Source organism: Muntiacus reevesi, chromosome 3, assembly GCF_963930625.1.
Source record: "Muntiacus reevesi chromosome 3, mMunRee1.1, whole genome shotgun sequence".
In the NCBI taxonomy this organism is placed as follows: Eukaryota; Metazoa; Chordata; class Mammalia; order Artiodactyla; family Cervidae; genus Muntiacus; species Muntiacus reevesi.
In genome coordinates, this window is record NC_089251.1 from 88,019,889 (window position 1) to 88,288,454 (window position 268,566).

The 268,566-nt window shown below is 43.9% G+C and overlaps 3 protein-coding genes across 4 annotated transcripts in view; all 3 read right to left on the reverse strand.

Moving 5' to 3' along the window:
• Positions 1 to 109,028: 109,028 nt before the first annotated feature.
• On the reverse strand, positions 109,029 to 225,649 carry ADD2 (adducin 2). 2 transcript variants are annotated; one of them, XM_065929482.1, is made up of 16 exons: positions 225,358 to 225,649; positions 164,496 to 164,610; positions 158,178 to 158,394; positions 156,346 to 156,484; positions 148,157 to 148,308; positions 147,643 to 147,723; positions 144,183 to 144,332; positions 142,883 to 143,026; positions 140,925 to 141,023; positions 136,191 to 136,367; positions 127,464 to 127,721; positions 126,441 to 126,560; positions 125,322 to 125,411; positions 123,205 to 123,352; positions 121,149 to 121,274; positions 109,029 to 114,037 (listed from the first exon to the last, which is right to left on the reverse strand). In XM_065929482.1, the coding sequence occupies exons 3-16, from the start codon at positions 158,358 to 158,360 to the stop codon at positions 113,730 to 113,732; spliced, it is 2,175 nt and encodes a 724-aa protein (XP_065785554.1). In that variant the 5' UTR covers positions 158,361 to 158,394; positions 164,496 to 164,610; positions 225,358 to 225,649; the 3' UTR covers positions 109,029 to 113,729. The 2 variants fall into 2 exon arrangements, with proteins under 2 accessions (XP_065785554.1, XP_065785555.1); XM_065929483.1 differs by lacking the exon at positions 144,183 to 144,332.
• Positions 225,650 to 235,043: 9,394 nt separating this feature from the next.
• On the reverse strand, positions 235,044 to 248,900 carry FIGLA (folliculogenesis specific bHLH transcription factor). Its single transcript, XM_065927404.1, has 4 exons — positions 248,625 to 248,900; positions 245,538 to 245,690; positions 243,783 to 243,936; positions 235,044 to 235,066 (listed from the first exon to the last, which is right to left on the reverse strand). The coding sequence occupies exons 1-4, from the start codon at positions 248,898 to 248,900 to the stop codon at positions 235,044 to 235,046; spliced, it is 606 nt and encodes a 201-aa protein (XP_065783476.1).
• A 15,041-nt stretch (positions 248,901 to 263,941) lies between these two features.
• Positions 263,942 to 268,566, reverse strand: part of CLEC4F (C-type lectin domain family 4 member F) — an 11,729-nt gene continuing 7,104 nt past the window's right edge. Inside the window, exons 5-7 of the mRNA XM_065927405.1 lie at positions 266,347 to 266,498; positions 264,947 to 265,065; positions 263,942 to 264,339 (exon numbers count right to left, since the gene is read on the reverse strand). Coding sequence (XP_065783477.1) covers positions 264,195 to 264,339; positions 264,947 to 265,065; positions 266,347 to 266,498 — 416 coding nt within the window. The 3' untranslated portion in view covers positions 263,942 to 264,194. The remainder of the gene's footprint in view (positions 264,340 to 264,946; positions 265,066 to 266,346; positions 266,499 to 268,566) is intronic.

The following is a 268,566-nucleotide window of genomic DNA, read 5'->3' on the forward strand; positions in this document are numbered from 1 at the left end:
TCATGACTGTAAAAATTTTAAATCAAGAGATAATTTGATACCTTGCAGCCTAAAGAGTACCCAAATTAAAGGACATTCTAATGCTTGGAAATCATTGATTCTTCCCCAGTATTTTCAATAGCCAGTTCATATCTGTAGTTTTATCAACCTTCCACCTCATACAAGTCAAACAGATAATCAAGTGTTGAAGTTTTTTTTCTAAATATCCACACCATTTTTTGTAAACTGAAAAATGATTTTTGAACATTTATGGGGCTAGGAGGAAACCCAATATGCTAAAATATTAACACTCTGATTTGGGCATCTTATAGATCTCATTTAATCTTTACAACAACCCTATGAGGTAAGAGTTCATCCTCTTTTTATGTGAAAACAATTGAGCTGGTTCCAGGGCCTCTGTATTGATTTCTGTGCTATGCCGCCTCAGTTTCTATGTTTTTAACAAGGATAATACTGAACTCACTGGGTCGATACAAGGACTAAATGGAAGAATTTATTTGCATGCTTAGCACATTATTTAACTTCAAGGAATATCACTGTTGTTTAAAGAAAAACTCTTAGTGAACATAACTTTCCCCTCTCTCAATGTTCTACCATTACCTTTTCTAAAAAAAAAAAAAAATTTCCATATCAGTTCCTTTGCTGGTGCATATGTACACCTTCCTGTAGGGGATAGTTTCAAAGTAAGTCAGAAGCTATGGATTTGTTTCTCAACCTGTGGTGTGAGAGGAATGAGAAAAAAAATTACAGAATATGATTTAGAGGAAGGATGCCATTTTTCCTAGAGGATGCTGTGATGTTTTTGTATTTTAGCAGTATGGAATATGTGGCATTCCAAGCTGATTGGAATTCCAGCAGCAGCCCCTGGAATCTTCGTGGATAGGCCACTGTGGTCCTTTACCTACAGCTGCTATAGCTATCTCCCAGGGCCACTGAAGGTCCCATTTCTCTGTGTGTGGAGCCTGAGCAGTGTGTGGCCTTCCTGCCAGGATGATGTCTGGGCTGCCTCTGCACACTTGACTCGGCTGGCCTTGGGCTCAAGGATAATCCCTTCCGTAATGAGCCAGTCACAGCCTCTCCTCCCCACACACGCAAGAGAGCCACAGAACGTTCTACTCAGAGGCCAGTACCGTCCACTGTCAGTTTTCTCTTTCCTTTCTTCTACCTGCTTATTACAGAGAGTATGTTTAAAGAGTCTCCTTCTTTACTGTAATCAGCCTCCCCCTCCTTCCGGATTTGTTTGTGGAAGTGATTGTGGGGCCACAAGCACCAGAGTCTTCCCTGAATGATTCAGGCCAGCAGAGCCCGCTGTTCAGATTGGCAATTACCCAGATATTAGTGAGTAAACAGCCCAGACATTCTCAGGGAGGAAGCACAGTCATGGGCCACTGCCTTGAAGGAATTACAGTTCCTGCAGACGAGCCTCAGAGAGCAGTGAGCAGAGACGGCTTCGGGTGGCTGCAGGACCTGCCTTGGTGCCAGCAGCGGACAGGGGGACCCAAAGGGGAAAAGAAAAGGGCCCCTGACTCAGTAAGATGTCAAAGATCTGATGTCATCTGTGTATGAAAGAGAGAGGTTCTGTAAAGGACCCTGGAGCGCTGTATTTGGGCAGAATGAGATTTGAATGTGTTAAGGGATTTAGGAAAAGAAATCTAATCCAAAGTAAGGTATTGTTCCAGTATCAGCCCCCTGTGAAACCTCAGCTATTAGTGTATTCCTTATCTCCAGCCAAAAGAAAAAGCTAGAAACCTTATGCGGAGTCCATTTTTACAGTTTTCATCACCAGTGTAATGGGGGAGGTAAGAAGCCATCAGAGACGTTTGCTTTGTTCTCAACTACCTGAGTGGTTTTCATGCTGGTGTTGTCCAAAGATTGGTCTGACCTTCTGCTTAACATCTTCCACTCCCCTGCTCTCAGATCTACCTTGGGAATTCACATTCAAGTTGCATATTCAGCTTGAATCCTTCCTTCCCGATATCACAGGATGGCTCTAAAACCCAATATTGAAGTCTGGAGGTTGATGCTTCCATGGGTGGTCCAAGCAGCTCCAAGATGTCAAGGTACTAGTTAGAGTATCTAAGACTCAGAGTTACCAGATGGCTGCAGCAACTAAAATAATCTCCTCATACAGTTCACAAGCCGCCTAACTGACCAGCATTCAGGAGAGGTACCCAGAGTATCAACACAGCGGATGTCAAACCATTCCATTAATCACACCTGAAGGCAGAAGAGCTACACATTTACAGCCAGAGCACGCTAAAGACTGGGAAGATTGGCCCCCAAATCCTCAGGAGTGCCAGGGGGAAAGTTCTAAATCAAATGACCAGAAATCCTTAGGCAGGGGAAAGTGATGATGGGAAAGGATAGTGATGACCAAGAGATGCAAAACAGAGACAGGAAAAAGAAATATACAGAATTAAAGAAAAGTCAAAGAGAACTGCAGAGGGGGCTTAATATTTTTAGTGATGCGTCAGTCTGCCTGATAAACTCAAGAAATTCTCCCCACACTCAGAGGAAAAGGAAAAAAATATGAGAGATAAGATATGAGACAGAGAAAGACAAAGCCAGGATATCCAAAATATTTTTAATAGAGAGCCTAAAAAGGGAGCATATTGCTGATAGAGGAGAAATTGTTCTTGTGCCCCAAGACAGGAGGGGTCAGCGATAAGAGGAGAGGGTATACATCCCATAGATCTATAAGGAGGGGGCACAAATTTTGAGATAAGAAGTGCAAGGGCAGTATTTTATTCTGTGACATACATTTGAACCATCACATTGAACTTCTCAGCCTGCCTATCTTCCAAGCCCCCACTGAAACGGGCAAAGGCAAATAATGATGGGGGAGATCTGTCATTGTTCAAAACTGAAAAAGGATTCCACCCACATACCAGACATTTCAAGGAATTTCTCTAAAACAGCGCAGATGAGACCAGTTTGAGTGAAGGCTTTGACAACCTTCAATTCACCTCACAGAAAAGAAAGGCATCTCTAGGGAGGCACCCCCACTGGAACCCAGCAATGCTTCCAAGGTTGGTCGTGACAAAGGCTGTAGGAAAAAAAAGGATCACAGGAAAGTCGGGATGGGCACATCTCCATCCTCTTGAAGCATCCAGGAAGTGCCCAGGTGCTGGGGTGCACACAGGGCAGGAATCCCATGGGGGGCTCACATTTGATGCCTGGCACAGAGAGAACGCTGCCAAGTGGGGGCAGTGGCAAGGGCAGCCACACAGGCTCCCAGCTAGCGTCACGTGGTTACACACTGTTCAACATGCCGGTGAAATGCGGGGGCTCTTTCAGGAGTCCACAGACAACCTGTTTCTTTCACCCATTCATTCCACACGTGTCCATGACAAGCCTGTTATGGTCCAGGCTCTGGGTTAGGCACTAAGGATTCAACAATGGACAAGTTAAGTGCTCTCTTCATTGTGAAGCCACGCAGGCAGAAGAATCAGGTAACCTCTGAAGGAAACACGTCATCATCATGTTTGCTACACAAATGCCAAAATTAACAAAGCAGTTGGCCTGGAAAACACATTGGGGGCAGGGGATGATTGTAACACAAAATTCTTTTTCTTATCCAGCTATTTCAGACAAGAAGCTATTAAAAAAAAAAAGTAAACCATTCATGTACCACCCTAATGGAAAAAATAAATAGACTGTACAGAAAATATTCAGTCAAGCAAATAAAATGTTATGTATAAGAAATAATGTAAAAGAATGATAAAGCAGTGACTGGTAAAGCTGTATCAAAACTTATTGTTGAGACTTACTCCTGATTTTTAATATATTGTGGACTCACTTTTAGATCCCAATAGAATGAACGTTTTTCTTTTCTTCCTACTAACAGAATCCCAGTTTTGTGTGATTGACAGCAGGCTATGACCCAGAGGATAAAGCGAGACAATTCTTTGTCTGTTGATGGTTGCCTTAGGGCTGGGCATGTAGCTAAGTTCTGGCTGATAAAATGTTAGGGAGAGTCTCCTATTAGGCTTCTTGGGAAGAAATTTGCTGCTGTTTCTTTTTCTTTTTAATTAAAGTATAGTTGATTTATAATATTATATTAGTTTCAGGTGTACAGCCTAGTGATTCAGTAAATTTGCAGATTATACTCCATTACAGGTTATTAGAAGATTCAGTTCAGTTCAGTTCAGTTCACTTGCTCAGTCATGTCGGACTCTTCGTGACCCCATGAATTGTAGCACGCCAGGCCTCCCTGTCCATCACCAACTCCCGGAGTGGTTTATAATTCCCTGTGCTATGGCTTCCCAGGTGGTGCTAGTGGTAAAGAACCCACCTACCAATGCAGGAGACATAAGAGATTGGGGGTTGATTCCTGGCTCAGGAAGATCCCCTGGAGAGGGCATGGCAACCCACTTTAGTATTCTTGCCTGGAGAATCCCACGGACAGAGGAGTCTGGCAGGCTAAGGTCCATAGGGTCACAAAGAGTTGGACACGACTGAAGTGAATTAGCATACAAGGATGTAGCATATTCTTGTTGCTTATCTATTTTATACATAGGAGTTTGTATCTGTTAATCCTATGCCCCTAATTTGTCCCTCCCCTCTTCCCTTTCCTCTTTGGTAACCACAAGTTTATTTTCTGTATCTATGAATTTGTTTCTATTTTGCATATCCATTTATTTGTATTTTTTTTAAGATTCTACATATAAGTGATATCACAGTATTTTCTTTCTCTGTCTGATTTATTTCACTAAGCATAATATTCTCTAGGTCCATCCTCATTGCTACAAGTGGCAAATTTTTATTCTTTTTATAGATGAGTAATATTCCATTGTATGTGTTTATGTATATACATATGTACACAAATACATACATATATACAAGACATGGTATGTATGTGTATATGTATGCATATATATATACACACACTATACACACACACACACACATATATATATGGAAACCTTCCTATACTGTTGGTGGAAGTGTAAATTGGTGCAACCATTATGGAAAACATATATATCTACATACACACACACACACATACACGCACACCACTGCTTAATCCAATCTGAACACTGAGGAGCAGGTATCTTTTCAAACTAGTGTTTTAGGTTTTTTTTACAGATAAACACTCAGGAGTGGAATTGCTAGATCATATGGTAGTTCTATTTTTAGTTTTCTGAGAAACCTCCATGCTGTTTTCCATAGTGGCTGCACCAATTTACACTTCTACCAATAGAGTAGGAGGGGTCCCATTTTCCCACATCCTCTCCAACATTTGTTATTTGTAGATATTTTAATGATGACCATTCAAACAGGTGTGGGGAGATATATTATTGTTGTTTTGAGTTGCACTTCTCTTAAATTAGTGATGTTGTGCATCTTTTCATGGGTCTGTTGACCATCTGTATGTCTTCTTTGGAAAAAGGTCTTCTGCCTATTTTTTTGGATTGTGTTGTTTGTTTTTTGGCATTGAATTGTATGAGCTCCTGTGTATTTTGTATATTAACCCTTTGTCAGACACATCATTTGCAAATATTCTCTCCCATTCCATAGATTTTCTTTTCATTTTGTTTTTGGTTCCCTTTGCTGTGCAAAAACTTTTTAAGTTTGATTAGATCCCATTTGTTTATTTTATTTCTTTTACCTTAGGAGGCCAATTCAACAAAATATTGCTATGGTTTATGTCAGAGAGTATTCTGCCTGTATTCTCTTCTAGGAGTTTTATGGTCTCCATTTTAGGTCTTTGAACCATTTTGAGTTTATTTTTGTATATGGTGTGAGGAAATGTTTTATGTGTGGGATTCTTGCCTGGGATTGTGTGATTTATGTGTTACATGTCCAATTTTCCCAACACCACTTGTTGAAGAGACTTTCTTTTCTCCATTGTGTATTCTTGCTTTCTTTATTGTAGATTAATTGACCACAGATGTGTGGGTTTATTTCTGGGCTTTCTAGCCTGTTCCATTGATCTGTGTGTCTGTTTTTGTGCCAGTACCATGCTTTTTTCATTATTGTAGCTTTTTAGTATAGTCTGAAGTCTGGAAGGTATAACCTCCAAACTTTGTGCTTTTATCTCAAGGTTGTTTTGGCAATTTGGGGCCTTTTGTGTTTCTGTATGGATTTTAAGATTATTTGTTCTAGTTCTGTGAAAAATGTCACGGGTATTTTGATAGTTCAGATCAGTTGCTCAGTCATGTCTGATTCTTTGTGACCCCATGGACTGCAGCACAACAGTTTTTTATTTTATAATAAAATAAATCCAGGGAATCGTCCCTGTCCCTCACCAACTCCTGGAACTTGCTCAAACTCATGTCCATCAAGTCAGTGATCCCATCCAACTATTTCATCCTCTGTCATCCCCTTCTCCTCCTGCCTTCAGTCTTTCCCAGCATCAGAGTCTTTTCCAGTGAATCAGTTCTTCAAATCAGGTAGCCAAAGTATTGGAGCTTCAGCTTCAGCATCAGTCCTTCCAACAAATATTCAGGACTGATTTCCTTTAGGATTGACTGGTTTTATCTCCTTGCAGTCCAAGGGACTCTCAAGAGTCTTCTCCAACAACACAGTTCAAAACCATCAATTCAATGGCAACCCACTCCAGTACTCTTGCCTGGAAAATCCCATGGATGGAGGAGCCTGGTAGGCTGCAGTCCATGGGGTCGCTAGGAGTCGGACATGACTGAGCGACTTCACTTTCACTTTCCACTTTCATGCATTGGTGAAGGAAGTGGCAACCCACTCCAGTATTCTTGCCTGGAAAATCCCAGGGACGGGGGAGCCTGGTGGGCTATGGGGTCGCACAGAGTTGGACACGACTGAAGTGACTTAGCAGCAGCAGCATCTTTATGATTCAACTCGCATCCATACTGGAAAAGCCTAGCTTTGACTATACGGACCTTTGTCGGTAAAGTAGTGTCTCTGTTTTTTAATATGCTGTCTAGGTTTGTCATTTTGATAGAGATTATAGTAAATCTATAGATTGCTTTGGGTAGTATGGCCATTTTAACATTGACTCTTCCAGTCCAAGAGGATGGGATATCTTTTTATTTCTTTGTATTGTCTTCGATTTCCTTCATCAGTGTTTTGTAGTTTTCAGAGTATAGGTCTTTTGCCTTCTTGGTTAAGTTTATTAGGAATTTGCTTTTTGATTAAGACAGACAATGGCATAGCCTGATCTCCTTCTTGTCTTGAAGATGGTTGTTTAAGAATAAAATATCTGGAGTGTGATATCCATTTTGTGACCCTGAGGAGATGACCAAGAGAATCTGAGAGATACCCACATAGCACCTTGAGGTTTTAGAGCTACTGCACCAACCATAGTCCTGCCTCCATTCACTTGCCTTTCTATATGGTGTAATTAAATGTCCTTAACATCTGAGCCACTGTCAGATAAAGCTGATGGTATGGTTGGAAATTTAATAAAACTACTGAAGATAATTCTTGAAAGAAAACATATATACATGGATTAGGAATAGGGATTAAATTATAATAATCTAGATCTAAAGGCCCAGATTATTGTTGTAGAAACTGGGAGGACAGGATGACATAGAAGGGAAAGTAAAAATGTGCTTATTTTGTTATTGTTCATCAAAGAGAATTAACAACTACTATAAAATTATTTTCTTAGATATATACATTCTTTCAAAAATTTGAAGATAACTAGTAATAGAATAAAAATAGAACATTTAACATCCAAATTTCTAGAGGAAAACCAGGAGCAGAGAGAGAGGTACTGAGTTAGAAGGAAAAGAGAACAATCAAATGGCAGAAGTAAGCACAAATCTCTATATTCCAGTTTAAAAGGAAGTTTTAATTGCGCTTTTTAAGTATAAAATTCAACTAGAGCTGAAAAACTCATCTATCAGTGATATAAAATAAAAAACTGTAAATACAAACCAAAAGAAAACTAGTAACATAGTAATGAGAAAACTAAAGTTTGTAGCAAAACAATGAATTCATATATAAACAAGATTATTTTGGTCAAAACTATCAGAAATATAAGGAGAACTGCAAAGACAAATTGTCATCCTTTTGTGTGGTAGATTGTCACATTGATGGTCACCAACAACACCAGCTTCCCGATACCATGCTCTTGGGTTGTCCCCGCCCACAGTAAGTCTGGGTTTGGCCATGTGTCTTTCTTAGTTCAGTGGAACTTTAGTTAACAGGAGGTTACAAGCAGAGACTTGAAAAACTCTTGTACCTTAGAGCTTGCTGTCTTAGAATCATTCCACCACAGAGGGCAGAGGCCCGATCTAGTCTACTGGAGAATGAGAGGCCACATGGAGCAGAAACAACCCTAAGTCCTAATGTACTCCCTACGTGACCTACCTGTTGAATTCAGCTGTAAGAGTGAGGCTAGCCAACTCAGAATCCTAAGAGACAGTTACATGTCATGGTTTTGAAACACTAAATTTTGGGATGGTGTGCTATGCAACAGTAGATAAGGAATATCCTTTTGAAATTGGAGCATCTCTGTCTGTGGCACCTCAAAAGTAAAAGAAACTTAGCAGGTTTACAATGAATTTGGATAATTTATCTGATATAAGTAATTTAATTTGCACAAATCAAGATTTTTTCATTCTACAAGTCTAAATACATTCCTTTAAAAATTCCTTAGAAGATTTTTAAGAAATTGACATAATGCTGATTTTCAAGTGAAACATTAATAAACTCCATGAAGAAAAAACTTTTTAGGCTACAGTCATCAAGTATAATTCAATCAAATTGGAACTTAATGACAAAGAACACCTTACGCATACAATGAAAACATGTTTTTCCTAAATTTCTGCTGGATCTAAGAGAAAGTTAAAATTATACTTCAGAATAGTGATGAGCACAAAGTCAGAATATTTAGAATTCAGTCAAAGTTGAAATTTTTAGACACAAATTCTTTAATTTTTAAGAAATAAATGAAATGAAGTAACAACTGAAATAGAAATTTAAAAAAAATAAAAATAAATCTAAGGAAAGCAGAACTGTGGTGTCACAACTGAAGCAGAAACTAATGAATTAGAAAAGGCAAAAATCAGGGAGCTTCCTGGAGGCCCTATGGTTAGGACTTGGAACCTGCACTGCAGTTGCCTGGTTTCAATCCCTCCTTGGAGAATTAAGATCTGCTTGGCATGGCCACCACCCTCCTCCTCCCCCAACCCCGGTCTCTTGCCCCCTACTCCATCCTTCCCACCTTCCACCCCACTTCTTTTTGGCTGAGCCACACACCTTGTGGGGGATTAATTCTCCAACCACGTATTGAACCCAGGCCCTCAGCAGCAAAAACTTGGAGCCCTAACCACTAGACAAAAAATAAGAGGATAAATGAAAGAGTATCTTTAAAAAGAATAATAACAGCAGGGCAAGACTAACCAGGCAAGAATAATGGAGTGGGTTGCCTTGGCCTTCTCCAGGGGATCCCTCCAACCTAGCGATCAAGCCCACGTCTCTTATGTCTCCTCCGTTGGCAGATGGAGTCTTTACCACTAGTGCCACCTGGGAAGCCCTAATCATGAGTGAAGAGAAAATAAAAAATTTATAGTGTTGGGAATGAGATGTGAAGTAGAACACATGTAGAAAAGATTTTTTTAACTATAAGAAAACAGTATGTATAACTCAATAAATTTGAAAAATCTCATTAAAATGAATACATTTTCTGGGAAAAATAATTGATAAATCAACCCAAGAAGAAGTCGAAACTGGAAAAGATTAATAATCAGAAAAAGAAATGGAAAAGTTTTTAAATAATTACTCCACAAAAATGCCGTTTCCACAAAGTTAAAAAGTATTATATTTCTTTTGGACTTCAGAGACTTTTTTATGCCTCTGTTGTTTAAGTGTTCCAGAACACGAAGGAAACTGACAAGTGTCCCAATTCAGTTTTTCAAACTAAAGCAACCCTAATACCCCAAACTAACAAAAGTAGTAAACACAAACAAGAAAAAAAAATCTGTAAAGACCAATCAGACTTAAGAGCAAAGATGAAAAAAAGTAAATAAAATAAATAAATAAATCCAAAATGTAATTAAAAACTATGTATTACCAAATAGGATTTGTTCTGGTAATTCACATAGTATTTTTTAATAAATAATTACATTTAAGGTTGACATATAATTGACATATAACATATTAGTTTCTGGTGTACAACATAATGATTAGATATTTATGTATATTGTGAATTATCACTACAATAAATTTAGCTCACATCCATCCTATACATAGTTACAAATTCTTTTCTTTATATTTTAAAATCAAAGATAAAACACAACAATTTCTATAGTGGCAGGGAAAATCTTACATATAGGCAACCTCATTAACATAAGGAATATCTATGTCAAATCAGCATGAGGAAAATTCTTTGTATGAAAACATTAGAGGCAGGACTCAAACAAGGATGCTAAACTAACTACTATTCTGTAACATTCTCCATACAATTTGATCTGATGAGGAATCTTAAGGTTTTTGATGCTCATTAACTTTATCCATTCTTTCCCTACTGAAATACTATATTTATCATACCACTAATTTGTAATATTCCTGACCCCACCCACCCCTAGCTTTTATATTCTGCATTAATAATATCTCTATCTCTGCTCTTCAAGTTGGGCTTCCATGGTGACTCAGAAGATTAAGAATCTGCCTGCAATGCGGCAGAGCTGGGTTTAGACCCTGAGTCTGGAAAATCCCCTGGAGAAGGGAATGGCTACCCACTCCAGTATTCTAGACTGGAGAATTCCAAGGACAGAGGAGACTGGCAGGCTCTTCAATTTATACTCTTTGCATTATTTTAACTTGCTATGTTTTTATGGATATTTTAAATCACAGACATACACACACAAACACACATACGCAGGATTACCCAAATTGCCCTACAGAAGCATTTAACCAATTCATGTTTCTACCAGCTGTGGTAGATGGTTTCCTACACAAAATTTTTCTCCAAGCTAAGTTAACATGAGTGAGTTGAGTGAAGTCGCTCAGCCGTGTCTGACTCTTTGCGACCCCATGGACTGTAGCCTACCAAGTTCCTCTGTCATTGGGATTCTCCAGGCAAGAATAATGGAGTGGGTTGCCATTTCCTTCTCCAGGAAGTTAACATAAATTATTGATTTTTGGAACCCATATATCTTGCAGAATCTGATGAAAACTATGAACCATCACCCCTGCTTCCCTTGCATAACTATGTCTTTATCTATGTCCTTATCTAGACAAGGTCAGTTTTCATTCCAATACCAGAGAAGGGCAATGCCAAAAAAAGTTCAAATTACCACACAATTGCACTCATTTCACATGCTAGCAAGGTCATGCTCAAAATCCTCCAAGCTAGTCTTCAACAGTACGTGAACCAAGAACTTCCAGATGTACAAGCTAGATTTAGAAAAGGCAGAGGAACCAGAGATCAAATTGCCAACATCTGTTGGGTCATAGAAAAAGCAAGAGAATTTCATAAAAACATCTATTTTTGCTTCACTGACTACGCTAAAGTCTTTGACTGTGTCAGTCAGTCAGTCAGTTCAGTTCAGACCCCTTGAACTGCAGCATGCCAGGCCCCCCCTGTCCATCAACAACTCCTGGAGCTTACTCAAACTCATGCCCATCAAGTTGGTGATGCCATCCAGCCATCTCATCCTCAGTCATCCCCTTCTCCTCCTGCCCCCAATCCCTCCCAGCATCAGGGTCTTTCCCAATGAATCAACTCTTCGCATGAGGTGGCCAAAGTACTGGAGTTTCAGCTTCAGCATCAGTCCTTCCAATGAACACCCAGGATTGATCTCCTTTAAGATGGACTGGTTGGATCTCCTTGCAGTCCACGGGACTCTCAAGAGTCTTCTTCAACACCACAGTTTAAAAGCATGAATTTTTCAGCCCTCAACTTTCTTCACAGTCTAACTCTCACATGCATACATGACCACTGGAAAAACCATAGCCTTGACCAGATGAACCTTTGTTGGCAAAGTAATGTCTCTGCTTTTTAATATGCTATCTAGATTGGTCATAACTTTCCTTCCAAGGAGTAAGCATCTTTTAATTTCCTGGCTGCAATCTCCATCTGCAGTGATTTTGGAGCCCCAAAAAATGAAGTCTGACACTGTTTCCACTGTTTCCCCATCTATTTCCCATGAGGTGATGGGACCAGATGCCATGATCTTAGTTTTCTGAATGTTAAGCTTTAAGCCAACTTTTTCACTCTTCTCTTTCACTTTCATCAAGAGGCTTTTTAGTTCCTCTTCACTTTCTGCCATAAGGGTGGTGTCATCTGCATATCTGAGGTTATTGATATTTCTCCCGGCAGTCTTGATTCCAGGTTGTGCTTCTTCCAGCACAGCATTTCTCATGATGTACTCTGCATATAAGTTGAATAAGCAGGGTGACAATATACAGCCTTGACGTACTTCTTTTCCTATTTGGAACCAGTCTGTTGTTCCATGTCCAGTTCTAACTGTTGCTTCCTGACCTGCATATAGGTTTCTCAAGAGGCAGGTCAGGTGGTCTGGTATTCCCATCTCTTTCAGAATTTTCCACAGTTTATTGTGATCCACACAGTCCAAGGCTTTGGTGTAGTCAGTAAAACAGAAATAGATGTTTTTCTGGAACTCTCTTGCTTTTTCGATGATCCAGCGGATATTGGCAATTTGATCTCTGGTTCCTCGGCCTTGTCTAAAACCAGCTTGAACATCTGGAAGTTCACGGTCCACATATTGCTGAAGCATGGCTTGGAGAATTTTGAGCATTACTTTACTAGCGTGTGAGATTAGTGCAATTGTGCGGTAGTTTGAGCATTCTTTGGGATTGCCTTTCTTAGGGATTGGAATGAAAACTGACCTTTTCCAGTGTTGTGGCCACTACTGAGTTTTCCAAATTTGCTGGCATATTGAGTGCAGCACTTTCACAGCATCATCTTTCAGGATTTGAAATAGCTCAACTGGAATTCCATCACCTCCACTAGCTTTGTTTGTAGTGATGTTTTCTAAGGCCCACTTGACTTCACATTCCAGGATGTCTGGCTCTAGGTCAGTGATCACACCATTGTGATTATCTGGGTCATGAAGATCTTTTTTGTATAGTTCTTCTGTGTATTCTTGCCACCTCTTCTTAATATCTTCTTCTTCTGTTAGGTCCATACCATTTCAGTCCTTTATCGAACCCATCTTTGCCTGAAATGTTCCCTTGATATCTCTAATTTTCTTGAGGAGATCTCTAGTCTTTCCCATTCTGTTGTTTTCCTCTATTTCTTTGCATCGATCGCTGAGGAAGGCTTTCTTATCTCTCCTGGCTATTCTCTGGAACTCTGCATTCAAATGGGAATATCTTTCCTTTTCTCCTTTGCTTTTCACTTCTCTTCTTTTCACAGCTATTTGTAAGGCCTCCTCAGACAACCATTTTGCCTTTTTGTATTTCTTTTCCTTGGGGATGATCTTGATCCCTGTCTCCTGTACAATGTCACAAACCTCCGTCCATAGTTCATCAGGCTCTCTGTCTATCAGATCTAGTCCCTTAAATCTATTTCTCACTCCCACTGTATAGTCATAAGGGATTTGATTTAGGTCATACCTGAATGGTCTAGTGGTTTTCCCTACTTTCTTCAGTTTAAGTCTGAATTTGGCAATAAGGAGTTCATGATCTGAGCCACAGTCAGCTCCTGGTCTTGTTTTTGCTGACTGTATAGAGCTTCTCCATCTTTGTCTGCAAAGAATATAATCAATCTGATTTCGGTGTTGACATTCTGGTGATGTCCATGCAGGGGCGGTGGCTGAGAGGAGCAACCCCACCTCCAAGGAGCGGCTGCTGCGGGGTGCAGGAGGGCTGAGAGGAGCTACTCCACGTTCAAGGTCAGGAGAGGCAGCCGTGAGGAGATACCCCTCGTCCAAGGTAAGGAGCAGCAGCTGCTCTTTGCTGGAGCAGCTGTGAATAGATACCCCATGTCTGAGGTAAGAGAAACCCAGGTAAGACGGTAGGTGTTTCGAGAGGGCATCAGAGGGCAGAAACACTAAAACCATAATCACAGAAAACTACCCAATCTGATCACACAGACCACATTCTTGTCTAACTCAATGAAACTAATCCATGCTGTGTGGGGCCACCCAAGATGGTGGGGTCATGGTGGAAAGGTCTGACAGAATGTGGTCCACTGGAGAAAGGAATGGCAAACCACTTCAGTATTCTTGCCTTGAGAACCCCATGAACAGTATGAGAAGGCAAAATGATAAGATACTGAAAGAGGAACTCCCCAGGTCGGTAGGTGCCCAATATGCTACTGGAGATCAGTGGAGAAATAACTCCAGAAAAAATGAAGGGATGGAGCTAAAGCAAAAACAGCACCCAGTTGTGGATGGGACTGGTGATAGAAGCAAGGTCTGATGCTGTAAAGAGCAATATTGCATAGGAACCTGGAATGTTAGGTCCATGAATCAAGACAAATTGGAAGTGGTCAAACAGGAGATGGCAAGAGTGAATGTCGACATTCTAGGAATCAGTGAACTAAAATGGGCTGGAATGGGTGAATTTAACTCAGATGACCATTATATCTACTACTGTGGGCAGGAATCCCTTAGAAGAAATGGAGTAGCCATCATGGTCAACAAGAGAGTCCAAAATGCAGTACTTGGATGATCTCTGAACAAAAACAACAGAATGATCTCTGTTCGTTTCAAAGGCAAACCATTCAATATCACGGTAATCCAAGCCTATGCCCCAACCAGTAAAACTGAAGAAGCTGAAGTTGAATGGTTCTATGAAGATCTACAGGACCTTTTAGAACTAACACCCAAAAAAGATGTCCTTTTCATTATAGGGGACTGGAATGCAAAAGTAGGAAGTCAAGAAACACCTGGAGTAACAGGCAAATTTGGCCTTGGAGTACGGAATGAAGCAGGGCAAAGACTAATAGAGTTTTGACTGTGTAGATCACAACAAACCATGGAAAATTTTTCAAGAGATGGGAATATCAGACCACCTTACCTGCCTCCTGAGAAATCTGTATGCAGGTCAGGAAGCAACAGTTAGAACTGGACATAGAAAAAAAAAAAAAAAGAACTGGACATAGAACAACAGACTGGTTTAAAATTGGGAAAGGAGTACATCAAGTCTGTATATTGTCACCCTGCTTATTTAACTTCTATGCAAAGTACATCATGCGAAATGCCAGACCGGATGAAGCAGAAGCTGGAATCAAGATTGCTGGGATAAATATCAGTATCCTCAGATATACAGATGATACCACCCTTATGGCAGAAAGCAAATAGGAACTAAAAAGCCTTTTGATGAAGGTGAAAGAAGAGAGTGAAAAAACTGGCTTAAAACTCAATGTTCAAAAAATGAAGATCATCGCATCCGATCCCACCACTTCATGGCAAATAGATGGGGAAACAATGGAAATAACGGAAGACTATTTTCTTGGACTCCAAAATCACTGTAGTTGGTGACTGCAGCCATGAAATTAAAAGACACTTGCTCCTTGAAAGAAAAGCTATGACCAACCTAGAAAACATATTAAAATGCAGAGACATTACTTTGCCAACAAAGGTCCATCTAGTCAAAGCTATGTTTTTTCCAGTGGTCATGTATGGATGTGAGAGTTGGAGCATAAAGAAAACTGAGCACCAAAGAATTGATGCTTTTGAACTGTGGTGTTGGAGAAGACTCTTGAGAGTCCCTTGGACTGTAAGATCCAACCAGTGAATCCTAAAGGAAATGAGTCCTGAATATTCATTGGTAAGACTGACACTGACGCTAAAGTTCCAATACTTTGGCTACCTGTTGCGAAGAGCTGACTCATTGGAAAATACCGTGATTCTGGGCAAGAGGAGAAGGGGACGACAGAGGATGAGACAGTTAGGTGGCATCACAGACTAAATGGATATGAGTTTGAGCAAGCTCTGGGAGATGGTGAAGGACAGGAAAGCCTGACGAGCTGCAGTCCATGGGGTCGCAGAGAGTTGAACATGACTGAGCGACTGAACAGCATGTCCTTATCTATATCTCTATTTGTATACCAAATTGTGCATATGATTACATGCATTTATATACTCTCTGAAGCTTATGCATGTAATCCAGGTTAAGAACCAAAAGAAATATTCATCTATATTTATGCTACCACCTTCTACATTTAATTCTTTAATCCAATTGGCATTTTTTTGGGTAATAATTTTTTTTTCCTGCTCATTTTTATTTTATTTTATTTTCATTTATTTTTATTAGTTGGAGGCTAATTACTTTACAATATTGTAGTGGTTTTTGTCATACATTGACATGAATCAGCCATGGATTTACATGTATTCCCCATCCTGATCCCCCCTCCCACCTCCCTCTCCACCCGATTCCTCTGGGTCTTCCCAGTGCACCAGGCCCGAACACTTGTCTCATGCATCCAGCCTGGGATGGTGATCTGTTTCCTGGTGATCCCTAGATAATATACATGTTTCGATGCTGTTCTCTTGAAACATCCCACCCTCGCCTTCTCCTGAACGCACCCGATCTCGTCTGGGTAATAATTTATAATACATCCGTAGGCAATGTAAGATATGGTCCAAATGTTGCCTGTCCCCTATAAATATGTTACTATACATGCATAGAGAATCAGATAATGGCTATAGATATACTAAATGTTTCACACTTATGTCTGGGTGTTTAAATTGAGTGATTTTTTTTGTCTATTCTTCTCTCTTCTTCTGCTGACTTAAACATTCCCCAGCGAATTTATTTCACTTTTGTAATAAGAAACAAACTGATATGTCTCAGGAAGAAAGGCAGTGAGCACAGTTTGACTGGTTTCAGAGTTGCCTAGAGTGAGTGCTAAGAGGGTTTCTCTCTTTTTTGTTGAGGTGGAGATGATTACGGGGGTCGGGGAGAGATGGAGTTTGAACATCAACTGTTTGCACTGCTCTGCCGTGTGGTGGAATGGAGGGCCTGTCCCGCGGGCCCAGACACAGGGCACTCAGTGTGCGATGGGGCCTGTGATGGGCAGATACTGCGCTCCCGAACAAGGGCCCTGTGTCTGCCACCGTCCGACACAAAGGACAGAGGTCCCCTGTTTACTTTGGATTAGAAACGTTCAAATGAGAGACAGCAAAAACATTTGAGTTTTCCCTCTTTTCAGTTTCTTACAAAAAAACAAATTGTAGTGAGTCGGGGATTTTTTGGCATCTTCCCTGAATAAAAATCAATCAGACTAGATTGCTGAGGGAGTCTTAAAGAGCTTCCCTTGTTTATTATTTGTTTTAGATTTATGGCTTAAAGGCTGAGAAGTAGCTGTGACTGACGAGGCCCCTGAATTGTCCATTCATTTCCCAGGAAATGGGGTATTCCCAGTGCCTCAGTCAGCTGGAACAGGTGACCTTTGACCTTTTGCAATAAGCTCATTCTAGGCTGGAAGCACCCACACATTCATGGCCATGCCTCCTCCTCCTTTCCTTCCGCCCAATCCCTTACACAGTGAAATGCTCTTTCCTTTCAGATACTCATTCAAACCCCCACCTCTTAGAAGATTAGACCTATAGAGGGATAGAAATTTTATCAGACAAAGGAGTCTTTAAATCATAAAAGTCAGGGTGGCTCTGTATTGAAAGACTGTTGCTGGAACTGTGTGGCATGGGCTCTCGAAGGCCACAGTGGTGTGGTGGGAATCGTATAGACTTTCATAGTTTCTGAGTTCAAATCCTAGCTCCGGCACTAATGTCCCAAGGACAACTTTCTGAACATTTCCAACTGGCAGGTTTCTTACCTATAATGTGGGGATAATCCTAACACTCAGCACATAGAGTCATTAAGGAAGATTAAATGAGATGACCTGTGTTAAAGGTGTAATCGGAGCCAGCTGCCCGGAAACCACTCAGTGCATGGTGGATGTCACCGCTATAACTGACAACTGTTATCACCTTGTATGGGATAGAAAGGTGCAGTGTCTGCCCGATTTTGGAAGATGAGGTTAAAATGGTACATGTGCAGGACTAGCAAAGTACCATTTGCAGTGACAGTGACTTTCTGTTCGATGCTGGCTTGTTCTCGAGTAACTACCAATGATACCAGTAAAGGAGGTGAATGTAGAAAAAATCCCCTTGGGGAGGGGCTTTGACATTCAATCTGATCTGCTCTGAGTTGGACTTGCTCTTCTAGCAGTAAGAACAGTTTGAGAACTGCCACCCATGACAAGAGATGTCCCCAGCAGGGGAGTGGTAGCAGATAAATGGTATGGAAAGGGGAAAGGTGAGTCCTGCACATGTACCATTAGATCCATGTTGTCGTCCTCTGACCTGTCAAACCTAACCGTTACAAGCATCATCAGGGGTAAATATCTGAATTGACATGTACTTGTCACATTTTAGATCCTAAGGATTCCTTAGTCAGCTCTTCTAGGGATGCTACTCAGAGCTGAATCTCTGAGGATTTGACACAAAACCATGGAATAGCTGTCCAGTAGGGCAGGACATGCCCACTTCTTTCTCTCTGATGAGTTTTTATTGGCCATTAACAGGAACATAGAAAAAAAGTAGGGCAACAGATCCGAAGTTACAACTGTGTATGCCTAGTCGCTCAGTCCTGTCTGACTCTTTGTGACCCCGTGGACTGTAGCCCGCCAGGCACCTCTGTCCATGGGATTCTCCAGGCAAAAATACTGAAGTGGGCTGCCATGCACTCTTCCAGGGGATCTTCCAACAAAGGAATCAAACCCAGGTCTCCCACACTGCAGGCAGATTCGTTATCATCTGAGCCACCTGGGAAGCCCAGGAATACTGGAGTGGATAGCCTATCCCTTCTCCAGGGGATCTTCCAACCCAGGAATCAAACTGGGCTCTCCTGCATTGCAAGAAGATTCTTTTTTTTTTTTTTTTTTTTGGTAAGAGGATTTTTTTACCAGCTGAACTACCAGGGAAGCCCAAAGCTACAACTACCATCACCCAAAGAAAATACCTAAAAGTTGAACCATTGCTTCTCATATCACAATTTTCAAGAGTTCCAGTGGAAACAAACATGTCTCCCTAACACAGAGAGATGAGCCACTTCTAGACTCTGAAAAATAATCAGAAAACCAAAGTCAGTAATAACTTATTTGGAGGCCCGTGCTTCAAGTAACAAGAGCAGTTTCTGTGGCTCTGTTTCCTCTCACCTTCCTTGCTGCCCTTGGGTGCCGCTTACCCTGCCTCCCTTTCCAGCCAACTTTTCCTGTTCTTTTCCTTATTCTGCCCATCTCTCACTGTCCATTTCTCCTTTTCTTTACTGGCAGTAAAAGAAACTGAGCATTCAACTATTTTTTTTAATTTATTTTATTGAAGTATAGTTGATATATAATGTTGTGCTGATTTCTACTGTATAGAAAAGTGATTCAGCTATACATATTACATATAGTCTTTTTCATATTCTTTTCCATTATGGTTTATCACAGGATATTGAATATAGTTCCCTCCACTATATAGCAGAACCTTGTTATTCATCCATTCTATATGTAATATTTTGTATCTGCTAATTCTAAATTCATTCCATCCCTCTTCCACCTCACACTTGGCAACCACAGTCTGTTCTCTGTGTCTGAGTCTGCGTGTGTTTCGTTGATAAGTTCACTTGTGTCATCTATTCAGTTCCACATGTAAGTGATATCATATGGGTATCAAATGATTTTTTATTTAATTTTAATGAAAGAGTATGTTGATCTTTTATCTTTTCTAATTTGAAAAGTCTAAGTTTAGTTGGCCTTTATTCAGTGATTCGCATGATTCACTTACTTCTTTTGCCCTTTTAGTCTGAATGTCATTCTAAATTAACAACAGCAACAAAAATCCTTTGCCTTCTATCCTGGTCTGAAAGATACTGTCATTTCATTTCTTACCGTCTGGATCTCTGGATCTTACTTTCTGAAACTTTTTATTATTTTTTTTCCTGTGAGGATTTATATAAACGTTCGAGCTCATGTTTGCAAATATAGTAAGAAGTAGTTCATCATAGTCTGGTTCCTGCCCACAGCCCAGCCTTTTCTTGTGCCTGAAATGGCACCCCAGCTCTAAAAGCAGACATGCCTGCCCACGGTGTCTCTTGCCCAGTCCTTTACTTACGTATCACTAGAGATCTGGCTTGCCAGCTATCATGGGTCTCCAGATACCAGACAGGGATCTGCCAAGTGACCTGCTTCTCCAGTTGGGTGAGATCTTGGAATTCCCCCGGACGGGACCTCCAGGTGGAGCAGGTTCTATGATGCTGTGGTTGGATCACACTGAATAAGATAACCAGCCATTCCTTGGTACCACTTACAAGGTGCTTCTGAATCATTGTCTCATTTGATCCTTACATCAACCTTGTATCTTGAAGCTACCAATGTATCGCCATTTTACAGATGTATAAACTGAGATCAGAAAAATTAAGTGATTTGTATAGGGCCAGACACCCAAATTCTTGTCAGAGCAAGAATTTGAACTCTGGCCAGGGAACTTCAAATCCAGGGCCTGGCACAGAGTTGACTCAGGAAACATTCGGCCCTCTCATTATACCCACCACAAGCTAAACAAAGGTCATTGCTTCTCTCTGGCAGGCCCTCTCTCCAGGAAAGAGTGCATGTTTGCAAATTTAGCAATAAATAGTTCATCATAATCTGGTTCCTGCCCAGAGCCTAATCTTTTCCTGTGCCTGAAATGGCTGGTTATCTTATTCAGTGTGATCCGACCACAATATCATAAAGCCTTACCAACACCAGGACCCTTGGCAAAGGGGCCTTGAAGACACCGTCCTGCTATAAGAATAACTATTCAGATCTCAGAGCTCTCTCGGCCTCTTTGGAGTCTCCCTTCCAGCTCAGCTGATGACACCACTGTTTTTTGCACTAGCTGCATGAAAAAGAAAGGCATTCCCCCATTTCTCTCAGAAAAAAATGGTCAGTAGTTACTGTCATGATATAATAGAAATGTTAACAATCAGATTTACGGAAGGACTAAGAAATCCTGGTGAATCGCCTCCGCCTCTGTCACGCCCACATTCCACTCCATCCTTCTGTAGTTTGCTGGGTGTTGGTGTGGGTAAGCTACATAGCAGTTTCTGAAAATAACCAAGAAGGCTTTTTCTTTTTGAGTAACAGGAGAATTGGCATAATTGGAAATGAGAATAGAACTTGAACCAAATCAAAGAAGATGGATTGTGTATTGAGAGCTTTTGAAAATATAAGAGCTGGCTGCATTATTTGTGTATATTCAAGCTTGAGAAGGTTAAATTCCATTATTTTTCCGTTTGTTCTGCATTTTGATTCTGAAAAGAAATCTGACTTTGCCCCTTTTTTATTTTTTAAAACTTGTGAAGAGAGAAAGAATAATTTTTAAAAATTGTTTGAGAACATTGCAATCAAAAGAAGCTATAAAGGCGCTAGATAGAGAGCTCAGTGACTAAGAGGATGAGGAATGATGAGTATGCCTCTCTTTGGGAGGGGTTCTACCTGTATAGATTTCCACACACAGAAATCTTAGCACTAAGCGTGTTGTCACATGTGTGGTGGTGCTGAGTGATTTGAAAGAAATCATAGTCAGAACAAAGGAGATTCTGGAACATGTTTCATGTGTAGATCATTCTACACAACCTAAAATTTGGGAAACATGTGCAAATTCCCTGGAAAGTAAAAACCCATACCTGTTGCTCTTGGGGTATCCGGGCTAGAGAAGAAGGCTACTGATTCTGTGAGCCTGACACCATCTTCTCTGGAGGGGCAAGACCTCCAGGAGACCATTGCTAAGGTACTTTGGAATCCAGGCACTGAGTCTGCACGCCTGAACCCTTTGTGGAAGCTCTCATTGGTCAAGCTTGGACAGAAAGAATGGATTCTCCAGAAGAATGCATCACTATTGCAGGGCAATGTCAGTCAAAGCGGGAGCCACTGAGCCTGAGAAATGGGCCTGGTGCTATTTTCCTGCTTCTTATCAGTAACAGGGATCATCAGGCTGAACTTCATCAACCTGGGCAATCTCTCCAGTAGGTTTTAATTTGATTTAGGAGAAGTGAAAGATCTCTTCCTTCATCTAAATTCATAACAATAAACATTATACCCATACCACAATTACAACACACAAGGACTTCCAAAATTGTTGGTTTTATGTCCATCTTTCCCCAGTAGAAGTTTATGTACCTAGCTCGGTCTCGAATGTAGTTAATTATCAATAAATATTCATTTAATGAATGAGTGAATTAATCTTTGAAAATTTCTTAAATCTTTCAATAATCCCCAAATCCCTTTTTGGAAAATTTTACCAAAGTGAAATTGTAAAACTATCACCACACAATTTGTTTTTGAGATATTTATGTTAGCCCTGCAAGTTTGAAATCACAGTTTTTGAAAAACAAGTTTTTTTTAAGATAAGAATAAAAATAAGAATGGGCTTCCCCGATGGCTCAGTGGTAAAGAACCTGCTTGCCAATGCAGGATGAGTGGGTTCATAATCCCTGGGGTGGGAAGATGCCCTGGAGAAGGAAATGGAAACCCATTCTAGTATTCTTGCCTGGAAAATCCCACAGACAGAGGAGCCTAGTGGGCTACAGTTCATGAGGTCACAAAGGAGTCGGACACAACTTTAACAACTAAACAGCAACAACAGAAGTAAGAATAACTTTCACCAGGAGTGGACCTCAAGCTTCTGTGGATGAGGTACAAAACCCTAATTAAGTCATCACCTTCTGCTTCTGGTGGGTCCTAACAGACTACCGTTCTCTCTTGCATTTCTCGAGCCTTAATTGCCTGATCAAATGTTTTGAAAGAATAAACCCAGGAAGAAGACTTGAGAAACAAGCAGCCAAGACTGGAGTTTTCACTTTGCAGAGGACTTATTGAGTGGACATTTTAACTGATGGGAAAGACTATTTATGGCCCAATGGTTAGGAAATGTGACTTGTTGAGAGGGAACCAGGAGAGGAGAGACGGGGAAGAGGGTCTCTTTGTGCTGAAATCAATGCAGTGACATCTAATGTGTGTGCAGAAAAACAGGTCCTGTGTAAACAGCTCATTACAGGTCACAAGATAGCACTCTCTGAGACCTGGATTCTATTTCTTTACACCATTTATGCCCAACCCAAGCCAAACAGTCCTATTTCAAGGATTGCTGACCCATCTCCCCTCTCCCTAGTGACAGATCTAAATACATAGCTAAAAAAATAAGATAACCACAAAGAAATAACTTCTGGTTTTAATGCCATTTGGCTAAAAGTGTATGAGCCAGCCTCTCCCAACTTTCCTTATGTTATTTATGAAAACAAAGAAAAAGACAAGAACTTAAAAGAACACTAGAAACTTCAACCCAGTCAATGGCTTGACTGGATTCTGGGAGGCATTTTCACTAATCATAAAGTGGGACACAGTGGAAAGAAAAGGGTGGTCTGATAGGATTCACCAGAGGCAGTGAGTGAGTCAACTGACGGTGATGGCAGAAAGTAGGACACAGACTTGATGTGTCCTACAGAGACTTTACACACACGTAAGGTATCCAGGTTACAGCTCATATAATTGAGCTCTATGGGAAGTCAGGGGCCACTACGTTTTGTTTCAGACCCAGAGATCCAAGGTCTGAACCAACTACAACATAAAGATACCCATATGCCATGGAAGTGCTGCTTTTTGAGGATGCTAACACTACTATCTGTTTGCTGCTAGCACCTCCTCAGAAATAACTGGGCAGGAAGTGTATGTATATGTGGGGGAGGGCAGGAGGAAGGAGAACCAGCAATTTTGTACTGTATCCTGGGAGGTGCAATATTTACAAGGCAAACACTAGAGGCAAGGGTGGAGACAGGAAGACCTCTAATAGCAGTACACAATATCAATTGCAGTGTTGCAGGTGAGCAGTGGGTCAGAGGAACAGAGAAACAGGTGGAGGAATGTGCTATCTCAGTAGAATGAAACCATGGTAAGTGATACCTGCTGGAAACAAAAAATTGCTCTGGACATTCTGCATGTCAAATTGTACTCCAGGTCTGAAAAAAAGATGCTCATCATGCAGTAGATTGGCAGTGTGGTCAAAGGTACCACAGTTACACTCACTGATAACCAACATCTAGTCTGGAAAGACTTCATCTTAGTTGGAGGTGAGGAGAACAAAACCAAATCCTGCTGTTTATACCTCCAAACTAGGCTTGTGTGAAAAATCCTACAGAACAAAGAAAAGGGAATATAATTCAGAAGACTGTTCAAAATAATCTATTATAAGACCAGAAGGAAAACTCAGGAAGGTTACAACTTAATAATAAAATAAGATCATATAAATAATAAAATGAAAGAAGATGTAGTATTTCCTAGGGTGAACATTTAATTTAACTTATTCAGAGTGAAAGGAAGCACCGTTAATAATTATCCCAGTTATGAGCCAATATTTCTCATAAAAATAAAAAATTCTAAAAGAAATTTTAGCAAATAGAACCCAGAGAATGAATTTTAAAAGATAATGCATACTGAACAAATGAGATTTAGTCCAAGGATGTAAGTTTGTTTTAACATTGCAAATGTCGACATGTTTCATCTACTGTTAACAGAATAGAGAAAAAATAAATTTCAATAAATGAAGGAAAATAATTTGATAAAATTGAACATAGATTCATGGTAAATCTCTCAGCAAATTTGAAATAGAAAGGAACTTCATTGATCTAATTAAATTGTATTTCAGAAAACCTATAGCTTATGTTATAATAACTGATGAAATGATGAATGTTTTCCCTCTGACATTGAGAACAAGGTCATAATGGCCACTGTCACCATTTTTATTCAGCATAGCACTGAAAATCTTGGGAGAAGGGGTGGTATATAAAGCTTGGAGTAAAACTTTCATTATTTGCAGATGACATGATTGTATATATATAAAATTCAATAGAATGTATAAACAACTAGAATTAATAAGTGACTTTAGCAAGGGAAATATAAAAAACAGTTAATTTCTATGTACTGGCCATAAACAATTTTAAATGAAGTAAAAAGTGAATGAAAGTCATCAAATACATAGACAGAAATAAATATAACAGAAGATATTCAAGATATTATATTGAAAACTATAAAATATTGAACAAAAAGATCTGAAGGCCAAAATAAATGGAGAAATATACCATATCCATGGATCAAAACACATTACATATTTTAGATATCAATTCTCTCCAATCCAAATCTCACATGCTCTTCTATAATGCAACTTTGCCACTTCCCTATCAATACATGGAGTCTAATTTTCTTTTCTTTGAAACTAGATTGGCTGTATGACTTCCTAGGCGGGGGTAAATGACAATGCAACTTCAATATTTGCATTGCATTTCAAGTATTTACTGGAAAACTGAATCTTTTAGACTTTAGTTGCCAGAGGAAGTCATGCTGTGAGGAAGCCCAAACTGGCCTATGTGGAGATATCACAGAGACAGACCCCAAAACTGTATGAAAATACAACTATGTGAATGCCAGGCTAGCCCCAGCTACCTTAATTCCCTGATGTTCCAGCTCCAGCCATCAGCCAATTACAATTGCATGAGACCCCAGAAACAGTGGGTTGAGCCCTCTCTGCATTTCTGACCCACAGCAACCAAGGGAGATAATGAAATTATTGTTGTTATTCTAAGTCACTACGTTGTTTTTAATTTTTTATTGAGGTATTATTGACTTATAGAATGCTATACATAATTTAATGTACACAACTCAAGTTTGAGGATTAGTATACACCTGTGGAAAACATCTATTTCTGCTTTATTGACTACACCAAAGCCTTTGACTGTGTGGATCACAATAAACTGTGGAAAATTCTGAAAGAGATGGGAATACCAGACCACCTGACCTGCCTCTTGAGAAACCTGTATGCAGGTCAGGAAGCAACAGTTAGAACTGGACATGGAACAACAGACCGTTTTCAAATAGGAAAAGGAGTACGTCAAGGCTGTATATTGTCACCCTGCTTATTTAACTTACATGCAGAGTACATCATGAGAAACGCTGGGCTGGAAGAAGCACAAGCTGGAATTAAGATTGCCAGGAGAAATATCAATAGCCTCAGATATGCAGATGACACCATCCTTATGGCAGAGAGTGAAGAGGAACTAAAAAGCCTCTTGATGAAAGTGAAAGAGGAGAGTAAAAAAGTTGGCTTAAAGCTTAACATTCAGAAAACTAAGATCATGGCATCTGGTTCCATCACCTCATGGGAAATAGATGGGGAGACAGTGGAAACAGTGTCAGACTTTATTTTTTGGGCTCCCAAATCACTGCAGACGGTGATTGCAGCCATGAAATTAAAAGATGCTTACTCCTTGGAAGGAAAGTTATGACCAACCTAGATTGCATATTTAAAAAGCAGAAACATTACTTTGCCAACAAAGGTCCATCTGGTCAAGGCTATGGTTTTTCCAGTGGTCATGTATGGATATGAGAGTTGGACTGTGAAGAAAGCTGAGGGCCAAAGAATTGATGCTTTTGAACTGTGGTGTTGGAGAAGACTGTTGAGAGTCCCTTGGACTGCAAGGAGATCCAACCAGTCCATCCTGAAGGAGTTAAGTCCTGGGTGTTCATTGGAAGGACTGATGCTGAAGCTGAAACTCCAGTACTTTGCCCACCTGATATGAAGAGTTGACTCATTGGAAAAGACCCTGATGCTTGGAGGGATTGGGGACAGGAGGAGAAGGGGATGACAGAGGATGAGATGGCTGGATGGCATCACTGACTCGATGGACATGAGTTTGAGTAAACTCTGGGAGTTGGTGATGGACAGGGAGGCCTGGCGCGCTGCGATTCATGGGGTCGCAAAGACCTGGACACAACTGAGTGACTGAACTGAACTGATACACCTGTGAAAGCACCGTACCATCAAGGCCACTGACTTGTTCATCACCTCCCAAAGCTTCCTCCCACACCCTTTATTATCATCTTGTGTGTGTGCATGTGGTAAGGACACTTAACATAACATCTATTCTTTTAGCAAGTTTTAAGTATACAATACAGTATTGTTAGTAATAGGCACAATGCTGTGTAGTAAATCTCCAGAACTTATTTATCGGTTGACTGAAAGAAAATGCTCTTTGTAAAAGTTGAGATTTTTTGTTTGTGTGATCATGCCTGTGGCTTATAGGGCTTTAGTTTCCTGATGAGGGATTGAATCCAGGCCCTCAGCAGTGAGTGTGTGGAGTCCTAACCACTGGAGTGTGGGGCAATTCCCAAGGATAATTTTCTATCTGAGGCATTACTGAGGACTTTAGTTCATGATACAGCCTCTCAAGTAGCTTTGAGGGACTGTTCCAAAGAGACATGGGAGGCGCCAGTATCCTGGAGTTTTTACAAAAAATAAATAAGTAATGAAGCAGGTAATCAAACATGAAAATATTGCTGCTAATTAAAGGGGAAAAAAAAAAAACCCAGACATCTAAAGTTAATGGATTTACTGCTTTTTCTTAGTGTATGGGAAGGTGCAAGATTCTGGGTTTATTGAAATTATTCCTTTGATACGCACCTTAGATATCTAGGGCCAGTTTACCTCCATCCTGAGTTTCCCTCAGGGTGCACCATTGTGAGTAGCTGCTGTGGCTGAAGGCTTGATGGCCACAACATTCTTTGTTTACTGAAATACAGGTGATGTTCTTTGCCCCTTGTTTTTTCTGTGATCCAATGAATGTTGGCAATTTGATCTCTGGTTCCTCTGCCTTTTCTAAATCCAGCTTGTACATCTGGAATTTCTTAGTTCACATACTGTTGAAGCCTAGCTTGAAGGATTTTGAGCATGATCTTGCTAGCATGTGAAATGAGTGCAATTGTGTGATAGTTTGAACATTCTTTGGCATTGCCCTTCTTTGCTATGGGAATGAAAACTGACCTTTTCCAGTCCTGTGGCCACTGCTGGGTTTTCCAAATTTGCTGGTATATTGAGTGCAGCACTTTAACAGCATCATCTTTTAGTACAACTAAAGTTTTGTCCCCCTTGACCCTCACTTCCTCATTTCCTCCACCCCTAGCCTCTGGAAACCACCATCCTACTTTCTTCTTCCATGAGATTGATCATGCCACATATAAGTGAGATCATTCAGTATTTGTCCTTCTATGTCTGGTTTATTTCACTTAGCATAATGTCCTCCAGGGCCACTCTTGTTGTCACAAATGCAAGATTTCCTTTATTAAAAAAAAAAAAAGGCTGAATTATATTCCTCTGTATGTGTCTTAGTCTGTTTGGGCTGCTATAACAAAATATCAGAGAGTGGGTATCATATAAACAACAGAGATTTATTTCTCAGATTATGGAGGCTGGGAAGTCCATGATCAAGACGCTAGCAGATCCAGTGTCTTGTTAAAATCCACTTTTTGTCATAGTTGGCATATTTTCACTGGGTCCTCACATGGAGGAAGGAGAAAGGGAGACTTCTTGGGTCTCTTTTATAAGGATGCTAAACTCATCTATGAGGGCTCAACCCTCATAACCTAATTACCTCCCAAAGACTGTACTTCCTAATACCATCACCTTGGGAGTTACAGTTTCAACAAATGAGTGGAGGTGAGGCACAAACATTCAATCTATAGCAATATGCAAAAATCACTTTTCTTTACTATTCATCTGTCAATGGACCTTAGGTTGTTTCCATATCCTGATGATTGTAAATAATGCTGCAGTGAACTTGAGACTACAGATATCTCTGCAAGGTTTTTATTCCAATTCCTTTGGATAAATACTCAGAACTGGGATTCCTGGATCATATGGTAAGCTCTACCTTTAATTTTTTCAGGAACTTCCAAATGTTTTCCATAGTGTCTACACCAATTTGCAGTCCTACCCTCAGTGTATAAGGATTCCCTTTCTCCATATCCCGAACAACATTTAGCTTTTAAAAAGAAATAATAATTAAAGCCATCATAGCAGATTGAGGTGATATCTCATTATAGTCTTAATTTGCATTTCTCTGATGATTAGTTATGTTGAGCACCTTTGTATATACTTGTTGGTCATTTGTAGATCTTCTCTAGAAATGTCTATTGAGGTCCCTTGCCCATTTTAAAATCTGTGTTTTTTGCTAAGGAGTTACAGAAGTTTGTTATCCATTTTGAATGATATATGATTGGCAACTGTTTTCCTCCATTGTGTATCTTGCCTTTTCATTTTGTTGATGGCTTTCTTTGCTCTGCAGTAGCGTTTTAGTTTCCTGTAATCCCACTTGTTTACTTTTGCTTTTGTTTCTTGTGCTTCTGAAACAAAAAGTTGTTTCAAATTGTCAACTGAAAAAAAATGTACAATCTAAAAGTGGAGAACTCTGTTTTATTTGGGGTATTACTGAGGACTTAAGTCTGGGATATCATCTCTCAGATAGCTCTGAAGGGCTGTTCCAAAGAGGTAAGGGAGGAGCTAGGATATATAGGAGTTTTGTTTTTTTTTTTAAAGGGGGGGGGGCAGAAGAAAAGAAAGAAATGAACAGGAGGTTGAACATCAAAAGATTATTGCTAATTAAAGAAAGAACAGATGTCTTGAGGTAATGAACTTAGTACTGTTCTATATATGGGACGGAGAAGGCAATGGCACCCCACTCCAGTACTCTTGCCTAGAAGATCCCATGGACGGAGGAGCCTGGTGGGCTGCAGACCATGGGGTCACTAAGAGTCGGAAATGACTGAGCGACTTCACTTTCACTTTTCACTTTCATGCATTGAAGAAGGAAATGGCAACCCACTCCAGTGTTGTTGCCTGGAGAATCCCAGGGACGGGGGAGCCTGGTGGGCTGCCATCTATGGGGTCGCACAGAGTCGGACACGACTGAAGTGACTTAGCAGCAGCAGCATGTATGGGAAGATGAAAGTCTGGGCTCATTGAAATCATTCTTTTCACATGTACCTTAACTGTCTGGGTCCAGTATTGTGTATTTCTCCATCTTGAATCCTCTCAGTGTGCATTGTTGGAGGTGGCTGCAGTGACTGAAGACTTGTTGGTCCCAACATCATTTGTTTACTGATATGATAGGAAATATTTTTTTGTCCACACAAGACATATATCAAGGAACTTCTTCTTGAATGTTCCAGTCCAAGATGGTGACATAGGGGGCTCCTGAACTCACTTCCTCCCATGGACACACCAAATCTATATCTGCACATGGATCATTTCCTTTTGAAAAAATCTAGAAACCAGCTGAATGATTTCTACATGTTGAGCAAATAAGAAAATACATCAAAACAGGTAGAAAAGGCTGCGTCCTCTTGCCATAAACCTTATCTTTATCATGGTCACATACAATCAGGAGGGAAACCCTGAGGAGCAAAAGGTTTTGACTCAGAATCTAGCCCATAACTTTTAAGACTTCCACCTGAAGGGTGGGCCCCTATTTTAAAAGTCACTGGGGCTTGTGTCCACAAAACCCACTTGATGATAGCAAACAAGAAACAGTTCTTAACAGTATCAAGAGAACTCACTGTGGCTCTCCCCTCTAGGGATCATCACAGAGGTAGCAAACAGAAGTGCCCATCTCCCAGTCTTTCTCAAAAGAGGCATATTTGCAAAAGCTGATGCAGACGTCCAGGATTCTAATTTAGCATACATTTGTGATTCTACCCAGAGACAAGGAGGTTGGCAGGTTTGGTTCCCACATTCTCCCTCTGGCCTGCTCCAGGTCATTGGCGTCTTACTGGAAGAAGATGGTGCAAATATCTGCCACATTTGCTTTTGTAACTGCTGCCCAGATGACACCCTTTTTGATTACCCAGTTCCAGTAGCCAATTTGGCTTCATTTGTGGGTCCCACAGGACTGTAACAAACAAAGAAACAGTTTTTAACCAGCTATCACGCCAAGGCTCAGCACAGAAAGACCAGATAGTAAAGCCCATCTCCTGAAAGAGACCTACATGCATACTTTAGAGGCTACTGCTTAAGAGTCAGACTTCTAGCTTAGCACACATCTATAGACTGATTGCAAACCTCCCCCGAGACCAGGGAAGCCAGCAAAAATCACCTCTGCATTCTCCCTCAATCACATTCCAAACCACTAGTATCTTCCTGGAAAGAGTTTGTGCATACAACTCTTTTTTGTGGCTGCCACCCAGGGAAAGCAACCCTTAATTGTTTGGCTCTGGTGCCATATTAGACCATGTTAGACCAGATGGACTTAACAGGTAGTTACAGAACATTCCATCCTAAAGCAGCTGAACACACATTCGTCTCAAGTGCACATAGAACACTCTCCAGGATAGATCACATGTTAGGCCACAAAGTAAGTCTTAATAAACTTAAGAAGATTAGAATCATATCTAGCATCTTTTCTAACCATAATGGTATGAAACCAGAAATAAATTATAAGAAGAAAACTGGAAAATTCACAAATGTGAGTAGATTAAACAGTATGGTCCTGAAAAACCAATGGGTCAAAGAAGAAATAAAAAACAAAATAAATAAATAAAAATGTATCTTGAGACAAATAAAAATGGAAATACAACATACCAAAACTTATGGTATGCAGCAAAAGTAGTTCCAAAAGGAAAGTTCATAGTAATATATGCCCACGTTAAGAAAAAAGAAAGATATTCAATAAACAACCTAACTTTATAGCAACTAAAAATAAAAGAGAGAAAAGAAAACCCAAAGTTAGTAAAAGGAAGGAGATAGCAGAGATCAGACTAGAAATTAATGAATAGAGACTAGATAGGCAATAAAAAAGAACAATGAAACTGAACTGGTTCTAAAAAACAACAACAAAATACATGAAGCTTTAGCTAGACTTAGAAAAAGAGAGAGAAGAATATTATTTGGCAATAAGAAAGAAGGAAATTCTGTCATTTGCAACAACATAAATGAACCTGGAGGGCTCATTCACTTATACTAAGTGAAATAAGTCAGGCAAAGACAAATACTGCATGGTATCACTTAAATATGGAATAAAAAATAATGTTAATCTCGTAGAAGCAGAGTAGAAAAGTGGTTGTCAGGGGCTGGGGAGTGAAATAGAAACTGACTATTAGAAAGCTAAACTTTCAGTGATGAATAAAGGATCTCATGTAAAACATGGTGACTATAGTTGATAATACTGTATTGTATAGTAATTGAAATTTGCCAAGAAGAGAACTTAAATGTCCTCACCAAAGAAGAAGATGGAGAAGAGAAATAAGTGAGATGATGGGTATGTTAATTAATTCAATCAGGAGGGAATCATTTTACTGATACACACATGCACACACACAAAGAACAGGAAAAGACAAGGGTTTCCCAGTGCATTTCTCAAAGCTGGCATCACCCTGACACCAAACCTGACAGGCTGTGCAGAAGCAAACAAACAGAATAGTACCTCACATTGTCCTATCTCTGAATACAGAGTTTTTTAAATCATGAATAAAATGCTAACAAATTGAAACCTGCTATAAGTTGACCAAGTAGACCTTGTTGAAGTAATATAAGAATGATATAATTATGAAAGATAAAAGCTTGATTATCATGTTCTTAGGTCATAGAGAAGAAATCAGTGATATTAATAGATATTAAAAATAATTTGATAAAAGTCATTTATCTATTCTTGATTAATCCTTCAGTTAATTGGAAATAAGAAATTCTTTTTTAATACAATGCAATATGTTTAAATAAAACCAACTGCCAATATTATTTTTAATGATGAACACTAGAGGTATTCCATTAAAACCAGGAAAAGGACAATGCTCACTCTATTACTTACTTTTACCATTTTTTTGAAAGCTCTAACGAATGAATTTGATTTTTCAAAAAATAAGAAATATGACTTAGAAAGGAAGAGAGAAGATGAGTATTTTTAACGTAAGAGCAAGTTTTCTACCTGTAAAAGTATAGATTGATGGGGTGAGAATTCCTCCCTATGTGCAGGCAATAAGAGGGTATATTGCCTATTTAGAATTTTAAAGCAATAATAAATTGACTTAAAGACTTTCTCTTTTTACTACCACTTTACACTGGAAACTCTAAACAATGTCAGTGATAAAATAGTCTTTTGTGAAGAAAATACTTTATTAAGTTCTAGACAGTTGTGGCAGTTATTTTTGAGTGTGTATATATATATAATACATATGTATAATTATGTGTATTATGTCATATATAGTAAGTATACATATACACATTCATATAGATATGCTTCAAACTAGCAGTTCATTATTTAATCTTTAATAAATTTTGTATCCGATGTGGAAATTAATTCAGAGAACTTCCAGTTAAACAGTCAGTCCTACCCACATGGATTTAGTTACAGATTGTTTGGAGAGGAAGTTTATAACCATTTAGAATCATTTGATCTTGCTTCAGGAGAATTATGAGTCGTCCATTCTGTGGTACTACTTAATTGAAACAGTAGATTCACAACAAACAATAATGGCACAGTTGCTCTAAGAATATAGAAACGGGACTTGACTTCTTCCATTTGGCCATGTAACCACTGCCAGAAGAACTCAAAAGGGAAGATTTGACTGCCTGTATCATTTTCACCAAGACTGGAACATGATTCTAAAGCAGTGGCTCAAATCACGGCCATGTTCGCTATCATTCACATTTTTCTATGAATTTTTTACAGAAAAAGAAAAACTTTAGAAGTTTTTCTAAAATGTAAACAGAAATGTATGATGAATTTCCTGGTGATGATATTTTAGTTATAGTATTGCAGCTTCTGGAATTGTAATTTCTACCAAATCTACCCTTGTCATTTAGACTTTTGCTGGCTATTTGTGTATCTGGTGCTCTATGCGACAGAAACTTTTGAAATTAAAATTAATAACCTCAATCAACTATGAATCTGGCCATATTGCCCAATGAACATGAATATGCAAACATTAATTTTTATGAGGGCAGTGACAAACTTGTAGAAGTTAAAGCTCAAAAACATAAACTGTAATTATTATATATTATTTAATCATTCATTCCTATGCCAGACTGATTTGTAGGTATATGTTTTCTTTCCAAAGAATACATTAATGTAATTAAGATGTATTAATCTATTACTTTTCTGGTACAATAATATTTTATCTTAGGGCTTCCCAGGTGGCACAGCAGTAAAGAATCCACCTGCCAGCGCAGGAGACACAGGTTCGATCTCTGGATCAGGAAGATCCCCTGGAGAAGGACATGTGACCCACTCCAGTGTTCTTTTTGTTTAATTTATTTATTTTAATTGGAAGCTAGTTACTTTACAATATTATGGTGGTTTTTGCCATACATTGACATGAATCAGCCATGGGTGTACTTGTGTTCCCCATCCTGAACCCTGCTCCTACCTCCCTCCCCATCCCATCCCTCAGGGTCGTCCCAGTGCACCAGCCCTGAGCGCCCTGTCTCATGCATCAAACCTGGGCTGACAATCTGTTTCACGTTTGGTAATATACATGTTTCAATGCTGTTCTCTCAAATCATTAGAAAATCCCATGGACAAAGGAACCTGGTAGGCTACAGTCAGTCCATGGAGTTGCAAAGAGTCAGACATGACTAAGCAAAAGTGATCATTTATAAAAGGTTCAAAAAGGAAAATTTTTATTGTGTCCTCTGTCATTGTTATAATTTGTTTCATTTCATGATTATTATTCAAAATAATTTCATAGTATAAAAGGCAGGGAATAAAAACCCCAGCCTGCTCCAGGTATCAAATATTCTGGATACACCATTGCCAATATTTTGAGGGTATTACACTAATAACTCTTCTCTCTCTGAGAGAGGATCAAACCTATTACATTGATTCTTTCAGTCTTGATTATCTACACAGAGCTCTAAGACTTTAAAGCTGGCATAGGTTTCACAGAATTCAGATCCTTGACTGTTCTTTTTGTATGTAGAAAATAGCTGTTGCTTCCAGGAAATCTTATAACCAACTTTATTGGGAGCAGTCTTCATGGGTCAAACACAGCAGGTGTTTAAGCCTTAATCCTTTGTGCATCCATCCTCTGCAAGGTGACATAATGTCCAGGTCATTTTCCCAAGTGATAAATGTCTCATATAACAGCCTCTATCATCATAATTTGACTTATGAGTAATACAAGACAAATTTTCAACATAGCATAGATGCACTTCTGAATGGATAAATACATGTTTGGAGAAAGAAATGGCAACCCACTCCAGTATTCTTGCCTGGAGAATTCTCCTGGAGAATTCCATGGACAGAGGAGCCTGGCAGGCCACAGTCCATGGGGTCGCAGAGTCGGACACAACTGAGCAACTAACACACACACAAATACATGTTAAAGGCAGCCTACATCCTTGAACATCCCCAATATGTTTTCTTTAAAAAAATTTTTTTTTATTTTATTTTGGAATATAGTTGAGTAAAAATGTTGTGTTAATTTTAGGTTATAGCAAAATGATTCAGTTACACATATATATGTATCTGTTCCTTTTCAAATTCTTTTCCCATTTAGGTTATTACAGAATGTGGAGTAGAGTTCCCTGGGCTATACAGTAGCTTGCTGGTTTTCTATTTTAAATATAGCAATGTGTACATGTTCATGCCAAACTCCCAATCTATCCCACCCCTTCTGTTACAAAACAAACTCAGATTTAGAGAATGAATTTATGGTTACCAGAGGGGAAAGGGGGATTTCTTAAATGTACAAGTTGCACAAATATAGTGACCAGTAGTCCAAATCTGCCTGCATCTGAGGGCACCAGGGATGCAGGATTTCTCTCAGTGCTGACACTGAGAGAGTCCAGATGCATCTGGATGGATTGTCACACGAAGTATAGGATTAGTTCCATATATATATTTATATTTATATAAATATATTAGTTCCATATATATATTTATAAAATTTAGAAATGCTTTTGGTTGCTAGCTAATAGGAAACCCTCCCAAAACCATTTAATCAAAGCAGGTATGCATTTTCTCACATAACAGGCAGATAGAGGTGGACAGACCAGTTACTGTAGCTACCCCACAATGTCATTAATGTCCTAGGTCTCTCCTGCCTTTCTGGTTCACTGTGCTTCACATTTTTTTCTATTGATTTCATGATTGCTAGAATGTCTGCCATAGCTCCAGACATCCTTTTCATTCCAATGCAGAAAGTGGGGGAGGAGAGAAGGATGTACGGACGTGGCAGACTTCTTCCCCTGTCTCGTTGGCTACACTGTCCCGTGGGCACTGCTGGCCACGCGAGCAGCTGGGGAACCTGGAATTCATGTTATAGCCTCTTGAGCAGGAGGTGGCAAGGGAGAAGGGTTGGAAATGGGTTCTGAGCAAGCCAACATACAGGTAAGGTTTGCTGCAATATCAAAGCCATAAACATTTGCCCATAACATCTGATTCAATAGCCCCCAGAAACATGAAGGATTATAATGATCTGGAAAATGTATAGAGTAGGTTTCTTAGCACAAGCCATGTCTAAGTATGAGTCAGAAGAAATGTGTTTACGCATTTTCTTGCTCCCAGGCTGATGTACGTTATCAGAAAAGAAAGTCCAGTCACGGAAGAAACAGCAGAAGAGTGGGTCATAGTTCTTTCAATTTGTTGGTGATCCACAGTGATGGGAAAATATACTCAGCAGTTCTGAGTTTATTTCCGAATGGAGAGACAGTAATCACATCCACTAGCATTCAGAACACTTTTTCCTGGGTGACACCTTGACTTTTGTGAGGTTAAAGCATAGGAACCTTTTGGCTATTTGTTGACTCCCAGAGCAAAATGTTCCTGTCCTCTCTGATTGTTAGAAAACATGCACTCAAAGGGAGCCAGAGCACTTGATTTGATATTGTTCTGTTAAGAAAATGTCAAAGTTCATTCATTCATTCATTTATTCTCCAACTTTGAGCACTTATGGACCAGAGCTGTTCTTGTTTGTCGGCACACAGCGATGAACAAAACAGCAGACAAAATTCCTTGCCCTCGTGTAGCTTACATTTCTAGTGATGAAATAGATGATAAATGAAATACATATATATGTTGGTAATAAGTACTATGGAGAAAAATAAAACAGAGAAGGGGAGAGGGGATGAGGGGTGAGTAGTTATTGTTAAAAGGGTGATTTTCACTAAACGATGATATTTGAGTGGGAAATGAGGGCATAGGCCATACAAATATGTGGGCAAGATACATACTTCTAAAAGTGTGTAAATGCAAAGATCCTGAAGCAAGAGCAGGCCTTCCTCTATGGGGACATAGGGTGAGCAAAGCGAAGCAATGGCGGTAGTAGAGACGGGGGGTTGGGGGAGATTGTGCAAGACCCTAGGGATCATTGTAAGTACTTTGCCTTTTATCTGAGTGAGACAATTTGAGCCACTGAAGGTTTCAAGCAGAGGAGTGACGTGGTCTGACTTTTATTTTAAAAGGACCATTGGTTGCCGTGATGAGAGCAGGGATGTAGGAGTACATTATACAAGAGCACACACAGGGAGAGCAGGCAGAAGACTCTTGCGAGAATGCAGGCGTGGGACTTTCTTGGTGGCACAGTGGATAGGAATCTGCCTGCCAATGCAGGGGACATGGGTTCGATCCCTGTCCAGAAGATTCCACATGCCACGGAGGAATTAAGCCCACAAACCACAACCACTGAGCCTGTGCAGCTAGAGTGTGCTCTGCAACGCGAGAAGCCACTGCAAGAGAAGCCCACACTCAGCAGCCAAGAGCGGCTGCCTCTCCCCGCAACTAGAGAAAGCCATAGGCAGCAACAAAGACCTAGCACAACCACATACTTCTTTTTTAGAAAAGAAGGCAGGTGGAAGAAAGCAGGTGCTTGGACCAGGGTGATACCTGTGGAGTTGGTGTGAAATGGGGGAATTTTGGGTAAATTCATCCTGCTGGATTAGCTAACGAATGAGGGAGAGAAAGATTTTTGGCCTGAGCAACAGGGGACTAGAAATGCCATTTACTGACATAAGGAGGACAACGATAGTTGTGTACAGGCATTGTTTTAGTTACCCAGGAACTAAAACAAGTTTTCTGTGGGGAAGGTCAATTTTGAACAAGCTAAGCTTAAAAGTAGATGTCTAAGCGAAGATGTCAAGTAGGCAGCTAAATATACCGGTCTAGGCTGGATGTAGGAATTCTTGGAACTTCAGGAAGAGGGTCTGCTTTATTAGCTGGGATTTTGTCCTACTTGTCCTAAAACAAGCTGGAAAAGACAAATTATCATCTCTGTAATTAAAGCTTTCAGGATTAAGTAGTTTGATTCCAATCACACAGCTGTAAATAACAGATTGCATCCATCTGGGGCTCCACCCGCGCTTCAGACCACAATTGTGTTAACCTTAATATTCACAGGGCTTCTCAGGTGGCACTATTGGTAAAGAATCCTCCCTGGCAATGCAGGAGACGTAAGAGATGTGGGTTCAACCCCTGGGTCAGGGAGATCCCCTAGAGCAGGACATGGCAACCCACTCCAGTATTCTTGCCTGGAGAATCTCAGGGACAAAGGGGCCTGGCAGGCAACAGTCCATGGCCTCATGACTGAAGTGACTTAGCATGCATGCAACATTCATAGGAATTGTTCTACAGCACAGTGATATGTGATCCAGAGACACATGTCCAGTTTTTAACTAACTTGGTATCAAGTGAGTTAAGTCAAAGTGATGCAGCTAAAGCTAAAAAATATCCTTAAGATCAATGAAAAGTCACCCATAAATGCTATAGGCCTTTGTTATAGGACCTGGGTTCATCAAATAAGCAAACTGAAAAATTTTGAATATTATCCATCTATTTTAAAATCATTTCTGTGCCTTTTTCAGACTTATTCCTTTTAAAGGAAAAAACCCATGAAGGTCAAAGTCAAGGTCAGAAGCTTCCCAGCAGTCTTCAGTGGTTCAGTGGTTCAGTCTTCTGATGCACATGCAAGCAGGTGGCTCCAGTCTCAGCCCAACCGTCTCTGCCTGCTAAAGCCTGGTTTGGGTACCAAGGGCAATACTAGGGTTTCCGGAACACAATTGTAGCTTGTAATTAAGACAATGACAATTTTGGCAGTAATGGAGGCTGTGCTGCCACCTGAAACCTATGAATAATCATTTTTCACATTCCTAGCAGCACTCTGCTGGAGCAGGCAATGGCACCCCACTCCAGTACTCTTGCCTGGAAAATCCCATGGACGGAGAAGCCTGGTAGGCTGCGGTCCACAGAGTCTCGAAGAGTCAGACACGACTGAGCAACGTCCCTCTCACTTTTCACTTTCATGCATTGGAGAAGGAAATGGCAACCCACTCCAGTGTTCTTGCCTGGAGAATCCCAGGGATGGCAGAGCCTGGTGGGCTGCCATCTATGGGGTCGCACAGAAGGGACTTAGTAGCAGCAGCAGCAGCAGCAACACTCTGCAAACTACTTTTTCACTCTTTTTTTTCACCTTTGCCAACTTTTAATTTGCATTTCTTTGTGTACTGGTATAGTCAATAATTTTCTCAGTATACTCATTAGCTCTTCTTTTTACCTCCTTATATCCTGTCAATTTCAACCAATGCACCCTGAAGCATAGTTTAGGTAGTGCCATAAAAGAATTAATGGATACCTGTAGCTTTCTCTATAAAGCTCTCTGGGATGTATTGATAGCTTGCTGATGTCATGCAAGGAAGAAACTGAACAACAGAGAAATCCAGCTTGGGTCACCACTGCAGAAAGGGTGGAGTTTTAAATCTCTGAGAAGAGTTCTGCATTAAACTGTTAATCTGAGTAACTGGTGCTAAGAGAGAAAAAGAGTTGACTAACAATCTAAATTTATCAAGCTGTTTTTCAGCTTGAGAGCTGATGCTTAGAGATGTCCCAATAGGACATCAAGGCATCCAGGGAACTCCCCAAGCCAGTGAGTCCCATGATGAAGTCTATCCCAATATCCCCTCATTCTGTTGCTTCCATGCATGCATGCGTGCTAAGGTCACTTCAGTCATGTCAGACTCTTTGCAACATCATGGACTATAACCTGCCAGGCTCCTCTGTCCCGGGGATTTCCCAGGTAAGAATACTGGAGTGGCTGCCATTTCCTTCTTCAGGGAATCTTCTTGACTAAGAGATTGAACCCAGGCAGATTCTTTACCACTCAGCCACCAGGGAAAACCCAAGTGTGTGTGTGTGTGTACACATATACATATATATATGCTTACATTATTATGCTTGTAAATATATATCAGTCAGTTCAGTCATTCAGTCGTGTCCGACTCTTTGCGACCCCATGAATCGCAGCACGCCAGGCCTCCCTGTCCACCACCAACTCCCAGAGTTTACTCAAACTCATGTCCATCAAGTCGGTGATGCCATCCAACCATCTCATCCTCTGTCATCCCCTTCTCCTCCTGCCCCCAATCCCTCCCAGCATCAGGGTCTTTTCCAATGAGTCAACTCTTCTCATGAGGTGGCCAAAGTATTGGAATTTCAGCTTCAGCATCAGTCCTTCCAATGAACACCCAGGACTGATCTCCTTTAGGATGGACTGGTTGGATCTCCTTGCAGTCCAAGGGACTCTCAAGAGTCTTCTTCAACAACACAGTTCAAAAGCATCAATTCTTCGGTGCTCAGCTTTCTTCATAGTCCAACTCTCACATCCATACATGACCACTGGAAAAACCATAGCCTTGACCAGATGGACCTTTGTTGGCAAAGTAATGTTTCTGCTTTTTAATATGCTATCTAGGTTGGTCATAACTTTTCTTCCAAGGAGTAAATATCTTTTAATTTCATGGCTGCAATCACCATTTGGGAGCCCAAAAAATTAAGTCTGACCCTGTTTCCACTGTTTCCGCATCTATTTTCCATGAAGTGATGGGACTGGATGCCATGATCTTAGTTTTCTGAATGTTAAGCTTTAAGCCAACTTTTTCACTCTCCTCTTTTACTTTCTTCAAGAGGCTTTTTAGTTCCTCTTCACTTTCTGCCATAAGGGTGGTGTCATCTGCATATCTGATGTTATTGATATTTCTCCTGGCAATCTTGATTCCAGCTTGTGCTTCTTCCAGTCCAGCATTTCTCATGATGTACTCTGCATATAAGTTAAATAAGCAGGGTGACAATATATATAAATATATACAAATTATATGTAAATACATAGTACATAGTATATAAAAATGCCTAAGTGCGCGTATGCTCAGTTGCTTAGTCAAGTCTGACTCTGTGGCCTCATGGACTGCAACCCACCAGGTTCATGTGTCCATGGGATTCTCCAGGCAAGAACACTGGGGTGGGTTGCCATCTAAGGGATCTTCCCCATCCAGGGATTGAATCTGTGGCTCGTGTTTCTCCTGCATTGGCAGGTAGCTTCTTTACCACTGAACCACCTGGGAAGCCCAATACACATAAACATGTAAATATAGAATGGGCTTCCCAAGTGGTGCTAGTGGTGAAGAACTCACCTGCCAATGCAGATGACATAAGTGATGTGAGTTTTATCCTTACGTCTAGAAGATGGCCTTGGAGGAGGGCATGGCAACCCACTCCAGTATTCTTGCCTGGAGAATCCCCATGGACAGAGGAACCTGGGGAGCTACAATCTGTAGGGTCACAGAGTTGGACATGACTGAAGTGACTTAGCATACACACATGCATAAATATAGAATATGTTGATATATGCTAAATATTTATTTATTTATAAACATAAATTCCCCTTTAACCAGTTTATAGAATAATAAAAATATGTTTCCTGGTAAACTTTAAGCCATTGTCTAAAATCTGAGGATAGTTTTATCTCCAAACATTACCTGAGCATTGTAGTCAAATGGGAAGCATCAGTTCAGTTCGGTTCAATTGCTCAGTTGTGTCCAACTCTTTGCGACCCCATAAAACTCATAATTTCCACTTCCTGTGATCAAGGCTGACCCAGCAATGCTGGGTGTAGAGCTCTTGCTAAAGAGGAGAATCTGAAAACTTCACACCAGGAGACAGAGCTAGAGCTTCTTAAAAGCTTCCTAGGTTTGTGTACATCTCTAGGTATCTTTGGTCACAAGCCTGACGTTGGAAACCTAGGATGTCATAAGGGGTTTGATTTTTCAAAGTGAGCTGTGTTGTCATGGACAGGATGTGGCAAGTCTATAAATTATAGAAAGGTGCCCCAAGCAGAAGGCCACCTTTCCTCTCTTCCTTCTTCCTCTTCACCACTCATATCTTGTGAACATTGAATTCTGAGGGTAACTAGTTTTCCCTCAGTTGACCCCCTCTCAGTAACAGAACTTCACTCGGTGTGTCTTTTGCAAACCACAGAAGACGTACTTGTATTCCTCAAAACTTGTTTTGTGCTTCACTCTTTTTACCTTCACTTACTTATGCTCTGATGCTCTTCCTTTCTTTATATAAATCTGAGTTTCTGACCTACAGTATCTTCCTTCTCTCTAAAGAACTTTTCACATCTATTACAAGGCAGGTCTTTGGGAAAGAGGGATGGCTCTGAAGGGTGTACCTGGGAGGGACTGGTACAGAAGAGGGTGGGATACTGTTTACACTTGGTTTGGAAGTCAGCTTCATGTTTGGTGTCCCACATTTCCTGAGAGTTTAGGATCCTTCATTTCCTAAAATTCCTCGAACAGCTGAGAGACAGGAAGGTAAGGTGGTTAGAGGCTGGTGAAACTTTAGATTCAGATGGAAACCCTAGAGGAATTTCAAACCTTTTCCTGAGCTTTATTTTCATTTTCTGGAAGATTTCCTCAACACTTACCTCCACTATACCCCCAGAAATAGTCATTTCAAACTAGGGGAGGGATTGAAACACTTTCTGAGAAATAGATTCGGTAATGGTAGTTTTTGGCAAATCTTTCAACAAGTAAGGAGGGTAAGAGACCTTACATGTCTTGATTTAGTTTAAATGTAATGGCTGCAGGCTTATTTATGGAAGAAGGATTTTAAAACATAACCAAAAGACTTGTGTGGAGGTGGGCTAAAGTGGGTGGCTGATTAAAGGATTAGCTTGATGATATTAATATGGAAGTTGGTAGTGGAGTGGGGGAAATGATGGAATTAATTTAAAACGTATGGCCAGTGTAGTGTACTACAGATGTAATTTCACAGTATGAGACTTCTGGTCCTGATTAGAGTCGACATGAAAATAATTCCTCAGGATGTAGTCATCCCTTCTGAAGCTCCATGTTTGTTGTGCATTCAGCAAACAGGATGCAAGTGTCATCCCCTGAAAATTGTGGCTGAAAAGTGAACACTAGCCATGCCACACATCTCCATTTCAGGACCCACACAAGTGGTTGCATCTTTATACAACTCTCTTGCTCCCACTGCATCCTCCCATGCCCTGGACATTGATTTGGGAAGGCTTTCACTGGTCTCCAATCACTGCAGAAAGGGCTTTTGCCTAAGATACCCAGCATCCTTTACAATTCAGTGCAGTCTGGGGCTAACATTATTCTTGATTATCCTCACTTACACAGTGAGGTGAGCAAGAGGAGGGGCCTCTTTTAAAAAAATTTTTTTAAATCTATCTACGGTATTCAAAGGTGGATCATAGATTCCCTCCTCTCCTAGGCATGGATGATCCCTGGTACACTGAACTTGTGTGCGCGCACGCTAAGTCGCTTCAGTCATGTCCAACTCCTTGAGACCCTATGGACTATAGCCCACCAGGCTCCTCTGTCCTTGGGATTCTCCAGGCAAGAATACTGGAGTGGGTTTCCATGCCCTTCTCCAGGGGATCTTCCCCATCCAGGGATTAAATTTGCATCTCTTATGTCTCCTGCATTGGCAGATGGGCTCTTTACCACTAGTGCCACTTGGGAAGACCCAGATATACTGAACTAAGTCACATCAAATGCTCACTCAAGAGCACATTGGCTAGCTTATTCAAAAGATGCTTGCAAAATGTATGGAATCTAGAAAAATGGTACTGATGAACCTATTTGCAGGGCAGGAATAGAAACACAGAGGTAGAGAATGGACGTCTGGACACAGCCAGGGAAGGAGAGGGTGGGGAGAATTGAAAGAATTGAAAGCATTGACATGTACACCAGCTACCCTGGTGGCTCAGCTGGTAAAGAATCTGACAGCAATATACGAGACCTGGGTTTGATCCCTGGGTTGGGAAGATCCCCTGGAGAAGGGAACGGCTATCCATTCCAGTATTCTGGCCTAGAGAATTCCACAGATTGTGTAGTCCACGGAGTTGCAAAGAGTTGGACACGACAGAGCGACTTTAGTGTTCATGACATGTATATGTGTGTAAAATAGCTAACTAGGACGCTGCTATATAACACAGGGGACTCAGCTCTGTGCTCTGTGATGACCTGGAGGGGCGGGATGGGGGCGGGGGCAGGGAGTCTCAGGAGGGAGGGGATATGTGTGTACTTACGGCTGATTCACGTGCAGCAGAAACTAACACAACACTGTAAAGCGATTATCTTCCAACTAAAAGTTTAAAAAAACATTTGATGAGAGAATCGGCAGCACAGAGACTCAAGATAGGGGCGCAAAAAGAGGAAAGAAAAGAGAACAATGTCTGAACACTAAGACTGTTTTAGTCTCTCTCTCTCTATATATATATACATATATATAAATATATAAGTGGTATGATTTATGATAAAATACATGATAATAAAAAAAAAACACTTGCAAAGTGTGTTGGTGGAGACTGGCCAAGCACACAAACACCCAGCCCAATGAGGGTGTGTTTATCTCTTTGACCTCCAGCCCTCTGCAGCCTCTAAACCCGGGTTAGCCTGGATTCTTTAGAACTGGGCCCAAAGGAACAGAGAATAGTGTTTTCAACATTAAAAAAAAAAAGTATGGGGGCAATGGTAACCTCAGAAATGGTCAAGAGACTCACCTTAGCTGTAGGCCCCCGTATAAAACAGATCCTGCCTTGATATCAGGAAAGGGATTTTGACCATTATAGAGGCCCCCGAAGTAATAAGAAGGCTCTATCTGCAGGCACTCTCTGGTCCTGGCTTCAAGTACAGAGCTGAACCAGGGATTCTGCTGTGTGCCTCGTGATTATTTCCAGCTCAGTGGTTCAGGGATTCCACTGCTGTGATGGGGAGATCCCTTTTACCAGCCGAGGCTGTGATTGTTCATCCAGAAACCAGAAGGTCTTTGCGGCATTTAATTCACCCGGAAGGGGATGTTTGTGTACTGCCCTGAGATATGCTGATGAAAGTGGCCAGAGGAGCACAAAGGCTCTCCAAAGACCTAGACTCAGGTAATAACAGGAACTCAGCAACCCACAGACTGCAATTGTGCCTCCACAATAATAGTAATTACCGCAAGATTGATAATTTCATTTTCAATTTCCTATTGCCACTTTTGTCTTGGGCAGCTCAGAAGCCCAACAGAAAGAACTTGAGCCACTCTTGGGGTGTGACCGTATAGTAGTATTTTCATGTTTGTCTGTTTTAGCATTTATTAGCTTTTCTAAATTACAGAAATACTATGTTGCCTGTAAGAAATTGAGAAAAGGCAGAAAGTAAATTAAATGAGAATCCAACAAGCCAGTGATCACCACTACTGACACATATCATTTTATCTATCGTTTTAGAAAAATAAAAATGTGGTATGTGTTTAGTAAACTGATTTCTAATTTAACAGTATTTTTTTCAGTCTTTCCAAGTCACTAAATAAAAGAAATTTAATTAATCAGTTAGTTGCATAGGATTGTATTATACAAATACAATATATTAAATATTAATATAATGTATTTAAATACAAATATATATTAATATATTTAATCCATTCTGTATTGTAGATTTAGATTATTTCTAATTATTTTTGTTATTGACAAGGAGTTTTTTAGGTCAAAGCCTTCTTTTTTTGAGGCCAAAGTGCTTATGTTTAATGAATGCTCTGGACATGGACACTACCTGTAGAATTTATGGTTCAAATATAAGTAAACATAACTCAGATTTTTTTACATTTATTTTCAAATTATCCTTCAAAGAATTTGTGTCTGGTTATACTCAAACTCGAGTTTCCCAGATGGCTCAGTGGTAAAGAATCCACCTGCAAGGCAGGAGCCACAGGTTCGATTCTGGGTGGGAAAGATCCCCTGGAGGAGGGCATGCAACCCACTCCAGTATTCTTACCTAGAAAATCCCATGGACAGAGGAGCCTGGGGGGCTGCAGCCCATAGGGTTGCAAAGAGTCAGATGCTACTCAAGCACGCACACACACTCAAACCAGCAGAGTATAAGAACTCATTTCCCCATATATTCTTTAATTCTAAGTATTATTATCATTAGTAAATATTTGTCAAATAGGTAGCTATTCAGTGGCATCTCATTCTTTAAAATTTGCCTTTTCCTGGTCATTATTGACTGTGACAATCAACAGCAACATTTGTTTGTATTTCTTCTTTTGTGAATCGCCTGCTTATTTCCTCTGTTCATTTTTCCGTAGGACCATTCATCTTTATCTTATTGATCTACAAAAGCATAATCTGTGCCATAAATATCAAGTCTTCATTTCCTTACAAGTTGGAAATATTCCACCCCCACTGTAGTTTGCCTGTTAATCTTACTAAAAATTTGTTTTGATATACAGATTTTTAAAATATTGTCAGTTCCTTTATGATTGGTGTCTTTGGTATCATTCTTAGAAAGCACTTCTCCATCAAAAAATATATATATATATGTATATACATAACTCTTTTCCTTGAGGGTTTTTATAATTTCTCTTTTTACACTCACATCGTTAATCTATCTGGTGGTGATGTTGATTTATTGTGTGAAGTAGAAACTTTATTTTTTCCCCAAATTGTTAGCCATTTGGCCAATTATTGAAGATTTTATTTTCTATTTAACTGGTTTGAAGTGTCACCTATCATATGTTAAAATTTTATGTATATTTTTATCTGCTCCTGGACTTTGCAATTTTTATTTTTATCAATCTATCAATATTAGCTGTTGTTGACCCCAACAGGTGCCATTTTTATCTCAACTGGTGTTATTTTTTGCAATATATATTGCTTTCTTGTACATTGTATTAAGTGAAAGTGAAAGTTGCCCAGTCATGTCCAACTCTTTGCGGCCCTATGGACTATACAGTCCATGGAATTCTCCAGGCAAGAATACTGGAGAGGGTAGCCTTTCCCTTCTCCAGGGTATCTTCCCAACACAAGGATCAAACCCAGGTCTCCCTCATTTCCGGGATTCTTTACCAGCTGAGCCACAAGGGAAGCCCAAGAATAATGGAGTGGGTAGTCTATCCTTTCTCCAGAGGATCTTCTCGACCCAGGAATTGAACCAGAGACTCCAGCATTGCAAGCAGATTCTTTACCAACTGAGCTATCAGGGAAGTCCTGGATTGTGTAGTTGGGGAAATTGCTGCGTATTTCATATGAAGTTTATGCTTGGATATTTTACAGTTTCTGTAACTACAGTCACAGGGAACCTACTTCCATGGGATGTTTTGAAGTAGTTATTGCTGATCTATGGTACAACCCTTGATTTTTAATAAATGTTTTAGAACATCACAGCTAACTACTCTCTTATTAGTCCCAATATTCTTTCATGTTGTTGTAATTCAGTCTCTAAGTTATGTCCAACTCTTTACAACCCCATGAACTGCAGCACGCCAGGCTTCCCTGTCCTTCACTATCTCCAGGAGTTTGCTCAAACTCATAGAAAGCAGAAAAATAATTTATTCCAAAAGATGACAGATCAATCCTGAAGACAGAGTTTGGTGTGATTCCACCACATCGGGACATATTTTCCCTCTGGATGTATTCACTTTCTGATTGTCCCACTGGAGTCTGGAATAAACCCTTATCTGAACACTGTGTGACATATTTTAAAATATATACGGTTTGAAAATTCACTCATATTTAGAAAATTTCCCCTGTGTTGATCCAAGGAGTCTGTAATTTTTATTGTTATTTTTGCCTACAGAGATATTTTACTCTGTCTATTCACAATTTTATTTCTTTGTAACATAATACTTTGCTAGCTTTTTTTTTTTACAGGGATATTTTAGATTTTTTTTATATAAATTGAGTTTTATTGATAAATCGGAACTCTGTTTACTGTTTTGCATTTTCTGTAGCAATTTTTTTTAAACTTTAAAAACTTTTTTTCTGAAAGGCTTGATATAACTCTTCAGTACATTGTTTGAATCTGTCCTTTCAGAATGTTACATCTCAAGTCATTGGCAAATGTCCCTCATCAATGTAACATCTCTATCCATCCTTATATTTCACATCCCCAGGTCTAATATGTTCAGGGCTCACTCCCAAATGTGCTCCATAGGAGTCAGATCCTGCAATTCTTCTGGGAGCAAAAAGAAAGTTCCTATTTTCAGGCTGGTCTGAGACAGGGATGAGAGTTGATTTTATAAGGTACCTGCCTCAAGCGAAGTCTTTGCAGGGTTTTCAGACAAGAGGAGACTGCTCTCCCTGCTAATGGAGAGACAACCCTTCTTCTGCTATAGACAATTCAGTGGAAACTAGGGGTTCAAGATTTTTAGGGTCATACATACAAATGTCCCCATCCCAGTTCTCACAGATTTACTCTTTTTGTACCAGAGTCCTGACTCTAACATGGGGCATCTACTGTGGTTATAAGTTGTCTCTTTCTCTATTTTGCTACCTTTATAATTAGATCCTGGACGTGATTTTTTTTTTTTTTTTTTGAACCTGATTTTTGACATGGTCTGCCCATGGTCTCCCTGGTAGCTCAGCTGGTAAAGAATCTGCCTGCAATGCAGGAGACCCCGGTTAGATTCCTGGATCAGAAAGATACTCTGGAGAAAAGATAGGCTACCCACTCCAGTATTCTTGGGTTTCCCTGTTGACTCAGTTGAAAAAGAATCCGCCTGCAGTATGAGCTGGAAATGAGATATCTCAATAACTGCTTCTTTAGAAACGACCTGCCTTACACTGCATGCTTTGTGTATTGAGAGTTGTCTCTCCTGATTCCATCATTTTCTTTTTTAAGACTTTCAGTGTAATTAACAAAAATTAGACAAAGAATTAACAACAACAACAAAAAGAACCAACTTCCCCCAACTAAAACAACAACCAAAAACCCACCTCTCCTGGAACTAAAAGTGATTATATCAAGGTTATGGAACCCAGAGTATACAAAAGTCACTCACTTTCCTATATACCAGAAATAAATATATGGAATTTAAAACAAAGAGCACAATACCACTTAAATTAGGACCCCCAAATGGAATATTTAGGTATAAATCTAAGAAAATAAATACACAGTCTATATGAGGAAAACTATAAAGCTTTAATGAATAAAATTGAAGAATTAAATAAATAGATATTGCATGTTCATGGATAGGAAGACTCAATATTGTCAAGATGTCAAGTTCTTCGCAGTTTTGTCTAGAGATTCAATGTAGTTCCAATCAAAATCCCAGCAAGTTATTTTATACAAACTATTCTAAAGTTTATGTGGAGAGTCAAAAGGCCCAGAATAGCCAGGACAATATTAAGGAAGAACAAAGTTGAGGACAAACACCATCTGACATTAAGAATTGCTATAAAGCCAGAGTAATCAAGACAGGTGTTATTGGCATTAAAAAAAAAAAAAAAAAAAGGCAACTATATCAATCAAACAGAATAGAGAGTCCAGAAATAAGCTCACTGATCTTTGACAAAGAAACAAAGGCGATACAAAGATAGTTTTTCAACAAATGGTGCTGGGAACAGCTGGACACTCATGTAAGAAAAAACAGTTCTGCGCCCGGAACTTACATCTTTCACAAACATTCACTCACAATGGACCACAGATCTAAATGCAAAATGCAAAGTTTGAAACTCCTAAGAGATCACATAGGAGAAAACCTGGATGACCTTGGGTGTGGTGATGAATTTTTGGATACAACACTAAAGCTATAATCTGTAAAGTAAATTATTTATTCATTTATATTTATATTTATTATTTATTTATGTATAATCTGTGAAATAAATAAGTTAATTAGCTGGATTTCATTAAAATTAAGTTTCTGCTCAGAAAAAGACAATGTCAAGAAACTGAGAAGATGAGCCACAGGCTGAGAGGAAGTACTTGCAAAGACCCACGTGATAAGGGCCCGCTATCTGAAGTGTAAGAATTCTTAACACTCAACAATAAGGAAACAGACAACCCAATTAAGACTTGAACTAAAGAGCTTAACAAACACCTCACCCAAGAAGATACACAGATGGCAAATAAGCGTATGAAAGATGCCCCGCATCATATGTTACCAGAGAAATGCAAATGAAAACAACAACGAGATATCAGCACACACGTTTAGAATGCTGCAAGGTGCAACACTGACGCTGCTGAATGCCGGCCAGGATGTGGAGCAACAGGAACTCTCATTCACTGCTGGCAGGATGAAAAAATAAACAGCCACTTTGGAAGATGGTTTGGCAGTTTCTTACAAAAAATATATTCTTACCATGTGATCCAGCAATTTCACTCATTGGTATTTACCTAAAGAAGTTGAAAATTTGTATCCACAAAATAACCTGCACATAGATGTGTATGTCAGCTACATTCATAATTGCCAAAACTTGGAAGCAACCAAGATGGCTTTCAGTCAGTGAGTGGATAAACTGTGATACATCTAGATGATTAAATATTATTCAACTCTAAAAATAAGTGAGCTACCAAGCCTTGAAAAGACATGGAAGAAAGTTAAACGCATATTACTAAGTGAAAGAAGCCAACTGGATACATTTGGAATCTCTATGATTCCAAATATATGACATTCTGGGAAAGGCAAAACTATGGAAACAGTAAAAAGATCAGTGGTCGTCACGGCTGGGGGTTGAGGGGAAGGAAGAATAGGCAGAGCATAGAAATATTTTCAGTACAGAAAATTCTCTGTATGATGAATTCATTATAATGAATTCACTGAATGTACAATACCAAGATGAACCTAAGGTAAACTATGGGCTTTGAATGATTATGATGAGCCAATACAGTTTAAGCAATTATAACAAATGCTCCACTCTGCTGAGTGATGTTAATAATTGGGGAGGCTATGCATGTGCTGGGGCAGGGAGTAAATGGGGAATGCAGGTACCTTCCTCTCCATTTTGTTGTGAACATAAAACTGCTTTATAAAAAATAAAATCTTTAAATAAATACCCACCAAATCAGGTGATACAAATATTAAATCGATACAAATCCAAATATAATAGTAATTCCATTGAGTATAAATGAATTAAATACTCCAATGTAAAAACTGAGCTTTTCAGACTGAAAATAAAATCAGAAGTCACCTGGGGGTTAAAAAAGCAAAGCCTGAGACTAAGGCTTAGGTATAATTGTTAGGGAATGTATTAATAGCTCTACGGTTTGGAATGGAAATGACGAAAGAATAGGGAAAAGAAGTCGGCAAAGAGGAAAAGTCAAAACAAGGATGTGAAGAGTAGATATATGTATATGTATAACTGATTGACTTTGCTGTACAGTGGAAACTAACACAACATTGTAATTCAACTATACTCCAATAAAAAATTAATTAAAGAAAACAAGAATGTGTTATCAAGTTGACTAGTGCTACAGGGTGTTCCATCACAATGGATGATCTAAGACGCTTTATGATAGGCAGCTAAGATCCTTGGGAAAGAAACAGGGGAGCATTTACCCATTAACTCCCCCCACCTTTGGCTGAGGGTTGTTCCAAACGGCATTAACTGCTTCTTACCCGTGTTGAGCAGGCAGGGTCCCACTGGTACCCTACACTAAGGAAAGAGCTGGGGCCGAGAGAATCCCAAGTAATTCCCAAGAGGTGTCCAACAGACCATCCAAACATTGGGACTGGAAGTTTTCTTCTACAACTTTAAAATTCTCTTTAAAGATTACTCATCAGATTTATCGGAGAAGGCAATGGCACCCCACTCCAGTACTCTTGCCTGAAAAATCCCATGGACAGAGGAGCCTGGTAGGCTGCAGTCCATAGGGTTGCTAAGAGTTGGACACAACTGAGCAACTTCCCTTTCACTTTTCACTTTCATGCAATGGAGAAGGAAATGGCAACCCACTCCAGTGTTCTTGCCTAGAGAATCCCAGGGACAGGGGAACCTGGTGGGCTGCCGTCTATGGGGTGGCACAGAGTCGGACACGACTGAAGTGACTTAGCAGCAGCAGCAGCATCAGATTTATATCTCCCATTTAGTTCATTTTGATAATTTACATGTTTCTTTGAGAATCATCCTATTTCATCAATTCCTCAAATAGGCACTATAGTTTTTTTGTTTGTTTGTTTGTTTTTGGTCACATGACATGTGGGATCTTATCCTCAACCAGGGATCGAACTGGTGCCCCCTGCAATAGAAGTACAGAGTCTTAACCACTGCACTGGCAGAGAAGTCCCCTAGGCTAGAATAGTTTTTTCTCTCTTTTTTTAAGTATACTTTTAAGAGGGTGTATAATATGTTGTTTATGGTTTTATATTACAGAAACAAACTTGGATTGAATTATGAATGATACTTTTCTGTTTTTCAGTGAATTAATTTCTGCTTTCATATTATTAGTACCTTTTAACAGATTTACTTTACATTTATTTTACATTAACATTTTTTTCCTTCTTAGTCTAAAATATGTCACTTACAGAAACAGAGAATATAATGATGACTGGATGGGGGGAGAGGGAAATAGGGAGATGTTGGTCAAAGGGTAAAGTGGTAAAGGGTAAAAGTGTTAGTTATGTAAGATGATTAAGTTCTGGAGATTTAACATACAGCATGGTGACTATAGTTAATAATGCTGTATTGTATACTTGATACTTGCTAAAAAGATAGATCACAAATGTTCTCAACACACATACACAAAAGGAAAAGAAAAAGAAAATGGGAACTATGTGAGGTGATAGATTTGTTAACTAGCTTGATTGTGGCAAGCATTTCACAGTGTATATCAAAATATCAAGTTGTACCTAAAATATGTATAATTACATATGTATAATTAATATGTACAATTACTATTTGTTAATTATACTTCAATAAAGCTGGGGGGGAAAAAGAATATACAGACAATGAAGGCTGTTGGATAGAGACCAGCAAATAAAGAGATGAACACCTTAATACAAGGTTAAAAAAAACCAAACAGCAAAAACTTTTCTTCTTGAAATAAATGCTTAACTCATGTATTTTCATTATTCCTTTTAAAACTAATATGACAGCAACAGCATTTTGGAGTATGGTTTCTTTTCTGAGTATAGCTTTGTCACATGCCAGAAGTTTTGAAACCTGGTATTATTATTACTGTTATTTTCAAAACTAATTATATGTTTTATTTCCTTTGTTACCCAAGAGTTATTTACAAGAATATTGCCTAATTTCCTGGTGTTTGATATTTTCCTTACTAATTCTTTGTTTTGCTGGATTATGGTCAAAGGGAGTTTAAATCTAAGAATTTATGGAAATTTCTTTAATGACCTAATGTATGACCTCATATCCAGCAGCTATTTTCAAGGTATATGAACTAGGTGTTTGTGGGCTATAAATGCCAGAAAGCTTATTGATTATGTTATTTGATTCCTTTATTTATGTGTCCACTTGATTCATCAAAGTGAATAAAGAAATGATAAAGGTTACCATTATAATTATAGCCGTAACAATTTCTTCTTGATTTCTAAGTTTTCATTTAAATGATTTAGACACTATTTTATGTAGAACATAAACATTCATGAGTTTTATATCATTTTGTGATTTACACCTTGTATTGGTATAATAGTCTACATAACTTTTTTCTTTAATTCTTCTTTGATATTAATATTGCCATCTATATTTTAGTTTTGGCTTTGTTTTCATTAATGTTGAGAATTAATGTTGTTGTGAATAAAGTAATTCACAATATTAATGTACTATATCTTTGTCATCTTTTAAAAGAAGAACTTTATGGGTCACTTAATTTTAGACTTGCTTTTTGTCAACAACTTGTATTACTCAGATTTCTGTGGAGAAAATAGAAACCACCTTATGTGTTTCAAGTGGAAAAGGACTTAATACAGGGAATTCTGTGCTTGTGGAGGCCTTCGGGGTGTCTGGAGGAGTGGAGACGGGGGGGTGGGGGGGGCCTCCCCTGGACTGCTGATTGCAAGTCACTGCAGGGGGATCAGGAAGCTCTTGCTGCTGCGTCAGGCAACAGTTTCTCGCCCCTCCGAGTTAGTGACCAGATGCTGGGACATGGCTTCCACCGGCTTAAAGCTGCTTCCCATTGCCTGGCAGCAGGAACATGGCCTCCACCTCACCTCCACCTATCAAAGCAGCACAGCTATTTCAAGGGCATCTTATTGGCCCAACTGACTTACGACCAGTGCCCTCATTTTGGTGGTCTTCAAAAAAGGTAATTTTTACATTTACAGCCTCTTCAAATGGAAAGAGAATGGAATGGAGGTTAGGAGAGCCAGTCTAAGAATCTGCCATACGGTAACAGAGTGCTGGGTTTATCCTTTGGAATTACGAGAGACCTTCTGTCTCAGATGAGGGGGTGTAGTAGCTCGGTCACATTTATTCTAACAGATACTACCGATCTCACTTCTTTATTCTTAGGCTGACTTGCATTTCAACTCTTCTTCTTTTCATACTTTTGGACATATGGATCAACTTTTATTTGCTTTTTTTGCTAAATAGTAATTTTTAAGTCTTATATTCCACTTCATTCTACTACTGATTATCTTCAGATTAAAAATATTAATACATAAAGGAACATGTTTCATTCATATACATATATTTAGGTTAAATGTGTATTTATATATGCATACACACACACACACACACACATATACATATGGGGCTTTCCTGGTATTTCAGCTGGTAAAGAATCTGTCTACAATGCAGAAGACCCCAGCTCAATTTCTGGATCAGGAAGATCCCTTGGAGAAGGGATAGACTACCCACTCCAGGATTCTTGGGCTTCCCAGTGGCTTAGTTGATAAAGAGTCCACCTGCAATGTGGGAGACCTGGGTTCAATCCCTGGGTGGGGAAGATCCCCTGGAGGAGGGCATAGCAACTCACTCCAGTATTCTTGCCTGGAGAATCCCCACAGACAGAGGAGCCTGGCAGGCTGCAGCCCATGTGGTTGCAAAGAGTCAGACATGACTGAGTAACTAAGCACAGTATATATATAAATATAGATATAGATTGCAAGATTAATCATATGTTAGTATCTATTGATAAGTGTTCTAGTCAGGGACTTTGTTGGCAAATAAGAGAAACCTTCTACGAAGATTTAAGATTTTAGTGGAAGGCTATTTGGTAGATTATAGAATTGGTGGGAGGCCTGGACAGTAAGGCTGGGCAAATGAGCAGAAGGCTAGGAACCTAGAGCCAGGCCATACCCAGTCTGTTTAGCATCCTGCTGCTGTCCCCACAGCCCCATGGCACAGGCCTCCTGACCCCTCCTCTAGCTTAAATCCTGGGCAGGGCTTCCTGTGAGCTGACTTTAGGCCACCCACCTGGGTTACGGCAGAAGAGTACTTGGCTTTTTTAACATCAGTGGAGAAAGGCTGGCCTTTGAATCTAGGAAGGTGTGCGCCCCTTTGGGGATGCACTAGCACTCCCCAAAATGACTGCACACACCCATGATTTTGAAATATGAGAGGTGTAGTCCGTTTCCTTTCTTTCTTCTGTCTCTTTCATCTGATCAAGAAACCCTTATTGACTGCCTTCTATGATCAGAAGCTATTATAGGCACAACATATGGAAATCAAGAAACCAATTTCTGTCTTCAAGGAATGTATCATCCAGCATGGGAGAGTTAGATGCTTAAAGGTATGTCTTAATGTCATGAGAGACAAGTAGGAACATGTATGTTCACAGAGTGGGAGTGCAGTGGAGGAAAAGGATGCTTAGTCCAGCCTGAGTGGGAGAGGACTAACTGATTTCAAAAAAGGAGCATTTCCAGGTGTCCATGGGGCCGAAAGACATGGAATCCAGAAACATAGGACCCCATGGTGCACAGAAAATAGACACACTTTGCCGTGGCCAGGTGTGAAATGCAGAGTGGGTCTAGGGTGTCCAAGGCAGGAGAGGTGGATGGAGTACCTCACGCCAGGGGAGGGAGACACAAGGGAACATGGATCCTTGCCACCTCCTCCACACTGGGGCCTGGTAATGCTCTGTTTCTGAGATATGATAAGCCTTTGAACGGTATGTTCAGAGTATGACATAGCATGACAGTTCAAAAGTATGACAGAGCTTCTAACCTAGCTGGAGCCTGCAGAAAGTCGTGGCCAAGGGATAGCAGAGCTGCTGGAAGGGTGCCCACAGGACACTGTGCTTCTGCAAAACCGTGAGGGTTTCCCACAGCTCAGCAGACCCCAGAGAGGGTGGCTAGGTTCGGGCATCTTTCAGGTGAGGGGACTCCAGTAATATTTTCTGAGAGGGGGACCACCTGATTCAGGGAACTGGCATGGGGGAGCCTTTATAGGCCCCAGAGAGGACAGCATTTGGATGTCTGACCCACAGAGGCTACCAGAGGCCTATCAGTTGCTACTTTTCTAGTAGCAATATCCACAGAGGGGCCACAAGAGAGACCTCTCCTCTCCCTTCCCACAGAGCTTGGGCTCAGAATGGTAGGGGATGGGAGGTACCTGAGAGGTGACCCTTACCCCCCACGGTATGGTCAGGCCACTCAAGATGGCTATTCTCTTGCTCTCTTACATCCCCTACTCTACCAGTGCCTGCTTCACCTACACCCTACTCACAAGAATGACCTTTCTGCACCCTTGCCCCAGGCCGAGCTAGTGATAGTTCTTATCAAAGAGGTGGTGGAGGGCATGCCCCTCTTTCAGTTTCCCTGATAATCCATGAGCCAACCCGACATCATATAACTGACATCCTCATATAACTGGCAATCTTCCCTTCCCTCTGGGAGCAGAGACTGCCCCCATGTCCTGCCTCCTGCACACACAGGATGTCACTCCAGGACCTGACTTCAAACACACAAGCTCCCCCATCCATTAAACCACTGGTGATCCTGTTGCTGCCTCTGGGCTCTTCCTTCTGTCTTAATGCTGGGCGAGCACCTGACTTGTAGGCCTGTGGAGGGCAGGTCAACACCCACCCCCACCCAAGCCCACCCTCATCTCCAAGCTGCTGTGGCCATAACTTTACTCTGTCCTGGAGCTTTTGGTACTGGAGTGAGACTGGTTCAGTCATGAAAAGTGATAAAAAAGAGTTCTGGAGCCTTGACAAGCTGTCCACAGGGGAGCTGCTAGCCGGTGGGGAGGTATGACCGAGTACACAGTTGGAGAGCAGTTACTGAAAAAAAATAAAAACACTCCATGCCTGTACCCTGGTGAGCTGAGCCTTCTCAATAAACATGTTTGGTCTGGGTTTGCTGGTGGCTAATGAAGTGCTGACGAGAGAGCTGGTTACTCAGCATGGACACTGCATGCATGCATGCTCAGTCGCTCAGTAGTGTCTGACCCATTGTGACTCCACGGACTGCAGCCCACCCAGCTCTTCTGTCCATGGGACTATCCAGGCAAGAAACTGGAGTGGGTTGCCATTTCCTTTTACATAGGATCTTCCCAACCTAGGGATCAAAGGTTCATTTCCTGCAAATGGATTCTTTACCATTGAACCACCTGGGACAGGCAGTGTTTCCTAAAAGTCTCCCAAGAATCTTTTTCCCCTCGCAGCAGCTGCTCAAAACTCCCCATCCTCTTTCTCCACCCCCTAAATCTTTTTCCTCCCCGTGTTTTCTCATGCAAAGCAATCTACCTCGGCCTTCGGCTCGTCCCCACCCACCAGACCTGTCTTGTGGGGACCTGACCTCCGCCGGCTGAGTCACACCTGCATCAGCGCTGGGCTGACGCCAGGTCCTCATCCCGCTTCCGGCCCGCGGTGAGCGCCAGTCAGGTTCCCTGAGGGGAGCCGCTTTCTCTTCCGCCTTCTGAATTAGATTCCCCAACAACAGGTAATCAGGCTTCCTGGGGGAAATTGGAGTCTGCTGGTGAACTTGACCCTTAATCGTCGCTCGGTTGTCTGAGCCCGCTGTTCCTGCCTCTGCAGACGGCGCTGGGCTGTGCCCTGGCATGAACTGCTGCGGGGGCCCTGCGGCCCTGACCGCAGACCCTGCTCCCGTCCCTCTTCCCTCTGACACACGGCGGTGAGCTCTGAATTCCAGCACGCCCCGCTCTGCTGCAGAGCCTTTCTCGGGCGGCAGGCCCTCGGCCAGAGCGGGACTCTGTGGCTTTGTGCCCACAGGCAATTACTCAGGCATGGCCCCACACACCCTCTTAACCTCTTTGGCTTCCAGTCTCGGGGGTCCGCCTCCCCTGCGGCCTTTGGAGGCTTGTCTAACCACGGCATGGTGGTGCGGGGTACAGTAGGGCGTCTGCGGGATGGCTGGTCCTTCAGGGACCTTATGCTCTCCAGTGGCCAGACCCGGGTTCTGAACATGTCCAGTCATGTCTGCCGCTGACCTCTTCATCCATGAAAGGGTCTAATGTCCTTGCATTTATATGCAATACTGAGCAAATGCTAATTCCTAGCCAGTACTTGCTGAGAAACTTTGACTCTCAGCCTTGCTGCCATAAAGTCACATAAGCGTGGTTCTCCATTTCACAGATCTGGGTCCTAAAAGACCATGCCCCCATGCCCCCATGCCCTAATTCTGATGGTAGAATGGCCCCCATTTCCTTCTTTTTGAAGGAGACTTTCTAAGGATGGTGCCACTCCTATCAGACCAACCTCCGCTCCCTGGTACCATGAGCATAACAACTGGATGATCAACGTGAAAGCTCATTCTCGGCACAGTTCTAGGGAAGTAATTTACCTAAAAGTCCAAAACCCACACAAACCATCCAATATGACTGAAACGTTCCAGGCTTCCTTGCAGATCATTGCTATGGTATCACATCCAAGTAAATATAGACCCCACCTTTAAAGAAATTGACAAGTAATGCAGGTCTTTGCTGAAGTAAATATAGACCCCCACCTTTAAAAAAATTGACAAGTAATGCAGGTCTTTGCTGAAGTATTCTTCTAGACCCAGAGGATAGGGTTACGCGGGACAAAAATATCTCCTAAAATCCCTAAACAATTCTTCTAATGCCCGAACTATGATTTCTCATCATTTCTTATGGGAAGTGCTCTAAATCTAGATGTCTCCTCTTTTTCCTCCTTTCTCTGCCTCTCCATCCCTTTCTTTCTCTCTGCTTTTCTCTTTCTTTCTCCCTCTGATCTGTATGATTACATCTCCTTGGTATTTCATCACATCAGCTGGTCCACAAAGCCAAATCATCTTCCCTGAGACTCCTCACAAGGAGCACAAGGGATACACTTTTTTCTGCAGTTATTTTTCAATTCAATTTTTTGAGATAAGTGTAGATACACATGCAGTTGTAAGAAATAATGCAGAAAGACCCCCTGTACCTTTATCCAGCTTCTTCAGTGGTTACTCCTTCCAAATTGTGTAGCACAATTTCACAATCATGATATTGTCATTAATAGAGTCAGGATACAGAACATTTCCATCACCACAAGCAGCCCTCGTGTTCCCCTTTCATAGCCAAACCTACTTCCTCCCCAGTCCTCTCATTAGCTCCTGGCAGCCACTAATCTGTTCATTTTTGTCATTGTGACATTTCAAGGCTGTTGTGTAAATGGAATCATATAGTGCATAACTCTGGGGGATTGTTTTTTTTCATTTAGCAAAATTCTTTGGAGATTCATCCATGTTGGTGCATGTGTCTGTATTAATAATTCCCTTTTTTTATTGAATACTTATTTTTGCCCACTTGAGCTGTTATAACAAAATATCATAGACTGTAAAAAACAGAAATTTATTTCTGTGGAAGTGGGAAGTCCAAGGTCAAGTTGCCAGCATAGTCATGCTCTCACAAAGGCCTGCTTTCTGGTTCCTAGCCAGTGCCTTCTTGTTGTGTCCTCACATGATGAAAGCGGCTAGGGGTCCCTCTGGAACCTTCTTTACAAGGCACTAGTCTCACTCATAAGGGTCCTATCTTCATGACATACACACCTCCCAAAGGCTCCACCTTTAACAGTAATGATCATCTTAGGGGTTAAGATTTCAATATGGCACAGATATTTAGATCACAGTACTAGTGTTCCATGGAAAGGATTTATCACTGTTTAACCATTCACCCCTTGAAAGACATCTGGGTTAATTCCAGTTTTTGCCTATTAGAATAAAACTGCTATAAATATTTCAGGCCAAGATTTTGTGTGAACCTAAATCATCATTTCTCTGGGATTCCTGGAGCATACGGTATTTGCAGGTTAATTTTTAAAGAAATTGCCAAACATTTTTCCAGAGTGGCTGGACCATTTTCTATTCCCATCAGCAATATATCCAGTTTCCCTACATCCTCACCACATTTTATGGTGTCATTGTTTTTTGTTTTAGCAATTCTGATAAGTATATAGTGATATCTCGTGGTTTTAATTTGAATTTCCTGAGGGCTAATGACATTGAACAACTTTTCATGTGCTTATTTATCATCTGTACATCTCCTTGAAGGGAACATTTCTCTATGTCTTTTGTTAGTTTCTAATTGGATTGTCTAATTTTTTTACTTTTGAGTTTTAAGAGTTCTTTATCTAGTCTAGATACAAATCTTTTGTCATATAAGTGGTTTTAAAATATTTCCTTCTTCCCTGTAGCTTATTTTTCATCCATTTAACTTTACTCTATGAAAATAAATTTGATGTCAAATTTATCAGTTTTTCCTTTTATCGATTGTGCTTTTGGGGCCAAGTCTAAGAACTCTTTCCTTTGGTCTAGATCACAAAGATTTTCTTCTGTGTTTTTCTTTCCTAAGTTTTACAGTTTTGCATTTTATGTGTAAGTCCATAATCCAGTTTTGAGTTAATTTTTGTATAACATGTGAGACTTAGGTATAGATTTTTTTCTTTTTTTTTTGCTTTGCTTTTTATATCCGATTGTTTCAGCATTTGTTAAAATGGCTATCCTTCTTCTATTAAATTGCTTTTGCTTCTTTGTCAGAAATGAGCTGGGCAAATTTGTAAGGGTCTGTTTCTGTGTTCTCTGTTCCATTGATCTATGTGTCTATCCCTTAATCAATTCTAATTCTGTCTTGAACTTTGAATCCCTCTTAAACAAGAGTGGAGGAGACATTCTTGCCCTGTTCCCAATCTTAGGAGAAAGCATTGGGCCTTTCCCCATTAAGTAATGTTTGCCAGAGGTTTTTGTAGATGCTCTTTGTCACATTCCTATTCTTCTCCATTCCTCCTCTATTTCTATTTTTCTGAGAATTTTTATCAAGAATAGTTACTGAATTTTGTCAAAAGTGTTTCCTGCACCAACTGATATAATCATGTGATTTTTCTTCTTTAGCTTTAGTAATTTGATGGATTATAGCGACTGATTGAAGATTTCAATGAGTCTTGCTTGCAACCCTGGAATAAATTCCACTTGGTCATAATTCTTTACAGGGATTGCTGAATTTAACTGTGTTAAGAACTTTTGCACCTACATTTTTGAGGGATATTGGTCTGTATTTTTCTTGTTTTATAATATCTTTGGTTTTGGTATCGGAGTAATATTAGCTTCATAAGATGAATTGGGAAATGTTTCCTTCTTTTTTGTTTTCTGGAAGACATTATGTAAAATGGTATTAAATCTTAAATGGTAAAATTCTCTAGTGAAATCATCTGGACTTGGAGACCTTTTGGGGGGGAGTTTAAAAAGTACAGATTCAATTTTCTTAATGGTTATAGGACTCTTCAAATCTTTTTTTTTTTTTTTTTTTTTTTTTTGGTAAGTTGTGATAGTTCATGTTTTTCAAGGAACTATCCTTGAAGTTAGGTCCATTTTACCTAACTTGTCAGATTTGTGCATGTAGAGTTATTTGTAGTATATCCTTATTTATTTTTTATGTCTGCAGAGCCTGTAGTGATATTTCTGTTTCACAACTGATATTGGTAGTTTGTGTCTTCTCTCTCTTTTTTATTTGTCAGTCTTGCTAGACGTTTGTCAATATTATTGATCTTTTCAAAGAACCAGCTCTTTGTTTCATTGATTTTATTGTTTTTCTGTTTTCAAGCTTCTTTCTTTCTTTCTCTTTGCTTGCCATGAGGGAGTGTTGGCTCTGAAACAAAGTCCAGACACCTGGTCTTCTGAGTCTGGAGACACAGAAGTAAGGATGAGGGAAAAGTGAACGAAGATGGGAAACAAGAAAGGAAATACACATTTGGCAGGCACCACCTAGATTATCTTGATAGTGTGGGTGGTAGGTCTTCTGCTGGTGTATTAGCTAGGGGGTCAGTTGAATAGGGAGCTTGGACACAGTGCTGAGGACTTGGAAAAAGAGGTGCTTGACCATGATGAGGTAAGGGGTCATGAGTTGGACGTCAGGACTCAACTCATGTTGGATACATGGAACTGCCAATGGCAACCCATTATTAACAGCCAACGTGGTTTTCCAGCTGAACTAACAGGTCAGTATCAGCCATATGGTAATTTGTGACATGTGGGCCAAGGCAGATATAAACACTTGGCAAAAGAAAGAAAGAAGACATTTTAGTGATGATCTTTCAACATAGAGAAAAATGTTAATGTGGAGTTTGGTCTGTAAGATATTCATTTGCAAATACCACTGGCAGCAGGCTTGTATAGCTTGTGTTGTGTAATTATTGTGAAAGAAAGAAAAGAATTCCATGAATTGCCTATATTTCAGTGTTTGGGCACAGAATCAACTGAGGTCAGGTAATAATAAGCAGTCTTGCTCCTAGCCTTATTCATCTAATCATCTCTTATGCTGCTGAGACAATGCTCCTCTTTATGCCACGTGGAGGCCTGGATGCTGTGATTGTAGGAACTCCCGCCGACTCAGCACTTGGCTTGGTGAACTGAGGGTTCTCAGGTCACATCATCAGAGACGGCTAGTGCCATGGACACATCCACTGTCTTGCTCCCCACGTGATGGCCATTGAAAATCCCAGGGTGGGGACTCACTGCAGAACCCCTTTCAGTTCACGCATAGCCCCAAGGAGGGCAGGACTGACGTCAGCCTGGGAGGTGAAGGGCCCAGACTCAGAGAAGGCAGGCTGTGTTCCAGGACATGACAGTTTCTATGGAGACAAGATCTATGGCTTCCCTCTGCTGTAGCATGGCTGAGCTGCAGGAGCAGTGAAGATACATCTTCTGAGGAGTTCATGCGTTGTTCAGGAGGTTGTGGGGAAGGTTGTTATGGCAGAGGGAGAGGGGAAACAAATTATATATTTTCAAGCTGAAGGCTCCATCGTGCAGCCAAATTTCCTTTAGACAGAACCTTGAGCCTGCGCACCCAAATAAATCCAAGAGTAAGGGAAGTCTGGGGTGATTCGTTTGTCCCCATCCAGTGCAAAATCCTCTATTAGTCCCAAATTACCTCAGATCATCTCTTCCTTCCACTGTTGGCAGGAACAAGAACAGACGCTATTTAACATCTGCTGTGGACATGAGCTTCCCTGGTAGCTCAGTGGTAAAGAATCAGACTACAATGCAGGAGACGCAGGAGACCTGGGTTCAATCCCTGGGTCTTGAAGATCTCCTGGAGGAGGGCATGGCAACCCACTCCAGTATTCTTGCCTGGAGAATCCCATGGACAGAGGAGCCTGATGGGCTACAGTCCAGGGGGTCGCTAAGAGTCGGATACAACTGAGCAACTGAGCATGCACACATGCACGTGGACACACTCTTGAATAGACCTTCCCTAATCTTCCCAACAACCTGTGAAGCAGATCTGAGCAACCTCTTTCACAGAAGGGAATGTGCAGTCAAGCAGCTTGAGGAGCTTCCTATGACCACTCCAGTCTCAGTGGTGGGGCTGGGATTATTAGAACCTAAGCTTTGTGACCTGGAAACCTATACATACTCTTCCCACTATATCCAAAGAAATCCATCAAGTGATGTGCTTGTTGTTTCTTTCTGCTCAGAGTGCCTGTTTAGACATCATAAAAATTTGCAGCTCTAGACTGAATGACCTCAGAGGGCAGGTGGGTATTTGCCCAGTGGCTTGGGGGTGGGAAGAACGGTTTTCACTTTTATAGCTTTTGAACCAGGCACAGCCCGCTGTCTTTGAACTTACAATGCTCACTGCCAATAGCACCCATTTTTACACTTGTTCCTGCCCTGACTCGGGCGAGACCTGGCAGACTGGACCTTAGTCGCTACATTATTTATATAAACAGGGAGTTGATGTATAGGTCTTTTTTCTGAGTCCAAACTCAGGACACATGATCTGACCAAGACCTTTTTCTGATTTATAAATATATATGAAGAAAAGGAATAACAAGTAAACCCACTTATTTACACATTTAATCAATGGTTTTGATGGAAAGGTTCACAATTATGAGACATTCTGGTTGAATCTACAGTGATAGCATCATGCTGAGAATGATGGAGCAGTCAAGATATCTGTGTTGAATAGAATTGATTTGAATTGAGTTGCACAACTGACTGGCACTGGGAATACCCTTGCCAGCTCTTCCAATCGACTTCCTGTTCCTGCTGCAGGTGAAAGATGGAGGTCGGAAAACGGTTTCTATGAAGAACAGTAAGTGAATGACACGTTGGAATTTTTTAAGCAGAAATGTTGCCCTTTCTTTCATAAAGTGAACTCCTTTGAAGCTACTAAACCTCTTTCTCCAAACCCCAGGGTTGGTGCTAGTTCCATTGGTGCCTGGTCTCTAGCTATCTCTCTTTGGACATTAATCTATCTATAACCCTGAGCAAAGAATTCGTGCTGCTGACCAGGCTCCCCGACTGTGTGCCTCTTCGGGCCTTTGCCACTTGGGCCCTTCACAGCCGGGATGCTCCTGCACCAGACTTCTCCCTGCCATGGTCTGCTCAGTTCCCTCTGCCGGTGAAACCTCTCCCTCTGCCCCACCCACACCATGCTGTGATTTCTTCTCTGATTCTTTCCTCCACAGATGCTGCCCTTCCCAACCTTTTCCAATAATGGGATGGGAATTATCCCTTGGAATACTGATCCATTATAAACTAGAGTCCCCATCCCCATGTCTTCAGGCTCTTCACATCTTCACATGACCTTCTCTCCATGTCCTGACTCAAAAAGCTTGCTCGCTCTTTTTCCCTTTCTGGGAAAGCTGGGGTCTAGCACCACCTGGGGTAGCCGGGGAGGTTAAAAGATCTACCTCCAAAGTGGCACCTGGGATGTGCTGTATCCATGGCTGAGTGAGGCCTCTTGGTGGGTGGACCCAAGGACAGCTTCCCAGAGGACTCTGTCCCCCATGTGGTGCAGCAGGATGGGCAAGAGGATCAGCCAACCCAAAGAGGCCCTATCCTCGGGACAGGAGGAGAAAGGTAATGTGAACCTGACAACTGGCAGCCTCACCTCAGTCATAGGTACTGCTGGGGAGCAGGAGGGTGTCAAGACCTCATGGCTAAACTGCTCCTCAACAGAAGCTAATGAGGCTAGAAGATGGGTAGGGACCAGTCCAGCACCTGTCTTTCAAGGTCACAATCATGTCACCTGGAAATAGAGATAGTTTTAGTTCCTTCTTGCCACTCTGAATGCCTTTTATTTTTTTCCTCGTCTAATGGCCCTTACTAGAATTTCCAGGACAATGTTGAACAGAAATGGAGAGAGTTGACATCCTTGTCTTATTCCTAATTTAGTAGGAGAACTTTCCGTCTTTCTCCCATTTAAGTATGTTGTAAGTTGTGGAATTTTCACAGATGCCCTTTATCAGTCTCAGGAAGTTTCTTTCTATTCCTAGTGTAACTGAACATTTTCGTAAAGGGTATTAGACTTTGTCAAACGCTTTGTCTGCATCTATTGAGATGATCATGTGGATTTTTCCTGCTTTAGTCTGTTAACCTGGTATATTACATTGACTCATTTCCCTATATTGAATGAAATCTCATTCCTGGAATAAACTCTTTTTATATGCTGCTGGATTTGGTTTGTTAGTATTTGGTTGAAAGTGTTTGCTTCTATATTCATAAGAGATATTGGTCTGTAGTTTTCCTTCCTTAGGATATTTTTGTCTGATTTTGGTATCAAGGTAACACTGACCTCGTAGAATGAGTTAGGAGGTTTTCTCTCCTCTTCTATTTTTTGGGGAGAGATTGTGATAAATTGGTGTTAATTCATCTTTGAAAATCTGGTACAATTCACTGGTGAAGCCATCTGGTCCTGGGATTTCCTTTGCAGGAATTTTTTGATTGCTGATTAAATCTTTTTCTTGTTATAGGTCTATGCAGATTTTCTATTTATCATTGAGTAATTTTTGGTAGTTTGTATCTTTGTAGGAATTTATCCAGTTCACCTAGGCTTTCTGTTTTGTTGGCATACAATTGTTTATAATAGTCTCCTATAATTATTTTTATTTCTCCAAGGAGAGTAATAACATCTCCTGTTTTTTTCCTGATTTTAGTAATTTGAATCATCTCTCTTTTAACTTGATTAGTCTAGCTAAAGGTCTGTCGATTTTGTTGCTCTTTTCAAAGAATCAACTTTTGATTTCATTTATTTTCTGTGTTGTTTTTCTATTCTCTACTTTGTTTATTTCTGTCCTAATTTTTATTATTTCCTTCCCTTTGCTTACTCTGGGTTTGGTTTGGTCTTGTTTCTGATATCTTAAGATACAATATTAGGATTTGTATTTGAGATCCTTCTTTTGCAGTGCAGGCATTTTCAGCTGTAAGTAGCTTTCAATGCACAGCTTAGCTTTCACAACATCCCATAATGTATATTGTATTTTCATTTTCATTCAAGGTATTTTCTAATTTCTCTTATAATTTTTTCTTTGACCCACTAGTTATTACTTAATTTCTACACATTGTGAATGTCCCAAATTTCCTTCTGCTAGTAATTTCCAATTCAGTTCCACTCGACAGAGAACATACCTTGCTTGATTCCAGTCCTTTTATGTTTATTGAGCTTTGTTTTATGGCCTGACATATGATCCACCCTAGAGAGTGTTCCATGTGCCCTGAGAATAATGTGTGTTCTGCTGTTGTTGAGTGGTATGTTCTACAGATGTCTGTTAGGCCTAGTTGGTTAGTAGTATTATTCAAGTCTTCTGTTTTCTTGATGATCTCCTGTCTAGTTGTTCTGTCCATTTGTGGAGTGTTTTACAATACCACCAAGCAATTCTCCAATTCTCAGTGGACACTGAGTGTCCCACAAATTTAACTCAATTCTGACACTATCAACTTGGAGATAGTGTCAGATTCTCCAAGTTAAGGATTCGGTATTCACAAGACTGCTCCCACTTCAGGCACCAATCACAAGTCTAGGTTGTTACCTCTGCCTTTGATTGACCAGTTATAAGTCAGAGGGTCCAACAAACCTCTCCTTGAGTTTGATTAATTTGCGAGACTGGCTCATAGAATTCAGAGAAACATTTACTTACACTGACCAATTTATTATAAAGGATACAGAGGAACAGCCAGATGGAGAAGTATATAAGGCAGAGTTTGGAAGTACTCCAAGTGCAGGAGCTCCATTCTCCATGGAACCAAGGTGGCCACTCTCCCACCATGTGGATTTACTCACCAATCCAGAAGCTCATCAAATCTTGTCAATCCAGAGTTTTTATAGAACTTTAATCTCTAGCACCACCCCCTTCCCTGGGATCAATGAGTCAGGCTGAAAGTCCCAACCCTAATCACTTGGTCTTTCTGGCAAGCAACTCCATCCTGAGGCTGCAGGATGTAGGAACTGCACCCTAAGTTACCTTAATTAGCATAAACTTGGGTATTCTCAAATGAGGCTCCTCATGAATAACAAAAGACACTCCTAACAGGAAATTGCAAAGGTTTTACCAGCTTTGTACCAAGAACTGAGGAAAAGGATCAAATCTATTCCTTACTGTACCACCCCATTATGAAATGGGGCACTGAAGTCTCCAAGTACTTCAGAATTGTCTATTTCTCCCTTCAAATCTGTCCCTTTTTACTTCATGTGTTTTGGGGCTCTGCTGTTAGGATCACAAATAAATGTTTTATGGATTGTCCCTTTTATGACTATAAAATGTTCTTCTTTGTCTTCAACAACAATTTTTGTCTTAAAGTCTATTTTGTCTGATATAGCCACTCTGGCTCTCTTTTGGTTGCTATTTGAATGATATACCTTTTTCCACCCTTGTACTTTCAACCTGTTTGTCTCTTTGAATCTAGGCAGCATATAGTTGCATTCCCATCTTTTAGCTGAAGAATTTAATCCATTAGCATTTAATATAACTACTGATAAGGTAAAATTTATGGTTCTCATTTTATTATTTCTTTTCTACATATGTCATTTTTGTCCTTCTATTCCTCTGTTACTGCCTTCTTTTGTGTTAAACAATTAACATCTTAATTTATAACAGTCTAGTTCAGATTAATACCAATTTAATTTCAATAGCCATGTATGGATATGAGAGTTGGACTATAAAGAAAGCTGAGTGCCGCAGAATTGATGCTTTTGAACTGTGGTGCTGGAGAAGACTCTTGAGAGTCCTTTGGACTAAAAGGAGATCCAACCAGTCCATCCTAAAGGAAATCAGTCCTGGGTGTTCATCGAAAGGACTGATGTTGAAGCTGAAACTCCAATACTTTGGCCATCTGATGAGAAGAGCTGACTCATTAGAAAGATCCTGATGCCGGGAAAGATTGAGGGCAGGAGGAGAAGGGGACGACAGAGGATAAGATGGTTGGATGGCATCACCGACTCAATGGACATGGGTTTGGGTGGACTATGGGGAGTTGGTGATGGACAGGGAGGCCTGGTGTGCTGCAGTTCATGAGGTTGCAAAGAGTCAGACACGACTGAGAGACTGAACTGAACTGAATTTCAATAGCATTTAAAATCTTTACTATTATATAGGTCCAATCCCACATCTCCTTTGTATTGTTATTATTGCAAATAATATCTTTATACATATTGTGTCTATCAATATAGATTTATAAGTATTGTTTTATGCAGTTGTCTTTTAAATAAGGGAAAAAATAGTTACAAAGAAAAAAATACATTTACTGTCTTTTATATTTACTTACATAGTTACTTTTACTAGTAATCTTTATTTCTTCTTGTTGATTTAAGGACTACCTAGAGTCCTTTAGTGCCTAAAAATCTTCCTTTAGTATTTCTTTTAGGGGAAGAATGTTAGTGACAAATTCATAATTCTTGTTTATCTTGAAATGTCTTAATTTCTCCTTCTTTGTTTTTAAAAATTCTAAATTAAAAGTTAAATATTAGAAACATTAAAATTTTAAAATATTAAAAATTTAAATATAAAAATTTTATTGTAATAAAGACATGATTTCTAATCGCAACGATTTTCTTTTTGTCTTTGGTTTGACAGTTCATTTTATGACTAGATATAGATCTCTATGAATTTCCTATGCTTGTATTTGCTGAGCTTCTCAAATGTGTAGATCAATGTTTTTCATTATATTTAGGAAGTTTTCACCCATTATCTCTTCAAATATTCTGCCATAGTCGGTCATCAGCCCATCTGTCTACTTGCATAAGAACAGTATTGACAGGGAACCCACTAATATGTTCATTGCAATTATCTTTAGCCTGAAGAGATATGACCAGTTTTTCTTTATTCTTTTTTTGAAACCATGTCTTAATATTTATTTCATTCTTTTCAGATATTATATCAGACTCAGACAATACATTAATATCAAGTTACAATCACTGTTTTATCATAAATGCTTACAAAAAGTTTTTGACATCATTTCATAATGGGGGTTGAGCATCTTTTCATATATTTGAGAGTATATTTCATACACTTTATGTCTCCTTTACTGTGAAATGTCTGGACAAATATATTTTTAAAATAGACAAAATCTGAGTGCCATTATTGAAAGTTGAGTAAGGACCTTGGAAAATTCACCCCTTCACAAAAGGAACAATCGAAAGTGCAAAAAATATTAGAATAAATACTTTTGAAACTCTGGAAATCAACTAAGGGCTTTTGGGAACTCTGGGTGAATTTATGCAAGAAAAACTGGCTGAGTCTCAGTAAGTACAATAAGCTTTGTGCCATCTAAACTTACCCTGATTGTCTCTCTTTTTGTGATGTTAGCCATCATTTATAATAAATACCCAGACCCATCTATTCAATGGGGACTATGAAATGGTGATATTCTAATGCCATTATATCTCTTAGCTTATTAGCTGGACTATTAAGAATAATATAAAGAGAAACTTCTTTTATCAACTATTGACTGCCGTGTAAAGGAAAATCAAAGAAGAATGCTTGATTTTTTCCCTTTCATTTATTGGATTTTAGAGTGATGAGTTGATTTTCTAGTATCTTCCAAAAAGGAACAATGAAGTTTTGCTTTGTTTAGTTTAAGTATCATCAAATGAACTCATGATTTACAGCTTTACTCAGCTTTCTCCTTGTCCTCAATGAGAGGTTTGGTTCGAATTACACAAATTTGCTCTTTCTCAAATTGGAAGTCCTGTTTGCTTTTTTAACTGAAAACATACCTGGGTTTAATAACTCCTGTTTTCCAGGCGCTCTCACCCTTTGACATAAAAGTGGGCTTAGAGGTGATGTGGAATTGGAAGAAAGACCTAGAGTGGTGAAACAATGGAGCGTTCTTAGGGCTTCCCTCGTGGCTCAGACAGCACAGAAGCTGCCATGCAGGAAACCGGGATTTGACCCCTAGGTCAGGAAGATGCCCTGGAGAAGGGGATGGCTACCCACTCCAGTACTCTTGCTTGGAGAATCCCACGGACAGAGGAGCCTGGTGGGCTTCAGTCCATGGGGTCGCAAAGAGTCAGACACAACAAAGAGGTGAACTTTAAGTTCCAGCCCTGACAATTTTACGCCCCCCACTTAATCCCACCTGAGAATCAGCACATCTGCAGGCATGGCTGCAGACATGAATACCACACTGTGTTCCCGGCAGTGTCTCAACACGCCTCACTCCAGTGGACAGAGAGGTGGGAGCACCTGACTGCAGGTGGGAAGACCGACCCAGGCTAGAGACCTGAGTGAGGCACCCAACCTCCCCAGTCCTTGGTGACGCTCGTGAAAACAACGGTACCTGCCTAGTAGGAAGGTGGTTAGAATTCCAGTGCCTGACACATCATAACTCTTCCATTATTTTTTCAATTATTATTAATACTTGTAATGATTCACATTGTTATAACTTTCCATGGTTCTTTAGGCTTTACCGCAAGGCAGTCTGTTTGATCCCATGTTATTTTATCCACTTTTGCCTTGTTTCCAAATGCCTAACCTTTGCCAGCTTGGTGGGAGAAAGAGCATGGGCTTTGAAACCCAAATCATTGTTCCTGATTATACAAGTGACCTTGGGCAGGTTTAGAAGATGATTTTATACTTCCATAAAAATCAGACACCTTGTACATTTGTTTTTCAGGATAAATTAAATGAGACGAGTTGATCAAAGGTTTTATAATCTGTGCATGAGATATATTCAGTTCAGTTCAGTCACTCAGTCATGTCCGACTCTTTGCGACCCCATGGACTGCAGTACACCAGGCTTCCCTGTCCATCACCAACTGTCAGAGTCTACCCAAACCCATGTCCACTGAGTCGGTGATGCCATCTAACCATCTCATCCTCTGTCATCCCCTTCTCCTCCTGTCCTCAATCTTTCCCAGCATCAGGGTCTTTTCAAATGAGTCAGTTCTTTGCATCAGGTGGCCAAAGTATTGGAGTTTCAGCTTCAGCATCAGTTCTTCCAATGAATATTCAGGACTGATGTCCTTTAGGATGAACTGGTTGGACCTCTTTGCAATCCAAGGGACTCTCAAGAGTCTTCTCCAACACCACAATTCAAAAGCACCAATTCTTTGGTTCTCAGCTTTCTTTATGGTTCAACTCTCACATCCATACATGACTACTGGAAAAACCAAAGTTTTGACTAGATGGACTTTTGTAGGCAAAGTAATGTCTCTGCTTTTTAATATGCTGTCTAGGTTGGTCATAACTTTTCTTCCAAGGAGCAAGCATCTTTTAATTTCATGGCTGCAGTCAGCATCTGCAGTGATTTTGCAGCCCAAAAAAATAAAGTCTGCCACTGTTTCCATTGCTTCCCCATCTATTTGCCATGAAGTGATGCGACCAGATGCCATGATCTTCATTTTCTTAATGTTGAGTTTTAAGCCAACTTTTTCACTCTCCTGCTTCACTTTCATCAAGAGGCTCTTTAGTTCTTCTTCACTTTCTGCTATAAGCGTGGTGTTATCTGCATATCTGAGGTATATTAGATAGTCTCTAAATGCTAGTTTATTTTCTTGAACCAGATTCTTTGTTTTCAACTCCAAAATCATAAATTCTTTTCAAACAAGCAAGACTAATTGCAGTGATGAATTCCACTGGCAAGTGTAACTAGAACTGTGCACACGGAAAGGGAAGAGATTCTCCTGGTAAGAAGTCTACTGGTCAGGGCAAGGGTAGAGTAGCATGGAGGGCTAGCAGTGTAAATTTCAGGCAAGATGGACGGGAACCTCCTGATCAAAGCCTTGAAAGGACCGAGATTCCTGGAATCCTAGCAAACCTGAGACAATAGAACACAGAGGAAACAGATTGGCGTTACACCAGGTTGAACTTTGGAAGTCACACCAAGCCTCAAAACATAATATGTTGTACACAGAACTGTTGAACACAGTTAAAAAGAAGACCAAGAGAAGACAGCAAAACTTACCCTAAAGAAATAAAACAGAATGGTGGATTATCAGGGCTCCATGGTGAGTGCCCACTTATTTTAATGCTACTCTGTAATATCTAATCCTGGTTCAAAGTCTCCAGCATTCCCAGGGGTTTCTATTGAGCAATCATAGAGGAAGGGAAGGTCCTCCTGGCAGTGGACACTGTGTGGTGCTTAGGAATGAAGGACAGGAAAGAGTGGAGGGTGTAGTCATCATCATTTTCAAGCCTGCAACACAGGATGATGGTACACAAATACATGCTGGGGAAAGAGGATATAATCTATCATAGAGAACAAAGGGATTTCAAAATATTTTCTAATTAGGAAACATTAGAAGAAAAAAAGGGAGATGGAAAAATATTGAAAAGTTCTTTCTTCTAGACGGTCTAGGCAATTTTGGCTAGTTTTTATTGCTATGAGCAGTTAAAATGGATCTGTGAACTCTATGTCGTAATCTGCTGGAAGGAACAACTGCCATTAATTTTAATTTCCCTTCATGGTGAATTTCAATTAGTTACTTGTCTGAGTGATAATCTACTATCTAGACAGCTTCCAGACATGAACAGCACTATCTTTAATGTTCCTTAGGTAACAGAAATTAGTAAATTTAAAACGTGCCTTTGTAAAATCAAGGCTAATTAAGATCTAAATCTAAATGCCCCACCACCACCACCAAATTTTTCCCTTCTTTATTAGGATTTCCTGTCTCTGACACACATACCAAAGACAACAGAAATAGAACCATTTTCTCTTGGATCCTGTCATTTACATAGCAAGCAAGTAGTGTGTGAATTACAAAATGCCTACTCTTCTCCCAAGAGACTCATTAGCAAAGCTCTGAGTGTAGGAGGAAAAAACCCTAAGGTTATGCTAGAGTAATTTCCTTTAATAGATTTGGAGAAATAAAGCTTTAACTATAAATACTGTTAAAAATCAAAATACAGGTTAAAATGCTTTAAAATGTATATACAGAAGAATACTTAATATGGTAAAAATAATAGAAATGTAAAACCAACAGCTACCATTTTAATTAACAGAAAAACTTATGAGACACCCCTGTTAAAATCAGGACAAAACAAGGTGTTTTTCTGTTCAAGTTTTTTAGAGGCTTTAGCTACTTTCCAAAGCAGATCAAACTTACCAAAAATTAATTTGCATAGTGATCAAATACCGAATTTTGGAGGTTTTACTTGTTGCCTTGGCTTCTTCCAAGCTGCTTGCTGTTGGGTGGCCATGGCTCTGCCCCTCCCTGCAAACATCAGAGCCATTACGATTCCCCAACACCTATTTTCTATGAAAGACAAGTTTATAATGATTCATGCTGCATGAAACTGTCTAAATAGCTTGTGGGGATTTCGCCGTAAGTTTTAGTTTTTCCTCTAGCTTTGCATCCCCGTCTCCCCGTCTCCTTTGAGGTCTGGTGGGGTGAAGGAGACACTCAGGATGGACATCCATAACCACCGCTAAAGGCTGGAAGATGCCCCCAGATCACTGCCCAGAGCCCTCTGTGGCCACGCCCCTGAGGGACAGCCCCGGAAGTCCAACCTCGGCTCCGGCTCCTCTCCCCAGCGTGTGCACAGAGGGCAATTACCATCCTCAGCGACGGCAGACCATCCAACAAGTAGAGGTTTGTTGATTCTTCGTTACTTAACCTGGAGCTGCCTCCTTCTCCCTTATGAAACTGCGGGAGGGACAGTCGGCCCATTCCTGCCAGAACAGGAAAAAACAGAGGCGGGTGGGGGTGAGGTGGGAGATCCGGCTTGCCCCTGGTGCCTGGCGCCACCCGAAGCTGTGAAGCCCACGCCTTGGTGACAGCTCCGGACTGACTGCGAGAGAAGCAGGGACAGGATGGGCGGGGGGGGGGGGGCCGCTCCAGAAGTTCCAGCCCCCTGCCACGCGTGCCCGCGGAAGGAGAGAGAACGAGGAGGGACCGCAGACTCCAGAAGCGCGTGCCGACTGCTCTGATCCCGCCGCATGGGAGGAAAGGGAAATCCTGCACGCCCGAACCTAAATGAGAAGAATTAAGTGTAAGGTTCTGGTGGAAATTGGTAGAATTTGACCAGAAGATCCAGGGGAAGCCTGTGTCCCATCTCACCAATCCCTCCTGCTGTGAGCCTCCTGAGAGTGCATCCAAACGCCGAGAAGAGCAAAGGGGCACTCGTGTCATTTGATAGTTGGACCAGAGTCTAATCGGAGAAATTAATGGCACCCCACTCCAGTACTCTTGCCTGGAGAATCCCATGGACGGAGGAACCTGGTGGGCTACACTCCATGGGGTCCCGAAGAGTCGGACACGACTGAGCAACTTCACCTTCACTTTTCACTTTCATGCACTGGAGAAGGAAATGGCAACCCACTCCAGTATTCTCGCCTGGAGAATCCCAGGGACGGGGGAGCCTGGTGGGCTGCCGTCTATGGGGTCGCACAGAGTCGGACACGACTGAAGCGACTTAACAGCAGCAGCCAGAGTCTGATGACCTCCTGTGCAGACCTCTCTAATCACAGCCCAGCTGGAGCAGGCAGTGTAGACGCTCCCTCAGTCTTGGGGTCTTGTCCCCTTCTGGTGAGTTCCATGGCATAGGAAGTCATGAACAGCTTGCTCAGCCCAGTCCTCAGTGGGGGGCAGGGCAGAGTGCAGCCGAAGATTCTAGTGCATTAAGTGAGAGACAGAGGTGGCTGCCTGTACCTTTAATAGACAGAGAAGGGTGCACTCTCAGTTTCCTGGGATTTGGCCAATCAAATTAGCATCTTCTCCTTTCTGAAGGAATTTGAAGGGAGTAGGTAGACAGGTGAGCAGAGAAGTGGGTGGGGTTACAGATAACAATTATAATCAGTTAACCTGGAGCTAGATGCTCTAAAACAATGCCATAAACATGAACCAGACATGGAGAATGGATATTTGAATGGAGGAGAGAAATTTATTATTCCTGTCTGTGACTAATATATACAAGAGAATGGGCTAAAAAGCTATGTCCACATTTCAGTTATTTTCTTAAAAGTAAATTTCAGAGTTGGAGTGGGTTTATTACAGAAACAAAGTTGCTGACTCAAGGTGTGGGTGCAAGGCTTTCCAGAGGGCTTGGGCTCATGATACCTGTGGCTGCCCCATTCATGGTTACTGTCTTAAAATTTTTACTAAATATGGTAGCTAAAAAAAAAAAAATAGCATTTTGCTGGTTTTGCTTTTTTTTTTTTTTTTTTTTTTTTTTTGTCTAAGTGAAATGAACAGGACAGGTATAAAGAGCAAGGGCTTCTCAGATGAATGGATAAATAAGATGTGGTACATATATACAATGGACTGTTACTCAGCCAAAAAAAAGGAATGAAATAATGCCATTTACAGCAACATGAATAGACGTTCCTATGCCATGGAACACACCAGAAGGGGACAAGACCCCAAGACTGAGCCTCAGGCTGAGGGAGCGTCTAAACTGCCTGTTCCAGCTGGGCTGTGATTAGAAAGGTCTGCACAGGAGGTCATCAGACTCTGGTCCAGCTATCAAATGACACGAGTGTCCTTTTGTTCTTCTTGGCGTTTGGATGCACTCTCTGGAGGTTCACAGCAGGAGAAGGGATTGGTGAGATGGGATTCAGGCTTTCCTTGAATCTTCTGACCAAATATTAATACTATCAATTTCCACTGAAACTGCACACTTACTCTTCTCATTTTGGTTCAGCAGCCACAATTTTGTTCTCTGTCTGTGAGTCTGTTTCTGTTTCATTCATTTGTGTCATATGTTCATTTGCGTCATATTTTAGATTCCACACATAAGTAGTATTGTGTGGTACTTGTCTTTCTCTTTCTGACTGACTTTGCTCAGTACGATAACCTCCAGGTCCATCCATGTTGCTGCAAACGGCATTATCTCATTTTTTTTTAATAGCTGAGTGATCTGTATTGTGCGTTGTGTTGTGCAGGAGGTTTGACTATAAATCAGTACACACTATCCATACAGCTGGTGGGCCCTGGGGATGCCTCTAGATCTGTCCTTATCTCTGCAGCCTTATGCCTGCTTGAGACTGGCAACCTAGGGTCTCAACTTTCTGCTTTAACCAAATTCTAGGAGTCTCTCTCCTCTTTCTCTTCCCTCCCTCCTCCTTACGGCTCAACACACATTAGCAGAATGAATAGGACACATTCCAACCCTCTGTGTAAACACTCATAGAACTCTTTACTCCAGAAGTAATTATAAAGGCCAATTAAGTGGCACAATGTCACCAAAATTTGCTCCTAATTTGTTCTGAAGGAAGCTGTCTGGCCATTAAGCTGGAGTTCCATGATCTTCACAAGTGAGTCCCCTCAGTCATTCATACCGTCAGCTTCAGTCCTGTCCATGGAGACACGCACAGTGTGTGCCAACCACCTCACAACTCTGGCAAGATTTGGGCATCCAGATGTTGCAGAACCCCTGAGAATCTTTAACCTACCTCTGTATTCTGCTGGTGATTCAGGAAACCTATAGGAGACATTGCCAAAGGCTCCAGAAACCCTTAACATATTTGCAGACATCAACTGCTTCAGCTAAAGGCTCTAATCCTATATTAACCAAAGTCTGGTGACTCAGCTTGTGACGGGTTCATTAATATGGGGTTCTGCTCTGCCTTAGGAGAGTAAAGAAAGCAATGAAACAGGTGAAAGGGAGCTAACAGCTACAGGTGACATCTCTTATCCCAGTTTGGCAGCCCTTGCTGAGTATCCAGTGGGGGGGGTCAGGATTCCCTGGAGATTCCCACTTAGTTCATTAATTAAAGTTGGAGGGATCCTCATGGAGTTCTTTCTTGGGGGAGGAGCCACATGTGAGCTGTACTTGGCTTGCTACATCCTGAGTTCAAGCTGCTCATTTGGAGTATGCATGCATGCTAAGTCGCTTCAGTCATGTCCAACTCTGGGTGACTCTATGGACTGTAGCCCACCAGGCTCCTCTGTCCACGGGATTCTCCAGGCAAGAATGCTGGAGTGGGTCGCCATGCCCTCCTCCCGGGAACCTTCCGGACCCAGGGATCGAAACTGTGTCTCTTACATCTCCCGCTTTGGCAGGCAGGTGCTTTGCCACTAGCGCTGCCTGGGAAGCCCCGCTCATCTGGTATGAAACCCCTTTGAGAATATTCTACTAACTCAGTGGAATGGACTCATTAACCTGCTCTCAGAAGCCAGGTCCATCTGGACAGTTCAGCCTGACATCACACCTGGAAGCAGACAGTAAAGCCCAGGGTGTTTTGCAGGTGCCCCAGGTTTGCAATTACAGTATGTGTCTCAGGGTAGACAGACCTGAAGTGCTGAACCTGATACTCTGCAGGGCTCACTCCCAACAGCCAGATTGGCCTCTGGGCCTGGGAGGTGGTTCACCTCCTTGTCTGCGAAACTGGCCCAGTTTGCATGTAAGCCACGGCCCCCAGGCCGGGCAGAGCATAAATAGTTTGTCTTGGGCACAGGGTCCTGGAATGCCTGGCGGCGAGGAGCAGGTTGGGGGGGGGGGGGTGCTCCTTGCTAAGGCCACCTTGTGCTATTCCGGTTTTGAAAATAGAAGACTCAGGAAAGGAGCCCTTTACTCCTCACAGAGCCTGAGTATTTCCCACGCTTGAGCCTACCAAGTTCCATGGGCCAGAACCTAGGTCCACCCATGATGGAAAGACAAAGCCTCCCTCTTCGGAGAGGACATTAAATGATGGTGGGGATTATACTTACAGCATCATAGTTACTCTAAATGATCAGGCTAAGTCTGTGCATCAATGAAGATCTTGAAGATCACATTTTCTCAAACAAATATTAGGAGATGGGGAGCTGACAGTTTAAAAGGTATCAACGGGACAAGCAGGCACAAGACACAGAACCATCCTGGTATGTTTTGATGCTGTAGCTGCTGCTGAAGGAAGAGGTATCCATGTCTGCTCAAAGGTGATGACTTGCTGGAGAGGTCTGGGGAGATGGGTACGGAGTCTTGGAAATGTTTGCAGAATTCTAAATCCAGTCCCAGCTTGATACTAACCTTCAATAAGTCATAGAGTGGCTTAGGGCATCTGTTTCCACATCTTGGAGAAGGGCTTGGTGATACCTCCTACTTGGGTGTGCACTGAAGTATTTAATTAATGTTTGCAAATCACCTTGAGATGCAGTTGTAGGGCCCACAGCCAAAAACAAAGCCTGCTTGTTTAGTTTGGCAGTAAAAAAGTTAAGTGCTCTTTACTAATTAACACCCTATTAGTATAACTGTGAAGTCCAGGAAGAGTTACTCAAGATCATGTTTATTTTTATCTCTCTGCTTAGGTTGGTTTCCAAGCTAAGGAAATCTGAACTTACCTGATGGTGGGAAGCAATGATTTACTGAAACCTCCCCTTCAAGCCAAACTCAACCAACAAAGAAATATGCGAAGATGTGTGCGTGCCAGGAAATTCCAGTTAAACAGGTGCCTGTTGGGGAAATATTATAACCAGAAACCCCAGGCAAATATTTCCCGCACGGAAACTCACCTGGACTCCAGAACACACTTCCTGTGAAGAGTGTGGGCACAATGAGAGTGCCCTCTGCTGGCAGTAAGGAGTATTTTCCATGATTTGTCTACCAACGGTGTGCCATGTACGTTGCTTTAGTCATGTCTGACTCTTTGCGACCCTATAGACTGTAGTCTGCCAGGCTCCTCTGTCCATGGGATTCTCTAGGCCAACATGTAAGAGCCTACAGAAATAAAATGTGAGAGAATTAAAAAGTTTAAAGGAAGCTGACTTTATTTTTCTGGGCTCCAAAATCACTGCAGATGGTGATTGCAGCCATGAAATTAAAAGACACTTACTCCTTGGAAGGAAAGTTATGACCAACCTAGACAGCATATTAAAAAAGCAGAGACATTACTTTGCCAAAAAAGGTCTGTCTAGTCAAAGCTGTAGTTTTTCCAGTGGTCATGTATGGATGTGAGAGTTGGACCATAAAGAAAGGTGAGCGCCAAAGAATTGATGCTTTTGAACTGTGGTGTTGGAGAAGACTCTTGAGAGTCCCTTTGACTGCAACGAGATCCAACCAGTCCATCCTAAAGGAGATCAGTCCTGGGTGTTCATTGGAAGGACTGATGCTGAAGCTGAAACTCCAATACTTTGGCCACCTGATGCAAAGAGCTGAGTCATTTGAAAAGACCCTGATGCTGGGAGGGATTGGGGGCAGGAGGAGAAGGGGACGACAGAGGATGAGATGGTTGGATGGCATAACCGACTCAATGGACATGGGTTTGGGTGGACTCCGGGAGTTGGTGATGGACAGGGAGGTCTAGTGTGCTGCGGTTCATGGGGTCGCAAAGAGTCGGACACAACTGAGCGACTGAACTGAACTGAAAGGAAGCTTGGGCTTCCCAGGTGGCACTAGTGTTAAAGAACCCTCCTGCCAATGCAGGAGACGTAAGAGATGTGGGTTTCATCCCTGGGTCAGGAAGATCCCCTGGAGAAGGAAACCCACTCCAGTATTCTTGCCTGAGAAATCCCATGGACAGAGGAGCCTGGCGGGCTACAGTCCATGGGGTTGCAAAAAGTTGGCAACAACTGAAGTGACTTAGCATGCATACAAAGGAAGCTTATTAGGCCCTCTTCCATTTTTATAAATGGCAATAAAGTCCAGGATAACCATTATAATAAAGTAAAATTACTACACAAATACAGGCCTCTGTTATATATCACACCTGGAGAAGTTTAGAAGGAAGCAGAGGTTGCTATTTGAGGCAGAGAGGGCAAGTTGATGATAAAGGAGCATGGACAGGGGACATACTGGAGTGATTCCCTTGAGTAGATGAGAGAGGGTGGGATCTGATGGATAATTAGAGGTATGGATCTCTGCTGGGGTCATGAATTTTCACACTATATTCACATGAATTTTCACATTGTTTTCACACTAAAGGAGGGAGGGCGGACTACAAACAAGTAGGTGAGTAAGTATTATAGTGGAAGTTGGTGGAGAGGTTCTTTTGATTTTATCACTGAAATGGGAAGCAAATTCATCAATGGAGAGTGAGTTTGCTGGAGGAGAGGGGGAAAATTTTGAAACAGTCATCCAGGAAAGAGAGAATGATTCCACCAGCGAGATGACTCTGGACTGCTCAGCAGCGGTGAAGAGGGTGCTGCCAGGAGTTTAAAGGGCACTCAGTGGAGAGGCCACTTCCACTTACGGTGCAGAAAATTACAAATGTCACCCACCCTGATCTGCTGCACAATCACAATTTTTTTTAAAAACCATCAGAAATCTGAGGTCACAAGGAAGCAAACATACAGGAACTGCAAGGGGGAATAAAAGGCCTTTTGAGGAGAGATGGCTCTCACTGTGTTACCTGAGGGTAGGCCATGGGAGGGGGTGGCCAGCAAGTACCAGTGGGGAAGAAGAAGTGAGCTTAAGTTTTAACTAGCCGCTGAGTGTGGGTGACACTGTCTATTCAAAAAAGCTGGAAGCTGCAGACATAAGGAGAGTTTGCTCTCACTCACAAACTTTCCCCGAAGGCCTCCAGTGGGTGCTCCTGGGAGAGATGGAAGACAGGCAGGGGACAGTACAGGGCCCCACTCCACAGTGCAGGCATGGAGCATCACCAGCGGCTACGTGGGGACAGGTGGCCACGTTGCTCTTTTGGACAAGAGGATGAGAGTCAGAGAATAGCGCAGAAGAGACATTTAGATAGAGAAGAAGAGATAGTGGTAAAGCATTGCATAAAGAAATGAAACACATGAAACCATAGATCCAAAACACCCAGAGAACCAAGAAGAATAAATACCAAATAAAACCTGTATCACCTAGACACCTTTTAATTTAATTGACTATGAGGTGAAAACTAGTGTTACAGAGAGAAGCTTAAAGGCAATCTGTGGACCTGGGGCTGGGTGAAGGGGAGGCACAGAGGGAGAAGAAAGGCACATAATATTCAAAGAACAAAGAAAATTATAATAGACTCTCATCGGGAACTATGCAAGCAGAAAACAATGGAGCGGCATCTTTAAAATGCTGAAAGAGCTATTGATCCAGAATTCTACACCTAGTGAAAATGTCCTTCAAAGGTGAAGGCAAAATAAATACTTCCCCAGAAAGACAACAGCTGAGAGAAATCAATGACAACAGAGCTGCAGAAATGTTAAAGGAAATTCTTCAGGCAGGAGGAAGAGAAAATCAGATCCACAAAAAGAAATAAAGAGCTCCAGAGATGCTCCATAGGAGGCTAAGTTAACACTTCTTAATTGCCCTAAAAATAACTCCCTAAAGCAAGGCTTGGCCAACATTTTGTTAGAGCTGGATAGTAAAGGTTTTAGTGTCACAGGCCATGTGGTCTCTTGCAATTACTCAACTCTACAGCTGTGGTGTGAAAGTAGCCATAAACAATGGGTGTGGCTGTTTTCCAATAAAACTTTATTTACAGAAACGTGTGACTGATCTGAGAGTCATAGTTTGTTACCCTCTGGTCTAAAGCAAATATGATTTTAAAAAAAGTATTGTGGGGTTTACAAAATATGTAAGAGTAAGATATAAGACAAAAATAGCATAAGGAATCAGAGGAAGAAATTGGCAGTATACTGTTGTATGGTCTTACACCATTCAGAAGGGACTGACTATAATTAAAGACACACATTGTAAACTCTAAAGCAACCATTAAACATTTTTAAAGGGAACATAACTGATGGACCAATAGTGGAGATAAAATTAAGTCATTAAAAATAATCCCAAAGCAGACAGAAAAAGATTGAAATAAGAACAAAGAACAGATGGAACAAGCAGAAAACAACTGACAAGATGGTAGAGTGAAACCCAACCATACTAATAGTTAGATTAGATGTAAATAGTCTTAACACTCCTATTAAAAGGCAGATGTCAGATTTTAAAGACAACCATATACTGTCTACAAGAAACACATTTTTAATATAAACATGTAGATGGGATAAAAGAAAAAGGATGGACCTCTCTGATGATCCAGTGTTTAAGAATCTGCTTTGCAATGCAAGGGACACTGACTGGTTCAATCCCTGGTCTGGGAAAATTCCATACTCCACGGAGCAGCTAAGCCCACGTGCCACAACTACTGAGCCAGCACTCTAGAACTCAGGACCTGCAACCACTGAAGCCCCCGCACCTAGAACCCATGCTCCACGACAAGAGAAGCCACCACAATGAGAAGCCCACACACCACAGTGAAGAGTAGCCCCCGCTGGCCACAATAGAGAAAGCCCATATGCAGTGATGAAGACGCGTCACAGCCAAAGGCTAAAATAATAAAGTCTTTTTAAAAAAAGTAAAAGGATGAAAAAATGATACATTAGTACTATGCAAATACTAATCAAAGGAAGCTGAGGTGTCAATATTAAAATGAAAGACTTCAGAGCAAAGGTTATTAGTAAGGATAACAGAGACACTGCAGAATGATAAAGGGTCAATTCCCCATGAAGACACATCATCCTCAATACATATGCACCTAATGACAGAATTTCAAAGAAAATGATAAGAAAACTGCTAGAACTGGAAGGAGAAATGAACAAACTCATGATTATAGTCGGATACTGCAACACTCTGCTCTCAGAAATCAATAGAAAAAGGAAGTAGGAAATCACGAGCAGTCTAAAAGCCTGACCAACACAACCAACTTGACCCACTTGACTCTCCTAGAACACTCCACTCACAAGAGCACAATGCGCTTTTTTTTTTGAGTGACAGGGATCATTTATCAGGATACATCATATACATCATATTCTGGGCTACAAACTCCAACAAAAATAAAAGAATAAAACTTGTGAAGAGCAACCAGTCAACATGGTTCTATGTTCATAACCAGCCTAGGTCATTTATGTGGGCTTAGGTAAAGTAATCAGAGAATTGGATTTAACTATGTTTGGGATTTTTCCAAGAATAGTCCCCCCTTATCCACGGGAATTATGTTTCAAGACCCCCAGTGAATGCCTGAAACCATGGATAGTACTGAACCCTATATATTACTATGTTTTCTCTCATATATATAAATACCTATGATCGTTTAACTTAGAAGGCATAGCAAGAGATTAACAATAACTAATAATATAATAAAACAAGTATAATAAGATACTGTAATAAAAGTTATGTGAGCGTGGTCTCTCTCTGAAAATATCTCATTGTACCGCGTTCACCCTTCTTCTCGTGATGATATGAGGTGATAAGATGCCTATGGGACGAGATGAAGTGAGGTGAATGATGTAGGCGCTGTCACAGGGCGTTAGGCCACAAAAGAGCTGATGTGATGTATGAGAGGAAGGATCAACTGCTTCAGGTGAGCTGGGTCATCGAGATACGGGGATGAGGAGTGGACAGTGTCGATGGTTGGGCTTAGTGGGTGGGGCAGAGAGGTATAGGGCAAGATTCCATTATGCTACTCAGAACCGCACATAATTTAAAACATATGAGTTATTCTGGGGTTTTCTACGTAATATCTTTAGACTGCAACTGACTGTAATAACCGAAATCACGGAAAGTGAAACTGCAGATAAAGGGGGTGTGTGTGAAGAGACAGATGGTGAGGGAGTTTTAAAGAAGGAATTACAGCTTTGGATCATGGCATTTACATTAGGTAAGACAGAAAATAAGAACACAGGGAGTAGTGAAAAGGTAACAGGATCAATGGACTGGAAGACCTGATAAGCATTATTGGAATTTGAGTGTTGGAAGAAGTCAACTGGATGTGTAGATGGTGGTCAAAGAGCAGGTGCTTGAAGCTGAAATTATGGGTAATGACGAGGTCAGGCGGGTAACTGAGGCACATTGGAGAACATACTCATTGAGATATTGAAAATACCATCTGTGTGGCTATTAAGGCATTATCAAAGGAGTAGTGCTATAGAGAGTTATGGTGAGCCAGGAGCTAAAACCTTCAAGGGATAAAGGGAAATGATAACCGATATGACTGCCACAAGGGGGTAGCGGTGATGTAATCTAATGACACGTTATTAAGGGGAGGGAAGGTCAGTCTAGTAGCAGCAGTGAGGAGCAAGGAGACCACCTGCTGCCCTGCCAGGCTCACTGGTGAGGAGGTGAGAGAAAACTGCCTTCCCCTGAGAAAGCGGCAGAGAAGGCAGAGTCCATAGGAGAGCACGAGCATTCGTAAAGTGAATTAGGAGGCATTCGAATTCTTTGCTTACTGTAGACCAGAGGAGACTTTAAAGTTCAAATTAGCAGTCTGAACATGCAATTTGTTTCTTTTCTACCTGAAACCCCAGTGAAATGATGGTGAAGGCGTAAACTCATACATTAATAGTAGAAGAAAATAGAAAAGGGATCACTGACAGGTGCAAGGTTTCACAAATTTATCGTAGATAAAAAGAGACAGACCATCAGACACTTGATGAATAAACAGGTGAAGCAAATATCCCAGAATATGTAGGAGGAAACAACAGCAAAGGACAAAGCCAACAGCCCCAAGAAACCCTGGAGGGTTAGGAACAGGCCACAGTTAGCATGATGGAGGGCAGGGGTGAGAAGGAAAGTCTCAAACTGAAGAGGTTAATTCAAAGCAGGCGCCTCTCACTTCCCTTTTCAGCTTGATTGCTAAGAGACAGGTTGTAGGAAGCCCAGCATTTTACTCCAGGCACCAAACTATAGGCTCTTCTCTAAAGATATTGGACTTACTTCCTGGAGCCAAACCAGACTTCCAGGGTGGGTCCCAGCACCGGCTAGCCCAGTGCCCCACTTACGCATTTGGGGGATGGGGGTGGCCTGACCATCTCCATGCTAATCTGAAAGAGCAGCATGCCTGCAGCTGAGCCTGGTCAACACTGCAGAGCTCCAGCCAGCATACCCATTCCGGGGAGAGACCTAGGGAGAAAAACAGCTGCACGCCTAGGTCAGCAAGGAGACCCATGGCAGCTCTGGAGAAAAATCAACACCATTCCCCATTATTAAACAGGAATTGACGATAATCAGATAGAAGACAAACACCTGAGCATTCAGTGATAAAGATATACAAACAGAACAAATCACTCCAAAAGCAACAGGAAATTCAGTGAAGAAAAGAAAATCAAAAACAAAGAACCCTCTAATTAATATCCCCAGAGATTGTGACATGTTGTATGGCTATGGATAAAAAACAAGAGCAGGATGCTATTAAAAAAGAACAATCAGAAAATTAGAAAAAAATTAACAGAATAATTGGAAGATAAAGTCAAAGGAATTTCCCAGAACATAAGGCAAAGGGCTGGCAACCTGAGAAATAAAAGAATTTAAAGCATCGATCTTTTTAAGTCAATTAAATTTAAAGGTCAATTACCTGACTGATACCAGTTACAGAGGAAAAAAAACAGAGACAATGGATCAAACAAATAATATAAAAAATATAAAAAAAACTTGTTCAGGGCTCCAAAGAAACGTAGTTTTCAGATTTTAAAAGTTCACATAGTATTGACAGCCACACATCTTTAACACATTTCCAAATACTGAGAGACAGGGAAAGAGGAAGGGAAGTGGGTGGGGGGTGGGGGGAGAGAATGCACAAGTAAGATGGAAGAGGCAAAGAGATGTTCTTTAAAAATCAAAAGTCAGATTGACATCAGACTTGTTATCAACAACTGGATTCTAGATGACAGTGAATCTAATTCCTTCAAAGTTCTAAGGGAACTTATAATTCTAGATTTGAATTAGAATTCTATGTACTGCTAAAATATCCATCAGGCTGACGTATGTTGTGGCAGCATAGAAAGTGTGGCTGCCCCAACACTAAACCTTGTAGATCGCTGATTATGGGGAGCACAGTTGATGTGGGCCCCACTTTTGTGTCTCAAATCCATGGACACATTTGTCAGCCAATGAGTGAATGTAACAGAGGTACTGAGGCTATTTCTGGGAGACAGGAGGCTCCTCAATGTCTCTGCCCAATCTTTCCTTTGATTAGAAGGCGGTCTAGGACAGGTCTACCCTACCTCCTCTCCCTCTCTCCATCACTCAGGTCCAACCTGCATTGTGATCTCAAAACTCACCCAACTGCTCCTCTAATTTCCTCATGCAAGCACATTTATTCCCATCTTGGACTCTACTTCTCAGAGGACCCAGAAAGTTTGGACCCCAAAGGAGTGTACATGTCCTGTGTACACTTCTTGAGGAAAAGACAGCAACAACAAGGGTACAAAGGAAAAGAGAAAAAATAGAATGAGCAGGACATTGGACATAATTGGCAGACCTAACCACAGCTTGGTCAATATGAAGCTGTGCAATAGGCCTGAGAAAAGAACTAGAGGGGAAGCCTGGTTTGAAGATGGTTATTCAAAGTCACCTTCCCCTCCCCCGCCCCCGACTCCCTGGAATGTATCCACAAATAAGGAGAATGAGAAGTAAAAATGCAAATGACATTTTAAGAGAAATTTAGAGGCAGCTAAAGCACCAGTCCATACATAGGTCAAAGGACAGTTATAAACAGTTTGTTGGGTGGAGGAAGGAGTATACAGAGAAATGATGCTTCAGGAAGAAGATGCCATGACTACAACTCTCAGCAAAAGCAGCAATATCGCCCTTCTTAAAAATGAGAGGCACCATTGACAGGCAAAACCCAAGTCTCTTTTTTCTAAACATGTTTAAGGAGTACTCTAGCTGTCAAGAGTAATTTCCTTGAATCTAGTTTTATTCCAAACTGTGAAGAAGACAGAATAAGAAATCATATTGGTAAACCACAATTGCAGAAAGTGGTCTACCTCTTTGGCAATGAGGGGGAAAAAGAGCCTTTACATTAAAACAAACAAACAAAAAATATCGCACAGTCACCCTTCTTTATTAACTGGGAAGAAATAAAAGCTAAACAAGTATACACTCACAGATTCCAGTTATTCTGGGACATGACCCTGGCCCCACTAACACATGATGTCATTCGGTAGGTAGTCCAGGAAAACTTACCTCCTCCAATGATGAATAATTTAAAATTAAGCAGCATAGGCTCTTTACAAAAATGCTAGAAGAAAAGAAGAAGAAGGAAACAGGAAAAGCAAATGACAGATGAAGAATCTAAAAATGACATCAGAGAGCAGGTGAAAATTTTGACATAAATATTTCACCAATGAATTTCAAAAAAAATGCAATAAGTCAATAATCTCCAGAAAGTGAGAGAACAAAAACGAGATGCAAGAGATTGGGGAAAGATGATGAAACAATAAAAGGAGATGAGAAGTGAACTGACAGAACTCAAGAAAGAAGTGAAACAGATGAAACAATGATTGAAATGAAAGAAAAAAGAAAACAAATGAGACATGAAAGATAAGAAAATCAAGTAACATTAAATAAAATATTAAAAAGTTAAAAAGAGGAGAAATTAGAGAAGAAATTGGAGATATGAGATACAGATAAATGAGATCCAACATGCACATAATTGGCATCCTTGAAGAGGAAAACCAAAATAATGAAAAATAGATATTTATTTAACTGTTTGTGCATGTGGGAAGGGAATGATGGCATATATTCTGGTCTGTCATTTCTGACAGACACCTTAAAAATTTTTGAGCACACCCCAGAGCCCTCCCTGGCTTTTAAGCTGTAATGGACTTGAATTTGAATCTTGGCTCTTTCAGCAAGTCACTGAAGCCCTGTGCCCCAGTGTTCTCATCTGTATAAAGTCCCCATTAATGACTTGCACATAAGAATGCTATGAGAATTAAACGAGAATTACAATCAGTGCCTGACACATAATAGGCAGAGTGAACCAAGATGTCATTTAACCAGAAAAGAGCTACTGAAGGGAATCCAAATCAGATCCCTCTTTGTCTTTTGGTAACCAGGGTTTGGAGTAAGAGAGAAAAATATTAACATTCCTTAGGTAAGACAGTGTTCAGATGTGGAGCCAAATTTCTGGGCTTGAGGCCCAGCTCTACCACTTTCTGATTGGGAGGTAACTTCTCTTTGCCTCAGTTTCCCCATTTGATAATGATACTTATTTCTTAGGGTTAGTACAAGGATTAAATGAGTTAACATACGTAAAGTAATTAGATGATTGCTAGGATCACACCATTGCAGAAGAGCCTGGCAGGCTATAGGGTCACAGTCCGTAGGGTCACAAAGAGTCAGACAGGACTGAAGCAACTTAGCATGCACACAAGCACGCACATTATCACTGGGCTTGGGAAATTATCTCTAAGTGCTTCTGGGTTAAGAAGTGTGACTGAATATAATATATGTCTAAGCTTTCTCCCCAGTAAGGAAATTTGTAAACAAAACATAAACATAAACTTACAATGACAGGGGAAACAAGAGGAGGCAACAGCTACAAAATTTTTGAAGGTGGTGAGTGGTAACTGAATTAGTAGAGCTGATAAAGCTGAATCTTAAGTAGTCTGTAGAGAAAACTAAAAACCAACTTGTTCTATTCCACAGAATCTTCAAAGTTCTCAGAAACAAGCAGCATTGGGCTGCTCCAGACCAGGGGAAAAGAGGGGACCCTGATAATAATAAGGGGTGAACTCTGTTGAGAGTGATTCGATTCCTTCTTTATTCCACACTCGAGGTAGCTGTCCTTTTCCCACCATGGCACAAGACGGGAAGCTTTTCTCCCCCCAAAAAGAGGGAAAACAAGCCTTGAGTATTGCACAGAGAACAGGGATGTGAAGTGGGCACATACAACTGAATGCTGAGAACATCAGGCCACTCTTGCCACTCATCTCCAAAAACATCAGCATTCAGAGCCCTCCCTTTCAGTGGGGAGAGAAGACTTTTCTTGGGGAATCTGACCAACCTAAGAGAAAAGGGTCTGAGTTGGAAGCTCCAAATTAACAGCCCTTCAGATTACTCCAAGGGGGAAGCTTAAATTTATCAAGACCTTCATGTATTCAGAACTTTGAGGCAGCTTTTTGGACCCAAATGCAAATCAAGGGCAGACAGCCAACACTTGTCTGACACTGAGAAATTCTCTAAAGAGGCGCAAACAAATAAATAGTGAAAAACAATCTAAAGAAAACAAGGTAATTGCAAATTAAGAGAAAACTATTTTTTTAAGCTATCAATGAAGTAAGAGCAGTGTGTCATTTTTTTTTCCTGAAAGTTAAGTTAATTTTTTATTTTGAGATAATCATAGACTCCTATGCAATTGTAAAAAATAATACAGAAATAACTCAGGAAGATGAGCAGTGTGTCATTTTAAAATTCAAAAACAATAATAACAAAAAAGCTTTGAAAAATTAGTATGTTGGCAGAAATTAGGAACTCAGTAGAAGAACTGTAGCTAAATGGGCATAAATCTGGAAAATGCAGCAAAAAGACAAAGAAATGGAAATTAGGAGAGAAAACATAAGAACATTAGAGGGTAAATACAGGAGACCCAAAATCTGACCAAATGGAATTTCAAAAAAGAACCGGGAAGGCTGAGAGGAATAGACCATCAACAATAGATTAAGAAAATTTCTCAGAACTAAAGAACAGAAGAACTTTCCAGATTCAAAGTGCCCTGTGAGAGCCCAGCAAACCAATGTAAACAACAACATCACTGTGTATTTCAGAACTCTGAGGTCAAAGAAAAGATCCTACAAGCTTCCAGAGAGAAAAACTAGATCACATTAAAAGGATGAGGAATCTGAATGGCTTTGGGTTTCTCAATAGCAACACCAGAAATGAGAAGGAATTCGAGTGATGACCCCCAGATTATTACAAAAATAAGTTAAAAAATTTTCAAATCTAGAAAAATTAATTATTTCTAACCTAGAATTCTATAATCAGTCAACAATCAATGACGTATGAGGACAGACATAATAAAGGCATTTGTGGACATGCAAGTTCTACAAACCCTACCTACCATGTACCATTTCTTAGGAAGACATTGGAAGCTACTGGAAATAAAGCAAAAAAGATAAGGCCATGGGATTAAAAAATGAATTTCAAGTTAGAAAAGAAATTAAAAGAATCACCAGGAATATGATGAAGGAAGATACCAGATGGATGTCTGGGGAATAGATACATAGGGTAATTGTCCAGACTGGAGAAGTGTTACTCAAAGGACAGACATGATGAGGATGGCCATCACTGTACCCACCACTGCAGGACCATGTTTTTAACTTGGTGAGACTACTGGAGCATCTATTCCATTCAAATAAAGTATTAAACTAAAAAGAGGAAGATATCAAAGAAACAGAAGATGCAACACAAAATGAGAGCCAAAAATAGTCCAAGGATGACAGCAAAGAAAATCCAGTCCCAGAAAAATAGTTATCCAGTGGAGCTAGAGAGCAAATGTCCAGATAGGATAAAGCAGGTCTTCATGATGGATGGCTTCAACAGAAAAAAAGGAAAAGAAAGAAAGAAAGAATTAGATTGCCTGATGTTTATGGCCTTGTAGAAAAATATTCTGAGAGGCTTTTGAAAATTGTGGGGTGAGTTAGCAATTAAGTATAAAAAAATTCAAAAGCCAAGGCAATTATTAACTACAGATAAAACAAAAGCTAAGAAAGGAAACATAATCGTAGTGCACTACAATGCTCAGCTGTGAATAATATTTGTCTAAGCATGTTATGTAAACAGTGACAATTGATCTAAGAACTGTAATCTAACTACATGAGAAAGAGGGGAAACAGGAAACAGAGGGATGAGCAGGGTGGTATAAGAGAATTAGATCCTCATCTACCATAATAGGAAGCCAGTAGATAGCACCTACAAATTGATAAAGTAAAAGAAAACAGCATATACCTGTTATTGAGAAACATGGAAAAGAGCAGTTGACAGCTGTGGCCTCTGGGGAGGGGAACATGGGGAAAAGATGGAACAGAGAGTCATGGTTTCTTATAAACAGTTTAGTTCAAGTTGATGTTTGAAACTACGTGCACTGTTAAAACAAAAATTAATTTAAAAAATGGATTAATTTCTCCTAGCAACTTTGCCTGCAAATCTTGTGGCTGGCTGCCTCTGTATGCTGTGGTACCTTTTTTTGACTTCTTTGACCCAAAAGTAAGGCTTAAAAAATAACTACAATCCCCCCTCCCCTACCCTCCAAAACTACCTTTTATTTTTCTATAGGTGTATGTTTCTTAAAGTGAGATGTTATTTCAAAGAACAAACTATCTGGGAGAATAAAAAAGTGGCCACAAGCAAGAAAAGTGTAACTATAATTTTAAGTATTTGCAGACAACACAGAAATGCAAGTTAACATCTTCCTAAACATCAGCCATGTTAATTTATCATGTAACTGATTTCCTTTTTTAAAAAGATATCCCTTGGTTTTATTTTAACTTAACCATGTGAATACTTCATAAAAAATACACAGACCGAAGCCAATCAAAGTATACAGTCAAACTAAATATCCAGTAGATAAAACATGTAGTCAGAAGGTCAAAGATGAATAGCCATGCAGGGGCTGATGAACTTGTTTGCATAATTTTTAAAAATCGACTTGGAAGTAATGAAGTTTATTTCCTTTTTGACCTCTCAGGAAATCTTTAATTTCCCTCTCCCTTTGCGTTTCCTGTTCAGAAGTCTAACTGTGGCCTCCCAGCTCCTGGGGACCTGCTCTGGGGGCTTCAAGGGGTCCAGGCTCCTGGCTTTAGCCCATGCCCAGTCCTCTCTAACAGTCTCATCCTTCCTTTGAGAGACAAGGACATACCTCCCTGAGAGCAATGACCTGCTCATTACCCCATGCGTGGCACAGAATATACTCAAAGATAATTAGCTGAATGAATGAACTGTCTTCCTAGCCTCAGAACAACCCCTAAACACTGCTGAACTGGAGGGATCCTAGTTTATCTAGTCCAACCACCTGATTTTGCAGAATCTCTGAGAGGAGCCAACATTTGTCACTTGGTGAGTCAGATACTGAATCAGGTGTGTGTATTAGTTTCTTAGGGCTATTGTAACTACGTTCAAAGAACCAGGTGACATTACACACTGTGCATTTATTCTCTCATATTTCTAGAGGCTAGAAGTACAATAATGAAAGTGTGGTCATGACCACATTCCCTCCGAAGGCTTTAGGGAGAATCCTTCCTTACCCCTTCCAGCTTCTGCTGGTAGCCCCAGCAGTTTCTCAGCTTGACTCCAATCTCTGTGACAGCCTAACTCCAATCCCTGCCTCTGCCTTCACATGACTATCTTCTCTCTGTGTCTGGGGGTCTTCATGTCCTCATATGGCATTCTCCCCTTCTATCTTCACATCTTCTTTTTAAAAGGACGCCGATCCCATTCGATCAAAGGACCACCCAGCTCCAATATGGAATATAGCTTCATCTGCAATGAACCTATTTCCAAATATTCCAAAGTAGCCAGGGTTACAATTTGAACACACCTCTGCAGGGTAGAAGGCAATGGCACCCCACTCCAGTACTCTTGCCTGGAAAATCCCATGGACAGAGGAACCTGGTGGGCTGCAGTCCATGGGGTCGCTAGGAGTCGGACACAACTGAGCGACTTCTCTTTCGCTTTTCCCTTTCATGCTCTAGAGAAGGAAATGGCAACACACTCCAGTGTTCCTGCCTGGAGAATCCCGGGGACGGCGGAGCCTGGTGGGCTGCCGTCTATGGGGTCGCACACAGTCGGACACGACTGAAGCGACTTAGCAGCACCAGCAGCTGCAGGGTATGTTCAATACATAACAGCACAGAAAACAGATATACTATCCCTGGCCTAGCAGATTTATCACTAGGTCATAAGGCTGCCCCTCTCTCAGGGCTGGACAGCCTGACTCAAACCAGCCCCCTGCCCCATAAAGTCAGTTCATCCAGCTCGCTGACGGGAATATTTTAATATCACCACTTACAGGTGAGTTTGCATTATAAAAGAGGCTCTTAAGAATCAAAGATTCTTTTGACAGATAAACAAATGGCATCAGTGAAAACAGACACAGGACTTCAAATTCAGTGAAAGACCGTAGAGGAGATATTTGAGAACATGTCCTTCCTGGGATCCCCCCTCACACTTCCTGAATTTCCACCCTCCACTCAAAGTTTAGAGGTGAAGGTGGGCCTTCAGGGGATAGAAACCCTCATCTGCAACCAAGAGGATGGACATTCCTTCTGCTCCCCACGCCTCTGCATCCCCTGTATCCAGGGTATGAGCTTCGGCTGAGAGGTTAGAGGAAGCAGGTGGCAACAACACTCCCAGAAGGCTGGACCTCGTCCTGCACCGTGGGGCTGCCTGCATGCAATGCCCATCCCCTCCAGTCACACAGTGACCCAACCGGGCCCACAGTGACACAGAAACAGGAGCGCAGGCTCACCGGTTTCCTTCTCGCCGTGGAAGAGCAAGCACGATGGTTTTACCCTTTCAGGATGACACAATCTTTGGGGCTGGGACATGCTGTCTTCTCTTTTTTAAATTGAGACTGCAGGCTCTGAGGACAAGAACAGGCTGTCAGGTCACGCCGGCCCTGTGGTGTTTATTTTTAAAGCCATGAGAATAAATCTGATTCATGTCTTTCATGATTCAGCCTTCCCCGTAATTGTGAGGGAGGACGTTTGTCTTGAGGCCTCCACTTCCCCCTCCTCCCTCCCCTTCTCCCCTTAGTCCTCAGGAGTTACACGGCCTTTGTGTTGAGTGACATCACCCCCACTCCCCGCCCCCGTCCCCCGGGAGGCTTCACACTGTTGGAGAGCGAAGCAGTGAGAGTCCACGGGAAGACAAAGCCTCTTATGTGAAGAAGGCCATCCGGGGGTGGGGGGAGGACTTCCGTCAGCCACTAACTCTGAACCACTAACTCTGCCCAGAGCTGATGTGGACAGTAGGCTTTCATGCTAGGAGCCACAACTGCCAACTGCAGGAGATCTGGAGCGGGGGCCCAGGGGCCGGCAAGCATGATGGTGAGTCCAAGGCCTCAGGGGACTAGCCATAACGACCATACCCAGGGAAAACATCAGGTTCTTCCTCCAAAACAAACTTCAAAGACAGCAGGTGATAAGACAGAAACACTGGGTAATGACATGCCTGTGCTTCTTTTCATCTAGCATCTGGACTCTCCTGAAAGCATTAATTACGCCTTCCTCCCTTCGCACAGAGGAGGACCCGTGTGGCTGTCAGCATGCAGGACACCTCAGCTCTCTGGGAGAGAGCACTGGACCAGAGCCAGGCGATAGGGTGCCAGCCTCAGCTCTTGCCTGTACAGTGGTTCTTGGGCAAATGACCTCACCGGAGTCTTGGTTTTCTTATGTTAAAAATGGGAGAAAAAATAATAATGAAACTGTAGACTTTGAAAGAATTCATTTGAATCAGTTCTAATGAGATGGATGAAACTGGAACCCATTATACAGAGTGAAGTAAGCCAGAAAGATAAAGACCAATACAGTATACTAACGCATATATATGGAATTTTAAAAGATGGTAACGATAACCCTATATGCAATACAGAAAAAGAGACAGAGATGTACAGAACAGACTTTTGGACTCTGTGGGACAAGGTGAGGGTGGGTGGGATGTTTTGAGAGAACAGCATCGAAACATGTATATTATCTAGGGTGAAACAGCTCACCAGCCCAGGTTGGATGCATGAGACAAGTGCTCGGGCCTGGTGCACTGGGAAGACCCAGAGGAATCGGGTAGAGAGGGAGGTGGGAGGGGGGATCGGGATGGGGAATATGTGTAAATCCATGGCTGATTCATGTCAATGTATGACAAAAACGAGTACAATATTGTAAAGTAATTAGCCTCCAACTAATAAAAATAAATGGAAAAAATAAATAATTTTTTTAAAAAAGAAAAAAAAAAGAAATTGTAGACTTTGTGAAGTACTTGCTGGTGTCAGATATTGAGGGCTACATCTGCTTTATCTCAGGAAGCTAGCATGATACCTCAGGGGGCAGGTACAAAAGGGGGCCCATCTTGTAGATGAGAAAACTAAGGCCTGGAGCGAATGATTGACTGCTGATAAGAGATGCTACCTACAAAGCTGCGGTTTTTCCAATAGTCATGTATGGATGTGAGAGTTGGAGTATAAAGAAAGCTGAGCACTGAAGAATTAATGCTTTTGAACTGTGATGTTGGAGAAGGCTCTTGAGAGTCCCTTGGACAGCAAGGAGACCCAACCAGTCCATCCTAAAGGAAATCAGTCCTGAATATTCATTGGAAGGACTGGTGCTGAAACTGAAACTCCAATACTTTGGCTACCTGATGAGAAGAACTGACTCATTGAAAAAGACCCTGATGCTGGGAAAGACTGAAGGCAGGAGGAGATGGGGACGACAGAGGATGAGATGGCTGGATGGCATCACCGAATCCATGGACATGAGTTTGAGTAAACTCTGGGAGTTGGTGATGGACAGGGAGGCCTGGAGTGCTGCAGTCCATGGGGTCATGAAGAGTCGGACGTGACTGAGCGACTGAACTGACTGACTGAAGTAGAGATGCTGGTATGTGAATGCAAGTCTTCTGACTAGAAAACCAAGGCTGATATGTTGATAAGAAAATTTAGCGAGGCTCGGTATGTGGATTCTTGGGAAAGTTCCACGTTACACAGGAGTTAAGAGAGAGTTTCTGAGCAGGTTCCTGCCAAGCCACTGTCTTCCTTCCACCCCAGGCTTGCGGGCTCTTCTCCCTCTGCCCCAACTTAGCCGCTGCTGTCCTTGTGCAAGATTTAGTCAGATCTCCAGTGGCTTGATTGTGTGGGAGAAACAGCATAGAATGTCCTAGATTAAAATGTTATTTTGTTCCTTTCAAAACCCCCACATGCTTCAGTCTAGGAAAGCCAAACCACTCTACCCTTAATCAGTTCTGAGAAAGCACTCCTCAGAGATAACTGAAAAATAATATTCTGTGTGTTGCTTTCAACCAGTGCCCAGGGCATGAGAAACATCTGAAGGAGGGAAGAAGAAAACTGAGGGCGGGCTGAGCCGTGTCTTTGCTGCTTTTGCTACTGAAAAGATGATTGACCTTGTAATTAATGGTGGTGCACATCAGGATTCCACAGCCGCAGTGGCTGTAGGTAACCAGCCAGGAGAAAACTCGCGGGCCCGTCACACCCACTCCAGTGAGAAAGGCAGCCCCTTCAAGCGCGCGTTGTTTGACTCTCCGCACCTCCGCCAGGGTTCCCGGACGCCATGCTGGACGCAGCAGTTACCAGAGGTGGAGGATGGGGAGACCCCTGCTGCGTGGCGAGGAAGGATAAGGTGAAGGGTAGGAGGCAGGCATAGGAACGCAGGATGGTTGGGACCCAGGATGGTGTCCCGGAGCCCAGCTGGTGGGGCTGGCTGCGCTCTGGGGGCCATGAGGCCTGGGCCGTCCTTGAAGGATCTGAAGCAAGCGTGTGAACCTCGCCTCACCCGGGAGTGGGTTCGTGTGGGAGAGGGCGCCCCCTGGAGGCCTCTGGGAGGTGCAGCGAGCCCAGGAAGGCCGTTTCTTGCCCAAACCTAGGGGGATGGTGAGGCACACGTCATTTTTAACTTTCCTGCAAGAGAAGCTGCTGCCCGTTGAATATTCTATGTAGTTAGTGAAAATTTCAGATATGAAGCAAGATTTCCTCAAAAATAATTGTCTGTGTGATCGTTATAAGGATCAAATGCAAACTTGAATAGATAAAATCAAACATTTATCGTGAGATTTCACAATCTTTTCCTTAAAAAATTTTTTTGCTGAACTTTTTTCTTCATTGAAGGGTTCACATGGTGATACAGCTACAACAGTGAACACACGCACTCTGACATGTCCAGCTGTGTTCTAGGAGCTTTCAACAGACCGACTTGATCAGTGTTTACAACAGCCCAAAGAGGCCGCACTATTATGCTCCTCAGTTTACAGGTGACGGCATGAAGGAAGCACACAGCTGGTACATGGTAGAGCTGGGACTTGAATCCAAGCATTCTGGACCAGAACCCCGCTCTGGGGCCCTTACCTGCATCTCATCACTTGACATGCCCACTACAGGCCAGCATTTAGTAGCAACATGAATCTGGGCAAGCTGGGTCACCTCTGTGCCTCCATTTCTTCATCTGTAAAGTGCTAGGGAGGGGCAGTAAACTATGTGATCCCAGTGATCACTTCCTCCCGCTGTGATATTCTACCGCTCTGAGTTAGTTGAATAAATATCTGAGCACCTGCATGGCCCACGCATGGGTCAGGCACTTTGCTAGGCCCTGAACTACAGAGAAGAGGCAGATGGGCCTATTCCTCCAAGAAGCTTGTGTTCCTCCATGGGGAAACAGCCACGAGGCCTGGTCTCCCTCATTGGCAGCTGGGGGCTGGGAGAGGAAAGTCTGATGGGAGACCATTGGGAAGCAGAGTCCTTCTTGAACAGTGGTGACCATAGAGCCCTTAGGAGCTAAAGACCTCTGGCCAGGCTGCTGAGAGTGAAACCCTTCTCATGAGGCCAGTAACCCCCTACTTAAGCCCTTAGGACACCATCCAGCCATCTCAGCAGGTGTCACCATCCAGCCAGTCCAGTCCCGTCACTGTGCCTCTTGGCTCCTTTACCCTAGGCCTCTCTTCCTTTCCACACCCAGCAAGCTCATCCTCTCCCCGCTCTTCTGTGAGTTCCCCCACACCTCCCCCAAGATCCCTGCTTCCTGGGCAGCCCTCTCTGGAGTTGATGCTTTGCCCGCTCTCCCCTGATGTTCCTCAAGGCCAAGAGCCAGGGTTGGCCTCCTTGGGCCCGATTTCTACCTGCAGACAATTGCCCTTCCTGCCTTGTGAATGCCTGGAAAGTCGAAGTCCTCTCTTAGTGGTTTCTGCTATCCTGTCCCCCCTGCTGGCGTCAACTCTGGGCCTCTGTGTCCCCATCAGTCAGGGGCACCCCCCCACTGGCTATGCACTGCCTCACCTCCTGCTGTCAGGACATCAGTGTTAGCTGTTCCTCCAGATCTGTCATTTTAGGGTCTCCTCATCCATCAGCCTGAGTCAATCCCTCCCCTAGGCTCATGCCCATGCTTGTCACCACCCCGGGTCCAGCCTGTCCTTCACGTGCCCACCTCTAGCCGTCCAGCTGCTCATCCATGGGCCTCCGCCGGCCCTCGTTCACCGTCACCAGGGCCCTCAGTCTGATCCCTCTGCTTTCTTCCGTGTCCACACTCCTCTCACCTCCACTTCCCCGAGTTCCAACTCTGTCCACAGTCCCTCACGTCAGCACTCTGTTCATAACAAACCAAACTCCCTTGACCCTCCATCTTTTCAGTACCCTACCACGCAAACTTCCATCACACTTCACCCAGCTCTGCTTGTTCTGGGCCTGCAGGCAGCAGCTGAGAGTTGGCAGCAACAGTGCTCTCAGCACATATTTCAAAGACTACAAATTAATGTCCATCATGCTGCCCCTGCCAGGCAATCCTCCAGGGTTCCTCCAGTGAGCACATTCTCCCACTTATCACTCAGCAGTGTCAGCATTCTTTGTTCTCTCCCCACCTCTCATGTTCATTTTCTCTCTTCCCTGACTCCCAGCAGACGGCCTTGCCTCCTGATTCAGAGGGAGCAGCAAGTTACCAGATAGGAACTCACTCGCCTTCTGCAGCAACCCTGCTCACCCACCTCACCTTTCATTCATCCCTCCCTGACCTGGTCTCTAGCTGCAGTTGCTCTTAACTTGATGAATTAACTTTATATATTATACGTATATACTTAATTGAAAGGATAGCATACTATAGGCTACCTCTGGGGCTTAATTTTTTCATTTAATAAACAGTGTATGATTTATCTATATTGTTGCATATATCCATAGTTCATTTGTTTTAACTGTCCTTAAGTGTTCCCTGTGTGAAAATACCACAAGAGAATGATAGACTGGGATTCGTGTTGCTGGTACCTCCAATGGCGGAAGCCAAGGGCAATGGAGGGAAGTTGTACATAGTAAGTTACTGTCAATAGTCCTGTTCTTATGTTAGGTGTTTCTTATAATATTCATTCTAGGCAGGAATACTGGAGTGGGTTGCATGCCCTGCTCCAGAGGGATCTTCCCAACCCAGGGATCAAACCCAGGTCTCCCGCACTGCAGGCAGATTCTTCACCATGTGAACCACCAGGGGCGCTCAACAAATAAATAAATATCGCTGGCAAGCGTCTAAGATGAGGCTGTGTCATGAACTAAGACATATGATTAATAATATTGCATGGGGACTTCCTTAGCGGTTCGGTGGTTAAGACTCTGCACCCTCAATGGGGGGGGCGTGGGTTTGTCTCCTGGACACTAAGATCCTACTCATGCCACATAGCCAAGAAAAAGAATTGCGTAATTAGTGTTGCATGATCTTGTTATAAAATATGTTAACTATAATCTTATACGTGTTATGTGTTATATGTGGTATACATTATATATTATACATTATGTAGGTATGTGTATTATATATTATGTACATGCATGCATGACTAAGTCACTTCAGTCATGTCCAACTCTCTGAGACCCCATGGACTGTAGCTTGCCAGGCTCCTCTGTCCATGGGATTCTCCAAGCAAGAATACTAGAGTGGATAGTCATTCCCTTCTCCAGGGGATCTTCCCACCGAGGGATCGAACCTGCTTCTCTTATGTCTCCTGTGTTGGTAGGCGGGTTCTCTACCACTAGCACCACCTGGGAAGCCCATTATGTATATACATATATATTAATAATATGTATTGTATACTATATACTAATAAGTAAAAAGATGTAACTCCATGACTGATTCATATCAATGTATGACAAAACCCACTGAAATGTTGTGAAGTAATTAGCCTCCAAATAATAAAAAAAAAATTTTTAATTAAAAATAAATTTAAAAAAATAAGTAAAAAGAACATGTTAGTATATATACTATTATTATGTTTTATTTAATAAATGGCTTACTATGTTATTTTATATATAATAAATAATCTTTAATAAAATATATTATTATATATCCCTTGGGGGAAGGCATGGCAACCTACTCCAGTATTCTTGCCTGGAGAATCCCATGGACAGAGAACCTCAGTCTTTAGTGTTGCAAAGAGTCAGATACGACTGAAGTGACTTCGCACATATATAATGATAATTAATAAAATTAAGTAAAAACACCAACACCCTTTAACCCTCACACTGCTCCAGCTGCCACTGTCCTTTTCGCTTCATCTTCACAAAGTTCTTCCCATTGTTGTTTGTTCTCCCCATCCTCATTTCCTTATCTTGAACATTCATCCTCCTCCCATCCCATCCTGGCTTCTGCCCCATTAAATCCCTCCAGAGATCGTCAATCACCTCCAGGTCGTTGAGCTCATTGGGCAGTCTCAGCTCTCTACTCTCTCAGCTCTGCAACTGCTGAGACGCCCTCTTTCTTGGCCCCTCCTCCCCTGGTCTCCTGGGGCCACACCCTTTTGTTCCCCGGACCTCTCAGGCTGTATTTTCCTCAGCTTCCTTTACCAGACCATCTCCTCTGCCCTGGCCTGGGGTTTCCTTGAAATCCCATCCAAGGTTCTCTTCTTGTTTTCTTCGTCCATTTCCTTGGCCTCATCTGTTCCCTAAGCTGGGTCATCAGTTACTGGTGCCAGCTCCAATCCGACCTCTCCATGGAACTCTAGATTCATCTCCCTGACTGCTCTGCTCCCCCTGACTGCTCTGACATTCTCTAGGCCGATCCTCCTCCAGGGCTCCCCATCTCTGGATGGGTTAACAACCCTGCTGGGCCTGTCCCACTCACCCCCCAGCTCTGGTAAGTGGCCCCAAGAATGGGCTTGGTTCTCAGCCAGGACCATCGGAGACTTCCCCCAAGGTTTTCTAAATGGAACTAATGGAGAAAATTCCTGACTTCTTGGCTTGTGAAAGACACAGGGGTATGAGACAGAGGGTCCTAGAGAAAACCTGTCTTCAACAAAGAAAATGGTGAGTCCAGTGGAAATAGAGCTTTGGGGAACAAGCAAAAAGCCCAGAATTGAGTGGCTTGGGGCTATGAGTTCATTCCCATCCCCCAGGCCCCTTCCTGACTTTCTGCACTGCTCTCCTTGGTCTGTTGAGCACCTATGTATCCACCTAGTGAACCCCCTTTTGGCTTAAGCTAGTTTCGGTTAGGTTCTGGTCACTGGCTGCTAAAGAGAGTACTGAGCACTAGGGCTGTCTCCCACCTAGCACAGCCACTGCCCATCAGGCTCCTGCCCAGCCCTCGGCCACCCCTCCTCTCCACCCTGGTGCGCTGTCGGGTCTCACCAAGACCCCTGTACTGGTCACCTTTCAGCGACCACAGTCACTCTCTCCCACTCTGGTCTGTTACCATCTAACAGCCCAGCTGGGACAAGGAGGAGCATGGGATGGCTTCGCCACCTTCTTCTGTGTCTAGAAGTGCAGGAGGCAAGTCCCAGTGGGGCTGACTTTTGTTATTTAAGGGAAACTCCCTTGCCAGTGGTCCTTACAACTGTATAAATGGGCGGCAGGGTACACCTCTTGCCCTGGGAAGAGAATCCAGCTCATACATGGTGACCAGCAAGTGTGACCCATGGTGTGCAGAGCTGGGGGGAGAGCCAGGGGCTGTTGGCATCAAGACTTAGGGCACTGGGAGAGCAAAGAAGCCGACACAGACCAGTTCTCCCGGCCTCTCGAAGTGAGGAAAGTACCATTGGGTGGTGGATTAAGGTGTCTTTGACCTAGGTTTGCTGGCCAAAAAGCAGGCCCTTCAGGAGGGTGTGGCTGGTATACCAGGGACTGGTGGGGGCTGAGGCTGGATGCTCCACAGGACCTGTCTCCCCAGCCTGGGGTGGTGCCTTGGGGAACAAGCAGAAAGCCCCTGTGTGGGATGGGGGGAATTGGGCCAGTGTGGGAGTATCACTGCAGGTGATGTCAGCTGACAGAGCACAAGGGACCCGTTTTCACAGCCATGTCAAGCTTCAGCAGAAGTCACAGCGGCAGAAGTGGGTTCATGTCTCCTCAGTGGTCTTTCTCTGGAGTGAGTGCCAGATTTTAGACCCAACCCCACCTGTACGCTAGAAACTCTAGATAGAGGCGGCTGGGGATGGCCTCAAGGGGGCAATGCTGGCCTGTCTGCCCACATGACTATATGTAGACAGAACAATCAATGGGAAGAAAATAAAAGACGTGGTCACATCTGTACCCCAAGTTTAGTTATGACTCTTGGGTGACATTTATAGACAATTCAGCGAGTTACAGCCCAGAGCTAGAGACCAGGGAGCAAATGCTGCTGTCAGTAGTGGTGCAAACAAGCCTCCTCGTGCGGAGGCTGGGATTAGAGGCCTCTGGTCTCCTCACAGAAGGAGCCTGGGGGTTGGGGAGATGGCGAAACGATAAGATAAAGGTGCTTTCCTAAGTGTCACCAGGAAGGAGCCATCTGAAAATGCCACCTGTGGAAAATAAGCTATAGTCCTGGGCCTGATCACCCCTGGATGATCTGATAAAGGCTGTGTTCTGACCACACGAGGGGGAGCGCCAGATGGGCAGTGAACCAACCCCCAGGTCAGCGCAGTTTCCTGCCTGTATTTATCGTGCTTCATTAGCCACGAATGAAAGGGAGAGAAATGAAATGCTCACCATTAAGATTTCAACGCTGAGAGGCTTTGGTGTCTTACTGCATTTCAGTATCACCCACAGAAACCCAGGCGGTGTTTAGACCCCAGGGAAAGCAAACGTCCCTTGGTCCCTATAAAACCTGGCAAATCCAGCAGCCGCCTTAGAGCAGACCTTGGCAAGTGTCTGCCTTCCCTGTTATAGCAGAACACTTCCCATCAAGCCCGTGGCGAGCTTTTTTTTTGTTAATTAATGGAACTGTTGAGCCTTCTTAGGAACTTCTCAGAGGGTAGCGCTGCTTACTCTTCCCTGCTTGGGATTTCTGCCCTCAAACCCCAACAAGCCGGCGCTGCTCTATGTCCCACACTGATACTTTCCCGGGCCACGCCCTCCATGGGGGTGGAGTCAGCAGGACCAAGGGGACACGCCCATTAGTGCTACCCCGTGCTCTGGAAATGCAGGACTCCGAATTTCCTGCCCCAACAGCTGCTGACCCACTTCTGGGGTCCGTGCAGCTTCTTCCCAGAGCTCATCTTCCCAAGGCCTTGGAGCACGGCCAGAGGGCAGCTGTCTGCCCGAGGGTGTGTACAGAGCCTGGACGTGAGGTCTAGCTGTCCCTACATGTGCACACAGTGCCACTTGTGGCATGAACTGGACCCCACATTGGGAGCAAAAGGCTCAGACTCGTGGTTAGCGACTGGAAATCATACGCCCCCCACCAGTGTCATTTTTGTGTGTGTCCCACTGGGGACTCCAGTGAGTCTTAAGAATTCTAAATTTGAACTTGGCCTTCCATCCTATTATGAATGTGTATTTATAAAAGCAGGAATTTAGAATCAATTTAACTTAAAATGTTTAGCTATATAGGATGTGAGCTTCCAGTATACTCTGGCCTTGTACCCCAAACATCCAGAGCAGTTACAGTGGTCAGGGAGGCCCTTGTTGGCCCTGCAGAGATTGTCGGAGGCAAAGACCACTTTTAGAGAGGATGGGCTCTGTTTCACTCTCTGAAATCAGGAACTTCTAAACGAATAAAACAATGGAAACTGAGGACATCGAGTTTATTTAGCATGATCCCAGAGGTGTGTGAGTGTGTGTGTGTGTGTGTGTGTGTGTGTGTGTGTGTGTGTGTGTGGTTGCTTTATGTGTGAAGGGTTATGTGGGGTTGAGTGTATTTCCCTGTGTGTTTGTGAGTGTGTCTCCATGCATTAGAGTCAAGAATAGTAGAAACTGTCCTTTAGAAGTCTGAGGTAGTGAAAATTTTATGGTGTCCCTCACTGTATGATTCAAAATCACAAGTCACTCCAAATTAGTCCCCCCAAATTTTTTCATTTTAACAGATGTAGAAGCTGTAGCTTAGAGATGATGAGTGACTTGCCCAAGGGCACAGAGCTCATGAGCCCAGGGCCAGGATTCAGTCCAAGCAGTGTGGTTCCAGGGCGCTGGGATCCTGCTCACTATTGTGGCCTCCTGGCCAGGAGAACAGGTTCTGATGAGTTGGGCCAACGTGCAGCCTGCCCAAAAGGTGTGGACTCTGGAAACCAGGCAGTGAGTACTAGATATTAATAAGTGTTAAGGGCGGCTCAGAAATCAATATCTTAGGTCTTTGATGAGTAAGGAGGCTCACTGCTCATCCCTGATTCCTTTGCTGTTGACTGAAGGGTACTAACGCCCAAGACAGCACTGCTTGGGGCTGCCTGGCAAAACATGGAACAGGGCTGCTTGGAGCTGTTTCTTCATGGGAAGCCGAGAAAGGAAACGTCGCCTCCTAGTGGACATATTTGGTAGTGGGCATAGGAGACCTAGCAGACTGCAGTTATGGGGCAGGAGGAAAGGCAAGGTAGCGTTCTTGTTTTAGTGAATGATGGTTTTCAAGTGTCTTAAAAATTCCTGTTTCATATATTTTATTCATTTCTTTTTGGGTTTTTTTAGGAAAGATAATTGTCTCTGTTACTCCATCTTAGCTGGATTCCTAATGATTCATTTTCTATTGTTATTTTCCTATTCAATAATTTGGAAGCTTATATGGCCTTTTAATGAAGACCATTTCTAAATTTTTATAAATCATCTCTAAGTTCATAACCTTATATGTAATTGAACCAGTATTTCCATAACGGTCTTAAAAATGAAATAACCTATTAGATCCCTTTCATCAATAATGATTAATTTAGCATATTGTACTTCTCTGATGTTCCAAGTGTGTGTTTGTGTGTGTGTGTGGGTTCCAATAACTACTTTTTAAACAATTGCTTCCAGTTTGTTAAATTGACAATGAAATATTAGACTTAGGTATAAACTTATTTAATTGCTCAGGACCATTTTTAAATCCCATGTCCTTCCATTCTTGAGTTATTTACTTGTACTAATTTCCCAATCAACTGGACACGATTGGCTAATTTTTCCTAATGCTGGACTTGGGATCCTTCCCTGTCTGAACACCATGCTCTCCTCATTCGTTGATGTTATTCAACCTTTGACTGCCCATGCCTCATTTTAGAATATGGCATTGTTTTTCATCATCAAAATTTATTTTTCTTGATTTAAAGTGCTCCCTTTTCATGACTGGCTGGTCTTTTCTAATAAGTGGATATTAATAAAGATTTTCTTAACCTCTTCCTGCTTTTCGTAGTAATTCAGCTTCACTGAGGAGTACATCTTCCCATTTCTCAGACTGGTTCCTGCATTTGAACTGCTAAATCACTACCACACTGTTATTCTCCCTGTTTATTGCTGGAAGAGTGAGATCTTTATCTGATTAAAGACAGTCCCATCAGAGGTGTGTGGCTCTCTGTCCAAAGGTCCAAAGGAAGAGAAAAGGAAAGATTTTTGCATCTAAAGGTTACATTTTGTCAGATTCGTGGTCTAGTTATCTGTGTGGCACAGTGGACCATGCAATAACTTGACTGAAAACTTCCTTTTTCGTATTTATTAGGGTGGCCAGCACTAGCTGGGGTCCCAGCACTCTAACCCTTGTCAGGATCCTGGTGCTGAGGCATCTCTTCTTCCCCTTGTTACTGAGACCTTGCAAATAGGGCTCCAGCTGTGTGAACCCTGGACCTGGCTCTCTGCCTTGAGGCCAGGTCCCCGGTCCCCCATCCCCCGCCCCCGGCCACATCTCCTCCTCCTGTGTCCTGGGCATCCCTCACTGCTGTCAGTTATCTGGCTTCCACTGTGGGTCCCTTCCCTCTCCTCAGCAGGCTGGCTCACCTTTCACACATGGTTGGTTAACCTTAAATCTTCCTTCATGCACTTTATTTCTTGTTGTTCAGTTGCTAAGTCATGTCTGACTCTTTCCAATCACATGGACTGCAGCATGACAGACTCCTCTGTCTTCCACTGTCTCCCAGCGTCCACTGAAATTCATGCTGATTGAGTTGGTGATGCCATCCAACCATCTCATCCTCTGCCACCCCCTTCTTTTGCCCTCAATCTTTCCCAGCATCAGGGCCTTTTCCAGAGAGTTGGCTTTTAGCATCAGGTGGCCAGAGTCTTGGAACTTCTGCATCAGTTCTTCCAGTGAATATTCAGGGTTGATTTCCTTTAGGATTGACTGGTTCGATCTCCTTGCAGTCCAAGGGACTCTCAAGAGTCTTCTGCAGTACCATAATTTGAAAGCATCAATTCTTTGACCATCAGCCTTCTTTGTGGTCCAATTCTCACATCCATACATGACTACTGGAAAAACCATAGCTTTGACTATATGAATCTTTGTTGGCAAAGTGATGTCTCTGCTTTTTGATATGCTGTCTAGATTTGTCATAGCTTTCCTTCCAAGGAGCAAGTATGTTTTCATTTCATGGTTGCAGTCACCATCCACAGTGATTTTGGAGCCCAGGGAAATAAAATCTGTCACCGCTTTCACTTTTTCCCTATCTATTTGCTACGAAGTGATGGAACGGGATGCCATCTTAATTTTTTGAACATTGAGTTTTAAGTCAGAGTTTTCACTCTCCTTTTTCACCCTCATCATTAGTTCCTCTTTGCTTTCTACCATTAGAGTGGTATCATCTGCATATCTGAGGTTGAGGTTGTTGATATTTGAAGAAAATCCTCAGTGTTTCTAGCTAGTGGAGGGCACTCTGCCCCCATGTTTGGATGCCTTTAGTCACCACAATGGAAATTTAGGAGGAGGAGGCACTCATGGCTTTGGGCCAGGGGAGAGCCTCAGCTCCTGGGGGAAGCCCATGGGGACTTTGGGTCACCTGGATACAAAAAGAGGCTGCATTGTGGAAACAGTCGGCCTGAGAGTGGTGACTGAGTCTGTCTCTGTGGAGGTCTCTTTGCTCAGGACACTGGGTAGTGAGCAGTGGGGAAGAACTTGGGTTGCCTAGAAGAACTTGGTTTGCTTTTGAGCTTTACATATTTACCCATGGCCCAAGACAATTTCTGAGGCTGTTTCCTCATCTGTGTAATGGGTAATATTGATAGGATCGTGCTCTTAGTTTATGGGGATTAAATGAGGTGCTATAAGTTGCTTAAACAGAGCCTGACTGATGTGTGTGGACCTTCAACAAACACCGGGCCCCTTATTTGAGTAAAGATGAGCTGGGAGGGGCAAAACAGTTCTTCCCCCCTCTTCTTTCTCCCCTAGTATCTCTGTTCCCCTTTCACTCTTCAAGGTGACATATTAGCTTCCCCCGCTCCACCCTCACTGTCCTCTGATTCTGGAACCTCCTTCTGTTCCAGCCTGTGAATTTGTTCCTGCTTCCTTGTGGGGCCCACCCATAGGTTTGTTTCTGCCACTCCCTCCCATCCAATCCATCTGAATGGACTGTCCTCCACAGAGCTATTCACAAATCCACACCGCCTTTCCCTTCTCAGAAGACTGTAGCATTTTATCACCTCCCTCCCCAGTCAGAACTCAATGATTCAGACATCCAACTTTCCACACAAGAGATCTCTGGGATAAAAGTAGCATCCCACGTAGCACCCCTCTGGCTTCTGAGCCCCACAGAGCCGGGAAAACTGGGTAGCCGACAGAGAGGGGTCACACACTGGGAAGCCAAGCATGGTAGATTTACTAGGGTAATATCTGCAGGTGAGAAAACAGCACATACGTACAGAAATCCAGGGGCAGAGATATCACCCGGCACCACAAACACCAAAGCAGCGGGGGCTCAGCAAGTGGCTTTGGAAAGTTCTCTTGAAAATCCAAGGGCAGCTTTGGTGCTCAGAGATTCAAACAGAAAACTGTACAAAACCAACCCATAAATATATATATATATTATATTATATATGTGTGTGTGTATATATATAAAAATTGCAAAATAAAAGCCCAAGAAACTAGTCAATCTGCACACCAGTGGCTCAAAAAGTGTTAGCGTAAAGGCAAAACCCTTTGTGGGGAGGATGCACAATCCGGGGGCTGGCATTTCAGTAGCAGAAAGAGTATTTACATGGAACCCCTATCTGAAACCTCACAATACTAGGAAAAGCTAAACACAGACCAGGTATGTACAAGGGGAAGACGATTGTCAGACACAGACGTATCACCGAGACCATCCACAGCTTTAGAGAACACTGCACTCCACCAGGGCCCCTGCGCCCTGCCAGGCCAGCCGGGCTCAGGACTAGTTCTGCACCCCTTCTCCCCGCACCGGGAGAGGGCTGGGACTCGGCGGTGTAGCGTAGTTTACAGAAATTTAAAGGTGGAGCAGCCTGTGGAGATCAGTCACCCACAAAGCAGGACTGATAGGCATGGGGTAGAGTTGAAATGTAGGGGCTGGGGTCCCCAAAATCTATTCCCATTTTATGAAGGCTTTGATGTACTTAATGCAGCCCCTGTCCTTGGTCCACCTGTCTTCCTCCTTCTGGTTCACTTTCAAAGAGAAGATCTGGCCTTTGCATGTCTCCGAATTATACAAGATTCTGGGGGAAAGAGATTAGGGCTTTTCTTGCTATTCTCCTACCAACCCCCTCAAGGCCTCATTTTCTTCACACTGCTAAGAGAGAGGGGGGGGGTTACCCATCACTGCTGCTTGGGAAGAGTGGGTGAGAAATGTCGGGGGCTGACTATCCGGGGGCAGCCACTGGTACTTCCCCAGGCCAGCCTCGCCCATGTCCCTCTTCACGTCAGTAATGGCGACCACTCCTCCTCTGTCTTCAGGCCCCAATGTCTCATAGTGATGACTCAACTCTGGGGGCAATCTGAAGGCAAAGATCACCAAATATCAATTTGGCAAAACTTCATACCACCTAAGTACAAACCAACACGAACCACAACTTCTACACTTCTAAGAAAACCCTAACCGAAGATTCTCCCTCATCATTCCCAAAAGGAGAAGCCTGTCTATATGAAAAGAATTCAAGGTGCTTTCTCGGGTCGAGAGGGACACCCCACCTGAAATCCTCATGCCGAGTCCTGCATAAGGTGGCTTCTCACTGTGGGAGGCTGAAGAGGGATCGATGTGCATGGGTGACAGGCCTCTACCTGTGCACTCAGTTCTGGTAAAAAGGAGATTACATCCATGCCTAGACAGGACTTCTGGAGCTCATCACACTACTGTGTACTGTGCACATTTTTTCATATCGTGGCACCCGTGGACCTGTCCACAGATAAACAGCCAACAAGCACATGAGTCAGTTCAGGCCTCTGACACTCGAAAGCGCCCCTCTCAGAACAGATGTGGAGCTGTGGTGACAGAACGTCCCTTCAGGTTTTGAACTGTGAGGATCCCTGTCGTTTCTGAGGAGGTGGAGAGCACAGATGTGTCCCTCCTTCATTCCTTCTCAGACTCTTTGAATGTTATCATCTTAGGCTTGAGCTCATGTGGTACAGAAGATGTAAAAGGACCTGCTGCCTCTGCGTTCAGAGAGACAACTGCAAAGTTCAGCCACCTCAAGAGTTGCCACTGACCCACACGAGGATCCTGGGGGAAGGCAGTAACTTTTTTCATTTGTTCAATAGACAAAAACTGCATACTCCTGCCTGGAGCTACAGCATAAAATGTATCCTCATGCAAAAGATGGCACAGAGGCTGAGGGTGGGCTATGCGTCCATCCGCCCCTCTGCCTACCTCCGTGGAAAAATCCACCCTTCTTTTCCATCTTCTAGGCTTTCAGAAGTGAACTGTGCTGTTGGGTGAATGGTTCTCTCAAGCCCACAGCAACCGGAGAAGTGGCCCCATGGCCCTTCTCCCCATGTTGATGGTAGGAGCCCTCTGTGATGACAGCCCCGAGCCACATGCATGACTGTCTTGCCCCATTCAGGAGTGACCGACATACCACTAGGTAGGGGGCAGAGGCTGGGCTCCATTGACAATCAATGTTATAAGAGTGATGCTCCCCAGTGGGGTTCCTACTGGACCAGGCTTCTTATCCAGCTCCCTCCCACCAAGTCCTTTAAAAAGAATTCATCTGTCTATAGAAGAACCCTGTCTTCTTTACAGGAGCACAGAGGGAGGTTACTTTTATCTGTATAACCTGGCCAAAGTCGGACAGTGACTTGGGTCAGGTCTGGGGGCTCCTATGGAGCACAGATCTGGGCTGGCCTCTTGGCAGCGCTTTTTGCAAAGTTTCAGTAAAGTTTGTGCATGCTCTCACACATCACTGCTGGGTGCCAGCCCGTGCACAGAGAGCCACTGGCGCCAAGCTTGCGTCTCCATACGCATCTCTCCCTCCACCTCCGCACTCCCACACCTGCCCGTCTTCCCAAGGAAACAGGCTCAGAAACCACTCCACTCCCCAGTTCAGCCTCCAGACCACAGCTTGTTTGTCTACACCTTCTCATCCTTTTCCACGGCATAGCTACACTTTACTGGAAACTATCCTATGGCCTAACAATTCTGAGCTTCCCATATGTACAATTTCTCCAGACAGATAACTGGTCAAAGTATTCAGCCAAACTTTTATTCAGAGCCAAAGAACATGTCCCTTCTTGTTTGGACCCCACGCCTGCTTCTGTAGCACTCAGAGCACGGCCTCTGAGCCCCAGAAGGCATTTCCTACACTCGCAAGGGGAGGAGAAAAGGACTGGGGGACGCGACGGCTCTCCTAGCAACTCTAGCCCGAGATAAAACAGAACCCAAAACTGCACTGAGCACTAGTTCTTTGACTATCCCTTCTCCTCATTGTAAAGTTCTCATCAGATGCCTTCTCCAGAGAATTTCATGGGAATGAATTCTGCACTGCAAGCTCACTATTTGCTATAAAGATAAAGGCAGTGTAAGGCAGCTCACCACACCTGTTTCGGCGCTGATGTTTCAGAAAGGCCTCCTCATGGAGCCCTCCCAATCCTCCAGCGCTGTCCCCCCTGGCCCCCGGCCCTCCACTCCATTCTCCACTCAGCCACCAAAGGAATTTTTTTAAAATGCAACCTACTCTTGATCTACCCTGACCACAGCCCTCAGCGGCTCCAGACACTGTACATGAGAAAGTCTAGCTCCCCCACACCTTCTACCAGTTTCTTTACAATCCACTCTGCTCACCCATGAACTGAAGCCCACCACCCACCTCACACTGTCTGTCCCAGCAACATTGAATCACTCCAAGGACACACCTGGCATTCCAAACTTCTAGGCCTTTGCACATGCACTTCAACTATCACCAATGTCCTGCTCATCTTCTTGTCCTCCTGGAAAATTTCTCTTTGTTCTGAAAACCTAACTCAAGCATCACTCCTTGCAGGAAGGTTTCTCTGGCCTGGAAGATAGTAAATTGATGTCTCCTTATGCCACCTCCACACCCTTGCCTATTCCGTAACATGCCTCCTAGACTCGGAGACCTCTTCTGGGCAGGGACAGTCCTCAGGCCTGGCCCATGACCCAAGCTCATGCATGGTTTTTGAACACATGAAGAAGGAACAGATGGATGGATATGAGGTGGCCCCATGGCATAAACTCCTGCAAGGCACGTTCATCTAAATGAGGCCTCCCTGTTGTAAAGAGAATAGAGAGAATTTGTTGAAAGCAAAGAGTCAGTCGAGATTATTTCTGAGCCACAGTCAGTCAAACACAGAAAGCTGCACCAGTGACTGTGTCCATCCCACCTTGCTCTTACCACCACCTGCCACTGACTATTCTAGTCACAACAATTGTTTTCTTTTAATGTCAGCATAGTGCCTGCCGCTGAGTTGATCCTTAACAAATATCAGGATGAATGGGTGGATGTGAAATAGTTTTCTTTAAAAGAAGGCATCAAAGGATTGGCTTTGAAAGGCATTTCCCACATCACAGACATTTCTGACCTGGGCCGTCCATCACAAGATTTGACTCAGAAGCAAAACAGAGGAGTCTGGGCAGCAGTTAGGAATCTGCTCTAGGGACACCCAGTATCAGGCTTTCTTTAGTAATGTGTCAGTTTCGTTTCTTCGCCTCATCCTTACCAACTATGGATGGTAATCCTGGCCCCAACCAGAAGGCTCTGGCCTCTCCTTTGTCAGAAGTCCACACTGGCCCAGCCACAGCCGACAGTCACCAGGAACTTACTTTGCACTGATGGGGGAAAAGGTGGGTGGTCTCCCACCTTCACTTCTGCAGTGGAGAACCAGTTGCAGAAATGAAACAGTCCTGGACAAAAACAACCACTCTTGGCAATGAAAGTTTTCTGATCATCACAGCTGCTAAGTGCAAAGGCTCTGACTCTGACAGACCTGGATTCAATCCAGGTTCTGGATCCTTCTAGCCAAGTCACTGAAACAAGTCAATTATCTTTTGGGAGGGTCTCAGTTTTCATACCCATAAAATGGGAATAATCTGACCCACATCACAGTACTGTCTCAAGAGTTAAAGGAAATAGTGTATGTGAAGCCTGCATAGTGTGTGTGTATGTGTGTGAGTGTGTGTGTGTGGTAAGTGCTCAAAAGCGGAAAACTATGATTAAGAACTTTCAAAAATACTTTGACAATATTCAGGACAGAAAGGGAAAATATTCTTTGAAGACTCTGTGCTTAAAAGAGAATGGATTGTCTATTTTTTAGGAGCCAACAATGCTCATAGATCAATGTCCCACCGAAAGGTATGAAAGATAGTGATGGCATTTCAAAAACAGCTGTGGCTCTTACAGGCCCTAGGATGGATGGACAGACAGTGACAAGGCCAGGGACACCCAAGCCTTTCTCTGAAAGCTGATCCAAGAGGATTAATCCTGAAGAGCTCACCTCATTCTCCTCTGCTGGACCCATAACCCAGAGGAGCCAAGGTCAAGGGGCCAAGGGTAAGATGCCAGTTCCAGGCTATGAGCCAGGGTTTCTAGGTTTGAGGGAAAGTCAGGGGACCCCTAATGCTGGACTGGAGGCAAACCAGACAAGCAGTGTTGCTCAAGTGTCAGGAATGCTGGAAAGGCGTCCCATATCCACACTGTCCTGATCCTTCTTGTACCACCCAAAGCTAACAGAAGATCAAAATTTCCCCAAATTTCAGCCCTGAGCATGAGACGAGTTTTTTTCTAAGCTAAATTTGGTTTTAGTTTTCAAGCGCCTGAGATGCACAATTCAAATGTATTAAGTCCCTGGCATCTTATATTGATCAAACCATCCCCTGCTTTGTGGTTGACCTGGCTGCCCTCATGCCTGCCCACTCTTACAACTGTTCCGGCCATCATTCCAGAGGTTCCATGAAGAAAGCTCAGGGTTAGTGGTTGGGGAAGCACAAGCTAAGCCATCAGCCCTTGGGAACAGGGATTAACTTCTGGAGGAGGGGACAGGTCCATTTGTCTGGGTACTGTGAGCAGCAGGGCCATTACCCTACAGGAAAGAGAAGAGAGATTTCTAAATATAGTGACAGCTCCACCAGCAAGAGACTGGGTTCCCACAAGGACAAGGGCCTTGCTCTGGGAAGCCTCAGCCTGTCTGAATGGGGCCTGGTTGGTGAGAGATGGCGGCCGGCTTTGGCCCCTTGCCCTGGGCTCAGATCAGGGGCAGCATCCTTGTGAGGGCGGCCCACGACTAGGCAGTGTTGTGTCTGGAAGGAGCACAGGACCGCGAGCCAGAAGACGTGAATTCTAGTGCGAGCTCTGCCTTGAACTAGCTGAGTGACCTTGGGAAAGTCACCTGGTTTCTGTGGGGCAGAGGGACAATGAGGGGCTGGGGGGACAATCTCTTAAGTTTCCCATTGGAGTGTGATCCAGGGCCTACTCGATCCCTCCTCGGCCCCACGCCTCCAGGGTCAGAGGTGGGAGAAGGCGGGGCAGGGGTAGGGGAGACACAAATGGGAGCCCCAGGGGACTGAGGATCAGGACTCCACTTTCTCCTTCTTTTTGCTCTTCTTCAGGAAGGATGGGGTGCGGAATTTCTTCTTCTTCTTTGAGGGAGACTTGGAAGGCGAGCCCTCTGGGGACATGGGGCCGCTGGTGACAGACTCGGTTTTGTCCTTGGAGGTATCGACATCCGTGTCAGCATTGGTGGTCATCTGGCTGAGGCCTTTGCTGAGGGTGTCCTCCACCGTCTGCTCGTCCTCTCTCCCGTTGACCACCACGCCTTCCGGCTGCGTCACTTCCGGTTCTGCGGTGGCTTTGCTTGTTTCCGTCAGTTTAGCCTCTTCTAGAAAGAGATCCAAACACATGACCCATCAGATTTCATTCAGACAAGAGCTTCTGTCTGGGGCTAACAGAACCATTTGCAGGCAATTCTATGTGGGAAATCTAGAGCCATGGGAGTGGCAGGCTGACGTTGTCAGGGGAGGGAGTGGCAGGGCTCTCTCCCAGACAGTGGAGAACAGGCCCTTGGCGGGCTAGGGACTCTGGGCTCTTGTCTACAGATGTAAATGGGTCATGATGTCCAACGTGGCAGCAACCAGCAAGGGCCCAGGTGGGAGCTTTCCTTGGTATGGACAGAACAAGGAAACAGACACGGGCAACAGGGAGGCTGGACAGCTCAGGGGAGGTGTCTAAGAACTGTAACTGGTTCAGTTTCACCAGTAAAAGTATGAAGATGACATGTTTTCATACCCATTTCATTTCCCACACCAGTGAGGGACTTTAAAAAATGGAGAGTATCTTCCCAGTAGGCAGAGCAGGGCAGGCAGAGGGGGATCCCTGAGTGGTCCAGACCCTACAGACTGTTCAAGGCCAGAAACAGAACCCTCCAACCGCCCCTTCTCCTTCTTCCCACTCTCACCCCACCCTGCTTCCCACTCAAGTTCTGAAATGCATGGACGGGGAGGGAGGAAGGAAAACTCTATAACTGCAGACTTGGAAAAGTAGAAGGGAATGTGAAGATCATCTAGCTCCTCCCCATTTTACCAATGGGAAAATTGAGTAAAGTAGTAAAAGGGGACAGACTTCAGCCTCCTGCTGTCCCAGCTTAATGCTCTTTATACACCTCTCAGTTTCTGAGAGGTGTGAGTGTATCTGTGTGTGAGAGTCATGTGTGTGAGTGCACACCTGTGTATGTGTGCACATGAGTGCACATGTGTGACTGGATGTTAATGTGCATGTGTGTGCACGTGTGTGAGTGTATGCTTCTATAAGTATGCAAGTGTATGTGAGAGTGCACATGTGTGTGTGTGCATTATGCATGTTTGCACATGTGTCATGTGTCTGTATGTGGGTGCACATGAGTGCTTGTGTGTACGTGAGTGTACATGTGTGAAATGTGCACGTGTGCATGTGAGTATGCACGTTTGAGTGAACATGTGTATCTGAGTGTGCACGTGCATGTGTGTGAGTGCACACCTGTGTGTGTGAGTCTGTGCATGAGTGCACATTTGTGACTGTGACTGGGTGTTAGTATTCACATGTGTGAGTGTGCACTTCTGTGAGGGTGCAAGTGTGTGTGAGAGTGCACGTGTGTGCATTATGCATGTGTTTGCACATGTGTCTGTATGTGAGTGCACACAAGCACTTGTGTGTGTGTGAGTATGCATGTATATGTGTGAAAGTGAACATGTGTGCTTGTGAGTATGCACATATGAGTGAGCATGTGTATCTAAGTGTGTGAGTGTGCACATGTATGTGAGCGTGCACATGGTATGCATGTGTTAGTGTACATGTGTGAGTGTGCATGTGTGATTGCACACAAGTGTGTGTGTGCATGTTGAACACACACATGTGTACATGTTAATGTATATGACTGTATTGTGTGAGTGTGCATGTGAGTGTGCATGTGTGTAAGTAGAAGGGATAGCTAGGGAAGGTGGGGCAGGTCATTTACAGAGTGGGACAAAACAGACATCTTGGGAAAGGGCTAGGGTTCTTGACAGGGTAAAGACTGAAGAAATACCTGGTTACATGGGAGAGGCAGGTAAATTTGGGAACAGTTAGAAAGCAGCAGAATGGGCTAGTTTAACTCTCTGGGCAAACCAAAGTCTTCTCCAGTGACTCCTGAGGACTGTCCTCTCTTAGTACTGAGGGTCTTGGCCATGCCTCCCATCTTCCTTCTGTCTGGCCCACATCCTGCCATCATCCACCTACCAAGTCCTCTAAATCCCTTGACTCCTATGGTCCTTACAGCCCGCTCTCCCACCGTGCATTCCCATGGTCGTCACTGGCCATGCTCTTGAACACAGGAAAGCAGTCCAGACACAACCTTCCCCCTGACCACTCTCCTCTCCTCTCCTCACCTGCTTTTGGCCTCATCAACCATCTGTCCCTGGACCCCTCTCTGCCATCACAGCCTGTTTCCCTCTGCCTGGACCACCCATCTCTATCTTCTCCATGTCCCCAACCTTCACCCACACAATGAATCAGCTTGAGTCTTACCCTCCCCTTAAACTCTTTCCTGATCCCATTCCTGCTTCCAGGTAGAATGTGTCACTCCTTTTGGCCCCTACTATACAAATTTCCATTACAGCAACTATAAAGCAATCACTTCTTTTTAATGTCTATCCCCTCCCTCAAAACTGGAATAAATTAGAAAAGACTGTGTTTAATTATCTTTGTAGCTAGCTCATAGGAGGTACTCAAAAAGTGATTGTGGAATCCATGAATGGTTGAATGCATCAGCAAACAAATGAACATGCGAATGGTTTTATTCCAACCAAGCCACCGCCACACATTGTCATCTTTCTTACTCGTCACAGCCTGAGCCAACCATGTAAATAAAGAGCAGCCTGTGTGCCGGCCCTTGCCTCCTGAACCTCCTCCTCTGTCCCCACTCTCAATCTCCTGGACTTTTGTTCCTTTCATGGCCCCTCACTTAGGTGACCCATGAGGTCATGTTTCTCAAGTCTCACCCTCTCAGATGACTTTGTTACCTGCTTTCTAGCTCCATGAACACAACTGTGGATCAGAGGGCTCCCCATTTCTGTCCATGTGCCACTTCCTGCCCTAGTGGTAATAGGCATCCTCACTCCAACAGCACCATTCACCCATGCCCACCCCAGCAGCCTCATCCACAGCTGCAGCCTCTGCTGTGTCTTGCTTTAGGAGCACACACCCAGGTTCTTCTTCCCCATCCAGAAAATGAGACCATGCTGAGAGATGCTGAGACCAAAGCTGAGAGACGCTGGCAGTATACAGAGCTCTCTCATGATGAACTGCTCAGAGAGCAGCAGAAAACACAAAGTGGGGCTGGGAGGCGTCAGGCCTCGGAGAAGTAAGGTTCCAAATTAAGGTCATCACTCCCTCACCTGGAGGAAACCAAAAACGCTGAAGGGTGTGTCTGGCCAAGAAAAAGGGCAGCAGGACAGGGCTCTAGTAATACTTATTGGGCCCCAGTAAGAAAAGCATCAAGGACCAGCTCTGAGAGTCCAGATCCCTCCTCTGCTAAAAGGCCAAAACAGGTAAGATCAGAACTTGATGGGTCTTCAGCTATTTGAAGACCAGGTTGGGAAGAGCCCCAGTAACTAGAAGCAAATGGAAACTCACCTTCTCACATCCCCTAAGGAGAATCACTGGCTTTCTCTCCTACATGGGGCATTTGGAGCTCTGGGAGTAGGAGACAGATGTGGGAGTGGGTGGAATGAAGTAGAGGCTGGAAAATGGGGGTGTCTATCCAAGGATGGTGGTCAGGAAGCAGGAGGAAGAGGAAAGGGAGTAGGGAGAGTGTCCTTTCTCTTTCAGAGAAAGACTGGGCTTGACAGTCACGGACAATATCTACACCCTCGTGGGTTGGAAAGAGCTGAAAGGCTTGCAGAGGCTGGAGGAGGAACAGAGGTGCTTTGGGAGGGAGATGGCAAGCTTGTTTGGGTACTTACCTCTCAGAGTGGATTTCTCACTTTCCCTCAGCATCCAAACACTTGTCTCTCAGTCCTCCAGTGTCCCTTCCCAGAAAAGCCCACTCCCTGGAAAGCTCACTATACTCTTGTCTGCCAATCCAAGCATATATTTCCCCATGGTTTGGTTCAAGCCTCCCTTGACATTTGACAACGATCTTGCCCTTTTCTAAACCTACTACCAATATATTAATTTTACACTTGAGTGTGGCCCCCTCCCATACTGAGTATGGGATGGCCCTGTGACTTGGAAGAAGCAACAGAATGCAGAGGAAGTGCCACTAGAGGAAATGCCACTAAAGGAAGTGCCACTAACCAGCCTCAGGCTGAAGAATTAAGAAGGCCTGGCAGCTTCTGCTAGCTTCTGTTTGGGGAGCCCTGAGGCACCATGTATAAAGTCCAACAACCTTGATGGGAACAAAGATGGAGAGGCCACATGAAGAGTATCTACAATCACATGGAGAGAGATAGACAGACAAAGAGGCCCAGCCATTCCACTGTCCCAGCTGAGCCCAGCCTTCCAGCTATTCCTGCCAAGGCACCTGACATGTGAGTGCATTATCTTGGAAATTCTAGTTCAGTCAGGCACCCCGATGACTGCAGCTCCAACTGACATCAGTGGAGCAGAAGAACCATCCCACTGAGCCTAGTCAACCCACAGAAGAACTAATTTCCATAAACCAGTTCTCATTAAGTGCTATGATTTAATAATTATCTACTGCTACATAACAAACCACCCCAAAACTTAGTGACTTGAAACACCAAGCAGTATAGTATCTCTCACACCCCTGGGAACACAGAAAACAGTGAGAGCTCATTTATGAAAGCACAGTACAGGATCCTTTTATATTTAGGAGCTCATTTTATCCTGATAATGATGCTGTGAATTAAGAAAGGAAAGGATTCATGTTAGTTCCCCATTCTTTAGTGTTTTTTAAGCAACTTATTTAAGATGGCTAAATTAGTCAGTGACAGAGCTGAATTTCTAATGTCAAATGCAGGGCTATTTCTTTGCAGGGCTAGCCAGTGCTCCTGGGGGGATGGAGTTGGCAGGGGCAGGGACAGTCAGGAGCTGGTCAAAGAGAAGGTGATGACAGAGATGACAGAGGTGAGGGAGGAGGACTTGAAAGCCTCTTTCAGAGAGGCTGGGAGGTAGAAGTCAAGGAGACAGAGGAAGAGTGATGGTGAGGTGATTTAGCACAACAGCATTTGAGAGTATAGTGACAGATGGAGAAAAGCCATTCCTGACCCAATAGGTGAGCTACACGTCAAAGTGCAGATGCTGCTTGGAGGGTTAGCCCTGTCACCCTGAGAAGCCGGGCAAGCCATCAGGCAGCATGGCCAAGTCACCCAGCCCCACCTCACAATAGTCACCCTAGACAGCTCCAACTGGGCCTCATCACATGAGGTCAGCTCCAAAGAGGTCCACATTCCCCAACTCTGTCTATTTCAGAAAGTCTCTTTTCTAACCACTCAACTGGGATGTGCCTCTCCATGGAGCACAGAGTTGGGTCAGAGAAAAGCAGGAATTCAGGCAGTGGGAAAGCAGTGATCCCATCCCTTACATCCTCCTCTTCCTGCCCTCTGTCCCACTGGACAGTAGAGATTGCTCTAAGGGGCTCCCAAGAGCTGAAATGGAAGCCTCCTCTCAGTGGCATCACCTTCCTGCAGTTGGCCGCAGGGATGCTGCAGACAGCAGTCAGGCTGGGTGCTCTCTGCATCCAGATCAGGCAATTGTGCCCCCAGGTCATTCAGGCTCTGGCCTCCAGCCCTAGAAGACATCATAGGCTCCTTAGATGGGCCCATGCATTAGGAATGGGCTCCAGACATGCTCCTGAGGCCACAGGAACTGCCAGAGGGGAGCACCCAGCAGCTGGTCCCACAGTTCTTTCACTGTGGGGGCTTGTTGCTTGTGGGTGGTGTGCCCCATGTGAATACCAGAGTGTGCATGAGTGTATCTATCTTAGAGAGAGCCTAGTCCATGCACAGCACACGTGGAATTGGTCATGGCATTTACAGTTAGGAAACCTCCCAAAGGCAAGGTTGTGAACTGCAAATTAAAAATTGAGGAGAAACCTATTTCCTTTGAAAAAGTCCTCCCTCCCCACATTGTGAGTGTTGGAGTAAGTTAGTAAACAGCATCTCTATACTTCCGACAGAGACAGGTATTCAGAATCAGACTAACTCCTTTGATGAAGGCACAAATGGGAAGAGAGGAAAACATCGTGCAGACAGGCCGGCAACACTGTGACGAGACAGAGTGAACACAGTCATGGGACATCCACTCAGGCTCTGGCCTCAAGCAGATGGGTTTCCTCTGGCAGCGCTAGGCCTGGTCAAGGCAACAACTCATTTACAGAAGGAGCTCAGGATTGTGGTATGCAAGCAGCATCCACATGTCTGGCCATTCTACCCAGCAAGGGGAAGGTTCCATCAGGCCACCCAGCTGGTACCATCTGCATGGGGTCCAGCCCTCCCTGGTAAGGGCCTCAGGGGATCCAGGGGAGGAGCATTCATTCCCCACAGTGATTCCAGAAGCTCATTAAAGACACTTTCATGATCTGGGAGGTGTGGACTATATTATTATTATCTACCAAACCTATATAATTAATCATAACCACAATTGGATCTTATATTTAAATCATGCTTTTACTCTTTCCAAGTATGTTTTCATCTATACCTTCCTTTATATATAAAAGAACCTTAAAAAGCAATGTTAGTAGCCCCATTTGACAGACAAGGAAACTGAGGCATGGAGACTGATCTTCTAAAATCAGCAGTTGAGTTCTTATTAGTTAGCAGTTAAGTTGGGCCTAGAGCTCTGTTCTATAAGCTAGTATCTAATGATGTGGTTTTCAACCTGGGCTATGTATTAGACTCACCTGGAGAGAGATCTTAACACTTCAGGCTGCACTCCTCCGCCCCCACTCCTAGACCACTGAACTCAGAATCACTGGGGTAGGACCCTGGCAGGTGTCAGGAACTGTAAAGCTCCCCAGGTGATTCCAGTGCACAGTCAAGGTTGATAGGGACATCATCAGCCTTACCTGGGAGCTTGCTGGACATGCAGGGCCTCAGGTCCCACCCCAGACTTACTGCATCTTAATTTTAACATTTTAATCTTCACTTAAACCAGATGCCTAGGTGAATCCTATGCACAGTAGGGTCTAAGCACTGGGCTGCTGCATCTAGAAAGGCCCACCAGCCAGTCTGGCCTGAGTTGGAGATGAGGCGGCTAAGGGCCAATCATTAACGTACTCAGCATTGCTCAGACCGGGCTATACCCGTAAGGTGTATTGTCACAGCTTGTGAATGGAACAAGCTTAAAACTGGTAACCTCTATTTCAGGATCCCTAGGAACAGCAGAGGGGAAGGAGTTTCTGGTAGGAAGGCAGCGTGTGTGAAAAGGCGGGGGCGTTGCAGTGTACAACCCCTTGCAGACCCCTTTCTCGGTCTGTGGAGGTGCCTCCTCCCTGCCAGCGGCTCAGCTCGACTCACCGTCCACAGATTTGGAGGGAGAGCCCACAGGACTCTTCGGCTCGGACTTGGCCGGGCTCTGAGCTGGAGAAGCAGGTGCAGACTTTACCGGGGAACCGGGCTCCTCTGGGGCAGGCTCCTTCTCTCCTGGAAACACAGACAAGCAACTCAGGACAGAGGCCAGGGAGATGAGAGATGCACGGACAGAGTGCTTGAAGGCAATGCTTTCTTCTACGTAGTCCTCATTTCTCCTAACTGGAATTAGCTGCTTCCCCATCCCCTCCACCCCCACACTAACACACACACTTTTTAAAATGTCTGCTACACTCTGGACGAGGCAAATGGGAGGAGTCAGAGTCCAGTTCTGTTTCCTCCATCAAATCACAACCTCGGATGGATTATATTACCCCTGATGTGGATGCAAGACTGCAGGAGAATTCCCGCCCACCATTTGTATGCAGCTCATATACTATTTATGTAATTTACATGTTCAGCCCAAACAATCTCTAGAGACAAAAAGCACTATATTTTTCTATCTACTTCTTCGACTGGCACGTGAGAACTCCAAACAAGCTGGCAAGAGTTCTTCTAGTGCCTTTGTGCAGAAGGTGGCTGACTTTGGGTGGGGAGGGTCCTTCCGTGAGGGAATAAAAGCCTTTGATACCATGCAGGGGCCTGTGGGACTCCTGGGCACAAGGCCTCTCTGTCCCCCATTTCTTTGATTATAGGAAGCTACCTTCGTTCAACCTCCATGACCTTCCCTGAGTTCCAATGGGGAGATTCAAGCTGTTGTTAATTATAAAAGGGACAGGAGGTGAGACGAGGGAGAAACAAACAGCAAGAGCAGCCTTGGGGCAAGGCCCATCAGAGGAAACACACACCATATCTTTGAGCTATTTTGCAGATACTGAAACGCCTTCCAAATGGAAGAAGGTAATGATTAACAATGATATGCTGCACACAAGCATGTAGACCCCAGATCAGTTGGAACTAAAGGTTGACAATGCTGACTCCTACTTACCTCACCACTAACCCATCCAAAGAACGTCCATGAGCTGATCACCCCTTCTTTGGACAATTAATACAAAATTTCTCACTATCTTCCCCAAGTTGGAACATACAGTTGTGAAGGCATTAGTCCACCATTGCCCCCTTGGCCTGGCAAAGCAACCAAGCTATTCCTATCTACTTCACCCAAAACTCTGTCTCTGAGATTTGATTCTGCACCAGTGCAGAGAGAAGCGGAGCTTTCAGCATCATCTTGTCTGGTGGACAAAATCAAGAGCTAAGTCCTGCATCTTAGACCCCAAGTGCATCTAGAGCAAAGAGAAGGGACAGCTCATGAGGGGAACAGAGAGGACTTCCTAGATGGAGAGAAGTTTGCCACGGAGCCTGAAGTGTAGACAATATTGAATAAGGTAGCCAAGAAGGGAAACTCTGCCAGGAAGGGACAAAAGCATGAACAAGCTCTCAAGAGTCAGTGCGGACAGATGGGCTTGACTGAGATTCTGACATAAAGGCCTTGGCTGCTGACAGTTCTGATTGCCAGGTTTATACCAAACCAGATAGATCTGTCAACAACAGTGATCACTATAATAACGATCATATTATTACAATTAACATTTATCTGGTGCTTACTGACCTAGGCCATATTTATAGGCCCTACTCTAAGCAAGCACCACACGGATTAACTCCTTCCCAGGTGAGAGCATCAGTGGGGTCATGGCAACACTGTATAACCACTGCCAGGTATGAGCCATGAGGGGCATTACTAGGGATAACAGTATTATGCTCATAACAATATTGTTTGGTGATGAGGCAGGGAGGTCAAATTGAAGACATGAGAGAGAAGAGACACAGAGAAGCAAATGAAGTTTGAAAACAAAGCAGAGAAGCCTGGACGGAGCCCTGGAGGCTCTGGTGGGCAGGAAGGAGTGGGATCCGGCTGCTTGGACGGGGGCAAGGGGTAGTGACGGCCTAAGTTGCTCTGCTGCCTCCCGGGTACCCCAAGCTCTCCCCTCCCTCCGGCAGGTCCTGAAGCACTGCCCCCCGCCCCCCCCCCCCCGGGGTTATTTACCCTCCAGTTCTAGCTTCTTCCTCTCCACCTCCTTCTTGTACTCCTCCAGCTCCTGGTCCGTGAGTTGGCTGAAGGGGTTGGGCGCCATCTCCTCGGATTCGTCTTTGGCATCCGCCTGGCCCTGGGACATCAGCTGGCTGTCTGTGGACTGAAAGTTAACCACAGAGCGTGTTGCCCTCTGAACGCCGCGCTCGGGGCCCAGGCCCCAGCTTCCTTTCAGACTCATGTGGCTGCCCATGGTCTTGCTAGGGACAGCGTGGCAAGCAGCTCCTTGGCAACAGCTCAGGGCCTTGGGGTGGGTTTGCTCACTCCTTCCCACGGCTGTCTCACCCCAAGACATGGATTCTCTGCAACTGCCTGGATGAATGCAGGGGTACCTCCCTCTGCCCCAGAAATAAAATCAAAGGATGCTCCCAAAGAAAAGGAAGATGCACCTTTATTGCAATCTCTCCTGTGGACACTTGCAAGCTGTCACTATGCAAATACAGTCAGCGGCCCACAGTCAGCCAGCCAAAACCCAGCAAGCAAAGCAACTTCAAGCCAGCCACTCCCCACCCACCACCCCTCCTCCCCCAGCAGCAGGACAAGCCACGCAGCACACAGCAGTAAGTCATATGCAAAACACACAGTGACTCCAGCATCCTCAGTCCAAACTGTTAGTTCTGTTGTGCACACAGTCATAAATTCAAGGAAGTCAAGGTCTTGAATCTTGGATCTTCAACCTGCCTGCTCTGCGGGTCCCTGCAGGGACACTGGCAAAATCACTGTGTTTCACCTCCTCTGGGGAGCCCCTGGCTCTGGAGAGCTCACCGCTGGGCCTTGTGTGAGCTCCGGGAATCCTTTGACCCCTCTAGCCCAGGACAGGGACTAATATTCAGACCCCACAGCCCTTTATCCCTTTATCCTAACTCAGCATCCTCCTCTTGGCCTTTGGGGATACAGTGCTCTGAAGCTGAGCAGCCAAAGAAAGTGAAGCCCAAGGGAGGTGAGCCAGAGCAGCGGACCCACACCATGCCCTCTGGGCCATCTGTTTCTGGCCCATCAGGTATTCTGATGATGGGCCCTGGGCTCCTACCAAAAGAAGGGCAGCACTGAGCCTATCTTAGGGAATTATGGGGTTCACAAGAGAGTCCAACACCAAGATCCCAAGAAGAGGGACTCCAAGGAGAGCACTTGGTATAAACGGCAGAGTTTTTAATAATTTTGCTCATTGTATCGAACTCTCACCTCCCCCCAATATCATGGGGTGGGTATGTCTATCCTTGATCCTGTAGTACATTTGATGTCCCTACTCTTGGCTGAGCTGGGGTGGGGCGGAGGGGATGGCATGACCTTCACACTTCCCTTGCCAACGGGCACCCATCTTGTGAGTTGCAGCCCCATCTGCAATCATGACATCAGTTTGCTCTGCAGAGAGGAATGGTCCCTGAATCCTCCACACACCCGGCCCTGGCCCTTACTGCTAAGGAGGATGCCACTGTGACTTTGCAATGAGCAGCAATGATTTCCAACACAAGCCAGAACTCTGACCTTTACCCCTTTCGCTAAGCACTACACAAACACTGTTCTATCTCAAGTATGGAAACAACTTTGTATTTTCTAACGCCATGTGGGTTTTGTAGGCAACTCACTGGCCCTCCCCCTCCTGTGGAGCACCCGTCCTTATATACACGTCTGCGCTCAGAGCACATGGGCATCCTCTCAGAGCTGTGGCCTGATGATGCCATATTCAAGCACAGAGGACAGAACCATTTGGAGCAGGCAGCTATAGAGCCGCTGGGAGTGGCCAGCCACGCTCCTGCAAGCCCGCCCTGCGGAGCACTGGGAGAGGGCAGAGAGGAGTTCCACAGGAGAACCGGGCAAGCCTATCACTCCAGCGGGTGGGCGGATTGGGCTGCTCCCCGCCCCCTCTCCCGCCCTCCCGGCATCCACAGAGGGGGATAAGACACTGTCCTCAGTCCTCACAGCATCCATTTTGCAGCAAAAGCACCAGCGCCCAAGATCACAGGGAAAGCTGAGCATATATGGGCTCAGGGGTCCTGCCGCCCAGCCCCGGGCACTGCAGACCCAGAAAGCAAACTCGTTTCCCCAGCAGGCGGGGGCAGCGTCTGCTGTACCGGGCTTCTGCTCTTCTCCGCGATGACGCTGGCCAGCAGCTGAGACTGGGGCCCTGCCGACTTCACATCCTGTCGGTTTTGTTCTCGAATCTGTGTGGAAAGGGAGAGGAGAGTGAGCTAGCAGTCCAGAAGCAGGGCGTACTTAGTAGGCCGCCCAGTGTGGTGTGAACATACACAGTAACATATCACGTCCACTCTAAGACAGTCTTCATGGCTGTTCCAGGGAATGAGTAGTTGATGTAAAACACCAGATTCTCATGAACTCTAAGAAGATCATTGTAAGCGATGAAGAGTGAAACGAGGCATGGTAGATCCTTGAGGGGGATTCTCAATTTTCAATATTCCTATAAAGCCCCTGAGGAATTGGTTTAAACTACAGATTTCTGGGGGAGAGGGACACCTCATACATGTTAAATCTCAAACCCGTGGGAGGAGGGTTGGGGGTAGCCCAGGAATCTGCATTCCAGAGGCGCACACATTGAAACACTACTCTGAGAGGATGCCTGGCCTATTGGAGGTGGTTCTATTACAACTTAGGTATTTAAAGTAACATGAAGAAAATAAGTGAGTGAACTGTAAAGCCAAGGTAGAGAAATAAATATAAAGGGTTTTGCAATTTTGAAAATGAGCCAAAGGGAAACAGCATAAAATTTGTAAAAATTCAATTTGGGGGCCTCTTAGACACATCTACTGTCTGAAGCTAGCAGCCCTCTCTTAGATGTTTACACATGATGAAAAAAGCACAGCACTTAGCACGGTGCCTGGAATGTGGCCAATAAATGATCGCTTCTTTCCTGTGTCAGCTTCTCTGCTGGCTCAGATGGTAAAGAATCTGCCTGCAGTGCTGGAGACCTGGGTTCAACCCCCGGGTCAGGCAGATCCCTTAGAAAAGGGAATGGCAATTCACTCCAGGATTCTTACCTGGAGAATTCCATGAATAGAGGAACCTGGTGGGCTACATTCCATGGGGTCGCAAAGAGTTAGACATGACTTGAGGGACTAACGCTTTCTTTTTTTCCTTCCCATAAGAGGCATCTAGGGTAAGTCGGGCACATCCTGCAGACATCCCCTCCTTACACCCTTGTGGGAGAAGAGATGGGAGGGTTAGCTACACCTTACCTTGTTGCGCATGTCCAGCACTTCTTGGGGGTCAGTATAGAGAGGCACAAATTGGTTTGGGTTTTCGATCCGTATGGGCATGCCACTGCTGGATTTCTCCACCTCGTCAGCCTTCATCCACTGAACACACACAAGGTCCAGTGGGTAAGACAAAGACACACAGCTCACCATCCACCCCAGTGGTCCACCCCAGGAGAGCTGGGCTGACCGGCCTGCATGGAAGGTCAGCAAGCCCAGACAAACACATTCCCTCCTCTCGGGGCACTTGGATATCTGTCTCCTAGAGCAGAGATGGGCAGCAGATGACCCAGCAACCAAACTAAGCCCCTGATCAACAGCCCTAAAAAACACTTCGGAGGGACAGAGCCTCGGTGACCAGTTTTGACAGACAGGCAGACCCTCGCGTATTAAGAGGACTTGTGGATAGTTACAGTTTTTAAATGCAGAGCTATTCTATTTGGCTGCCAGCTACTTACAAAGTAAGTAGTGAAAATCAAATTAAGGGTCAGAGGTGTTTGTGTGAGGGAGAGAAAGGGAAAGAGCATAAAATTTGTAAAAATTCAACCTCTGGGCAGGTCTCTTCCACACATCTAATGCCTAAAGCAAGTCCATAAAAGAGGGTATAATGGGAGAGGACAATGTCATAGAAGCAAGCACCCAACTCCCTCCTGGTTTTGCATCAGATGGTCAGTTCAAATGTTGGATACCCATCCCCCGAACTTCCCAGAAGCCCCTTCCGGATGTGGGAGCAAAAGGTTTTCATGCGGCTGAGAGTGACCTGGTTCAGCCACCCTCTGGACCCAGAAACTCAGCACAGAGATACAAGAAGCAGGTGATCTGCTCTGTAGGCGTGAGCGGCTGCTCACAGACGCCCAATAGGAAACCCTAAGGGGAGACAGGACTAGCCCAGGCCTGGGGGAGGTTTGCTCTGTTCCCTTTTTAAAGCGTCTTAACCCACACAGGTGGCTGGCCACTCTCCTCTGACCCCGATCTCCCCAGCGGAGCCCCCTCTGCCCTCCTTACTGTGGTCTTGGGCCGAGGGCTGCCCATGCTCCTCTGGACCTCGTCGGCCACGTTGACCCGCAGGTAGGTGTTGGGTGTGTTGAGCCAGCGGGTCTTCTCCTTCTGCTGCTTCTGGGCATGCTGCCGCAGAGCAGGCACCGGGGCGCCGTCCTCCTCAAATACGAAGGCAGTGACCGTGGCTGGAATCTCCACCTCACTTTTATGTTTGGTTTTCTCTTGAACGACGGGATAGCGGTAGGGGTAGCCTGTTCTGTAACCCTAAAAAGAACAAAAATAGAACCACTTAAGGTAGGGAAAATGGTCAGTAACATGCCAGCTGGCCAGCCCACACACTTCACCCCCTTCCATCTAAAGGACTCAGTTTAACCCAAAGTCTCCATAATAAAATACAATTCAGGCCTTGCCACACCTCTGGAAGAAAGTGAAATTGTTAGTTGCTCAGTCATGTCTGACTCTTTGTGACCCCCATGGACTGCAGCCCACCAGGCTCCTCTGTCCATGAGATTTTCCAGGCAAGAATACTGGAGTGGGTTGCTATTTCCTTCTCCAGGGGACCTTACCCACCCAGGGACTGAACCCAGGTCTCCCGCATTGCAGGCAGAGTCTCCACTTGTTCCCTGTCTTGGTCCCCCAACACCTCCTTTCCTTCACTCCAACAAGCCCTTTGATCAGGGGTGAAAAAGTCACCAAAATTTTGTGGACCAGACAGAGCTCCAGCTTTGGGTCTGGTCCAGTAGTTGTCAACACACTGGAATCACAAAGGAGCTTTGAAAATATGGATACCCGGGCTCACCTCAGAGGTGCCCATCTCGTTGGACATTGGTGCAATCTGGGCTATAGGACTTTAAAAAGCTTCCCAGCTGATTCGAACGGTAGCCCTCCCTTCCTCAACTCTGAAGTTTCTTGACTATTTCTCTCTTGGGACCCCTGAATTTGACTCAAGAACATCCCTATCTCCTAAGAAGGGCTATATCCCTCAAAGGTGGGCTGTTACTTAGAATGAATATTCAGAAATCTTAGCAGCTGCTGGAATAATTCTCAGCTCTGCCAGTCATCTTTTTTTAAGTTAAAGTGGCATTAAAAATTATGTGGATTACAAAAAAATACATAGCCATGTAGAAAAATTAAGCAATATGAAAAAAACATAAGGAAAATATGGGTTTTATTCAAAATCTAATCCTGAGAGACAACCACTAAAAATCCTTTCAGTCATCTCTCTAAGCATACATATACATATGCACATATGTAAAAATACAGACTATATAATTAATGTATAATATACATAAAATATATAAAACACTATATAAATGGGACTGTACCACATAAGCAGCCTTTTAAAAAACCGAGATATAACTGACATGTAACATTACATTAGTTTCAGGTGTACAACACAGTGATTCAATATTTGTATGTATTCTATGCACAGCTGAATCATACCTGAAACTAACACAGCATTGTAAATCAACTATGTCATTGTTTAGTCGCTAAATTGTGTCCAGGTCTTTTGTGACCCCATGGACTGTAGCCCGCCAGGCTCCTCTGTCCATGGGATTTCCCAGGCAAGAATACTGGAGTGGCTACTATACTTCCATTAAAAAGAAATTGTATGTACTGTGAAATGTTCACCTTGAATCTAGTTAACATCTGGCAACTTACATACTTACAATTTTTTTTCCTGTGATGAGAACTTTTAAGATCTACTTACTCTTTTAGCAACTTTCAAATATACAACACAGAATTAATAACTACAGTCACCATGCTGTACATTACACCCCCAGGATCACTTATTTTATATATGGAAGCTTTTACCTTTGATCCTTTACCCATTTCTCTCTGCCCCATACCTGGCAGCTACCAATCTGTTCTCTGTGTCTCTGAGTTTGAACTTCTTGGTTTTGGGGTTTTTTTTTTTCAATTCCACATATAAATGAGATTATACAGTATTTGTCTTTCTCTGTATGACTTATTTCACTTAGCATAGTCCCCTGAAGTTCCATTCACATTGTTTCAAATGGTTAGACTTCTTTCTTTTCATGGCTGAATAATATTCTATCATATATATATATATGCACCCCTTATATATCATATATATATAAGCACCCCTTTTTCTTTATCCATTCTTCCATCAGTGGATACTTAGTTGCTTCCATATCTTGGCTATTTTAAGTATTATTACATAGCCAGCTTTATAAGTTGGTTCTCTAGTTCATCAATGTGTCTTGGAGATTTCTTCATGTTACTGAACATAGATACACAGCAAACTTTAAACAACTGCATAATATGCCAGTGAATGCACATATCGCAATTTATCTAACCAACACTGGAAGACACTTTTGTTAATTTCAAAATATTATAAATAACCCTGAAATGAGTAATTCTACACATTTTTCTTTAAGCAGTTAACACAAATGCCTAGTAATGAAAATGACTGAGTCAAAGGGTGCACAGTTTTTACATATTTATTTTAAAAGTTCTTATATATTTATCATGTCCATCTTCCCAAGACACTGAGCCAGTTTGTACTTCTGCCAATTCTGCTGGAGTTCCCAGTTCTCATCTCCTTTCCCCACACTGAATATTGTTAAGGTGTAAAAAAAATCATTGGCAGTTAGATGGGTTAAAAGTAAAACCTTCTACTTTTGTTTTGTTCTTTTTTAGATTACTAGTAAGACTGGATATTTGATTACATTTAATGGCCTCGAATATCTTCCCTTGTAAACTGTGTCCTCAGTTCCTTTTCCTATTGTGATGTTTATCTTTTTCATATTATTTCTTTTACAGTAAAGATATGGATCTTTTAGCTACCAGAGATGTTGCAAATATTTTCCCCATACTTTTTCTTCAGTTTTGTTCATGGCGGGTGAGGTGGTTTTTAAAAACGTAAAATTTGAATTTTAATGTAATCATAACTGTCAATATTTGTCATCATGATTTCAGACTTTCCTGCCATGCTTGTCAAAGTCTTTCCCAACACAAGAGCATCAAAAATATTAATCTATGTTTTTAAATACCTATATGAATTTCCTTTTCATGTTTAAATTTTTGGCAAATGAGGGATCTATCTTGCTGAAAGGATTAAAAACAGCAAACCACCCTAGGTTTATTTCCCACAGGGCTAGGAGTCTATCTTTCCCCACAGATTTATAAGATGGGTGTTTCTCCTGTTAAATTTTCATGTATGTGGGATCTATTTCTGGACTCTCTAAGCTGATTCTGGACTCTCTAGCTCTGATTGGCCTGTCCCTTCTGGACTAATGCCCCTCCCTTCAATGACTAAAGCCTTATCGCACTTTACCATGTGGTGGTAATCACTATAGGATTTTCCAAGCCATTCTGAATTTCACCTGAAAGAACATTTTGCTAAGTCCTTATATCTTGCTCCACTTTTGATGAAATTACATTGAGCTTATTGATTAACTTGGAAGCCTGTTTACCCTATTGAAGCTTTTAACCAAGAATAAATTATAGCTCTTCACTGATTTAAGGTTTTCTCTGATGTCTATTGGTTAAATTTTACAGCTGTCTTTAAAGGGCTTCTGCTTAAAACTTTATGATGTTGCTGCATTTACAAATAGGATTATTTTCTCTCATATTTTCACATTCATTATTATATGTTAAAATATAAAAAAGCTACTAATTTTTACACATATTTTCATAATTGGCCACTTTAAGTACACTCATTATTTTTTCTCAATGGGAGGATGATTGCTTTACAATGCTATGTTGGTTTTTACCATACAGCAACATGAATCTATAAGTATATATATATGTCCCCTGCCTCTTGGACCTCCCTCCTAGCCCCCACCCCATCCCACCCCACTAGGCTGCCCCAGAGCATGGGGTTGAGCTCCCTGTGTTACACAGAAACTTCCCATTAGCTATCTATTTTACATACGGTAAAGTATATGCTTCAGTGCCACTCTCTCAATTCGTCCCACTCTCCTTCCCCTACTGTGTCCGTAAGTCTATTCTGTGTCTCTATTTCTGTCCTGCAAATAGGTACATCAGTGCCATTTTTCTAGATTCCATATATATGCATTAATATACGATGTTCGTTTTTCTCTTTCTGACTTACTTTCCTTTATATAACAGGCTCTAGGTTCGTTCACCTCACTAGAACTGACTCAGATTTGCTCCTTTTTATAGCTGAATAATATCCCCTTGTATGTATGTACAGGGCTTCCCAGGTGGAGCTAGTGGTAAAGAAACCTCTTGCCAATACAGGAGACATAGAGATGTGGGTTGGATCCCCAGGTCAGAAAGATCCCCTGGACGAGGACACGGCAACTCACTCCAGTATTCTTGCTTATATCTTGCTTATATTCTTGTTTATATCTGTTGATGGACATATAGGCTGCTTTCACATCCTAGCTGTTGTAAACAGTGCTGCAATGAACGCTGGGGTACATGTGTCTTTTTCAACTATGATTTTTCTCAGGGTATATGAACCCAGTAGTGGGATTGCTGGGTCATATGGTAGTTTTATGCCTAGTTTTTTAAAGAAATCTCCGTACTGTTCTCCATAGTGGCTGTATCAATTTACATTCCCATCAACTGTGCAAGAATATCTCCTTTTCTCCACTTCCTCTCCAGCATTTATTACTTGTAGATTTTTTGATGATGGCCATTCTGACTGGTGTGAAGTGATTCCTCGTTGTAGTTTTTATTTGCATTTCTCTAATAATGAGCAATTTTGAGCAATTTTTCATGTTTTATTGGCCGTTCAAATGTCTTCTTTAGAGAAATGTCTGTTTAGGTCTTCTGCCCATTTTTTGATTGGTTTTTTTGTTTTTCTGATATTGAGCTGCATGAGCTGCTTGTGTATTTTTGAGGTTAATCCTTTGTCAGTTGCTTCATTTGCAATTATTTTCTTCCATTCTAAAGGTTCAGAGAAGGCAATGGCACCCCACTCCAGTACTCTTGCCTGGAAAATCCCATGGACGGAGGAGCCTGGTAGGCTGCAGTCCATGGGGTTGCTAAGAGTCAGACACAACTGAGAGACTTCACTTTCACTTTTCACTTTCATGCATTGGAGAAGGAAATGGCAACCCAATCCAGTATTCTTGCTTGGAGAATCCCAGGGACGGGGAAGCCTGGTGGGCTGCCATCTATGGGGTCGCACAGAATCCGGACACGACTGAAGCTACTTAGCAGCAGCAGCAGCATTCTAAAGGTTGTCTTTTCATCTTGTTTAAAGTTTCTTTTGCTGTGCAAAAGCTTTTAATTTTAATTAGGTCTCATTTGTTTGTTTTCATTTTTATTTCCATTACTTTAGGAGGTGGATCATAGAGGATCTTGCTGCAATTTGTGTCCAAAAATGTTCTGCCTATGTTTTACTCTAAGAGTTTTATAGTTTCTGGCCTTCCATTTAGGTCTTTAATCCATTTTGAGTTTATTTGTGTTTATGGTGTTAGGACAAGTTCTAATTTCATCCTTTTACATGGAGCTGTCAGTTTTCCTAGCACCAGTTATTGAAGAGACTATCTTTTCTACATTGCATATTTTTGCCTCCTTTGTCAAAAATAAAGTGCCCACAGGTGCATGGATTTATGGGCTTTCTATCTTGCTCTATCAGTCTATATTTCTCTTTTGTGCCAGTACCATACTGTCTTGATGACTATAGCTTTGCAGTATAGTCTGAAGTCAGGAAGGTTGATTCCTCCAGCTCCATTGTTCTTTCTCAAGATTGCCTTATCTATTTGGGGCCTTCTGTGTTTCCATACAAACTGTGAAGTTTTCTGTTCCAGTTCTCTGAAAAATGCCATGGAAATTTGATAGGTATTGCATTGAATCTGTAGATGGCTTTGGATAGTATAGTCATTTTCACAATATTGAGTCTTATAACCCAAGAACATAACATATCTCTCCATCTGTTTGTGTTATCTTTGATTTCTTTCATGAGTGTCTTATAGTTTTTGGTATACAGGTCTTTTGTCTCCTTAGGTAGGTTTATTCTTAGGTGTTTTATTCTCTCGTGTGCTTTTTTTTTCTTGCAATGGTGAATGTGATTGATTCCTTAATTTCTCTTTCTGATTTTTCATTGTTCATGTGTAGGAATGCAAGATACTTCTGTGTATTGATTTTTTACCCTGTGACTTTACTAAATTTATGTATTAGCTCTAGTAACTTTCTGATAGTATCTTACAGGGTTTTCTATGTATAGTATCATGCCATCTGCAAACACTGAGAATTTTACTTCTTCTTTTCCAAACTGGATTCCTTTTATTTCTTTTTCTTCTCTGATTGCCATGGCTAGGACTTCCAAAGCTATGCTGAATAAAAGTAATGAGAGTGGGCATTCTTGTCTTGTTCCTGATGTTAAAGGAAATGCTTTCAGTTTTCCACCATTGAAAATAATGTTTGCTGTGGGTCTGTCATATATGGCCCTTATTAAGTTGAAGTAGGTTCCTTCCATGCCCATTTTCTGAAGTTTTTGTCATAAGTGGATACTGAATTTGGTTGAAAGCTTTTTCTGCACCCATTAAGATTATCAAATGATTTCTATCTTTAAATTTATTAATGTGGTGTATCACATGGATGGATTGGTGTACACTGAAGAATCCTTGCATCCCTGGGATAAAGTTGATTTTATCATGGTATAGGATCCTTTTAATGTGTTGTTGGGTTCTGTCTGCTAGAATTTTGTTGAGGATTTTTGCATCTATGTAATTTTCTTTTTTAGTAATTTTATTTTTGTGTGTGTGTTTTGGTATCAGGGTGATGGTGGTTTCATAGAATGAGTTTGGAAGTGTTCCTTTCTCTGCAATTTCTTGGAAAAGTTTGAGAAGGCTAGACATTAGCTCGTCTCTAAATATTTGATAGAATTAACCTGTGAAGACATTTGGCCCTGGGCTTTTATTTTTGGGGAGACATTTGAACACAGTTTCTACTACAGTGCTTGTAATTGATCTGTTCATAATTTCTATTTCTTCCTGTTCAGTCTTGGAAGGGTGAACTTTTCTAAGAATTTGTCCATTTCTTCCAGGTTGTCCATTTTATTGGCATATATTGCTCATAGTAGGTCTCTTATGATCCTTTGTATTTCTGCATTGTCTGTTGTGACCTCTCCTTTTTCATTTCTAACTTTTTTGATTTGAGTCTTCTCCTTTTTTTTTCTCGATATGCACTCATTATTTCTAATTTTTCTCGGTTGATTCTTTTGAACCTTAGAGGCAGGTAGATGTACTAACTATATAGAAGAGTAATTTTGTTTTCTTTACAACATGTACACCTCTTATTTTTAGATCTCACTGCCTTGAATTGATTTCCAAAAAATCATTGTTTAGTTTCAAAATTTAATGGAAATTCTAGTATTTCACCATGATACTGGTGTTTGTTTTGACCAAAAGAAAAAAAAAAAAAAGCAATTTTAATCATATTAAATAAATGATTTCCTATCCTACTTAATAGCTATTATTTTTATAGATAGAGATTACATTTTTATCAAATACCTTTTGATCTCAAAGTGATCTATAGGTTTTTATCCTTTGACTCATTGATATCATGAAATATATTTAGATTTATAATATTAAACCATCCTTCAATACAAGGAATGAGCCCTCACTTGTTTATCATGTACTATTATTCTAATATTATGCCAGATACTATTTGCTAGTTTTCATGCAACATTTTTCATCAACTCAAAGTGAGATTTGTCTGAATGTGTTATAATTGTTAGGACCTGGTTTCCTTCTTTCACTCTTCTCTGCCACAGTTTAAACAGCATAAGAATAGTCTATTTCTTAAAGGTTTGAGGGAATTTCTGCATGAAACCATTTGGTCCTGGTGCTTTATTCAGCCACAGATTACTCAACACACAAATGTTAATAGGAGTTGTATTTTCATTGTGAATTATACCTTTTAGTACTATAAAGTTACCCTCATGGTCAGACCTGTAATAAACTGGTGATGATTTGGAGGAACTGGAAGCAAAAAGGAAAGGATTAATTATTGCAATGACCCAGACATAATAACAAAAGGGTCCAAGTTAGTAGCAGTGAGGAGGAGGGGGAAAAATACAGAGCTGTTGCAAAAATAGGGCACATCTTCACTCTTCCGAGCAATCTGAGAAGCCACAGCCTTCTTGCACTTAGCTCCTCACTGTATATGCTTTCCTCTTATTCTTGAATTGTTTCCTGTTTATGTCATATATCATCAATTAAACTGTTAGTTCCAGAAGAAAGGATGTCTTATAATGCTTTTGGATCTTTTAAAGCCCACTCTAGTCACATATCAGTTAATTTTTCACCTGATTGTTTGCTTGATTCATCACAATAGGAATAGGGTTGTAATGCTGTTTATCGGAAATAGGGAAATCAAAGCTATTATGTTTTCTGCATTAAAATCATGAGATTAGAAGGAAACACAGAACTAACTGCAAAAGAGGAGTAAGCCAAGCCACAATATGAGAGAGGCTCTGTGGTCCTGATTTTTGCTGGATTATCACCTCACATGCCAACCAGTAGCTTCCTACCCCTTCTCCAAAGGGCAGCCAGCAGGTATGACATCCACAGCCCTTGGAAAGGGAGTGGCAAAGGCCATCGTTTGAGAAGACTCAAGTACTATTAGAATGACCACAAATTCTTGGTCAAGTTGCCACTCAAGGGGCTTTAACAGCTGAATTGTGGTGCTGGCAGTTCTGACATCTACCGAGTGCTTCATACTGACTGGTTTTGGGGGGCTAAGCTGCAAAGGACTGGCCTGGAAGGACAATGGCAGGAGACTCACCAGATTGTCCAGCATCCTCATGAGGGCCTCGAACTCGTGCTCCCCCAGCCGACTCTTCTGCATGGGCCCGAAGGTGCTTCCTGCCCACTGCACAGACCCCACCTCATGAGGCCGGTGCTTCTCCTGCTCCAGCAGGATGAGGTTCTCCACGCCCCCCGCGCTGGACAGAGCGGACACCTGTGGCAGAGAGCAGGAAGCCGTCAGCTCACACACACACACACGTACACCCACAACCCTGTACACGTCTCTGCTCCTGTGCGTAACAGAGAATGGGGATCAGGCAAGGTTAGAAACAGAAACTTCTGGAAAACTGAGTTGCATCTGGTTTTTTCCTCCCAGAGGAAAGCTGCTCCAAACTTGTAGGGCATGTGCCCATTTCCAAGGAAGAGGTATTAGTATTTCTTTCCTAATGTCAGTTTTTAGGGAGACATAGCAAGGGTTAAATCTTGAGAATAAACAGCGCAAAAGACTGAAAAGTTACTTGGCACAGGGGCCAACTTCAAGCTGTGATTATTTCCAGGGAACAAGGGAATTTGGAAAAAAGAGACTTCAATTCTCATCTATAATATTTTACTTCCCCAAGAAGAAAAGGCTGTTGATATTTGTTAAATCCTATGGATGGAGAGTGGGTATTGTATTATTCTCTGTATTTTTCTGTGTCTGAAATATCTCCCCTTAAAAAACAAGTCACTTGAAAGAAATAAGCTGGCTTCTAGGCCAACAAAATATGAGTGTGGCCTGTTGGGATGAATTAACAGGTCTAAAGGAAGAATATCCTCCATAATGGGTTTAGTCAGTCAAGGAAGCCCAGAAAAACGAGACAGATGAACAGCTGACAGGCACAGCCAGGCCCTGTATAGGGCTTGGAGAACTTTCACCCACAGACTTAGAGTGTTTGCTCCACTATCAAGGGTCCATGGGGAGGCAACCATACAGATAACCAGAAGCAATAGACTTTGGGTTTTAGCGCAAGAGGTGTGTGTATAAAACAGGCAGTTTTAGAATGATCCTAAAAACATTCATGAATCCAACTAATCTTATTTTCTAATTCCATGCTCATCTGAAAGTACATTCTATTTATTCCCCATATCTGCCACCCAGATACAACTGGCTATGATTTGGCTTCTTGGGTAAGTCCAGACACAGAGAGAGAAATGGTGGACTCCAAGTATTGTAAGTACTGAAGCCGAAGTTTTGTACTGCATATCAAGACCCTTCTCCAGGAGCTCAGCTGGTAAAGACTCTGCCTGCAATGCAGGAGACTCCAGTTTGATTCCTGGGTCAGGAAGATCCCCTGGAGAAGGGACAGGACACCCACACCAGTATTCTTGGGCTTCCCTGGTGGCTCAGATGGTAAAGAATCCGCCTGTAATGCGGGAGACCTGGGTTTGAGTCCTGGGCTGGGAAGATCCCCTGGAGGAGGGCATGGAAACTCTCTCCAGTGTTCTTGTCTGGAGAATCCCCATGGATAGAGGAGCCTGGGAGGCTACAGTCCATAGCGTCACAAAGAGTCGGACACGACTGAGCAACTCAGCACGGCATCAAGACCCTGGTGTTCTGATTAATATCTGTTATCCCCTGTAAACCTGCATGCTATGGGGGAACAGCTCCAATTATTTAAATTTTCAGTGTTCCAGTTTTTATGTCAGTTATTGTTTTATTGAAGATGAAAGAAATCTATGTAGCCTGATGAGAAACCCAGGCTGATGAAGCCCTGAGGATCCTGGACATACTCCAGAGAGTATCAGAGTCACCAGTGTAACAAACAGCCCCATGAGACTTCCTGGAGGTCAGCCAGGCTTCAGGGACCCCCAACACTCTGTGAAGAGGAAGAAGTAAGAACAAGCATTTTCCACACCCTCTTCATCCAAGGCATGTGTCCCATAGAACCCTCCAGTTTTAGCTTAAAAAGATAACTCCACACTCTGCAAGTAAAGATACCTAGAGGCCATTTATTCCATACTCTCACAAAAAATAAGTCCTTATGTAATATTCCTAGAAGGTGTCAGCTCCACGCTTGAAGAGGCAGCCTAAAGTATTATTGTCCAAATGTTAGAAGGGTTACAATGAGATGATAGAGATTACATTGAGTTGAAATCTACCTTTTTATTACGTTCATTCACTGGTCCCAGTTCTGCCCTCTGCTGCCCTGTTTTCTAATTCTGAAGTCCCTGAGGCTTCTGAGGCTGAGCATATGGGAATACACTCTCAAAGATAGCGAATCCTAGCTGGTTGATCAATTACCACATTCATCCTGGACTCCTACCTGGTCAAGGCAGGCTTTAGCCCTGGGACCCTGAAACCTTGACTTGAAGAGCCAGCTCCCTGGGGAGAGGCCCCAGCCTGTCAGCTGACTTTCCCACCAGCTTTTACTGCCCTGAGAAGCAGTGCAATGTAGTGTTTAAGACACAGAACTTGGGTACCAGGCTGCCTGAGTCTGGATCCTGGCTCTGCCACCTACTTGCCGTGTAACTTTGAGCAGCTATTTACCCTCCCTGTAAAATGAAAATAGTATATTTACCTCGTGAGGTTTATTTAAGGTATTCCTAAAGCTCTTGGAACAGCACCTGGTGCATAAAGAGTGCCATAGAAACACTTATGATAAACAAATTCTGAGGCTTTACCATGGAACGCTGAGAAGCAGTACCCCGGGGACTGGTCATTTGTGGAGGAGGAGAGAACTGCCCACTTCCTTGCAAGAGCTGCCTCCTCCCACCTCCCTCTTCCACTATCCGTTTCCATGGCAATGGGTAGCAGATGGAGAGTTGCCTGAGCTTCTTCTCATCTGCCCGTAAGCAGAGCAGGTAGCTGCCTCTCTGAGCAGAGGATGACCCAGTTTCCTGGAACCCCAAATGGATGGAAAGCAAAGAGAATGCTGTCCCCAGGAGAGGGGAACAGGCTCTTAGCCTTGAACTACTGAAATGACCACAGACACATTTGCTTATTTGCCAAGGTCATTGAGGGAGAAAATTAGTCCCATGATGCAAGCAGAACTCCAGGGCAGCTCATCCATCTGGAAATGTCCCTTTCAGGGGCTGCAGTCCCAACAGCTCTGCAGGCTGCTGGTACCTGGTCTCTTCTGAGCCTTCATCCACCCACACCCTTCGTCTATCTCTCCTGTTTTTCTTCTACTCCTTCCAGTTCATTTCTCCCTCTAGAAGGAGGGAGAAATGTTCCACTCACTGTTCCACTCACTGAAAAAAGACACTGGAGCCTTTCTTGGGGTTATCTGCCCCATTGCCTGATGCACTTTATAAAAGTCACATTAAAACCAGTCCCAACTGAAAAGAACGTGACAGCAGGCAGGGCCAAGAGGAGCAGCAGGGACTGTCCAGGAGAGTGGCGGGCAGCTCAGCCCTTCATCTAGCTGAAGGCCCAGCTAGATGGCTTTCTTCCCTTTGGTTAAATAGCACAGGGGCCCTTTCTGGGGATCTAGAGCCTATGGAGGTGTACTCTATCCATTCATTTTTAGGGCTGGGCTATCTTTGCAAGGAGATAAGGCTTTATTGTGAGCTATTTTCTCATAGAAGCCTCCTTCTGCAGAAAAATGGGAAACTCTTCAGAGTTCAGATGTGGAGACGAGAAAGTGGGCTTATCAGAAGCTCTGCTGGGTTCTAACATCATCCAGGGGTCAGAGTTCAGGGTCAGCATCATTGGATGGGGGAGGGGTCGTCTCTTCCCCTCTTCATCACTGTCCTCTCAACTTATCCTTTAAAAACCACTGAGAAAGGCCCCACTTGTACAGCCTCCACTAGTGATGCTTTGGGGATTACTTCCATTCTGCCTGCATAGCGAAGAAGAGAAGGATGAGCGGTTTTCCTGGGACACTGCTCTGCCCAGATCTGCCAGGAGAGGGCAGACGGGACACCACAAGGGCTGCAAAAGCACTGACTCACCCTGGAGCAGCTGGCCTGCCCTGTCAACTGAGTCCTGAAAATACCACCAGCAACACCTCTCCCTGTCTGAGAGGCCATCCTCAGAAGGTCTCTATAGACCCAGTTCTACAGTTGAGGAAACAGGAAATGGAGGCTTGCAGGGGGCAAGTCCCTGACCCAAGGGCACAGAACCCAGGGCTGGGAAGGATGGAGCCCAGTCGGTTGTGCAAGTACTCCCTACTCACCTCTGATGGCTTGCTGGCTGGAAGGAGCAGGTGCTTGGCTTATCCAACACCATCTTATTTGATAAAACTGCAGGATGTGTGTTTTCCTATTGCTTCTCCACCCACCCTCTATCTCATCCTTTACCAGTTAGGAGGACCACCACAGGCTCCCTGGACTTCACCATGGGGCTTCCCTGGTGCCAGGCCTGCCATGCCAACACTCCACCTGGGCCTTCTCTCCATTTCTCTTTCTGGACTGGACCACATTCAGGGTCGTTGCAAACTACCCTCCTCTAAGCAAAGAAAAGCAGACCTACTGGGTGGTGTTTGTGAGGGGACACCCCAGGTAACACAGGAGCATGGGACAGACCTCCCACTGTCCTACTGATGCGCCCAGGCATCTTCCTGCCCTCAACACTGACCCCCAAGAGTTGGGTGCTGGTTGTTGGACAAGGGTGATAAAAAATTTTAAAGCTACAAAACTAAGTGTGAAACTTTAGAAGAATAAAGCAGAGAAACAGGGTGAGACTCCACTTAAAGGTCTCCTTAAGTCACAGCTCATGGGGCTACCACCATTACCCCTTGGCCCCTATCGGAGCCCCTCCTGGGCCCACTGTCCAGAGGAACGTGCTTACCTGTATCTCACACGCAGCCTGTAGGTGGAAGATCTTATAAAATGCCTCCTCCACAGTATCACCCAGAGCAACCACTCCATGGTTTCTTAGCACCAGGATCTGTACGGGAGCAAACAGCCAACTGAAACTTTCAGCCTTCTAAACCTCAATTAAGAGGGAAAGATTTTTCATTTTATTCAGATCAATTTCCACACCCCATCCTGGAACACCTGCCCCCTAGTTCCTCACTCACTCTCCCTATGCAAAAACTCAATGCTACCCCCATGAGTTTTAATATCCACCCAAAAGAATGCTTAAGGCATATACCCAAAGAAATGGAAGATGCTTTTTAAAACAGACTGAATAGCTTGGTGGATTTCTTTGGGCAAGGCTTGGGTTTTTAGGCCCTGCGAGCTTAGAAGTCTGGAAAATGAATGGTTATGTTAAAGTGAATAAGTGTATTTGCTGTTAAATACAAGGGTCCAACTTGTCCCCTGTGACTGGGTTGACTTGTGAGTCACATTCAAGGGAGTGATCCCCAAGACGTGACCCTGCAGACACAGGTGAGTTGGGTCACCTCTCCGGCCCCCAGGCTTCCTCCCCATGAACTCTGTGGGGCCTGGCAGCTCTAAGATCCTACAGTTCCATGAAAGAGGCCATAGCAACCTTCTACTCTATCTCATTAGAGGAAATAAAAGCTTAAAGAAATTGAAAGTCTCCCAGATAATTAGGGGCAGAGTTGGAACCAGAACCCAGGCTGTCCCTGATGATGCAGTGTTTCTGACTCAGCCAGGGGCAGGCAGATCTAAAAGGGGGAAAACAGAAATCAATTTACACCAAAGTCCAGGTGCACCCTCCCTTCTTGCTTGGTTTCATCCTTAAGGATGCTGTGAGTAATACCCAGGTGACACCCACCTGGGGGCTGGGACGCAATCCAAGCATCAGATTCGTCCTTCCAGTACCTGGGCTGAGGCCCAGTGGCCTAGTCCTCACACCTGTTCTTGCTGAAAACAGCTGGAGTTTTTTTTTCCTCTTAAGAGCCACAGAGATGGGAAGAGACTATGACTCTCACTCACAAAAGATTTTACAGATAGGGAATGCCCCCTGTCTTTTTGTAGCATTTCAGGGTTGTGAACATCACTCCTCTCCTGGCTCTGCTCATGAGGTTTCAGAGGATGGCAGGAGAGGGTAGCAGGGATTTCTGCTAAAAATTAGAGATGGGAAGACAGGGACTCTCAAATGGGAGATGACTCCAGCAGCAGCAAGGAAGGGGGCAAAGCACCCATCAAGCCAGGCTTGGCTCTGAAACTTCCCCTTCTAAGCTCACCAGCCCTGATTATGTGCTGTTATAAAATAGATCTTCAGACTTAAATCAAGCAATAATAATGAGATTCTGTTCTGTCAAGTTAGGAAAAAAAAAGGGATAATACTAAAGTTTGAGGAGACTATAGAAAAACGGCATTCTCATACATACTAGCCTCGTCTGGACGAGAGGGCAGTTTGTTACTATGCGGTAATAAGTTAAACTATGCATCCTTTAGAAATTTATCCTAAGGAAACCATCCCAGGCAAACACAAAGATGTAGCAGAAGGAATTTTCATCATGGAATTGTTTATATTAAAGGAAAATTCGGGGAGAAAAATCTTTTCAATGTCCAACCACAGAGGACTGTTTAGGTAAATGACAGCACAGTCATTCACTCGGTGACATGTAATTTAAAATAGTGATTAGAAAGTATTTTAATAACTTACAGAGGAGTTGCTAAGGGGAAAGAAGAGTTTTACAATCCTAGTTTTATAAATCTACGTGAATAGATATGAGAGTGTGCATCAAAATCAAAGGGTGGGTGAAAAATTATTTCCTTTCTTTTGTTGTTCTTGTTTATCTGCAACTTTTTCAAATGAATATTTATCCCTTTTGTGATGTGGGTTTTTGACAACCCCTCCCAGAGCATCTTCTTAGAACTGCTGAGCCGAACCTTGCAGGTGGGTCCAAGGCACTTCTGCAGGTTGATCCGATCAGCTTCCTGCTCCATCTCACCATTGAAGTCATAATATGCCATGTCCCCCACCAGCAGGGCATCATGGGACACAGGCAGGAGGCCCCACTTCATGGCTGACACCTTCAGTGAGATAAGGAATGGTTAGCGCAGCAACTCCACCCCCACCCCACTCCTGCCCCTCTGTCATAGTCCCCTTTCCTCAGACGGCCAGTCAAGCTCTATCTGGGGACAGGCAGCAGTGAAGCAGTGTCCAGGGTCCAGGGGGTGGCTTGGTAGAGACCTTCACCCTTGGCTGCAATAACAGACATGACTCTTCACTAACAGGGAGGCCCATTGAGAAGCTCCCATTTTTCTAGCAATGGGGCAATGCAAGTGCCAGGAAAGATGATTAAAACCCAGGCTGTAACCACCACGTGCCAACCCTTGGCCTTTATTAAAATCAAGGAACGTGGAGAGATTGGGAGAGCCTCTCACCTTCCTTCAGTCATCTTGCCCCTCACGTCAGCCCCAGCTCTGCAGAGATGCATACTTGGCACAAATACATCACGTAGCCTTAGTCTAACTTTTGGAAGGTCTGAGTGCTTGTAAACCAGTGTGATTTTTCAGAGAAAAATCACAAGTCAGTGGCAGGTCTGCTCTGCCCATGTAGGTGTGTGGCCAGGGGATTGGTAAGTTGGGGACTGGGTATCTGCTCGTTCCAGATGCACTGCAGCACCTCAGGTAGACATAGAGAAATGTCCAGAGACCCTCAGGGGGCAGCCTGCTCCTTGACAGTCTTCCCTCTGTTCTCTCCCCGTTTTCTTTGCTCCTGCCCCAGCTCTCACCCCATCCGGTATTACTAAAGTGGACACAGTACAGGTTCCCACCATCTGATCTCATAGCAAGATCTGTCCGTGCCAGAGCCTGGGCTAGGGGGCAGGTGCCAGCCTGAGCTAAGCAGAGGCTCAGAAGGTGGCATCACCCGGGCGAGTGGGGCCAGTTTGCTTATGCGGCAGTTGGGGGACACAGGGGGGCCGACAGTACACACCTTCACCTTATCTCCCCTCACCGAGACTTCCACAGTCAGAAAAAATGGAGAGGAGGAGATTCCCACATCGGGTGTCCCTCCTCACCTTGGCCTGAGTTCCAGGGAATCTTTCCAGAACTGCATTAAATGGTGAGTTTGCTCCTAGCTTGCGGGGGCTTACGTCTCCCCTTGGGGAGACTCTCAGAGAGACATGTGCCATGGGTCTGCTGCCATGGGGGCTGAAATGCTGGCTGAAGAGCTGACACTCACCGCTGCCGTGGCTGGAGTGTGCAGGTGGATGATGCAACGCACGTCGGGTCTGGCAGCGTAGATGGCCGAGTGCAGGCAGAAGCCCGTGGTGTCCACAGGGAAGCAGCTACTGCCCTTCTCCACCACCTCTCCCAGGATGTTCACTTTGATCTGGGCCAGGATAGGGGTCAGGAGGAAGAAAGACTTCTGACCACTAGAAGGCAGAGGCCTCTCACTCCCCTCCCTGCAGGTGGGCCAGGCATATGCCCACCCACCAGCCTCTACTCTCCACCACACCACAGGCAATGGATGTGCTTGGTGGTGGGGTCGGGGGAAGAGTTCCTGCCCTCAGGGTGAGCACACAGGCTACGGTGAAACAATGGCAATTTTAATTCAACACAAAAACTGCAAGAGTTTCTCAAACTTCACTATGCATGAGGATAACCTGGAGATCCTATCAAAATGCATATTCGAATTTGATAGGCCAAGAACTCAGCCTGGGAGTTTGCATTTCCAAAAAGAGTCCAGTGATACCCCTGCTGTTGGTCCATGGACCACAGTTTGAGTATCAAGGTGCAAGGAGAGAGTCATTCACAGAATTCTCTAGAAGCAGATAGGATGAGTCTTTAATCCCAGTGGAAACAGGAGAGCAGAGAAGCCTTCCCAGAGGAAGTAGCATCTAAACTGAGCCTTTTTCTTTTTTTCCAGCTTATTATTTTGAAAAAAATTAATCACACACAAAGGTAAAGAGGATAGTATAATGAACACCCATTTACCAGTCACCCAAAAGCTAAGTCTTAAAAGACAAAGGAGAGAGCAGTCCCTAGTCTCATAGTCTGCTTTTGACTCCAAGGGGTTGTGGGTGTTACAGTGAAAACACATGCATGCCTGTGCATGTACGCACGCATGCACACACACACACACAACTTCTGGCAGCCGTTGCTGGCCTGGCACACAGCTAAGCCATAACACTTCCTGCTTAACATAAACAATCTCACAGAACATCATCATCAGAGAAGACCACTTTTGACTGTGACACAGAAGACAAAAGCTACTCCTTAATCATGTCTAAACAAAGGCAAAAGTGTTTGCACAAATGCAAAAATGACCAACACAAAGGATCATAAGAGACTACTACAAGCAACTATTAATATATGCCAATAAAATGGACAACCTGGGAGAAATGGACAAATTCGTAGAGCTGAACAACCTTCTAAGACTGAACCAGGAAGAAACAGAAAATATCAATCAATCAATCACAAGTACTGAAACTGAAACTATGATTAAAAACTTCCAACAAACAAAAGTCCAAGAACAGGTGGCTTCAGGTGTGAATTCTATCAAACATTTAGAAAAAGTTAATACCTATTTTTCTGAAACTCTTCCAAAAAAAACTGCAGAGGAACAAACACTCCCAAACTCATTCTATGAGGCCACCATCATCATGATACCAAAACCACAAAAATATATCACAAAAAAAGAAAATCACAAAGATGCCACAAAAAAAGAAAACTACAGGCCAATAAGAAGGTAAACTTCCAAACTCATTCTATGAGGCCACCATCACCCTAATTCCAAAACCAGACAAAGATGCCACAAAAAAAGAAAATCACAGATCAATATCAATGATGAATATGAATACAGATGGAAGAATTCTCAACAAAATACTAGCAAATTGAATCCAACAACACATTAAAAGGACCATACAGACAGAGGATGAGATGGTCGGAGGCATCACTGATGAAATGGACATGAATTTGGGCAAACTCTGGGAGATAGTGAGGGACAGGCAAGTCTGGTGTGTTGCAGTCCTTAGGGTTGCAAAGAGTTGGAGATGACTTGGTGACTGAACAACACACCATGATCAAGTGGGATTTATCCCAGGAATACAATGATGGTTCAATATATGAAAACTAATCAGTATGATACAACACACTAACAAAGTGAAGAATAAAAACCATATGATCATTTCAGTAGATGACCAAGACGTCCTCCTTACTGCACCAGTAGCAGCTTTGGCCTCATTCTGTGCCCCACCCCCCCCCCCCACCCCCCGCACTTAGAACTGCCCCCGGGCGGACAGTGCACCACACAACACCTCCTTGTGTGTGTTGGTCGCTCAGTCGTGTCCAGCTCTTTGCGATCCAACAAACTGTAGCCCACCAGGCTTCTCTATCCATGGGATTCTCCAGGCAAGAATACTGGAATGGATTGCCATTCCCTTCTCCAGAGGATTTTCCCAACCCAGGGATTAAACCCTGGGCTCCTGCACTGAAGGCAGATTCTTTACCGCTCGAGCTATAGGGAGGTCCCCAACACCTCCTTCTTAGGTTCCAAATCACTCAACACAGCCCTAACCCTGAAACAGGCCCCTCCAGACACCCTTAGGCTGAAAACACCTCCTGCTCCACGTGCAGTCTCCCAGCAGCTGGTAGGTAGTTAATTTAGCCTAACTTATTGACTAGAAGTGTTTGCTGGACATTAGCAGGCTAGATTTTTTCTTTCTAAAAATCATGACAGCTTCGGCTCTTAAAACTGCGGCACAGGGAGAGGCCGAATGCAGCTCACAGGGCAGTTCCACACACACCTACCACACCCAGCCCAGGGGCCCAGGCAGGCAAGTGGTACCAAAGCAAGGAACATGCTACTGACAACACTAGCTCCAGCAGAAGCATAAGGTGGTCAACAAACCCTCTTACAAAGTTCTATTTTAAGTGAATTTTACAGGATGAACATGACTTACAAGTGACCTGACCCATGAAAGTGGCAGCAACCCTACCATCTCAGGAACTTAAACCTGCAAGGGTCTGATGCAGACCCTGGCTTCCCTTCAGCCCAGCTCCCCAACCTCCTCGGCTGGGTGGCCCGCTCAGACTTCCCTCTCTGCGATGAGCTCTCTCTGCTCTCATGTGCTCCTTATCTCAGCCTTGGATATGTGACCTGTTGTCACGCGAGAATCTCTACAGCGTTAACAGGACAGTTACTGTCCCATGCAGTGCCTTTGTCCAGTGAGAAAACAGTCCCCCCTCTTGAGGACAGCTCCAGGGCCATAGGGTGTGTGGGTACTGCCATCATGCAAATTTGAAAACTCAGCCCAGAAAGGGGACCCAGAAGCTCTCTCTCACAGCACTAGAAGAGCCTTGCATTGCTTTGGGACAAAGCACAGGCTATTGTTCTTTTGTACCCCTGAGCCAGGAAGGCTTCCTGACTCCCAGGCTTTGAAGTCCAGTCCTGGGCTCAGAGGCCTCGAGGCTCATCTTTCCTTCCGTCTCCCTCCTAGAGCGCTTTCTGCCTTCACCTCCCATTTGGTCTCTTGGTCACATCATGCTCTGTGCACAGTTTGTTTTGGTGTCCAACTGACTTCTCTCTCCCACCAGGTTGCAAACTGCATGAAGGGCAAGATGGCAGTTGCTAGCGTGGAGCAAAGATGGTACTGTCATTTCAACAAGAAATTGGTAGTGAGATGTCACACTGTACTTACCAGGCTGGAGGCTGTGACTTCGCTGCAAGAGACTCCCTTAGGGCTGATCAGGAAGTGGTCCTGCTCCTTGCTGACTCTCAGCTGGAGAAAAGACATGTGTTCCCAGTGGTGAGAAGAGAGAGGGGCCACTTCCAACGGTACTGTGCTTGAATCACCTTTACCCTTGAATCCACTGCATACAAATCTCCCCCTGCCCCAAGAATGCTTACTTCCTCCTGACCCATGAGAGATGAAGAAGACTCAGCCTTTATTTGGAGTCAGGGAAATGGAGCTATAAGAGGAACCTCCCAATGGTCAAGGGTGGCCCTAGAAATAGGATCCAGGAAATCCTGGCTCCACATCCAGAGAAGTACCTACGGGGCAGGTTGTCTATTTCAGGGAGCCACAGTGGCCAGAAACCCTGGACGAGCTCACGGCCAGCAGTGTCACAGCCACGCCAAGGGTCAGGAGGTCTCCCTCTGGATTTGGTGGGGGCCACGGGCGGAGCCCACCCAGCCCCAGATGCCGTCCTTACCGTCACATAGGTGTCGCTCAGCTGCGCCCAGCCATACAGGTCCAGGAGGCGGTACACACTGCTGATCTTGCACCGCATGAGCCGCTCCCCCTTGGCCAGGTTCAAGGAGTCGGCTGTGTGGAGGTCATTGATGGGCGTCATCATGGAGAAGTCTGAAGGGGGACAGGGCGGCTTTCAGGTCAGGAGCTCACGTCTGCGCTCTCCTGCCTTGCCCCCACCCTCTCCAAATTCTCCTGGGCGCTACATCCATACACGAGACTCCCGTGGGCAGGAGATTCAACATCCTTTGACCCTGACTCCAGAGGAGAAAACCATCCACAGAATGGATAGTTGTGCCCAAGAAAGTCCTCTGCTCCTTTAGAGAAGAAAGGCATTGCTTTGGGTCAAAACCCATGGCCAGACTCAAGGCCACAAATGAAAGGTTCTCAGCTCAAGCTGACTATAAACCCTAGAGATAGACATTGAATAAAAACAAAAAGAAATTTCTGAGTGGAAATATGGGTACATTTTAACAGTTATTTTTAATGAAGAAGTTACTAAGCATTATCCTATTGTTTTAACTAACTTTTTCTCTGATTTGGAAAAGGGCAAACAGAAACCCAAGTCAACCAGGAGGTAAATTCCTCAACTTTTTCTGACAAGTCATAAACCTCCAGAAGTCAGTGTGACTGTGGTGGGCTGAAGGGCCAGAGGCTGAGGGTGGACCACTTCTGACCGCCTCCAGATATGTAGTCGCTTGGTTATTTATGGCTTTTTCTGGGAATTTGGTAATATGGAAATGAACCTAGAGAGTTTGATAGTCTTCTACTCAGGGCACCCAAAAGGTCTAGTCTGTCCATGAACCATGCTGACCACTGCCTGCATGCCTTGGGAAGTCAGAAAAGGGGATCTGGGTCCCAGCCCTCCAATTAATCAGTGTCTAGGAAACAATAAAAGAATCAATAGGAAAGGGTTCTGGCTTAAAATGATATCTGGCTGGGAGCCTCCCGATGCTGCCTTCCCCAGCATCCCACTAAAACCTTTAATGGATGAAAATGCTCTTCGGAAGCTTCCACCGTCACTGCAAACCTCACTGCCACACCACATGATGTATGTCCTGCATCAGGGGTGCCATTAGTTGAAATGACAAGGTCTGTGAATATGAAGGTGGACTGAGAGCATAAAGCAAGCAGAGCAGGCCTCAAACACCGCATGTCAGGAAGATGCCCCCAGAGGCCTTGTGCCTACCAGTGGTGGCAGGCCTCCAGGGCAGGGGTCCAGTACAGGAAGGTGACAGGGTATAAGTGGTCCAAAGACACGGCTGAACTGGCAAGAAAAACAGCAACAAAATCTCAAAATTAAGCATTTCTATTTCAAGCTGAATAGTCGAGGATCCTTGCCTCCTTTCTAGTTCCCCAGACAAGTGTTTGCCCCTGGCAGCAAGAAGGGAGGCACATCAAAAGCATAAGGCCTCCAAGCAAAGCTGGAGATGGGGGGAGGCTGTTGTTGGGAGAGTTCTTTGAACCTTTCTTTTATAAATAACTGTGGAGTCCCCAGAGATGATCAGGAGGCCAGAAGAGGTCTGAAAACACTTGCTATCATGTCTTCTGTGTCCTGTATCCCCTAAATGTTCCCCTCCCCAACCCTGTGGGGCTTCCCATGAGGACTACCCACCCACAGGCCCAGAAGAGACCAGAGGGCTCCACAGGCCCCGGTCCTCTGTCCTCAGGGTCTTTTTGGAAAAGATGCTTATTCTGATCAGCCTCACCAAGTGAAGATCTAACTGGGCCATTATTTCAAAGTACCTAAGAAAACACCGAGATGAAAACCCACCAAACCCCCAGAAAGCTACCTACACAAGCTACAGGAGGAAAAAAAAAGGAAACAAACAAAACCCTAAGGCGAATGGAGCTGGACAAAGAACAACCTCTCTGGGCTTGGACTCATGACACCTGGAATTTTCCTTCTCCACATTCCCTGACTCAATTACCGTGGCATGCACCAACCAGATTTTCAGATTTCCAATAGTTTTCCTGGCAGATGCCGATCAGTAAAGCGATGGAAACGCTGGTCAGCCCTATTTCTTTCCAGAGGAAGAGTGTAAGATCAGAGACGTGAAAATGATGAGTAAGAATTTGATAGACATGGGACAAAGACCAGAAGCCCTGGCATCTAAGCATATAAGTAGTCAGTACTGATATAATAGAAGAAAAAATTTTGAGTTGAAAAAAGACACGTGTGTGTGTGTGTGTGTGTGTGTGTGTGTGTGTGTGTGTGTGTGAACTATAAGGACTTACTGCCTTCCATCAAAAGAAAACTAACCCACAATTAAATGCTTTCTGACAACATTTCTGAAATATGAGGGTAAGGGGGAAATTCCACAAGCATCTAGGAAAAAAAAAAGGTTACCAACAAAGGAACAAATAATAGACTGTTTTAGATTTCTCTGTTATGGCAACAGATGCCAAAAGACAATACTACAGGAGATTTACAAAAACAAACACTAAAAGTGACACAAAGCAGGTAAAAATAAAGAGACCATCAAAAGTAGCCCAGTCAACTATAAACAAAAAATAAACAGAGGTCATAATATGATCAAAGTAGAAGCCAAGGAAAATAATACTCTTTTGGACAAAAAGAGCCATTTTGTAGGTCATTTTATATGGAGTAAAAGCATAATCCACAATGGAGCTATAGCTATAAAAACATTTATGCTTTGAAAAACATTTTATCAAGATATACAAAGCAAAAGTGGTCATAAATACAGAGAAATGAACAGAAATCAAATTCAGTGGGAGACAACACAACATTAATTTTTTTTAAAATCAAAAATGATAAATGAAGATATAAATTAAATACTATGCCCCAGGGATAGAGTCTACATCCATGTATCATTTAAATATGATATTAAGCCACCAAAAAAATCTCATAAATCCCCAACACAGACAATAAGTAGGCTACATTTTCTAAACGTAATGTAATAAAACTAGACATTATCAATAAACCTTTAAAAGAATACAAATTATACCACTAACAAATGAGAAAGCACACTCCCAGAGGGTACTTATTTTATTTTAGAATAAAAATAAAGCCAAAACAGCAACTGCAAGCCACCTAGAAATTAACAATAAAGAAAATTCTACATGTCAAAATTTATGGGACAAGATCAAATTTATACTCAGAAAAAAATTCATAGCCTTAAATATCTTCATTATTGTATTAAATATGAAAATAAATCAAATCCATTTTATTCTATTGTAGAAAAATATAAAGACTAAAATAAACCAAACAAAAGATATGGAAAAGAATTGATGAATATAAAAACAAAATCAATGAATCAGAATACAAGGAAATTAGAAGAACCAATATGTAAATCCAAGAACTGGCTTATGTGAGAAGACCTATGAATAAACCAGTCTCTGGATTTGCCAGTAAGGAGGAAGCAGAAATACATAGCACCAGGAATGAGAATGGGATGTCATATCCACAGCAGAAAGTTTAAATGATAAAAATAATATTGTAAATCACACTAGTAGTTTTTAAAGCCATGTGAAATGAATTATTTTATATAAATATGACCAAAATTTACTCAAGCAGCAGAAAAACAAAATTTTAAAGAACTTTAGATGAAACAAAAAAAGATGTTATCCAAGTATTTCAGATCTGGATAGCTTAACAAGTGATTAATAAGTCTTCAAAGAGCACAGACTTCCTACCTAATTTTTTTTGCTCCGTTAGGGCAAAGAAGTGGAGAAGGAAATGACAACCCACTCCAGCATTCTTGCCTGGAGAATCCCATGGACAGGGGAGCCTGGCGGGCTACAGTCCACGGGCTCACAGAGTCGGACACGAATGAGTGACTGAGCCGCGGCAGGGCAAAGAAGAGGGTGGGGTCACCCTGATTCATCTTAGGAAATTATAGCCTCATACCAGTACTAAACAAAGGCTGCCCCAGAAGTTAACTGCGTTTCATCATGGGTAACTACGGATGTAAAAATTAATAAAATTCCAGCAAATCAAATCCAGAAGAGTAATTCTTAAAGACTGCATCAAAATCACAAATGATTTATTTCAGGAATGAAAAGAGTTCAATATTCAGAAATCTGTTAATATAGTTCACCCACATCAAGGAAAGAAACATCAATTAAATACCAAAACTGCATTTTATAAAATTCAATACCCATTTCTGAGAAAAACTCATATTGAACCAGCATACAAAGATATTTCCTCAACATGATAAAGAATAATTATCTCAAACTCTTGTGGTAAAAGAACTACCATTAAAGTCAGAAAAAAGGCAAAGATGATTACTCTCTGACCTATTATTAAACATTACTCTGAAAGTTCTAATGGATGCAATGAGAAAACTGGAAAAATAAACCAAAAGGTAAAATGTTGAAGGATGCAAAATGACTATGTGATCTCTTCCTATATACGAAACCCAAAAGAATTCATTGAGAAGATATAGAATTTAAGAGCTTAGTAAGGGATTAGTCTATATATATATACATATATATAAAAAAAACTCCAATGATATATAATATATATATGTAACTCCAATGATATATATATAAATGTATATAATGTATATAAACATAATATACATAAATACACACACATTTATATATATATAACTCCAGTGATTTCCCTAGGTGACAGCTATAACCAGAAAAAGATCTGGAGAATCACTTAAAATGACAAATTACATAAAATTTCCAGAATAAATTTAACAAGAAATTAGTGTCAATGTATGTTAAAAAACACCACAATATTGTACTTATCTTCCAATTAAAATTAATTAATTAATTAAAAAAAGAAATTAGCAAGCACTACATAAAATCGGGAAAGGAGTATGTCAAGGCTGCTTATTTAACTTATATGCAGAGTACATCATGAGAAATGCTGGACTGGATGAAGCACAAGCTGGAATCAAGATTGCCAGGAGATATATCAATAACCTCAGATGTGCAGATGACACCACTCTTATGGCAGAAAGTGAAGAAGAACTAAAGAGCCTCTTGATGAAAGTGAAAGAGGAAAGTGAAAAAGTTGGCTTAAAGCTCAACATTCAGAAAACTAAGATCATGGCATCCAGTCCCATCACTTCATGGGAAATAGATGGGGAAGCAGTGGAAACAGTGACAGACTTTATTTTTTTGGGCTCCAAAATCACTGCAGATAGTGACTGCAGCCATGAAATTAAAAGATGCTTGCTCCTTGGAAGAAAAGCTATGACAAACCTAGACAGCATATTAAAAAGCAGAGACATTACTTTGCCAACAAAGGTCCATCTAGTCAAAGTTATGGTTTTTCCAGTAGTCATGTATAGATGTGAGAGTTGGACTATAAAGAAAGCTGAGCACTGAAGAATTGATGCTTTTGAACTGTGGTGTTGGAGAAGACTCTTGAGAGTCCCTTGGACTGTAAGGAGATCCAACCTGTCCATCCTAAAGGAAATCAGTCCTGAATATTCACTGGAAGAACTGATGCTGAAGCTGAAGCTCCAATACGTTGGCCACCTGATGAAAAGAACTGACTCATTTGAAAAGACCCTGATGCTGGGAAAGAGTAAAGGCAGGAAGAGAAGGGGATGACAGAGGATGAGATGGTTGGATGGCATCACCGACTCCATGGACGTGAGTTCGAGTAAGCTCCGAGAGTTGATGATGGACAGGGAAGCCTGGCGTGCCTCAGTTCATGGGGTTGCAAAGAGTCAGACACAACTGAACGACTGAATTGAACTGAACATAAAAATAGCTACTATCTTTTCTGACGGACATTAAAGAATTAAATAATAAAAGACAAATCATTTCTGAAAAGATTTAAAATTCATTCATGCAGATATTTTCTAAGTACCTGTTACATGCCAGCTACTTTTCTAAGTTCAGGATACTACTCTAACAGTGAACGAAACACACAAATATCCTTTCCCCAATGGAAATGACATTCTAATATAAAATTGAACATTTATAAAGTCTCCACCAAATTAATCTATTCATTTAATGCAACCACATTCAAAATCCCAGAAGGAATTTTTTTGAGGTGAATGAAGAGACTTGACAAAATACTTCTAAAGTTATTTTAAAGAATCAACTTGTATGATGGCTGAGAAAAATTGCAAATGAATAATTAAAAGTATTTTATTGGATGATAAAACATAGGGAAGGTGTTTCTAAGCATACAATCAAAAGCAGACAACACAAAAGAAAATAATAATAGATTCAACTCCATGGAAATTATTCTACAACACAAAAATATCATGAAAAAATTAAAAAGCAAAGGAGACACTGGAAAAAAATCTGCAGTGTATTTGATAGGGAGTAGAGAAATAGCCTTACTTTATAAAGATTTTTAAATCTGTAAAAAAAGAATATGCATGCTCAGTTGTTTCCAACTCTTTGCTTCACCATGAACTATAGGCCATTAGGCTCCTCTGTCCTCAGGATAGTCCAGGCAAGAATACTGGAGTGGGTTGCCATTTCCTCCTCCAGGGTATCTTCTCAATCCAGGGATCAAACCATCATCTGCTATGTCTCCTGTATTGCAGGCAGATTCTTTACTGCTGAGTCACCAGAAAAGCCCAAGAAAAGAATGTGCAAATAAAAAATTGGCAAAGGGTGTGACAGGCAATTTATTAGTGATCTGTAGTCTGTTACTATATTTCACTCTGATGATATGATAGGTGATAAACAGCACTTTGTGTTTTAGGGTGCTTTTATTTGATTACTAATAAGATTGAATATTTTCATATACATATTGGGCATATTGGGTTTTCTTTCTGTCATGCCCAATATGTAAATGAAAATATTCAATCTCATTAGTAATCAAATAAAAGCACACTAAAACATAAAGTACTATTTATCATCTATCATATCATCAGGATGAAACATGGTAACAGACTACAGATCAGGGTGGAGGAAATGGGCATTCTTGCATTTCTGGTAGCAATGTAAATTCGTTCCATCTTTCTCCAGGGTAATTTGGCATTACGCATGACAGTCTTTAAAACATGCATATAATTCAATCTAGCAATTCTACTTCTAGCAATTTATCTTAAGAAAATAGTCATGGATTTAATCACAGATTTATTGACAAGGATATTTTTTGAATTGTCATTCATAATAGCAAAAAGTTGGGAATGACCTAAAAGTCCAAAAATGGGAAACTGATTAAAATAAACTATGGCTATTCAACCATGCATAGAATAGCATACATCTACCAAAAAGTATGTTATATAACCATGTTTCTTACATGAAAAATTAAGTCAAGATACACTAAGGCTATAAATTTGTGTGTATAATGTGATTGCATTTTTTGCATAGTCTCCATGTATTAAGAAAAAACGGCTGGAAGGACACACACCAAAACATTGATAATAAGAAATTCTTGGTTGTAAGGATACAGTTCAGTGATTTTTAATTCCCTTTCTTGATTATTTTCAACCATAATCCTATATTTATTTTATTGAGGGAAGTATTTTTCAATGTTTGTTTCTCAAAGATTGCGGGCAGAGCTTCACAGCCAAAGAAGATGGGTTTGTACCTAGCCTTGGCTGCTCTTGGCCCTTGTCTATGGAGTCAGGTTGGCGTGTCCAGTGGGGTGTGGAGACATCAGCTCCAAAGGCCTCCTTGTGTCCCCTCCCAACTCCATCTCCAAAGGAGTGACTCCAGGGGATTGAGGAAAGAGCCGCCTGAGAGCTGGATGCTAGGAGGACACTAGGATTTTCTTAGGTTCTGTACCAAAGCTAGAGTGACAGGGAGCTGAATTCTCACTCTCCACTGTCCACGCCAGGGCCTCAGGCAGAGGCCTTCTTGGGTTACAAAGCTCTTCCTTTATGCTAATCCCCTTATGAGGGGTGGGGGTGGTGGGGTCATACCTAGGCTGCCCTGCCTCTCTGCAGTGACACTGGGTTATACTATCCCCTCCCCCAGCAGAACCAGGACCAAGTTCTCCCTTCAGTCTCCACCACCCCCTGCCCTCCTAGTTCTGGGCATGAGGGATCATTCTCCGTGGGCCTTTACATCACAGCAGCATTAGAAGCGGAGCCAGGTGCTTCTTTCCCTGCTGCCCAGATCCCCCAGGTCGGCTAAGGCAGCTGTACCACTCACTTTGTAGCCTGGCAACCGAGCTGCTGATTACTGTGCCTTCCCCCCACCCCACCGCCACTTCCTCCACCTCTGCTCCTGGCAGCTCCCCAGTTCCCCACGTACTCATGGAAGATGTTGGGAAGACTGCGTGGGAAGTGCTGGCCATGAAGTCCGCGATCTGCCGCAGGGCCCAGATGTTGGAGGAGTTGTTCCCCTTCTTCATCTGCTCCTGGATGAGGCCTTCCAGCTCCTCCCTGAAAGACTGAAGCAGGCCCCCGAGGCGTCCTCCCAGTGTTTCTCAAGCGGGAGGGATACTGATGGCCCCTCTTCCAAGTGTCCACCCGTGGCCCCTGGGTCAGCTAGATCAGAGCCACATATCTGGGACCTCAGGAGCCTCCCCAAACTGCTGTGTGGGGACCAGCAAGGAGATGCTGGGAATGGATCCTATTCCCTTTGCCCTGGGGGCAATACTCCAGAATCCAGGTCCTTCTGATGTCTTAGTGATAGCCTAGACCCCTCCCCCCATCAGACATAGCAGGACTTCACTTTAGTAATTAAAAGACATTTTAAAAAGCAGAATTGAATGAAAAAGTATGCCATCTTTCCTGTCCATTAGTCAGGTGGATGGCTCTTCTGGGCCTCAGTTTCCTTATGAGGGGTGGGGGTGGTGGGTCCTATACAGAAGGAGTTGATGACCTCAGAGGTCACTTCTGATGTCCTGCTACTCTAAGTCTGGCTTTTCAGACCATCAGGCCATGGATAGGGCATGCCAGTCCATCGGGTGACACTCAGGAGGAAATAGGGAGCCACTTAGGTGTTGAGGAATCTACAAAAAAGGACAGAAGCAGCATGACTGCCTCTTGGCCCGGTCTCCTGCCTGAGAATAGTCCCATCCTTCAGGTTCCCAAACTTGGGTTAGCACTAACTCTGCCTCCACTCCTACCACAAAACGGCCACCCCTTCTGGTCTCACATAGGGTTTCTGTCATCCCAATGGATTCTCCTCCAGACCCCCCAGCTCACTGTCACCTGTCACCAAGACCTGGGGCCCATCGTCCTTAGCATTCACCGTGTGCTCTCAGCCAGGTCACACACAGCCCACTGCATGCCCTGGCTCTCCAATACCTTGGTAGGGACTGGGGCAGAGCCCATCCTGACCAGTAACTGGAGATGCCACTCTACCCTCAGCTTACCAACACTTAGGATCATGTACTGTTTCCTGAGGACTGCCCAGCTCTACTCCCTGAGAGACCCATTGCCTCTGTTCACACTGCTCTTCCTCCAGCTCAGAGGGCCTGCAAACCCTCCCGCTTCACTGGCCAGGAGACCTACCCTCCACCTTTCTCAACGCACCACCTGAGCAAGAGCACTGTGTCCATGCCAGGCAGGTGCCAACTAACCTCAAGACTCTGGCCAGGGCTGGGTGACCTGGACTTGCCCCTCTGCTCTCTACTCCCCGCCTCCTGGGGCTTTCAGGCCCACTTCAGTCCTGCCTTGGTGTGTCAAGGCCTTATGTGCCAGGACAGAGTTCTTTACGGTGTGCAGAAAAAGGAGCCTCAAGACCTCCCACGTGGCGTCTCTCTCTGGCCCCTAGTTTACCGGAATTGTTAAGAGTTTTTGGTGAAGAGGGAGAGGAAGACTGGAAAGTGAGGCTCAGAAGGGGCACGAGGAACTGAAGTGGGGCTCCTGCTTCCTCCTGCTTCTCAGACCCACCTTCCCCAACCAGGGAGTCAAACACAAGCCATAAACTGCACATAAGCCAGGTTTTGCCATCCGCCAGCGACTAGGGAGAGACTCAAATACCCACGCAGCCGGAGCATCTTGCTCATAGCTGAAAACTGCTCCGTGAAGAGGAGCAATTTCACTTTCGGGTTCACCGGGTGCACCAGCGTCCTCCGCACCCCTCCCCGCCCTCCTCCCTCCTCCCCCGCCCGCGAGGATCAGACCCCCACTCACCGGGCTCTGCAGGATCATGGTGACGCGCTTCTTCTGCTCCATCAGGTTGAAGTCCTGCCGCAGGTCGGCCGCGCGGTTGCGAAGGCGCAGGTACTCGGGGTCGTCCTCAGAGAAGCGGTCGAAGTACTGCTGCCCCTGCGCGGGCGGCGGGGAGGCGGCCTCGGGGACGGCCTCTTCACTCATCGTCCTTGCGGGTTTGCAGTCCACTCCTGGATCCCTGCCGGGGAGAAAGGAGGGTGCTCCCAGTCGGGGTGCACGCTTCCTAGGCCGGAGGGCTTGGATTGGGGGTGGGGAGTGGGATGAGGCTATTCCCAGGAGAGAGTGAGCGGGGAGGCGGGTTGGAAGGCAGGGCGCCGCGGCTGCCGGCCTGTAGGGGGCGCTGATGCATCGTCCGACTAAGTGAAGGTCTGTCTGTCACTGGCTCCGCTCCCCAGCCCTTCCCCGCCTGACTCGCGGGGCTTGAGCGCCGCACTCCGGTTCAGGTAGACTGGTCCCCCGGTGCGAGCGCGACCTGCAAGGCTTTGGGGGCGTTTTGTGATGCTTATCCACACAGTGTAAAGCTACTCACTGCGAGTTCGTACTTGATCTAAAATGTAAACCCTCTAAGAAGCCTCCTAAAAAACATGCGGTGGGAAATCCACGAAACTGAGAAGAGAACGGGGAACTTCTAACAGGCTGAGCGGCGGGTGCTTTTTTCCCCCACAACTTTGACTTTGCTCCCGCCTCGGGAAAAGAATTACTGGTGAATCTGTTTCTGCAAAACGTGTCTCAATGGAGAATCATTTCTTATTATGAATTGAAAGGAGGTGTTCATTAAAAAAAAAAAAGAAGTTTTTATTAGTGGAAAATGAGTTTCTCTAAACCCCAGTAAATGAAAATTGAGAAACAGTGAAAGAAGGAATACTGATTGAAGGGCACGATACCCGGGGCTGCCCAGAGGCCTGCGTATCTGGACCTGGAGTGAGAACTGGAGCCATCCTTGGAAGGTTGGGCTGGGGACAAGTCACTAATTTTTTCCACTAAAGCAGGCTTTTTAAAATGCCTAAATGGTGAGTGAATGAATGTCCTTATTGGAGTCCTGCTGAAGCTACTCAGCCTTGGCTTTCCAGCTGTGGGACTGTGGCCACCAGTATCCCTTTGTGTCAGCGCTGCCAGGCCCTCAAGTCTGGGTTATCTTGCTCCTTCAACATGAGGAGGGTGTGGGGGCTTACAGAGCTTCAGCCTTCTCCCGGTCGGGCTGAGCCCCTTCTCAGTAGAAGAAGGCAAGTGCCTTGACTGAACAATAACTAGTTTTTGAAGTCAAATAGGAAGATACCAACAAAAGAGCTTTACCTGAGATCAAGGTACCTGGCTTTCAGCCTTAATCTGCCCCTCCCTCACTTTGCCTCTGGGGGCTCCCTTCCCAAAGGAGGTGGGGCTGCCACTGTTCGCTCAAAGCAGCTCCAGTCCTCCCGAGACCTGATCTGCTCTGCCCTCTAGGCTCATCTTGTTAGCCCAAGCCTTGGCCTTCATTCCAGTCAGCAGTTCATTACGGAACAGGCCTTGTTGACAACCAGATAGCATATTCTTGCTTTCTATGAGAAGTCTGCGACTTCTTCTTCCATCTTCTGTCAGCACTTTACCCCTCTATCTTACAGCTCTTCCGAGTAGGGTAGGCAGGGGCACACAGGCAAGAGAAGTAAGTGGGAGTCCATCCCATCAGCCCAGAACACTCAGGTGATTGACTGATATTATTGTTATTTGCATTCTTGTTCTTTGGGGAAGGCAAATAGCAAGTCCAAGGGAAGACAGATGGACAAGGTCCTTCAAGGGTCAGCTGAAGCCCCGAACCCTTGGGGTTCTCAAGCTTAGGTGTACCTTGGAATCATCTGGAGAACTTTGAAAAATACTGACAACAGAAATTTTAATATTATTAATCTTGGGTATGACCTGGCTATCAGGATTTTTTTCTAAGTTCTCTGGGTGATTCTAATGGGCAGCCATGGTTGAAATACCACGGATAAATGTTTGTGGTTGTGGCGTATAACAGAAGGCATTCATTCCAGGGCTTCCCTGCTGGCTCAGCTTGTAAAGAATCCACCTGCAGTGTGGGAGACCTGAGTTCAATCCCTGGGTTAGGAAGATTCCCTGGAGAAGGGAACAACTCCACTTCAGTGGAGTGTACTGGAGTGGACCCACTCCAGTACTCTGGCCTGGAGAATTCCATGGACTGTATAGTCCACGGGGTTGCAGAGTCTGACACAACTGAGAGACTTAAAAAAAAAAAATTCATTCCAGGAGCTTACCATTTCTAGCAAGCATGCCAAGATGGCACAAAGCCTCTAACGCTAGTGTTATGTACCACTTCCAATGGCTGGCCAGGCCCCTTCCTGCCACTCTAACTATACCATCTACCACCATACTCTTGACCTGGGCAGCAAGAGTGGTCCAAATGCCACCACAACCCACTTTTGCAATTCTACAAAGCCATGACCTCTGGTCTTAATTCTGTCACTAATTAGTCAGCTCCTTGTGAAAGCTCTCAACAGATCTCCCCCAGTTAGCACCATCCTTACCAGCCATGTCAATGAGATGGAGGTGGGAGGAAGGAGTGGCCTGGGAGTGGCAGCCATAAACAAACATTCTCTAAAGAGACATTTTGAAACATATTTGGCAGGTTGCTAGAATGTTTGAGATTGTACTTAGTGACATTTTAAAGCCAGATTCTTCATCTCAGTAAAGAGTGATTGAGTCTGTCAGGGATATTTCTGGCTGAATTAGCTCTAGACTAGAAGCCTGCAGTGTTGCCCCAGTTCTGACATTCCCTTGTTCATGGACTCAGGTAAGTAATTTCCCTCTTTGGATCTCATTTTGTCCATCTTTAAATGGGGGAATGAAAAGAATGGACCTTGGGGCCCCATCCAGCTCTGACGCTGTATGGAGAGAAACAGACTCGTGTAGAAAAAGGCAGGACGGAGGATCTATGTTTCCTGGAGCAAAAGACCTTCTACCCACATCTCTCCAGCGCCTCTTCCTCAAGTCAAATGCCAAAAGAGAAACATCTGCAAAGAATACATATGACCTACTGATGACTGCCTTGTGGTTTCAAGTCAATCCCATGCACATGGGTTGAGTTAAGAACACTTCACCCGCTTCATGCTCCCAGCAAGCCTCATCTCTGGAACTTGGGAAGTAAGAGGACAGCACAAGGTCAAACATCATGGGAATGCAGCAGAGCCATGCAGACTTGGGGTCACCAGCCAGATTCTTTTGGGCAAACAGTGCAGCAGACCAAAATTCTTCCAGAGGCATTGCCCCCACATACACACACCTATCCATTTTCATTCTCTTTGGCACCTTCAAATCCCCAAATCTTTGATGTTATTTTAAAAATAGCAACAGGCAGTCCCTCAATGGGTACTCTGGATGTGGGCATGGAGATCCCTGTGTTCCTTGTAACACCAAGTCACCCTAGCTCCAGATGTGTCTGAACTGTCAGCTTCTCTGGGACTGGCACCACCTGGTACTGAACCTGCCTGGCCTAAGTCCTTCTCATCCAGGCAGGAAAAGGCTGGTCCTCTCCCTTCCCTTTGGAGTATCTGGATTTTCCGGGAATCAATCTGTGAAGTCTCTGAAGTAGCTCTCTCCCACAAAGCATGAGGAATGAAGACATTTGGGGCCCGATGGACAGGAACCCCTAGGCCGGCCTTCACTTGTTAGAGGCCAGTCCCACAGGGCTGCTCCACCACGGGGTGCTCCAGTGGGCAGGGAGGAAATGGAACCCTGACTCCCTTACCATGACAGCAGGAGCCAGAGGCATCCTTTTGTGCTCCTTCCTTCCCTTCTCAAAATGTTGGGAGATGAGCAAAGCTGTGGGCAGCAGAACTTAGTGGTTAAACGCAGGACTCTGGATCCAGACCATAAGTTTAAATCTCAGCTATGTCCTTTTTTAGCTGTGTGATCTTGGGCAAGTTCCCTAACCTCTCTGTGCCTCAGTTCCCCAGTTATTAAACAGAGATTGCAACTATTTAGGGATTTCCTGATGGCTCAGACAGTAAAGTGTCTGCCCATAATGCGGGAGATCCAGGTTCGATCCCGGATCTAGCTCCTCCTTACATTGTTGTGTGGACTGGGTGAGTTAATGTATGTGAAGTAGTTCAAACAGTGCTTGGTGCACAGCAAGTGCTATTGGCGCTTATTATGTGTCATTTAGGGGCTAGAATCATCGTAGCATGAGGAACGTGAGTAATGAGAGGCTTATGATTCAATTGTAAACAGGTGCATGGCAAACAACTGTAATTATATGTTTTAGTCCCCAAACTAATTCAATCTCAAGCTACATTAACAAAAAGAAAAACCAGAAAAAGACTGATGAGAATGCTTTTTACTCTGACCAGATAGTGGGAACGTGTCAACCTGGAGAGCACAATAAAAGCATGTAAGCAGGGTGCTGAAGATTACAATAAAAGCATGTAAGCAGGGTGCTGAAGATTACAGAAGGCTGGTGCTTACAGGGCCAGGAGTGGCATCATAAAGAGTATGTGGGGCCTCTGGCTCCAGTTCCTGGCACTTGGGATTTCTAAAATGTCCAAAAGGCATTAGGAGTGTTTTGTTGGTCATAATGGGCCCCTTTCACCAAGCCTGAGCTTTTATGCAAATGGGGTGACATGTGGACACTTAGATATTTCAAGGGAGGGACTGGTCACTGAGAAAGATCGTGCATATAATTAAGGGATTGGAACTCAGCCCCATCCCAACCACAGAGGGAGGAGAGGAGAGGTGCTGGAGATTGCTTTCAGTCAAGTGGCAAATAACTAAATCAATTTTGCCTAGCAACAATGCACACCCCTATTAAAGAACCATGGACATCGAGGTCTGAGGGAGCTTCCTGGCTGGTGAGCACATTTCTGGGCTGGGTGGTGACCGATCCCACGAGCAGGCATGGAAGGTCTGCACCATGCCCTCATCCCCCAGACCCTGCGCTCTTTCTTTTGACTATTCCTGAGCTAGATCTTCTATAATAAAACTGCAATTGCAGTTGCAAGCACTTTCAGTGACTTCAGTGAACTATTCTGGGGAATCATAGAAACTGAGAGGGAGGTTGTGAGAACCCTCAAATTTATAGTCAAGTTGGTCAGAAGTGCAGGTGGTCAGAGAACCACACCTGCAGCTCACCTCTGACGTGGGCAGAGTCTTGTCCATGACTTTGCTTTTTCTTATGTGTCCTTTTCACTCAGGGTAGTGTCAGAATTGAGTTGAATTGTAGGACATCCGGTTGGTGTCAGAGAATTGGTGATGAAACAAGCAACTTCAACTTGTGATTTATTTTCATTCCCAGGACAACTCTGTGAGACATTGTCCCCATTTTATAGATAAAAAGACTGAATCGCAGAGGTTAACTAATTTGCTGAAGATCACACAGTGGAGTCGGGATTTCAACCAGGCCTGTCTCTGGCCCCAGATTCTGCGTTCCTCCTCTCCAAATATCTGCTGGACTGCCATGTGGAAAGGGGATTAAGCTGATTCCTGAGAACCTCAAGGGGCCAGAACCAGGAAACCAAGTGGTTATTGCAGGCAGGCAGATTCTAGCTAAGGGTGCGAGGGTGAAATTTCTACCAGCAGGAGCTTCTCAGTAAGAAGAAGACGGGACAGGCTCGTTAGGTGGTGAGCCTCGTTAGGTGGTGAGTGCTCTCCTTGGAGCCAGCGTAACCACAAGATGCTGTAGAGGGGTTCTGCCCTGTTGGCGTGGGACCAGTGACCTCCGAGGTCCTTCTGATGCCATGATGGCTCTTTTTTTGTCGTTGAAGCATCGCTGATGATTGTTGTGCCAATCTGCACTGTATAGCAAAGTGACTCAGTTTTAGGCATATCTGCATGATTCTCTCAATATTCTTTTCCATTATGGTTTGGAGATTGGCTATAGTTCCCTATGCTATACAGTAGGACCTTGTTGTTTACCGAGTCTGTATATAATAGTTTGCACCTACCAACCCCAAATTCCCAGTCCATCCTTTTCCCCCAACCCTCACTCCCTTGGCAACCACAAGTCTGATCTCTTTGTCAGTGAGTCTGTTTCTGTTTTGTAGATAAGTTCACATGTGCCATATTTTAGATTCCACGTATAAGTGATATCATATGGTATTAGCCTTTTTCTGACTTCCCTCACTTAGTATGATAATCTCTAGTTGCACATGGTTGCTCTTGAGTCACTGGGATCAGGGGAGTTCATGGCAGTGACCTGAGTGTCTGGAAGCTCACCCTGGTGAAATGGACCCAACCAAAACCTGTGTCTCACCCCTTCCCCCTCCCCCTCACCACCAGAAACTACGGACTGATTACCAGGAGGCAGGAGCAGCCTTGCCCCAGGCTGCCTCTTCTCAGCACTCAGCCTGCACACTCCGCTCCACTGCCCGGCTCGATGACATCTATAGGACCTCAAACATCCGGGTAGAAACTGGAAAACACAAACATGACAGACATCAGGGTGTTTTCTGTACCACCACAGCTCTTTGCCCTGTTTCTGCAGCACCCTTAGGCGCTGGTTGATTTCAAGAACTGTTGGGGAATTCTTGAAAATGAACTGAAGATGAATTTTTATTTTAAAAGCAGATTCTGTCTACACAAAGGTAAAGAAAGCTTCATTATCTCTACAATTGGGGTCAAAATTCCTTTCAAAAAGAGTTGTTGGAAAAATCCCTTTGCTGAATGTTGGCCAAGGGACCCCAGGCTTTCCCAGTGGCTTAGCTGGTAAAGAATCTGCCTGCCAGTGTAGAAGAGGCCAGAGATGCAGAGTCAATCCCTGAGTCGGGAGGATCGCCTGGAGAAGGAAATGGCAACCCCCTTCGGTATTCTTGCCTGGGAAATCCCATGGATAGAGGAGCCTGGCAGGCTACAGCCCATGGGGCCGCAAAGAGTCAGACATGACTAAGCACGCATGTACCTACTACCGCCAAGGGCGCCAAGGGGCCGCAGGGGACAGTGGCTGCTCTGCATGGTGGAGGCAGCTGAAGGTGGAACTCCGAGCAAGCCCAGAAGTGCAGACACAGCTGGGCTGGGAGGGACTGACCCCTTCCTGACAACCCACTCCCCCAAATACTTCACTAACAGCTCCTAAACCCACACGTGCTGGGCTGACTGATTTTTGGATGCAGCCCAAAGAGGCAGAAAAGGCCTGAAGAATATCACACCCTGGGAAAGTGGGAGGGTTCTGAAGTTGCACAGACCATGAATTGGTGGATTTAAGCCAACGTCACCTAGAGTTCAAAGGGAAGGAAGGCCCCAGCTAATATCTAAGTAACAGGTCATAAAGGACTACTGAAGGAGGAATGTAAAGTAGTTAATGTCTTATAAACAATGGCGAGTTACTGATCCAAAAATCCTAGTCACTAATCCAAAAAGCCTGAAGATCAAGGTCATCAAAGGGTTAATCATCAATATACTTTTTTTTTTAATGTGATAGTTATGGTTTTTGTTCTTTTTTTTTTAACTTGGGTGTCTGTTGTTCAGACCCAGAGTTGCTTACCTCACCCAGAGTTGGCGTCATCCCCACCCAGAGTTGGCGTCATCCCCACCCCCAGATCCACTTCCACCCATGGGTCTGAGGACCTGTGCTGTCCTGCCGGTCTTGTCTCATCCACCAGGAAAGGAGGGTGCAAAGAGAATTCATCTTGGGAGGTCTGATATGCCTGTGGGAGTCCAGGATGCTGAGTGACCCCTGAGGCACCACTGACCTCTCGGTTTGTCTGGGCAACCCGGGCTCAGCATTCTAGTGCTGAGAAGGCCCCTGATGGGTCCAGTCCTGATGCTCACCCTTCTAGTTAGGGTCTTGACAGTTGCTTCCAAAAGCTCTTCTCTATGCTCTGCATGTCCAGCTGCCAGCTGCAGTTCTTCTAACCATGGGTCTTATTTTTAGCTAGAAAACAGGGTCAGTGCCAGAACTTAAGGCCACTTCCATCCATTGCCTAACAATATGGGAGCCCTGCCTCCTGGGGTTTGCTGATACACCTCTGGATGTGCTTCATCCTGCGGGCAGCCACTGGCCTGCCTTAAAAACCAATCCTGCAGCCAGGTAAGCTGTCTTATGTGAAGTGCCAGCTTCCTCCCCTTCACCAGCAGCCCCTGGCACAGAGATGAGGTTGCCCAGCCCTGCTAAGGCTTGGATTTTCGGAGTCTGAGCTATTACTTGTATCCACAGAGAGAATTAATGTCCCCCAAAGGGATCTGCTCCATTCATGTAAGAAGACAGACATCTGTCCCACAGATAAGTATATCCTGAACACTGACTAATACCCATCCTATCTCCATCAGTGTTGATATTCCACTGTTAGAGCTCCATTCCTTAGGGTATAGTATTAACCCTTGTTTACAATGAAAATAGCCCTGAGAGGTATTATAGGCAAATGTGTTATTTTAAACATTCTCCTCTGTTACCAAACCTGTCAGATCTCTGATTGCAGAGTCAGGCTGGGCAGGCCCAGGACAGGTACCCGATCAGCAAGTCTCGGTGAGGGAAAAGGAAGAGGTCTGATGCCAGGGCCACTCAGGAGAGTCCAACACCTGGGGCAGAGCTGGGCCTCAGGGGACCCTGGTCTCGGAGACAGAACCCTCTGAGCTGTGCCTGCTGTGGTTTCAAGGACAGGGTCACGATCCACTCCACTCAGCCTTTGGCGTCCCCAGCATCTGCCTCAAGGGCCAAGCTCACCCAGGCCCTGTGGGAAGAGCTAAGCAAGGAGTTCCCCATGTAGTGAGAAGGCCTGACACCTCCTGGGTGGTCGCCCCCGTCCCACCCCCCCACCCTCACCCCAGGACCACCTGCTCCCTACTCTCAGGGTGTAGCAAAGCCGGCTGGGAGGCAGAACAAGTTAGGACATTGGATTTCAGTCCTAGCTGGCTGCTCGCTAGACTGTGGCCTCTGTCCACCCCACCCCTAGATGTCCCACAGCCACCTTGAAAATGACCTGTTCCAAACAGACCATCAGTCTAGCCAGTCCTGCCCCAGAGCCTCCCTCCTCCAGCCAGCATCCCCTCCCTGCCCCCCAACCCAGCTGGCCATCCACCAAGGACCCCAGAAGGCAGCCTTGACTCCTCCCTCTTCATGCCCTGTGTCCCTACTGTCACCAGATTCTCTGGTTTTATGTCCTAAATATCTTCCCACCCAGAGCACCACACCTTGAATAAAGCCAGTGTCATCCCCATCATATTCATCAGTTCAGTTCAGTTCAGTCACTCAGTCATGTCCGATTCTTTGTGACCCTATGGACTGCAGCACGCCACGTTTCCCTGTCCATCACCAACTCCCAGAGCTTATTCAAACTCGTGTCCATTGAGCTGGTGATGCCATCCAGCCATCTCATCCTCTGTCATCCCCTTCTCCTCCCACCTTCAATACTTCCCAGCAACAGGGTCTTTTTAAATGAGTCAGTTCTTTGCATTAGATGGCCAGAGTGTTGGAGCTTCAGCTTCAGCATCAGTCCTTCCAATGAATATTCAGGACTGATTTCCTTTAGAATGGACTGGTTAGATCTCCTTGCAATCAAAGGGACTCTCAAGAGTCTTCTCTAACATCACAGTTCAAAAGCATCAATGCTTCGGCACTCAGCTTTCTTTATAGTCCAACTCTCACATCTATACATGACTACTAGAAAAACCACTGCTTTAACCAAATGAACCTTTGTTGGCAAAGTAACGTCTCTGCTTTTTAATATGCTGTCTAGGTTGGTCATAGCTTTTCTTCCAAGGAGCAAGCATCTTTTAATTTCATGGCTTCAATCACCATCTGCAGTGATTTTGAAGCACAAAAAAATAAAGTCTGTCAATGTTTCCATTGTTTCCCCATCTATTTGCTGTGAAGTGATGGGACCCGATGTCATAATCTTAGTTTTCTGAATGTTGAGCTTTAAGCCAACTTATTCACTCTCCTCTTTCACTTTCATCAAGAGGCTCTTTAGTTCTTCACTTTCTGCCATAAGGGTGGTGTCATCTGCATATCTGAGGCTATTGATATTTCTCCTGGAAATCTTGATTCCAGCTTGTGCTTCATCCAGTCCAGCATTTCTCATAATGTACTCTGCATATAAGTGAAATAAGCAGGGTGCAAGATTTGGCCTTGATGTACTCCTTTCCCGATTTGGAACCAGTCTGTTGTTCCATGTCCAGTTTTAACTGCTGCTTCTTGACCTGCATACAGATTTCTCAGGAGACAGGTCAGGTGGTCTGGTTTTCCCATCTCTTTAAGAATTTTCCACAGTTTGTTGTGATCCACACAGTCAAAGGCTTTGGCATAGTCAATAAAGTAGAAGTAGATGTTTTTCTGTAACTCTCTCGCTTTTTCTATGATCCAGTGGATGTTGGCAATTTGATCTCTAGTTCCTCTGCCTTTTCTAAATCCAGCTTGGACATCTGGAAGTTCTTGGTTCATGTACAATTGAAGCCTGGCTTGGAGAATTTTCAGCATTACTTTGCTAGCAGGTGAGATGAGTACAATTGTGTGGTAGTTTGAACATTCTTTGGCATTCCCTTTCTTTGGAACTGGAATGAAAACTGACCTTTTCCAGTCCTGTGGCCACTGCTGAGTTTTCCAAATTTGCTCACATATGTGAATTTCATAGTGTCATCTTTTAGGATTTGAAATAGCTCAACTGGAATGCCATCGCCTCCACTAGCTTTTATCATGGTGATGCTTTCTAAGGCCCACTTGACTTCATATTCCAGAATGTCTGGCTCTAGGTGAGTGATCACACCATCGTGATATATCTGTGTCATGAACATCTTTTTTGTATAGTTCTTCTGTGTATTCTTGCCACCACTTAATATCTTCTGCTTCTGTCAGGTCCATACCATATCTGTCCTTTATTGTGCCCATCTTTGCATGAAATGTTCCCTTGGTATCTCTAATTTTCTTGAAGAGATCTCTAGTCTTTCCCATTCTATTGTTTTCTTCTATTTCTTTGCATTGATCACTGAGGAAGGCTTTCTTATCTCTCCTTGTTATTCTTTGGAACTCTGCATTCAAATGGGTGTACCTTTCCTTTTCTCCTTTGCCTTTCACTTCTCTTCTTTTCACAGCTATTTGTAAGGCCTCCTCAGACAAACATTTTGCTGTTTTGCATTTCTTTTTCTTGGGGACAGTCTTGATCACTGCCTCTGTACAATGTCACGAACCTCCATCCATAGTTCATCAGGTTCTCTGTCTATCAGATTTAATCCCTTGAATCTATTTGTCACTTCCACTGTATACTCATAAGGGATTTGATTTAGGTCATACCTGAATGGTCTAGTGGTTTTCCCTACTTTCTTCAATTTACGTCTGAATTTGGCAATAAGGAGTTCATGATATGAGTCACAGTCGGCTCCTGGTTTTGTTTTTGCAGGCTGGATAGAGCTTCTCCATCTTTGGCTGCAAAGAGTTGCATTCATGATCTCAGCCTAGTCTTTCCTTTCTCATACACCCCATCCAATCAGTAGTGAGAGTTGCTGTTCTAAAAATGCAAATCTGACCCACTGCCCTGCACCCCGCTCCCCACCCCCAGCCCATCCATGGCTCCCCGCCATCCGGGCAGCATTCTTGCACCTGTTTTTTTTTTCTAATTTCTCGCCTCTAGCCAAAATTTAGATTGTATTACAAAAGTGACAGCTCTCCTCTTTATACTTATCAAATATAAAATTTTAATTCTGAATTTGCTTTTTCAAGCCAAATGCATTCTCCATGTTGGAAATTGAAACCCACCCATTCCCAACCAGGAGACTGACGATCATGCCTTTCTGTCTCTGGCCACTCCCTTCTTTGAGGACTGCACCCTCCAGAATGAGGTCCCTCTTAGCTCATTGGCAAAGCCCCCTGGGCCTCCCAGTGCCTGCCCCCTCCCTCCCAGACTATCACGCATGCTGGGCGGCTGTTCCCAGGACCTGGAAGGCACCTCAGCCAGTCCCCACCTTTGTCCTTGCTGGTCTCTGCCTGGAGCACTCTCTTCTTTGCCATTTCCTTTCAGCTCAGGTTGTCTGCTCCTCCGGGAAGCCTTCACTCCACACCCCTGTCCTTTACACTCCCATCACCATTATGCTCCTCTTTCATTCCACTTACCATCCAACAGCAACAGTCTATTACCACAAGCTCCTAGCAGGCAGGGCTTGTGTCTTTGTTTGACATGTCTCTATTCTTTGTGTTGCTGTAGGGCCGGTGTCAGGTAGATGCTTAATAAGTATTAGTTGAACTGAAACTCCACGAGCAGTGAATTAGGAGTTAAAATGGCTCAGGGGTGCAACACTGCCCAGGCCCCGGGGTCCCAGAGGTGAGTAAGGGCCCAGGGGAGCTCGGAACAGTGTGGGGAGACCTACCCCTGAGCAGCCCATTTCAGAGTATGGTGCTGAGTGATAATGGGGCGTGTGTGGCAGGCACCCTAGCGCCTAAATCGTCTTCTCTAAAATAACATATCCTCTTGTTATGTAATCCAAATGACTGGACCTCTCTGACAGCCACTCTTCTTGTCTATTTTAAGACAGAATTCCAGCAATTGGTTGCAGCTCTAACAAAGCCAACTCCACAATATAACACGGATTGTAGGGAGACAGAGGAGAAGGGAATAGACACCCTTGGGTCAGCCCCACCCCTTATCCCCCCCCAACCTCCTCCCTTCAGTAGCTCCTCCCCTGCCCCACCCCCACCCCAGGACCCCCTCCGTTCCCCTCTCAGGGGAGCCCTGGAGCTCCCTCTGGGCATCCCCAGTTTGCACCCTCACACTCTGGCGCCTACTCAGCAAGGACTCTACTGGGAGTCTCCCTCCTTGGAGAGCAGCCAGGGATCACAGTCCTGAAAGGCGCTCCCTGTCACGGGTCATTTTTGTCTCTGTCCCACTGAAGACCAGGTAAATGTAACCACTGGAGTATGAAATCACATTTCTGTGGGTCGTTCCTTGTAGCTATAAAAGGAACAGAAGGTCTAGAAGAGAATGCTCAAGTCTGACTTTCTGTTAACATCTGTTTAAGCCCTGTGCGCACACAGGGAGGCGGGTGCCTGTCTCCTTCCACTTCCAGTGGGAGGCGTCCAGACAGGAGCAGACAGTCGGTATCACCCGCACCCCGAGCCCACAGCGGAAAGACATGACAAGTGGTCCTTTCCCATCTGCTTCAACGTCTGCCATGGGCACGGCCGCCCCCTGGGTGGGGGTGCCTCTAAAGCCCCAGGCTCCCAGCCCCATGGGTCAGCTCCAGACAAGGACAGCAGGGCATTTGCTTCAAGCCTGAGACTTGAAGTCAGAGCCCAAACTCACCGATCCCTGAATGAAGCTTCCAGAAGTGAGGGAGGAACTGGTCAAGGCCTTGCTGCTGTTACTTTGCAGAGTAAATGGAGACAGTCGAGTAAGAGGTGGGACCACACCCTGCCTGTTCTGTTCAGATAAAGAGAAAGCTCAAGCCCCTGGGTGATGGGATTATGGCTGAGGCTTATCATCAGCTTCTTCACCTACTTCTGAATTTTCCACAGTTCTATGTAAGGGATTAACCATTTAGGATGAAAAGAGTGTCAAAGAAGAAAGGAGGAAGTGTCTCTCTCTGTCCTTCTCCAGAAACCCCCTTGGCTGCAGGAACCCTTTAACCCCCTGACTGCTGTAGCCTCAGAAGGAAGACATTATTTGAACCAAAAAATTGGAGCTGTTAAACCCAGATAGGTATCGGGGCTGTGCCTGGCCCCTTTCATCAGTGCCATGGTGAAGGGCCCCTCATCCTGCTTTTCGGGTAAGGAAACTGAGGTTAAGGAAATAGAGTGACTTGATCAGAGTCACAGAGCTACTGGGGATCATGGCGTTACTGAGACATGCACAGAGACAGAATTTCAACCCTGTGTGGGGGTGAGGGCAGTGCTCCAGCACAAGCTAGTGAATTGTGGGGTTCAGGGAGGCCCCAATCTCAAGGCTCCAGCATGAGTTTAATCCACTTGCCAGATACCTCTGCCACCATCACAAGACCTTGTGGACTTCAGGCCTTCAGTGAAGGGAAAGAAAGGGGGTTCAGGAAACCCCAGTGATGCAGGGACAGTCCTGAACTAGCAGGAGGGCTGTGCTCAGCAAATACGCAGTTCCTTTCTTCAGTGAGGAGGTGCCAAACTTGCATAGTATGTGGATAAAATCCTGTCTAATTGAACTGACACGTCCTCTGATTCACTGTTTCACACCTCAAGTTGTCCTAGAATCCAGTCACAGGGAACTTTTAAGTGGTCATCTTATCTACCTTTTGCCTTCAGGCCAGACTGTACCTAAAACCCAATGGAGCTATATTTTGAAAGGTTTCACCTTGGTCAAGTTTGAACATAAAACAGTTGGTTCTGCTTTGGGACCTAATCTGAGAGTATTTATCCTTCGTGTGGCAAGACTACCCTTAACCCCAACTCCACCTCCAGCCAAGAAGTCCAGGGAACAGCTATTGGATGCTGTGTCCTTCTATGTCTAGTAAACTATTTTCTCGGCCACAGAGGTAGAAATAAATACTCCTTTAGCATATTAAGGTCAAAATTGTTATGTTGGGCTTTAAAAATTGGTTTTGTTGGTTTTATTTTATTTTATTTGCTTATTGAGCACAAGAGGAAATGATAAGAACACTTTGCATCTAGGACTAAAGGGAGATCTGACACCATCCCTTCCCTCTCCAGACTGAGGAAACTATAGAACTTCACAGATTCAATGGGACGTGGTGATTTAAGGAGGGAGAGGAGAGTCAATAGGCCCAGAAAGAGGGGATGGCGGGAACTGGAAGGAACATGCCACGTTGTGACAGGGTCCAAAGGCTCATGTGGGGAACCTACTGCCCCTGGAACATGCATCAAAGACAGCCCAAACCCTGAGCAGTCAGGCTCACAGTGTCACAGTGTGTGAAACAAGACAGAAGAAAATAGCAGGCACGTTGTTTAACTTTCCACTCCTCTCTGTGATCCTCCCTGTGATCCAGTGTGGTATGGATCTTATCACAATTAAGGAAAGAGCTGGTTAAACTTGTGTACATGTTTGTATGTGTGTCTGCGTATCCATGTATCAGGAACAATGCCAGGGACTCACCAAACTCACTTCCTTTTCTTCCTGGGACCCACCTTTCCTACCTGTCTTCCCTCTGAATAGGGCCAATGAGACATCAGCCAATGAGATTAAGCAGAAGTGACTTGCGTCACCTGTTGCCCAGACAGTTAAGAGCAGAACTGCCCTCCACACTCTCTCCTTCCTTGCCGCCTTGCTGGAGGCGGAGGGTCCGGTGGAAGCTCTGGGACCCTTGAGGGTGATGCAGCCCCAGACGGAAGGCGGTGGGGTGTCACTGAAGGCAGCCCGCTGAGCTCTGGATCAGGGAGGCTGAGGTGGTGGTTACAGTAGCAGGTAGCCCACCCTGAAAAACACATTCACATGTTTTCTTTAGCACAGAGTTGACTGCCTTCTATTAGCTCGATGGTTGTTTCTTCCATTTCACTTATTTGAGTGTCTCCTTTAAGATCAGTGGTTACCCATACATTGAATCTTTGCTCTCTTATTTTTTTATCATATTTTTTTCTCTCACTAGTTTCCTTACTGCTATTTTCCTGGCATTCTGAATGTTTGTCATTACTATCATCATCTCCAATTTCACTCATTTTAATTCAGCAAAATAGTGTGAATTCTAATTCCTACATTGAACATTTTATCTTTTGCACACTTTTATTACTGTGTCTCCATTTCACCTCTGACCTTTTCATCTTAGTCTATCTTCTTCTATGACTGCCCTCTCCTGTTTCTTAGAAGCCACGTCTTTTTGAACTATTTTAAGGCTACTAAGGTTGGGAAGATCCCCTGGAGAAGGGAATGACTACCCACTCCAGTATTCTTGCCTGGAGAATCCCATGGACAGAGGTGTCTGGCGGGCTACCATCCATGGGATCACAGAGTTTGACATGACTGAGCAACTAACACATACATACACACAAGGCTACTAAATAGTTTTCTGACACTTTTCTTCTGGTTCCTACAGCAGATTATTATGAGATAAGTACTTCTTTTGAGTCTTCCACGTCATTTATCTTCTCTGCAGTGTCTTTTCTCAAAACACATTTGTTTTTCTTTTCCTTTATTCTCAAATAAGGTGAAATCAAGTCTCCTAAGATCCAACCTACAGTGGAACCAGCTCTTAGCAAAAGGTGATCAGGAAACCAGATTTCTGGAAATCAAATATGGTGCACACATAATTAACAGTGACTTATATTACCCTCAGGCAACTTCTGCACTAAGCTGGCCATAAAAGCAACCTCAATAATCAGTCCACTTAAGATCAGAGATATACAAGGACGACTATCAAGAAAAGCAGCTCGATCTCACATCCAGGTTATAAAATGGGTGTTCTTTTTATAGAAAATTTAATGAAGTTCAATCAAGCTCATTTCTAGGCAGATGATTCTAGTCTCTTAACATCGGACTCAAAGAAATAAACAAGTGAACCTACACTTGTTAAAACATGACCCTCTACTTAATAACTTCCTGAGAGTTTGCAAAACTCTTGATAAGATTTAGGAAGGAGGAAATGAAAGGTAAACATCAGGACAACAATTTGAGGGCTCTCAGATTCTGGCAACGCAAGTCAGCCTACTTCCAGGATGTCTCCTGCTTAAAGAAATAACACGAGAGGCTAGTCACACAGCAAGCCCAAAGAAGACTTTTGATACAGGCCTCAGAAGTGAAGGCAGCGAGACAGAAGTACAGGTATTGATTTTATACTGAGAGATAAAAATAAACATTGGTATCACTGCATTTCTCCAGATCTAGGACATCATTGTTAATTGACACATCATTATTTTAAATATTACTAAGAAAACCACTGCTGGTTATAATTTTGCCATCATTAATTGGAGCACATATTCCAATATGAGATGTTGAAATGAGGGGAGAAAATGTGTGCTTTAGAATTGATGAAGTATGAGAACCCATCTTAGAAGTCAGTGTCACCAACTTTGAGATTGCCCTTCACATGGAAGAGATAGGTTGTCCACCAAATTGGGAAGCCAAGAGATGAGGCAAGAGAAACAGGCCATGGGGCTTTGGGAGAGCCCCTTGACACTTTGAATCAAGGCTTATCAGCAGAAGAGGTTTGTCGGCTCTGTCCTGCTTCTGGCAGGTACGCTGTTCCAGGATCTATGGGGCGAGGCAGACTGACATGGCCAGCTCCCAATCAGCGCACATCCGTGATCTGCTGAGGAGGCATCTTCCTCCTCTGTGAAACAGGACCGTATTATCATAAGGCGGGACCAGACTAGGATGAGAAGGCCAAACATAAAAGACATCAAGATGAGACAGAATGGAAATAGATCCACCTGAATTTCTGACTCACTGAGCCAGTGAAAACCTCCATGGCTGGAAGTGCTGTCCAGAGGAACTAACACACAGTAAGTGCTCGACCAGCCCCCGTATCCTTACTCTAAGAACCCTCCCAGATCGGCCTTGGGGTCTGCCTGGCCTCTTTCCCAGTGTTGGGAGTAGAGAGGTTTAAAGTAAGCAGAGAGAAAATTAAGAACTATTAAGAGGAGTGGGCATAGGGTGAGATGGTAACTTAACTCAAAAGGCGTTCGCGCTGTGCTGTGCTAACTTGCTTCAGTCGTGTCTGACTCTCTGCGGCCCCGTGGACTATAGCCTGCCAGGCTCCTCTGTCCATGGGATTCTCCAAGCAAGAATACTGGAGTGGGTTGTCGTTTCCTCCTCCAGGGTATCTTTCTGACCCAGGGATCAAATCCGAGTCTCTTACATCTCTGCCTTGGCAGGTGGGTTCTTTACCACTAGCGCCACCTAAAGCCATCTTAGTACATTAAAAGCCCAGGAAACGCTCCACCATGCAGCGTTGTGGCTGAAGATCCAGGCTCTGGAGAGCATTAAGGGACCAAAATCGAATTCAAGCTCTGCATCTCTCCAGCTGTCATTTAGTTTCTCTCAACCTCAGTTTCTTCACCTGTACGATGGAGAGAGGAAGAGTACCTCCTCGGAGGATCATATGAGACAATATATGTAAGCACAGGCTTTGCAAAGAGCCTGGTAGATAATAAGTGCTCACTCAATAAATGTTACATGCTTGCTGGTCATGGGGAGGGAGGTGGGAGGGGGGTTCAGGATGGGGAACACATGTAAATCCATGGCTGATTCATGTCAATGTATGGCAAAAACCACTACAATGTTGTAAAGTAATTAGCCTCCAACTAATAAAAATAAATGAAAAAAAAAAATGTTACATGCTTGTTGGTCAATGAGTCCTCTTGTGGTCCATGACAGTGGAACAACTGCGTCTTTAAATCACAGTCTGGATACCATCTTCCAGCAAGTGTACATCTGGGCTGACTGCCCCATCAGATGTTCTCAAGGGAATGCCAAAGAATCTGTGAAACTGAGCTTAATAAAATTAGGCAGGTTGTGTCTGCTACTGAATTTCTATACTAAAGAAACAAGTGGATTTAGGGCTGATGTATTTGTAAATGGTGGGCTCCACTTTCCCCTCTGAGCTACTCATCTGGAGCTTCCACTGTTAGTTTGTGGAAGCGTGTCCAACTGTTTGCGACCCCAAGGACTGCAGCACACCAGGCTTCCCTGTCCTTCCCTATCTCCTGGAGTTTGCTCAAACACATGTCCAATGAGTTGGTGAGGCCATCCAACCATCTCATCTTCTGTGGCCCCCTTCTCCTCCTCCTTCAATCTTTCCCAGCATCAGGGTCTTTTCCAATGTGTCGGCTCTTCCCATCAGTTGGCCAAAGTATTGAAGCTTCAACTTCAGCATCAGTCCTTCCAATGAATGTTCAGGGCTCATTTCCTTTCGGATTGACTGGTTTGGTATATATATTTGATATATATAGTGACTGTTATGCTCAGGCACTGTACTCAGCACTTCCCTGCCATGAGCCTGCCATTCCAGAGCCCATACTATGCTGAGGGGTGAGGGACTGAGCAGCCATGAGACGTTGGGCGTTGTGTGCCTCACCTCTAAATGGTGGCCATAGCAGTACTTATCTCACGAGAAATATCTCACCTGCATTTTGGGGGGCCTTTTCACAAGGTATTCAGAGCGTGGCTCACTGCCAGCATCCTAGCAAAATCATGCACCTGGCCAAGCACATATGCCTCTGTGCACCCTGCCCCCCACAAACACACTCCGTGCACATGGGCCTTCCAGAGCTCAAGTCGGGCTGTGTGCTGCCTGGGATGCTCCCCTGAGCACACCTGGAGGCGGCCTAGTGATATCTCCCTTGTGGTTCTCCCCCCTGGGCTCTTGGATTTTGCTTCTGGGTCTTCTGGACTTGGAGCCCATCTCAGAGTTGCAGGGCTCAATTCTGTCCCCTCTAGAGATCTGAGCATCCATCCTTGGCAGGTCCATGGAGAGAGGCCCCGCCAGTCCCTGCCCCGAGCAATGTCCCTGACCATGGCTATGCAGTGCTCCTTTGACACAGATGGGGTGCACTGTTTCAGTCACTCACTGAACAGTAAAATGTGCTCCCCATCCTCCAGGCACCAACAACTGGGGGTCCCCCAACCTCCAGGCACTGTGGGGTGGGAGCAGGAAGGCTCACACTGTATCTCGGCCTTCTTTGTGCTCTGCCTCCCTGAAAAGTGAGACCTGGTGTCATCTCTCTCCACCACCTCTTGAACCTTTCATAATTTCAGAAGCACTCAATAATGCTTCTGACTGGTGAAGTATATTGTGAAGAGCACAGAGTCTGGGACAGACTGCTGAGTTTGTAGCCCAAGTCCAACACTACTAGCTATGAGAGCTTAGGTGAGTTCTTGAACTACTCTGTGCCTCAGTTTCCTCATCTATAAAATAGGGCTGGTAATTACAGTTGCAGTCCTGAGGGGTTGTTGCAGTCAAATGGATTCATCCATGTAAAATATGTAGGGCAAGGCCTGTCATAGGAAAGGCATCAATAATGCTGGTACTGTTTGGCAGTGTTCAGCAGTATCGGTAAATCAGAGCACCAGGCTGGACCAGCTCCAGAGGGTGAGCTATGGCAAGGGGCTGGAAGCAGGCTGCCTGGGACTGTTCTAAGGGGGTCTGTCGTGGGTTGAAGAGTGGCCCCTCCCCTCAAAAAATACGTTCATGCCCCAACACCCAGAACCTGCAAATGTGACCTTATTTGGTAGATGGATCTTTACTGATGTACTTAAACTGAGAATCTAAGATGAAATCATCCTGAGTTATCCTGGTTGGCCCTGCGCCCCATTAAAACTACCTTCACAAGCCACATGGAGACAGGAAGCAGAGATCAGAGTGAGGCAGCCACGAGGTAAGGAATGCCAGAAGCCACCAGAAGCTGAAAGAGGACTGAGAAGATTCTCCCTTAGAGCTCTGAGGGGAGTGCAGTCCTGCTGACCCCTTGAGCTCACACTTCCAACCTCCCCCAGCTGTTTCAGGCTTCTGCCACCCTAACGTGCATACACATTGCCCGAGAGTCTTGCTAACCTGCAGATTCTGATTCAATCAGGAGGTCTGGAGTGAAGCCTCCAGATTGTGTATTTCTCCGAAGCTCTCAGGTGAGGTTGATGCTATCCCACTTTGAGTAGCAAGGGTACAAGAGCGTATTGTCATCAACAGCACCATGTTCGCAAGGGGGACCCCCAGAACAAAAGTTTGGAATTCGTAGATGCGATCAGTCACCATGCAGGACCACTATGGGAGTGGAGGAGCCTAGCTTTCAGCTGCAGCATAAAGAGTGGATGCAAGTCATTGAATTCTGGTGGGATGTCTCCTGGGCTCAGTCGATGCTTCTAAACTGAACAACAGCTAACCGGGCCAATGCTAATGGCTTCTGACTGTTCCAGTCCATCACTCTCTAACAGGGTCAACCAAAAAGTGGTCTCATTATTTTGGATGAAAAAAAGAAGAAAGGTTTCCTTACCCCTGTCATACAAAGAACCCAAAACAATTCCTGGGAGAATGGAAACTATCATGACAGAATCCCAGTTTTCTAATTTCAATGAGCTTGATGGAGACTTCTGCTTCAGTACTTTTGCCCTAATGTTTTTATAGAGTGAAAAACACTTGGTCCAAAAGAGATGAGAATGTGCCTGGAACCTAGTCTGAGCTCTTATGTGACTGGGTAACTGGAAGTTCAATTTGATAGAGAGGAGAGGCCATTGCATGGGTGCCCAGGATAAGGGTGGGAGTGGAGGAGCTTTACCCCCTTAAAAAAGCCTAGGTTTAAAAATGAAAACCAAAAACGCTGGCCCACCAAGTCCAGTGTAGGAATGGGCAGAACACACAGATGTCCTTTGGCCAGAAATCTCAACATATTCGTCTCCCCACTTAGCTCTCTTTTCAGCGCTCACACCTTCCATCCAGTCCACACCCATGGTTACATGTCTAAAACGCTTCACAAAAACCATCCATGTCTCCCTGTCCATAGCCAGACAGTCCCCAGGCTTTATGTCATGTACCAACAGTGATGGATCAGTGGCGCTGCTTGTAGAACTTGAATCCCCTTCTGCCTTCAGTCGGAAAGAACATGAGGACTGGTTTCCCATGTCTGCCATAGGCTGGGGACAGGAGTGTGACTCTATGCCATTTCTTTCTGGACAGTAGCATAAGGTCATCTTGGCTTTCACGCTCCTCAGCCTGGCACCAAGGCATCATCTCCCTGCTCCTCCTATACGAAAAGCCCAGCCCAGCCTGACGGACAGGCCTGTCCTTCTGCCCCAACCCTGCACACGTGCCACTGCCTCTGTGGCCTGACTCAGGCCAGCCTCTCCTTTTCCCCTAGGCAAGATCTTTCTATTCTTGCCCTCTTCTCAGCTCCAGGACCTCTCATTTGTCATCAGACTAACATCTTTTCCAGCTATTGCTCATCTCTGAATACAAGTCAGGACAAAAATGACTAATGCATGAGTGTCCCAGCTCTCCCCTCCCCACGGGACTCCCCTCCCTGAGCATCAGAACCTGCCTCCTTGGTTCTCTGGGCTTCGTAAAGCAGCAGAGACAGGAAGAGAGGTGGGGAGAGAATGAGAGGTAAGTCCTTGAACATAGTCGGTGGGTTTGAAGGCCTCGTGTTGGGCGAGGAGAGTGTGTGAGGCCTGAGGGCAGCAGGCAAAAAAGCCCAGATCAACAGGAAAAGTTGCTGTGCTCCACATGCTCCTGGCCTTACGGTCAGGAAAGGAGAGATCTAGAGTTTTTACAAAGGGTTTCAGGTTACTTGGTCCCCTCTTGAGCCACAGCCGCGCTCTCACCCTCAGTTCAGACCTCCTGGGATGTGATTGTATGGGTGTCCTCTTCCTGAGCTGGTGGAAGGGCCACCGCCTGCCCCCGTCTGCCAGGGCCTGGGGTGGATCCCAGAGAGCAGAGCTGGGGGCCCTGAAAGCACACACCGACCCCTCTCTTCATAGGCAAAGGGCTGGGGGCCTGTCGACACCTTAGACTCCACTGCGGCAGACACCTCCGAGAGGACAGAGCTGACATCACTTCCCTTCTATGGGAACAGAACACCTTGGGTGAGGGGATGTCCAGTCGGTCCAGTCTGATGGATCCTGATTGAAAAAGGTGCCTTGTATGAAAATCAGTTAAACACTCCAGGAAAGCCTGCCATGGACACTGCCCTGTGTGAGTTATATTATGACCAGAAGCACACTTTTGCAGACAGCGACTGTCACTGGTCACGGGTGAGGCCCTTTGACCCCTTTCCCTTTGGGTTCAGCTCTCTACCCACAGGTATGAACCCTTTTCTGTCTCCTCTTTCTCATCCTTTACCCTCTTGGACCTACCCCTCCTCCTCACATCCAAAACACCTTCCCTGAGGTCTTGCCTTTTCTTCTCTCCATAAAGGCAAGTCCAGTGCAGAACAGGGCAGGTTCACCCTGGAGACATTTGTTTCTGATGATGGGATGGGGAGTCTCAATAAAGATCAGTGTGACCTTCACATAGAAAGTTATATTCATAATACAAGTCATTTGTGTCTAATGTTTTATTTATTGTGTCCCAACATATCTTGAAGAGTAGAGTTACAGAAAAAATAAAGTTGGCTACTTCCAAATGAGTTCCCTTTGCAGTATCTAGAACACATCACTCTAATAAAAATTTTTATAATTGAATTTTTTTTAAAAAAAAGACTAGTGTGACCTTATTGGCCTGATTTTCCCATCAGCACACCCTCGAGGACACATGGAACTTTTCACTCTCATTGAGTGTCAGTTACAGGGATACTCCAGCCTGACCACGCCACAGCCTTCTCTGCTGACCCTGGCAGCTTCCTGCTGGGTTGGGGACAATTGGAGACACTGACCCAAGATCAGTTGGGGTGTAGGGGGAGGGTGAAGGGGGATGGAGGGAGTAGGGGTGCCAAAGCATTTCTTCCCTGGCTCTTTGCATCAAGCGGTATTCCCTCCATGGCCCCAGCTCTTGCTTCCAGAGTGGCCCCGGCCCCTGGACTGGGGTGACATCACCTCCTCACCTTCTCCCTCCAGCCTCTAGGAAGAGAAGATGTCCTGCTGGGGCTAACCTTGGGGCTACCTCCCCTTCACTCCCTTCCCTTTGCCCTGTCTGTTTTACCTCCTCCATTACTTGTATAAATGACCTGCATTCAATTCCCTTTCTTGACATACTTGAAAGATTTCCTATTTTCCTTGTTAGACTCCAACTGATATACAGTCCAACCCTACTCTCCCACTTCATTAAACCAATGAGAAAACTGAGGCCAAGAGGGTGAGATGTGTCCAAAGAAAGACACACTAATATTTAGTTGTCAGTGATTGAACTGGGTTCCAGACTCTATCCTCCTCATCTCTGCAGAATATGACAGGGGGTGCTTGCTTTTCACTTTCAAGCCCAAAGAATCACAAGTCACTGGGATCAAGTATGAAATATGAAACTTCAAAGGAACAACCACAGTTGTAATTCATTCACATTCTAAACACCTTCTGGAAATTAAGAACAATTTAAACCTTCACTCTGGGAGATGGAGGCACATCAATTAGAATAGCCCAGGAGGTTTTCCCAGGTGGTGCTAGTGGTAAAGAGTCTGCCTGCCGATGCAGGAGACACAAGAAACGTGAGTCCAATCCCTGGATCGGGAAGATCTCCTGGAATGGGAAATGGCAACACACTCCAGTATTCTCGCCTGGAAAATTCCTTGGGCAGAGGAGCTGGGTGGGCTACAGTCCATGGGGCCACAAAGAGTCAGACACAACTGAGCGCACACACGTAGGTGATCACAGCCAGGTCACCACCTGCTTCCTGTGCCTCAGCTTCCATGTCTGAGGAATCAAAAGTAACACAGAATGACCATTTCCAGAAACATTTAAATATCTCTCTTAATAGATGCAGCAAAATTCATCTCCTTAGATTTTTGGACCACATGGTGTCTCAACTCTGTAAAGTAGGTTTAACTTAATCGTTTTTTAAATATGCCCACATATTTTAAATACACAGAGCTTCTGCTAATTAACACTTCATAATTTCTCCAGAGTCCCACAGGCAATTGTCACCATTCTTAACCAGTGAAACATAGTGTCAAGAAAATGAACCCTATTTCCTTTCCAAATTGCAGCTCTGGAATATTTCATGTGCAGCATCTCATCTCTTCTACCTTGTGTGAATGGAGTGGGAAAAAATGAGCGTGATCCCCTGGGGTTGGATGATGGGGACAAGTGAGCTGGGCATCACCTAAGGTGCTTTGAACACTGATGTACTTCAAAAGGGCCAATGGACCAGTGTTAGTTACTCATGCTAAATCAATTCAGTAATGCTCAACTCTTTGTGACCCTATGTACTGGAGCCTTCCAGGCTCCTCTGTCCATGGAATTCTCAGGCAAGAATATTGGAGTGGGTTGCCATGCCCTCCTTCAATGGATCTTCCCAACCTAGGGATCAAACCCACATCTCTTAATGTCTCCTGCATTGGTAGGCAGGTTCTTTACCACTAGCACCACCTAGGAAGCCCTGTTAGTTACACAGATGCACCTAAGTTAAACAGTGACCATGGGGACTTCCCTGGTCATCCAGTGGTTAGGACTCCATGCTTCCACTGCAGGGGGCACAGGTTTGATCCCTGGTCAGGGAACTAAGATCCCACATGCCCCGAGGTATGGCCAAAAAAACAAAAACAAAACCAAAAGCAGTGACCTAACAAGAAGAAATAAACATGGACACACACAGTGCTTGTATGAAAAAGTCAGTCACAGAGCAAAATGAGTCCTGTCTGTTTGTGGGGTCACCTAAGCCACAGGTTTAAAGTTGGGAGGGAGGGGCACTCTGCCCCCTCAGTAGGCTGCCTCAGTATCCTCACCCCACTCCTCTGTGCCTGAGGCCCATTACTTAGAGGTTTATTTGTCTAATATGTCTCCTCCTTTTAAAAAGTCAGTTCTTTTCCCAATTGGAAAGCCAGTCGGTTATTTGTTAATTCTGTCTTCATCACTGTCACCTAAGGAGATGGCTTTCTGCCTGGAGTTTGCAGACATCTGAGGCTCAAGGAACCCAAGGAGAACACAACACACTTAGGGAGATACAGGCTGCCTTAACTTATTGTAACAGGGCTCCTGGACACCTGTGAGTGGAGAAAAGGGGCGACCTACAGTTTTCTGGGGCACCTAAAAGGGTGGAAGGAGGCCACGTCTGCTTACCCAGGGCTCTTCCCAGGACAGGCTCCCACCCGCCACGCCTACCACAGCCTCAGGATGCTGTGGCTTTGAGGGGAAAGGAAAAGACATGAGCAAAAGTTTGAAACTGAAGCAGGGGACAAAAATAACAGGAAAGACTGCATATGATAGAAGAAAAGCTCGTGTGGAAATGTCTTTCTTGAAAAATCTAAAAATAAAGAACTGGAACAGGCTTCCACCTGTCACGAGGGTGGAAGTTCTCAGACGGAAGGATGCCCTCTGATTTTGCTCCTCGTTGAAGGGTTCCATAGCATAATAGTGAGCACTCGGGACTCTGATTTTTCTCCTCACTGTATCCCAGCACCAAGGACAGTGTCTGATAGATGGGAGGTGCCCTTTAGGAACTGGTTATGTGGTTACGTGGAGGTGGAGCAGACCAGTACACAATGACAGCTCCTCTAGGCCCTCCAATCCCGTATCTGAAAGCCCACCAACCATCCGTGGCTGCACCGTCTCTTGCTAGAGTTATGGATGGGCCTCTGGGGAAGAGGAAGTAGCGCCACAGACCCCTACGGAGATGTATGCTGAGCTTTCTGATGTGCCCCTAGGTTGCTGCATTCATTAGGCAGCATCTGCTAAATGGCCAGCCCACCTGTCACGTCCAGCAGCCCAGGCATCTTCCTGCTAACACCTATGACAGGAGGTGTCAACCAACCTTCCATTTCCCTGAACCAGACCTGTGGCTCAACAGGCAGCAGGCTCTGCGTCCTCACAGACTGAAGGGAAATTCTTGGGGGCAGTTTCCACACTTCATCTTTAAGGCACCACAGGCATCATAACACTGTTGATATTCTGTTGGACCCATTGCCCCAAAGTGGTGTTACAGCTATATTTTCAACCTTCCCTTCCCTTCACTGGGTTCAGAGGATTAAGTGGCACAGGTAACAGATGAGGGTGTGGCCACGATTTTGGAGGAAGATAGAACAAAGTTAATGCTTTGTAAACAAGCCATGAAGCAGTGCGAAAATATATAGTGTGCAAACTATGGGTCTTTACAATTTGCAAAACTCTATTGTCAGTCAGTCAAAAACGGCACTGGATTCTAGCCAGGGACACTCCCACCCAAGGCTCGTCTATAAAAATCCAGGATCCACAAAGAAGAATCTTGTTCAATGCGAGGCTCACGGTAAGTTCTCAATTAATTTTTGTGCAATTTAGAAACTTCTGAATGCAATGTATATCTGGCTCCATCGCAATCACATATGCATGTATGAAACCGAAAGCCTCCCTGATCACTGGGCATACACCTGACGTGTACAACACGCTGAGGACCCAGGGCGCTAGTGGACATTCCAGGAGTGGGGAAGGAGCAATGGACAGACTCAAGAGACCAGAGCCCTGGTCCTGGATCTCCAACTAACTCACTCTGTGATGGACAGCAAGCCACGGAAACTCTCTGGGCTTCTATTTCCCCAGCAGTAAAATAGAGTTCAGAGTTCCTGCCAGTACCGAGGGGCTCTTTTGAGTCTGTGATTCGAACACAAGCATGTGATTTGCTTGGTCCATATAGGGGAAGGGCTGAGGCAGGAAACACAGCCCCTGGCCTCACCTCCTCCCCAGCCACCCTTAGATGGCCTGCAGGGATGTGGGAGGGGGAGCCGGGAGGAGGATCCTGTGCCATCTAGAGTCAGAGCGGACTTTGTCCCAGGGGCCAGGGAGCCTCCAAACAAAGAACTCAGCCTAGGAAGAGCCCAAGTTTGCACGGGGAAGGTAGCGTCTTTCCTCTCAGAAAGACAGGGAAACAAAGGAAATTGAGAAGGGCTTTAGAATGACACAGCTCATCCCCTGGCTTCTGGGGGAGGGGGACAGGCAGGAGCTAAATCTGAGACACAGAACTGTGAAACTCACGAGGAAAGAGTCCCTCAAAGCAAGATACCAGTTTCCGGCCTCCATCTGTCTGTTCATACATTTGTCTGAATCCACCTTTCCCTGTTAATTAATTCCCATCTTGTCACAGTCACTTTTGGCCCATAAGTCCCCACTCACAATTTCCCATCTATATTACCAAGCATTCAAGAGCTCCATTCTCTGACATAGACACACACAAAAATAAGACACATTTGAACAAATTAGCAGCTTTTATAATCTCAGGCAGGGTCTGAGGACCATCTTTATTAGATCTGCCATCAGCTATTTTGCAAAATCTTTTCTCTGAGTTTTCTTTAGCAGCAGATGTCACTTCTTGCAGGAGATGTGAAATCACTGCTGGCAGGCTTCTCCCCTGCAATCCATAGACTGCTTTTTAAAAAGAGGCTTTAATAATGCATAGGCAGGGAGGGGCGGTGCATGAATTAAACACCAAGCCTCCATCAAGACAGGACGTGCTGCTTGAAATCAGGCCTGGTGGGCAAAACAAATGGACCCGCTTTTAGCCTCTGGTTTGCATCAAGAATGAGGGTTTAGATCCCAAAGCCTTTATGAGGATGCCATCTGACAAGTGTAGGTTTGAGCCAACATCAGCTTTTCATTCCCTCCCAGGAGCCTGGCCACACAAAGCATCGCTAGCTGAACAAACAAGAAATGCTTTTCATTTAGCCGCCAAGAGCGTTAAGGGTGAGCCCATGTTCATCTGACATCCTAAAACGTTATCAAAAAGGTGTTGCAAGTCTGGTAAAATAAGGATCAGAGGCAACGCAGTGGAAAGGAAAGGAAGATTCTATATCTGGAGTCCCAATGTGCAGATTACATAACTGGTGTTACTGTGCCACCTAGGAAGTTTTTAATACTGTTAATAATGCAGGAAGAGTTGGCGAGTTCTCAGAAATGGGCTGCTATACTTATGAAGAAAGGATCGCCTTTCTTGTCCCCAAGTCCCTGTGCTTTTCACACACACACAGAGCCCACCCTCAGGAACAGATGAGCGACTTCATCCCTGTTGTCAAGGAAACCGGTCTGTTCTGAGCTCTAGATTTAGAAAGTCTGGGTCTGGTGTCAGCAGTGCCTTCTGCCTGCTTCTTCTGGTGGGCCTGCCATCTCTTCCCCACTCAGGATACCCTTTCACAAAATCACTAGCATTGGGTGGTAGAGTTGGGGCTCCATCAACAGTCCAAACCAGTCAACTGGTGATGTACAGGCCACATGAACAAATCTATGGGAAAATATTAGTTTATCCACATGGAAAGGGAGAGGACAATTGACAAGGGCCTGGGACAAGTGCCAAGTGATTGACCATGCTACCGGAATAGCTTCACAAAGCAGGATCAACCATCCAAAGCCAGCCCAGTACTTCTCCCTCCGAGACATCTACCCCCACATTTCTACAAACAGAAGGGTCACCCCACTGGGGTCCAGCAATGGTTCAAACCTAGTGCTCTACCTGAAGCAGGGTGGGGGGCCTAGGGAAGCCATCTGGGGTTAGGGGACTGGGTAAAATACTCCTGGGTGGATGGGGGCATTTGGAGAGTCAGGGGAAGGACAAGGGTCTGGGAGAAAGGTGGAGAATCTCAATGTTGCTGCCACCGTGGGAGGGGCTGCTGAGATGCAAAGGAAACAGGGAAGGACAGGAGAGAACTGACAGCCAGCAAGATAGGGAAGAGACCTACCTGTGACTTCAGGGATGTTCTCTGTGAGAACCAAGCATGGGGAATAAATTAAAGGGCCCTCAGGTAACATCTGTTAAGGACAATCTTGTCCCCGAAACAGCCCATTGGCCTGATCTTCTGAACTCTCTGAGCCAGGGTTGTGCCAGTACCCCTTTCAGAAGCGAGCACCTCAGAAGACCTAAATAGACATTTCTCCAAAGAAGACATACAGATGGCCACGAGGCATATGAAAAGATGCTCATCATAGCTTATTATTAGAGAAATACAAGTCAAAACTGCAATGAGGTATCACCTCACACCAGTCAGAATGGCCATCATTAAAAAGTCTACAAATAACAAATGCTGGAGAGAGTATAGAGAAAAGATTTTCCTCCTACACTGTCATGGGAATGTAAACTGGTGCAGCAACCATGGAAAACAGTATGGAGTTTCCTCAAAAAACTAAAACTAGAGCTACCATGTGATCCAGCAATCCCACTCCTAGGCATGCGTGTTAAGCTGCTTCAGTCATGTCTGACTCTTGGCAACCCTATGGACTGGAGCCCGCAAGACTCTGTCCATGGGATTCTCCAGGCAAGAATACCAGACTGGATTGCCATACGCTCCTCCAAGGATCCTCCTGACCCAGGGATCAAACCTGCAGCTCCTGCATTGCAAGCAGATTCTTTACCGCTGAGCCACTGGGAAAGCCCAGACTCCTAGGCATATACCCAGACAAAACTATAATTCAAAAAGACACATGCAGCCCAATGTTCACGCAGCACTATTTACAATAACCAAGACATGGAAGCAAGTTAAATGTCCATTGACAGATGAATGGGTCACACACAACCACAGAGAGTGGAATATTACTCAGCCATAAAAGAATGAAATAATGTCACTTGCAGCTACATGGATGGACCTAGAGATTATTATACTAAGTGAAGTAAGTTAGAGACAGAAAGACAGCTACCATATATATCACTTATATGTGTAATATAAAATATGACACAAATGAACCTATCTATGAAACAGAAACAGATTTCCAGACATAGAGAATAGACTTGGTGGGGGAGGTTGGATTGGGAGTTTGGAATTAGCAGATGCAAACTATTATGCATAGGGTGGACTACAACAAGATCCTATTATATAGCAAAGGGAACTACATTCAACATCCCATAAAGCATAAGGGAAAAGAATATGGAAAAGAATACACACGCACACACATGCACACACATATATATATACTTCTGAGTCAATTTGCCAGAAACTAACGTAACATTATCAATCAACTATACTTCAATTTTTAGAAAAAGGAAGTGAGCAGCCTCTACCTTGAACTATACCTCCTGGGTACATGGTTTATCTGTCCTTTCATACCAAAATCCCTGAGGTGAGGGATCCATTTCTGTTTCTCCATCCTCCACAGCCCTGGAAGGACAGTTTGCACAAACTAGGACTGATGAGGATCTGCTGAGTTTTCGTGGATGAATGAATTCTTACTCTAGATCCTGTGAAATTACCTACACAAAGTGTTCACAATTCTGAGGTGATTATAGAAAATAATTCTTTGATTTCTATCTCGAGAGTTCAGAGTATCAGTTGGGTTTTCTTTTCTAGCGGTGCTTTATCTGGCTGTCCCAATGATTGTGATTGTTTTATAGTTATGAATAACGATGATGATGGTACAGATTCTTGTCAGCATGGGGAAGCTACAGGAAGACCCCTGCCCTGCCTTCATCCCCCACTCTTCATCACAGAAGCCAGAAGAACAGGACAGCGGCAGAACTAGCAAAGCTAGCTCTTGCACGGTAGCTTACAAAAGCAGCTTATTTATTCAAACTCGTCTGCCTGGGCAGTCATGCCTTCCCCCCAGGAGGGTACAAGGTGGCAAGGGAAGAGGCTGTGTACACAGAACTACAGCGTCTTCTTCAGCTGGCAGGGGAGCAGAGAGATTGAGGACAGTCAGATGGTGACGACTGCTGTCCCCTCACCCAAGAAAGACTACATCAGAGGAAGGAGCATCAGAGAGGCACGAAGGCATCAAGGAGAGTGTCCCGGGGCAGCAGTTGGAGTGAAGGTGGGCCAGCTGGGCAGATGCCTGGAGCACTTGTCATCAACCAGCACTGCAATATCACTGTTGCCATGTATGTAGAGATACAGTGCCAGTTTTAACCAGACCTTCATAGAAACATTACCAGTTAACTCAGGCTTCCACACAAGACTCCTCACATTATGGTGAAGTGTAAACTGATTCTGCTCCCCTGGAGCAGACAGAAGACTTATGACAGCTCCTCAGCTGTGCTGACCAACAATTTTTAAGTATTTTTTCTAAAATGCCCCTCCAGGTCTCATGGTAGAAGCATGACAGTCCCCTGAAGTCTGTCACTGCATTCAGTCGACATTTCTAAATTAAAGAAGATGTGATAGAGTGCTCTGTACAGAGATAAGTTATTTAGCTTATTATATAACTTCAAGAAATTTTCATATGCCTTCAGAGAAGCTGTCCATTTCAGAAAATCTTAGTGTCCTCTTTATTTAGGACATGAGGAGAATTTAATTCTCTTCACTCCTCCTTTTTAAAAAAATTAAATGAATACTTAAATGATATCAACTTGGAAGGAGGCAGAATCATTTCTCCACCCAGGATGCTCATAAAGGTACAACTTAGGAGAGGGACCATCCCAATTGTAAACAGACTACTCCAGACTTGGTACTTTTGTGAAACATTGAGTTCATCCAAGTTTCCCTGTTCTGACTCCATCTCCCTAATAGTTTTTCTGATTGTGATTCAGCTTCTCAAATCCATATGAGGTCAAAAGAGAGCAAATTCTGGTAAACATACCACAGATTGCCTCTGATTTTCACTACCACTTTCTAGTGTGAATATTATTATCCCCATTTTACAGAAAAGCAAACTGAGGTCCAGAGAGTTCAAGTCACTTGTCCAGGAACGCACAGCTAATTAGTGGCAGAACTGAACGCTGGACCTGCATTCATATGATACCAGAGTCCAGGGTACTACATATTGAACTGTTATGCATCACAAAACAGTATTGGGCTATAGATATAAAGCAAAAACTATTGGGAATTGGTGAGAAAATAATGGGATCCCAGTAATAATGGATGACATTAATATGTTTCTCAATCATGACAAGTTAAAGAGGCTAAAAAAATGGGTGAGGAAGTAAAGAACCCGAATAGGTTGGTTAATCAAATGTAAAAGAATCCCTCACTATCCACATTCTCACAATACAAACTCAGAAACCCAGTAGATTTAGGTGGCAAAATGTATATTGTATATTAACATTATAAAAAACAATTTCACTGCAAGCAGCTAGAGCAGGGTAAAATGCCAGTTAAAACAGACATTTCAGCCAAACTTTTCTTTATTCTAAGAGAGGCATCATTTATTCAGCAAGATAGTGGAGAGGGTGGATTGTTTTGTTTTATTTTTTGGCTTTTTAGCCTAGGAAATTCTTTGATGGGATCCTTAAAATGTGAAAAGTGAGCTTCTGTCTCCCTTGCTGTGAAATAATAAGAAATATATATAGTAGTCAGCACCCCCAGTTCCTGACACAGACCTCCTAAAACCCTGTAGTTTCCTAAGCGATGGTGGTGGGAAAAACATCTTACACAGGGTTCCTAAATCCCTTGGAATTTCCTGGGTTATGGGAGCATCTTTTGTCCTAATGAGATGACTGCTGGTGGGCTCCTGTATGGGGGCTGAGCGCCAGAAAGACCAAGCTGTGATTAGAATCTGGGAACTTTCAACCCCACCCTTTATCCTCTGAGGTGGGGAGAGGAGCTGGAGGTAGCGTGAACAATCAGTCGATCATGCCTATGTGAGGAAACCTCCATAAACATCCCTAAAGTACAGGGTTGGCAGAGCATGAACGTATCCATGTGCTGGGAGGGTGGTGTATCCCAATTCCACAGACAGAAACTCTGCACTTGAGACCTTTCCAGACCTCGCTAAGTACCTCTTCATCTGGGTGTTCATTTTACCCTTTATTATATGATAAACTGAAGGACTAAGTAAGTGATTCCTCACATTCTGTGAGCTAGTCTAACAAATTGTTGAACCCAAGGAGGGGGCTGTGGGAACCACTGATTTACAGCCCGTCAATCATAAGATGCAAAGACCAGGACTCGCGATTGGTATCTAAAGTGGGGCCAACCCTGTGGGACTCAGCCCTTAACTTGTAGAATCTGATGCTTACTTCAAATAAATAGAGCCAGAACTGATTTGAATTACAAGACACCCAGCCAGGGCTAGAGAATTGGTCAGCTAGGGAAAGAAAAAGTCAGACATTTAGTGTCAGAAATGTTGTTAGTAAAGGAAACAAGTGTTTTTCTTTCATTTATCAATCCTTACCAGCAATGTGGTAGAAAAAGATGGTGAAACAAAGGGATAAACGACCCTGCAGAGGAAGTAAGTAGTGCGTTAGTAGATGGGCGATGCAGGGACAGGCAGGGGCACTGGGACAGAACATGGCAAAAAACAGAGGCCTAGACAAAGAAGCAGATAGTGACAAATTCCCTGGTGGAGGATGACAAATAAATGTTGACCATCATTGATATCTGACGTTGAATGTAAAACCTGTTTCTAGCCCTGTACTATAAATGCCTTCTGTCTACCTCATCCTGTGATTAAAAGTCTGACATGCAGAAAAGCCTTGTGTTTAGTGGTGCTTTGGGACAATAAAGGGAGACAGGACAGTGTTTAGTGAGGGCAAATTATTAAGGAAGAGGACAGCTCCTCTGGGAGGCAGGCTCTCAAGTGTGATGCTCCCCAGTATCCGTTTCCTCTCTACCTTTCAGATGGGAGAGGATGATAATTTCCACTCTCTTCCAGTTTGGCTTTACCACGTCTTTTTGTGGTTAATAAACTATGGACAGGAGTTCATCTAGAAATAAATATTTCAGAACCCTTCCTCCTGCTGTAGCCACCAGCCATTTCCAGATGGTGACAACTCCATCAGCTTAAGTCTCTTAGTGAGGAAGTCATGGGGCAGGTACCCCCACCTAAATTCAATGGACATGTACCAGTAGCAAGAGAGAGATGTCAGTCAGTCCAGCCAGCGGTGGGTGGGGCAGGGGGCGGGGATGGGTGGAGGGGTAATAGGAGGAAGGGAAGAATATGTGCTATTACTAAAAATGGTCCATTTTAGAAAATGGCTGCTTATTTGCAGTGGATGTTAGTATTTAATCTGGCAGCTTCTAGGGAGAATCATAGCTCCAACAAGCCCCAGGGATAACTAGTCTGCAAGAAGCACAATTCTCATCATAGAAAACAATCCAGTTCTAGCTTCCCCAGAAGGGAAGGAACTGGTTCACAGCACATCACCTGGCTCAGGACAGCTGCTTCACACTAGGACTGGCGTACAAAGTGCCACTATTTACTGGAGAGTGGGAAGAAGCCACGACCCACCTGGGGACCAACCTGCCCCCAAGATATGGTACCAAAGGGATGTGCCGCATCTTTGTGGGAAAGCGGGAGGGGAAGCTGGTAGCTCAGCCAGTAAAGAATCTGCCTGCAATGCAGGAGGCCTGGATTCAATCCCTGGGTCGGGAAGATCCCCTGGAGAAGAGAATGGCAGCCCATTCCAGTATTCTTGTCTGGAGAATTCCACAGACAGAGGGGCCCGTCAGGCTAGAGTCCATGGGGTCACAAAGAGCTGGACATGACTGAGCGACTAACACTTTCAGCTTTCAGCAACACCTTTGTGGGTCATGACAGTCAAGGCCCTACCTCTCTTTTCAGGGCCAGGTGAAGCCCCTTCTCCAACCCGAACCCTTACTTAATGGGACTGAGTTCTGATGTAAACTATAGGCTTTGAGTGACAAAGATGAGTCACTTCATCAAGCTCCTCGACTGTCACAAATGCACCATGCTGGTTGGGCATGTTGATAAGAGGATGCTATGCATGTGCGGGCTTGCTCAGATGCTCAGTCCTGTCCAACTCTTTGCAGCCCCATAGACTGTAGCCCTCCAGGCTCCTCTGTCCGTGGGATTTCCCAGGCAAGAATACTGGAGTGAGTTGCCATTTCCTTCTCCAGGAGATCTTACTGACCCAGGGATTGAACCCGAGTCTCTTGAATTGACAAGCGGGTTCTTTACAACTGAACCACCAGGGAAGCCCATGGATCTTATTGTGCCTGTGTTAAAATGAGAAATCTGCTATAAAATTACTAGTATCGCTGTCAGATAGCAATTCACCTGAGAATCCAGAGCTGTGTGCTTAAGGAATTAGTTAAGTAGGTCAAAATTATCACCTCAAGGACTTCCCTGGTGGTCCAGTGGTTAAGAATCCGCTTGTCAATGCAGGGGATACAGGTTCAATCCCTAGTCTAGGAGGATCCCACACGCTCAGGTGCAACTAAGCTTGTGCTCCACAGCTACTGAGCCCATGTGCTACAACTACTGAAGCCTGTTTGCCTAGATGCTGTGTCCCACAACAAGAAGCCACCACAATGAGAAGGCCTAGCTCCACAAGGAGAGAAAGTCCACGTGCAGCAATGAAGCTCCAATATAGCCAAAAATAAAAATTCATTAATTTTTTTAAAAAACAACTGTGAGCCATAAAAGAAAAAAAAAAAAAAAGAATCCACGCTTCCACTGCAGTGGAGCACAGGTTCAATCCCTGGTCGGGGAACTAAGATCCCGTGTGCCATGTTGCACAGACCAAAAAATAAAAATTATCACCTCAAGCTCACAGGCTATAATCAGTTAGTTTCCAAAGTCTACCAGTCAGGTCAAAATTGGTTACCCAAAATTATCCTTGAAGGTCTTGATGGCCGTGAAGAATAGAGCAAGGTTTTGTATGCATTGCCTGACACAGTAACTTGTACGTGCAATTGTATAATACGTACATTGTATGTACGATTCATAAACAGGTATGGGAAAAGTAGAATCTGGTTGTTATTTTTACCCTGTCTCTCTGGGAGTCAGATTACCATGAGATACATGTGAGCATGAGGCATCTCTGCTCTACAGAAAATGTTTAGTTTCATTGATGGGGGTACATTTTGGTTCTCTTTATGCTGCCACTTTGTACATTACAATCATCGAGGTAATCACTGACTCAATGGACATGAGTTTGAGCAAGCTCCGGGAGTTGGTGATGGACAGGGAAACCTGGCGTGCTGCAGTCCATGGGGTCACAAAGAGTCGCATACAACTGAGCGACTGAACTGAGGTCATTTATAAGAGAGGATGACCACTTCAAAACTGAACATTGATACAAGAAGAGGAGGAAGGGTTTTTTCTTCTCAGTAAGTGTGTAGAATTGCAAATAAGTCTGTAAAATTCAGAAAGATTTGCAAGGCTTATTTTTTTTAAGAACTTGGTTTAAAAAACACAGAAGTAAGTCCTCCTGGAAGCCGTGACTGTAGCTTATTTAAAGTCATCTCTGTGTACAGAAGAGACAAGCACAAGTTATTAGAAAGGTTGCAGTGCCTTTCAAATAAAGATTTTAATGTGCCAAGAAAATGAAGATGTTGTCTTTAAATACTCCCTTCTCAGAATTACTCATAATACCTTGGGGAGTGAACTGCAGAATATTGGTTTTTCATAACAAAGTTTAAGGCAAAGTACTGGTTTAAATATTTCAAATGAAGCAAGAAAGTATTCTAAGTTTATTTTTCTGGTAAGAAACTTAGCTAGATTCCTCTGAAACACAACAGGACTACCCGAGCTTACAGATCTTGTTGGTATTTTTAATAAATTGAATGAGCTTCATTTGGCAATTTAGAGTCACAATAGAACATGCTTACAAGTCATTTAGCATTGAAACTGAAAGCATGTGGACTAAACCTTCCAAACAAAATGCATTTGACTACTTTTTTTTTTTTTTTTTTTTTTTAAATATTATTTTATTAGTTGGAGGCCAATCACTTTACAACATTTCAGTGGGTTTTGTCATACATTGACATGAATCAGCCATATAGTTACACGTATTCCCCATCCCGATCCCCCCTCCCACCTCCCTCCCCACCCGACTCCTCAGGGTCCTCCCAGTGCACCAGGCAAGAGCACCTGATTCATGCATCCCACCTGGGCTGGTGGTCCGTTTCACCATAGATAGTATACATGCTGTTCTTTCAAAACATCCCACCCTCACGTTCTCCCCCAGAGTTCAAAAGTCTGTTCTGTACTTCTGTGTCTCTTTTTCTGTTTTGCATATAGGGTTATCGCCACCATCTATCTAAATTCCGTATATATGTGTTAGTATACTGTAATGTTCTTTATCTTTCTGGCTTACTTCACTCTGTATAATGGGCTCCAGTTTCGTCCATCTCATTAGAACTGATTCAAATGAATTCTTTTTAACGGCTGAGTAATATTCCATGGTGTATATGTACCACAGCTTCCTTATCCATTCATCTGTTGATGGGCATCTGGGTTGCTTCCATGTCCTGGCTATTATAAACAGTGCTGCGATGAACATTGGGGTGCATGTGTCTCTTTCAGATCTGGATTCCTCAGTGTGTATGCCTAGAAGTGGTATTGCTGGGTCATATGGCAGTTCTATTTCCAGTTTTTTAAGAAATCTCCACACTGTTTTCCATAGTGGCTGTACTAGTTTGCATTCCCACCAACAGTGTAAGAGGGTTCCCTTTTCTCCACACCCTCTCCAGCATTTATTGCTTGTAGACTTTTGGATAGCAGCCATCCTGACTGGCGTGTAATGGTACCTCATTGTGGTTTTGATTTGCATTTCTCTGATGATGAGTGATGTTGAGCATCTTTTCATGTGTTTGTTAGCCATCTGTATGTCGCATTTGACTACTTTAAAACTCTGAGTAAGTATCTGCAGAAGTAAAGGCTAAAGAAAAATTTAATAGCACTGTCAAACATTTCATAATATTAAAAGCACACTGACAAAAATTTTCTACCAAACAGTGAAGATTTAAATTGGCTGAGTTGCTCATTCAATTATCCCCACACAAATTGAAAACTCTTGCAGAAAAGGGACAAGTGCTATTGTTAGATGCTGGGTAATTCAACAGAGGAAATAACATTCAGCAAACACTATCTAAAAGGTAGATGGGAGAATAAAACCAGGCAACATCCTGGCAAGCATGGAAGGTGGAAGTTGGTGCAGGAAACAGGCACTGACTAGTAGCCACAGAAACAATTGAACCTATACCTATGCCAGTGGCCATGCCGGAGAGACACTGGGCTGGGACTCCCTATCATTAGATAATTTGGCCTCCTAGTAAAGCAGGCCACAGACAGCTCAGTTTCTGAAGACATCTGTGCTGACAGTGTAGGGAAGAATAGGAATCAATAATGAAATAGGGAGGAGAAAGTATTCCAGGCTAGGGTATTAGCATGTGCAAAGGCCCTGTGGTGGACCAGAGCATGGCTACTACAGTTGATCATTCGCTAAGTCATGTCTGACTCTTTACAACCCCACGGACTGCAGCATGCCAGGCTTTCCTATCCTTCACTATCTCCCGGAGCTCGCTCAAACTCATGTCCATTGAGTCAGTGATGCCATCTAGCCATCTTATCCCCTGTCACCCCCTTCTCCTCCGGCCCTCAATCTTTCCCAGCATCAGAGTCTTTTCCAATGAGTCATCTCTTCGCATCAGATGGCCAAAGTATTGGCACTTCAGCATCAGTTCTTCCAATGAATATTCAGGGTTGATTTCTCTTAGGTTTGACTGATTTGATCTCCTTGCTATCCAAGGGACTCTCAAGAGTCTTCTCCAGCACCACAGTTTGAAAGCATCAGCTCTTCAGTGCTCAGCCTTCTTTATGGCCCAACTCGCACATCCACAAAAGACTACTGGAAAAACCATAGCTTTGACTAGAGGGACCTTTGCCAGCAAAGTGGTATCTCTGCTTTTTAATACACTGTCTGGATTTGTCATAGCTATTCTTCCAAGGAGCAAATGTCTTTTAATTTTGTGGCTGCAGTAACAGTTCACATTGATTTTGGAGCCCAAGAAAATGAAATCTGACACTGTTTCCACACTTTCCCCATATATTTGTCATGAACTGATAGGACTAGATGCAGTGGTATTTGTTTTTTGAATGTTGGGTTTTAAGCCAGCTTTTTCACTCTTTTCTTTCACCTTCATCAAGAGGCTCTTTAGTTCCTCTTCACTTTCTACTATTAGATTGGTATCATATGCATATCTGAAGTTGTTGATATTTCTCCCGGCAATCTTGACTCCAGCTTGTGCTTCATCCAGGCCAGCATTTTGCATGATGTACTTTGTGTATAAGTCAAATAAGCAGGGTGACAATATATAGCCTTGAAGTAGTATGAGCAATCAAAGGAACATTAATGTGGTCATAGCAGAGTGGAGGAACCCAGAGAGGCCAGAGGGGATGACATGGGGGGAGCCACATGCTGCTGAGTTATATTCCTCCATTCAGTCATTTACATTCACTCATTCATCAGTAAAGAGGCTCTTTAGTTTCTCTTCGCTTTCTGCCATAAGGGTGGTACCATCTGCATATCTGAGGTTATTGATATTTCTCCCAGCAATCTTGATTCCTGCTTGTGTTTCATCCAGCCTGGCATTTTACATGATGTATTCTGCATGTAAGTTAAATAAGTAGAATGACAATATATAGCCTTGATGTGCTTCTTTCTCAATTTGGAACCAGTCCATTGTTCCATGTCCAGTTCTAACTGTTGCTTCTTGACCTGCATACAGGTCTGCCTCTCAGGAGGCAGGTAAGGTGGTCTGGTATTCCCATCTCTTGAAGAATTTTCCAGTTTGTTGTGATCCACACAGTCAAAGGTTTTAGCATAGTCAATGAAGCAGAGGTAGATGTTTTTCTGGAATTCTCTTGCTTTTTCTATGATCCAGTGGATGTTGGCAATTTGATCTCAGGTTCCTTGGCCTTTCCTAAATCCAGTTTGAACATCTGGAATTTCTCGGTGAAAAAGCTGGCTTAAAACTCAACATTCAAAAAACTAAAATCATGGCATCTGGTCCCATCACTTCATGGCAAATAGATGGGGAACAATGGAAACAGTGACAGACTTTATTTTCTTGGGTTCTAAAATCACTGCAGATGGTGACTACAGCCATGAAATTAAAAGACACTTGCTCCTTGGAAGAAAAACTATGACCAACCTAGACAGTATATTAAAAAACAGAGACATTACTTTGCCAACAAAGGTCCATAGAGTCAAAGCTATGGTTTTTCCAGTAGCTATGTACGGATGTGAGAGTTGGACCACAAAGAAGGTTGAGCATCAAAGAATCGATGCTTTTGAACTGTGGTGTTGGAGAAGACTCTTGAGAGTCCCTTGGTCTGCAAGAAGATCAAACCAGGCAATTCTAAAGGAAATCGACCCTGAATATTCATTGGAAGGACTGATGTTGAAGCTGAAGCGCCAATACTTTGGCCACCTGATGTGAAGAACTGACTCATTTGAAAAAACCCCAATGCTGGGAAAGATTGAAGGCAGGAGGAGAAGGGGATGACAGAGAATGAGATGGTTGGATGGCATCACCGACTCAATGGACATGAGTTTGAGCAAGCTCCAGGAGATGGTGAAGGACAGGGAAGCCTGGAGTGCTGCAGCCGACAGAGTTGCAAAGAGTTGGACACGACTGAGCGACTGAATAATGACAACATTCATCAGTCAATATTACTGACGAGGTGTCAGACAGTGTTCTAGGCACTAGGGGAGATATACTAGAGGACAAGTAACAAACCTCCTTTCAAAGAGTTTACATCCTAGATAGATAATAAGTAACTACCTACTTAAGACTCAGCGGTAGAGGAAGGATGGATTGGGAGTTTGGGATTAGCAGATGCAAACTATTGTATATAGAATAGGTAAATAACAAGTCCTATTGTAGAGCACACAGAATGATTGTATTCAATATCCTGTAATAAGCCATAATGGAAAAGAATATGAAAAATGTATATATATATATATATATGTATAACTGAAGCACAGCAATTATATAACTGTATAACAGCAGTAATTATCACAACATTGTAAATAATTATACCTCAGTAAAATAAATTTTTAAAAAATCAAGAGTGGTAAGAGCTAAAAGAGGGCAATCACTGAATTGTACACCTAAAAAGGATTAAGATGAGATGTTATCTATATTTTCCCAGAATAAAAATTTTGAAAAAAAAATAGAAAATAGGCTCTAAAGAAACAAACAAAAAATAGGTTGATGTTTTCACTGTTTGGAAACTAACATGGTAATAATTGTTTCAAGTAAGAAACATCACTGAAGCTAAATCTATAGGGCAAGACGATGGTGACAAACAGAATGTTTACACAGTCTCAGAGCACTTCCCCACAAGGTAATTAATAATTACAAGGAATGGATAGTAACGTTACAGTAGAGAAGACTGGCAGAAAACATTGCAGTGTGAACCAGCTGGGAGGATGCGTGGAGAACACAGCACCTAGACCTGCCAAGAATGCACAGCCTGAACCTAACCATGAGAACACAGCTGACAGATCCAAACGGAAAAACATGCAGCCAAAGAACTGGCCTGGATCCTTAAAAAAAGTCAAGGTCACAAAAGATAAATGAAGACTGTGGAACTATTCCAGGCTGAAGAAGTTCAAATAGCCATGATCCTGCAGGGAATACTGGATCAGGAAAAAAAATTGTTTTGCTTTGCATAAGAGAATATTAGTGGAACAATGACAAAATTTTAATAGAATTTGTAGATTCAATAATAGGATTATACCAATGTTAATTTCCTGGTTTTAATAATTGCATTTGTTTATATAAGAGAATGTCTTTGTTTTTAAGAAACACACACAGAAGTATTTAGAGATAGATGAATTATGTTTGCACTTTACTCTCAAATAGTTTAAAAAATTATGTGTGTGTATAGATATAAATATATATCTGTATATTATATATGTAAATATATATAGAGAGAGAGATAGATGCCCTCTGAAGAGACAATACTTGGGCTGAGGTATAAATGACAAGAAGGAAATAGCCAAGAAAAACCCTGTAAAAGGGCAGTTCAGGCAGAGGACACAGCTAGTGCAAAGGCCCTGAGGCTGGAAGGCACTTGCTGAGTGTAAGGGGCAGAAAGAAGTCTGGTGTGGCTGATGCTAAGTGGGCAAGGGAGCAAGTGCTATGAGATGGGAGCAGACAGGAGTTTCACCTTTTTTTCTAAGAATAACAGGGTGCACTAATGTGCTTTAAACAAGAGGATAGCAAGGTCCAATCTGCATCTTGAGATTTCACATTGGATTTAGTGTGTAACACAGAGCAGGGGGTGGGGCACAAGTGGGGGAGGGGATACCAGTTGGACACTGGGGCAGACGTCCACAGGGGGATGATGGGGATGATGGGGATTGGACTCAGAGCATGGGGGCAATGGGGAAAGTGAAGTGAAAGTGTGAAGTCAAAGTTGCTCAGTTATGTCTGACTCTTTGCAGCCCCATGGACTATACAGTCCCTGGAATTCTCCAGGCCAGAATACTGGAGTAGGTAGCCTTTCCCTTCTCCAGGGGATCTTCCCAACCCAGGGATCGAACCCAGGTCTTCCGCATTGCAGGTGGATTCTTTACCAGCTGAGCCACCAGGGAAGCCCAGGGGAAAAAATGTAAAAAAGGGAAGCGATGGAGAAAAGTACATGCATTTGGCATTGTTTAGGAGACTAGCAAATTAAACAGGACATGGTGGTGACCTGAATGTGTGCTCTGGTTCTTGTCTTTCAAACTTTGGATCTGAAAGGAACTGAACCAAAATTTCAAGTGAATTACAAAGTGCCCCGATGCCATCCTTGCTATAGGTTTGCTGTTGCTTTCTCTATTATTCCCACACCCCTCTTCCAGACAGGGCCACCAAGCACAGACCAGAGACAGGACAGATTTTTGCTGCTATGGAAGGAGCCCTCAGGAGTATGAAAATTTTACTTAGATGCAAGGGTGTTGGTCTCTCCAGAGGCCCCATCTCCAAGGTTAGCATGACATTTCTAACATCCCAGCACAAAAGCTGGGAAATGCCATATGCTGGAGATCAGATCCCCCTCCACAGCCTGACCACTGTCTCCAAACATTTCTGTCCAAGGAGAGCAGCTATCTGTGCCCACTAGGAGATCGCCTGCCCCTCCCTCTCGAGAAAGAGAGCAGATGCTTTTTGATAATATCCAATTACTCCAAGGAACGTCATCATTTTTATGATTAATCAGTTGCATACACTCAGGGACATATGTCTGGTGAGTATCCAAGGACAATAAAAAACCCTGCAGACAGGAGATAAAATAAGTCCAACCCTGTAGCTGATAGTTAGAGAGATTAACCAGGTACATTACACAAATATCTCTCCATGTAGACTATGGACAAAGCAAGAGCAATTTTAACCTAAGTTCTCTATCAAACAAATCTATTTTTAAAACTTACAGGCTTTGGAAGCGGTGGGGGAGAGTTGTAAATAATAAATATCCCCTTGACAGAACTCAAATAATAATGAGCTGGGGAGCCTACACCTGTGATTGTCACTCATAAAATAGCATCCAATAAATAAAAAAATAGCTTTTGTGCTTAAAAGGACTCTTTCAAGAAGGAATCAAATCAAGCAGGAGTATTCTACTTGTGTTTTGAGGCCCAGTTCAAATGTCAGCCCCTTGTGAAGTTTCCTCTGATGTCTCAAGCAGAATGAACAGGCCTCTCCTCCAAGACATTCCAGCATCATCAGTGGGGAGTGGAATTATTTATCATGGTAAGTCTTTCTGATGATGTTCTTCAGTACCTAGCATCCTGTTCAGCTTCCTTCCCATTCCAGAGCCTTAAAGATGATGCAAAATGAAAAGAATTAGTAGTAACAGAGCTGGGATGCTAACACTTAAGGACAGTTCGTGGAACCAGACACTAAACCCACACAATCATTCCTTGAATCCTAATGACATCCTGAATGATGTAGGTGCCACCAAAATGAAGAAACTGAGCAAGAAAAGTGAAGATGTGTCCAAGTTCATGCTGTTAATAAGTAGGGACAAGTAGGATTCTAATTCAGGCATTCTTACTCTGTCATCTCCCAGACTGAGATGGGAAGTCGCTGGCCTGAGAGTCAAAATACCTGTGGCCACATCTTTATTTGGTAGTTTACTAGCTGTGTAGCCCTAGGATACCCACTGAGCCCTGCTGGCCTCTGGAACGTCCCTGCAATCCTAGTTCCAGGTCTCATCTGCACCCACCAGCAAGGCACAACTGCCCCCCACCCAGCAGGGCTTCCCACAGTGAGCACAGCCTGAGGCTTCTGGTTTAGCTTTGGAGCCAAATGTTTTTGATGAGACAAGTGTTTCTGGATCAATTTACTTGGGCATCACTGAATGATGACTTTACTCATAGCTTTTATTTATTTATTTATTTACTGATAGCTCTTAAAGACTAAATGAGGCACTGGGCTAAGTGCTAAGAGGCAGCAAAGATACAGCCAGTGGTCTCTGCACCCCAGGAATGAAGAATTCAGCAGTAGATGCAAACAAGGAAGCCAAGCCTCAAGATTACAATGTGGAAATCTACGGCATGTGCTCTCCTATCATGCCCCTGTTCTCCTATCATAACTCAGTGTTCTCCCAACATGCCTCAGGTTCTCTCATCATGCCTCGAGTTTTCCCATCATGCCGTGTCACTCGAGCAAAAGAAACTCATCCTATCTTCTGCAACATTACCCTTCTCTTTATACCTTCTACACACATTTCATGTTCCAAGGACAGTCTCTTTATGGGTTGGTGGCTTTGAGCCACTTACAGTTTCAGATTGACCCTTCTAAAGCATTAATCAATGATAAACAAATTATTTCCTTTGTACTAAAGGGGATTACAATTTGAAATTCAATTTTTCTTTGTACAGTAAATCAACTGAAAAACTGGGACAAGGGCATTTGCTCCTTTCAGCCTCTGCCTTTGTATCACGCTGGCTATGAGGCCACTGTGACCTGTGCTTTCTCAGAAATTCATAATGGCCTAAAATTTTTATGAGTTAAAATAAAATTGTGACATGCTTTTGCTGATAGGAAAAACAGGTGTTTGACATCCCAGATTGGTTACTTTCACTCAGAATGGAGAGAGCTTGTAATCATAGCAGAAAATAGAGAATTGCATAGCAATCTCTGACTGCTTTCCCCCCAGGCCACTAGGCCCTCACTTGTGAAGAACATTCCTCCGCCTCACCCATGTGCAGAGGTAAGATTAGAAATGTCACAGATTCAAGCAGAGATCAAAAGGAAACCCCTTTTGGGATCTGTTGTTTGTCTCTGTGTCTCTATCTTTGACATTACTGTTGGCTGTACTCATCAGGCTAAGTTAGGTTACGCTGCAGTAACTCGCCTCCTTCCCTGCCACATCAAGTAGAGGAGGAGGCTCCGTCTCCTACGGGAGGCTCCTCATTGCAGATCCAACCTGGAAAAGAAGGCATGCTCCCCTGATGATTAGAATGTGTGGCCACAATGCGGACTCTGCCACTGATGAGGTTTCTTGAGCCACAAGGCAGCATCTATTGTCTCTGAGAAGACAGAAGCCTCTGTTTGTTCACTGATTTAAATGTTGGCCAGAAGAATTGGCAATGCTTCTAGAGTGTGTTTAGAGTATATTACTTTAAACATGACAGCTATATACTTAAGGGACTTAGGCTTGTTAGAAACAGAAGTTCCAAAATCTATTAGAGCACATAGAAGAAGATGAAATTAGCTTAGGAGTACAAATACACATCAAGTCATTTAATAATTTAAGAGCATAGCATGGCGCCATACAATTACAGGTGCTCTTAAACTGCTTGAGTTGTCCTAAGTGAAAACGTTTGGTGGGATTAAACTTGGAGGCTCATGCTAAAAACCTGAAATTCCACAGAAAGCATTTTCTTGTGAAAGACAGTAGGGACAAATTTTTAACAAGGGTGATCTCCTGGTCACTAATGCCATGGGGAACTCTGTGTGTCGCAGTCATTGCCAGCTGCCCATGCAATGTTCACCCCTTCTTCCTTCCTAATAGAACTTCAGTTTTATCCAAGGTACAACATGCATGTGTGCTAAGTCACTTCAGTTCTGTCTGATTCTTTATGACCCTATGGAGTGTAGCCCACCAGGCTCCTATATCCATGGGATCCGCCAGACAGGAATACTGGAGTTGTTTGCCATAGCCTTCTCCAAGGGACCTTCCTGACCCAGCGATCAAACCTGCATCTCCTGAGGCTTCTGTATTGCAGGCAGATTCTTTACTGTTGAGCCACCGGGGAAGCCCCCAAGATACAATGTGCCCTCCAAACCTGCATTTCTCAGCTTTCCCTGAAGCTAAAAGTAATTATTTGATACAGTCCTAGTCAATAATGTGTAAGCAGAAATCTGCTGGGAATTTCTGGGCAAGTGTAATTTTCTGATAGAAATGCTATCCCTTCTCCCTCACCATTTCCTCCTCCTTCTCTCTGTTTAGAAGGCAGTTGAGAGATTGGAAATGGAGTAGCTGATCCGTAAACTTTCAAGAAAAAGAATACCACCATGACAGAGCAGAGAGACAGAAGGAGGCTGGCATGTTGGTGCCATGATGAGCCACTGAGCCACCCTGTGCTGCCGAACTCTGACCTTTCTCAGTGAGGGATATAAACCCCTATTGAACTAAGCTACAGCAGTTGGTGTCCTGTTCCATGAAGATGGAGGCAATACTCCATCAACATAGTGTGTTAAAACAAAGAACTCACTGTCCAGTCAAATTTGGGATTGGAAGGGTAAACCCAGGTCTTTGTTACAGAAATTTTCCCAATAATGTGCATCCTAGATGTGTGATGTTTTGAGAGGAGGATAAAACAGAGGGTCCTCCCAATTGTCTTGACCATGGAAACTTTTGTTTCATGTAACATTCCCTGAGAATAGTGCTCGACCAGGCATACTTTGGGAAAGAGGGATCAAGGACCTTCTTCCCCCCACTTAGCCTTCCGGGCTAAGGAAACAACATGTCTTTGTGGGGCATCCAAGTATAAATTCTTAGCAAAAGTTAAGATATAAGATCATTTAACTTTGCATGTTGGGTTGAATAGTGAGAATCTCCCCCAAATTCTATGACCGTGTCCGTATTTAGAAATAGGGCCTTTGCAGAAAGTTAACACAAAGTCATAAAGGATTAGACTAAATCCACTAAATCCAGTGGTGGGATTGTTGAGAAGGAAAAGGAGATTTGGACACGTACAGGCACAAAGGACACACAGACACAGAGGAGAAGGCTACGTGATGATGGCGGCAGAGCTGGGGCAGATGTAGCTGCAAGCCAAGGCGCACCAAGGATTGTGGGCCCCCAGCAGGAGGCAGGAAGAGGCAAGCAAGGCTCCTTCCATTGGAGGCTTCAGAGGGAGCAGGGCCCAGCTGACACCTTGAGCTCAGACATCACCCTCCAGAACTATGAGAGGATAAATCTCTGTTGTTTTAAGGCATCCAGTTTGTAGTACTTTGTTAAAGCAGGAAACTAATCTACTTTGCAATATTATAACAAAGTTTAAATTGTCATAATTTTCCCCTGTATCCCCCCCAACAGGACTAAAAATTAAGGATCAAGATGGCAGCCTGGCCATCTAGAAAGCCGGCTTCAGCCCCACCCATTTCCTCTACGTATTTTAAAGATTCTTGAAATGGATTTATATTCTTCTTGTCTCTTTTCCTGGAAATCAACTAGCCTCTTGAAAACTCTGCCACTAAAAAAAAAAAAGAGAGAGAGAGAAGTTGACATTTAGAAAAAAATGCCCTGAGGAGCAGCTTGTCAGGAACCTGGATTTGCAGTAATTACAGCTATGCCCTGGGTGAGTGCCTTGGCTTCTCTCAACTCCATCTGCCTGAACCAGTGACTTGGGGGAGTAGGGGGTGGTGGGGTGGGGGCGTGAGGCAGGGAGAGTGGACTGGTAGACCTCCAGGGCCCTTCCACCTTGATAGGCTGGAATTCCAGCCTCAATGTTTCATGTATGTGACATCTGACACAGGTTACTTGGAAACATAAAAGACAGCTGAGTTCATTTATATATAAGAATCTTAATTCCTAAGGTATTTTTTTTAACTGAACTAGAGAAAGGAATGCAATTGTATGTTTGGGGTAATGTTTGCCTTGGCATATGGATTCTTTAGAGAAAGGTGTAATAGGAACGGCTAGGTAATGAGTGTGTGTCTTCTTTTCTCACCCTTAAAAGAAACTCACACTTAAAAAAAGAATTACTCAAAACATACAAAATATGTTGTTGTTTTGAAAACAAGTTTACTAAAGATTTCCTTTAAAATAAACAGAGCAAAATTGTAATTTAATCTGCTCTTTTCCAACCTAAACAACCCAAGATCCTTCAGACTGTCTTCACCTGAACTACTTTCCATCTACTTGACTATGTACGTTGTTGTTTCCTGAACCCCAGCCGCTTTTCATCATACTTTGAAAGTGTGATAACCAATACAGAGAATGATACTATCTAAAATGAACAAGGCACAGGAAACCTAGGAAAAGTATACACCTTGGAGCTTGAAGGTTATTTTCTCAATGTATCCCACAGGTTACAGAAAATTCAGTGATGTCATGAGAAATGAAATAACACAAGGACACATAAGACACAGTGTCTGCATAAGGTGCATCATGATATTGTAATTATCAGACAAAAATATTTCAAAATGTTTTAAATGCAAATAGGCCTTGTCAGAAATGGTCTGAGGAAGTCAAAGAGACTATAAATTCTGTAACGTACACACCCTTTGGACACTTGCCTGTGTATATTTGCAGTAAGATTTGTGCTTTACCAAGGACACAGACACCTTAAAATAAGACCCTTTCTCCTAAGTACCTAACTATATCAATAGCACTGTTGGCTATCATGTTGACAACAAGGAGAAAAATGAACTAAAATAATGAATTAGGTTTTTTAAAGTAATAAACTGCAGGTCTATGTAGGGTTACCTAGTTTTAAGTTTTTCTTATCCAAAAAAATGCAGTTAATAATCCCATCAACTGTATAGGGTGGTCATCATAACTAGAATGGTGGTGGTGGTTTAGTCACTAAGTCATATCTGACTCTTGCGACCCCATGGGCTGTAGCCGGCCAGGCTCCTTTGTCCATGGGATTCTCCAGGCAAGAATACTGGAGTGGGTTGCCATTTCCTTCTCCAGGGGATCTTCCTGACCCAGGTATTGAACCCCGGTCTCCTGCATTGCAGGCTATAAACGTATGGCATTGTCTTAGTTCACTTGGGCTGCTTAGATTGGGTGGCTTAGAAACAGCAGGAGTTTATTCCTCACAGTTCTCGAAACTGGGAAGCTCAAGGTCACAGCACCAGGAGATTCGGTGTCTGGTGAAGGCCCATTTCCTGGTTCATAGAGAGATGTCTTCTCACTGTGTCCTCATACGAAGGAACAGACAAGGGAGCTCTCTGAAGTCTCTCTGAGGTCTCTTTTTTAACAGCACTAATCCCCATGCACAAAGGTTCTGCCCATTTGACTTAATCACCTCCTAAAGGTCCTCCCCCTCCAAACATCACCACATAAGGGACTGGGTTTCAACATTAGCCTTCCTGGGTGTCATCAGTGGTAAAGAATCCGCCTGCCAAAGGAGATGCCACAAGAGATGCAGGTTCAATCCGTGGGTTGAATGATCCCCTGGAGCAGGAAATACAATCCACTCCTATATTCTTGCATGGAAATCTCATGGATAGAGGAGCTTGGTGGGCCACAGTTCATGGGGTTGCAAAGAGTCAGACCCAACTGAGAGCACATGTACACACATGTGCATATGAACATTGGGATGACATAAACATTCCTTCTATAGCAGTTATTAATAAAGTCCAATGTGTAGAATATACTCAACAAATGCCAGCTACCACTAACATTATGGAGCCAAGTGTAAAGGTCTGGGATACATTTTAGAGGACTAGGTCAATGGCATTTTCTAATGGATTGGATAAGCAAGTGAAGGAAAGATAGAAACCAAGGACAATTCCAAGATTTTTGGCATGAGCAACTGGGAGGATGTTGTGATGCAGAGAAAAGTGGGTTTGAGGAAAGAACTCAAGAACTCTAACAGGGTCATGTGAGGTTTGGTCTGAGATGCCTGTAGGACTTCCACGTGGAAATGTCAAGGAGGAGGGGGATTACAAGTCTGAAGCCTCACCACTCAATACGGCTGAAAAGACCAGCAGTGCCAGCATCACACAGGAGCTTGTTGAAAATGCAGAATCTTAGGACCTCCCTGGTAGCTCAGCTGGTAAAGAATCTGCCTGCCATGCAGGAGACCCTGGTTCGATTCCTGGGTTGGGAAGATCCCCTGGAGAAGGGATAGGTTTACCCACTCCAGTATTCTTGGGCTTCCCTGGTGGCTAAGATGGTAAAGAATTCACCTGCAATGTGGGAGACCTGGGTTTGATCCCTGGGTTGGCGGGATCCCCTGGAGAAGGGAACAGCTACCCACTCCAGTATTCTTGCCTGGCGAATTCCATGGACAAGAGAGCCTGGTGGGTTACAGTCCATGGGGTCACAAAGAGTCGGACATGACTAAGCGACTTTCACTTACACTTTCATTTTTTTCACTAGGCCCCAGACTAATGAAATCAGAATCTGCATTTTAACAAATTCCCCCAGTGATCAGTATGCACATTAAAGTTTGAGAAGCACTAAGCTAGAGCTCTGGGGAGAGAGAGACTTTGGAGTCATAAGCATTTAAATGGAGTCTGAAGCTAAGGCCTGGATGAACTCTCCTATGGAGAGTTTATAAGAAGACTAGGTGGCCCAGGGTAGAGCTATGGGGTTCTTCACGTTTAGGGGTCTGATAGAGGGGTGAGGGGAACCACACCGAGGAAGAGGAGGAACAGTCAGTGAGACTAAAGGAAAACCAGGGGACAAAGGCTTCCTGAAGGCCAGAAAATAGAACGTTTCAAGACGTGGTCAACTGTATTGAATGCTGCTGATGGGTCAGGTAAGATATGAACAGGGTAGAGGTGGTTAGGGGCTTCCCTGGTGGCTCAGACAGTAAAGTCTCCTGCCTGCAATACAGGAAATTCAGTTTTGATCCCTAGGTTGGGAAGATCCCCTGGGGAAGGAAATGGCTACCCACTCCAGTATTCTTGCCTGGAGAGGTATGTAGATATTGCAACATGGAGGTCATCAATGACCTTGACAAGAGCCATCTCAGTGGTATAGAGAGAGCAGGAACCTGGGTGCAGACAGTGCAGAAGAGGAAGCCAGACAGCAAGCAAAAGCAACTCTTGCAAATTTGCTGAGAACATAGAGAAATGGGGTAGTAGCTGAGATGCATAGGTAGGAGATACTGTAACATGCCTGAATGCCAAGGGGAATGTTGTAATTGAGAGAGGGAGAGAGACAGAGAGGAAAGGTGATGATTCAGAAAAGGGAAAGACCAATTGCTAGGGAGGTATTTTGAGGTGAAAGGGAAGGGGCAGAACATGGAAGCCTCTGATAGAAGCAGGCCGCTCAGCTTGCTTCTCCATGAAGTCAGAGGCACCCAGCAAGGTGGGTGGGGTGGGGAGGGAAGGCGATTTAAAGAAAGGAGGAATGAATTAGTCACTTTGGAGAGTGAGAAAGTAAGTGATTCAGGACTGCCAGGTAGTCAGGGTGCTTTTTTGAGACGCTTGGCTAAGCATTTAAAAAAACCTCACGCTTTTCCATAACATGCTTCATTCCTCCAGAAAACTTCCTGCCCTAATGCATGAGCCATCAATTATGAGAAGGTGCATTTTCTCCATCCATTCTCATTATTCCTTTGAGCATTTTATTACCTTAAAGGTCACCGTCAGCAGAGCAAGGCTAGACAGGAATCATTGCAGAGCTGCAGCAAGACAGTGATACAAAAGGACAGATGCTTTCTGTCGCCTCCATGAGATTTATGGCTGGGGGTGACACAGGAATCAATGACATGAACACACGAGATGTTTCAAGAGAGGAAGTTTTTCCTCCTCATCTCACAATTCACAGGACGGTCTAGGAGATCCCTCACGAGACGAGGACATTGGTAAACAACACCAGCTACTGTTAATTGCCTTTAATTGAGTTTTGAACAAGCCCCAAGTCAATAATGCCTCCGTGGTTACCGCCTTTCCTGCTTGGAAACCAATCTCATTGAACACTGCATAATTCTTTGCAGCGCCCCGTAATTCAGCTTCACATACCTCCCTTTCTGTGATCCCCAAATCCCAAATCGAAAACCTGCCTCTCCCCTGACCACACAGCTCTCACAACACACACCTCACACATCAGGGTCTGTGCACAGTGTGGACAGCCTCCTCGCGCCTGACAGCCACCTCCGTCTATTTCCATGGCTTCAACCACCCCACTGCCTTGGGAGAAAGCACCCTCCTACTAGACTTCCCATCGCCCCTCCCTCTGGCTACCCTCCATCACTCTCCTGGTCACTCCCCTGATTCAGGGACCACTTCAGCTCCTTCCTCCTGACTGTCTTCCCCTCCAATGCTATTCTTACTCATTACTGACGATTTCTGCTTCAGTCTCCACAGCCATGCAGTGATCCACCCAACACCCCACCTCACATTTTCTTGGCCTCTAATGCCAGTTATTTCTCCTTTCACCCCAGCCTCAGCCACCCATTCCCATGGGCACATACTTTAGATCTTACTGTCACCAGCAAGAACATCACCTCCAACATCTGGAGTTCACACCCTACTCCCTGGCCACCCCCTTCCAGTCCCAACTACTCAGATACCCCTCCACCGGGAATTCAGGGTCTCCAAGACCTCCCACTCACTTTCTCTCTGTCTATCTACTCCCAAACTCCACCCTTCACATTCCTCCTTGTCTTGCTTAAAAGAACTACCCCAGCTGGGTGACCACACCTTTGCAAAATGCCTCTGTCCCTCTGTCCTCCACTAGTCTAACGTCACAGAGCCTCTCCTTTGGCCAAACCCTACCCGACCTTGCTTCCTATGTTCATCTGGGCAGTTGACCCTTGCACACAACCAAGCGGACTGGACTCATTTCAAAATTCCCTCCACGCTTTGAGATGATTTCTTAACCTTGCCAAGCACCTGCTCTTCCCCTGTGTAGACTCTTCAAGGGGATCGTTTCCCACCTTTTCATCTCTCCTCAATTCTTCCCCACGCCCACTCTCAGCCAATGGTGTCATCTCAAATAGCACAATGAAATGCTTGCAATCAGCCAGCATTTCCTCATTCTCCAACCCAATCCCACTAACCCCCGTGAGTCAGCTCAATATCTCCTCCCCAGAGGCCTTCGCTGGCCTCTCTGCCTAAAGTCGCATCCTCTGGTCACTCTCTCTCTCTGGTGACCTGAATTTATCAGTGCCAGGGACCATTGCTTTGTTTTGTTAGCAGGTTTAGTATCTTTCTTGCCTTCCTAGAGGGTGATCTTCTAGTTTGCCCCAGCTTTCCCAATACCTGGAACAGCAGCTGTGCAGTGAGGGCATTCAGTAAACACTTCTCGATTGACTGAGATTTATAGTTAAACCACACAAACCTACCTACAACTGTGATAAATTACTCATTATTGCTACTTTACCTCAATCATAGTTTAAAAAAAAAAAAAGTGCATCACCGTAAGATGCCCATAACATAAAATGTACTATCTTAACTGACAGTTCTTAAGAGTAAATTTCAGTGATATTAAATACATTTATAATGTTGTGCAGCCATCACCACCATATACTCCATAAATCTTTTCATCGTGTAAAACTGAAACTCTGCAGCCATTAAACAATAACCATCCATTTCCCCTACCCCAGCTTCTGGTCACCACTGTTCTATTTTCTGTCTCTGATTTCGACTGCTCTCAGTACTTCATATAAATGGGATCATAGAGTATTTGTCTTTCTGTGATTGACTTATTTCACTTAATGTATGTCCTCAAAACCATGTTATATGTCAGAATTTCTTTCTAAGAGGGAATGTTATTCCACTGTATGTATACACCACATTTTTCTTGTCCTTTCATCCACAGATAGACACGTGGGTTGCTTCCATGTTTTAGTTAATGTGACTAATGTTGCTATAAACATGAGTGTGTCAGTATCTTTCCAAGTCTGTATGTCAATCAAATTTAAATATCCATTTCCTTGCATACCTTTTATTTAACTCTCCCCCCTTCCCCCAGTTAACAGTAGGGCTGCCATCTGGGCTAAAAGTCTCTCTTTTAAAGAGGTATTTATTTAGTGACTAAAAATATAAAGACAAGAATTTGAAGTAAGCAAATTTTTTAAATGGAATCAATATGATGGCTTATTATAACTGTCTTCCTCCCTTCCTCTCTCCCTTTCTAAGGAGCAGCCTCTCATAGTACAGACCATATCATCCTCCAGAGAAGAGTTCCAGAAGCAGCCTGTGGTGGAAGGGATGATCAGGTACCCCAGCTGACATCACTCCCTGCCATCACCTTTCTCTTAGCAGCTCTCCCCCCATCCCCCATTCACGTCCCCTGTAAAGTCTCTGCTTCCCCTTACTTCCCTGCTTACCTTTGAATGGCAGAGCACTGCTGACATGTAAAAGACAAGAAGAAACAAAAAAGAGATACTGTGGCATCTAAGCAAATGAACAGATGTTTAGCAGCATTGATCATCAGGGAAATGCGAATTAAACACACAATGGGATACCACCCCACACCTATCATGATAGATAAAATTTTGTTAAAAAAACTAACAATACCAGATGCAGAGCAACTAGAACTCCCATAAGTCATTTTGTAAACCACTTGACAATTTTTTTTTAATAAAGTTAAGCATACACTTAGCATACTGCAATGGACTCCTAGGTATTTAACCAAGAGAGCTGAAATTTTATGTTTATACGAAGACCGATAGGCCAATATATGCAGTGACTTTATTCACAAACATCAAAAACTGGAAATATCCGAATGTCCTTCAATGGGTGAATGGTTAAACAAATTGTGACACAGCCATCCAAACAAATATTACTCAGCAATCAAAAGAATGGACTATGAACATTTGTAATAACATGGATGAATCTCAAAAATATTACACAAAGTGAAAGAAGTCAGACACAAAAGGCTACACTGTATGATCTCATTTATATGACATTCCGGAAAGGGCAAAACCAAAAACAGATGCATGACTGTCGGGGGTTATAGGTGAGAGGAGAAGATTCACTTCAAAGGGCATGAGGGATGTTTTTATATTGTGACTGTGGTGGCAGCTACATGACTGTATGCATATACCAAAATTCACAGAAGTATACGTCTAAGGAAGAGAATTTTATTATACATATATTATATATAACATATATAATACCTTAGTAAGCTTGCCTTTTTTTAAAAAAGCACAAGTAAGTAAAGTAAAATGTGACCATCTGCATATCACTGGGAGAACAATAGGAAATAATCACAGCAACACAAACAGCAACAGAGCAAGCCATTTTTAAAGAACTGGTTTCCAGCCCTACAGTACAGCCTTCCAGCCTTGCAAGAACCTGAATATGATGCAGTGCTTTGCCTGGCATTTCTAGGTTCCTTTCAAGGTGCCAGCTAGGAGCCATCCACTTCAGCCCCTCTTTGAAAAGGGCACAAAAGGCCTCCTGATCCATAGCCACCTGGGCCCTCTGGTTGGCAGAGTCAAAATGACTGACATCCTGGGAGGCAGAGCCCACCCTGCTGCCTTGCCCCGCACGCCTCCCCTCCACCACCTCACAAGTACAGCGGTAGACACATGACTAAACTGTGTGATGGTGTACCGTGGGGATTGCAGAGCAGGAATGCAGACCTTCTTCTCAAAATCTGAGTAAGTCTGAAAGATTATTTTAGCAGGTAATGGAGAACCTCAGATAGGACATCAAGCTAGGTACAGATCGGATTGTGGACTTGCTCTGCAAATCAAAGCCCCGCTTTCCTGGCCCAGCTCCTCATTTCCCAATGGACTTGACCTTTCTTGTGACTGCAGTCACCCATCCATAAAATCTTGATGAACCCAATTCGCAGTAATAAAAACAAGGCTCCCTTGCATAACTAAAGCTATAGATCTGCTTTTTAACATTGTCAACTTAATTAAGAATTGCCTTCTGCATGTCCCAGTTTCAGAATTTATGGATTTTTGTCCCACTATTTTAAGTCAGCTAATAGATTTGTCATTTAACAGTGTTCTCTAGCTATTTTCATTTTGTGTTTGAAGTTGACTAATGTTTAACATCGTGATTAAGATGAAAGTTTCCAATTTTAATAAAAGAGCAAAAAAATAAAAGACCTATCACCTAGCTTCAGAGTAGACTGCGGTTTGCCCAGGAGACACCTGGATATGCCTCTTGTTCCCTTGTAATTATTAATAGCACCTCCTTTAGCTCTAAAAAGTGCCAGTTTAGGTGATTAGTTACACTCAACCTCAACAGTTGTCAACTCATGGGCTACTTCCAACCCCACCTCCAACCCCACCATCTGCCAGGAGAAAAAGATTCTGTTGAGACAAACCCTAGACATTGTAGCACTTCCCCCATAAATATGATAGGCTTTGAAGATGAGATTTTAATTTTTTGACAGCCTTAACTTAATATAGCTTCACTTCAGAATTAAATATAACAGATAGTGGCTTCAAAGCTGGTGACAGTTTTATGGCCTATAACTTTAACAGAGTTAAGATAGATGAAGTAAAATTCCCAAAACTGTTTTCAGTCTTAATGTTCATTGCTAAGGCTGAAAAGCAAAGCAACAATTTCCAAATTAAATGAACACATGGAGACAACTGGAATTTCTTATGTCTTATAACTCCAGATTTACTTTCCAAACAAAGAACTGTTGGTACCCCCAAGTCCTTCCTTCTCAACCAGGTAAAAAAAAAAGCCAGCAGCCCCTCCCCTGTGAGACTACAACCCATCACTTTCACTAAAAGAAAGTTCACTTACTTTCTCTGTGACTTCTTTACTTTCTGGGTCTATATCAAACGTACTGTCAACTCTGACCAATGGTCTTCTGTAGCACTTGGGCAACAATTGTGATACAGGTTCCTGGAAGAACTTTCCATCTTCTCTTCATTTTTACCCCAATCTCTTTTAGACTATTAGCCAAGGTCTTCTTTCTAATTTACCATTTCCACTTTTCTGGAGTGGCTAAAGAGAAACAACTACATTCATAAGAATTGTGTATAAACTAAATGCTAATCATCTTTGAATAGAAGAATGCATCAATGTTTCTGGACTGTTCTAGAGAGCAGAAAATATTGGAATTGAGTTGATAAGTACTGTACAGATTTGAAAACATTTCTATAACAAGGAAAAGCAAATCTCACCAGGGTTTGAATTTAAATCATGGCCATGCCAACAGTTTACTATGCATGACTTGATTGAAAATTAATGTCCTTGGCTTCTAATTCAAGATGGCAAGCCTAATCCCACCCATCTTTCTCTCTCTTCTTGAACTCCTTAAATTGATCATAAAGGAATAAAAATACATAAAACCCACAATGACAAAGTAAAAGCGTATCATTAACAGAGAAGAGATTTCAACAAGTTTCTGGAGGACCAAAAGCAGATGGAGAACTGGTGACTAATGGTTGAAAGCAGAAGCCTAGATTTCAGGCACAGGATATTGGAGCCAAGGAGGCAGATGATCTGTCTGGCAGAGCCCTAAAAGTGATCTGGATTCTGAGATGGCAGGTGATATGGAGGGGAGGAATTAAAAAGAGACTCAACACAAGGTCACAGATGCAGGCTCTACATGGAAGAGCAGACCCTGCCCATCCCCTCTCCCATCCCCAGCACACAGTGGTTCACAGCTAGGCAACAGCTATAGTTACCTCTGTATGTCAAAACAGTATGCACATACTTCTGTTTCTGAATTTATCAACTTGACCTCTGGGTGAGTCTCCTTAGGAAACTGTCTGCACTGCAGGAGGGGAACTAGAGCAGCTCTGATGGTACTGGTGCTCTCAGGGTAACAGAATCCATTTGAACTTCACCCTGGAAGCATTTTCCACTTAGTGGTCCAAGGGTTGAGATATTGAAGCCCGTGAGAAGGAGATGAAATCCTAGCATGTTACTTATCATGCAGTGAGCAATATCAACCTAGTTAGATAATGAACACTGTAACCATTTTCATCTTTTAGAATTACCTAATGGACAAATCATAAAGACCAGCTATGATGATGGAACAGTCAGTCAGTTCAGTCGCTCCAGTCAGGTCCAACTCTTTGTGACCCCATGGACTGCAGCACACCAGGTCTCCCTGTCCACCACCATCTACCAGAGATTGCTCAAACTCATGTCCATGGAGTCGGTGATGCTATCCAATTGTCTCATCCTCTGTCATCCCCTTCTCCTCCCACCTTCAATCTTTCCCAGCATCAGGGTCTTTTCAAATGAGTTAGTTCTTCGCATCAGGTAGCCAAAGTATTGGAGCTTCAGCTTCAACATCAGTCCTTTCAATGAATATTCAGGACTGATTTCCTTTAGGATTGACTGGTTTGATCTTGCAGTCCGAGGGACTCTCAAGAGTCTTCTCCAACATCACAGTTCAAAAGCATTGATCTTTGGCACTCAGCTCTCTCTATAGTCAAACTCTCACATCCATACATGCCCACTGGAAAAACCATAGCTTTGACTAGACAGACCTTCGTTGGCAAAGTAATATCTCTGCTTTTTAATATGCTGTCTAGGTTGGTCAGGGCTTCCCTGATAGCTCAGTTGGTAAAGAATCCGCCTGCAATGCTGGAGACCTGGGTTCGATCCATGGGTTGGGAAGATCCCCCTGGAGAAGGGAAAGGCTCCCACTCCAGTATTCTGGCCTGGAGAATCCCATGGACTGTATAGTCCTCGGGTCACAAAGAGTCGGACACGACTGGGCGACTTGCACTTTCACTTTCACTAGGTTGGTCATAGCTTTCCTTCCAAGGAGCGAGCATCTTTTAATTTCAAGGCTGCTGTCACCATTTGCAGTGATTTTGGAGTCCAAGAAAATAAAGTCTGTCACTGTTTCCATTGTTTCCCCATCTATTTGCCACGAAGTGATGGGACTGGAATGAACAATTTCTTGGTTTTGATAATGCAAGTAAATGCACAACTAGAGGGAAGGAAGAAGTGGGCAAAGAGAGATAGTGGTGATACCCTTATCTTACAGAGTAGAGAGTCAAGTGACCCAACCAACCAACAGTCCGTGGAATGAGAAGCCTGGTTTTAACAAATGCATTGTCTGGTGTGACAGGTATGATGAGAACAAAGCTAGAGAGATGTAGGCGTGGCCTTAACTACATCCCTGACTTTCACAGCAGAAATTCACTACATGATGATCAAACCTGATAAATTCAGAAACAGCAGTATATGCATATTATTTTGAGATACCAAAGTAACTATAACAGAAGAGAAAACACAGCTAAAACTGGTTTGCCTGTGGATAAAGGATTTAGGGCAGGGCAGGGCTTGTTGCTCTCTGTTAGAAACTCTTCAATTCTATTTGATTTCTTAACTGTACATATGCATTGCCTTAGAAACAACAAAAATTGGGAGACAGGTGACAAAGGGAAAATAGTGGTACGTTTCATGAAATACAAGAAAGGAAGTTTCACACAATATAATATGCAGTCAGAACTAGCATGGAATGGGTTAAGCTGGATGCGGCATAACTATGGTAACAGATGTAGCTAATTTAGGGCACAAATGAGGGTGTTGGAAAGATCTAAGAGAAGTGTAGTGTGGAGAGGGAAGGAGAATAAATTCTAAATAAAGGAATGCTGAGATGACCAGGATAGATGTTCTGCCACCTGGCACTAGTAAAGAGGAAAAGAACTGAAGCTGCCCCTATTTTTCTGATGTCTTTCACCATAGATGTTAAAAGTAAAAGCCAACAGATTTTTATATGGGTGCCATGCAGAGTAAAGAAAGCAAACATAATGGTATTATACTCGATAAAATAATATAGAAGAAGATCATGTCTGTTAAATAAAATTCTCTCTTCCCCATGCATTTCAAAGTTTAATAACTTAATCTGTTCTTTTGAGAAAAACAATTTATAAATGACATTTAAATGTACAAGGATTGGCTTTCCCTTCAATAAAATGATTCACAATTGAGCATATGCAGTTAACTACACCTTTCAAGATTCCAAAGAAAAATAAAAATAGGAACAAATTTGCATCACTTTTGGTTACCAGGAAGACTGCCATCCACGCAACAGAATCTGTGAGGAACTGACATCATTGTAACATTGATTCTTCCCAACCAGGAACATGGCATTTGATTTCTGAAGTAAATATTAGTAGTTCATATTCTCTTTGAAAATTGTCCATTTCATCAAGATTTTCACATGTTAGGATACAATAATTCCTAGTGTTTTTATGATTTCAAATCTCTTTTTTCTTCCATAAATCCTTTCTAGTATTGTTCATGTTTTTCTTTTAATTAGGCTTGCTAGAAGTTGTGTATTTGATTGGCTTTTAAAAAGAGCCAACTTGCCAGATAAAAAGTAGGAGGAGGGCACATAGGGTGGAAGGAAGAGCCTGTGGGGGATGGGTGGAGAAGGGGAACGTCCAGAAAGTCCAGCCTGCATCTCCAAAGAAGGAGAAGGAAAGCAGTCCAGGTAGGTAAGGAGTTTGGGGTTCATCCTAAAGGAGTGACAAGATTGGATTTTTGCTTTGGAAAGATGGAGGGAAGGAGGTCAGGTTGTATGTGAGGAAGAGAAGTGGGAAGCTCTGAAGAAAGCTGGATTTCTAGCTGACAGCATGGCTGACTGAAACAGAAGCCCAGGCAAATTAGACCAGCAGGGTGGAGGGCAGCCACGTCAACATAGGGACCAAAGTCTAGCTGAGCTTCATGGAAGTTACAGAATTGGAATCACTGTGGCCACCACAAGACAGCCAAGTGGCTCCTTCTATAAACTGGTGAGGGGTGTAGGGGATGACCTGAGATCTCTCCTCACCCTGACCCTCTTTGGCCGAATATGGCTACCAGCCCCGAGGTTCCAGGTCCTCACAGGCCCATACCTGGTCCAACCAGCTCTCTGTGTGGGTGGATGCAGCGGAGGGGGTCAAATGGTCCTTAGTGCTTCTATTCACAGAAACCCAAGGAATTTGCTACTTGGCTTGATAAGTTTTTTCCAGACACTTCCAGGCTGGGCCCAAGGAAGACAATTCCAAATATGATAGTGCTCAGTCACTCAGGCATGTCCGACTCTCTGCAGCCCCATGGACTGTAACTTTCCAGGTTCCTCTGTCATTGGATTCCCCAGGCAAGAATACTGGAGTGGGTTGCCATTTCCTTCTCCAGGGGATCAGCACTGAAATTTTTTTCCAGCAAACGACATCCTAAATTCTCTGGCCTCCAGGTCCTGCCTGGGTTGCTTGAGAGTTGAGGTCCTGGGGCAATCAACTAAGTTAGGGATATTTAGTGCTGGACCAAGTGGCATTTATCTATATATTTACGTATCTTAATTTTTAGCTGCAAGTGTGCGGTTGATGCAAACCAACCTGGTTTGAAGCTTTACTGCGAGCTCCCTTGGCATATGTCAAGACGGGATGCCCTGTCACTCGAGGTAGAAGGCACTGATAGCATTCTTAGAGCCTTTTGACTTATACCTCACTCTCTCCCTAACAACACCTTAACCCCTCCAGGCCTGGCGTGTTGAGCCTGGGGACTATTCTAGGAGGTAACTGGGAGAACATGCCTGCCTCTTCCCATCCAGGGAAGGATGCCTTATTGAATCATGGGATGGATACTGCTGGTTGGCACCATCTGCACCATATCTTCTGGAGAGTCCTTAAAGAATCTGGGCCTATGATCTGTTTTCTCCCTGTTCTCTAAAACTAAAATAGATCTGTCTTCCTTTTCCTGGCACTATCCCAGTGTTTGCACTGAAAGTGTTCCATCCCAGGAAATCCATCAGTCCTAAGCAATCAGATTCTAAGTAACACACCATCAAATATAATTCTGTGTATGTGTCTGTATAAATGCATGTGTCTTTGATATGTGTATATCAACAGGAAGGCTATCAAAAATATGATTATAGTGGGACACTAACATATTTCTTATAATCTTTGACAGATCATAGGTATGGAGAAAGTTTTAAAATAAATTTGAATAGAACCAGTAAACTTGTTTTAATCCAAACAAACATTGTACTCCACAGAGAATAGACTTTCGTTTCACCTCACTCAATAATATTGACAAAGCTTTCATTTATAGTTTATCCTGGAAGATAGACCAAGATGAATTTTTGCTGGAAGCTTACCATTCCATAGATGCTCTTTGAATTCAGAGGATTTTGATGCTGTTGTTGAAGACAGAGGCAAGCTTTGGTATTACTGCCTTAAAATTATTTCAAGCTAAAACTATGTCAGTCAAGGTATATGGAGTTAAATTTGGGGCCACAATCTCTCTTCTAGAAACTCAAAATCCTATTCCAAGAATCTTGGGTCTGTCCTTGAACCCAATTCAAAATGCTTGAATTTTATAGAAACCCTTTTTGAAAAAAAATCTTATGAACCAAAGGTTGACCTAAATCACTTTATTAAAATATAACTTAAATATGCACATTCAAAAAGACAAGTTCTAAATACTTGAACTTTGTAACTTTTATATAAGTAGAATGCAAAAATGAATGTGGAAATAAATACAACTATCCAACTTTAAAATGTCAAATAAAATAAATTTTATTTACTGCAACAGATAATATTGTTTTGATGAAACTAAAATACTATTTGGGTTTAACATTTAGAAAGATGCAATTTCAGGTCTAGTTACTACACGTCTGCGCTCAATTGCTTCAGTCGTGTCTGGCTCTTTGTGACCCTATCGACTGTAGCCCACCAGGCTCCTCTATCCATGGAATTCTCCAGGCAAGACTACTGGAGTAGGTTGCCATGCCCTCCTCCAGGGGATCTTCCCAACCCAGGGATCAAACCCACGTCTCTTATGTCTCCAGCATTGGCAGGTGGGTTCTTTACCATTAATCTTAAGCACTGGACCACCAGGGAAGTCCTACTACATGTTACCACTACCTAAATATTTACTTCAATGTACTAATGCAGACAATACATAAACAATGCAAAGCAATATTAATAACCTCAAAAATGTGTTTCTTACTTGAAGATAATCAGGTATCATAATTAAAAATTATGGTATCATAAAAGAATGGATAGGACTTCAGGGGCCCAGTAGTTAGGAAATCACCTGCCAATGTAGAGGACACGGGTTGCCTGTACATGTCTTGGGGCAACTGAGCCCACAACTACTGAACCCACACTCTAGAGCCCCTGAGCTGCAATAAGAGAAGCCACTGCAATGAGAAGCGCACGCACCACAGCACACCCCACTCACTGCAAATACAGAAAGCCCAGGCGCAGCAATGAAGATCCAGTGCAGCCCTTTATAATAAATAATAAATATTTTGTAAAGGATGGATTTATATGTTTATGTATAACTGAATCACTTTGCTGCATACCTGAAACTAACACGACATTGTAAATCAACTATATTCTAATATAAAATAAAAATTAAAAACATTCTGACATTTCCGTAAATGAAGTGCCACTTCATTAATAAAAATAGTATGAATGCTAACATTCATTGAACATAGTTTTTCACATGTAATACCTCCAGTCCTCACAATCTTACTGTGAAATCAATGCTGCATATTTATCCACATATAATCATAGGCATAGAGAGGTTGAGTAACTTGTCCAAAGTCTCACAGCTAAGAAGAGGAAAAACGGATTTGAAGTCAGGCTGTCTGGCTCCTCTTAAACCATTATACCAAATTGCTGGTCTCATTGCTTTGGACATAAGGTACTTATTGAGAAATTACTAAATCTGCATTAAATCAAGATCTAGTCCAATTATTCTAAAACCAGCAACAGCAACTTTTTCCTTGCATTTTCACTGCAACACCTGCTGCTAATAAATTGCTGCAACTTGGTCCATGCCAAGGTGGAATTGGCAGGAGAACTTCATTCCTGGCCAGTATAGCAGTGATCGCCAGGAGCTGTTCTTTTGAATCTAGCAAACCTGTGCCCTGTGTAGACTCACACACACACACACACACACACACACACACACACACACACACACACACATCTTAGTTTAAACTCCCCTCCCCCTCATCTGTGCTGTGGCCCAGCCACCAGGCGTGCCCCTGGCCCACCTGGGAAGACACAGCATTGTTTTGGGGGTTGCCATGAAGATCATCTAGAACACAGTTCTAATATTCATTATGTAAGATCATCACTGAAATAAAGCCACTACATTTTAAAGAATATACAAATCCCTCAAAATACAATATTTTCAGAACCCCAGGGGTTCAAGAGATCTGTGGGGGTGATATCAGGATCCCTCACACTATGGGACACTCTAAAAATGGCAAAGTGAAACCCATCTGGCAAGGACATTATTTCGAACACTGCTTCATACCTGAAAAATATTTCTTTCTGCTCTTAGAATTAAGAATGGTTATGCTTCTCTGCAGAAGTTTTTATTCTGTGTTTTTATGTCTGGACGTGTGACATTTTGTATTTCATGCTTTTGCTGCACAGCTCTTCTCACATCTTGTAACCAGATATTCATTTGAGAGACATCTTCATGAATGTTCATCTCTTGCATTTGGCTGTAAGTGTTGTCAGGGTAGAGATCACATCTGTCTGCTTCACTCCTTTTTTCCCAGTGCCTCACAGAACCTGTGCGTAGTAGGTCCTCAGTGAATATTTGTTGAGTGAATGAGTCCATGAATAAACAAAGCCTATGAACCATGGGCTTGTCAACTTCCCTTTTGGTATGAGTTGCTAGGAAGTTCAGAGTTGGATTTGTTTGCCCCTCACATGTTTGCCTGGTGGCTCAGATGGTAAAGAATCTGCCTGCAATGCAGGAGACCCAGGTTCAATCCCTGGGTCAGGAAGATCCCCTGGAGAAGGGAATAGCTACCTACTCCAGTATTCTTGCCTGGAGAACTCCACCGACAGAAGAGGCTGGGAGGCTACAGTCCATGGTATCACAATGAGTCAGAAACAACTGAGCAACTAACACTTTTCCCTTTTCACTTTCAAATGTTTTTATTTTCACATTAGCCTCATTCTTTTATGTCTCTACCTTTAGTTTCCTTTTTCTTTCCCATCTATTTCTAAGTCTGTCTTGCTGTACTTTATGAATCTCTGTAAACCATCTTAAATTCCATGTAGAACAAGATAGGTGATAAATATATTTATCGGAGCCTTTTTCATAAGTATTCAAAATCTTAATCCTAAACACTCTGCCAACAAACACATTAGATCATCTGCAAACTCTTAAGAAAAGCTGAGTTTTACTAATTCCAGCACCATGTTGATATTTAAAGCAAATTCAACTCAAGGTTAGAAAACACATACAATGTGTCATTTCAGGCAGTTTTGTATATTTTGTATATGACAAGCACATTTCTAATCAGGTGAGATAACTGGGTGGACAAGAAAGAACATAGGGCTCGCTACGGAAATGGTATGGATTATGGATCAAAGGGTGATTTATCTGTAGTGGTTCTCCAAAATGTATTGACATCATACTAATAATGAAAAGCTTTCTTTTACTGTACCCTTTTAGGATGGGGAGATGGGGAGTGAAAGTAAATTGGGGTATCTGGGCAAGATGTTGGTCCACAGGCAGAATGAAGGTAGAACATTATAAAGTAGAAATGTTAAATGGCTTAAACCCCTTTTTAAAATCTCCAACATATATTCTTCCTATGTCGGTGGGAGGGGTGACTTGCAAGTCTGAAACTTCACAGCTATTTTCCCTGGTCCTACTCATTTATAATTTAAAGCACTTTCACTTCAAGTGTTACCAACTATTTTCCCTTAAAATGAAATATCATTTTCAAATGCCATTTATGAAGATGTCCCTCATTGCACAAGTTCAATGTCTCCTGTATCTCCACTAGATCCACACCCTAGATATGAAAGGAGGATGTCCACCTTTCCCATCATTTGTTCCTGCCAGGACGCTGGAAATCCCTCATTCCAGGCTAACCAGAAAGCACAAAACGTTCCTTTAGGAAACTGATTTGATTTCTAGTATTTATAAGGCTCATTTGAGTCCGTTGAATCTTAGCCAACAAACTGCAAGAGGAGGGAAGAGTGGGCGTGAAGAAACAGATGGGTAATAATCATGTGTCAAAGATAAACGACAATTTTCAGAAGAATTTGATAGGGTGTGGGCTTGGGGCTTTTTTCCCCTCCTTCTTTTCTTGTCTCTCTTTCTCTCAATCCTCTCGGTCTCTCTCTCCCCATCCTACCCCCTTTTTGTTCTTTTTTTTTTTTTTTTTTCTTGGTCTGGGGGTGGAGATTAGAGAAGAAAAGAAAGGGGGAGAAAAGGCAAGACAATAGGCTAGACCCGAGCGCCTGATCAGCATCCTAAAGCAATCTGCCCCTCCCTTCCTCCCCAACACCAGGTAGGCTGGCTGTGGTCGCGATTTCAAAACAAGCAGACGCTGGCCCCCGCCTCCGGGTGGAGCGTGGCCTCCTACTGGGCGCGGGAAAGGAGAGGAGGCAGGGGAGGGGATGGGAAGGAAGACAAACTGTAATAGATAATCTGACTGGCCCGATCTTCTCGGGGACAGTGGCCTTTTTTTCCCTCCAAAGTGGTGCGGTCGCGTAAAAATTCAAACCCATTGGGGTCGGCTCACGTTCCAACGCCCCTGCTCCCAATGCAGGCAACTGCCGACGCCGCACCTGCCGAGCCCTCAGCTACCGCGGCGCCAAGGCGATGGCGAGACCGGGAAGCGAGCCCAACCCGGCCGACTGCGCCGGGCGGCTCCGCGGAGGGCGGCGGCCCAGAGCTGCGAGAAGGGAGGGGCGGCCCGGTGCGGCGAGGCTCGCAGCGCGCCAACCCGGCTGGACCGAGAAGAAAGCCCCACCCGGCAGGCGCTGCGCTCGGGGCGCGTGGGTCCGATCGCCCCCAAGCAGAGGCCAGCGATGGGCAGCCCTTCGCTGCCCAGGGGTTCTTCCCAAAGAACCTCCGATGTTACATCAGCAACTGAAACCTTTAGGCATAAAGCACAGCCGCGGGGAAGGGCTGCCTCGCAGACGCACTCACTGACAGACGCTCACCGATCTGGACCAACCTGCTCCCGCCCGGTGGAAGGATGCTGTAAGGGTCGCAAATTCGATTAAAATAAGCAAAACCAAGCCCAGCCCGCGGCGTCCACTCCCAAGACCGGCTTACCTCCTGCAAGGCATCTTCTCCACCTCTGATCCTCGGCTGCGGGTGGTTGGGGGCTTGTTTTGTTGGCTGGCTTTCTTTGGGAGAGCTGCTTGATAAATGCACCCAGCTAATTTGCAGAGCACTGTTTTCTACCCATCCTGCAGCCGCGCACTGGCCAGAGCTGCCTGGAATTCCACCAGCAGCGCAGCTTCTCCGCGTCAGTGGTAATCACAGACAACAGAGGCTGCCACTCCTTGACAAAAGGCTTTCGTTCCCGCTCGTCCCTTACAGCTCTGCTGTCAGAATTAAATCCATTTCCCGCACGAGGCTGAGAGGAAATGAGAGCTCTCCCGGCCGAGTGCGCTGACAAAAGGACGCTCGGCGGTGCCCACAGCGCCCCCTCTAGCGGGCCGCTGCCCGGCCGCCCGAGGGCCGCGGTGCTGCAGTGCCCCCGCCCGCTCGCCTGCGCTGCCGCAGTCCCGCCGCCCAGGCCCTCTGCCCACGGCCACTCCTGCACCACGAGCTGCCCGGAACAGCGGAGCCAATGTGAAGATGCTGTTACTAGGAAGAAAACCTGAAACATGAGCTCCGATGGAGGTTGCATCCCCTTGGGATTAAAAAGAAATACAGTCTTGTAATATTTTTTTGGTCCAGGAAGGACGTTTTGCTTTAGAAGATTAATTATGTTCGTCATTTTAATAGCAAATGATTGACTGAATTTGAAGCCAAAATTATCCTATTGTAATGCTGACTCCATTTCCCACAAGGGCAAAATGTTTGTTCTTACTGGACCCTCCGGATGATGGGCGCACCTCCCTCCAATTCTCACCACTTCTTCCTCTCACTCCCTCTTCCTCTCACTCCCCTCCCCTGCCTCCCACCCTAGGAGGAACAGGTGTTTGGTGAATGGGCAACTGGATGGAGAGCAAGAATACTTGGTTACAGTCCCAGACCTGCCATTGACTAACTAGCTGTGTGACCTTGATGAAGGCACTCAACGTTTCTGGGCCTCTCTGGGTCTTACTCTGTAAGTTGATAGTGTAGAGCTAAGACACCTCCCACTGCTACTTTCTGACAGTGCTTCTCAATGCACAGGCTTCAGAGAGTAGAGATGTCAAGACCTAGCTTGGGACTTAGACCCCCAAAATCTCCATCAACTCCCCAAAGCTCCCATAAATCACCATTCACACTAGGTGTTTGTAAAAATGTCATGACAGGGCTAGTGCAGCTTCCAGAAAAGCCTCTGCTCACTGCCACCCAGATCGTGGCCCCTGGTTCCCTCAAGATTCTGGGGTACCACAGCCCCACAAAAATTACCATATCCTAACACAGTGTTGCTGTGGAGTCAGCATCTCTGGATTTGGGCCCAGGAACCCATAGGTGTGAGCTCACCTCCTGCAAGACATCTTCTCCACCTCTGGTCCTCCACTGCTGATTTTTGGGGGTTTGTTTTGTTGGTTGGGTTTTCTTTGAGGGATCTGCTTGATAAATGCACCCAGTTAATCTGCATAGCAATGTTTCCTCCCCATCCTGCGTGTGTGTGTGTGTGTGTGTGTGTGTGTGTGTGTGTGTGTGTAAGCTGCACCATGCGGCATGGATCTTTGTTTCCCAACCAGAGATGGAACTCATGCCCCCTGCACTGGGAAAGTAAAAGTGAAAGTCGCTCAGTCATATCGACTCTTTGCGACCCCATGGGCTATACAGTCCATGGAATCCTCCAGGCCAGAATACTGGACTGGATAGCCTTTCCCTTCTTCAGGAGATCTTCCTAACCCAGGGATAGAACCCAGGCCTCCTGCATTGCAGGCAGATTCTTTACCAGCTGAGCTGCCAGGGAAGCCCACGGGAGCATGTAGTCTCTTCCTAGTGATTCTTTGAAGACTAACGTATAAGAAATGTCACGACATCAGCTGCTACTGACATAGATAGAAAAGGAGAAAATGTCCACATAACAACCCAAGGACACCTGGCAGGCATTGCATTTCAGACAACAGAGTAAATTTTGTCTTTCTGTTCAGCTCATCCAACCTCTCCAGCCCCTGGTCTCTACTTCTTCCCCACTCAGAGCTTCTCATCTATTCCCACTTCATCTTCAGAATCACTGAGTCACAAGCTCTCTTCCTATTCCATTCTCCCATCAAAACCTGCTAGAATTACAAGCAGCTCAGCCACCAGGACCTGAGGTCTTTCTGGCCAGATCCAGGAAACAATATGTTTATTGAGACACTTCAGGCAACTGTGCACTATTGGTGCTGAGCAATAATATCTGGGAAGTTGAAAATGCCTTCTCTGGAGCCCTGGAATCACAGGTACAGTAGGCTCTTTTCTGAAATAGAGCCCAAAAAGGGAATAGAGAATTTTTGTTTAGCCCAGAAATAGCAGGTTTCATAAATCCCCTTGATCATTGCCATCACTCAAAAATTTCTCTTCCTGGTGTGTTAGTAAGCTTTCTCAAACTAATAATAGCAAACTCTTTTTGGCTCCTGCCATTGTTCTGAGAGGCTTTACATGCATTTTTGACTCATTTAATTCCCACAAGAATCCTGCAAGGGTGGAAATAGTGTTACCCTCTTTAGTAGATGAAGAAATTGAAGCTCAGAGAGGTTAGGTAACTCTCTCAAGGTTTCATAGCTAGTGGATGGCCAAAACAGGATGCAAATTCAGCAACATGGCTCTAGAGCGGAGCCCTAACTTCTATCCTGCACATGCACTCTCAGAGGGGGCAAAAATTTGACTTTAAAAAGCAGAACTAGTATAAGATACTGATAAAGTCCACAAGGCTGATTCACTCTCCTTCCACCCACCAAAAAAAAAAAAAAGATTCTGCTTTGATTCTGCTCTTCTAGCCATGAGAATCTTAAAACAAAAAAACCCTCCAATTTCTCCCAGATGGCATCTGAATATGATGAGTGCTAGTTCAAATGTCAGACTTCAAACAAGACTTCATTGTATTAATTTCCATATTAATAGCCTATATGGAAATGTTAGTTGAAGTTCCAGAAGTTCTCACTCAATTCCAAATTCACTTTGAAATCCAACAAAGGAAATCAGAACTACTTGGCTCCATCAAGTATCATCAAAATTCCAAGTTCTCACTTGCAGAAAGCTCAAGATGCCTGGCTCTTAATAAGGAACAGAAAAGTATAGGAGACTCCATGTCAAACCCAGAAAATTACATTTGGATAGCCTCCGGTAGCCAGATAAAATTAGACTTTCTAACTGATATGCAATAAAATTATTTCTAATCTTCAAGCCTCTTGATGAAAATGTTTCTAGCCAGCAGTAACTTGTAAAGAGAGTGGATAGCAGTGTACAGACACCTGCCGTGTCTAACAGACCTACATGGTAAGGAACCGAGGGTGATATCTAGCAAAAAAAGAAAAAAAAAGCTAGAAACTGAGGCCATGAACCCAAACATTCTAGAGGAGATGAATTCTGTTGATAGTCACATCACCTTGAAAATAGGCCCTTCCCCAGCCACGCCTTCAGCTGAGACCCCAGCCCAGATTGACACCTTTATTTCTGCCTGAGAGAAACCTTGAAACAGAGGGCCCAGCTAAGCCACGCCCAAGCACAACTTCTGACCCACAGAAACTGTTATAATAAATGTGTTATTTTAAGTTGCAAAGTTTAGGGTACTTGGTTGCTCAGCAATCTATAACTAATCCAGGACTTTAGCACTCTCTTTAGCACTTTAGGCATTCTATCAGTGGCCTTCTCCAGAGCATGCTGGGGGTGCTGGAGGAATTGACACCCCAGAGCATCGGCCATCAACCAGTAACCATCAGGATTTAGCTGATGAAGAGGCTGACTCCCTGCTCCGGAAGTGTGGGGAGGACCCCTCTGAGGCACGCTGTGCAGTCTCCCAGCGTGACTGAGCCCCTCACTCAGTCATGCCCACAGCCTCACTGCTCAGCATGCAGCTTTTATAGTCTGGCTTTTCTTCTCTATATAATTTTCCCACTCCTTGACTGGTGTCTCCTAGAGTTGCCTCCCAAATAAACTATAAATTATGGCCTACTTTTAGAGAAATTGAATTTAAGATAGAAGAGAGCAGGGAAGACGGTGCTTTCAAAGCAAGATCAATGGTAAATTCTTTTTTTTTTTTTTTTTTTTAGTTCAAACATATTTAAGTTGTATTTTATTTTTATTTTTATTTTTTTTAAATATTATTTTTAAATATTATTTTATTAGTTGGAGGAATGGTAAATTCTAAGTCTAGATCTCTTGAAGACAACATGCTCCCCACAAGAGTAAGTTCAGCCAACCCTGTGGCTGAAGCCTGCTGTGTAAAGAGAATGAAACTGGGGGTGCAGGGCCTGGGATGCCAATCCTGGTCCCATGGACTGTGTGACCTCAGGTAAGACTCTGATCCTAGGGCCAAGCTATGAACTGAGGGTAACAGCACTTGCCCTCTTGTATGGACTGACTCGTGCCCCCAAATTCCTGTGTTAAAATGCTAAGCCTTAGTACCTCAGAATGTGACTGTTTTTGGTGTTAGGGTCTTCAAAGAGACAATGAGATAAATTAATGAAATAACTAAGATATAAAACTAGGTTGTATGAAAGTGAGAGTCACTCAGTCATGTCTGACTCTTTGCGGCCCCATGGACTATAGAGTCCATGGAGTTCTCCAGGTTAGAATGTTGGAGTGGGTAGCCCTTCCCTTCTCCAGGGAATCTTCCCAACCCAGGGATCGAACCCAGGTCTCCTGCATTGCAGGTAGATTCTTTACCAGCTGAGCCACAGGAGTGAGTCCTAATCCAATAGGATACTGCCTTTTTAAGAAGAGGAAATGTGCATACAGACTAACACAGGGAGAAGACAGTCGTCTACAGTCAAGAAGAGAGGCATCCAGAAAACAACTCTGCTGACACCTCCATCTCTTGATCTCAGATGAATTTCTGTGGTTCAAGCCCCCCAGTCTGCAGTACTTTGTCACAGCAGCCCCAGAAGATGAAGTCTTCAACCACCCAGGGTTGTCATGGAGACCAATGGGACAACAAGTGAAAGTGCTTACAGTCTTATTACTGATGCTCAAACCTCTGCCTCTATGCGTCAGTGTCAAATCAAATCTTGGAGACAGAGTTTTGCATGAAGCAGAAAATAATAGCTTTGTTGCTTCACAAGGCAAAGGGTGACACAGTCAGCTCCTGCTCCTCCAAAATTGTGTGTCCCAATCCAGGAGGATTTAGCGAGGAGTTTTACAGCAATAGTTCAAAGGTAGGGTTGCTGACAGATTAAGATGTGTGCAGGGCCCGTTCTTCTCTAATCTGGTCTCAGGTAATCTTGATGAGTTTCTCTAGTTCCTTCAACCTGGCCTCGGGTGGTCTTCTCTGGTACGAAGAATGCTGTGTTGCTCAGTTGCTAAGTCATGCTCAACTATTTGTGACTCCATGGACTGCAGCACGCCAGGCTTTTCTGTCCTTCACAATCTCCTGGAGCTTGCTCAAACTCACGTCCATTGAGTCGGTGATGCCACCCAACCATCTCATCCTCTGTCATCCCCTTCTCCTCATACCTTCATTCTTTCCCAGCATCAGGGTCTTCTCCAGTGAGCTGGCTCTTCACATCAGGTGGCCAAATTATTGGAGCTTCAGCATCAGTCCTTCCAAAGAATATTCAGGGTTGATTTTCTTTAGGATTGACTGGTTTGACCACCTTGCTAGCCAAGGGACCCTCAAGAGTCTTCTCCAGCACTGTAATTCTAAAGCATTAATTCTTCGGTATTCAGCCTTCTTTGTGGTCCAACTCTCACATCTGTACATGTGTGCAATGCATGTGTCCTAAGTCTTTTCAGTTGTGTCTGACTCTTTGTGACACTATGGACTGAAGCACGCCAGGCTCCTTTATCCATGGGATTCTCCAGGCAAGAATTCTGGAGTGGGTTGCCATGCCCTTCTCCAGGGGATCTTCCCAAACCACGGATCGAACCCATGTCTCTTGTGTCTCCTGCATGTGCCACCTGGGAGGCCCATCCATATATGACTATTGGAGAAATCATAGCTTTGACTAGACAGACCTTTGCAGGCAAAATGATGTCTCTGTTTTTTAACACACTGTCTAGATTTATCATATCTTTTCTTCCAAGGAGCAAGCATCTTTTAATTTTGTGGCTGCAGTTCAGTTCAGTCGCTCAGTCGTGTCCGACTCTCTGCAACCCCATGAATCGCAGCACACCAGGCCTCCCTGTCCATCACCAACTGCCGGAGTTTACTCAAACTCGTCCATTGAGTCGGCGATGCCATCCAGCCATCTCATCCTCTGTCGTCCCCTTCTCCTCCTGCCCCCAATCCCTCCCAGCATCAGGGTCTTTTCCAATGAGTCAACTCTTTGCATGAGGTGGCCAAAGTATTGGAGCTTCAGCTTCAGCATCAGTCCTTCCAATGAACACCCAGCACTGATCTCCTTTAGGATGGACTGGTTGGATCTCCTTGCAGTCCAAAGGACTCTCAAGAGTCTTCTCCAACACCACAGTTCAAAAGCATCAATTTTTCGGTGCTCAGCTTTCTTCACAGTCCAACTCTCACATTCACACATGACCACTGGAAAAACCATAGCCTTGACCAGACAGACCTTTGTTGGCAAAGTTATGTCTCTGCTTTTTAATATGCTATCTAGATTGGTCATAACTTTCCCTCCAAGGAGTAAGCGTCTTTTAATTTCATGGCTGCAATCACCATCTGCAGTGATTTTCAAGCCCCGAAAAATAAAGTCTGACACTGTTTCCACTTTTTTCCTATCTATTTCCCATGAAGGGATGGGACCAGATGCCGTGATCTTAGTTTTCTGAATGTTGAGCTTTAAGTCAACCTTTTCACTCTCCTCTTTCACTTTCATCAAGAGGGTTTTTAGTTCCTCTTCACTTTCTGCCATAAGGGTGGTGTCATCCGAATATCTGAGGTTATTGATATTTCTCCCAGTAATCTTGATTCCAGCTTGTGCTTGGCTGCAGTAACCATCCACAATGATTTTGGAGCCTAAGAAAATAAAATCTGTCACTGTTTCCACTTTTTCTCTATTTGCCATGAAGTGATGGAACCGGAAGCCATGATCTTCATTTTTTGAATGTTGAGTTTTAGGCCATCTTTTTCACTCTCCTCTTTCACCCTCATCAATAGGCTCTTTAGTTTATCTTTGCTGTCTACCATTAGAGTGGTATCTGCATATCTGAGGTTGTTGATACTTCTCTTGGCAATCTTGATTCCAGCTTGTGATTCTTCCAGCCTGGCACTTTGCATGATGTACTCTGCATGTAAGTTAAATAAGCAGGGTAACAATAGACAACCTTGATGTACTCCTTTCCCAATTTGCAACTAGTCCATTGTTCCATGTCTGGTTCTAGCTGTTGCTTCTTGACCTGCATACAGGTTTCTCAGGAGGCAGGTAAGGTGGTCTGGTATTCCCAACTCTTAAAGAATTTTCCACAGTTTGTTGTGATCCACACAAAGACTTTTGAATAGTCAATGAAGCAGATGTTTTTCTGAAATTCCTTTGCATTTTGATGTTCCAGCAGATTTTGGCAGTTTGATCTCTGAATCCTCTGCCTTTTCTAAATCCAGCTTAGATATCTAGAAGTTCTTGGTTCATACACTGTGGAAGCCTAGTTTGAAGGATTTTGAGTATGGCCTTGCTAGCATGTGAAATGAGCACAAATATGCAGTAGTTTGAAAATTCTTTGGCATTGCCTTTCTTTGGGATGGGAATGAAGAATGCTAACATTTTCCATTTGTTGGGTTTTAGTTCTATAAAGAGCTTAAAGATACTGCTGTGTGTATCCCTTGAGGTAGAACCAGGACCCTGCCCCAAGTTTGCAGTATAGTTTCTTGACTGTTCCTCCTTTGTCCCTTCATCCCCTCCCTTCCCCAGTCACCAACTGTCTGAATCTGTCCTAGGAAGTCAGGGAAGGTCCAGGAGGCTGGAGTCTGTTCCCTACAAGAAACAGGGGACACAGAAGGCTACCATGCCCAAGTGGTCCACAGGGTCCCGCTCAGTTTCATTATTATAGATTAAAACAAGGCCACCAGCAACCGTAAACCCATCCACACAAGGGGAGAACCACACAGAGAGAAGTGGAACCATATATGATTGGTGTGGAGAGGCCCCAGACTCCAGAGGAAAGACCATTCTTACTATAAAGTGCAAACAACTTGGCTAAATTTTATTCTAGTGTTTGTCAAAGGTAGAACTTGCAAATAATGACCTTAGATACATAGCAGAGGAGACTTATAGGCAAAGCATTGAAGGTGCAACCTGGATCCTTCTTACTGCTTATAGTAAAACTCAAGAGGTAAGAGATGAATTAAAGGAAGAATTGTTAAACAAAAAGGAACCAGACTTTAGAAACTTAGAAAATACTCAGCGTCTCTATACTACAAAAAGTGAGAAAGCTTGCTCTGAAGAGAGTCCTAAGGGTGAAGGTGAACGATTGTTTGATTAAGAGCTTGTGGATGCAACTCATAGACTTAACCATCTCAGCAGAGGCCAAGAGACAGGATTATGTAGCAGCAACTAGTTGAGGCACCCCATTATGTTAGTCCTTGAAAGTGAAAGTCGTTCAGTCGTGTCCGACTCTTTGCGACCCCATACAGTCCATGGAATGCTCCAAGCCAGAATACTGGAGTGGGTAGCCTTTCCCTTCTCCAGGGGATCTTCCCAACCCAGTGATCAAACCCAGGTCTCCCTCATTGCCAGCAGATTCTTCTCTAAAATTTTCAAGACTGCTGAGCCAGCAGGGAAGCCCATGTTAGCCCTTATCCAGCCCTTATTCTCTCCACCCGTTCAACTTATAGATACTTGTTCTCCTCTTCTTTCTTGCTTAATTGCACTCTGAAAATGATTGCCATCTAGCTACACCTGATGTATACTCCTCTAAGACAACACTCCCTAACACTTCTTTCCTCTGGGAGTGTTCTTCACTCCAGAAAGCATGTCATGGAAGGATGACCAAAATTCATCCTCTTCACTGTGACTGTACTCAGAGACAGGGCTTTTAGGAGATCATTAAGGTTAAATGAAGTTGTAAGGGTGGGGCCTTCATTGCAAAGCAACTATCCTCCAATTAAAAATAAATTTTGTAAAAAAAAAAAAGGGTGGGGCCTTAATCTGATAGAATTGGTGTTCTCATGAGAGGAAAAGAGACCAGAGCCTGAGTGCCCTCTCCACCTCGTGAGGACACAGAGAGAAAGCAACTGTCAGCAAGCCAGGGAAAGCAAACTAAACCCTTTAGGCTTTGATCTTGGTCTTCCCAGGTCCCGGAAGTGTGAGAAATAAATTCCCACTAAGCCACCCAGCCTGTGGTGTGTGTTATGGCAGCCTTCATGGACTGTCCACTTTTTGTGCCTCAGTTTCCCCATCTGTAAAGCAGGATCACCGTGCCCATCTGCAGAATCATCATGAGAACAAGCTATCTTTAGGGAAGTGTGGAGAAGAGACCCATTCATTGCGCGCTAGGTCTCTGAACAGTCGCTACGAAGTCTGCCTCTGTGTTACAGGCGCTTGTGTGTCTAACCTGCACAGAGGGGCCATACAGCCTTAGCTGGGGGAAGGGAACTGAGAAAGGAGAGTCAAGTATCTCTGTGACAGTCAAGGACATTTAAAGGGTAATTGCTGCTCTTTGAATTATGACAATTTTTTAAGAAAAAGAGACTCTAAAACTTTTACGACTGCATTTATTCGTCTGTAGAAGGTAGCCCTGGGCCAGCCTTTTCACTTCTCATACTTGAGGGAACCTGAAACAGAAGAGAGCTCATTGTAAATGGTCAAAAGATAGAAACAGTTCAGAGACAAATAAGAAGATGAAAATTAATTAGTCATCAAAGATGTTTAAATTTAAAGATCGCATTTTTTGCGCATTAAAATTCTATCATTTTAATCAATCTCATTGTTGGCAAGGATATTACAGACTCAGCACTTTTATAAGCTGGTGATATTATTAATTGGCAAGATTATACCTACCTGTGACTCAGTTCTATGGGGAATCTATCCTAAAAACAAAACAAAATACAAAAACAACTAAACACATTAGGTTGAGAACAAAAAAACAAAAACAAATGTCCAACAATTAGAAAATTATCCCATGGATAATTTAATGGACCATTAAAACTTGTTATAAAGACTTCATGGTAACCTCTAACATGTCAATGATAGAATAGTAAAAAATGTATACAACGTTATACACCTTATGATAATTTATTAATTCATAGGGAAAATTTTGCAAGCAGAGTATCAATAGTATACTTCTATCTGTGGCTTAAGATAGTAAGATAACCTTGGTCTTCTCAATTTCTGAAGTCTCAACTTACATCCATGAGTTAAAAAAATAAAGACACTCAAATTGTGGTCCGTCAGTTCAGAAACTGAAACCCAAGATTATATTAGTATGAAATACTATAATAAAATACTTTAATTTAGCTCTAAAAAAGCATTTATCTACTTCCTAGCCCACTTATTTACAATTATCTACTTCCTAGCCCACTTATTTACAATTAAAGGATGATCTTTGTTAGAATGAAAGCCCATTAAAAGGTTTAAGACTATTTCCCACATCTCACAACCCCAACCCTTTGTCCCCTCACTGGATATAGGGTGACTTAACTTCATTTCTTAGTTTCATGACATATAAAATGGACATGGCTGTTTGTACCTCACAGGGTGGTTATGAAAATTAAACAGATTATTAGGTATAAACTGCCAGGAATAGTGTGTGGCACAAAATAAGTATCAATTTTTTCTGATCTTGACCAAGTCTTTCCATGATACATGTCATCAACTTTCTTGAGTTCAAATTTAGCTTTAGAAATTTTTAAAACTTTTAACTTTTTACACAACCAGAATGTTCTAAACCTAGAAGACAAATTCATGGATTACTGTGTTCACCTAGAGGGTTAAAGGATAATTTCATTTTATCAGCCTACAGTTCAGCATATTATAGATTATTGTCTTAGTTTCTTTAAGTTAGCTGGAAAATTCCAGGAATGTAACATTTTAAGTATTGGAATACAAAAACGTGAAGTTTATTGATGTTTATTGTCACAGTTCACTTAAAAATGTTGGGCCCATCTAAGTTAAGGAGTTGGAAGGTCCAAGAAGAGGGTGGTCTGAGGAATAAAACCCAGCCTGCCGATCAGCAACTTTAACAAGGCAGGTATCCTCCTGCTGTTGGTTGTGTTGCTCTATAATCTGACACATTATCTGATGTACTTTTCCTTCCCCCACTGAGTCGAGACAGGGGATTGGGGTGATGAGGAGGGGAGAAGTAAAGAGACACCAGACCAGAAGTCCTCACTCACTGAGCTTCTTAGAGTTCAGTTCCAAGCTTCACAATAGTCTGAAAAGCAAGGCTCTTGTTGGGAAGAGGCCAACTTTGTTCAAGGGGACAGGTCTGGTGGGCAGAGCTCAGATGGCTGCTCACCCAGCAGTCACAGAGCAGAGAGGAGGCAAGATATGATGTGGGAAGACTTCCTACAACCGAAAATGGAGATGAAACTGAAACAGGAGGGATGGGTCAGCATGTGGAAGCTGCCTGATCCCCGGGAAGGGCCCCTGTACTATGCCATCCTGGGCTTTGACCCAGGGATGGGTGACGGTTCCAGAGGCAAAGTAGAGTCTGAAGAAAGCAAGGATCTGTACCCACTTCTCAGGATACAGCCTCTCAGAGGAGTGGGTGAGGACTGGCTGAGGGGCATCTTCAGGATCACAGACCTGAGGGCAGCCACATAGCCCGTCTGGGAGTAGGAAGGCCAGGAGGACGAAAAGAGGCCTGGGTTCTGAATGGCGTGGCTTAGAGAAAAGAAGCCACAGGGGGGCCATGGACACCCACAGCCAATGTCAGCCCAACTACACCCAAGACCAGGGCCAGAGGATTAGATGGGTCAGAGGTGGAGAGACACACACGAGCGCTCCCACTGCAGCTCCACGCGGTACACACTCCTCACTATACCGAAGGACAGGGAGGAGGGAGACGGCCTAAGAGGCACAGGAGTTCCCAAAGGGGACATTCCGAACACTGAACTGATTCTGCATTTACTCAAAGAAGATAGACCTTCATAGAGCAAGATAAAGAGCTTTCCCATCACTTGAGTGATAAGGGTCTTAATGGGGTCTCAAGAACAAGTGGAGACCAGTGTAGGAAGTAAAGTGGCCTTTCTGCCCATCTTAACTGTGCTCTAATCACTTATACTACTTCAGTGAGTGAAAGTCCAGCCAGGACCCCAAGACCAGAATCCAGTCTTGTTCAGAAGACAGCCTCATTGTCTCATATCTGAGGGAGAACCATACAGATGATTCTTCCAGTAAATGAAGCTCTAGAGTGAGCAGGGCTTTGGCCACTAAGCCCCAAGTCTCCTCCCTTGGGCACCTGGCCCGAGCAGCATGATGCTTGGGGGACTCTGCCCATGGTTCCTCTCACCTCAGAGCACCCCGGGGAGGCAGGCACCCAGGCCTGTCTTCTAGGCAAGAGCTGCCGCAAGGACAATTCCTGGAGGGAAAACTCTTCCAAAAAGGAAGAGAATGAGCCAAAGAGGACTGAAGAGTCCCGAAAAATATTTGTATTTCTAACCCCTTTTCCCTCCCGCTAGCAGATCTGCCATGAACACCATGTCTCTGGAGTCCGTTTTACCCCTGATGTGCTCTGCAGAGCCCAGGGTTAGAACAGGGACAAGGTGGCGGGTGGAAGGATCCACTGACCTCCCTCAGGGGCTGGCTCATGTGGTCAGGGGCTGAGCATTTGGTGGCTTTCTGCTGACCCAGAGCTGACCCAGGGAGGTCCCACAGCAGGTCAGAGAAGCTCTGCCTCTCAGGACCCTCTCAGCAAAGGGTCTTTGAGAGACCCTTCCATCCAATTCTTGTCATTGTCTCCCACATTCATGTGGGACCAATGAGATGGACCTTTCATAAAACTCATATAAATGAGATTTCCCTGGCAGTGCAGTGGCTAAGAATCCACACTCCAAATGCTGGGGGCTGGGTTCGATCCCTGGTCAGGGAACTAGATCCCATTGGCTGCAACTAAGAAGTTCACATGCCACAGCTAACAAAAGATCCCACGTACCGCAACTAAGACCCAGCACAGCCAAAAAAAAAATTAGAAAAAACTCATATAAATAATCCCTCAAGAAGTTCATAAGAATAGACAAGAAATTACCTTAATTAATTTAACCACCATGCCCACGATATGTCAGAGAAACAGAAATTACTGGCTTTCTCTGAAGATGCTAAGCTCACTGACAGACTCAGAGGCACATAGCAGCTAGAGATCTCAGACACACCAGGCTTCACGTCCACATGCTCACCTGCACACACACAGACAACCCACTGCCATGACTGAATCAATCTTTTGTCCCCACGGAAAAATCCAATTTCCAACAAAAGACATCTCCCTCTCTTATTTTCATAAAGAAATGAGACTATGTCATCCCTGTAATATTTTCTTCTTACCTGATCAGATTGGGCCTTAAAAGTCTTCCATGGAAACCAGAATTGAAAAAGACACATATACCCCAATGTTCATTGCAGCACTGTTTGCAATAATAGCTAAGACATGGAATCAACCCACAAGTCCATCAGCAGATGAATGGATAAGGAAGTTGTGGTACATATATACAATAGAATATTACTCAGCTATAAAAAAAATGCATTTGAGTCAGTTCTAATGAGGTGGATGAAACTGAAGCCTATTATACAGAGTGAAGTAAGTCAGAAAGAAAAACAAAAAAAGATACAACATATTAATGCATATATATGGAATTTAGAAAGACGGTAACAATGATCCTATATGCAAGGCAGTAAAAGAGACACAGATGTAAAGAACAGACTTTTGGACTCTGTGGGAGAAGGCAAGGGTGGGATGATTTGAGAGAATAGCATTGAAACATGTATATTACCATATGTGAAATAGATCACCAGTGCAAGTTCAATGCATGAAGCAGGGCACTTAAAGCTGGTGCTCTACGACAACCCAGAGGGATTGGGGTGGGGAGGGGTGAGGGAGGGGGGCTCAGGACAGGGGACACATGTGCACCCCTGGCTGATTCATGTCATTATGTATGGCAAAAACCACCACAGTGTTATAAAGTAGTTATCCTCCAATTAAAATTTTAAAAAAAATTTAAGAGTCTTCCTTGGGAATAAGACACTGTGTAGCACAGGGAACTCAACTTAATGCACTGTGGTAAGCTGAATGGGAAGGAAGTCCAGAAGGGATGTATGGATACGTATGGCTGGCTCCACACAGTAACATCTAACACAAAGTTGTAAAGCAACTATACTCCAGTAAAAATTAGTTTAAAAATAAGACAGTCTTCCCAGGTTCTGGTTGGATCTCTTCTTCAGTAGCTGAAGCCTGAGGACCACTCCAACAGAGGTGGCATGACTCCAAAGTTAGATGGACACTGTCCTACATGCTACATCTCACCTTACCAAAGTTCCAGAGAGAATGACTAGCACTCAAATCATTAGAGCACGTGTGCATGCTAAGTCACTTCAGTCGTGTCTGACTCTGCAACCCTATGGACCATAGCACACCAGGCACCTCTGTACAAGGGATTCTCCAGGCAAGAATACTGGAGTGGGTTGCCATGCCTTCCTCCAAGGTATCTTCCCATCCCAGGGATCAAACCCACATCTCTTCTATCTCCTGCATTGGCAGGCAGGTTCTTTACTACTACCAACCCCTAAACCTCCAAAGTTTAGAAAACAATAGCATCCCAGAGCCAAATGCAACCACTTGGGCAGCTTTCCTTATGAGCTCAGTGCCCCTGGTCTGCAAAACTTAAATGCCTACATGGAGATGCAGGAAGAGGGGGTGGAGACTGACAAACCACCCCATCAAAAGGGAGGTTCAATCTTTTAAAATATTCTGCTGACTAAACTCATCTGCATATGCACACTAGGACACCAGTGAACACTGGGGAAGATCCCAGAGCCTCCTGCCCACCATCCCCACTGCTGTGGTGCTGTGTGGAATCTTGCTATCACATGTCACCACTACCTGGGGAAAACATGAGATGGAAGATAGAACAATAGACACCTCAAGGCCCTCCCAGGATGCTAATAAATTCATCCCAACTAGCCAGACCATCTGATTGCAGAGCTTAAATTGCTATTAGAAGAAATGTTCCCAGGGGTTAATTTCACACACAGATTACCACAACCTGCAGTGTGGGGGGCGGGGGCTCGTTCAAGGAAATCTACCACCCACCAGGCTTCTTTCTTTCACAAACTCTTTCCAAGGACTGCTCCTATGACAGACCAAAATTGAGATGTGTAGGATGGCGGCACATCCAGATCCCACAACAGGCACTTATGTTCACATATGTATCCCTTTCCAGAGCCCCCCAGACCCCAGCACAACTGGTGTCTCACTTCAGCACTGAGGGTGGACTTTGTCCAGGGACACAGTCTCTACAGGATTGCAGGAAACGCTGAGCAACATTCAGAGCTTTGCCTGATGTGAAATGCCTAAGCCACAGCGGCAAATAGAAGAGATAAACGTCATTAGTGAACATCATGCCACCCAGTCTAATCCCCAAACAATAAAATCCTATACCTTGAAAGCCCAGTTTAAACAAGCCTCCCCTGGACCTTGACATTAATCCCTCTCCCTCCCAAGGCCAGATGCTGTGGCTTCACATGGCCATGTCCGCCCCGTCCACACACACGAGCACTTGCTGATTCAGTCCCAAGTGAACCTGCTCTGGCCTGAGCAGCTCGCCTCCTCCCTGCCTGCCATCAGCAGATTGTGTGCCTCACTAGGGCTCTGGCCTCAAGAATGTTGTTCATCTTGCACAGCTTCTTCCAACCCCAGCCCCCAAGTCTCCCCAAGTGCTGATCTCTGCCAGCACCAGATTCCACTCCTCAGAGATCCTCTCCAAGAGTGGGAAAATGGGTGCTGCTTCTGCAGACTGAAGTTGGAGGAGATCTGCCTCCCAGTTCCTAAGCCCCTCTAGACATGGATATTTCAGTCCAGTGAGCCACTGGACTGTCCCCATGTCTTCAGTTAGGGTATCTGACTGGACCCTGAAACCCTATGTATTAACAGTTGCCCTTTCAGGTAAACCAGAATACTCCCTGATGAGGATTCTTTGGGAAATCAAGGCCAACCTGAGCTTTGTTCCTCGGCCCCTTTATCTCTATCCCTCCTGGAGAGGTTTCCTGTGGAGGGGCAGCATGTCACGGGTGCTGTTATGGGCTGAACCGTGGCCCCCAAAACGCATGTGGAAATCCCAGTCCCTAGTACCTGGGACTGTATTTGGACTTAGGACCTTTAAAGAGGTGATTAAGCTTAAAAAGAGGCCATTAGGGTGGGCCCTAATCCAATCTGACTGGTGTCCTTATAAGAGGAGGAAATTTGGACACATAGACACCAGGGGTAAGCCCACACTGAGGCAAGGCCATCTCCAGCCAAGGAGAGAGGCCGGAAGAAAACAAGCTCACCAACACCTCAACTGTAAGACTTCCAGCCTCCAGAACTGTAAGAAACAAATGTGTGCTGTTTAAGCCACTTGGTCTGCGTGCTTTGCAGCTCTAGCAAACCAACTTCAGGTGCTAAAACCCAAGGAGAGGAGCCACAGAGGGAGGAGATGACATAGAGATGGCAGGAGATGGGAGGCGAGCTAACCCACTGGACGTCCTTGATAAAAGGTTGATTTCAAGGCTGGGGCTGGAAAAGTACAAGGTGCTTGAGTTTGGATCATCTTTTGCCAGAAAGGAAGTGATCAAAGGATGATGGTGATGGGATTTCCCTGGTGGGCCAGAGTTAAGAATTCACCTTGCAATGCAGGGCACATAGGCCTGCTCTACACCAGGCCCAAGGGGACTAGCAGGAAGGACCAGCCAGTCAGGTATCTTACCATGAGAATGACTCGGTGATGCCTACCTGATAAGGACCAGTGAAGATTAAATGCAAGCAGGATTCTTGCCTTAACACCTAACACACACAAACCACATTTGTGGACGCATTACTGTTATTCACTTAGGCAGTCGGGTTCAAGCTTCTGTTCACTCTTTCCTTTGTTCTTAGTCATTCCCTATCAGCTCATACAGTAGCAAGAGGATTCTGTCTTCCTAAAAGTTGATGGGAGAGGGGAAGTTTTAAATCTCAAGTGGCCAGAACTGGAAAATCTAGACTGAGCATGTGCACAAGTAGAATTCTTAGAAAACAGTAATCGGATCAGAAATGAGGCCAGCCAATCAGCAGAAAGTCTGCCAGACCTCAAACCAGAGTGAAGCACTGGTGACAGCCACGTGAGGAAACCCAGACCACTTGTTACAGAGTGGCAATGCCTGGGGCCCACTGTTGACTGCTCACCCGTCAATACTGATGGCTCACGATGAGGCAAGCCGACTTCATGAAGTCCAAGTGAACACTGACATGCCAGGTACTATGCTAGAAACTCCACTGACATGATGTCATTTGAACCTCACAGGTACCTTGCTGCTGCTGCTAAGTTGCTTCAGTCATGTCCGACTCTGTGCGATCCCTTAGACGGCAGCCCACCTCCCCCGTCCCTGGGATTCTCCAGGCAAGAACACTGGAGTGGGTACCTTACATAGGTACAATTATCATTCCCATTCTACAGATGGGGAAATTGAGGGTTGGAAAACTTCAGCAACTCACTCAAGGTCACACCAACAAGTGGTAAAACCAGGGTTTGAACCTCAGCATTCTGTCCCCAGAGCCACCACAGAACTGCTCTCCTAAACCAGCTCCCACAACCAAGCATCATTTGTTACTCCATAGCCCCCGCTGTTCCTTATACCACACTAAGCAACTTGCTTAGTTCCAGATTTCTGCAAGCCTTTCTAGTTTCAGTAGCAATAATGGAACAAGGGATTTCATCTATGTAACACTGAGCCACAAGAGCAAAACCTCCACTTCCTAGACTTGGAGAAAAGCAGCCTGCTCCTTCCAACAGTTTCCTTAGTTTGGCAAATAAGCAATAATGTTTCAATAAACTCCTTTGTTATTATAGAAAACTGTCTTGCAACAAGGTCAACTTAAAAAACAAATGTGCCTCTGAGTGTGCACGTGTGTACACGGGATCACCATGCAGCTTTATGAAGGGCAAGATACTTATTTCTTTTTCTGGAGACCTCGGAATCCAGAAAACCTTTTGACATATTAATCAGGGTCATAAAAAATTAAGCTTGGGTCTCTACAGGGTGATTCTGGAGGAGCTGCCTTCCCCTTGAATTGCTTTCCAATGAACTTGGGAACATAATAATAGATCTTTCAAACTAGCAAACTCACTGCCCACCTAGGTGCTTTCACACAATGATCTTGTTTCCATCACGTTTTAACATGGAAAATACCTCATGCCCAAGGGATGTCTTATGAGTTTTTGGATATCAACATAACTATTCAAGAACACTTTAGCAGACTGCTGGTTGGGGAGAGAATTCCCATCGTAGACACTGCCCTCTGGCGACAAGTATGTGCCAACTCACCACTGCCACCATCTGCCCAGGACCCTTCCTTCTCATTCTTCAAGCCCACAGCACAGCCGGCATGTTGTATAATGTCTCTCGATAGCTGTCTAGGTGAGGAAGTATGTGGCTCAGAAGTACTGCTGCTATAGCTCTGATGATCTGGGTCTCGTTTCTAGAAACCATATTTAGTTGTCAAACAGTATAATAGGACAGATTTTGACTATTTAAGCCAATATATTTCAAAGTTTTAACCTACAAAATTTTATTTAAGTGATGAGAACAATGTTGCAGTTATTATGGAAAGAAAAATCATTGCTCAGCAGACTGGTTTCTGTTCTGCTATAACCTTAAAATGTTGTGTGATTGGAAACTACAGAAAAAAGATTACAGCATGGAACAGATTCTGTATTTTATGTAACACCAAACAAAGCACTTCTGTTAGGCGATTCACGTGCAAGGAAAAACTAATGCAGCCATCTGCATCTGTGCAAATATTGCAACCACTCTACAATCCAGCCATCCAGTTTGTCCATCAGGACAACCCATCCCCCCTACCAATGCAGAATGTATCCTCCCAGTTGTCACGTAAATAGGACTAGCAGACAAGAGGAAGAAACCAAAATGTACCACTAAGCATTTGTCTGTTTCTGTTCCTGAGTATATTTCTCCTCTCTCTGCTATCTGTCCTCTTCAGTCCCTAAACAGGATCGCATTGCTAATTAGAAAAGACCTTCATTGATCTAACAATTGTCATTGTTCTTCCATTCTTTTGAGCCTCTTTCCAGTCTCAGACTTTCAGATTGAATGGACTTGAAGCTTGCCACTTCCCTCTGTTTGGATTTCAGATATTTACCAATAACATTCCATCACCCACCAAAGGCTGGCCTCCAGCCCACTCCTGTCCTTCACATGCTGCTCCTGGTTGTCTTCCCGGCCCCACCTATAGCTCCACGCACAGCTTCCCACACTTGGATCCCCAAGATTCCCCCTCCCTGATTGTAGGGCCCCATCTAGCTTCTCCATCTGCCCCTCTCTGATAGCCCCTCTTCCTCCTGTTCCTTAGGGCTCATTTCTAAGGCCTTTTCTCTCTTCACATCTTACCTCCTCTGATAACGAATACATTTTCAAGCATTCCAAATTTGCCTTTCCTTGGAATGAGCTCATGAATCCAGTTTGTACCTTCTGATGGAGACCCCTGAGCTATGTGTCCCAATAATCATGGTGACATTACAGTGCTCCAGTTTACAAAACAGGTTCACCTATGTAGTCCCACTGAATGGTCACAAAATCCCATGAGATTGGCATCAAAGGAGATCAACGAGCTCTCCAGCAGGGTTGACTCCCAGGGAGGGCCTCTCCCAAGGGGCACCCCTCTTCCTTTCTGCGCTTCCTGTCTGATGTGTGTTCTGCTGAAGAACAGCATTGCCACAGCGTGGCTTTAGGGACCCTCCTTTCATGTCCCTACTATCAAAATCCTATCAAAGGCTAAGTAATTCAGAGCTAGAGGCTCTGGACAGTGACAGGAGGTAAGGATACAGATGGTCAGAACTTGACTCCAAAGCTCACACAGACCTAGATTCAGACTCCAGTCCTGACATTCCTTAGCTGTGGGACCTTTACCTGTATTTTGGTTTCTTCCTCGGTAAAAGCAGCATCCGTACTAGGTCGGAGGATTGTATAAACCAACTAGCACAGACGCAGAAGTTGGCCTGCACCTAGAAAGAGCTCAATAAAACGGTGAGTGTCATTGTTCTAACTTCTTAAGACCTTTACCTCAGAGTCTTTGGCTTCTTCCAAAACATCAGTGAGAACTTGTATGTATTCGGTTGCGCCTCTGAGGATATCAACTTTGCTAGGCTTCCTGTTTTGGGGAAGAAACGGCACCAATGCCTTCAGTTTGGCCAGACCATGGTTGAGATTTTTTATCTGGAAAGGAAGAAGGCTCAGTGACACACGGGAAGCTAATCTGTAAGGCATCTCCCCAGACTACAGGAGGTGGTGGTGAGGGTTCGTTTCCGCAGCTCCCGTCTGAGCCATGAAGCCGAGCAGGCTCATGCCCAAGCACTGCCGCTCCACAGTGCAGTCCCTGGCAAGGGGAGCAGGAGTTGCACAAACCTGGCACCAGGCATGGGTGGGCTGGAAAGGGTGTCGAAGTCCACACGGGCCTCTTCCTCCGAGAGCAGCCCCACTGCAAAGGAGAGGCAGTCTGGGTAGTGGCTAAAAGCTCTGAGTCAGCACTTAAGGATTAAAATCCAGCTCCACCATTTAGCTTTGCAAAAGTCTGTCCGACGCTTCATATTACCGAGCCTTGGTTTATTTGCAAAGTGGAAAATCCTCACCTTGTAGTGGTGTAGCTGCTGGTTAAGGAACATAATTACACATGAAACATTTCCCCCACCACATAGAAAGTCCTCAATAAGTTGCCCTGACAATAATGAGTAAAATGTACAAACACTTGTCTATTCAAGTACTATGCCAACCATTCTTCAACCTCACTCCAATCTGAGTTGACGATATAGTCAAGTATTAGAGTCCAGAGAGTCTGCATATTGGTGAGACTTGAAAGGCAGAATGAAGTACCCTTTTTTCTTAATCTTCAGGGTCTAATTCCTTGGCTCCGGAGGCCTGGAATCCTGATTATTACTCCCCAGAGGACACAGGCCCTCAAAGAAAACTGGCTCTACACCGTGAAACCACTCACTTATATTGAGAGCTCCCTCCTAACCCACATCAAACTGGGCAATGAACACAGGCCATTCACAGCAGAATATGATAACCAATAAACTTATGAAATATCAAACTTTAATAATCAAAGAACTACAGACTAAAATAGAAATTATAGGTGGGAGGAAGGCTCAAGAGGGAGGGGATATATGTATACTTATAGCTGATTCATATTGATTTATAGCAGAAACCAACACAACATCATAAAGCAATTACCTTCCACTTAAAAATACAAAAAATAAAGCAGAAATTAGATACCATTTTTTGTGTACCAAGCTGGTAACATTTTTGTTTTGATTATCATACCGAGCATTGGGATAGAAGAAGGGAACCATCCTATAGCCTGTAAAAGTGGATACAAATTAATTAATAAACTTTTCTAGAAAGCAACTGGGCAACCTGTATCAAAAGTCATGAGACTGCTTATATCCCAGTAACTCCACTTCTAATGTTTTGTTGGAAAGCAATTATCAGACATGGATATAGATCTTTGTACCAGTAAAAAGCTGCAAAAAAAAGCATATATGCCCAAGACTAGGAGGCTGGATAAGCAGTCGATTTATATGTTGGACTATAAAGTCAAAAGCTGTTCTGCTTAGGAATATGAGGAAATGCTTTTGATAATGTTAAGTGGTAAAAAAGCACAAAAATATATACTAAGTGATCACAATTTTATAAAATTATTTTTATGCATATATATGCTTCCAGGTGACAATAGTAGTAAAGAACCTGCCTCCCAATGCAGGAGATGTAAGAGACCCAGGTTTGATACCAGGTAGATCCCCTCGAAAAGGGCATGCAACCCACTCCAGTATTTTTGCCTGGAGAATCCCATGGACAGAGGAGCCTGACAGGCTTCAATACATGGGGTCACAAAGAGTTGGACACGACTGAAGCGACTTAGCACGCACATATATATGCACAAATATAAGTAGGAAAAAGACCAGGAAGATACAACAAGAATGACAGTTTATGGTCGTTATAGTTGCATTGTGGGTGTTTCCAATCCCTGTTTAGTCATTTCTCTATCTTCCTGGTGTACTATTTCATCATTATAAAGAAGAATGAGGTCATTAGTTTTAAAATAGTGGATAACACCAGAACCGATTCTCTGCAGAAAGCAATTCCTTCCTGGTGGGGAAAGCCCAACTTAAAATGCCAAATACAGGAACAGAAACTTATTCGAGAACTACACCAACACATCGGATCACAGGGTTATCATAAAAGGCTCCCAACTTTCCCTGAAGTCTTCTACACTCACTAGGTTTTTCTCCTCACACCTGAGCCCAAACAGAGCTCCGAGTTGACTGACTGGAGCTACGTTACTAAAGGGTCCAGGAGTGTGCATGAACACCCCCAGCAGGGCATCGAAGAGCATCCTCCTCGAGTCCCAGGTCAGAATGTGCGCCCTCCCTCTTCCATCGCTCAGATCCTTCCCTCTCTCAGATCCTCTCTGCAGCCAGGCAACCCAAAGACATCAAAGGACTGAAAGGAGACCGAATTGGACAAGTTTGGGGTCGGAGTTTAGTTAGAAATACTGAGGGGAAAAATGCCGGTAGATGGCGCTCCGACTCCGCCCGCGGGACCATCCGGGTGGGTGATTTACCGCGTACCCGCCAGACTCTGGGAAACAGCCACTTTCAGACGCCGGCCTGGGAGTTGAGTGGGAGTCTGGGTGCACACCGAGACTTTGTTTAAATTCTTCGTTGAAAGTAAGCAAAAGAGTAACTTCCATTAGGTCCCCTGTCCCACGCCCCATTTGGGCTTCGGCGCAGGGTAAAGGGGGCCCCGAGCACCCACTCAGCGCAGGGGGTAGGGAGATGTAAGCGCCCTGCCGCCTCCGAGAGTTTAAAGCATCTGCCAGCGGGAGGCGTTTCTGAAGCGGCCGGGGTTCCCCTCGGCCTCCCCAGACCTGCTTCCTGCTCGGCTCCAGGTGGGTCCCATGTGAGGCGCCAGCCCCGCGCGGGTGGAGGGGAACCGGGCGGCCCTCGGGAGGTCCAAGCCGGTCCGGGCCCCCAAAGCGGGGGTGGGCTCCCCGGACCCCCTAATGTCTGAAGTGGTAGCGGGTCTGGGGGGAGCCTGGAGGAAGGCGGCCGGGTTCCGGCGCGGGGAGCCGGCGGGGCCGGCCTGACTCACCCGCTCGCGCTCTTTGGCGTTGGCCACGCGCCGCCGCTCCAGTACCAACTGCACGTCCTGGGTGGACGACGGCAGCCGCTTGAGCCGGCAGATGGTGGCCTGCTGGGGCAGCGGCCCGAACTGCTCCCGCAGCACGTCGTCCAGCAGCTCGGCCGGCGGGACCCTCAGGAGCTCGGGCGCGGCGTCCATGGCTGAGCGCGGGGGCGGCGGGCAGCTTGGCCTTCCCCGGGGGCGCCTGGGCCCCTCGGGGGCGGGGCCCCGGGCACCTGCCAGCATCCCCCTGCGCACCTGCGTACCTGCCTGCCCCGGGGAAGCGGCGCCGGGACCCTCAATTTAACAAACTCCACACGTGATTCCCCTGAAGCCTGGATTGCAGCGGGCTCGCAACTCGGCTGCATATCGGAGTCACCTGGGAAGTTTTTTAAACTGTACCTGCTGGGGTATCAGTCCCTCACATTCTGATTTAACCAATCTGAGTCGGGGCCTGAGTTAGTGGATACAGGTATGCGTGCATGCTAAGTCGCTTCAGTCTTGTCTGACTGTGCGACACTATGGACTGTAGCCCGCCAGGCTCCTCCATCCTTGGGATTCCCCAGGCAAGAATACTGGAGTGGGTTGTCATGCCCTCCTCCAGGGAATCTTCCCGACCCAGGGATCGAAATCACGTCTCTTTTAGTCTCTTGCACGGGCAGACGGACTCTTTATACCACCAGCACCATCTGGAAAGCCATATATGTCTACATGTGTAGGCAAATAAACATGAACACATATACGTTTACCAGGAAAAAAAATTGATGAATGCACAGACAACTTTTTTAAAATTCGTTTGGAAACATGAGTTACAAGAGCAGTAACACAAAGGTTCTGTATCCCCTTCACCTAGATCTCCACTTGTTAACTATTTTCACATTTGCTCCATCACTCCCCTTCTCTCTATGAAATGTATCATTTTCATTATCCTTTTTCTAAAGCGTTTTCTTTGTCTTGTCCTCTCTTCATGGCTTTGACAGTTTCAGAGAGTAGGATGTCCCTCAACTGGGGTCAGTCCAATGTTTCCTCATGTCCAGGCCCAGGTCCTGACCTTATGGCTGGGATTCCACAGAGAAGATGCTGGACTTTCCTCAGTGCTTCGTATCAGGAGGCATGTGGTGTTGACCTGTCCTGACAAGTGTCAGGACTTTGGTCACCCAGTCAAGGTGTTGTCTGCCAGGCTTCTTCACATTAATTGACATTTTTTTCCTTTTAGTTGATAAATATTTTGTGAGGAGATACCTTTAGCATTCAATACTGACTCCTGCCTGAATTGACCACCGCTCTGATAATTGCCAAATGATTACCAGCCTCTTGTGGAGAAGAGCTCTCCCTTCTCCCCAGTTTCTGATTCATTTTGTTATGTCAGCAGGAGCTCATGAATTTCTATTTTATTCAGTAAGATGTAATTCATATTACTATTTATTTTAATATTCATATTGTCCCAGATTTGGCCTGTGGGAGCCCCTTCAAGCTGGCTCCTCTGTCCTTTTAGCATGACTCCACCATTCTTTCAGCACTTACTTACTTGTGCCAAAAAGACAACACATTCCAAGCTCATCTCAAATTTTCCATGCCCTGCCCGGAAATTGATCAATTCTCCTTTTAGTGGAAAATGGGGTTTAGAAATCAAGTTTGGATATTCATTCCTTTTGGGATGCCATTGCCTCTAGGCTCTTTTTGGAGACAAGGTATAGATGTAAGCATGCACACAAGCAAACACAAGCATACACAAACATACAGCTGTGTCTATCTCTGTATGCAGATGGATAGACAGCTTTTTTTTTTTTTTCATTTATTTTTATTAGTTGGAGGCTAATTGCTTTACAGTATTGTAGTGGTTTTTGTCATACATTGACATAAATTAGCCATGGATTTACACGTATTCCCCATCCCGATCCCCCCTCCCACCTCCCTCTCCACCCGACTCCTCTGGGTCTTCCCAGTGCACCAGGCCCGAGCACTTGTCTCATGCATCCCACCTGGGCTGGTGATCTGTTTCACCCTAGATAATATACATGTTTCGATGCTGTTCTCTCGAAACATCCCACCCTCACCTTCTCCCACAGAGTCCAGAAGTCTATTCTGTACATCTGTGTCTCTTTTTCTGTTTTGCATATAGGGTTATCTTTACCATCTTTCTAAATTCCATATATATGTGTTAGTATACTGTATTGGTCTTTATCTTTCTGGCTTACTTCACTCTGTATAATGGGCTCCAGTTTCATCCATCTCATTAGAACTGATTCAAATGAATTCTTTTTAATGGCCGAGTAATATTCCGTGATGTATATGTACCACAGCTTCCTTATCCATTCGTCTGCTGATGGGCATCTAGGTTGCTTCCATGTCCTGGCTATTATAAACAGCGCTGCGATGAACATTGGGGTGCACGTGTCTCTTTCAGATCTGGTTTCCTCAGTGTGTATGCCCAGAAGTGAGATTGCTGGGTCATATGGCAGTTCTATTTCCAGTTTTTTAAGAAATCTCCACACTGTTCTCCATAGCGGCTGTACTAGTTTGCATTCCCACCAACAGTGTAAGAGGGTTCCCTTTTCTCCACACCCTGTCCAGCATTTATTGCTTGTAGACTTTTAGATAGCAGCCATCCTGACTGGCATGTAATGGTACCTCAGTGTGGTTTTGATTTGCGTTTCTCTGATAATGAGTGATGTTGACCATCTTTTCATGTGTTTGTTAGCCATCTGTGTGTCTTCTTTGGAGAAATGTCTGTTTAGTTCTTTGGCCCATTTTTTGATTGGGTCATTTGTTTTTCTGGAATTGAGCTGCAGGAGTTGCTTTGCTTGTATATTTTTGAGATTAATCCTTTGTCTGTTGCTTCATTTGCTATTATTTTCTCCCAATCTGAGGGCTGTCTTTTCACCTTGTGTATAGTTTCCTTTGTTGTGCAAAAGCTTTTAAGTTTCATTAGGTCCCATTTGTTTATTTTTGCTTTTATTTCCAATATTCTGGGAGGTGGGTCATAGAGGATCCTGCTGTGATTTATGTTGGAGAGTGTTTTGCCTATGTTCTCCTCTAGGAGTTTTATAGTTTCTGGTCTTACATTTAGATCTTTAATCCATTTTGAGTTTATTTTTGTGTATGGTGTTAGAAAGTGTTCTAGTTTCATTCTTTTACAAGTGGTTGACCAGTTTTCTCAGCACCACTTGTTAAAGAGGTTGTCTTTTTTCCATTGTATATCCTTACCTCCTTTGTTGAAGATAAGGTGTCCATAGGTTCGTGGATTTATCTCTGGGCTTTCTATTCTGTTCCATTGATCTATATTTCTGGATAGACAGCTTTTAAAAGTAGTAGTTCACACTAATACCTCTAATTCCAATCCAACAGGTTTCTCTCTAGTTTTCCCCTTTCCTTATTTGTAATTCCCTTCTCCAACAGTGAGAAACTTGACTCTGGTTACTTATTTGCTCAATTTCCACATATAACTAATTTCCTAGTCACATCAACCACCTCCTCAGCCCCATCTCCATGGCAACTGCCTTCAAGGGCAGGGCAAGGAGGGAAAGAAGAGGATACACCAAGTGCTTAACTGCAATTCTCCTGAGCAGTGGGCCTGGGAACCGAGAGTTTGATCTGTGCATCCATCTTCTATATTGCTTGTGTTTCCATACTAGCATGAAATTACTTTTGTAATTTTTTAAATATATTTTTTGAAGAAGGAAAACAATTTTGTGTGTTCTAGGTTCATTTGGTATTGTCTGCTGGGAGACAGAGAGAAGGCAGCAAGAGCCAAGTATGTGGGAATTAAGCTTAAAATGGAGTTGGTTTACCTATTTACTTATCTTTTCTTAGCATCAAAAAGGATATTATTGACGTTGTTCTATTTTATTGCCAAACCCTTAGGCAGGCAAGCTGGTATGACCAGGAACCCAGTGTAAGAAACCCAGACTTTATTCCTTCAGACCTTCTTCCCTTCATCAACACCAACTATAATTTTCTACCCCTTGGCTGTTTGATTCCTCAACTGAGCCATCTGTTCTGAAGGAGAGCAATCACAAACTAGTTTGAGCTGAGAGGCTGACACCTTTCCGTCATGCAATAATGTAACAGCCAAATGAACAAGAAAGTTTATTTCTCTTGCCTCTAACTGTGAAAGGTGGAGGTAAGCAGGGCGTCTCTGCTCCTCATGGTCACTCAAGGACTTAGATTCCTTCTAAATCATTGCTCCTCCATTATTGCTTTTTGGTGTCATTTCCCAAAACGAAGCTGTCCCGCTTGAGGCTTCTGCCATCACTGCCGTCCAGCAGGGGTCAACCTCACCGTAGCAAAGTCCTCAGGCCATGCATACGCCCAGTCAAGCTTCAGAAAACTCTTCTAATGGCAGAATCTCTTCGGGGTATTCCAAGCAGATGCCAAGGGGCTTAATTCAGGGACTTAGGTGCTTACACAATCCTCCTGGAGAAGTAGGAGGAACTCTGAGTTCAAGGACACACCACCAAAGCCACAGCCAGACAGTGGGAAGCCCTCACCCCTGAAGCTGCCACTCAACCCTCCAAAGGCAGGAGAGGGGCCCGGGACACTGTTGCCAAGAAGCCCCAAGTCCCCTTACCCTGGCTTGTCCACGGGCACAGATCAAAGGAGGGGCGCTCTGCCTCAATTCCCTGCTGCCAGTCTCACACACCTGTTTCTAGCTAAGTCATCTTAACTGCGGACCAGAACTATGGGTACAAGGGGTTCTGGGAAATGGAGCTTGGGGTCTCCCTGACTCTGCAATGCAGAAAGGCACCTGGGGAAGGAAGCAAGGAAGGTCCACATTACCTGCCACCCCCAGACACAGAGAAATTTCCCCAACAGGTTCACCTCATCAGTCTTTGCCTGTCTATTACCCTGGGACCCAGCTGATGGGAACACCCATGCTGGGTGCTCGAAGCCCCCAGCACACCAATTAGATCACGGCTCCAATACAATTCCTGTTAATCTCCTTAGCTCAGCCAAGACATGAGATAGCAGTGAGCGACAGCTTTAGTAAGGGAAAGCAAAGAATGATGTTTTAAAAGGTTTCAAAGACTACATACAGTCATGTTGCTCAGCAGGTTAAGAATCCACCTGCTATGCAGGAGGCCCCGGTTTGATTCCTGGGTTGCTCAGATCCCCTGGAGAAGGGATAGACTAGCCACTGTACTATTCTTGGGCTTCCCTGGTGGCTCAGAGGGTAAAGAATCCACCTGCAAAGCGGGAGACCTAGGTTCGATCCCCGGGTTGGGAAGATCCTCCAGAGGAGGGCATGGCAACCCACTCAGGATTCTTGCCTGCAGAATCCCCACGGACAGAAGAGCCTGGCAGGCCATGGGGTCACAAAGAGTGGGACCTGACCAAGCGGCTTTCACTTTGCCTAGAATTGCTAGCCAAATCAATTTGGCAGTTTCATATTATTATTCACTTTCACATAAATGTGTATTAATATTATTACATGTTACTCATCACATAGTATGTATTATTTTATCTCACCATATTTCTGGGAATTAAACTTTACTCCCATGCTCAGACTTAAGTTGAAAAAAGTAGGGAAAACCACTAGACCATTCAGGTATGACCTAAATCAAATCCTTTACGATTATACAGTGGAAGTGATAAATAGATTCAAGGGATTAGATCTGATAGACAGAGTTCTATGTCTATTAGAACTCTATTAGAGTTCTATTGTCACAGAGGTTCATGACGTTATACAGGAAGAAGTGATCAAGACCATCCCCAAGAAAAAGAAATGCAAAAAGGCAAAATGGTGGTCTGAGGAGGCGTTACAAATAGCTGTGAAAGGAAGAGAAGTGAAAGGCAAAGGAGAAAAGGAAAGCGATACCCATTTGATGCAGAGTTCCACAGAAGAGCAAGGAGAGATAAGAAAGCCTTCCTCAGTGATCAATGCAAAGAAATAGAGGAAAACAATAGAATGGGAAAGACTAGAGATCTCTTCAAGAAAGTTAGAAACAATGGAACATTTCATACAAAAATGGGCTCAATAAAGGACAGAAATGGTATGGACCTAACAGAAGCAGAAGATATTAAGAAGAGGTGGCAAAAATACACAGAAGAACTATACAAAAAAGATCTTCATGACCCAGATAATCATGATGGTGTGATCACTCACCTAGAGCCAGACATCCTGGAATGTGAAATCAAGTGGGCCTTAGGAAGCATTGCTGCAAACAAAGCTAGTGGAGGTGATGGAATTCCAGTTGAGCTCTTTCAAATCCTGAAAGTTGATGCTGTGAAAGTGCTGCACTCAAATATATATTGAGTGCCACCAAATTTGGAAAACTCAGCAGTGGCCACAGGACTGGAAAAGGTCAGTTTTCATTCCAGTCCCCAAAAAAGGCAATGCCAAAGAATGCTCAAACTACCACACAATTGCACTCATCTCACATGCTAGTAAAGTAATGCTCAAAATTCTCCAAGCCAGGCTTCAACAGTACGTGAACCATGAACTTCCAGATGTTCAAACTGGATTTAGAAAAGGCCGAGGAACCAGAGATCAAATTCCCAACATCCACTGGATCATCAAAAAAGCAAGAGAGTTCCAGAAAAACATATACTTCTGCTTTATGAACTATGCCAATGCCTTTGACTGTGTGAATCACAACAAACTATGGAAAATTCTTAAAGAGATGGGAATACCAGACCACCTTACCTGCCTCCTGGGAAATCTGTATGCAGGTCAAGAAGCAACAGTTAGAACTGGACATGGAACAACAGACTGGTTCCGAATAGGAAAAGGAGTATGTCAAGGCTGTATATTGTCACTCTGCTTATTTAACTTATATGCAGAGTATATCATGAGAAATGCTGAACTGGATGAAACACAAGCTGGAATCAAGATTGCTGGGAGAAATATCAATAACCTCAAATAGGCAGATGACACCACACTTATGGAAGAAAGTGAAGAACAGCTAAGAAGCCTCTTAATTTAAGTGAAAGTGGAGAGTGAAAAAGTTGGCTTAAAGCTCAACATTCAGAAAACTAAGATCATGGCATCTTGTCCCATCACTTCATGGCAAATAGATGGAGAAGCAATGGAAAGAGTGATGGACTTTATTTTGGGGGGCTCCAAAATCACTGCAGATGGTGACTGCAGCCATGAAATTAAAAGATGCTTGCTCCTTGGAAGAAAGGTTATTACCAACCTAGATAGCATGGTAAAAAGCAGAGACATTACTTTGCCAACAAAGGTCCGTCTAGTCAAAGCTATGGTTTTTCCAGTAGTCATGTATGGATGTGAGAGTTGAACTGTAAAGAAAGCTGAGCGCCAAAGAATTGATGCCTTTGAACTGTGGTGTTGGAGAAGACTCTTGAAAGTCCCTTGGACTGCAAAGAGATCCAACCAGTCCATCCTAAAGGAAATCAGTCCTGAATATTCATTGGAAGGACTGATACTGAAGCTGAAACTCCAATTCTTTGGCCATCTATCTAATGCGAAGAACTGACTTATTTGAAAAGACCCTGATGCTGAGAAAGATTGAAGGCGGGAGGAGAAGGGGAAAACAGCAGATGAGATGGTTGGATGGCATCACCGACTCAGTGGACATGAGTTTGAGTAAACTCCAGGAGTTGGTGATGGACAGGGAGGCCTGGCATGCTGCAGTCCATGGGGTTGCAAAGAATTGGACACAGCTGAGTGACTGAACTGAACTGGACTTATAAATGGGAAAATTAATGCCAGAGAAGCTAAGTAACTAGCCAAGGTCATCCTGCTCGTCAGTGGCAGGTATGAGCCGACAGCTCAGGTTTGCTGTCTATGTGGCAATCCTTTCTCCTTGAGATCTCGGCCACCTCCATCCTAAGTCCTCTGGTCCAGCCCAGTACCTCTGATTAACCTGGCCCACCAGCACCCAGGTCTTGCTCCTCTCTGGAAGTCCTGCTCCCTGTGCCCCACAGCTCACCTCCAGCCCCTGGGCATGAGCTGAGGTTAATATCTTGGCCACATTCTCAGCAGAGGTAACAGTGGGTCAGAAGTGCTTCTCCACCAACAGCAGAGAAGAGGAACAGGCCCACAGGCTCTATCCCCAGGAAGCTGCTTCACGGTCATTCCCCCACAGGGACACTCAGTTCGTGCCTTTCTCATTTGTGCTTCTCTGCTTTGGCCACAGCCAGGAGCCTGGAGCTCTGACCTGATGCAGAAAGATGCCTGGCAGCCTGGCTAATGGGGTAGATGGAAGCTGAGGGCCTGTGGGGCCACATGGAAGAGCTGAGACTTAAACAGGGCCTGAGGGTTCATTATGGTCAGAGGAGAAGAGCTTCTGCAGCACAGGGGTTCCTAGGATTTTTGAGCACATCATCCCAACTCTAGGCCTCACCTTGCCATCTATAAAGCAGAGATGTTAATAGAAGCTTCCTCAGAATTGTAGTGAGGAGTCCATCAGGCCATGGGTGTAAAAATTACAGCTAAGGCTTATACAGTGGGATTCAGGTCCCGTGCACCATTCTAAGTTCCTCATATGTAGTAACTTTCTAAATTCACGCAACAGCCTCAAGAGGGAGGGACTCTATTCACCGGAGAAGAAATTGAGACACAAAATCAGGTAACTGGCTTTTCCAGCTAGAAAGGGGCAAAACTGCATGCATGCCAAGTCACTTCAGTTGTGTCCCGCTTTTTGTGACCCAATGGTCCATGGGATTCACCAGGCAAGAATACTAGAGTGGGTTGCCATGCCCTCTTCCAGGGAATCTTCCATGAACCAGGGATTGAATCCGCATCTTTTATGTCTCCTGCATTGTCAGGCAGATTCTTTACCACTAGCACCACCTGGGAAGCCCCAGAGCCTGGATCTATAACCACAAAACTCTCCTGCCTTAGGTGACCCCCACCCCCCTTGGAAGTGATTACAAGAATAGCAGTGATGATTCATGAACCCGAGGGAACAAACTTCTGGAAACTCGGCTGTTATACAGACAAATCCTCAGTGACAGAGGCAGAGGGATGTTCTGAGTAGTGCAGAAGCTGAGAGCAGAGCTGGTTGAAGAGTCCTGAGGTTCTGAGACCTTGCTGCAGAGGTGCCATGAGAAGCTGAGAGGGGCCACCTCGACAAGGGTGTAGATTGCTGGTCTGGCATCTATACAGCTGGGAGTGGAAAGTGCTCGTCAGCTCTAAGAAGGGTAAGATTGCAACACAAGTTGGGCTCTGGGAGGTGCAAGAGGAAGTGGGGTGCAGGCTGCTTTGAGGGAGCATAAGGGGAGCTGAGAGGCACAGTTGTGCTGGGAATACTCTGCTGTGCGGGGCTTATCCTGCAGGAGGAAGTCTAATTAGGCCCTTGTTCTGTCCTAAGTCACCACCACCACCACCCCGAAAAGCAGCCCAGAGTTCCTCACTCTTCTGTGACTCTCGTGAGGCCTGGGGCTTTTATTGACAGTGCCTGGGATTGTTTGACTGGGAGCTGCAGAGGTAGCAGATCCAGGTGGAGCCATTTATACCTGATCCTTATAAGTGAAAGCAGTACAAAGGGCAAGGGTCTCCCCAGGAGGCATGGTGTAGGCATACAGGGGTGTCAGACCAAGGCCCAGGCCAGAATCTGGGCGTGTGTGGCAAGTGTTATAAGAATTCTGGAGCATGAAGGGCTGAGACATCAGCTGGTAGAGGACACTTGGAGTTTCCAACTATAATGAGTAGGGATACATTCTCCTCTGAACTAGTGACCTCATTATCCTCAAAAGGTGGTAATGTCTTCCTTCAGGATTCATTCTCTCTCCTGACTGAGAAATTATTCTAGAAAACCAGGCCTCAAAGTTCATTTCATGACAACCGAGAAGTCCAGGCCTTCTCCCCCCATGCCAGAGTCTGGCTTTCCCCTAAATGACGATGTGTAGACCCCAGCCTCCTCAGATTGGGCCCTCATGCAGAGAAGGACTGGAAACCACGGCTCTGGGAGACAAGGCTGTGGGCACACCCCAAGTGGCGGCAATTGCCGGTCACAGCCCGCCGCTGCCAACTAGACCATCCGCGTGGCAGCTTCACAGGGTTCCCACGGGGGCGGCGGAGTGGACAGGCACCCCACGGTGACGAGCCGACCACTTCCCCAGCGCATCTGCAGATTCACTCTGCCTCCCCAGATGGCCCCACTCAGCCTAGAGAGAACTTTGTTCCTCTGCCTTTCTCTTTCTCGGGGAAATTCCAGCCTTCAGAACCTTCTCTAGAGGAGAGAAAGGGCTCGCCTGGACATGAGAATTGACCCTGGAGAGGGAACTGGAGAGAGTTCTTCACGTTTACCTGTTCCTGTTCTGTTAGCTCTAGGCAGCAGACCCTAGGTGGGCTGGATACCACTCCAGAAGGTCCCCAAATCCAGGTTTCAGGCATTGCAGGACTTCTTCCTCTGGCTCTGAGAAGGGAACAGATGTCCTGACCACCACTCCTCCCTTCCCTACTCGAATGATAGCTCTAAAAGGAGCAGAATTTTTATCCGTTTGGTTCCCTGTTGTATCCCCAAAACCTAAAAATGTGCTTGGTAGAAGCACTATGAATAACATAAGCACAATAAATAATCCTTGATTGAATTAATATTAATAAAAAGTAAAATTCTTCATAATTATGGTTATGAATCTTTAGACATTAAAGTAACATTGAAATACATAAAGCAAAAGCTATTAGAAATCAGAAAAAATGGTGTCATAGAGAAATGTTAAACATAAGAGATTTAAAATCCTCTTAGAAAAGTGATAGGTTGAGTAGACAAAACATAAAAGAGGATATAGAATACCTGAATAATGAAAATTGCAAACCTAAGCTAATAAATGTGCCTATGGAACATTTATAACATGTGAACATACATTAGGTCACAAAGAAAATCTCAGTAAATTCCAAGAAAGGGGAACATATTTAATACTGGCTTCTGCTTTACTTTGTGTAAGCTAGAAAAACCCTAAAACAAATAAGAGAAATACATGCAAAGAAAACAACAAGCCCATCTCTCTATACACACACACACACACACACACACACACATGTATATAGCCATTACTACAAAATACCTAGGAATCAACTAACGGGAAATCAAATCTAGCAATATAATAAAATAATACCATAACCAAATCAGTTTCTATTCAAAATCTGCAAATATAACTGACCATTAGGAAATTATTAATGTAATTTATTATGCTAACAGTAAAGGGATAAGATTTTTATTAATATTTTGGAGTATTCTGAAAACCCATTTGACAAAAGTCTGTATTCATTCTTTTTTTTTTTTTTTTTTTGAATTTTATTTTATTTTATTTTATTTATTTTTTTTTATTTCTTTTTTTTTTTAATATTATTTTATTAGTTGGAGGCCAATCACTTCACAACATTTCAGTGGGTTTTGTGTATTCATTCTTAATTTAGATTATCTCTGGTTATTTGGAATTAAAGGAAATTTCCTTTGCTTTATGAAAGGTAACTACCAGAAATCAATGACAAGCAACTTAGTGCAAAACTGGAAAGAGTCACATTAATGTCAGGAACAAGACAAGCATGCCAGCTATCACTACTACTGTATAGCATTATTCTGGAGGTCTTACCAATACAATAACAAAAGAAAAAGAAATATGGTATAAATTCCAGAAAAGTACAATTACCATTACTTGCAAGTAATGTTGTTTATCCATAAAACCCAATGCAACTTACTAGGGGAAAAAATAAGGACCAGAGTTCTTATCTATGTATTCAATAACATGTTTTATATATGATAAATATGCAAAATTAGTAGCTTTCCTTAATACCATAATATCTTATTAGAGAATATGAGTTTCCAGTTGAAAGGCGTAGATTCAATGTACACATTCATGTCTATTTGCTCTGAAAATCTACTATAATGACAGTAAAAAAATAAAAATAAGAAAAACCCATAGTGACAAAGAGAATGAAAGAAAAATCAACAACAGGCAAGAAATTTCAACAAAACTTGGAAGCTGGTGATAGGTGGGTGAGTGGTAATTGACTTGTGTATGTGTGTGTTTATTACTCCCTCAGTGGCGTCTCTCTTTGTGACCCCATGGACTGTAGCCCAGCAGGCTCCTCTGTCCATGGGATTCCCCAGGCAAGAAAACTGGAGTGGGTAGCCATTCCCTTCTCCAGGGGATCGTTGATCCTTGTTGCTTGTGGGAGGGGCTTGATGATTGGTGGATTTCATCAATTGAAAAAAAGTAAATTTAGTATTTGAGAAAGTTGGGTTTTATTTTATTTTATTGATATATAATTGATTTACAATGTTGTATTCAATTTCTGTTGTAAAAAGTTGACCTTTCAAACAGGTGAAAAAGAGATAAAGAGATAAAGATATTTGAGACAAAGTCGATGCCAACCTCATACTGCAGGCAGCTTCTTTACCATCTGAGCTACTGAGAAAATGGAAGTCTAACTGGCACAAGTGGGGAGAGTGAATAAACATCAGGACAACCCTGGTAACTTCACAACCTGAAAGTTCTGAGTACCTCTAAATGCAGGGGTGCAGGGCAGCCTGAAAAATAGGAGAACCAGTTAAACTTTTCTCTTTCTCATTTAATGTTTGTTTATATTGAAGGTTAGTTGTTTTATAATGTCAAGTTGGTTTCAGGAGTACAGCAAAGTGATTCAGTTATAGGTGTGTGTGTGTGCATATGTGTGTGCGTGTGTATGTGTGCATGCGTGTGTGAGCGTGTGTGTGCGTGTATGTGTGTGTGTGTTCTTTTTCAGACTCTTTTCTCATATAGGTTATTACAGAACATTGAGTAGAGTTCCCTGTGTTATATAGTAAATCCTTGTTGCTTATCTATTTTATATATGCGTGTGTGCTCAGTCAGTCAATCATGTCCAACTCTTTGTGACCTGGTGGGCTGTAGCCCACCAGGCTCCTCTGTCCATGGAATTTTCCAGGCAAGAATACTGGAGTGGGTTGCCATTTCCTATTCCAAGGGATCTTCCTGACCCAAGGATCAAACACATGTTTCTTGAGTCTCCTGCATTGGCAGGCAGATTCTTTAACACTGTACCACCTGTTGTTCAGGGCTCAGTCATGTCTGACTCTTTGTGACCCCATGGGCTGCAGCATGCCAGGCTTCCCTGTCCTTCACCATCTCCCGGAGCTTGCTCAAACTCATGTTCATTGAGTCAGTGATGCCATCCAACCATCTTATCCTCTGTCGTCCCCTTCTCCTCCTGCCTTCAATCTTTCCCAGCATCAGGGTCTTTTCCAGTGAATTGACTTTTCCATAGCAGGTGGCCAAAGTATTGCACCACCTGGGAAGCCCCAATATATATATATAGTAGATATATATATACTACTATATTATATAGTAGAAATATATGTTAATCCCAAATTCCTAATCTACCCCTCCCCCATACCTTTCCCCTTTGGTAACCATAAATTTGTTTTCTATGTTTGTGAGTCTGTTTCTGCATTGTAAATAACTTCATTTGTATCATTTTTTTAGATTCCACATATAACTGATATCATGTGACATTTGTCTTTGACTTACTTCACTAAGTATAACATTCTCTAAGTCCATCCATGTTGCTGCAAGTGGCAATATTTCATCCATTTTTATGGCTGAGTAATAGCCCATTTTATATATATATATATATATACACACCACATCTTCTTAAGTCAATCATCGGTTGATGAGTAACTACAAGTTTCTTGATTGCATTCCCATGAGCTCTCTTTTTTCTTAACAAGAGCCGCATTGCTTTAATTATTATAGTTTAATAATACATTTTGCTATTCAGTAGGGCAAGTCCCCCTTTAACTTTTTTCAAAATTTTTTAGATCTGTTTGTGGCAGGCGCTTGGTGATTGGTGGATTTCATCAATTTAAAAAAGGTGAATTTAGTATTTGAGAAAGTTGGGGTTTTTATAATTTTACTGACATATAGTTGATTTACAATATTGTATTTAATTTCTGTTGTAAAAAGTTGACTTTTCAAACAAGTGAAAAAGATGGGCTATGATTTAATGATATTTGAGATAAAGTAGATGCCAACCTCATGATATTCTCAAAAATAAATTCCAGGTGGCTCAGTAAGATAAATGTAAAAATAAAATTATGAAAGTACCAAAAGAAATGTAGAAAATGTTATTTCAATCTTTCGATAGAGGAGGAGGGTCCAAGATTAATTAAAAAAAAAAAAACTTGGGAGCCACAAAAGAAAAAGGCCAAAGGAAAAGCAAAAAGGAAAAAAGTGAACACAAATAGGTTAAGGTCCAGTTCAGCCAAAGATATCATAAAAGATAGAACAGATTTCCAGTTCTGGGCATGATGGAGTCACTAGACTAGCCATTCTGCTGTAAGCAACCAGAAAACTGGACAAAACAGATGAACTCTGTTGTTTTCAGACATTGGATAACGGGCAGAGCAAAACTGGCATCTGATTGAATGAGCCCACGACCCTCCTGGGTTTCTTCCTGGAGGATTATTTCCAGACCACTGGGCAGAGGGGGAGGGTCCACAGAGGGTGTGGCAGTCTCAGTAGGCTGAGGAAATAAAGATGTAAGTTTGGGGAGACTGAGCAGACATTCTAGAATTTGGGAGCAGAGTATAAAGTAATGCAGAGAAAGAACTCTATAAGTCATCCTGGCAGGTCCCAGGAAAGCCCTGGTTTGGGCCTGGGACTGGAGGTGGAGTTACCCCCTGGGAGTAGAAGGGATGTGTCTGGGGCTCTCTGGGGCCTGTATGCAGGAAGGAGAGAAAGTCAGTGGGGTTCAGGTCACCCAGGAGCTTACCCACAAAGAAGAGAGCCACAAGACAGGAAGGAGACCATGAACACACCCAAAAAGGCCAGAGTATAAAGTAATGCAGGGTAAGGCAGAGAAAGAACTCTAGAAATGTGTCTTGGGTTCCCTGGGCACGTTAAGGATAGGACCCCAGTATTTGAGGCAAAACACTTGCTCTAGAAATTCTCATTCTAAGTTGAGCTGGCAGAAAGCCGAGTCCCTGGAAGGGTGAATAGGGGCAAGAAAAGTCAGAGACATGTCCCTGAGAATTAACAGTCTGAAGACAGTAAAGCCAGCCACTCAGGAGAAATGAGTTTGGGGAGTGACTTTAAAGGGCCTGGAAAATTCCAGCTCCAGCCCCGTCTCCAACAAAGGAGGTGCCGAGAACAGCTGGGTGGCTATGACTTCTGGGAACATGTACCCCGCCCAGTCATTGTAGTTTGTGGTCAACCTCTGCTGTGTGCAACAAACCAACTCAAAGGGCCTAGCTATAAAGCCCTTAAACAAAGACATCCTTATCTCAGAACAGAAGGGACCCTGAGAGAAGGAGAACCAAAGCAGGGAGAAGTGAGCCTGGTGGCTGTCGCAGAGACAAGTCCAAACTTTGGTTCATTGGAGTATTTATTGAGGAGCCACCATCTGACAGCCCTGCACTGGTTGCCAAGGGGATATAGAGACACAAGTCTTTTTTTCTTCCTTGAGAAGCTGCTGGTTGTGCTGGGTCACGTTAGGTGAACATGTTCCAAAGATTTATTTCAAAAGGACAGGTCAGGAAAAGCAAAGGCTGAATGGAAGGCCCCAGCGAGCCAGTTGATTGAGCGGCTCCCAAGGCATAATGGAGAAGGGCCTCAGTCCCACCTGCCCCTGGGCTACAGCTGGCCCACAGGCGTCTTGCAGATCCAGTTGCAGAGAGCGGAGCAGGATATGTCATTCCACTTCTGCTGCACTTGGACACAGTCTTCCGACCGCTCAATACCGTGTGGCCAGTTGTCCGGCTGATTCTGATCCCAAAACCTGGCAACAAGAGGGCTTCATTCTGCTTGGTGAACGAAGTGTCCCTTCCCCCTGCTTGTGGCATGAGGAGCTGAAATGACATGGGTCCCTAGACCCCTGGTGGCCCCAGGTGCCCTGAGGGTGGCTTTGCTGAGGTTGTCCTCCATTACTGAGAATGGAGGGGTGGGAAGTGTGTCTAGACTTACAAGTCCCCCCCCACCAGAATTCATATTTAGTGCCTTCAGATGGGGGTAAGGCTCCTCAGGCCAAGGCCTACGTGGTAGGGTATAGGATAGGCCAAAAAAAAAAAAAAATCCCAAACAGCAATACCCCGTCGCAGGGTGCCTGCCAGCCCCAGGACCTGTCTTATTCTGATGCCCCCGTGAAGGGGTCCAGGCAAGGATCACAGCTATGCTGGTGTACACACACATTGTACACACACCACACACATCAACCACACAGTCAAATATACACACACCTTATACACACATCACACATGCACATCATACACATAGATCACACACAATGCTAACACTTCTTGGACGGGGATACACACACAGGACCGAGTCTCTAGACAGACCTGTCCCAGACAGTGCCTAAGACGGCACCAGACAGAGGCAGGACTCACGCTCTGCTCCCAGCATGATCGAATGGTGTGTCATCTGTCCAGCGCCAGCGGCCCTCCGTACCGCGGTCAGTGAGGCCAATCCAGTGGTAAACGGAACCCGTGAACTGTATCAGAAATGCCTGTGGAGAAAAGGCAGTGTCCTGTGAGCTCGTGTGAGGAGCTTGTTCACCAGGCCATGTGAAGAGGAATCCACGCCGTGCTCTCCCCAGCCCCAGCGGCATGAAGCCCCCGCTTCAGGAGCTGCACCCCCCGCCATGTGTTCCCTGGTCTTCCAGAGCTAGGGCAGCGGACAGGTCACCTCAGGGAAGTTCAGCTTCTTGCATGTTTACCTGATGATTGTGGCTTTCCTGGGACAAAGACAGACCTGGCCATGGTTTTTTTAAGATGTGTTTTACAAAATAGCATGTCATTTGACAGACAGACAAGAACAGTCTCAGGAAAACCCCAAGGGATGGGTAGGTCTATAAGTTAAATCTGGCCAATGTACAGTGTGTCCTTGTCAGTAACTTGAGTAAATTCTGATAAAGAACATTTGGCATATGGGCCACTCTGGTGCCCTGTTGCCTTTGTTGTTGTTCAGTCAGTAAATTGTGTCTGACTCTTTGCAACCCCATCGACTGCAGCACACCAGGCCTCCTTGTCATCACTATCTCCCAGAGTTTGCTCAGATTCATGTCCGTTGAGTCAGTGATCCCATCCAATCATCTCACCCTCTGAGGTCCCCCTCTCCTCTGCCTTCTACCTTTCCCAGCATCACGATCTTTTCCAATTGAGTTGGCTCTTTGCATCAGGTGGCCAAAGTATTGGAGCTTCAGCTTCCGCAACAGTCCTTCTGATGAATGTTCAGGGTTGATTTCCTTTAGGATTGACTGGTTTGATCTCCTTGCAGTCTGAAGGACTCTCAAGAGTCTTCTCCAGCACCACAATTTGAAAGCATCAATTCTTCAGTGCTCAGCTGTCTTTATGGTCTCAAACTCATATGTCAGACCTTCCCAAGAAGCCTGCATTGTCTGCTCTCGGGCCTTCCATAGCCATGAGATGAACTGACATTAAAGTCAAGATTGACAACTAGAGAGGAGGCCTGAGAGGAAGACGAGGGAATGGGGAGGGGGAAGGAGGCACCAGCACATTGAGGGCAGTTACCTGGTGCCCCTCCCTCTGCCCTTCCTTTCTGCTGGCCCCCCTGGGGTCTCCCTCATTCACTGAGGACACTGGGTTTGCTGTCAGTGCTTATACCTCCAGTGCAAGATGTTCATCAGAATTCAATAAATATTTGCTCCCTGACTGACAGAGGAGATGTGAAGGACTGCCACGCCGACTCCAAGAGGCGAAGGCCAAAGCACAAAGCCCCTGACCCCACATCAGTCCCAGAAGCAGCACCCCAAGCCCACAGCTCTGACCTGCTCCTCCTCCGAGGTCACCGAGGCCAGGTGGGCTCCATGGGACACACAGAACTGCTCAGCCTCCTGCCACGTCTTCTTGGCAGAAGAAAAGTAATACAAGTTCCCATTGTAGGACTTCCAGTCTTTCGTGATCAGCTGGAGAAGTTGATCTGGAGCAAAGTTGGGGAAGGAGAGAGAACCAGGAGCTAGCTGAAGATCCTGCTCCCTCCAGGGACTGACCACTGAGGGTCACAAGACCCTGCAACACTTGATGCCGTCAGCTAAAGGGCCACAGTCTGGGAGGCTGCACCCCCCAGCCCACTACCCCACAGAGCAGGAGAGCAGCTCGGGATATCTGGCTCCATCACTCCAGGGGTATTCAGTCAGCTCTGCTACCCAGCCATACTCTTTCAAGGCTCTTGCTTCCTAGCTATACTACTCACTTTCCCAACTCATTGCTATCACCTGCTTGTCCCCTGCATCTCCGTTCCCTTCATTTCTGGGAGAGTTCACAGCCATCCTGTATCTTCACTCATTCCCTTGACTTCACCTCCATCTACTTCAGCTGTCCACACCAAGAACCACACTTGGGACCTTGTCAACCCCTGGTCTGCCTGACCTCACAATTTCAGAACCTAATGACTCATCCTATGAGCACAAGCCCTGATTCCCTCAACTATTTCATCCCCCTCTGTCCTGACACTCTGTTCTTTAACAGCCTCCTAATCACAGCTTCTTGAAATGGTGCCAAAACAGACTCATTCATTCATGTATTCTTTTATTCAATATACCTTAACTTCTATGAATCAGGAACCTTTATACAAAGATCAATTAGACATGATTCATGCCCTCAAGGGAATTACTGTCCAGCAAATGAGACAGACATAAAAATGGTATTGAAGATGCATTGATTGGAAACCATGGCATGTTAGAGGCACAAAAGGGGGTGTGGTCTCCTTCAGCTGGGCTGAAAACAGGGCTCAGGAAGGACACTAGGTGAGGATTCACTTGAGCTTAGTCTTCAAAGACTGAGAAAGAGTTTGCCAGATGGGCAAGGAGAGAATTCCAGGCAGGGGAGAGAGTCGTTGCAAAAGCACAAAGGTGTGAAACAGCATGGTGCAGCCTGATCTGTTCAAGTACTTTATGGCCAATGCACAGACTTCCCAGGTGGCACTAGTGGTAAAGCACTTGTCTGCCAATGCAGGAGATGGAGGAGATGCAAGTCCGATCCCTGGGTAGGGAAGATCCCCTAAAGGAGGGCATGGCAATCCACTCCAGTATTCTTGCCTGAAGAATCCCATGGACAGAGGAGCCTAAGTGTTACAGTCCATAGGGTCACAAAGAGTTGAACACAAGTGAAGCAATTAGGCATGCACGCACACACGGTCAAAGCACAAAGGATGGGAGATGAACTTGGACAGGTTCACCAGTGCTAAATCATACATCCTGTGCGAAGGAGTTTGGGTTTTTTCCTGGGAACAGTGGGAAGCCCTGGAGGGTTTGAAGAAAGATGAAGATATGCTCAGATTTGCCTCGTGATGGAGTGGTTGCCAAACAGGAAGAAGGCAATCTTAATGGGACCAGAGACACCAGTTACAACGCAGTTACCAATGTTTGAATGATAGATGGTGAGTGTGTAAACCAGCATTTTTCAAAGTGTGGTCCCAAGTTCACCAGCATTAGCACCTGGGGCTTGGTAGAAATGCCAGTTCTCAGACTCACCCCAGCCTAGCTGAATTCAGAATTGTTTTTTGACAATCTTCATTTAACAAACTCTCCAGGTGATTCTGACACACTCCAAAGTCTAAGAAATAGCAGTCCAAACCAAGAATTGGCAGACTACAGTCTGCCAGCAGCTTCTTTGCACATATGAAGTTTTTTTTAATTTTAAACTTATTTATTTTTTAATTGAAGGATAGTTCCTTTACAGAATTTGTATACCTATGGAACATGCCATGCCCTTCAGTTGACAGATGGTCTTCGGCTGCTTAATCATTACAACAGCAGAGATGTTGCAACAGAGACTGTTCAGCCAGAAGCTCAACACATCAACTGTTTGGCCCTCTAAGAAAAAAATTAAACTAATGGTTCTTAGCTCTAACTGACCATTAGAACCACCTAGGGAGATGTTTCTTTTTTTTTAATTCTGATTCTAAGCTGCATCCCAGAATAAATGCCTGCCCTCCCAAAGAAAAGTTAGAGTTCTAGAGGTGGGTTACAGGCTTCAGTTTTATAAAA

Excerpts from the sequence above, each read along its gene's own strand:
- FIGLA (XM_065927404.1), bottom strand. The coding sequence starts at position 248,900 with ATGCTGGCAGGTGCCCGGGGCCCCGCCCCCGAGGGGCCCAGGCGCCCC. Across the intron at positions 243,937-245,537 it reads AAGAAGCCAAAGACTCTGAG|AAACGAGACCCAGATCATCA; the intron begins GTAAAGGTCTTA and ends TATGGTTTCTAG. Across the intron at positions 235,067-243,782 it reads CTGGGCAGATGGTGGCAGTG|GTTCCCTCAAGTATGAGAAG; the intron begins GTGAGTTGGCAC and ends CTTCTGTTTCAG.
- ADD2 (XM_065929482.1), bottom strand. The coding sequence starts at position 158,360 with ATGAGTGAAGAGGCCGTCCCCGAGGCCGCCTCCCCGCCGCCCGCGCAG. Across the intron at positions 136,368-140,924 it reads AGGCTGCGTGTGAGATACAG|GTGTCCGCTCTGTCCAGCGC; the intron begins GTAAGCACGTTC and ends TCTCTGCCACAG. Across the intron at positions 125,412-126,440 it reads TGCTGGACATGCGCAACAAG|ATTCGAGAACAAAACCGACA; the intron begins GTAAGGTGTAGC and ends CTTTCCACACAG.